Source organism: Heterodontus francisci, chromosome 8 (genome assembly GCF_036365525.1).
Source record: "Heterodontus francisci isolate sHetFra1 chromosome 8, sHetFra1.hap1, whole genome shotgun sequence".
Taxonomy (NCBI): Eukaryota; Metazoa; Chordata; class Chondrichthyes; order Heterodontiformes; family Heterodontidae; genus Heterodontus; species Heterodontus francisci.
The window spans coordinates 66,765,485-67,052,674 of NC_090378.1; the positions used below are offsets into that span (position 1 = coordinate 66,765,485).

At 44.6% G+C, this 287,190-nt stretch overlaps 2 protein-coding genes across 6 annotated transcripts; one reads left to right on the forward strand and one right to left on the reverse strand.

Moving 5' to 3' along the window:
• Positions 1-581: 581 nt before the first annotated feature.
• On the forward strand, positions 582-46,733 carry LOC137372539 (retinoid isomerohydrolase-like). 2 transcript variants are annotated; one of them, XM_068036432.1, is made up of 13 exons: positions 582-650; positions 11,782-11,932; positions 17,649-17,756; positions 20,196-20,337; positions 37,616-37,763; positions 38,700-38,781; positions 40,581-40,713; positions 41,505-41,677; positions 42,654-42,783; positions 45,114-45,228; positions 45,333-45,427; positions 45,522-45,633; positions 46,507-46,733. In XM_068036432.1, the coding sequence occupies exons 3-13, from the start codon at positions 17,680-17,682 to the stop codon at positions 46,653-46,655; spliced, it is 1,356 nt and encodes a 451-aa protein (XP_067892533.1). In that variant the 5' UTR covers positions 582-650; positions 11,782-11,932; positions 17,649-17,679; the 3' UTR covers positions 46,656-46,733. The 2 variants fall into 2 exon arrangements, with proteins under 2 accessions (XP_067892533.1, XP_067892534.1); XM_068036433.1 differs by having other exon boundaries at positions 41,538-41,677.
• A 10,230-nt stretch (positions 46,734-56,963) lies between these two features.
• si:ch211-198n5.11 (methylcrotonoyl-coenzyme A carboxylase 2) lies at positions 56,964-182,765 on the reverse strand. 4 transcript variants are annotated; one of them, XM_068037263.1, is made up of 13 exons: positions 182,665-182,765; positions 174,152-174,505; positions 152,571-152,767; positions 143,542-143,720; positions 142,775-142,855; positions 141,665-141,843; positions 135,362-135,554; positions 124,337-124,428; positions 90,854-91,010; positions 80,855-80,977; positions 76,122-76,264; positions 61,838-61,919; positions 56,964-57,542 (listed from the first exon to the last, which is right to left on the reverse strand). In XM_068037263.1, the coding sequence occupies exons 1-13, from the start codon at positions 182,706-182,708 to the stop codon at positions 57,459-57,461; spliced, it is 1,908 nt and encodes a 635-aa protein (XP_067893364.1). In that variant the 5' UTR covers positions 182,709-182,765; the 3' UTR covers positions 56,964-57,458. The 4 variants fall into 4 exon arrangements, 3 of the variants coding, with proteins under 3 accessions (XP_067893364.1, XP_067893363.1, XP_067893365.1); XM_068037262.1 differs by lacking the exon at positions 182,665-182,765 and adding an exon at positions 177,890-178,027; XM_068037264.1 differs by lacking the exon at positions 182,665-182,765 and adding an exon at positions 182,451-182,655 and having other exon boundaries at positions 56,965-57,542.
• Positions 182,766-287,190: the final 104,425 nt, after the last annotated feature.

Consider the following 287,190-nt stretch of genomic DNA (forward strand, 5'->3'; position numbering starts at 1 on the left):
GGCTATAGCATATTACCATAAAAAAATTGCAGTATCAGTCTAAGAAATGTAAAAAATGAATCATTGCTGACACAGATTTTGAGATTTTGATCTGTTTAGGAGTACTGACTTCACAATTGTGGGAACTTACTTTGCGTTACTCTAATCTGATTGTCATAAAACAAGGAATAGGTCTTTCAAGAAAATTCACAGAGCTTCTTGTAAATAGCAAAATAAAACTTGCGGATTTGCAAGTTGAAAGCAGCTATTGTTTTCTAAGACTCCGTGATTGGCCAAATATTTGTATAAACCTCTTAAGTTTGTAATGCGATTGAGCATTGTTCTATATAATTCTTGTGAAATGCAAAAAACCACACTTGGTTTGTGAGAAGTGGAGTCGTCATTAACTGAATTACTCCAATGGCAAATCGGTAAGTTAGGATTTCTCAGTAGCAATTATTTTCAATTTGCATTATACTAAAATAAACTTTTTAATGGGACGAGCTTCAAAATATATTTAGTTGATTGTAGTACAATAATTCAATAACTAAGACATTTAAAATGCATCAAAACATGTAAATTTTACAGAATCGAACATCCAAGCGGTGGGTATAGGAAGTTGTTTGAAACAGTAAAGGAAACTGCTCAACCGCTGCCAGCCTGTGTTACAGGTTTGTTATTTATTATTTAATGTTGATTTTAGGAATCAAATTTGCAACTTTAAAGTGAAGTTGAAGCATCTGCTGTGCTATTTGTGCTTTAGTAGTTTCTATCGCAGCTGATTTGCATTTTCTTTACAATCAGCCTCATTAACATTCATCAGTAATGCACAAAGAAACTTCATATTATCAGTGATTTCTAGAAAAACATATCTGCTTTCTAATAATGGTGTGGATTTCATCTAACAGAAGACCAATGTCATTTTCTAAATGTTTTCTTCAACTATTTCTGTAGAAATGTATTTTATCTTGTTTAAAAAAGGGGAGAGCGATAAATCCAGCAACTACAGATCAGTCAGCCTGAAGGCAGGATGGGTATACTTTTAGAGACATTAATCCAGGATAATATTAATTGGCACTTGGAAAAATATGGGTTAATAAATGAAAGCCAACATGGAATTGTTAAAGGCAGATCATGTTTAACACAACTTAAGTACTGTGTGCAGTTCTGGTCACCTCATTACAGAAAGGATGTAATTGCACTAGAGAGGGTACAGAGGAAATTTACGAGGATGTTGCCAGGACTGGAAAAATGCAGCTATGAGGAAAGGCTGGGGCTGTTCTCCTTGGAACAGAGAAGGATGAGGGGTGATCTAATTGAAATGTACAAAATTTTGAGGAGCCTGGATAGAGTGGATGGGAGGAATCTAATCACCTTAGCAGAGAGGTCAGTTACAAGGGGGCATAGATTTAAAGTGATTGGTAGAAAAATTAGAGGGGAGATGAGGAAAATCTTTTTCAGCCAGAGGGTGGTAGCGGTCTGGAACTTACTGCCTGAAAGGGTAGTTGAGGTAGAGACCCTCAACTCATTCAAAAGCAGTCTGGATATGCACCTCAAATGCTGTAATCTGCAGGGCTATGGACCAAATGCTGGAAGGTGGAATTAGAATAGGTGGATCGTTTTTCGTCTGGCACAGACACGATGGGCCAAGTGGCCTCTTTCTGTGCCTTAACCTTTCTATGATTCTATGATTGAGTTCTTTGAGGAAGTAACGAAGAAGATTGATGAGGATAATGAAGTTTTGTGTGTCACATAATGGACTTGTTACAAAAATTGAAGTCTGTGGGACTAAAGGGGCAATAGCTGCATATATACAAAATTGGCCAAGGGACAGAAAACAAAGGGCAGTGGTGAACAGTTGCATTTAAGACTAGAGGGAAGTATATGGCGGTATCCTCCAGGGGTCAGTATTAGGACCACTGCTGTTTTGGATATATATTAATGATCTGGACTGCAGTATACAGGGCATAATTTCAAGGTTTGCAGATGGCACAAAACTCGGAAACTTAATAAACAGTGAGGAGGATTGTAACAGATTTCAGGCTGCCATAAACTGGTGAAATGGACAGACACGTGGCAAATGAACTTTACTACAGAGAAGTGTGAAGTCATTTATTTTGGTGAGAAGAATGAGGAGAGGCAATATGAGCTAAATATTACAATTTTAAAGGGGATGCAGGAACAGAGCGAGACCTATGGATCTACCTACACAAATCTTTGAAGTCAGCAGGACAAGTTGAGAAGCTTATTGGAATCCTGGTTTTATAAATAACTGGCTAGGTTACAAAAAAAAGGATAATAACTTTTTAAAAAACACTGTTTAGGCTCCAACTGGAATATTGTGGTCAATTCTGTGAACCACACCTTAGGAAGATGGTCAAGGCTTTGGAGAAGGTGCAGAAGAGATTTACTAAATGGTACCAGGGATGAAAGACTTCAGTTATGTGGAGGGACTACAGTTGTTCTCCTTCGAACAGGGAAAGTTAAGAGGAGATTTGACAGAGGTGTTCAAAATCATGAAGACTTTGATGGAATAAATAAGGAGAAACTGTGGAGCAGAAGCATCAGCGACCAGAGGACACAGATTTAACATAATTAGCAAAAGAACCAGAGGTGACACGAGGAGAATCTTTTTTTACGCAGTGAGTTGTTATGATCTGGAATACACTTTTTGAAAGAGGGTGAAAACAGATTCAATAGTAACTTTCAAAAGGGAATTAGATAAATACTTAAAGGGGAAAAATTTGTAGGGCTACGGGGAAAGAGCAAGAGAGTGGGATGTATTGGGTAGCTCTTTCAAAGAGCAAACAGAAGAACAATAAGCCTTTCTTGAAGTGGCAGTGGCACTTCTATGTTGTAAGGCCTTCTATGTTGTGTCATTCTATGATTCTGTGAAAATAGTGATCACTCTACTAATTTTGTTTATTATTAACAAGCATTATATGCCAAATCATATGCATATCTAATCACAATTATTTCATATAGTTTACTGAAAAGGGTCACATGAAGATGTAGGGCTAGAAATTCGAATGCAACCGAAAACGGGCCCAAAGGGAGAAGTGTGCACACAGCGTGTATCTGTTCACGATGCAAGAATCGTGTAAGATTGGTACTGCCAGTTCATTATAATGACTCAATGGTACAGGCAATGCTACCTGCATTACTCATTAGCTGCAAGCCTGTTTGTGGGGGCAAAAAGTCGGAATTCTTTGATGCCACTTCAAGGCAACCAGCGCTTCTTAAATGAGTCGCGCACTCTGGCTGCAAACGACACTTGTAAAGAGAGAAATGGCTGCAAAACCTGCAGATTGGGGTACCAGGTTCTCCGATGCTGCATTGGAGGCCCATGTCCAGATGGTGGACAGGAGGAGGGAGATCCTGTTCTCTCCAGGGGACAAAAGGATACTTCTTCCACAGCCAGTGGGAAGAGGTCACAGAGGATGTCAGTGCCAGGAGGTTAATTTCCAGAACATGGTTGCAATGCTCAGAGAATTCAATGACCTCACTAGAGTTATCAAGGTAGGAATCCTCCTCTCTATGCTCACACCTCCAGCCTCACTACTCACAATACCCACACCACCACCGCACCCAACCCTTTTCAGGTTCTTGTAATCACTGCACCACACTTCACTCCACCTTTTTCTGCTCACACTCCTCACTATTAGAGCCCTCATTTCCTCACATCTCACAATGCATACCAACTATTTAACCATGACAGGCACATTCTCTAGACACCTCATTAGATTGTCACTAATACCTTCACTTCTTTCTTGCCAGGAGGCTGCAATCGAAGGAAGCCAAGTCCACCTGTGCTCACTTTCTCCAATCAAAGAAAAAGTGCTGGCCATCACAGGCAAGGGGAGAATCATGGCCATGGCAAGTGGCAATGCTGGAGGAGATGTCATGCAGTGTTGCTTCACACCCTATCCTCAATCCCCTTCTTATTTCTATCTCACCCTATCAGTCTGCATGCCAAACTGCAATTGTTTTTACGAGCCACTTCTTTCTCTGCTCTCCCTTCACACTAAAATCTAACCCTTGTCCCTCTCTTTCATTTCAGGAGCTGAAAATGTGGAGATGCCACTGCCACTTCAAGAAAAGAAAGCCAGCCTTCCTAAAGTCGCAGTGTCACACAATCAGAATCTAGCAAGCATAAGCTCAGATACTGGTACAATGCATAATTTAGAGGCTCAGCTAGGGGATGTATTTTTCTGTGGTGAATCACCAGGCAGAAGTGTGCTGGAGCTAAGCCGGGAGACAGGATGCCACAGGTACCAACTCGTTGGAGGGTGACCGCCTATTAGGGGTTTCAGATGCAGACTATAAGGGCCCAGGCTTTTAAAGAAAGCTGGTGGGCATACACTGGGAAATGTTAGGTGCACTGGGCAGCCTGCCAGTGAGCTTACACACAATGGCTCAGACCATCAAGGAGTTCAGCTCCAAATTGTGTCAAGGCATCGCATGGGGACCATTTTGTCCAACATGGACTGAGCAGTCATCTCCAAGGACACAATATAAATTCTATTAAAAAACAAAAACTCAGCAAGTAAGATCCATCCATGGCTTACTAAGGAGATTAAGGATAGCAATAGATTAAAAGAAGAGGCTTATAATGAGGCAAAGAATAGTTCTAAGCCTGAGGATTTTAGAAACCAGCAAAGGACCACCAAAAAGTTGATAAAAAGGGGAAAAAAATAGAGTACGAGAGTAAACTAGGCAGAAATATAAAAATGGATTGTAAGAGCTTTTACAAGTATATAAAAGGCGGAGAGTAGCTAAAGTAATGTTGGGCCCTTAGAGGCAGAGACAGGAGAAACTATCCTGGGGAATAAGGAAATGGCAGAGACATTGACAAATATTTTTTTGTCTGTCTTCACAGTAGAGACACAAACTACATACCAAGAATAGAAGTTAATCAAGGGATTAAAAAGAGTAAGGAACATATGACCATTAATATCAACAGAAAAAGGATATTGGAGAAACTGAAGGGACTAAAATCCAACAAATCCCCAAGACCCAATGGTGTACATCCTACAAGAGTTGCAGAGATAGTGGATGCACTGGTTATGATTTTCCAAAATTCCCTCAATTCTAGAATAGTCCCAGAGGATTGGAAGTTAGCAAATGTACCACTACTATTCAAGAGAGGAGGGAGAGAGAAAACAGGGAAATATAGACCAGTTAGCCTGATATCAGTCGTCAGGGAAAATGCTGAAATCTATTATTAAGGACGTCTTAACAATGCACTTAGAAAATCATAGTATGATCAGACAAAGTCAACATGGTTTTATGAAAGGGAAATTGTGTTTGACAAACTTATTAGAGCTTTTTGGGGATGTAACTAATAGGGTAGGTAAAGGGGAACCAGGAGATGTAGTATACATGGATTTCCAAAAGGCATTTGATAGGTGCCACATAAAAAGTTAATACACAAGGTAAGATTCATGGAGTTGGGGTAATATATTAGCACAGATAGATGATTGGTTAATTGACAGGAAACAGAAAGTATGGATAAACGGGGCATTTTCAAGTTGGCAGGCTGTGACTAGTGAAGTGTCACAAGGATCAGTGCTGGAGTCTCAGCCATTTGCAATTGATATAAATGACTTAGATAGAGAGACCAAGAGTAATGTATCTAAGTTTGCTGACAATACAGAGTTAGATGGGAATGTAAGTTGTGAGGAGGACACAACAAGGCTGTAAAGGCTAGCCCTGGTGGAACCCAAACTGAGCATCGGTGAGCAGGTTATTGCCATTATCTTATTGAATAGCGGGGCAGCCTTGAGGGGCCGAATGGCCTACTCCTGTTCCTATTTCTTATGTTCTTATTTAAATGCCGTTTGATAGCACTGTCGAAGACACCTTACATCATTTTGCTGATGATTGAGAGGGATTGGGCCAAATAATTATAGGCCGGTCAGTCTGACCTTGGTGGTGGGTAAATTGTTAGAATCAATTCTGAGAGACAGGATAAACTGCCACTTAGAAAGGCACGGATCAATTAGGGATAGTCAGCATGGATTTGTTAAGGGAAGGCCATGTCTTACAAACTTGATTGAATTCTTTGAGGAAGTAACAGGGAGGATTGATGAGGGTAGTGCAGTGGATGTGGTCTACATGGATTTTAGTAAGGCATTTGACAAGGTCCCACATGGCAGACTGGTCAGAAAAATGAAAGCTCATGGGATACAGGGGAATGTGGCAAGTTGGATCCAAAATTGGCTCAGTGAGAGAAAACAAAGGGTAGTCGTTGGATGTTTTTGCCTATGGAAAGCAGTTTGCAGTGGTGTTCCACAGAGCTCAGTGCTGAATCCCTTGCTGTTTGTGGTTTATATTAATGATCTGGACTTAAATGTGGGAGGCATGATTGGGAAGTTTGCTGATGACCCAAAAATTGGCCATGTAGTTGATGGTGAAGAGGATGGCTGTAGACTCCAGAATGATATCAATGGTTTGGTTGAATGCACGGAAAAGTGGCAAATGAAATTCAATCCAGAGAAGTGTGAGGTAATGCATTTGGGGAGGGCAAACAAAGCAAGGGAATACACAATAAACGGGAGGATATTGAGAGGGGTAGAGGAAGTGAGAGACCTTGGGGTGTAAGTCCACAGGTCCCTGAAGGTGGCAGGACAGGTAGATAGAGTGAAGAAGGCATATGGAATGCTTTCCTTTATTGGCCAAGGTCCAGAATACAAATAAAAGCAAAATACTGCGGATGCTGGAAATCTGAAACAAAAACAAGAAATGCTGGATTCACTCAGCAGGTCTGGCAGCATCTGTGGAAAGAGAAGCAGAGTTAACGTTTCGGGTCAGTGACCCTTCTTCGGAACTGCCTGAAACAAAAACAAGAAATGCTGGATTCACTCAGCAGGTCTGGCAGCATCTGTGGAAAGAGAAGCAGAGTTAACGTTTCGGGTCAGTGACCCTTCTTCGGAACTGTTCCGAAGAAGGGTCACTGACCCGAAACGTTAACTCTGCTTCTCTTTCCACAGATGCTGCCAGACCTGCTGAGTGAATCCAGCATTTCTTGTTTTTGTTCCAGAATACAAAAGCAGGGATGTAATGCTGGAACTATATAAAATGCTGGTTAGGCTACAGCTGGAGTATTGCACAGTTCTGGTCATCACATTGCAGGAAGAACATAATTGCTCTGGAGAGAGTACAGAGGAGATACACAAGAATGTTGCCAAGGCTTGAAAATTGCAGCTATGAGGAAAGATTGGATCGACTAGGGTTATTTTCCTTAGAACAGTGGAGGCTGAGGGGTAACTTAATTGAGGTGTACAAAATTATGAGGGGCCTAGATAGAGTAGACAGGAAGGACCTGTTTCCCCTGGTGGAGAGGTCAATTACCAGGGGCACAGATTTATGGTGATGGGTAGAAGGATTAGAGGGGACATGAGGAAAACATTTTCACCCGGAGGGTGGTGGGTATCTGGAATTCACTGCCAGGAATGGTGGTGTAGGCAGAAACCCTCAAATCATTTAAAAGCTACCTGGACATGCACCTGAACTGCTGTAACCTGCAAGTCTAGGTGGGATTAAATTGGGCAGCTGTTTTTTATGGCCAGCGCAGACACAATGCACTGAATGGCCTCTTCTATACTGTAATTGTTCTATGGTTCTATGATGGGGTGGTAATTGGCCAGATCGGATTGTCCTTTTTGTGGATAAGACATAGCTGGGCAATTTTCCACATTGTCAGGTAGATGCCAGTGTACCCGTACAAGGAACACAGAAAGTTAGCAAACAGGTACAGCAAGTAATTAGGAAGGCAAATGGCATGTTGCCTTTATTGCAAGGGGATTGGAGTACAAGAATAAGGACGTCTTACTACAATTGTACAGGGCTTTGGTGAGTCCACACCTGGAGTATTGTATGCAGTTTTGGTCTCTGCATTTAAGGAAGGATATATTTGCATTGGAGGCAGCACAGCGAAGGATCACTAGATTAGTTCCTGAGATGGGAGGGTTGTCCGATGATGGGAGGCTGAGTAACTTGGATCTATACTCTCTGAAGTTTAGGAGAATGGGAGGTGATCTAATTGAAACATACAGGATTCTGAAGGGGCTTGACAGGGTAGACAATGAGAAGTTGTTTTTGAATATATTTAAGGCTGTGATGGACAGATTTTTAGTCCCTCGGGAAATCAAGGGATAAGGGGAGCGGCCAGGAAAGTGGAGTTGAGGTTGAAGATCAACCATGATTATATTGTTTGGCAGAGCAGGCTCGAAGGGCCATATGGTCTACTCCTGCTCCTATTTCCTATGTTCTTACATTCTTATGTTCTCATAATAGTGGATGGTGAGCTGCCTTCTTGAACCGCTGCAGTCCATGTGGGGTAGGTACACCCACAGTGCTGTTAGGAAGGGAGTTCCAGGATTTTGTCCCAGCAACAGTGAAGGAACAGCAATATAGTTTGAAGTCAGGATGGTGTGCACCTTGGAGGGAACTTGCAGGTGGTGGTGTTCCCAAGCATTTGCTGCCCTGTCCTTCTAGGTGGTAGAGGTCGCAGGTGGTACACACCTGCAGGTGGTGAAGGGAGTGAATGTTGAAGGCAGTGGATGGGGTGCCAATCAAGCGGGCTGCTTTGTCCTGGATGGTGCTGAGCTTCTTGAGTGTTGTTGGAGTTGCATCCTTCCAGGTAAGTGGAGAATATTCCATCACACTCCTGACTTGTGTCTTGTAAATGGTGGACAGGTATTGGGGAGGCAGGGGGTGAGTTACTTGCAGCAGAATTCCCAGCTACTGACCTGCTCCTGTAGCCACAGTATTTATGTGGCTGGTCCAGTTCATTTTCTGGTCAATGGTAAGCCCCAGGATGTTGATAGTGGGGGATTTAGCAATGGTAATGCCATTGAATATCAAGGGGAGATGATTAGATTCTCTCTTGTCTGAGATGGTCATTGCCAGGCACTTGTGTGGCACGAATGTTACTTGCCACTTATCAGCCCAAGACTGGATGTTGTCCAGGTCTTGCTGCATCTGGACATGGGCTGCTTCAGAATCTAAGGAGTCGCGAATGGTGCTGAACATTGTGCAATCATCAGTGAACATCCCACTTCTGACCTTATAATGGCGGGAAGGTCGATGAAGCAGCTGAAGATGATTGAGCCTAGGACACTACCCTGAGGAGCTCCTGCAGTGATGTCCTACAGCTGAGATGATTGACCTCTAGAAACCATAACCATTTTCCTTTGTGCTAGGTATGACTCCAACCAGTGGAATGTTTTCCCCCAATTCCCATTGACTCCAGTTTTGATAGGGCTCCTTGATGCCATACTTGGTCAAATGCTGCATTGATGTCAAGGGCAGTCACTCTCACCTCACCTCTTGAGTTCAGCTCTTTTGTCCATGTTTGGACCAAGGCTGTAATGAGGTCAGGAGCTCTGATGGAACCCAAACTGAGTGTCAGTGAGCAGGTTATTGCTGAGCAAGTGCCACTTGATAGCACTGTCGACGACCCCTTCCACCATTTTGCTGATGATCGAGAGCCGACTGATAGGGCAGTAATTGGCTGGATTGAATTTGTCCATTTTGTGGACAGGACATACCAGGGCAATTTTCAACATTGCTGGGTAGATGCCAGTGTTGTAGATGTACTGGAACAGCTTGGCTATGGGTGCAGCTAGTTCTGAAGCACAAGTCTTCAATACTATTGTCGGAATGTTGTCAGGGCCCACAGCCTTTGCAGAATCCAGTGCCTTCAGCTGTTTTTTGATATCACGTAGAGTGAATTGGATTGGCTGGAGACTGGCATCTGTGATGCAGGGGGCCTCAGAAGGAGGCCGAGATGGATCATCCACTCACACTTCTGGCTGAAGATGGATGCAAATGCTTCAGCCTTGTCTTTTGCACTGATGTGCTGGACTCATTGATGATGGGGATATTTGCGGAGCTTCCTCCTCCTGCTAGTTGTTTAATTGTCCACCACCATTCATGACTGGATGTGGCAGGACTGCAGAGCTTAGATCTGATCCGTTGGCTGTGGGATCACTTAGCCCTATCAATCGCATGTTGCTTCCTCTGTTTGGCGTGCAAGTAGTCCTGTGTTGTAGCTTCATCAAGCTGACACCTCATGTTTAAGTATGCCAGGTGCTGCTCCTGGCATGCTCCCCTGCACTCTTCATTGTACCAGGGTTGGTCCTCCGGATTGATGGTAATGGTAGAGTGGGGGATATGCCGGGCCATGAGGTTACAGATTGTGGTTGAATACAGTTCTGCTGCTGCTGATGGCCTACAGTGCCTCATGGATGCCCAGTTTTGCATTGCTAGATCTATTCAAAATGTATCCCATTTAGCATGGTGGTAGTGCCACACAACACGATGGTGGGTATCCTCAATGTGAAGTCGGGGCTTCATCTCCACAAAGACTGTGCGGTGGTCACTCCTACCAATACTATCATGGACAGATGCATCTGCGACAGGTGGATTGGTGAGGTTCAGGTCAAGGTCAAGTAGGTTTTTCCCTCTTGTTGGTTCCCTCACCACTTGCTGCAGACCCAGTCTGGCAGCTATGTCCTTTAAGACTCGGCCAGCTTGGTCAGTAATAGTGCTACCTAGCCACTCTTGGTGATGGACATTGAAGTCCCCCACCCAGAGTACATTCTGTGCCCTTGCTACCCTCAATGCTTCTTCCAATTTGTGTTCAACATGGAGAAGCATTGATTTATCAGCTGAGGAGGGGCAGTAAGTGGTAATCAGCAGAAGGTTTCCTTGCCCATGTTTGACCTGATGCCATGAGACTTCATGGGTTCTGGAGTCAATGTTGAGGACTCCCAGAGCAACTCCCTCCCAACTGTAAACCACTCTGCCGCCTCCTCTGGTGGGTCTCTCCTGCTGGTGGGACGGGACATAGCCAGGGGTGGTGATGGCGGTGGCTGGGACATTGCCTGTAAGGTGTGATTCCATGAGTATGATTATGTCAGGCTGTTGTTTGACTAGTCCCTGGGACAGCTTTCCCAATTTTGGCACAAACCCCCAGGAGGACTTTGGAGGACTGGGTTTGCCATTTTCGTTTCCAGTGCCGAAGTTGTTGCCAGGTGGTCCGTCTTGTTTCATTCCTTTTCTTAGACCTTGTAGTGGTTTGATACAACTGAGTGACTTGCTAGGCTACTTCATAGGGCATTTAAAAGTCAACCACATTGCTGTGGGTCTGGAGTCACACGTAGGCCAGACCAGGTAAGGATGGCAGATTTCCTTCCCTAAAAAACATTAGTGAACCAGATGGATTTTTACAACAATCAGCAAATTCATGGTCATTATTAGACTAGATTTTAATTCCAGATTTATTAATTGAATTTAAATTTCGAACCAGCACATTAGCCTGGGCCTCTGGGCTCCTAGTCCAGTGACATTACCACTACACCACCCCCTCCCCCTCCCCCTCCCCCCTCAATAGCCAAATGTGACAGTCAATTGGAACACAGAAAAGGTACCACAATGCTGCTTTTAGTTGGAGGGATATATGTTGGCCAAGACCCTGACAGAATTCTTGTATGCAATTTACTACATTCACTTACCTAGGCAGACAGAAATATAGTTTAATATTGTGTGCAAAAGACAGCATATTTCAACACTGCAACACACCTTTGCACTGTTCACCTTAGGTTATGTGCTAAGGATGGGAATAAGGGTTGAAAACCTTTCCTTCTGGTTCATACGTGGAGTGCTATCACTGAGTCAAGCTAGCACTTTAAATGCAACTTTTGTATATCTGCTTAGTGGTAAAGCAACTAGTCTAATAAAACCACGTAGACATTACCTGTTGATTAATTCACACCAGTTCTTCTTACCATCTAGGTGTGATTCCTTCATGGTTAAAGGGTAGCCTACTACGATGTGGTCCTGGGTTATTTGAGGTAGGCTCAGAGCCATTCTATCATCTATTTGACGGACAAGCTCTCCTTCACAAATTTGATTTCAAGAATGGAGAAGTCACCTATTACAGACGGTATTGTACAACTTATGCAATTCATATTTTCTGATATTAAATACCTGCCCAAACGGATTTTGAGAAAGAATTATCCCACTGTAGATATTAGCAAATTTGTAGAAAGGACATGAGACTATCAAATATCGCAAAACATGAGAGCCATTTTGGAATAAACATAAAAACATTTCATTATGACGTGTTCTTTTAGAACAAAGTTACTTTATTTCCTTCTAGATGGCATCATGTGCAAAATTACCTTCATTCTTAACCAAATTATGGAAAACCACGCCCTTCATAATTTTTCTGAAGACATTTTTTGGGTTTAGATTAGATTAGATTAGAGATACAGCACTGAAACAGGCCCTTCGGCCCACCGAGTCTGTGCCGAACATCAACCACCCATTTATACTAATCCTGCACTAATCCCATATTCCTACCAAACATCCCCACCTGTCCCTATATTCCCATACCACCTACCTATACTAGTGACAATTTATAATGGCCAATTTACCTATCAACCTGCAAGTCTTTTGGCTTGTGGGAGGAAACCGGAGCACCTGGAGAAAACCCACGCAGACACAGGGAGAACGTGCAAACTCCACACAGGCAGTACCCGGAATCGAACCCGGGTCCCTGGAGCTGTGAGGCTGCGGTGCTAACCACTGCGCCACTGTGCCGCCCAAATGATTAGCATTCTCTGCTGTGCTGGCTGACTTCAACTTGGAAATATTTGGGGTGATACCACAGGGCAAGGAGAGGAGGAAAAAATTAATCTTGGTTCCCCAGCTCCTGACTGTTTATCTAGTGAGCCCCTTCTGGAAAGCGAATGTATAAAGAGAATGGGATTGATGGGATTGAGCTCAGTTGAGGCTCTCCATGATCAAGTCTGGGGAATGACTTGAGTGAGGTAACAGGGCTGCTGCCATCCATGGAATCATACTGGAGCAAGAATCAGCACCTTTAGGAAAGAATCTAGGGAAGTGTTTTTAATGGTTGCACCAGTAGCACTGGCTGTAGCCAAACCCCTATCTGTACCAGATAGTCATGAGTTCAGTCACAGATCCATCTCTTACTTCAATGTACCTGCCAAATTTTTTGAACGTTTAGGCAGTCCTCTTCTTCACCTCATGGACCTTCCATAGTTGTGTACCATCTTGGGAGAAGAGAAGGAATCCTAACATTATCAACTTGCTTTGAGGGAATTTTGCCTCGAAAAGCATCCTTGGCATTCCTGCATTATAGCTAAAATTGTAACCCAATCTAACTAATATACTGAAATCTTTCAAGGACAAAAAATGGCTCAAAGCACTAGGAGTAGTAGTCTGACATTGATGGTTGATAATTCTTTGTACTTTTTTCTCTGCTCACTCCATAATAGGGCCCTTGTTGTGTATGATCATATTTACTTCCGGTTTTGACTGAAATTAGTTCACAGGTGTTGATGTCTTGCCCTTTCGCAAAGCCTCCTTCCTCCTCTCTTTATAGTTTCCACTACCTGCCTTGCCTAAACTGCTGCAGTGGCAGTGCAGCATTTATCATTGACTCAAATCATCTTACTCCTCTGGCGCTTCCTGGCACACCCTACCCTGTTCCATCCTTCTCCTCTCTCCTTTAAAGTCATTCTTGTTTACTGCCTTCCAAGGTCCATTTTGAATTCCCACCCAAAATATCTTCCCTAGACCTTGGTGTACAGGGTACAATTTCAAAGTTTGCAGATGATATGAAACTTGGAAGCATTGTGAACTGTGAGGAGGATAGTGTAGAACTTCAAAAGGACAAAGACAAGTTGGTGGAATGGGTAGACAGGTGGCAGATCAAGTTCAATGCAGAGAAATGAGAAGTGATTCATTTTGGTTGGAAGAATATGGAGAGACAAAATAGAATAAAGGGTACAATTCTAAAGTTGGTGCAGGAGCAGAGGGACCTGGGTGTATATGTGCATAAGTCATTGAAGGTGGCAGGACAGGTTGAGAGAGCGGTTAATAAAGCATACAGTATCCTGGGCTTTATTAATAGGGGCACAGAGTACAAGAGCAAGGAAGTTATGTTGAACTTGTATAAGGCAGTAGTTCGGCCTCAGTTGGAAGGAGTATTGCATCCAATTCTGGGCGTCGCACTTTAGGAAAGACGTGAGGGCATTGGAGAGAATACAGAAAAGATTCACAAGAATGGTTCCAGGGATGAGGAATTTCAGTTATGAAGATAGATTGGAGAAGTTAGAACTGTTTTCCTTGGAGAAGAGAAGGCTGAGAGGTGATTTGATAGAGGTATTCAAAATCATGAAGGGTCTGGACAGAGTAGATAGAGAGAAACTGTTCCCACTCGTGAAAGAATTGAGAACAAGAGGGCACAGATTTAAAGTATTTGGTAAGAGAAGCAAAAGTGACATGAGGAAAAACTTTTTCATGCAGTGAGTGGTTAAAGTCTGGAATGCACTGCCTGAGAACGTGGTGGAAGCAGGTTCAATTGAAGCGTTCAAAAGGGAATTAGACAGTTATATGGAAAGGAAGAATGTGCAGGGTTATGAGGAGAGGCAGGGGAATGGAACTGAGGGAGTTGCTCTTTCAGAGAGCTGGTGTGGACACGATGGGCCAAATGGCCTCCTTCTGCACTGTAACAATTCTGTGATTCTGTAATATTTTCTTACTTCAGTCTCTTTACTAAGCGACTCTTCATCCTGGATGATTTAAAGGTTAATCTCAATTTATTTCCCTCTCTCCTCCAAGTTCACTTCCCTCCTATCCTTCTTAAACTCATTGCTCGGTCTTAATTCTGCCACTCAAAACCCCTTCAATTATGTCATCATCCATGGCCTCTCCCATTAAAGGCCTGCTACCCGACCCGAACCCAACGGGACCTGACAACATGTGTCGGGTTCGGGTCGGGTCAAGTTGCACTTCCGGTTCCGGCATTCGGGCTCGGGTCAGGCCGGGTCGGACATACTCTTATCACAGGTAAGTGGCTCCAATGTTAATTTAATTTTTTGACCAGAAAGGTGGTTTTGTTATAGTTATCTTAAGCTTGTGCAGATCAGCAACAAAGTGAAAAACGGAAGGTAAGTTCACTGATGGTCGGGTTGGATCGGGTCGGGCCCGAGAAAAAATGGAAGGACTCAGGCCGGGTCGGGCTCGGGTCGGATGTGGTTCTGTCGGGCTCAGGTCGGGTTTTTTTTGCAGACCCAAGAAGATCTTTATCTCCCATGATCTTGACAACAAGATCATCCTTGACTACTTGCTTGTATCCCTCACCACCCAAATCCTCCGACCCTCTTTCATCTCCTCTTCCTACTGTATCCATCCCTGGGAAAATAAAATCTCCTCCAAGTTGTTTACATCTGCACTCTAAATTCCAAACTGCCAAGCATGTAGCCATCCATTTTCCATAATATCTCTGCAGCTATTAACAACACCCTCAATTCTGCCTTCGATGGCATCAGAAAAACCTTCATTGTCAACCAGTTCTGTTGTTCTCCGTGGTACAGTGCCCAGCTTCATTCTTTCAATTCCAGGGAGCACAATCTTGAGTGCGCCAGGAGCACAACTGGTTTAACTATCCCCAGCTCCAGATCTGATCAGACCACCTTAAGATTTGCCAGCCTTTATTCCCCTCTCCCATGCTCTTTCCAAACTCAGCATGACCATGTGATTCCAGTTCTATTCCCTGGATCCTAATTCCACTAGACTTCTATCAACCCATCTTCCCTTTTTGGCCCCCATGTTAGCTGACATTGTAAATGGATCCATCACCTCAGGCATAACTCTGCTCCCTTTCAAAATTGCTGACATCTTCTTCTGAAAAAACCCACCCTTCACCTCCTGTGTCCTTGCAAACTACCACACCATCTCCACCATCCCTTTCCTCTTGTCATTGATTATGTTATTGTCTCCCAGTGTGATGCACGTTTATCACACAGCTCCCTATCTGAATCCCTTCAATCAGCTTTTTGATACTCCCATAGTACTAAAATGACTCTAATCAAAGTCACAAAGACATTGCCTGTGATTATAACCATGGTGCATTATCCCTCCTCATCCTTTTAACTTCTCTACAGCCTTCAACGCAGTCAACCACATTAACCTCTTCCAACACTTTTTCATTTATTCAGCTCAGTGGATCTGTCCTTGCTTGTATGAATTAGGTTGCAATACGTACATCTCTAGCAATGGCTTCTTTCCAATCCTGCATCATCACCTTGGCAATCCCCCTATGATGTATCCTATGCTTTCATCTCTTCCTCATTACATCACGTCCCTTGATGGCATTATCTGCAAACAATGGATCAGCTTCCATGTGTATGCTGATGATATATTTATCCACAGATTTCCATTGTTTCTATTGTTTGACATCCAGTCTTGGATGAGCCACAACATCCTCCAGCTAAACATCAGATAGACTGAAGTTATCGTCCTTGGCCACTGTCACAAACTTCACATTAAATCATAGAATCATAGGAATTTACAGCACACGAAGAAACCATTCGGCCTATCACACCTTTGCTGGCTCTTTGAAAGAGCAGACATGCTTAGTCCCACATCCCCACTTTTTGTCTGTAACCCTGTAAGTTCCTCATCCTTAAATACCAATTTCCTTTTGGAATTATTTATGAAATCAACTTCCACCACCTTTTCAGGTAGAGCTTTCCCAATCCTGATAACTCTGAGTGAAATCTTGGGCAGAACCACATTGTTTGCAACCTCAGCATTCCATTTAGCCCCAAGTTGAGCTTTCAACTCCAAATCCTCTTTGACAAAGACAATCTATTTCCACCTCTGTCACATTTCCTGCCTCCTCAGCTCATCTTGTCTAAAGCCCTCAACCATGCCTTTTCCATTAAACTTAATTACTTCAAAGCTCTCCTGGCCTGCTTCCCATTCTCTATCTTTCATAAATTTCAGTGTATTCAAACTCTACTACCCACATTCTATCCCACACCAAGTCCTGCTCGCCTATCACTCCTGTCTTCGCTGACCTGCACTGCCTCCTGGACACTCTGTGCTTCAAATTTTACGTTCTCAGGTTTGTGTTTAAATCTTTCCATGGCCTCACTTCTCTATATTTCTGTAACCTCCTCCAGTGCTACAACCAATGTTTCTGCTAAGGGGCGCGTGTGTGCGCAAAAAAATTTAAAGGTACTGTGCATTGAAAAAACTGGCCACGCACAACACCAGAATTTTAAAAGGAACATTGACAACCCAATCTCCCACTGAATGTTCCATTCCGTTGACTCGAGGCTCTTGTGCACCAGCCCTCATCCCAGCATGGGTGATATCAGCCAACTGGGTCACACTTTCTGGAAATTCCTCGCTAACACCCTTTGTCTCTGCATCTCCATCTCTTTTAAGACTCTCCTTAAATCCCACCTCTGACCAAGCTTTTGTTGATGCCATAAATATTTTGTTCTTTGCCTTTTTTCCCCTTATACCTCCATGAAGTGCCTTTAAATGTTTTTCTGTGTTAAAAGTTCGATATAAATGCAGACTTTTGTCCATTGTTAGTGATTGTGTACAGACACTTATTGCATTCATGTGGCATTCTTCTGTCTGTTGTTTTAATACAGTTGTGAATCAATTTAAAACAAATGAGTTAACATCTGTATTAGACTAGTAGTCAAGATTATCATACATGTTAAGCATTTGTTCAGTAATATCATTAAAGATAATTTCCAGACTATTCTGCTTTTACCAATTACATAATTTGATTGCAATTAACAGAGACTTTTTTTATTTCTTTGTAGGTTTGTTCAAACTGATGCCTACGTAAGGGCCATGACTGAGAAACGAATTGTGATCACTGAATTTGGCACTTTTGGTTACCCTGACCCATGCAAGAACATCTTCTCCAGGTTATGAAAATATTTTTGTTACTATTTAAATGAGAATAAGGACTTGATAGGGTGGCTACTGGGAAGATGTTTCCTCTTGTGGGGAGATTAGAACTAGGGAACACAGTTTCGAAATAAGAGGTCTCCCTTTTAAGACGGTGAGGAGCTGTTTCTTCTCTCAGAAGGTTGTGAATCTTTGGAATTCTCTACCCCAGAAGGCTTTGAATGCTCAATCGTTAAGTATATTCAAGACTGAGATTTATAGATTTTTGAACTTCAAGGGAATCAATGGATATGGTGATTGGGCAGCAAAGTGGAATTGAGGTTGAATATCAGCTATGATCTTATTGAATGGCGGAGCATGCTCTCAGGGCTGTATGGCCTACTCCTGCTCCTATTTCTTATGTTCCCATGTTCTTATGAACTATGGAATGAGATAAGGGACGTTGGTCCACCAAGCTTCTTCCGTTTAGGGGATTCTATTCTTAGCCTGTGATTTTTCTCCCCAAGTCGCATGCCCAGCTATCTTGTTCTTGATGGAATCTTATACCACTCTGTATGCTCCAGGACTAAAATCTGACTAAATGCTGTCTGTTTAAACAATATTTTGAATCTGTGACCAATGTGATACATCTCAGTACAGTATTACTAATGCATTTATATCACATAGGATATATTTTTCACTCTTCACATTTTATGCCAACATGTTATAGTAATTATTAGAACTGTTTTGCCTTTCAAAAATTTTCTTGTAAGGGATATTAACCATCAAGGTTTACAGCATAGGATACATCCATTGCATTGGGATTTTGCTAGAACAATCCAAAACTAACAGCTCTGTACTGCTCTTTTGATTGTGACGTAGGTTCTCTAGCTCTCCTTATTTTGAAATTACTTCTGGTGTCTTTCCTCTGAAGTCCATCTCTGTATCGCTGCTCACTGCTGGTTACATTCAAACTTGTTGCATGAAGAACATTGTGACACCTCCAAAAACTTGCCTTCTAGTATCCACATTTTCCTACAATACAACAGTGGCTCCACTTCAAAAGTATTTAATTAGCTCGAAAGTGCTTTGGGAAGTCCTGAAAAGTGCTATATAAATGAAAGACTTGCTTTTGTCTTTTTTCTTTTTTATCATCTAATACTCTATTTTTGGTCCCGGTTACAATTCTCCCAACACTTTTAATCTGTGTTCAAAGCAAAAAGGTTGTTTCCATAAGGAGACTAAGTCGTATATGAAACCAAACCAATATCCTTATGCGTGCCATGACTGAATATGCCATAGGACCAAGAATTGCTCCTTGTTTATGATATAATGCACCACAGAAACCGCAACAAATGTCCAAAGTTTCTTGTTGTCTAATATGAAAGGCGAAAAAAAAGGCAGACAGAATGATGCTTATTTACAAGTAAGATAGATAAACAGAAGCTGAAAGATACAGTAAATAAAATTTTGGAAGTAGTGAAATACTTAACTTACACAATGCACAAACTGTTTCAAAAGAAGAGACTGAAATCTTCACTATCATTTTCAGTAGCTTTCAACTAAATCTCTGAGCAAAACGACACCACAGAGCCCCTCTTAGTCACCTCATAGAGACATAGAAGTTACAACAGGAAGTCAAGCTTCTCCCTTCCTAACTAATCACCACTGGCTGATTGTTCCCCACTTTTTGCATGTAATTGTTGCCAAGGGGTGAAGTCCAGGTTCCCAGTCCATTTTTTTCCTGTCAGCCCTTGTTCCCAACACCCTGGTACCACCAGGTTAAACCTGGCACTACGCCATGGGATACTGTGGCCTGTTGATGGGAGAGGGCCATGAAGTGATTGCTTTTCTCTCCATTTCATCCCCAGCACTTATTATTGAAGGTTTTGGTCTCACCTGAGACCTTCAGTGGGAGATTTCCTGTAGACGTTAGGTCTCTTCTGCATCTTTAATATGACTCCCACCTCTTTTGATGCTGCAGTGGCCTACCTACCAGGGTTTTCCTCAGGGTCATCAGCGGCCTTCCAGTTGCTGGTATTCCTATCACCTGTATTCTTTATGAAAGACTGACGGAGAAACATTTTTATGAGACAAGGATCACCATAAACCGACAAACTGGCTTATTTCACCTTGAATGGATGACTGAACAAAGAACTGTTTTCCAGGGACATAAATATATTAATGACCATTCCATTCACTACAAAACAACAAGCCAGACACATTCTCAGACTTGCAAACTGAGATTAAAAATTCTATTACAGTACTTCCTATTTCCCACAAAATATTTTATATTGTAGGTTCATTCTCAGCTGTTCTTGCTGACAGGGCAGACCAGTATTCTCTGTAAGCACCCAGAGTACCGCCCTTGCAGTAGGACATTTCTGAGATAAATAGAGCTTAATCCAGAATTTTCTAACTGTGGTGTTTTTCTTTGATGTAATTGTTTTTGAACTTTTTATTTCTCCTTATTTCAGGTTTTTCTCCTATTTTGAAGGTATAGAAATCACTGATAATGCTCTAGTAAATGTCTATCCCATTGGAGAAGATTACTATGCCTGCACTGAAACCAACTACATCACAAAGATCAACCCAGAAACACTGGAAACAATACAAAAGGTTATTAAGTTCTGTATATATTGCATTGTTCTGATTGGTTGGTCCAAATAACCATTGTGTTAATAATGAAAGCAGTATGCATGAAATTCTGTTGTTGTACAGGTTTTGCCAAATATAGTACTGAAAATGAATTGAAAAATCATCACATAGTTTGAAAATGGAATGGTTTTACTTCATAGAATAGCGTTCATCTTAAGTATTTCCATCAGCTGAAGAGATAAGTTTGCCAATGATTTTTGTTTCCTTACTGTGTAAAATGAGTAAAATGACTTATTTTACCTTTGAAACCTGGGTTCAAATCCAGCTGAGGTGGATAGGATGAAAAACTTCTATTTCACCTGTTTATGAGGGCCATATGTGAAATTTCTTGTCCAAGCCTAAAGCAGTTACTAATTTGCATTGATTCACAGTTGTCATGCAGGCCCCCACCTGCCAAGAATGAGGGACATTAATTTCGCCACATGGTCATTAAATTTTAAAATTTTGCTGGGAAGAAAAGAAGGTCTTTTACAAGGGGTTGCTAAGCCCCTGGCTAGAAAGACATATTTTGCATACTAGCAGACAGTGCTGGAACAATGGAACTAGTCCCTGCTCCAATATAATCCAGAATGGATTTTTGATTACCAGACATTGGAGGTGGAGGAGGTCGCATTCCAGGTTGACTGCTGAGATGGCTGAATACACAAACGGACATGGTCACACACCCCAGTCACATGACTAATCTGCTGGGCAACCTGAGTTTTTTGAATTTGAACTTGCCATGGAGGGTTTGAAGGCAGAAAGCTAATTGCTCATGGATCAAAAAACCTCTCGTGGCTGACTCGCCGCAGCCTCTCCTCGTCTCATTCTCACCAGCATTGGAATTGATTGAAGACACAGGAACGCCAAGAGAGAACAGTGAACAAAGTTTAGGAAGAATACTGGGCCCCAACGAAAAGCAAGAATTACCTACAAGCAAGAATTACCTACAAAACGACTCTACAGTGAGCTCAAAGCACAGTAACAAGAAACTCTTCAGATATTGCCTCAAACCTCTCCACTTTATATTTCTTCTCTTTTCTGTCTCTATCTGCATGTGCGTATCGTGCATGCATGCTAGCGTGGGGCACGGCGTGTATCCATAGGCGTTAACTGAATTAGAGTTTAACTTTTAATAAATTTCACCTTTTTTCTTTAAACCTAAGAAAGCCCGTTTGTGCTCATTTCTTTGCCTTATAATTGGAAAACGGTGAACTAGCAATCATCAAGGGGGAGCTCAAAACACAGTGTTTAAAATTAAACCCTGTTACAGTAAGACCAGGTGAAGGCTGAAAAGGACCCCTAGACACCTTTCTCACTTGGTCGAAACAGAAATTTGGGGGCTCGTCCAGGATTTTACCCACAGACAAACAAGAGACATTGGAAGTGGGAAGCCAAATTGTTCCCAATCAAAAAAGAGCAAGATTAATACAGATTTTCTTGTGGTTGTGTGTGATTGAGTACTAACATGTCTGCAACTGAAGCTAGTAGCTCTCCAAGCCAGGGTGAAGTAACCTGGGATAAGTTAAAAGCACTGTCTATGGAGGAGTTGAGGAAAATGGCTGAGCAGTGTGGGATCACTGTACGTGGCAAGGCTAAGCAGTCTGAACTCCTAAGGCTAGTGGCCAACCATTTTTCCCTTGAATCTGAAGAAGCAGAAGCAGTGTTAGAAGCAGACCCAGATGGGGCACTGTTAGCAAAGTTACAACTGGAATAAAGGAAACTTGAATTCGAGAAAAAGAGAGAGGGGGGCAGGAGAGGGAGAAAGAGAGAAGCCTCTAAAAGGAATGTGAAGAGAAAGACAGGAGAAGGAACGAGAGAGAGAGGGGAGAGAGAAAGAAAGAATATTCCAGAATGAATCTGAAGAAAGAGAGCTGTTTAACAAGGGGCGACAGAGTGACCCCAGTGAAAGCATGGCCAATATGGAGGAGCATAATTCAGGGCTGGGTACAAAATTGTTAAAACTCTCTAAACTAATTCCAAAATTCAATGAGGGAGATGTGGAAGCATTTTTTGTGTATTTTGAGAAACTGGCAAGGCAGCTAAAATGGCCAGCTGAGACCTGGTTTCTTTTGCTACAAAGCAAGCTAACTGGAAAAGCCCATGAGGTTTATTCCCTGTTGCCAGATGAGAGTTCATCAAATTATGAACTGAGCAAAAATTCTATCCTTGGGGCATAGGAATTAGTACCTAAAGCCTACCGCCAAAAGTTTAGAACCCTCAAAAAGCAAGCTAATCAAACTTATCTGGAGTTTGAAAGAAGTAAGCAGCTGGCTTTTGACCAGTGGCTGAGGGCTCTGAAAATACAGCTCAGCTATGAGATTCTCAGGGAAGCAGTTCTGTTAGGAGAATTTAAAAACTCTCACTCTCAATAAAGACCCATGTAGAGGAGCAGCGGGTTTAGAGAGCCCAGCAAGTGGCCGTTTTGGCCGATGAGTTTGCTTTAAATTACAAGTCAGTTTCCCAGGGGAGAACCTTTCCTAATCACCCCCACAAATCCGAAAAGGATTGAAGCCCAGGCAGTCCTGGGACAGAACGGAAAACAGGAGACATAGGGGGCTCTCCTCCAGCCAAAAAGGAAAGTGCTGTGAGAAAGAGTGAGACCCAGAGACGTGTGTGCTTCCATTGTAATAAAGCGAGGCATTTAAAAGCTGATTGTTGGAAATGAAAGGGAAAACCTGTAGGGTTAATCAGGGCACACACACTCAGTGAAGATGGGGACCTGTTGGAAAGCACAGCAGAGCAAACTGTGGCTTTAACTGAAGTAAGAGTGCAACCCAGGAAGCTTACTACAGCCGGTGCAGGAAAATTTAATAGGACTTCTGAAGGTTATTAGTGTTTTGTGTTTGATGGGAAAGTAACCCCATACCCCTCGAATGGGTCAAGCAAGCTCATAGTGATTCTCAGGGTCACAGGGGCCACTAGGATCTCTTTTATTGGGAAAAGGCCTGACCTTTCCCCCAGAGAGTGCAGTGAACACCAAAATGGTGGTGAATGGTATTGGAGGGCAGTGTATGCCTGTACCTGTACACCAGGTGCACCTGGAGTGCGACCTAGTTTCAGGACCAGTGACCATAGGGATTGTCCCTCGTTTGCCTGTGGACGGGGTTGACCTGCTCCTAGGTAATGATCTGGCATGAGTGAAGGTGGTAGCCCCCCAGTAGTGAAAAAATGGCTGCAGGAGGTCAGAGAGACAGGGCAGTGGCAGGAGACAGACCTCTGCAGAGTCCCTGAATGTGTAGTGGATGACGGCATGATCAAACCAGCTCCCCAGAGGAGACTGCATTGGCATTGCAGGCAGAGACCATAAGGTCTGCCTGGCCAAGACTTTCTTTGAAAAGTTAGGCGACCCAGGGAATGAGTTAAATAGATTTTTCCTTGGTGAGGCTCAGCGAGCTGACCCAGTATTGTGCGAGTTAGCACAGGTGGCCCAGTCTGAAAGTGAAGCAGAGGGAGTCCCTGATTGCTACTATTTAAAGAATGAGGTACTGATGATGAAATGGAGTTCTCTTCACAGACCTGACAGCAAGGTGTGGACAGTAGTTCACCAGTTAGTGGTGCCGCAGAGGTACCAAGGAGAAATATTTAAAAGGGAACCACCCATCCCCTGAAATCAAAAGCCTTTGCATGACTCAGCAAAGCACTGAAAGAGAGTTCAGGATAGACCTGCCCACTATTAACTCTCCTGAAAAAAAATTACCTCAGCAGGAACCAAACCCTAAGCAGTCATGTCAATGGACAAACTGAAGAAAAGCTTCCCCAAAGAACCACATGGTGACTTGGATGCCAAAAAGGGGAAATTAAATTATGAATGAATGGTAATGAATGAGAGAAATGCATGTTTTTTCTTTCTGTATCTTATATTTCTCTCAAACCTTTTAATGATATGGGCTGTTTTTTTCCCAAATCACGTTTCATTCACCTGGGTGTGGAGGTGTCATGCAGGGCCCCACCTGTCAAGAATGAGGGACATTAATTTTGCCACATGGGCATTACATTTTAAAATTGTTGCTGGGAAGAAAAGAAGGTCTATTACAAGGGGTTGCCAAGCCTCTGGTTGGAAGGACATTTTTTGCATACTTGACAGTGTTGGAACAAAGGAACCAGTCCCTGCTCCAATTTAATCCACAATGGACTTTTGATTACCAGACATTGAGGGTGGAGGAGCTCGCAATACAGGTTGACTGCTGAGATGGCCAAATACACAAACGGATGTGGTCACACACACCAGTCACATGACTAACCTGCTGGGCAACCTGAGTTTTTTTTAATTTGAACTTGCCAGAGTGTTTGAAGGCAGAAAGCTGTTTGCTCCTGGACTGAAAAGACCTCTCATGGCTGGCTCACCACAGCCTCTCCTGTCTGCTCAGTTCATTCTCACCAGCTTTGGAATTCATTGAAGACACAGGAACCCCAAGAGAGAAAACTCTCCTACAGTGAATAAGGTTTAAGAAGAATACTGGGCCCCAACGAAAAGCAAGAGTTACCTACAAGCAAGAACTACCTACAAAAGGACTCTGCAGTGAACTTGAAGCACAGTAACAAGAAACTCTTCAGATATTGCCTCAAACCTCCACTTTATTTCTCTTCTCTTTTCTGTTTCTATTTGCATGTGCGTATTGCGTATGCATGCCAGCGTGGGGCACGGCATGTATCTGTAGGCGTTTAACCAAGTTAGAGTTTAAGTTTAAATAAATTTCACTTTCCTTCTTTAAACCTAAGAAAGCCTGTTTGTACTCATTTCTTTGCCTTATAATTGGGAAGCAGTGAATGAGGATTCACTAAAGGGGAGCTCAAAACATGGTGTGTTTAAAACAAAACCCTGTTACAGTAAGACCAGACGAAGGCTGAAAAGGACCCCTAGACACCTTTCGCACCTGGTTGTAACACAGTACAAAGCATGAACAGCATGATTCATAGTATTTCTACATTGTTCTTTGTGGCACTGTGTTGCTACCTTCTTAATGAGAACACTAACATTATGCATCCATTATTCACTTTGGAAGAAATGAATTGTTATCCGCATTAGATTCATAGGGCTGGATCTTACCTTAGGCAGACTTGAATTCGCCACCGACGTAAAAGTCGGTGGCGAACCCGCTTCTGCCTAGCCCGGGGATCCGTCCCGCATTTTACGGGTCTCCTGTCTTTAATTGTCCCGAAGCGGGACTTCCACCCGCTTGAAGGAGGAAGCCCCGCCTCAGTGGGCTGCCAATCAGCGGGCCGGCAGCTCTTAGTCCCAGCAGCATCACTGGGAGCGGTGGCCACTGCTGGGACTGCAGGCCATCGGACGACATGGAACCAGGAAGGAAGGTAAGTTGGGCATGCACCAGGGAGATTGATCATGCCCTGCTGAGGCTAGGGTAGTCGTTTGGGGGGAGGGGGAGGCGTCTTGGGTCCGGGAGGGTGGGTTGGGAGGTGGGAGCCCTCAATCGGGCACCCTGTGCCCGACTGCCATGGCCCCCCCCCAATCCCCCCGGCGCTCAGTAAGGCCGGCAGCTATCACTGGGCGGCCTTTCACGTCCCCAGCACACCCGCTTGCCATGGGTAAAATACCCGTGGAGGAGAGCAAGGGCCCTTAAGTGGCCTTTAGGTGGCCACTTAAGGGCCTTGATTGGCCTCAGTTGGGCGGGCCATTCCCCCTCCCCCCCCCAACCCCCCCCCCGTCTGACCACCGTAAAGTTGACTGGAGGCAGGAATGGGGCAGGAAGGCCTCCCGGAGCCTCCCGCTCAATTTTATGCCACTCCCAACTGCCCCTACGCCATCATGTGACCCGCTGGGGTGGCGTAAAATTCAGCCCATCGAGTCCGTGCTGGCTTTCCGCCGATGCCGTTGAAGAACCAGTCATTTTTAACTGAACAGACTTGCAGCAAAAGCCATCTCGGGTCCTATTTCACTCAAGGAAAACATATAAGGACCTAAGTTCAACACTGTTGCATCTGTAAAACAGGCACAGTAATTTCCAATTTAGTACAACAGGGGCCTGTGCCCGTTCTGCGTGGGCATTTGAGCCAATATTAAATTGGTTCCACATTTTTTTAGGCAGGCCTGGCAGTCGTCTGAAATAAGTGCAAAACTGAAATGAGGGTCCTGCACTCATTTCAGCTCCAACGGGAATATTTGGATGATCATCTGTCTAATCAGCAGTTCTTAAAGAGATCACTGTAGGCCGCTCAAATAAAGACCCTAAAACATCAGAAATATTGGGCCAGATTTTTAAAGATCTGCTGTGAGCGGGAGTGGCTGCATATGAAATTTGAAGATCTCGTTCTCTGAGGTTGGCAAGGGGTCCCACTGCCCCTGCAACACAAAGCTATTTTTAAAGGGATGCCGGGAGGGAGGGAACGGCAAGCCCGCATGCCTCCAATAAAGTGCCTGTTGAGCTCATTGTGAGCTCATTAAAAGGCTTGTCATCAGCAGTTTGGAATTTTCATTGGAAGGGAATGGGAAAATGCCATGTCTGGACTGTGGCAGGGTTTAGAAGACGTGAACATTGTGAAGGGCCATGAGGGCTATGGGATGGGCTGATTAACATAATGCAGAGGCCCAAAATAAATCTCAGCTGCTCCAAAAGTGCCACTGAGTAGCCATTGAATCTAGAAGACTTGCTTTTCTCAGTACTGAGTGACAAGAATCCAGAGAATAATGTTAGCCCACAAATATCACTTGGGCACCTGGGGTCAGCAGGGGAAGGCCTGGTCTACGTACAAAGCCCAGCTGATGGAGGTCAGATGGGAACAGGCTACTCTGACATTGGACAGAGCAGCCCTGATGAGCTTCAGCAGATCCAACCTCCTGGACAGGAGGAGGACAGAGGAACACGGTGGGGGGCTGCAAGGGAAAGAAGACGCTCCCAAGACATCTGGGCTACTCCCCAAGTGCCAACTATCTGCAAATGACAATGCAGCAGTGCTGTAGGAGGCTACACCCATCCAGGCAGATGATCTCAGACCTTTGTGTTCTGATCCACAATGACCTGAGGCCTCGCAGCCCCCATGGTAGTCCCTTACGTGCAGCCGTCAAGGTCACCATCGTCCTGAATTTCTATACAATTGGCTTGTTCCAGGGATCAGCTGCAGACCTAGGTGGCATCTCGCACTCAGCAGCTCATCAAGCCATTAGGTAGGTCACGGATGCCATATTCCGGAGGACGGGGGAGAACATCCACTTTGACACAGATGGGCCAGCGCAAGCACAGGGGGATTTGGGCTTCGCTGCCATTGATGGATTCTCTCAGGTCCAGAGGGTCATCGATTACACCCACATCGCCATCAAGGCACTGACAGTCCTGCTGGTCAGATCCCTGAACAGAAAGGGCTACCACTCATTGAATGTCCAACTGTCTATGATCACAGGAAGTGAATCTTGCGGTGATCTGCGCCTGGTTCCTGGGCAGCTGTCATCACTTCTTTATCCTGCTAGAGTCCCAGGTGCCGCACCTCTTCAGGCCCACATCTTCAGGCCCACATCCAGACTCCATGGATGGCTGCTGGGGAATAAGGGTTATCCCATAAAGCAGTGGCTCCTGATGCCTGTCTGAAACCCAGACATAGATGGAGACAGGCTGCAATCAAAGCCATCTCCTAACACGGACCTGCATTGAACAGACCTTTGGCCTCTTGAAGGTACGCTTCTGTTTCCTTGACATTTTGGGTGGTGCCCTCCAGTACGAGCCCGCCAGAGTGTCGCGTATTGTGGTCATCTGCTGGACGTTGCACAACAAGACACTGCAAAGAGGCCTGGAGATGGATGAAGAGGAGGAGCTGGAACACCACTCCATCTTGAGGAGGACTGGGAGGAGGAAGAGGAAGAGGAGGAAGGGATAGCTCCAGAGGTGGCCGACGGCCAAGCAGTGGAGGACACCTGTGAACGCCGTCCTGGACCTTAGGATAAACTGCAGGCTGGCATAGCAACAAGGGCCATGCTCATTCAGCAGTGTTTCACCTGATCTCCCCTAACCCTTTGCGACTGATGACCCCTAAACTCACTTTCCAGCATACAGAACTGTTTCTCCGCTATGGCCTGAAATGCAAGGTCGTATTAGCAGCCGTGAGGATGGAGATGGAGGGTTCCTCCGCCAACATTGTGCAACATCAAAAGGTATGGGCTCATAACATTCCCAGGGCTCCACGTTTCCCCACCACTAGCCCCACAATGCTACATGCTCCTTCTGAGATGAGACATCAACAATATACCTGTCACAGTGATGACATAAAGAAGTTATATTGTGATGCAAATGAAATAACAGACAGATGTAGACAATAGCACCCAGGTGACCCATTAAATGCATTCAATGACATGGCGCTGTGGCTGAGGATGAGGTGGAGGCAGCCTGCTCCCTACTCACTGCTTCCGGCTGAGATGCCTTTGGCTTCCATCCCCGTCTTCGAAGTGCCCTTGGGGGCTCCTCCACAGGCTGCTGTACTTATGTCATTGCAGGGACAGCCTCTGTCACAGGGCCCTGGCAAACGAATGGTTCCTGTCGGAGGGCAAAAGGAGCCAAAGGGTGATGCCGATACCCCCTGAGGTGTGGCCCCTTCATCTGCCACTATGACTGTCTCGGCTATTTCCTGGGGCCCTTGGATGCTAGATGAGGCCACCGACTGGGATGCCGCTGGCATCCACTCTGAGCACCTCTGTGCCATCTGCGACACTGGGCTGTCAATACTACAGAGAGTTTCACTCTTTCTGTGCCTATCAGTGCGCTGTTCCTGCACCCACTCAGTGTGGTGCTGCATTTGGCTCTCCAAGAGGTTGCCCAATCTGTCAATGGAGGAGCTCATGCATTTGAATCCCTGGGCCATGATAGAGCACATGCGCTCCATGGACTCCTCCATTATCTGCTTCTGGCTCTTCAAGTACTTAGGGAACTCTGACAAATGGGAACTTATCTGCCTCTGGTTCTCGAGGAAGATCCTCTTGTTTGTGATATCCGAGGCCCAGCACCTGGGCCCAGCGAAGCATCGCTTTGTCTGTCGTCCATCCTCTGAGGGGACTACCCACAGGTGACTCTGCCTTACTCTCCTCCTCCTGCTCACGCGTGATGAGGTCCCCTTTCTATGCTAATTTGTGGCCCAACTGAGGTGAGTGTCTCGGCACTGGTGGAAGATGCCGAGGTACGATGTGATGGTGCAAGTTCCGTGGGCTCAACCCTGCCGAGAATGGCACCACCAGGCAGGTCCACTTTGCTCCCGCTCTGCAACTGGCCCTATAGGAGACACAAGAAAATGGAAATAACAAATGGTTCTATTCAACAAGTGCCCCAGCACAACGATCACCTCAGATGACAACGGTTTAAGATCCATTGCACACATTAGGCAGGAGCCTCCTCCATGCCCTTCACTTCAAGATAGAACTATCTGCTGTTCATAGCCTCCCATCTCACTATCCCCCACTGAATGTCTCGAGGGCACCCTGGCGATCCACAGCGCCGCCTCCTCCAATGCTGTCAGAGTGTGGAACTGGGCCACTCCACCTCCTGTTCTGACCATCTCCCATGTATTATGGGCTGTCTTCTGCAGGATGAGAAGAGAATCATTCATCAATAGGCTGCCCCCCCTCATCTCTTCCAGCATGACATACACATGGGTAGATGTTCCCCTAAGTGTCGCCCCACATGTGTTGTGCTCGCTCACTTACTCCGACAATGTGAGGGAGAACTATGGACATTTTGTGAGGTCAGCTTGCTTGCATTCTGGTGCTTAGAGAGTTGGTGTCCATTGAACCAGTTGCCGCTGGTCACTCGCCTTACCAGAATTCAAGAGGTCATTGAACCTTTTTCTACAGTGGACCCAGGTCCTTCTGGTGGGTCCCTGGCTGCTGACCTCTGTGGCCACCTCCATCTAAGGCCTCTTGGTCTCGCTGGGTGGATTTCTCCTTCCTGACACCAGGAAGAACAGCCCTCTCCTCTGTGAGACTGCATCAGTGCGACCCTCCAGGGAGGCATCAGAGAAACGAGGTGCTGCCCAGGGACACATGTCCATACCCACACAGGTCCTCTGATCTCCCTGGTGCTGCATTACTAAAGACAATGGCAAGCCCAATTTTAAAATTACCCTCACAAATGTGTTCCCACCTCCAGGACACTTCTGGTGGCTCTAATTGGTGGCGGACTTGCTCGCAGGCCAATTAACTACTTTGAATTTGAAAACAGTGTCACATCACTGACGTTGACGCGACGTGGGGTTGGGACTCGGAAATGTTCTATTGGTTGGATTTCAGACCCTGTAACAAAAGCTTCAGCCATTATTTTTTGTGGAATTGGAATATAACGGCATGCTTTTATCTTTGCTGTGACTGTTTTCCCTTTTTCATCAGTCTGTCTATTTCAAAGAAATCAGAATAATAGTCAATGCATGTGTTATAGTTTCTTCCATTCATTTCATGTAGATGACACTTATTTTCACTCAGGGCTTTTCTGATACTTGATGACTAATAAATGATTCCTCTTGTTGTATGACTTGAAACTGCTTGTATAGATCAATTTGAAGGTGCACATCGGCTTTTCTTCAGCTATACAGGGCATTGGTGGGACCACATCTGGGCGTACTGTGTACAGTACTAGTCTCCTTATTTAAGGAAGGATGTAAATGCACTGGAGGTAATACAGAGAAGGTTTACTAGACTAATACCTGGGATGGACTGGCTGTCTTACGAGGAAAGATTGGACAAGCTAGGCTTGTATCCGCTGGAATTTAGAAGAGTAAGAGGCAACTTGATTGAAACATATAAGATCCTGAGGGGTCTTGACAGGGTGGATATGGAAAGAATGTTTCCCCTTGTGGGAGAATCTCAAACTAGAGTTCACTGTTTAAAATAAGGGGTCACCCATTTAAGTCAGAGATGAGGAGAATTTTTTTCTCTCAGAGGGTCGTGAGTCTTTGGAATTCTCTTCCTCAAAAGGCGGTGGAAGCAGAGTCTTTGAATATTTTTAAGGCAGAGGTAGATAGATTCTTGATAAGCAAGAGGGTGGAAGGTTATCGGGGGTAAGTGGAAATGTGGAGTAATCAGTTCAGTCATGAACATATTGAATGGCGGAGCAGGCTCGAGGGGCCGAGTGGCCTACTCCTGCTCCTAATTCATATGTTCGTATGTTCTAACCTCATTTACTGTGCGAACATCCTAATAAATGTGCAGTACATCTTGTTTTGTGAGCTTTGATTCACCTTCATTGTCATGATATTCTCTTGATTCAATGTCACAATTTGCATAGACAGAATGTCTCTAGTCTCTAGAATTTACTTGACACTATTTGGAGCTCAGTGCTGTACTTATTCTAGTGATTTTTTATCATTCACTCTTCTATTCCATAATGGTTTCATTTATTTTTTGCTGAACAGTGATGTCTTAGAATCCTGAAGTTCTCAGTCACTTGAGTCATCAAACCATCTTAAATAGTCATTCCCATGTAGAATTGTAGCATCATAATTAACTGAAATGTGACTTGCTTGTTGGTTGGAACAGGAACAGGAACAGGAGTCGGCCATTCAGCCCCTCAAACCTGTTCTGCCATTCTATTAGATCATGACTGATCTGTACCTCAACTACTTTGATCCACATCCCTTTTGATAGCCTTACCTAATAAAAAATCTGCCAATCAGCATCCACAGCCTTTTTGGAAAGAGAGTTCAGATTTCCAGTACTGGTTGTGTGAAAAAGAGCTTTCTGATTTCACCCCTGAATGACATGGCTCTAATTTCAAATTTGTATCCATTATTCTGGATTCTCCTATCAGAAGAATGTGTTTCTCTGTATCTACCTAATTGAAATCTTTTTTAATGAGAAGACACAAAGAGGCTGCAAAGAGATGTAGATAGGTTAAATCAATGGGCAATAAGATGGCAAATGGAGTATAATGTGGGGAAATGTGAGATTTTTCATTTTGATAGGAAGAATACAAAAGCAGAATATTTTTAAATGTGAGAAACTTTTAAATATTGATGTTCAAAAAGATTTGGGTATCCTCGTACAAGAAATATAGGAAGTTAACATGCAGGTACAGCAAGCATTTAAGAAGGCAAATGGAATGTAGGCCTTCATTGCAAGGAGGCTGGAGCACAAAAGTAAGGAAGTCTTGCTACAATTGTATAGCCTTTGGTGAGATCACACCTGCAGTGCTGTGCACAGTTTTGGTCTCTTTATCTAAGGAAGGATATACTTGCCTTGGAGGCAGTGCATTGAAGGTTCAGTATTTTGGTTCTTGGTCAGAGGGTTGTCCTACGATGAGAGGTTGTGTAGATTAGGCCTATACTATCTTGAGTTTCGAAGAATGAAAAGCGATCTCATTGAAATTTATTAGATTCTGAGGGGGCTTGATAGGGTAGATACTGATAGGCTATTTCCCCTGGCTGGAGAGTTCTAGAATTAGGGAGCATAGTCTCAGGGTACCCCAGGACATGCGCGATGCCAACATCATCACCCTCTATAAAAACAAAGGTGACCGCGGTGACTGCAACAACTACCGTGGAATCTCCCTGCTCAGCATAGTGGGGAAAGTCTTTGCTCGAGTCGCTCTGAACAGGCTCCAGAAGCTGGCCGAGCGCGTCTACCCTGAGGCACAGTGTGGCTTTCGTGCAGAGAGATCGACTATTGACATGCTGTTCTCCCTTCGTCAGATACAGGAGAAATGCCGTGAACAACAGATGCCCCTCTACATTGCTTTCATTGATCTCACCAAAGCCTTTGACCTCGTCAGCAGACGTGGTCTCTTCAGACTACTAGAAAAGATCGGATGTCCACCAAAGCTACTAAGTATCATCACCTCATTCCATGACAATATGAAAGGCACAATTCAACATGGTGGCTCCTCATCAGAGCCCTTTCCTATCCTGAGTGGTGTGAAACAGGGCTGTGTTCTCGCACCCACACTTTTTGGGATTTTCTTCTCCCTGCTGCTTTCACATGCGTTCAAATCCTCTGAAGAAGGAATTTTCCTCCACACAAGATCAGGGGGCAGGTTGTTCAACCTTGCCCGTCTAAGAGCGAAGTCCAAAGTACGGAAAGTCCTCATCAGAGAACTCCTCTTTGCTGACGATGCTGCTTTAACATCTCACACTGAAGAATGCCTGCAGAGTCTCATCGACAGGTTTGCGTCTGCCTGCAATGAATTTGGCCTAACCATCAGCCTCAAGAAAACGAACATCATGGGGCAGGATGTCAGAAATGCTCCATCCATCAATATTGGCGACCACGCTCTGGAAGTGGTTCAAGAGTTCACCTACCTAGGCTCAACTATCACCAGTAACCTGTCTCTAGATGCAGAAATCAACAAGCGCATGGGTAAGGCTTCCACTGCTATGTTCAGACTGGCCAAGAGAGTGTGGGAAAATGGCGCACTGACACGGAACACAAAAGTCCGAGTGTATCAGGCCTGTGTCCTCAGTACCTTGCTCTACGGCAGCGAGGCCTGGACAACGTATGCCAGCCAAGAGCGACGTCTCAATTCATTCCATCTTCGCTGCCTTCGGAGAATACTTGGCATCAGGTGGCAGGACTATATCTCCAACACAGAAGTCCTTGAAGCGGCCAACATCCCCAGCTTATACACACTACTGAGTCAGCGGCGCTTGAGATGGCTTGGCCATGTGAGCCGCATGGAAGATGGCAGGATCCCCAAAGACACATTGTACAGCGAGCTCGCCACTGGTATCAGACCCACCGGCCGTCCATGTCTCCGTTATAAAGACGTCTGCAAACGCGACATGAAATCGTGTGACATTGATCACAAGTCGTGGGAGTCAGTTGCCAGCATTCGCCAGAGCTGGCGGGCAGCCATAAAGACAGGGCTAAATTGTGGCGAGTCGAAGAGACTTAGTAGTTGGCAGGAAAAAAGACAGAGGCGCAAGGGGAGAGCCAACTGTGCAACAGCCCCAACAAACAAATTTCTCTGCAGCACCTGTGGAAGAGCCTGTTACTCCAGAATTGGCCTTTATAGCCACTCCAGGCGCTGCTTCACAAACCACTGACCACCTCCAGGCGCGTATCCATTGTCTCTCGAGATAAGGAGGCCCAAAAGAAAAGAGTCTCAGGGTGAGATTTGAATCCATAGCATTCTGACTCGAGGGCGATACTGCTATCACTGAGTCATGGCTAATGTTACCTCACAGAAGGAATGTAGTTTAACAACTTGGGGAAGACTGGGGGTGGAGAGGAGGGAGGTGGTGGAGGTCAAAGGCCACAACTGTTACATCATGATTAGCTCCCGCAAGACATCCACTAATAAGGCTTATGATATAAAATGGAAAAAAGTTTTGCAATGGTGTTCTACAAAGTTAGTTACTCCTGTCCTGTCCCATATGATCACCTGCATATTTTGGAGCACCTTTAACATTTGTTCAGCATTAGGTTAAATCCTAGCTCTATTTGAGGCTGCATTATAGCTACTTCAGTCTTTCATGACTAACTTTTATTTAGATTTTTGAAGATCATCAATTTTATTTTATTCAATCAAGTAAAATTGTTGTCAGTTAGACTTCAATTCCATGGAAAGCCGCTCTTCTTTACTTGGTTACGGCTAGCAGAGTTTGTGAATTACAAGTCCTTGTAACCTCGATATATTGAATTTGGCATTGTTACAGGGTGCTCTTTGGGACCTGCCTAGAGTTTTATCTGAGGTCACTTTCCTGTTTCGTTTGTGAAATATTGTCTCATCATTTTATCTGTTACTGTACAAATCAGTGCTAGAATGTTCTTTGTACTATGTAAATGCAGTATGGCCTGGATTTGTGTGCTAGCCAAAAGAGTGAACTCAATGGCAACTGATGATGTCAATAATTTCCTTGCCTTACCAGCTGAAGTCAGAACGAAACTATTGATAGACCTTGCTAGCTGCTCATCTAGTAAGCGAGTCTTAAAGAGCTGTGAGGTGAAAGAAGGCCTATAAAGTGAGAGTTGAAGTCTCTTTGGAGCAATAAAGAGCTGCTGCAAAGATGGATTATGATTCAGCACTCCATGAGGCTGAGGCTGTGTTTGTTCCTAAGGGTGCTTAATTATGCAAAGACAATCAATGGTTGATTTTCCTGTGGCTAAAGTCTGTCACTAATGGTAAAAAGTATTTAGTGCCAATGGTTGACAAGCTTCCAACAGACCTTGAAGTCTAAAACAAACATTATACAGAATTTGCGTCTGACCCAACAGGCAGTCATTAAGACACATCTGCATGGAGATTGGGTAAGTAGTGGAATGTGCTGCACAGATTAAAGGCCCTAATGAATGTGAGGAAGTGGACTCTGCGCTGCACCACCTATCTAAAGGTAGGGGAACCAGTATGGATGTTATCCATGTCAGATTTCTAAAAGCTACCTAGACAAGGGGATGGAATGGCAATGGTCTTAGAGAACAGTGGCAGTAATCACCTTAGCGTTGCCCTTCTGAGCTGGTGAATAGGATTGTTTGAGATATTATACTTACAGTATCCTGTGTACAATTGTGATCGCTAGCCACATGATGGGGAACCCTAGGAAGCCTGAAAACTCGTGATTTGTTCTTAAGATGATTTTTCAAGTGATTATAGCATACGTAACAGATGCATTGAGAATAGTGGAGCAATTGGAAAGGAACAGAGAGGACTTTGGTCTTTTAAGGAATGTGTAGGACAGATTATGGCTTTATATACGATTGCAGAGTGCTGTAAATCTCAGGTGAAATCCATTTACACTGCTTTTATGACCTTTCATAAGGCTTTCAGCTATGTGACTCATGTAGCCCTCATGATGAATCTGAAAGCTACAGAACCGGGCCAAATCTTGAATTTTAACCAGTATGTCTGCTCCAGCTCCATGTAGACGGGAGACTTATTGTAGTTATCTCTCTCCAAAGAGAAAAACATTTTTCAGTGTTGAAATCTTATTCGATATCTTCGTCAATGATGTGATGGATGGTGTTACAAGGAGTGATGTAGCACTCCTTTTTCACAGTTGTTTCTTTGCTGGCAGGATTAACTAGGGATCTAATGCACTTTACTCAATATCTTAAGCATTGGGCTAACCAGTGGAATATAGTATTGGGTGCCTAGCAAGCAAGATATAATTGCTTTACATGGTTAAAAAGGGTATCTTCGTGGCATTGATTGGAAGATATCATTGGTGATTTATATCATTAGCTGGGGGTCCTGGTGGATTTGAGGATCAGCCAAAACAAAGTCATGGAATTATGTTGAGAGAGCAAAAGGCACTTGGTCTTTGCCAATTTTCTTTAGTGACAGCAAAATCCAATGGCAAAACAGTTTTCCTTCATGGTTCAGAAGGGTTTCCTCTGGCTCAGGTGCTAGATCCAAGCTGTGAAATGGATCTGTGGCAAATAAAAGGGAATGTTTTCAAATTTTCTTTGGGGGGAATTACATTAAAGGTGCTATATAAATGCAAGTTGTTGTTGTTGGTGTACAGCCGATGTGCTCCGGCCGAAACTCACAGATTGCCTCGGAGGGAGAATCAACCTTATGCTGGGAAACCTTCTTTACAAATGTGGCTCACAAGAGGACCTGGATGAAGTAGTTGGGAATGAGCAAATCTGGTATATATAATTCGACATCTAGAATATCAAGGTGGCTGACATGACACAAACTGCTCTGGGTGGCTCCTTCAACCATGCTAAAAGCAAATGCCCATTGTACAGCTGATTGGGAATCATTTATATTTGAGATGACAGCTAATGGAAGGCATTATCTGAAAGCCAGGTATGAGAATGTGCTCATATATCCAGGGCTCAATGATCGGGTGCAGAAAGGGAAAAAGCTGAAGCTCAACACCATTCAAGGGGATGTGTGTACGTTCATGCTGTGGCCAGGAGGATGCTGGCAGCATGCTCATGCATTTCATGCTGAAGTACGTTACTCACCATGTCAATTGTGAGGTGTCCTGGTACATGTTGTATACCTAATGTGGGGTCAAATACATTTGCTGCTTTGTTTTAAAATCATTGCAACAGTTTTGAAATCGCAAAATTGATACAAAACCAAAAAAATGCTGCAAACATTGATTATGTCTATAAATGTTTCAGGTGAGACCCTTCATTTGCAGTTTTTTATTTTTATTTTTATTGTACAGTTAATTGTGACCTTAATTTTTCATCATCCATACTTTTAGTGCTGAAGAGCATAGGTAAACCTCAGAATAAGGAGAAAAATATCTTACAAAATTTATCGAGTTGGAGAGGGTACAGGCGAACTTAAGAGCTCATTATACATTAAGATATTATAATTTGTACAACCAACTGATTCAAATTTTATTATGCATTTCATAATGTAATTTTATTTTGATGCAGGTGGATCTTTGTAACTATTGCGTAATCAATGGTGCAACTGCTCACCCTCACATTGAACGTGATGGAACAGTCTACAATATCGGCAATTGCTTTGGGAAGAGATTTTCTTTTGCTTACAATATTATCAAAATACCTCCAGTGCAGCCAGGTACACATAAATATATCTATATTTAGACCTATTTCAGCCATAGAGATCAATCAAAATCTTACAGTGGAGAGGGTTGGTGATGGAGCAGATGCGCATGATTGACTCATCATTGTTGCATTCATTGCACTGAAGTTTTACAGAAGTAGTTGAAAATCGTGATGAATGCTTAAACAGATCAATCTGTAAGTATTTGTTTCTGATATTCAAAGGGTACAGTATCTTTTAGACTGTTTATATAGCTAGGACAAACAAGTGCCTCATTATACAGATGGCCACAACTGCTTTAAATAAAAGCAAATAGTTAATCAAAAACTTTATAATAAACTCTTCTTCAGTTCTATATTAATTCCCATTCCTAAAGTAATGCGCCTCCATTGGACTGGTGACCCATTACTGGCAAATGCTGCCTGCAGTTGCAGATGTGTATTTCTTCAATGCTAGAAAGTTTAGCTGACATTTTTGAAAGTATTCTCGCTTTTCCTCAGCGAAAGCTCCGCTGCGACTAAAAAGGCAAATGTTAAAACCCAGTACAACAATGTTTAATTTCCAGGTTCTTGATGTCAAGGTTTTTGTCTCTCCAAAGCTAAGTGGTTTTCTGCTAGATAACTAGTTGCTGTTTTTATGGGTTCTGAAATGTACTGGCTACACATGGTTGCCAATCAGAAATGTACCTTCTCTTTAAGGAACAAATGCAGTGAGGCTTACCCATAATAAAAAGGCAGTATTCCATTTACCTTATTTTATTCACAATTTGCAAACTGATTTGAAGCTTCAGTGACGAAAATGAGTTTGTCTCTGTAACGAATTCCTTTCCCTAACCACCAACTCCATCCCTCTCCCTGGCAACTGTCTGATGCGCAACCAAACTGTTCGTAAACTTGGAGTCACATTTGATGATTCTTCTGTGGCCCAACATTCAACTGCTTATTATTACAGATAGACAAGACACTTTGAAGAAAACAGAAGTGGTTGTGCAGTTTCCCTGTAGTGACAGATTCAAGCCGTCCTATGTACACAGGTTTGTATTGCTTATTTTTTACAAAGGAGCAATTTTTAATGTTTTATTTAATAATCATTGAAGCTTTTGGAAAACAGAAGTACCAACACTGTACTTACTAACAAGTTACAGCTAATCCAGTAAAATTATATTATAACCAAAATTTTGAAAGAGTGTAGCTTTATCAACAGTGTTACAACCAAGTGAGGATGGGGTCTCAGGCTCCTCTTTCGCCCCTTCTCTGGTTTGACCACAACAGGGTTTATCTTTTAAACCAGTGGTTTAACTTATCAACTCAGTGAGCACTTGCTCCTGTTACTCCAATTACAATTGAAAATGAACCAACCACTCAGGTTTTCTTGAGTTTAAACAAGAAGGATGTAAGTTTAGTAAACTTATCACTTTAAACCGGTTAAAATTACTAAAGTATGTGATGCATCCACACTCACATGCATACGAGAGGCACACACAAACATAAATAGATACAGAGGGGAATAAAGAGTTGGGAGGTTAAAGTATAGTCTGGAATAAATGGAATTCAAATACTGAGTTTTAGTGTCCTTAGTTGAAGTTAAAGTCTTCAAGTTCTCACTGGGCACATGCACAATTCAGGTTTGCTCCTCTGGTCCCGGAAGGCTGAAGGGAGGCTTTATCCTTCCTCTTGGTCATTGTCTGTAAGGTTCTGTAGTCTTGAGGCTTAGTAGCTGCCACTGTGGCTTCCCTGGGATGTTGCTGGAGAGGGAGACAGAGAGAGAGATGCTTTATTCTTGGAGTTCAGTAACAGTCTCTTTCTTTCTGAGGCACAATCCACAAAACTCAGTGTTACACCAGCAGATATGTCATGTGACCACCTCTTTGTTTGAAAACAGGAGTTTCTGGAAAGTTGTTTGAACTTCAGAGCTCTTCAGACATAGTTGGTGGTGGGGCAGGTGGTGGGGTGGTGTTGGTTTGGCTCTTTCAAAGTCAAAGGGTCTCAATGGCTTTTGATCACCACTATTGACAAAACACATTCTAGGTAATTCAATCAGACCCCTATTCTTCTTGCTAGACTAGGTAATTACCTCTCTCTCCCAGCCGGCCTTTGTCTTCTCATATGTAAATGGTGCATGGCCATCTTTAGCTGTTCTGTTCTGCTTTTTTAAAAGTTATATGCAATGTCCAGTATAAAGTCTCAAGCAGAGTTCCATATGATGAAATTAATATTTTCCATTTGGCATGCGGGGTTTCCATCACAACAGGGATTTTTGAAGTGATTTTATTAGATAGAAACAGGTTGGATAGTGTTTTTGAGCTGAAAAAGGAAACAATTAGTTATGTTTGCTATTGGTGATCATTATCCCCTTTCAGAAAGTGTGTATAGATGTTGCATGAGTACAAGATTGGGCTTGGTACTATTGCTATTCCCCCCATGCTACTATCCTGATACTTTGTTATGAAAAGTTCACATGGTAAGCTATTAGAAGACTTTAAAACCTTTTATCTCCACAGTTAAAGCACACATTCTCCAGGAAAATTTTAGCAGCTCCCTTATTTTAAATGTGGTCAAGAATCTTTTACAGGAGGTTGCATTTAGGGTTCATTCTAATTTGGCTTAGTGAAGTTTCTGAACATTCAGAAGGAATAGGTCGTAATTCATCCTGATTGTAAAATCATATTGTTTACCCTTTTAATGTAAAACATATTTATCGAGAGAATTAATTTTGCTTAAAGCCTCCATAAAGCACCATGCAATGTCTTTCTATGTTAAAGGTTCCATATAAGTGCAACTTGTTGTTGAATTCACTGTTAGTTGTGACCTTAAATCATCTTTATCCAAACAGTTTTGGTTTGTGTGAAAACTACATTGTATTTGTGGAGCAACCGGTCAAAATTAACCTGTGGAAATTTCTCTCATCATGGAGTGTGCGAAGTACTACCTATATGGATTGCTTTGAGTCAAATGATTCCATGGGAGTAAGTAACTGTTCATTATGCAGAATAAAACTAATATTTTATTTCTGTAAGGAGGTTTCTGGTTTCTGATGATGCTTTTCTAGGTAAAACTTCAACTGTTCATTACAATTTATTTTTTTAACAATTTAAAAATCAAATATGATGAAGCATTGAAACATGTTCTTATCATCAATGGCCGTACATACAATAACAACTATACTAGATGAAGCTACAGCAATATTTTGAATATTAGTTAAAAACTAGTTTCAAAGTATAGACCCACTCACAATGTATCTGATGGGGTGGTGTCTCATAGAAGCGAACTGTAAGCCCCAATTTGTTTGACTGAAGGAGTTGTGTACTTATAGATCAATATATAATTATATATGACTGCCTGTAGCTTTGCCATAATTCATATTTTTTGTAGTTCTGATTAAAAGCAATTATTTGTGCTAATAGAACTAGAGAGATTTACAGCACAGAGGTTAATTGTATTTGTGCTGGAGCAATCCAAAACTAGTCCTACTGCCCTACTATCTTCTCATTGTATAGTATCTTTCTCCGTTTCAAATATTTATTCAATTTCTCCTTAAAAGGTGCAATGGTGTCTGTTTCAGCAAAGCATTTGATGGTCTGTGATCCTCAATGTAAAGAAATTTCTCCAAACCTCTCTCTTCCTCCCTTAGTGCTAATTTTAAATTGATCGTATCCATCCCAACATAGTATATGTACACTGTTTATGATCTTCCTAACAAATGTAGAAATGGCATTGCCCTGATAGGATGGTTGTAGTTGGACAGAACCTGGAAGAGTTCCTGTTTGTCATAAAAGTATCTGTTTTACAGACATGGTTCCATGTTGCAAACAAGAAAACTGGTGAATACCATAAAATCAATTACAGGACTTCAGCATTTAATATTTTCCATCATATTAATACGTATGAAGACAGTGGCTTTATTATTGTTGATGTATGCTCCTGGAAGGGGTAGGTGCAAATAGCAATTAATTATCTGGTGATGGTAAAGAAATGATATGTCAATATTAATTTAAAAGGGATTGTTAAACTCCATCCCTCCAAAGTTTTCACCAATACCGTCAAGTGCTGATTCACCTGGAGAATTGGATGCCTCCGATCTCTCATTCGTGGCCATGTTTCATGTGTGAGCCCAGAAAATGGTTTTCCAATTGTATCATAGAATCATAGACTGATAGAAAACAGAAGAAGGCCATTTAGCCTATCATGTCTGTGGTAGATCTATTCAATTAATCCCATTTCCCTGCTCCTTCCCCACAATCCTGTAATTCTTTTCCCTTCCAGTATTTATCCAATTCTCTTTTGAATATTACGATTGAATTTGCTTCCACCATCCTTTCAGGCATTGCAACCTGGCTCACAACAACTCAGTAGAAGAAATATTTCTTCTTGAAGCCTCTGGTTCTTTTGCCAGTTGCCTTAAATCTGTGCCATCTGGTTACTGATTCTTCTGCCACTGGAAAGTTTATCCTTCTTTATCAAAACCATTCATGATTTTGAAGGTGTCTATTCAATCTCCTGTTTTCAGAGTACAGCAAAAGAAAGCACACAAGAATAAGTTGGGAGCTGACTCTGCATTTGATTTTTCCCTTTGCCCTTTCCTCCATCCCCCCACCACCAGCCTCCATGCGCAAGTGTCAACTTTTCACTCACTGGTTCCCCAATTCTAAAAAAACTAGGACCTTGTCAGTGTGGGGAAATAAACTAATTCTCACCATGTGTGCTATTACAAGCTGTACCACCACATTGTCCAGTATTAACATTTCTGTTAATAATCTTAAATGCCCAAATGATTTGCTAATGTACAGTACAAAAATCTCATTTTTATTAGATAATTTTTTTAAGTTACATTATTTTAGCAACCTATTTGCCCAATTCCAATCTCATGGGAACTATTTTAATGAATATTGTATCACTTCCAATACAGGTTTGAGTTTATATATAATTACCTGTGGCTTGCCAATTTACGTGAAAACTGGGAAGAACTTAAAGTGAATGCAAGAAGAGCACCTCAGCCAGAAGTTAGGAGATATGTTCTGCCATTGGATATAAACAATGTGAGTTTTAATTATTGTGGAATATTAAGGGGAAATGGCATTTACCTCCTGAGACTGAAACCATCACAGACAGATGGACCTCTCATTTGACTATGAAGGCCATAATTAAAATGAATTTGGATAGGCTTTTATTGTAATAATGGTCAGTGGTCCAAGGTATAAATACACTAATACAGCAAGAATTGGGCTAAATTGAGAAAAATGACAAATGCTGAAAAGTTGAAATAAAAACTTAAAATTCTGGAAGTGCACATCAGGCCTTATGGCTGATATTGAGACATGTAAAGTTTAAAATATAATCTCAGGTTAACTGATTTTAGTTAGTGTGACAATTTGAATGCTATCAGTTAGCATGAGCATCAATAAGATAGGCAGAAAATCAGCCAGGGTTGGTGCTGGATAGATATTTGAGAAGTGAGCAATTGAAGAGTATGCATTTTTGGGACAAGCCAGATGGACTGCAGAGTCTTATCCAGTATTGTACTTTCTTATGTTACTGATTTCTATCTGTAGTGGAAATGCATGGAGCCAGTCTTCAGGGCCCTGTATTTGCGCGTGGGAATGGGACATTGCTCCTGGGACCTTGCAATCCCTGAATTTTCACAGCCCCATCACACTTCAAGCACACTCTGGTAGGACTTTGTGCTTGGAAGTAAAAAAGGAAGTCTTGTGCTGCAAGCCTGAAACCTGAGGATAGTTGGGATAGCTGCAAAGAAAAGGTTCTACTTAACCTTTTCAGAATTCCCTTGCATTGCTGCCTACCTCACTCAGATCGAAGGTCCAGACAAAACACCATCGTAGTCAGCATTCTTCTCTGTCTGGGCAGCCAACTAGTGAACCCACAGGAAAATGAACCTGAAGGGCCAAAATGCTGCTTCCTGCCTTATTTGCATAATAATATTTGGCGTATGCCTACTGCAGGCATAGGCCCAATTCATCCAGTGGGGGAAGTCCTTTGCACAGAGAAAATATGTATCATGTCTGCTGACCCTAGAAAAATCTACCTCAACCTTTTTTTTGGGCATTAGCTGAGGAAAGAATGAGCTTTTGTTATGAAACCTCCCTATGTTGAATAGGTTGTTGCCCCTCACTAACCAGACTAAATGTTGAACAGTTAGCTTCTGTGATACCTCCTGATACCCTAGCATCACTAACTCCTTTCAAGGGATTAAAAGAAAACTATGAAGGAAAGAAGTATTTTAAGTTGGGAGATCAGAGATTCACGGAAACAACAACCAATTGGAGAGCACTGAAGACTGACATTGACATGGAAGACACCCCCCAGGTTTTACAGGCCTTTGGACAGTTTGACAAGTTTCTACATCACAGAAAAACAATTTTATTATAATCATAATCACAGTGGCGCAGTGGTTAGCACCACAGCCTCACAGCTCCAGTGACCTGGGTTTGATTCTGGGTACTGCTTGTGCGGAGTTTGTAAGTTCTCCCTGTGATCATGTGGGTTTCCGCCGGGTGCTCCGGTTTCCTCCCACAGCCAAAGACTTGCAGGTTGATAGGTAAATTGGTCATTGTAAATTGCCCCTAGTGTAGGTAGGTGGTAGGGGAATTGAGGGGATGTGGTAGGAATATGGGATTAATGTAAGATTAGTGTAAATGAGTGGTTGATGGTCAGCACAGACTCGATGGGCTGAAGGGCCTGTTTCAATGCTGTATCTCTAAAAAGAAAATCTTTGAAAGTATTCAAGAATCAACAAGTGACTTTACCTAAATGAGAAAGTGTCTTTTGGTTTCCCTGATGGTGCAGTAATTTTATGTAAATGTTTGTCTGCATAATGGTCACTGTACTCCTAAAAAATAGCTAACCCAATTCACATGATATGACTCCAAGCCAGCAGTCTACTGTCATGTATTGAGAATAAATTACTTTCCCATGGTGGTTATACTTGGATTGCTTGCTCCCTGCCAACAGAGACTTCAATCACTGCCTGCCATTGGGGAAGAGGAGTTGCTCACACCATCCCTGACCCTATCTCTGGACCAATTGGCCACAAGCATGGGGGCCCATCAATTATTTTTCTTTAAATGGGTGATCCTTGATGTTCCAAGCTGTTTGCCAAGCCTGGATCCCACTGGTAGGGCCCCTTTACACTCTTGTGGAGGCCAACACACCACCTCTCACTTTGTCAACTCGGTCAGTGCCTTTTCAGCAAGAGTTCTGCCTGCACTTCCACCAAAGTTGCCCTTGTGGTTAACTTCAGGCCCATAAACATTATTAAAAATCCTTGAAAGGAAGGATTGTTGTCCTCTCAGTTAATACTATATCGGGCGGAGCATTTCAAATAGTGCCTTGTTTATTGTGTCTTATCTAGGTTGAACATGGCAAAAATTTAGTGTCTCTCAACACCACAACTGCCACAGCTACAGTTCGGCAAGATGGGACAATTTGGCTGGAACCAGAAGTGCTCTTCTCAGGGCCTCGGCAAGGTGACGCCCCTCCTTTAATACAAGAATCTGCAAATAAAATCTTATACTGAAAGTTATATTGACAGTGCTTGACATTTGCATAAAGCATATTTTCTATGTTACAGCATTTGAATTTCCTCAAATTAACTATCAGAAATTCAGTGGAAAGGACTATACATATGCTTACGGACTGGGACTAAACCATTTTATTCCAGACAAGGTAAAAACTAGGATGGATGGGGAGGAAATTATATCCAGTCAGCTAATTAAAAAATTAATTTGCTTTCACTTACAGCTATTTTTCTCCTATGCAGATATACAAGTTAAATGTGAAAACCAAGGAGCACTGGTTATGGCAGGAACCAGAGACGTACCCATCTGAACCCATCTTTGTTCCACATCCAGATGGAATGGATGAAGATGATGGTATAAAATAAATGTTGAGTCGGGCAGTAGGATGTGAGATGGTGCTTGCCCTACAGTTTATGACTATTATTATTATGATGTTGAATGGCAGCAGAAGTTTCCATTCTACTTTACCTCCCCTGTATGTCAAATAAGTGGGAACACGAGTTTGGATCTGTCATCATCACCTGGGAAGCTTCCCATTTGGTTCCAAATAATGTTGCATGCCAGTAACTGAGCAGGCAGAATGATTCTTGTTGGACAAAAAGTGGAAAGCTTATGAGAACTAATAATCTGTGCAGTTTTACTTAATTAAACTCCACAGCAACTCTGCACACACTTCAAGAGGTCCTAAGTCTTGGCTGTTGTCAATCTGCACCTAAACTCTTTGGATTTGAGGAGATTGTATGCACAGGACGAGCAGAACTGTGTGTGGATGCCTTGGCAGCCTGGTTTGGAGACTGCAGAGCATGATGATAGACTTCCAATTGTCTGACACCTTCCTGATGTATGATGTGTCACCTGGCTATCAGACCATTTGCATCCAGGCTCTTTGTGCACTTGCCCTACCAATGGATGAATCTGCTGCTGTGGAGTCTCATACTTTGCAAGCTTCTTTACAAAGAAAATGAGCCCAAGGAATGAACAGTGAAAATTGAAAGAAAGCTCCCTGATGGCTCATTTGGCATGATAACTGCCTAGTACTGAGCTATGTCTTGACAGGACCTGTGTGATTCCCTGTATAGGGTTTAGATTTCACACATGTATGCAGGCGGGTGGATGAGTTCTAAACGGGATTGTGTTAAACACTAGGCTAAGGCAGTAAGAGGTACTTGTCTGAATTAAGAGGGGGAAAAATATTATGTTTAATCATTATTTATTTTTTGTTAACAGGAGTGTTACTGACTTCAGTTGTAAGCCCAGGTTCAGGACAAAGACCTGCCTTCCTTCTGATTCTTGATGCCAAGGATCTCAGTGAGATAGCTCGGGCAGAGGTGGAAACCAACATCCCTGTTACCTTCCATGGAATGTACAAACAGTGATGAACTATTACTCTGCATAACTGATTATTATAGTCACTCAAATATACTGCAATGTAAAACAAAGTAATGTATGCAGAACAGAGCAAAAACATATTGTATCCCTTATTTTATTTGTTATATTAGTATATGTGAAAATATATTACCTTAATTCTTAACTTGCATTTGTTGAACAGTTTTGAAGTACACAATGCAACAAAATTAGTTAATGCCAATAGTGGATTTCTATGTGAAACCGAGCATTCATTGTTTGACATTACAGCTGTACGAAACTAAAAGTTAATGTCTAAGAAAGAAAAGGCTAAAAAAGTCAAGTTTGCTTTATTTTTAAGTTGTGAATAATAAAACATTTTGACATGAGGAGTTTTTTAGTCTCTTAAATTCTAAACTGTTTATAGTTTGTGATTATCAAGCTGAAATAATGGTAACAAAATGATGCTGCACTTGTAGCAGTATGATATGACTGTCAGTCTTTCCCTATTACCAACCTCACAAACACCAGGTAGTCATTCCCACTCCACTGGACTTCAGCAGAACTGAAAAGCCATGTACGTTGTTCCAGTTCTTGTCTGCAACTTCATACCTAATGGAAAAGGGAATAATTTTGAGTAACTTAGAAAATAGCACATGAACATGCAGAAAGAGCATGCAACATTATGTGTTGCCTGTCATGGTCTCCTGTACTATGCACAACCTGCAGCTGATGAGGGCAAGTAGGCAAAATTCTGGGGGACAGTTTCCAAAGGGATAGGCTGACCACTTGCCATAATGTCAGTGAAAATGTGGAACAAATAGTGCAAATGCCTGCTTATGTCTTTTCTCCATGATTTTCTGCTATAATCGGGAGAACCCTTGTGGAAATTCTAGCCTCTGATTTTTAATCGTTGAGTTTGGTTTAGTTCAACAATTAAATTTTCATCTAATTAACCCTACTATTAAGGAGAGAGACAGAAATCCCACTATTTAAGTCATTGGCCTGTCCTTAGCATAAAACAAAGGAAACAGCATTTTTCTTTTGAGTGCTAACATTAATTCCAAAGCAACTACAGCATCACAATAGAAGACTAAATGTTGCAAACTCCAATGCAGACTATTGCATATTAGAATGAGTATACAAATACTCTAAATGAATAAATGGGCTACAGTACTTGCAAAAGTAATAAATCTATAAGCCTACTGCAATGGCTGAAAGATGAGGGCTCAGTTGGTAAATGGAATTCTATATGGTCTGTGTTTGGTACCTGGCCAGTCCTTACTTAGCTACACTAACCCAGGGTTGCAATAAGTATCTTACAATTGGCCTCTGTGCTCTTGGACTAGGGAAGGAAAAAAAAAATCAGTTTCAGCTCTTGCAAGCTATCTGCAATGCTCCTTCTATGGTTAGTACCATTTCAACATTCATTGAGGTTCATATATGATGAATAACCACCTAGCTGAGGTTCACCCCTGATTTTCACAATCCACCTATACGGACAGTAAGCTCTGTGGGTGCCAAATAGGAACAGAAATATTAGATGCAGGTCTAATTCCATTTATACTAATGGACCATAAGCTCACTGAAAAGAAGTAAACTGAATCTGTGATTTTATTACTTTTTCCTTTATGAGCTATAATACAGTAATTTAAGGCTATGTAAGCATGGAAGAGGAAGCAATTCCACCTTTTCATGCTGCCCCTTCCTCCCTCAGCTCTATCACTAAGCTCAAGGAACTTATGGACTTTTTTAGTCTCTGCAATCTGCACCCCTGCCACCTCCTCTTCAACAAGCTTCCTATCCCCAAACCCTCACTTTGACCCCTTATCAGTGCTTTCTTTTCTATAATCTCTGCTACCGTCTCCAAGCACAACTCTTGCATTGAGAGCCACCTCCTTCTCTCTTGCTCCATTCCTCACTGCCTTCCTGAATGCTCAGGTACCTTTCCTTGCTGTTGTGCTCACTGACATTGGAAACAATTCCCTGCTCAGTTTCTCATCCCCTTCCAAACTCTTCCTATCACCAGTCCGCAAAAGATGCACACTCAGCCCTTCTATTCTCTGTAACTAATGTCTATCTCCAACCTTTCCAAGGCTCTTGAATTTTTCTTCAACCCTTTAACAATTCCCAATTTGAATCCCATCAATCTAGTTTCTGCCCCAGCCCATTCTGGTCAAAATCATCCAATTCTATGACTGCAGCCATGCTGCATTATTCCTCCTTGTTCTGGTTCACTGCTCTGTAGCATTTGACAAGGCTGATCATATCATCCTTTTCTCCTCTGTTCTTCCATGTTTTACCTCCATAGCACTGTTTTTCCAAGGTTCAGATCCTGCCCGTCTCAATGCAACTAGCTTATCTCTAGCAATGGCATTACCTCCCACCCCATCATGGTCACCTGTATTATACCCAAGGTTCCACCCTCAGCTCCTCCTTTTCCTCATTTGCATGTTGCCCCTTGATAACATCATCGGTATACATGGGATCAGTTTACATATATATATGCTGTTCATAAGCAGCTTTACTTCACCGCCACTTCCCTCAATCCTAAAACCACCTCTGCACTTTCAAACCTGTTTGATATAAAATGTGGATGAGGTGCAATTTGCTCAAATCAATCATTGGGCAGACTGAATCCATTAATAATCATATTCTGCACCCAACAAAAACTCTGTACCTTCACTGCCAATTCCATCTTCCTCTCCGGCTGCTCAGTTAACCTCGATGTCCTGTTCATCTCAACACATTCACCTCTGCCTCCACCATCTTGCTAATGCACTTCTTACCATGCTCCCAAGCTCCATCCTCCATAAAGTCCAACTCATCAAAAGTTCCACTTACCTGTCAATCAATCATCACCAAGCTACAATCACCCTATTCCCCCAACACAGTAATTTCAAAATTTCTGTTCTCTTCTTACAACTTCATCTATGTCCTCATTCTGCCCTAACTCTGTGACCTCCTTCTCTGTTATTGCCTGTCCCAAATCCTTCATTCTCCATCTCTGGCTTCCTGTGCATCCACTCCTCCCCCACCATCCCCCTGTTACACCCCAACATCAATGGCAGAGCTTTGAGTTATCTTGGCCCTGGTCTGTGGAAGTCTTTCCCTAAACCCCTCACTTCCTCTCTTTCTGCTTTCAAACACCTCAAAACCGATATATTCGGCTATACCTTTGTTCAGTATCCATTTCTTTCCTCATTGAAGCACCTTGGGAAGTTTTCTACACCAAAAGTATTAAATAAATACAAGGTGGTTGTTGAAATGTTGTTTTCTGTACAATTAAGAGGATGAATGTGAACAGTGAATTCAAAGATGTAGGTCATAAGGATAAATGTATGAAAGAAACACAGTAAGCATGTGATTTTAGAAACTCGGAAGTGTGCCAGAACAACATTTCTACTAAATACAGCTTTGATCAAGAGCCCAATGACCTTTGACTATGTATAGTTTTAATTGACACGCATCACCAAGTTTAGGCTCTTCTTATGCTGATGGTGTACTGCTGGTTTCCACTGGCCTACTTTTTTGTGTGTGTTATTTATCTTGGTGAACAATGCTGCTTGTTTTGTAATTTGGCAGACAATCATTCCTCGCATAAGGCCCAGCAGTCTTAAGAGGTCTTATGAAAGATGATACATTTTTTGTCTTAATATAAATCTGCTGAAGCCATGACTTCCACTTAAGTGAAAAAAGTAAACAAATACATTAAAGTTCAGAATAAAGGATTCTTTTCAGATTTTGTCCTGAGAATGAACAGCTTTAAATTTATTAAAGCTCGTAACAAAGTAAACCGAGAGTGTTTGGTACGAACTTAAACAAAATTAACATCTTGTATCTGTTCAATTATGTTCTTTAAATGCAAATAAATAACATTTAAATTTTGTGGCCACCAGCCAGGACAGTAGACGGAATGCTATAATTCCCCTCAGTGACCCTGGAAAAGAACGCGGAGGGGTTCCTGCTTCTGATTGCCAGCTAGTGAGTGACAAAGTGTATGTGTGGATGTCAGTTGAGCACAGTTAGGTGGAGATGTGATGCAATCCATGTTCACAGAATTACAGAATCGTTACAGTGCAGATGGAGGCTATTCGGCCCGTCATGTCTGCACTGGCTCTCTGAAAGAGCAACTCCATCAGTTCCATTCCCCTGCCTTCTCCCTGTAACCCTGCACATTCTTCCTTTTCATATAACTGTCTAATTCCCTTTTGAATGCTTCAGTTGAACCTGCAGCCACCACAGTCTCAGGCAGTACATTCCAGACCTTAACCAGTCGCTGCATGAAAAAGTTTTCCTCTTTTGCTTCTCTTACCAAATACTTTAAATCTGTGCCCTCTCGTTCTCAATCCTTTCACGAGTGGGAACAGTTCCTCTCTATCTACTCTGTCCAGACCCTCCATGATTTTGAATACCTCTAGCAAATCACTTCTCAGCCTTCTCCAAGGAAAACAGTTCTAACTTCTCCAATCTATCTTCATAACTGAAATTCCTCATCCCTGGAACCATTCTCGTGAATCTTTTCTGTTCTCTCTCCAATGCCCTCACGTCTTTCCTAAAGTGCAGCTTCCAGAACTGGACGCAATACTCCAGCTGAGGCCGAATTAGTGTCTTATACATTTATATGTTTCTAGGCGTAAACATTAAGGATGGCCTCCTGCTAGTCGCTGTGCAATTATTGTCCCAAGTTAGCATCAACAGCTTCAGGAGAGAGAGAGAGAGAGAGAGAGAGAAAACAATGTATGACATAACAAAATTGTACCTAAGTGTGCTCTGGTTCTACAGCATATATGATGAGAGTAGAACTGTAATTTATAATGCACAATCCAAAAGAAATAAATCTGTAGTCCTTTTATACTCCACCTGCCTGTAAATTGCTGTTATTGCACAATCTGCTTATTACAAATGTCTGAAAGGATGCTTGCTTTCAATGTTTAATGATCATTCAATCCTGTAATCTGTTTTTAGTCTACATTTGGATTTACTGTTATTGACAAAAAGTTAGCACTAGGGTATAGGGATCGACAGAAAATGTAGGAGAGGGAAGCAGAGAAGAAAATGGATGACAGATATGATGGACTGGATGCAGTTGACCTATGCAGGATGTGTAAGGACAGACTGAGGTGGAGATCCATGGCAGTCAACCTTTGGGAAAGAAGATACACCAATGAACGAATGAATAGGGATACATCTTGATTTGGGGAACTAACACTAATGTTAAGGGTAAATGAGAGATATCTGTGCCATTTGAACCATGAGATTGGATTATTGCTGGTAATGTTCTGCTACCCACTATCATTGAGTGGAGACTTGGAATTTCACTAGAGGTTACCAGTACACCAAAATTACATCTGAACAATGTCACAAAGCCACCTATACACGAAATGATTGTACCTTAGTGGGAAATGGTTCCAGAGGATATACATGGGAATAGAATTACAATTTAGAAACAAGGCAAAAATCAATTGAGGTATTTAGGTGATATTTAACTCAACAGCAAAATGACACCTCTGTCATTTGAAATTTATAATTGGATTACTGTTTGAAATCATCTGCTACATAATATCAATGGATAATAATGTGGGGTTTTACAGGTTATGGGGAGACGTTGGCAACACAAAACAAGAACATTTTGCTACGTAGCATCTAGAAGGCAAGTTGGTCCATAATAAGTGTAAAGGAACCCTAGAAAACATGGAACTAGATTTAGCTGAATCGACAAGCTTATCACAAACTTGACTTTGCATAATTACAAACTCAAGGAAATTTTCGTCATAACATTCAAGGCTATAGGCCAAGTGCTGGCAAATGGGATCAGGTAGACAGGTCAGGTGTTTTAATGCATCGGTGCAGACTCGATGGGCCGAAGGGCCTGTTCTGCACTGTATTATTCTGTGATTCTGTCTCTGGATGGGCAAACGGGCAAAAGTCTGCAGGTCTTTCATAACCTTTTCAACATAAATCATGCCCCAAAGGATTTTTATTAATTGTACTGGTGTATGCTAAGTGCCAAGTAACACAGTCAATAGGCACCTCACTCAATCTATTACACACTTATCAATTATGTACAGCAAATACTTCTGCCTGTATTTTATTCAGTTGTTTCAAATGGTCTTTATTTCCCCTAAAATTGCTTCGTCTCCCATGACATTCAAAATAAAATCAAGGTTAGGAAAGTGACCTGTTCCCAGGCCTTTGCCAATACTGCTTTCAAATAGTTGCTGAAATAGCCCACTAATAGTTCAATTTTCTTTTAGCCTCTGATGAGGGGGTTGGCTTCTACCAGTAGTGTATAACTGAAACCCACACCCCACACAATGGAGCATTCCTCAAATGAACTGTGTGCTTATCCACATGAAAACTCAGGTCAGGGAATGGAGCATTATTTATTTTGGACATACATGCCAATATTGCAGATATAGTACAGTTAATTACAGAATACAGTTGTCTCCATGCTGGCTCCAAGTTTTACCTCAGAATAGCACCCAACCATACCAGTGCTCAAATTCCCATAATATTATGCCCTCAGAGCAGGATTGCAAATTATCACAACATTGTTTGTGCTGTGGGCACATGGGCAATAGCTGAATTGAAATTGCCCAAATTTTCAACCAAAAGATAGAAGATGTTATCCTATCGTACTAGATTTAAACACAGGTCCCAGATGTGAAGGCAAACGTCTTAACACACTTCACGAGCCAGTCCACTATTAAAAGTACTCATGTAATGATGCTTTAATTTGTCCTGTTCTATGCCAAATGATGATTTTTTAAAATCCATCGGTTGGAAACTTGAATGAAACTTGAAAAAGAAAGCAGGAGACAAAGAACTTGAATTAAACTTTTAAAAGAAAGCAGATGAAAAATGGATAAAAGGATAACTGCTAGCAGCCAAAATGGCCACTGCAATTTGCATCTAAATACCTTACTTATCAATGCATTGAGGTGGAGACATAGGTCTGGTAAAATCGCCAGCCGGAACAATGGCTTGAGCATTTTGAATGAACTACTTGCCTTGCCTTCATTAACAAGGCACTCAAGGCCATCTTTGAACATTAAAACTGGTGGAGACGAACCACTCCAAGGGTTATACTGAAACAATGGGACCTGAGATTGGAATTCTTAGACCTAATTAAAGTGCAAAACAGAGAATACACTGGGCCATCATGTGACAGACCCTCCATCTGTTTGAAAACTTGCAGTTCCTTCTCTACAGCAGACAAGCACCTGAGTTTGACCGATGAAGGACCCAAGTGGGGTCTCCCGCTCTCTCTCTTTCTCCAGGCGACCTTGTAAGTTTGAACCCTGCCTGCTGGCTGCAAAACATCCAAGTCTATATTTGCTGCAGACAGGAACCCCCAGAAAGAAAACTATCTGCATCACTATCTCCAAGAAAACCCTGAACCAGTTGGCCACTTCTACTAGCCAGAAACTTCAAGACCACATGTTCAGCCAGAAGACGACTGAATTACCTGACTCCATAGACAGTGTATTCTTTTTTATTGTTCCGGCATCTAATCCAACAATCTATTCTTCTCCACGCTGTAAGCTATTTGTGTGTGTGTGATTCTCATGTGTGTGTGTGTGTGTGAAAGTTGGAGCGTAGTTTATTATTTTACTTAGATCGGTTTTTGATTTGAAGCACAATAAACTAACCTCATTTAAACTCAAGCCAACCTGTCTGATTGGTTCCTTTATGATCATAGTACAAAAAGGGTTAAATACTCACTGAATTGGTATGCATATCCATTGTTTAAAAGAAATAAACCCTGTTGCAGTCAAACAAGGAGCAGGACAAGAGGGGAGCCTTTCGACCCCTCCTAACCTGATCATGACAAATTTTTGCTTATCATACCATTTATGATGGGCTGGATGTTGTTGAGCTCCCGACGTCAGCATCTGTAGTGGTGGGGAGCAGGGCACAAGATTGTACTGGCAGCAAGCCACCATGGAGCCCGATGCCGGGAGTGCTGGCCTGATCTTCTCGGCAGCAGCGAGGCTCCGTGGCAGCCCCTCTGTCACTGGGCGTTGGGACCCGGATTAACATATTTAAATTAATGAAATGAATATATTTAAATAAAATCAACAGCAATCTTTCCTTCCGGCTGCGATTTTCCGAGCAGCGGCCAGCACTCACACCTTCACTTTCCTGTCCAGGGAAAGCAGGCGCCACCGTGGTGGGGAACTTATGATTTGTAGTGCAGTGGGGGCAGGGTGGGAACAGGCTCTAATGCAAATTACTAATGTAGAGGAGGGTGGGAAGGGGAGACCTCTGCACTTTGATCAGTTTGTGGGGGGCAGGGGAAGGGCAAGTGTTGAAGGAAAGTGTTTTGGAGGGGCGAAGAGGACAAATGTTGAATTGAATTGGTAATGGGGGGAAAGGGGCGATAGATTTAGCGGTGGTACATTGGGGCAGGGTGGTAGCCCTTTAAATATTTAAATGACCCATAAAGGTTGGCTGCCCTTTAAAAATGGCACCAGCGCCTGCACACAAGCAGCAGACACCATTGCTGGCGTCGGAGAGCCCGCCCCCTCCACGTGATTGGGGGGGGTGGGCGGCCCAACTGGCGTATTATCTTGGGTCGCAGCGAGGAAGATTGGCAGCGGGAGAATAAAATTCAGCCCAATGTGTCTCATTAACTTAGACAAATTCTGTTTCATGTCTTATAACATGAGGTTAAAGATCTTTATTTTCATTCAGCAACAATACATGTAGAAATTCACCAATAACAAATATTTCATATTGCACGAAAGTGAAAACAAGATACAAATTTAGCAATTAAGCTGCACTTCCAGATTGAAACAATAATAGATAGGAAGAAACTTTTTCCCTTAGCAGTGTCAATAACCAGGGGGTATAGATTTAAGGTAAGGGGCAGGAGGCTTAGAGGGGATTTGAGGAAAAACTTTTTCACCCAGAGGGTGTTTTAAATCTGGAACACATTGCCTGAAGAGGTGGTAAAGGCAGGAACCCTCACAACATTTAAAAAATATTTAGATGTGCACTTGAAACGCCATAGCATACAAGGCTACAGGCCAAGTGCTGGAAAATGGGATTAGAATAGATAGGTGCTTGATGGCCGGCACGGACATGATGGGCCGAATGGCCTGTTTCTATGCTGTAGAACTCTATGATCAGGACACTCATTTCCACACAATTTTGTGGGGTATCCTTCCAGATGTACTGGCTGCCCTTGAGTATTTCATCCAAGTTGTTGCTCTATGTTGTGAACCTGAAAAGTGCGACAGCCTATTCAATTGTGACTCACACGAGGGACCTAATAGTTTAGTTCGGTTGAGGTATCAACCCAGAGGTTGTGAATTCAAATCTCACCATGGCAAGTTGTGAAACTGAATTCAATGTCTGATAATTTTGTGGGCTGCCATCAGGAATAATGACCATGAAAGTTTTCAGACTGTCATAAAATCCCAACTGGTTCACTAATATGGTTCAAAGAAGGGAACCTACCACATACATGTATGGCCTACATGAGACTCCAATCCCACTCAGTTGTCTGTCCATATCCAGAGAATGAAAAAAAAAAATCGCCAGTTGTACGAGGCAACAGCAGCCATGGAATGGTACATATGTGTTAGTACCTTCAGCAGAAAATGGGAGAAAACTGGATGTGGGAAATAGCATGACGGTTTGACCTAAGTACTAGCAACTTATCTTTTAGAGGAATAATAGCTCGTCATGGATTCTGGCACTGAGCATTCCTTCCTCATTCAGTTCATCGGTCTTCACATCTTGGAACCATAATTCAAGGAATAACTTAATTGTGAATACTTCAGCATGACTCTTCATTTTTGCACTGAAAAATGCAGGGCTAGTTCAAAGCTGCCCTGGAATACTGGGTCAAGACACTTTACTAGGGTGGTGTAATCACTTTCCATCATTTTACAATCTCTGATGTTTGCACTATTACAAATAATTAAATTAATAAACAGAGAAATGCTTTAAGACATTCAGACTGACAACCTATGGTTGTTACGCCACTGTCCTTTTATTCCTGGGACTCAGGTTTAAACTTAGGCTGATGATTGACGGTCTCTTCATTTAAATCACATTGTGCAGACGCAGCTGTTCTTTTGATAAAAGCAAAATACTGCAGATGCTGGAAATCTGAAATAAAAACAAGAAATGCTGGAAATACTCAGCAGGTGTGGCAGCATCTGTGGAGAGAAAAGCAGAGTTAACGTTTCAAGTCAGTGACTTTTTATCAGAGTTATGTATCCTGTGCTGATGAAAGGTCACTGACCTGAAACGTTAACTCTGCTTCTCTCCCCACTGATGCCATCAGACCTGCTAAGTATTTCTAGCTATAATAAAAACAAGAAATGCTGGAAATACTCAGTAGGTCTGGCAGCATCTGTGGAGAGAGAAGCAGAGTTGACGTTTCAGATCAGTGACCCTTCTTCAGAACCCTTGTTCAGAGTATTTCTAGCTGTTCCTTGGAGATGGGAATAAGAACACGTGTTGCAGCTGAATGCAATTATGCCCTACCTGACATTGGTAGTGAATGGAAAATTATTCTATTTCCAAACACTGAAACCTTGAACAGTCTGGACCACCCAGTACTCTGGGTGTTGCTGCACACCATGTACCTCTTTTCCAGGAAACAAATAGGAATCCTGTAGGATCAAGATGATTTGTTTATTTTTAATCAGGCATTTAAGAACATATTAACTGGAGTGGGCCTTTCAGCACCTTGAGCTTGCTCTGCCATACCTAATCATCAGAAATAAAATTTTAGTCCATTCTTTTTTTTCTTCTTTTTACAGCAGATGCTCATCTTTAGTGATCGAGTTGCTGGATTGTGCCAATTTCTGAGTTTACATTCTCAGGACAGCGCGTCTTTCTGGTTTCGAATGCAGCCGAGGTTTCTGTTTGATGATATTTAAACACTGACCTATTACCTGTAACATACAGATAGCTTACAGTTAGATTCAATGATCACTACATTTCTACATTTGTTTTGAAGCCCTGCATTTGGTTATTTAGTTAAGAAATTACTCTTTTCAAACTGGGAAGTGTCCTGCAATTGGAGTCTAGACTTTGCAGTAATTTTTTTTCAAATATATAAAATATCTCATGTGTATAGTTATATAAAACAGAGATAAACAGAAAAATCTGTAAATGCTGGAAATAACAACATCTGAAATGTACTGTGACAGATGATCTGCATCAGATCCATCTTTTCAAGATATTGGTGAACCAGCTGTGTACTTCCAGCATTTATAGATTTTTATTTTAAGAAAATAGCTAAAAAACAGTAGCACACGATACATAATAGATGGACAATGGCATTCATAATTGTGAAGAATACAGGTGATTAAAGGTTTACTACTCTTTATGTGAGTCTTCAGAAAGTAAATCCTGAACTCCATGTTAGAACTAGCACTGGTCAGCTGAATGAAGACCAAGATTTTGAAATATCAAAACAGCACTGACAAGTCAACAGAATGAAGTTTTCAGATCATTGCATCTCCGAGTGCAGAAGGAAAAGCAGAACAGGGTTTATCGGAAGCACAGAAGACACAGGAGGCACAAACTCACAAAAGAAACTATGCCAGGCATGGAAATGAATGCATTAAAAACAGAAAGTGCTGGAAATACTCAAAGCTGCCACCTCTGAGAGTCCCTCAACTCCCAGCTAAGCCTAACCTTCCTCAAGCATTGCTTTCTTGATATGACCATTACATTAATTTCAAAATAAAAGCAAAATACGACGGGTGCTGGAAATCTGAAATAAAAACAGAAAGTGCTGGAAATACGCAACAGGTCAGGCAGCATCTGTGGAGAGAGAAGCAGAGTTAATATTTCAGGTCTGTAACCTTTCATCACCTTTGACCTGTTGAGTATTTCCAGCACTTTCTGTTTTTATTTCAGATTTCCAACACCCGTCGTATTTTGCTTTTATTTTATTTTGAAATTAATGTAATGGTCATATCAAGAAAGCAAAGCTTGAGGAAGGTTAGGCTTAGCTGGGAGTTGAGGGACTCTCAGAGGTGGCAGCTTTGGGCACAAAAAAGTCCACTGAATTCCACGCATTTAGGGTGCAAAGTGAAGATGGATTGTGGAGCAGGGAGGAAGAAGCAATTTATGTTGGAGAAAAGGAATTTGGAATTGTTCTAGCATAGTAAACAATTTGGCCATGGAGAAACAGTGGGCATACAACTGCCAGAGCAGGCAATCCTCAAGTTTATTTAAACTTACAGCTTTTTGATTTGAGGCTGTGATGGGGGCTATCATACTAGTGAGGGTAGAAGAACAATTCAGGCAGGACCTTAAGAGGATGCGGAATTCAAAGGTCTGACCTCGGTGGTGGGTAAATTGTTGGAATCAATTCTGAGGGACAGGATAAACTGCCACGTAGAAAGACATGGATTAATCAGGGATAGTCAGCATGGATTTGTTAGGGGAAGGTCGTGTCTTACTAACTTGATTTGAGTTTTTTGAGGAAGAATGGGGAGGATTGATGTAGGTAGTGCAGTGGATGTTGTCAACATGGATTTTAGTAAGGCATTTGACAAGGTCCCGCATGGCAGACTGGTCAGTAAAATGAAAGCCCATGGGATACAGGGGAATGTGGCAAGTTGGATCTGGAGTTGGCTCAGGGACAGGAAACAAAGGTTGGTGGTCGAAGGATGTTTTTGCGAATGGAAAGCTGTTTGCAGTGGCATTCCACAGGGCTCAGTGTTGGGTCCCTTGCTGTTTGTGGTATATATTAATGATTTGGACTTAAAATGTGGGAGGCATGATTGGGAAATTTGCAGATGACACAAAAATTGGCCGTGTAGTTGATAATGAAGAGGATAGCTGTAGACTCCAGAATGATATCAATGGTTTGGTTGAGTGGGCGGAAAAGTGGCAAATGGAATTCAATCCAGGGAAATGTGAGGTAATGCATTTGGAGAAGGCAAATAAAGAGAGGGAATACATAATAAAGGAGAGGATATTGAGAGGGGTAGAAGTGAGAGTCCTTGGAGTGCATGTCCACAGGTCCCTGAAGGTGGCAGGACAGGTAGAAAGAGTGGTGAAGAAGGCATATGGAATGCTTTCCTTTATTGGCCGAGGTATAGAACACAAAAGCAGGGATGTGATGCTGGAACTGTATAAAACGCTGGTTAGGCCACAGCTGGAGCATTGCGTACAGTTCTGGTCACCACATTACAAAAAGGACATAATTGCTCTGGAGAGAGTACAGAGGAGATTTACAAAAATGTTGCCAGGGCTTGAAAGTTACAGTTATGAGGAAAGATTGAATAGGCTAGGGTTGTTTTCCCTGGAACTGAGGAGGCTGAGGGGAGACTTAATTGAGGTGTACGAAATTATGAGGGGCCTAGATAGAGTAGACCAGAAGGACCTGTTTCCCCTGGTGGGGAGATCAGTTACCAGGGGACACTGATTTAAGGTGATTGGTAGAAGGATTAGAGGGCACATGAGGAGAAACTTTTTCACCCAGAGGGTGGTGGGTGTCTGGAACGCGCTGCCAGGAATGGTGGTGGAGGCAGAAACCCTCAATTCTTTTTAAAAGGTACCTGGGACATGTACCCGAGTGCTGTAACGTGCAAGGCTATGGACCATGTGCTGGAAGGTGGGATTAGATTGGGCGGCTAGTTTTTTCGGCCTGCATTGACACGATGGGCTGAATGGCATCCTTCTGTGCCATAATTGTTCTATGGTTCTGAAGAAGACTTGCAGCAGGATCCAAGTCATAATCAGGAGAGAAAAGTCAGAATCTGGGAACAGATTTGGGACCACATCTCAGGGCTTATTTATCTCCTTTCAAAACATCTTAATTTACTTTGCATCTATGGAACATGAGTGAACCAGGACTCTCACTCAATGGCTAGTGGGCGGGGCACGGCTCTGGGTGATACTAATTCATACAGTCCAGTAAAAATCAAGTTAAATCTGACAGCTGATCTAAACCAGTGGTGCTCAAACATTTTTTGGTTGAAGGACCTCTTTTCAAGTGGGCTAGTAATCACACACCCCATCCCCAGACCTAAATTGTAATACTATACAATGCTCATAGTATGAAAGTGCTGCATGTAAAACGTATTTTAATAATGCTTTTAAGAAAACCGGTATTAACTTGCACATATCTGTGAGATGGGTGTGCCTGCTTCTCACTAGAGAGTTTGTCTATCCTTGGCAGAAGCACAGAGAGAAAGGAGCACAGAGTGGGCAACAGGGTGGAGAAAGCAGGAGGCCAGAGAGAGCAGGAACCCGGAGACAGCACAGCATGGAGCACTGCTTCCACTGGGGAAAGCACAGCACAAAGAGAGCAGGGTGCATGGGAGAACAGAGCCCGGAGAGGGCTGGAGTCTGGAGAGAGCAGGAGCCTGGGGAGAGCATTGGAGCAGCAGGGAGAGAGCAGGAGCCTGAGGAGAGCAGAGAATGCCTCCAACCACTGCTCACTTTCTTTCTCTTGGCTATGTCGTTTTGGGCAGTCGCCCATCTGTAAGGCTGGTCTTGCATGTTGGACAGGTGGAAGGTCTGGACCCCAGTTTGAGAGCCACTGATCAAAACAGTGGCAATACTGCTACAACTGGCCTTACTACTACTGAATAAGAAGGGGAAAAAATCAGTCACAGTTCTCACTCCTGAGGTGACTCCTGCCGGAAAGTGTATGTATGGACATTAGGTGAGAGGATCAGACTCAGCTTTGACACCTCTCATAGTTGAATAGCTGTTGACACTCATTATCTAGAGGGAGGAGGGGAGGGGAAACAAAGTCAGTACACATACTGTAAAATTCCACATTCATTTCTTCCCAAAAACAGAGTGCAGTAAGAGATTTACTCCAGTTCACCAATGCATATTTTTACATCTGACATGGATAAAGTTAGGTTCGAAGGAAAAAATTCAGACATTTAGAAAAAAAAGGTCTCAAACAAAAATACCTCAACAAAGGATATCTTAAAAAAGCTTCATAGGAACAGATTTTGAGATCAAAGACTATTAACCAGAAGTCTTTTTACCTCTGGAAACTGCTATATATGAGGATTATATCCCATTTTATTTCTTGGTATTTACAAATAAAACCACAAGTAATAAATGACCTGGGATGAGGTACAGAGGGTCCTATGGAAATGTATCAGGCATGGAAGGGAGAGAACTGGAGAAAACACACACAGTTAAGAAATAAAAACTTATCTGGACAAATGTAGTACAAACTAGAGCTAGACCAAATTGAGTTTACCATCCGAGTGTCTTTAGGCAGTATTACACCATCATCCCAAACCCTGGAAGATGAGTGAAAAGCAGAGCTCTCATTCTCCAGCCTAAAGAGAAAAATTATTCGGTTTAAAACTGATTTAAATCAAAAATTTCTATATTGGTTTGAACACAGTGCACAGGGCATATTTTTAACCTCATCTATTGAGGGTGGAACCATTATTTCTAAAATCTATAAATGTAGTAGAAGATTATGGGCTGGATTTTGTGTAGGAGGTGGGGCTCCCACCGCTGGGCAGAAATGGTGGGGGGAACGCAGTCTCCCGGAGCAATCCTCTGGCGTTTTTCAATTAAAGATTCACGAGCCAGGATCCCTGTTCCTTTAAAGACGGCGTCCCATCTCCATAAGCTGCCGGCCAGTCAGCTCAGCAGTATCGGCAATGCCACTGGGAGTAGTGGCCACTGCTGGGACTGCAGAGGCCTGGGACCCAGGCCCAGGCTGGAATGCTGGGCAAGAGATAGGTGAAACGGGGTCTCCGGGACCAGACCAGAAGGACATGGGGTGGGGGCGGTGGTGGGGGGTGGTGGGGGGTTGTGAAGTCCAGGGGGAGGGAGTCCAGGGGGTAAAGTTGTTCCTGGCGGGGGCCCTCTGTTCGCCACAAATTGCCCACAGAGGAAGGCCCCCACCCCAAGCCCACAGCGAGGGCACCTCATGTTGCAAGGTGTCCTCCCCGCACAGCAGAGGCCACCCTTGCTGCTGGTAAGATCCCATTGGCCATTAATAGGCCACTTAAGGGCCTCAATTGGCTCTGGGTGGGAAGGCCGTTGTCAGCCTATCCTGCCTCCGGGAAGATTGCTTGGTGACAGGGAGGCAACAGGCCCTCCGTCCCGCCCCCCTGACCACCTGCTGCAATACTCCATGCACCGCACCCCCCCCACCCCGCCTTCTTCCCTGCCTCAGGGGGCCCATAAAATCCCAGCCTATATCTTCCTTTTATTCAGTCAACTTGCAACTGATAGATAGATTTTCCATTTAGTTCAGACTTTAAGACTATTTACATGAGATTAAAATAAGGCTTGTTGTTCAAATTAAATTTAGTTAACCAAAATTAAAATTGTAAACAAGCTCATCTGACATGTAATTGTGAAATCTGTCTGCCATTGTTTTTGATGACAAAATGTGATGACATATTGAATTCACCAATATATTTTCAGGTTCCTCCAACATTGTGTAAACTCAGTAAGCCATTTTCTATTTGACACATTCATAAAGAGTTTATCAACAGATGAATTAGTCAATTAACTCCCAATGTTAGCTTTAGGATAAAAAATTAGTTTATCCAGTGACTAATAGTAACAGACACCATGAGGCCTCCAGTTTTATCCCCAGCCTGTATGGAGCCAGTTGAATATCAAGTAATCATAAAATAGTACAGGACAGTAGGAGGCCATTTGGCCCATCAGGTCTGTGCTGGCTGTTTAGAAGAGCAATCCAGTTAGTTCCATTCCCTTATATTTTCCCCATATTCCTGCAATTTTATCTCCTTCAAGTGTTTATCCAATTCCCTTTTGAAGGCTATCATTTAATCTCTAACCACCACCCTCATAAGCAGTGCATTCCAAATCCTAAATTATCGTGTATAAAAATGTTTTCCCTCACCTCTGTTTCTTTTACCAATCACCTTAAATCTGTGCCCTCTGGTTATTGCCCCTTCAGTCACTAGAAACACTTTCTCTTTATTTACTTTATCTAAAACATTCATGATTTTAAACAGTTCTATTAAATCTCCTCAGCCTTCTCTGCTCTAAGAAGAACAATCCCAGCTTCTCCAGTCTATTGACCTAAGTGTAATCCCTCATCCTTGGAAACATTCGAGTAAATCTCTTCTGTACCCTCTCCAAAGCCTTTACATCCTTCTTAAAGAGTGGTGCCCAAAATTAGGTACAATACTCCAGCTGGGGCCAAAATAATGTTTTATATAGGTTTAGTATAAATTCCTAGCTTTTGCACTCTGTATATTTAAAGAGGCTAGGATTCCATATGCTTTGTTAATTGTTTTGTTAACCTGTCCTGCCAGCTTCAAAGATTGCTGCACAAACACCCCAGATCTCTCTGTTCTTGCACCCCCTTTAAAGTTGTACCATTTCAATTGTATTGTCTCTCCTTCATTCTTCATACCAAAATGTATCACCTTACACGTATCTGCGTTGAATGTCATCTGCCAGGTATCCACCCATTCCACTGGCCTATGTCCTCTTAAAGTCCATTACAACCTTCCTCACAGTTTACTACACTTCCAAGTTTCGTGTCATCTGCAAATTTCAAAATTGTGCCCTGTACCTCCAAGTTCAAGTCATTAATGTATATCAGAAACAGCAGTGGTCCTAGTACTGATACTGGGGAACACCACTATATACCATATAATTGGCCATAATAGAAACATAGAAAAATAGGAGCAGGAGTAGGCCATTCGGCCCTTCAAGCCTGCACCGCCATTCAATACAATCATGGCTGATTATCCAAACTCAGTACCCTGTTCCCGCTTTCTCCCCGTATCACTTGATCCCTTTAGCCCTAAGAACTATATCTCTTTCTTGAATATATTTAATGATTGGCCTCAACTGCTTTCCGTGGTAGAGAATTCCACAGGTTCACCACTCTCTGGGAGAAGAAATCCCTCCTCATCTCAGTCCTAAATTGCTTACCCCTTATCCTTAGACTGTGACCCCTGGTCTTGGACTCCTCCGCCATTGGGAACATCCTTCCTGCATCTAGTCTGTCCAGTCCTGTTAGAATTTTGTAGGTTTCTATGCGATCCCTCTCATTCTTCTAAACTCCAGCAAATACAAGCCTAATTGACCCAATCTCTCTTCATACATCAGTCCTGCCATCCCAGGAATCAGTCTGGTGAACCTTCCTGCACTCCCTCCATAGCAAGAACATCCTTCCTCAGATAAGGAGACCAAAACTGCACACAATACACCAGATGTGGTCTCACCAAGGCCTTGCATAACTGCAGTAAGACATCCTTGCTCCTGTACTCGAATCCTCGCACTATGAATGCCAGCATACTGTTTGCCTTCTTAACTGCCTGCTGCACTTTCAGCGACTGGTGCACAAGGACACCCAGGTCTCGCTGCACCTTCCCTTTCCCAATCTATCGCTGTTCAGATAATAATCTGCCTTTCTGTTTTTGCCTCCAAAGTGGATAACCTCACATTTATCCACATTATACTGTATCTGCCATGTATTTGCCCACTCACTCAACCTGCCCAAATCACACTGGAGCTTCTCTGCATCCTCCTCACAGCTCACACTCCCACCCAGCTTTGTGTTGTCTGCAAGTTTGGATATATTACATTTAATTCCCTCATCTATAATATATATTGTGAATGGCTGGGGTCTTAGCACTGATCTTTGTGGTACCCCAATAATGTCCATTTCCGATTGCTATCTGGGTCACTTCTGCTGGATGTGCATGCATGGACATTGACTGAAAACAGGATTCAGGTTGACCGTAAAGTTCTTATGCTTAAATTGCTTGCCGGCAGTCATTATCAAGATTTCCAGATGATTATTTGGATAAGTAACAGAAGATGTCATGGAATTGTACTCCAGTGAGAGGATCTATGCTTACAGAAGAGAAGAGGGCAGCACAATTACCAAGAAAATAAAACAGATCTGAGAACATGACAACTGAAAACTGCACTGACTGAATATGCCACTATAGAGTGCCTTCAGCTGTAGAGCATTGCAGGCACAAAATTTGATAACCCACCAAAATGGGCATGGGGATGACAATGTGCAATTAACCCTCACTTGTTGCCTCTGATGCAGGCAGCACACAAACATTGTGCCGCTGAGTATTTAAATGAACGTAGCGGGCAACCAGTGCTAAGCGTGCTGTTGAGTTACTGTACAACTGAGCAGGAGTCCCAAAGTCATGTGTTCAAGCTAGCCTGCACTACTTAAAGCCAGCCAGCTTTTTGGCTTGGGCAGATGCTGGAAGTCATTCTAAAAGTGATTTTGGTGTGGGAAAAATGCAGGAATGGCACAATATGACAGAGAGCGAGCTCCAAGATTTTTTGATGCTGCACTGGGAGCCTTGGTGCAGGAGGTGGAGACAAGTGAGATTGCATCGATCCATACGGGGACAGGAGGGTCTCCAGTCAAGCTTTGCAAAGGCAGCGGAACCAGATAACCGTAGTGGTCAATGGAGGAGTCAAGCCCCGAGGAGCGTCACCAGATGCTCAATGACTGCACAAGTGGTCAAAATCAGTGAAAATATCTTCAAATGCCATATCCTACCAACTGCACCACTAGCCTCAGACACTGCTCAATATGCCACACCACATGACTCACCTACCACCAATCTCTATCAATTGCAACACATATCTAACATTATAATAAAAGCAAAATACTGCGGATGCTGGAAATCTGAAATAAAAACAAGAAATGCTGGAACCACTCAGCAGGTCTGGCAGCATCTGTGGAAAGAGAAGCAGAGTTAACGTTTCGGGTCAGTGACCCTTCTTCGGAACTGACAAATATTAGAAAAGTCACAGGTTATAAGCAAGTGAGGTGGGGGTGGGGCAAGAGATAACAAAGGAGGTCGAGATTGGACCAGGCCACATAGCTGACCAAAAGGTCACGGAGCAAAGGCAAACAATATGTTAATGGTGTGTTGAAAGACAAAGCATTAGTACAGATTAGGTGTAAATACACTGAATATTGAACAGCAGCAAGTGCAAACCTGAAAAAAAACAGTGGGTAAGCAAACTGAACAAACTAAGATGAAATGAAATAAATGCAAAAAAAAAAAGGATTGTAAAAAATGTAAAAAAAGAATGGGAAAAAAAAAGGAAGAAAAAATAACTAAAAATGAAAGTAAAATGGGGGGCTGTCATGCTCTGAAATTATTGAACTCAATGTTCAGTCCGGCAGGCTGTAGTGTGCCTAATCGGTAAATGAGATGCTGTTCCTCGAGCTTGCGTTGATGTTCACTGGAACACTGCAGCAATCCCAGGACAGAGATGTAGGCATGAGGGCAGGGGGGAGTGTTGAAATGGCAAGCAACCGGAAGCTCAGGGTCCTGCTTGCGGACTGAGCGGAGATATTCCGCAAAGCGGTCACCCAGTCTGCGCTTGGTCTCCCCAATGTAGAGGAGACCACACTGTGAGCAGGGAATACAGTATACTACATTGAACGAATTACAAGTAAATCGCTGCTTCACCTGAAAGGAGTGTTTGGGGCCTGGGATAGTGAGGAGAGAGGAGGTAAATGGGCAGGTATTACACCTCCTGCGATTGCAGGGGAAAGTGCCCTGGGACGGGGACGAGGTGGTGGGGGTAATGGAGGAGTGGACTAGGGTGTCGCAGAGGGAACGATCCCTTCGGAATGCTGACAGGGGAAGGGAGGGGAAGATGCGACTGGTAGTGGCATCACGCTGGAGGTGGCGGAAATGGCGGAGGATGATCCTTTGGATATGGAGGCTGGTGGGGTGAAAAGTGAGGACAAGGGGAACCCTGTCATGGTTCTGGGAGGGAGGGGAAGGGGTGAGGGTAGAGATGCGGGGAATGGGTCGGACACGGTTGAGGGCCCCGTCAACCACAGTGGGGGGAAATCCTCGGTTGAGGAAAAAGGAGGTCATATCAGAAGCACCGACATGGAAGGTAGCATCATCAGAGCAGATGCGTCGGAGACGGAGAAACTGGGAGAATGGAATGGAGTCCTTACAGGAGGTAGGGTGTGAAGAAGTGTAGTCGAGGTAGCTGTGGGAGTCGGTGGGCTTATAATGGATATTAGTAGACAACCTATCCCCAGAGATGGAGACAGAGAAATCGAGGAAGGGAAGGGAAGTGTCAGAGATGGACCTTGTAAAGGTGAGAGAAGGGTGGAAATTGGAAGCAAAGTTGATAAAGTTTTCCAGTTCGGGGCGGGAGCAGGAAACGGCACCGATACAGTCATCAATGTACCGGAAAAAGAGTTGGGGGAGGGGGCCTGAGTAGGACTGGAACAAAGAATGCTCGACATATCCCACAAAAAGACAGGCATAACTAGGACCCATGCGGGTACCCATAGCGACACCTTTTACTTGAAGGAAGTGCATGGAGTTGAAGGAGAAGTTGTTCAATGTGAGAACAAGTTCAGCCAGGCGGAGGAGGGTGTTGGTGGATGGGGACTGGTTGGGCCTCTGTTCCAGGAAGAAGCGGAGAGCCCTCAAACCATCCTGGTGGGGGATGGAGATGCAGAGCGATTGGATGTCCATAGTGAAGAGGAGGCGGTTGGGACCAGGAAACTGGAAATGGTCAAAATGACGTAGGGCGTCAGAAGAATCACGGATGTAGGTGGGAAGAGACTGGACCAGCGGAGAAAAGATAGAGTCTAGATAGGAAGAAATAAGTTCAGTGGGGCAGGAGCAGGCTGACACAATGGGTCTGCAGGGACAGTCCCGTTTGTGGATTTTGGGAAGGAGGTAGAAGCGGGCTGTCCGGGGTTGTGGGACTATGAGGATGGAAGCTGTAGAGGGAAGATCTCCAGAGGAGATGAGGTCAGTGACAGTCCTTTGGACGGTGGCTTGATGTTCGGTGGTGGGGTCATGGTCCAGAGGGAGGTAGGAAGAAGTGTCCGTGAGTTGGCGTTGAGCTTCTGCAAGGTAGAGGTCGGTACGCCATACGACAACAGCACCACCCTTGTCTGCAGGTTTGATGACCATGTCGGGGTTAGACCTGAGAGAACGGAGTGCCTCAAGTTCAGAGGGGGACAGGTTAGAGTGAGTGAGGGGGGCAGAGAAATTGAGACGACCAATGTCTCGCCGACAGTTTTCAATGAAGAGATCAAGAGCGGGTCAGAGGCCAGGGGGAGGCGTCCAGGTAGAGGGAGAATGCTGGAGGCGGGTGAATGGGTCTGCTGGTCAGGGGGAGGACTCCTGGTCAAAGAAGTGAGCCCGGAGGCGGAGGCAACGGAAGAAGAGCTCAACGTCATGCCGAGCGCGAAATTCATTGAGGTGGGGGCATAAGGGGATAAAACTGAGACCTTTGCTGAGTACAGAACGCTCAGCATCAGAGAGGGGGAGGTCAGAGGGTACAGTGAATACACGGCAAGGGGTATCTAACATTCATAGCTTCACCTGACCATCACGCACTTAACACTGCTGCAAGCCTCACACCTACATCTCACATACACTGCTAGCTATTCAACCATGACACCACATTACCCAAGCACATTGCACCACACTCACTGACACACTTCCCTCTCTCTTGCAGGATAAGATTGCACGTAACCACAGGCAGTAGTATCTAATGAGGGGAGTGCAGGCATGGCTGCATGTACTTACCCAGGAGGAGATGGTGCTTGCCATCATTGAAATGGCCACGACTGAGACCCTGGTCAGCGATGGGCCTGATACCATAGAAGGTAAAAGTATTGCTTTGATCCCCGTGGAGATCAACAAACCAAAAGAACCAAATTTACCAAATCACCCCAAATAGAAAAACCAAATGGACAAGACTTCACTTGTATAACTTATACTTTATCAAACCAAAATCAACATAAATTAAACATGAATTAACAGCCAAATTACAGTCAATATAAATATTCTTCTTTGGCCTCCTTATCTCGAGAGACAATGGGTAAGCGCTTGGAGGTGGTCAGTGGTGTGTGGAGCAGCGCCTGGAGTGGCTATAAAGGCCAATTCTAGAGTGACAGGCTCTTCCACAGGTGCTGCAGAAAATTTTGTTTGTCGGGGCTGTTACACAGTTGGCTCTCCCCTTGCGCTTTTGTCTTTTTTCCTGCCAACTGCTAAGTCTCTTCGACTCGCCACATTTTAGCCCCGCCTTTATGGCTGCCCGCCAGCTCTGGCGAATGCTGGCAACTGACTCCCACAACTTGTGATCAATGTCACAGGACTTCATGTCACGTTTGCAGACGTCTTTAAAGCGGAGACATGGACGGCCGGTGGGTCTGATACCAGTGGCTGTACAATGTGTCTTTGGGGATCCTGCCATCTTCCATGCGGCTCACATGGCCAAGCCATCTCAAGCGCCGCTGACTCAGTAGTGTGTATAAGCTGGGAATGTTGGCCGCCTCGAGGACTTCTGAGTTGGAGATACGGTCCTGCCACCTGATGCCAAGTATTCTCCGGAGGCAGCGAAGATGGAATGAATTGAGACGTCGCTCTTGGCTGACATATGTTGTCCAGGCCTCGCTGCCATAGAGCAAGGTACTGAGGACACAGGCTTGATACACTCGGACTTTTGTGTTCCGTGTCAGTGCGCCATTTTCCCACACTCTCTTGGCCAGTCTGGACATAGCAGTGGAAGCCTTTCCCATGCGCTTGTTGATTTCTGCATCTAGAGACAGGTTACTGGTGATAGTTGAGCCTAGGTAAGTGAACTCTTGAACCACTTCCAGAGCGTGGTCGCCAATATTGATGGATGGAGCATTTCTGCCGTCCTGCCCCATGATGTTCGTTTTCTTGAGGTTGATGGTTAGGCCAAATTCATTGCAGGCAGCCGCAAACCTGTCGCTGAGACTCTGCAGGCACTCTTCAGTGTGCGATGTTAAAGCAACATAGTCAGCAAAGCGGAGTTCCCTGATGAGGACTTTCCGTACTTTGGACTTCGTTCTTAGACGGGCAAGGTTGAACAACCTGCCCCCTGATCTTGTGTGGAGGAAAATTCCTTCTTCAGAAGACTTGAACGCATGTGAAAGCAGCAGGGAGAAGAAAATCCCAAAAAGTGTGGGTGCGAGTACACAGCCCTGTTTCACGCCACTCAGGATAGGAAAGGGTTCTGATGAGGAGCTGCCATGTTGAATTGTGCCTTTCATATTGTCATGGAATGAGGTGATGATACTTAGTAGCTTTGGTGGACATCCAATGTTTTCTAGTAGTCTGAAGAGACCACGTCTGCTGACGAGGTCAAAGGCTTTGGTGAGATCAATGAAAGCAATGTAGAAGGGCATCTGTTGTTCGCGGCATTTCTCCTGTATCTGACGAAGGGGGAACAGCATGTCAACGGTCGATCTCTCTGCACGAAAGCCACACTGTGCCTCAGGGTAGACGCGCTCGGCCAGCTTCTGGAGCCTGTTTAGAGCGACTCGAGCAAAGACTTTCCCCACTATGCTGAGTAGGGAGATTCCACGGTAGTTGTTGCAGTCACCGCGGTCACCTTTGTCTTTACAGAGGGTGATGATATTGGCATCGCGCATGTCCTGAGGTACTGCTCCCTCGTCCCAGCACAGGCATAGCAGTTCATGCAGTGCTGAGAGTATAGCAGGCTTGGCACTCTTGATTATTTCAGGGGTAATGCTGTCCTTCCCAGGGGCTTTTCCGCTGGCTAGAGAATCAATAGCATCACTGAGTTCCGATTTTGTGGGCTGTATGTCCAGCTCATCCATGACTGGAAGAGGCTGGGCTGCATTGAGGGCAGTCTCAGTGACAACATTCTCCCTGGAGTACAGTTCTATGTAGTGCTCAACCCAGCGTACAAATTACATATTAACTATCGGATACTACAAAGATAAATCGCATGGATATACTGGGCAGTCCATTCAGTACATATGACACCAATTATAGCCACAAATTTCTTCAAAGCTCTGAGTTTCCTCAGGTAGCTCCTTTCTCTAAGATGCCGCCACTGATTCTCATCTGACAGCAGTTCCCCTTCAATCCCGAACTCCACGGGTACGGTCTTCACCCATAATGCGGACTTCTCCAGAACCTTCTCAGCTCGGCTCACGACAGTTCCCATTGGCGGAAGGGTTGCGAACTGGAGGAAAAGGTAGGGGACTAGGACTAGCAGAGTTGCTCTTACAGACAGCCAGCACAGACATGATGGGCAGAATGGCCCCCTTCTGTGCTGTTACCATTCTATGATTCTATGACAGGCTTGATGGTGTGGATCCACTGGTACTACTTTTATCCAAGCCCTTCAGTGACAGCCCTGTGCACTGTATGGCTGAGTCTGGTTAATCAGTTACTCTAAGTAACAGAAACAGCTCCTGGATCTACCCTGCACTGCCCCCTCCTGCCATCTGACCTCTGACGGGTCTAGTCCTTTTATATCTGGTTATAACCAGTTTCAGTTTCCCCAGAAATCTGACGATTTTGTTTCAGTCTCTGTTAAGACAGCTTGTCCCAGTTCCTCAGTCTGTTCCAGTACCTCACAGGATGACTCAAAAAAAGAAACAGTCTTTGCAGCCAGGGTCAGTGTTCTAACAGAAAATTCAACAAGTCATCTGTTCAGACAACAGCTCGCATACGCTCCCCCATGGATCCTGCAGACTCCATGACAGTATGCTCATACTTAATTCCAGTTCTCACATCTCACTTCCCCTTCATCCACAATCTCTTCCTATTTACAAACTACATACGTTGTAAGCATGCACTTCTTGCTTTACTGCCACCCTACTCCGCCCGCCGCGCCCCCCTCCATTCCCCTCACCACACTACCCTTGTGCCTTTCTTCTTTCAGATATTCAAGAACTACAAACTGGCCAGGCAATGGTGGAAGAGCAGAGGTGAAACAGCAGGAGACAGATGGAAAAAAGACACCATCACTTGCTCTCACGCCAGCTCAGATACTGACACTGTGCGTACTTTAAAGGATAGCTTAGAGGTGGGATCTGCATGTCGTGAGACACTGGCTACAAGTGGCCTGCAGCCAGGGCAGAGGTAAGGGTAGCACAGGTACCAGAGGTCGAGGTTGCACGAGTTCTGCTGCAGAGGATTCAGATGAGGACTTTGATGGGACGGCCTAGAGAAGGCGACTGATGGGTATGCACAATGAAATGCTTGGTGCATTGGGAAGCATGCCAGAAATCCTGTGGTCAATGTTAAGGAGCATGGAGGACTCAAGCACAAACTCAGCACAGGATTTTGTGCATAGCTTGTAGCCATTCCTCTCCAATGTGGAAGTGATGGCCATCTCCATGCTTGCAGACCTAACCATGATGCAGCATCTGATGACCAATGTCTCAGATTCCATTGCAGCACAAGCAGAATCCACCCAATATCTGGGTGATGTCATGGAAGTAAGGCTGAAGTCTTGCAAGCTAAGCGTACTGCCATGCAAACGCAGACTGCTGCCAACGTTGCTGCGAATACCAGTGTTCAAAGGGGCTTTCAGGGTTTCACAGCAGTCCAACAATCTGTCCTCCAACACATTGCTAAGGTTGCTGAGGTGCCGCCCTCGGTGAGTGGGAGTGGCACTGTGGAGCACAAACCTTCTGTCCTGCCACCATTACCACTCCACCAGTGCCTACGCCTAGATGGCACTGTCTGAAGCTGGACCTTCTATGACCAGAGTTACTAAAGTGTGTCCTGAAAGGCCATCTGCAGTCTCCCCCACTGAAAATCAGCAGACTTCCACCAACCATGCTGCAGCTGCTCGGTGGCAATGCGTAGGAGCTCTAGGACAGGCCAACAGGCATGGAAGATAGGCACCAAGGGAGTGCACTCGGGTGATTAGTTAACTTTTTATACAATATGGCATGGTTTGATTTATAAACTTGGTTTGGAATGTTTATTTTGTGGTGGCTTTTATTTTTGCATGTGGCCAAGTGGAGGCTGTGTTGGTCAGTGACAGAGGGAAGGGAAAGTGGGACTGTTGGTGAATGGGGAAATGGGGTAGTGTTTACTGGGTAATGCAGTCAGATGAGTCAATCACAGAAAAAACAGCCAGAATGGGGCTTTTTTCGTTTTCTCCCTTCTTCTCTACCTCCTTCCTCCTCCTCAGCTGCCCTCATAATGGTGAAGTTGTGCAGCACGCAGCAGATGACCATGGATCTTGACACGCGCTCTGCCGAGGACTACAAGGCTCCTCCTGAGCAGTCCAGGCACTGGAAGTGTTGTTTTAGTACCTGAGTGGTCTGCTCTATCGCATTTGTGTGAGCATCATGGCTTTCATTATATGCATGAGCCATGTCATCAAAGATAAACCTCACTGCCCAGTAGCCATGCTCTGGTTTGTTATGGTGGTTCAAATGAGGTTGGCATAATGGACTGCTGCAAAATGAAGGCATCCTGACTGCTGCCAGGCTACCAGGCAGTGACCTGCATGATGCACTCCCATTTCTGGGAACAAGTAGCTTTTGCATCATTCTAGAAGTCAGGACAAAGTCCTATAGCATGTGCCTATTTACTCCGTCGACTTCAGCAGCAACTTTAAACAACTCTAGAAATGACTAAACACTTCTACAATCGTAGCAACAGCCAGAAGGAGCAACTAACCTGTAAGTAGATGATGATCACTTTAAATAGGACTGGTGGGGGCCCTTCCTGCCGCTGAATGTATGTGAGGTTAGGAGGGGGCATTAGGTGGAGCATTGAGCTCCAAAAAGGCACCTCTGTCTGGCTGGTTGACAGACAGAAGGGCACTGGCGGAATGGCAGGGGTGGGTGGACAAATGCTCCTTTATGAATGAGGACAAGGAGGTTCATGCTCCATGCACCCACTGCCACTCCCCCAGGCGAAGCCCCACCAATCTAAGTAATCTGTTGGAAGACAGATTGCTGGACTGCTGTGACAGCCTGCAAACCCCTTTGAACACTGTAATCCACAGCCATGATGGCAGTATTCTGCTTGCAAGGCAGCATCATCTGAGCTCTCAGCAGCAGAACTCATGTTGCCCTCCAATTAGATGGCACCTGTGCTATCCTTGACCTGGCAGCAGGCCACTCGTACCCTGTGTCTCACCAAGTGCAGATCCCACCTTCATGTTATCCTTTAAATTACATGCAGTATCAGTATCCGAGCTGGTGGCTGCGAGTGTAAAATCATAACGGTTGTCTTCCTCATCAATACCTTTTTGCTGTTCCTCCACTGACTGATCAGGTTCACTTCTTAGGTATCTGAATGGAGACACAAGGATCAGGTTGTTGTTTGGGTGATGGTGGAAGAGATGCATGCTTACACCAACTGCAGCTTTTAAATCAGAAAAGTGTGTGGGATGAGGGGGAGGTGGGATGTGAGGAGGAGGCTTAGGTACAAGGATACTATCACCTTCGATAGTTTCAGTCGTACTGCTGGTCATGGCATCAATGGCCATCCCAATAACCGCCAGCACCAACTCTTCTATGGGAATCAGGACCTGCAGGTGAGCCTTTCCCCCACCAGTTAGTTCCTGCTGCTTCTGGTAGTGTGCCATCTTGCCCTGCAAGAGAAAGTGAAGTGTGTCAGTGAGTGTTGTGCAATGTTTGTATGATGTTGCTGTCCTGGTTGAATAGGTGGCAGTGCATGCAAGCTGTGAGATGTAGGTATGAGGCAGAGAGTGGTAATGACCTGATACTTGCTGCCTACGAGAGTGGTGGAAGCTGAGATGATCAATGATTTCAAAAGGATTTTATTGAGGACAATAAACTTGCAGGGCTACAAGGATAGAGTGGGGGAATGGGACAGACAGGTTGCTTTACAGAGAGCTGGCATGTACTCAATGGGCCAAACGGCTTCCTTCTGTGCCATAATGACTCAATGAGGTGTCAGTGTGTGAGGGAGCAGTGGAGTATATGAAGGTTAGGGGTGAGTCCTGATTAATAGAGATTGTTGATAGGTGAGTGATGGGAGTACAGTGAATTGAGCAGTGTCGGAGGATCGAGGAGTAGTTGGTAGGATATGGCATTTGAAGATGCATTCACTGACCTTGGTTACTTGTGTGAGGACATTGAGCTTCTTGTGGTGCTGCATCCAGGTCCTCAGGGCTTGACTCCAGCCGTTGACCTCCATGGCTATCTGCTCCCACTGCCTTCTTAGCGTGTGCCTGGACAACCTCCTGGCCCCTTGCAGATACAGTACATCACTCCTCCTTTCCACCTCTTCCACCAAGGCCTCCAGTGCAGCATCCGGAAACAGTGGCGCTCACACACTCCTTTGTTGTGCTGCTATTCAATGTTCCCTAGGTTAGTCACTTCCAACACTGCTGCTAGCATCTGCTCCAGCCACAATGCACCTCCACTTTAAGAGCTGCAGGCTAGCTTTAAGAGGTGCTAGCCACTCACAATATTGGCCTCCTGCTAATGCGTCCGCCAATCAATAGCGTGATTAGCACTGGCTGGATGCTGAAATCATTGAAATGAGCAGCCAGTGTGAAGGTGACATGTTGCCTACATTGCAATCAACGGCCACTGATTAACCCTGCATCGCGATTCCCCATTGGTTTTCAGGGGTTATCGAATTTCGCTCCAATGCATTTACAAGCAGCATTTAATTACTTTCTATTCACATCTGCATTCCATGACGACCAGTCACTTCAATTTCATCCTCTTGACTAAGGAATCATTTTTTCTTTACTCAAGCAGCACGGATACTAACATTTCTTTCATGATCTTCAGCTGTGCCTCGTCTTGGATCTCTCCAACAGGTTCCAAGATCTCTGAGCAGTAATTTGGACCAACTAGTCCAATCCTGGCATTGGGCCACAGAAAAAGGAAGTTTGGATCAAATGATCTACCGCACTGAAACATAAATAAACTTCACTTAAACATTATCCACACGCGTCTGAGTATACATAATTTGCAACAATTAGCTGATGACCATCAGTACTATATTCACAATTATAACTTTCCAGTTTTTATTTATTTGTTCATGGGATGTGGGCATTGCTGGCTAGGCCAGCCTTCGTCAACCATCCCTAATTGCCCTTGAACTAACTGGCTTGCTAGGCCATTTCAGAGGGCATTTAAGAATCAACCACATTGCTGTGGGTCTGGAGTCACATGTAGGCCAGACCAAGTAAGGACAGCAGATTTCCTTCCCTGAAGGACATTAGTGAACCAGATGGGTTTTTGCACCAATTGACAACGGTTTCAGGATCACCATTAGACTAGCTTTTTAATTCCAGATTTTAATAATTGAATTCAAATTGCACCATCTGCCATGGTGGGATTAGAACCCATATCCCTAGAGCACTAGCCTGGGTCTCTGCATTGCTAGTCCAGTGACATTACCACTGCATCATCGCCTCCCCAATGTTAACCTTGAACTTACACTGCCACAAATAAATAAAGTTCTCAAACAAAAAAATCTTCCTACTGTATGGAACCCTGAGGCTGATGCAATAATATTGTGAAATCTTTAGCCCTGAAGTTTCTGCAAGGAATCTCCCAATCGACTAATTCAGCAGAGCCCCCAGAGTATTGGTATCAATGGCCATTTAAAGCATTTCTCCTGGGTTGCCACTGAATTTACAATGGAAGATTGGAAGAATCCTAGTGAAAAGAATTAGACAGGACAAGACGTTTTAAAATACCCCAATGTCTAAGGCTAGTGCAGTTGTTCCATATTACACTCACGGGAGGGAGGCAGAAAGTAGTAACCTACAGACCAGTTAGTTTAACATATGTCATTGGGAAATTGTTAGAATCCATTATCAAGGAAATAATAATTGGACATTTAGAAAGTCAAAACACAATCCATCCGAGTCTGCACGGTTTTATGAAGAGTAACTCGTGTTTGACTAATTTGCTAGAGTTCTTTGAAGCTGTAATAAGCAAAGTGGATAATGGGGATTGATAAGGTGCCACACAAAAGGTTAATACACAAGGTAAGATCACATGGGGTTGGGGCAATTTATTAGCTTGGATAGAGGATTGGCTAACCAACAGAAAAGAGAGAGTCAGGATAAATGGGTCTTTTTCTGGTTGGCAAGATGTAACTAGTGGGGTTCGGTCCTTGGGCCCCAACTATTTACAATATATATTGATGACTTGGATGCAGGGATAGAAGGTACTATAGCCAAATTTGCAGATGACACTAAAATAGGTGGGATAGTAAGTTGCAATAAAGAAATAAGAAATTTACAAATGGATATGGATAGGTGAGGTAAATGGGCCAAAATTTGGCAGATGGAGTTTAACGGGGATAAGTGTGAGGTTATCCACTTTGGTCGGAAGAACAGAAAGGCAAATTATCTAAATGGAGAGTAACTTCAGAATGCTTCAGTGCAGAGGGATCTGGGTGTACTCGTGCATGAATTGCAGAAAGCTAGTATGCAGGTACAACAGGTAATAAGGAAGGCAAATGGAATTTTGGCATTTATTGCTAAAGGAATAGAATATAAAAGTAGGGAAGTGTTGCTGCAACTGTACAAGGCATTAGTGAGACTGCACCTGGAGTATTGCGTACAGTTTTGGTCCCCTTACTTGAGGAGGGATGTAGTTGCATTGGAGGCAGTTCAGAGGAGGTTCACTAGATTGATTCCAGAGATGAGGGGTTTGACTTATGAAGAGAGTTTAGGCCTTTACTCTCTAGTGTTTAGAAGAATGAGAGGAAATCTAATTGAGGTATATAAGATGATTAAGGGGATTGACAAAGTAGACGTAGAGAGGATGTTTTCTCTTGTGGGGCAATCTAGAACGAGAGGTCATAGTTTTAGGATAAGGGGTAGCAGATTTAAAACAGAGATGTGGATAAATTACTTCTCTCAAAGGGCCGTGAGTCTGTGGAATTCACTACCCCAGAGTGCGGTGGATGCCGGGACATTGAGTAAATTTAAGGAGGAGATAGACAGATTTTTAATTAGTAAAGGGTTGAAGGGTTATGGAGAACGTGCAGGAAAGTGGAGTTGAGGCCGAGATGAGATCAGCCATGATCGTATTGAAAGGTGGAGCAGGCTCGAGGGGCTGAATTGGCTACTCCTGTTCCTAGTTCTTATGACCTTATTGACCTATCCCAACCTCCAACTGAAGCTGCACCATTGGGAAGATACCAGATGAAGGCTGATGGATCTACTCTCAAGAGGAAAGGAAAATCCATTGGAGAGGTCCTATCTGGGGAGTACTTTACATGTCTTAGCTCCACCAAAGGGAAGCACTGGCAGAGGTTGAGGAGAAATCTGCCCAGAAGAAAATCTGAAAAATAAAGAGACCCAACTAGAGGAAGTATGGTCAAAAGCTGCATATGCAAATTTTAAATTGACTGGTAAACCTTTACTTTTCCTCATTTCCTGAACTGCATGACCAACTTAGCCATGGTAGCAAAAAAGGTGACATAATGGTAATGTCACTGCACTAGTAATCCAGAGGTCTGGGGTAATGCCCTGGGGTCACAGGTTCAAATCACACAATGACAGCTTGTGGAATTTAAATTCAATTACTTAATAAAGATCTGGAATTAAAAGCTAGTTTAGTTTAGAGATACAGCACTGAAACAGGCCCTTCGGCCCACCGAGTCTGTGCCGATCATCAACCACCCATTTATACTAATCCTACACTAATCCCATATTCCTACCACATCCCCACCTGTCCCTATATTTCCCTACCACCTACCTATACTAGGGGCAATTTATAATGGCCAAGTTACCTACCAACCTACAAGTCTTTTGGCTTGTGGGAGGAAACCGGAGCACCCGGAGAAAACCCACGCAGACACAGGGAGAACTTGCAAACTCCACACAGGCAGTACCCAGAATTGAACCCGGGTCGCTGGAGCTGTGAGGCTGCGGTGCTCACCACTGCGCTACTGTGCCGCCCATAGTCTCAGTAATGGTACTAAGAAACTAATGTCCAGACCCATAGCAATGTGGCTGACTCTTAACTGCCCTCTGAAATGGCCTAACAAGTCACTCAGGTGTCAAGGGCAAGTAGGGAAGGGATGGGCAATAAATGCAACCCATGAATAAATAAAAACACAGGCAACTGCATCCCCAGGAAACCAATGGTGTTCTGATCCATCAAGAAGTTCATCACAGCAGCCCAACTGGGTTTGACCTACAGCTCCATGTTCCTCCCTGTGCAGGAGGCAGTCCAGCAGACAGTGCGTTCCTATAGTGACACTCAGACTGAGAGATTACAGATGTAAGCGCACATTTCATCACTTGATGGCATCATGTGTTGGCGCTCCAATCAACTCTCCGCCCTCCCAAATCTAACACTGCTAACATTAGATGAGCACTTGAAACGCCATAGCAGACAGGGCTATGGACCAAGTGCTGGAAAATGGGATTAGGATAGGTGCTTGATGGCTGGCACGGACATGATTGACCGAAGGGCCTGCTTCTGTGCTGTATAACTCTATAACTCAGTGAATTGCTCAATGGTTAGGTGATGCATATAGAAAAGGGCAGCATGGTTAGTGAGAGAACAAAAAAAAGTAAAAGAGACTTTACTGCAGCAAGTCTGAAAATGTCACAACTGAAAATTATGGGGCAAATACATTCAGTGAATGTATTACCATGTGGTGTGGCAATTATGCAGACTGGCACCACTGCTTGCTTACTGTGGTACAGGTCCAGTGGCACCAGGTTCACAAGCAGAAAACCAGGACAAGTAGGTTTGAGCAACTAGTTTGACTTTGGCTATAAGATAGCATTGAGGCCAGAAAGGGAAGTTAAGTGTCAGTGGTATGCTGGGAATGTTGATTTCCTCTTTGGGACTCTTCCACCCTCTTTAAATGGCCGGTTGCCTCTTTGGGTGCTAAGGCAATGGTCCTACTGCAGTACCACCAGCAGGATCCTTCTTAGAGCCCTTTCTGCACACCAGATGCCTCCTGATCCAGGAGGCCAGTATTCTGGTGGGGAGCAGACCATTGGACAGAAATCTCACCTCACCATTACTCTGCCCAGAAGTGAAAGAGCTTGCTCTGAGTAGTGTCAGACCACTCAACCACGGACGCAGCACAGGCAATCCTAATCATTTTACCGGACATCTATACCTGTGCTTTTTCCAGCAGGAATCACTGCATAGAAATCAGGAGCAAGAGCTTTGGCTAATTTTTACCCTCCTAGCCTTGGACTACTGAGGCCAACTAAAGCATCCCTACCATCACCAAAGAACAGCTAACTGAGCATAGATCAGGTACTGCATCTGGGATCTTTCAGTGCTGTACAGCTGAGCCATACATTATTCAGTGCCTATCATCAACTGAGCCACTGGGGTGCTGACTCCTTTCTGACCATCTGGAAACAAAATTGATATATTAAACAAATTAGATTGCACAACATCTGTGTTTACCATGACAAGACAAAGCAACTCCCCCCAAAAATTACTTTCACACCATAATTATCTTCAGTGGTGCAATAGTCGTATAATGACATTTCTAAAATATACCATAGGAAAACTTTCACCACCATAGCAGCCTCCAATTATAATGGTTATCTTGGGAACAGTGGCACATGCCACAGCCGATATCATGGAGCCCTGTGCCTTAAGTTGGTTAGTAACATCTTCAGCCTACAAAGAAAATCATAAGGAGATCTGCTGTATTATATAGTATACAGGAATCAACAGCACTCTTAAAATACGAAACAGTAGTTTCAATGTTTATGATTCTTTATTGTGAACATCGAACAGGACACTAAGAACATGTATATTTCCTTACTATGCAAAAGATTGAATCCTTCATCATTTTAAACACCTTTAGATTCCCCCTCAACTCAAAGGAAAACAAGTCTTGAAAATGTGATAAAATAGATACAATTCCTGTGCTAAATCTCCACATGATATTGATGCTTAAAAAATGGCCATTCATTCCTTACATTAAATGCTACCACCGAGTGATTTTGCTGGCTTCAAACTTGCCAGAAGGTGAGTACAGTGAGCTCACAATCAGAAGCTGCTGGACACAGAGTTGTCCATCAAAGGGACTATAAAAAATTAATGGCCCTCCCCCTTTCACAGATCTGACCCTCAAGTTTTCACCTCTGATACAACTGCCAATCAAACCCACAATCCCAAACTGATCACCAGGGCATTAATCATATAAGATGCTTGAACTTAATGGTGTGTTACAAGAGTGCTTTATTTTGTAAAATATGTTTTTAAGGACTTATAGTTGAATTATGGAGATTGATTTATCTGGAAACTTGAAGAGATGCTGAACTTCGTGTTTTTTTTAAAAGAAGTCACCAGAAGGATTCCTGGACTTGGCGTGTTTTGACTTGGGGAGATGTTTACAAAGAAGTCATACATAGAGAGATACAGCACCGATGCAGGCCCTTCAGCCCACCGAGTCCGCGCCGACCAGCAACAACCCATTTTATACTAATCCTACATTAATCCCATTTTTCCCTCTCACATCCCCACCTTCCCTCAATTCTCCTACCACCTACCTACACGTGACAGGTCAAGATTTATAGAGATCAGGAGGCTTGACTTCTGTAATGTTTTTGTTTCGCTTTGAATTGTTACAAAAGACAGTTAGGTTTTTGCCTGCCAAGAAAAAACCTAGCTCATCTCTCTCTCTTGGAAAGAAACCCAGCGTGTCCAGTGTGTCAGTCTCCTCTTTCCTCCTGCATTTGAAGAAACCCTGCGTATCGAATGTGTGGGAATGGAAACCCCTGTTGCTGCATTTCTGCTGTAAGGCCTTTCTGAAGCATCTTGGAAAGCCTACCCAAACTGATCTTCAATATCGCCTGGAAAGAATTGTTCTAGGAACATCCCAGTGACAGCCGTCTATACGCATTTGGGACACCAAACCAAAACAAAGGACATTTTTCCATATCTTCCCTTTTTCTTCAAGAATGAGCAAGTATTCAGCCTAAGTTTTTTTTTGTCTTTTTTTTGTAACAGAGTTCTAAACAAAAATCCGTTTTATTTCCAGGTTAACTGGTGATTGTGTGTGTATGAGTGTGAGGGGCTAAGGTAAAAAGACAATTTTAATATTACAGTTTGTGTGTTTATGCTTTACTTCATCACTGGTTAAGACTTGTTTTATAATAAACTGACAACTTTGCTGTTTATTAAAGAAACCTGGCTGGTGTGTTTTATTCTGGGATAAAAAGAGTCTATGATTGACCGTATTGGTAAGTGGGAAAAAATTTAAATGTATGTTGTGACCCGTGGAGAAGTGGAACTAGAATAAACAGTGCACTCCTCCTGCTTTGGTTGTAACATATAATTGGGGGCTCTTTATGGGATAAACCCATCGCCGACGCACAATTGTAAGTGGGCTAATAATAATTTTAAAAGGAAAAATAAAAAGAACCAGGTGTCTTGTGTAATAGAGTAAAATCTACACCACCAGAATGACTTTAACAGTTGCTGTGACTTTTCTGGGGACTGACGATGTGTCCCTGAGCGATTTGAGGAACTTAACCAAGGTTAAGCTAATAGCATTGGCAGCAAAATTGGGGTTAGAGTTAAAACCAGGAGCAAAGAAAGCAGACATAATTGAAGTCATAGCACAACATTTGCAATTGGAAGAAAAATAAAGCAAACCAGAGGGTAGTGCAGTTGAATTAGCTAAAATTCAGTTTCAGATGAAGCAGCTTGAGCAGGAAAAAGAATTGAAAAAACTTGAGCAGCAACAGGAAATAAAAAAAACTTAAGCTTGAACAGAAAAAGGAGAAAAAACAATTGAAAAAAAACTTGAACTTGAAATAGAATTGACAATGAAGAAACTTGGACTTAAGGAAAAGGAAAAGTAAAGAGAAAGAGAAGGAAAGGAAATGTTTAATAAGTCTTCTCTGATCATAGCTCAGCAAGTTGATCCAGAGTTAAATAAAGTGGCACAATCAGCTCTATCAGAAGCTGAGGCAAAAGGAGTTCCAGAAGGCTATTATAATAAAAATGGGATTCTGATGAGAATGTAGAGACCTCCTTGCAGACCTGTGGGCAAAGAATGGATGGCAGTTCATCAGATAGTGGCACCGCCAAATTATTACCGGGAACTATTAAGGACAGCTCATGAAATTCCTATCGCGGGACATGTAGGGATCCGGAAGACCAAACACGTATAAGACGGCATTTTTACTGGCCAGGTCTTTCCAAGGACACGGTGCAGTTTTGTAAAACGTGCCATACATGCCAGATTGTGGAAAACCGCAAACTGCCATAAAACCGGCACCGCTAATTCCCATACTAGTTATTGGGGAACCACTTAAAAGGATGTTGGTAGATTGTGTAGGTCCTTTACCAAAAACAAAAGCGGGACACCAACATATACTTACTATCATGGATGTGGCTACTCGGTTCCCAGAGGCCATTCCTTTGAGATTAATTTCTGCTACGGTAGTGGTAGAGAAGTTAACCTTGTTCTTCACTAGATATGGATTAGCGATTGAGATTCAGTCGGATCAAGGTTCCAATTTTATGTCTAAAATATTTCAGGAATTTATGGGTATTTTGGGATAAACCAGTTAAAGTCTTCAGCATACCACCCACAGACACGAGGAGCTTTGGAAAGGTGCCATCAGACCCTCAAAACGATGATCAGGGCCTACTGTCATGAATATCCCCATGATTGGGATAAAGGGCTAGAATTTCTTTTGTTTGCCACTAGGGATTCATCTAATGAGTCTACAGGTTTCAGTCCTTTTTAATTAGTTTATGGACATGAGATAAAAGGTCCTCTAAAACTAATTAAAGAAAGGTTTTTCAGAACAGAGAGACGAAGCTACTGTACTAGATTATGTATCCGTGTTCCGGGAACGGCTCACGAGAACTTGCAAAGTGGCTCAGGAACACCTTAAAACTTCCCAAACAACTATGGAAAAATCGGCAGACAAGTATGCCAAGGCCCGTACATTCCAACCAGGAGATGAAGTGTTAGTATTACTACCTTTACAGGGTGAACCATTGAAAGCACAGTTCAGTGATCCATATAGGTTGATCAAGAGAATTGGTAAGGTAAATTATTTGACTGACACCCCAGATCGCCGAAAAAATAGACTGCATTATATCAATATGCTAAAACAATATCATCGGCGGGAGGAGGATAAGCAACCACAGATATGTCAGGTAGTAGGGACAGTGAAAGATGAAAGGGATAGTGAGGATGAGGCAGAAGGAGGCCTAGACAATTCTCAAATTGAACTTCCTACTATCCGATTAGCTAATACTGAATTGCTCGGGAGATTAGACATTATGCTTTCATATTTAAATACAGAACAACGAGAAGACCTAACAAGGCTACTCACAACATTTAAAACAGTCTGTAGGGATAAGCTAGGATGTACAACCTTAGCCACACATAATGTGGATGTAGGGGAATCCTTTCCTATAAAACATCATCCTTATCGCTTAAGTCCAGAGAAATAGGCCCAGGTAAAAGCAGAAATCCAATACATGTTGGAAAACCACCCAATTGAACCCAGTCAAAATAGCTGAAGGTCCCCAGTAGTATTAGTGCCTAACCCTGATGGTTCAACTCGACTTTGCATAGACTACAGAAAGTTAATGCAGTAACAAAGGCAGACTCTTACCCAATACCTTGCTTGGAAGACTGTATTGACAGAGTGGGCAGTGCCATGTTTCTAACAAAAATAGGTTTGTTAAAGGGATACTGTCAAGTTCCTTTAACACCCTGAGCTAAAGAAATATTGGCCTTTGTCACACCAGACGGTCTTTTCCAATGCCGAGTGATGCCATTTGGGTTAAAAAAACTCCCCAGCAAACTTTCAGAGACGAATGAACCAAGTAATAGCCAGTGTTCCTAACTGTGGAGTTTACCTTGATGATGTACTGGTATACAGTGACACTTGGAAGGACCACTTGAAACAACTAGAAACTGTTTAAAAAATTACAATCGGCTGATTTAGTAATAAACCTTACCAAAAGTGAATTCGCAAAAGCGAGAGTGACCTACCTCGGGCATATAGTAGGGCAAGGACAAGTGTTGCCAAGAACAGTGGAGTTCCCTACCCCCAAGACTAAGTGAGAAATCATGAGGTTTTTGGGGATGTATGGTTTCTACCGCATGTTTGTACCAAATTTTAGTATCATAACTGCTCCACTAACAGATTTGCTACAGAAAAAGAAAACCAAAGTAGTGTGCTGCGGGGAGTGCCAAGCATCTTTTGAGAAGCTGAAAGCCATTTTGATTAATGTACCAGTGTTGGCTGCTCCAAATTTCACCAAGCCCTTCAAGGTAACAATTGATGCTAGTGACCTTGGGGTCGGTGCCGTCCTGTTACAAGAGGATGAATCAGGTATAGAAAGATCAGTGGGACGCTTTTCCAAAAAGCTAAATCGACACCAAAAGATATTCAACAGTGGGAAAAGAAACCCTAGGTTTATTATTGGCTCTTAAGCATTTTGAAGTCGATGACCGCCACGACTACAAACAGACACTGATATATACGGATCCTAACCCCCTAGCCTTTGTGGAAACATTCAAAAACAGAATTCCAGACTATTCCGATGGAGTTTACTATTACAGCCCTATCACATAAAGATTATCCACATTGCGGGCAAAAATAATATAATTTCAGATGCTTTATCGAGAATCTAACTTTGTTTGGAGTTATCTGAAAGAAATGAGGATACAAAACAGAATTGTATCAACTACAGGTAAAGAGTGAATGGGGAATCAGTGTGAAAATGCGTTCTTAAATGTTTTCATCTTTTTTTTACACTTTGTAATGAAACGCATTTAAAGATGGCGTTTCATTTCTCCAAGGATGGAGGTGTTATGAGAGTGCTTGTATTTTTATTTTTAAAGAACTTATAGTTGAATTATGGACATTGATTTATCTGGAAACCTGAAGAGATGCTGAACTTTGTGTTTTTTTAAAAGAAGTCACCAAAAGAATTCCTGGACTTGGCTTGTAAACAAGCCCTTACTGGAAGGCACCTGTTTTCAGATAAAATACTATCAGGGTGCTTGTTGTTTTGTCTTGGGGAGATTTTTACAGAGAAGTGACAGGTCAAGGTTTATAGATGTCAGGAGGCTTGACTTCTGGAATGTTTTTGGTTTCACTTTGAATTGTTACAAAAGACAGTTGGGTTTTTGCCTGCCAAGAAAAAACCCAGCTCATCTCTCTCCCTTGGAAAGAAGCCCTGTGTGTCCAGTGTGTCAGTCTCCTCTTTCCTCCTGTATTTGAAGAAACCCTACGTATCGAATGTGTGGGAACTGAAACCCCTGTTGCTGCATTTCTGCTGTAAGGCCTATCTGAAGCATCTGTAGCTGCATTTCTTGGAATGCCTACCTAAACTGATCTTCAACATCGCCTGGAAAGAACTGTTCTAAGAAAATCACAGTGACAGCCGTCTATAAGCATTTGGGACGCCAAACCAAAACAAAGGACATTTTTCCATATCTTCTCTTTTTCTTCAAGAATGAATAAGTATTCAGCCCAAGTGTTTTTTTTTTTGTCTTTTTCTTTTTTGTAACAGAGGTCTAAACAAAAATCCCTTTTATGTTTCTGGTTAACCAATGTATGTGTGTGTGTATAAGTGTGAGGGGCTAAGGTAAAAAGGGAACTTTAATATTTCAATTTGTGTTTATGCTTTACCTCATTACTAGTTAAGACTTGCTTTATAATAAACTGATAATTTTGTTGTTTATTAAAGAAACCTGGTTGGTGTGTTTTATTCTGGGATAAAAATATAGAGTCTATGATTGACCGTAATTGCAAGTGGGAAAAAATTTAAATATATGTTGTGACCCGTGGAGAAGTGGAACTAAACAGTGCACTCCTCCCACCTCGGTCGTAACAGCGGTGATTGACTCTTTGATCTGTGCCATATTTTCTGAATGCCCTGCTGGACAGGATTCCCAAGTCCAATAGCAGTAATCAAACCTTGCAACCCAATTCTTTCCTCAAGCCTGCTTTTGTGTTGAGCTGGGAGAATTAGACAGTAATGTGTATTCTATGCAATTTGCAGAAACAGATTTAAGCCTCCTAGGACTAAGGAGGGGAGAAAAATCAGCCATTATTCCCACTCCTGATTGATATATAAAGGGGCAATTTTAATCCTACCCACTCTCAGAAACAGGGCAGAAATGCAGTTAAAATTGATCAGGTGACTCACCCACTAATGCCAGACCCAAATTTTGCTATCTTGAATTTTAACCTGCTCTTCTGAGCAGGTGGAAAAGGCACCCACCTGCAGTGGTTGGGGTCCTTACTTAAACATGCAGATTGGGTGATAATAATGTTATTAGGCCCTGACTGCAATTTTATCTCTGGCCTGTTTAAGGAAGCTGCTGCAGGTTTCCCACCAGGTGAAGATAGTGAGAAGAAACCCTGGGACCAGATGAGACTATTTCTTTGGGGGCCCAGAAGCAGCAGAAAAGTGTAGGCCTCCTGAGCCTCAGCCTTCTCCTGCAAGACCCTCTGAAACCCCCTTACTGTGACCTACGTGCAAATTGGTGAGGCTTCCTTTGGTGCTAACCCGTGGCCACATGCTGCCCATACGCTCCCGGCCACTGGCCAACTTCTGCTCTGCCGAAGTTAGATATGTTTGACGCTTGTCCCTCCCCAGCCTGCTGGAATCTCACTTCCAGTTAAAATTTTCCTTGTATCGATACTTTTGGATGCGTATGCAGTATCTTCCTCATCTGTAATACACTCCATTGCTGAATCGACTGCCATCTCTCACTGTGTAGGGACATGGATGAACACCAAAGGAGGGTTGCTGCCGCACAGGATTTTATACCTAAGAAACCAATCTCAATTCTGTGTGTGTCATGTTCAGCAAGAAAGAATAGGATAAATACTCGAACAAACAAAATTGCTTCATTTTTCTCACTTAAAACACTAACCTATCTTTCTCTCTCAAATATACGTTTCCTACATTTATTCAACTATTCTACACCTGGCAGAGGTGCAAGAAGATTATTTCTAGAAGAGAAACAGAAGAATGAGATGGAAAAACTTTATGTTCTCAAGCTTATGTTTTCAGTGGCAAACCATTGGGAGGCATTAAAAAGCAAGATTCTACAGGCACAGTGTAGACATGTCCCCACAAAGATAAAGGGTGGTATGGCCAAATCTAGAGCCCCCTGGTTATCTAGAAGCATACAGGGTAAGATTAAGCAGAAAAAGAAAGCTTATGACGGTAACAAAAAACTTAACTTAGAAAGCCTAGAGGTGTATAGAAAGTGCAGGGGTGAAGTAAAACAGAAAATTAGGAAAGCAAAGACAGGACATGAAAAATTATTGGCAGGTAAAATCAAAGAAAACCCAACGATGCTTTATCAGTACATTAAGAGCAAGAGGATAACTCAAGAAAGGGTAGGGCCTATCAGAGATGTACAAGGAAACTTATACATGAATGCAGAAGATGTGGGTAGGGTCCTTAAGGAGTTTTTTGTCTCTGTTTTCACAAAGGAGAGGGATGATGCAGACATTGTAATAAAAGAGGAGGGGTGTGAATTATTAGGTATGATAAGCATAATGAGAGAGTCAGTACTACAGTGTCTGATATCGCCAGGGCTGGATGGATTGTAACCCAGGCTGTTAAAGGAAGCCAGGGAGGAAATAGCGGATACTCTGAGGATCATCTTCAAATCCTCACTACAGACGAGGTACCAGGATTGGAGGTCTGCGAATGTTGTACCATTGTTTAAAAAGGGCATGAAGGATAGGCTAAATAATTATAGGCCAGTCAGTCTGACCTCAGCGGTGGGTAAATTATTAGAATCAATTCTGAGAGACAGGATAAACTGCCACTTAGAAAGGCACAGATTAAGATTGAGGAAGTAACAGTGGATGTGGTCTACATGGATTTTAGTAAAGCATTTGACAAGGTCCTACATGGCAGACTGGTCAGAAAAATGAAAGCCCATGGGATACAGGGGAATGTGGCAAGTTGGATCCAAAATTGACTCAGTGACAGGAAACAAAGGGCAGTGGTCGACGGATGTATTTGCGAATGGAAAGCGGTTTCCACTGGAATTCCACAGGGCTCAGTGTTGGTTCCCTTGCTGTTTGTGGTATATATTAATGATTTGGACTTAAATGTAGGAGGCATGATTTGGAAATTTGCAGATGACACAAAAATTGGCCGTGTAGTTGATAGTGAAGAGGACAGCTGTAGACTCCAGAATGATATCAATGGTTTGGTTGAGTGGGCGGAAAAGTGGCAAATGGAATTCAATCCAGAGAAATGTGAGGTAATGCATTTTGGGAGGGCAAACAATGCAAGGGAATATACAATAAACAGGAGGCTATTGAGAGTGGTGAAAGTGAGAGACCTTGGAGTGCATGCTCACAGGTCCCTGAAGGTGGCAAGACAGGTAGATAGAGTGGTGAAGAAGGCATATGGAATGCTTTCCTTTATTGGCCGAGGTCCAGAATACAAAAGCAGCAATGTAATGCTGGAACTGTATAAAATGCTGGTTAGGTCATAGCTGGGGTATTGCATACAGTTCTGGTCACCACATTACACGAAGGACATAATTGCTCTGGAGAGAGTACAGAGGAGATTTACAAGAATGTTGCCAGGGCTTGAAAATTGCAGCTTTGAGAAAAGATTGGATAGGCTAGGGTTGTTTTCCTTAGAACAGAGGAGGCTGAGGGGTGACATAATTGAGGTGTACAAAATTATGAGGAGCCTAGATAGAGTAGACAGGAAGAACCTGTTTCCCCTAGTGGAGAGGTCAATTACAAGGGGGCACAGATTTAAGGTGATTGGCAGAAGGATTAGAGGGGACGTGAGGAAAATTTTTTTCACCCAGAGGGTGATGGGTGCCTGGAATTCACTGCCCGGATCGGTGGTGGAGGCAGAAACCCTCAAATTTTTTTAAAAGGTACCTAGACATGCACCTGAAGTGCTGTAACCTGCAAGGCTATGGACCAGGTATTGGAAGGTGAGATTAGATTGGGCAGCTAGTTTCTTCAGCCTGCGCAGATACGATGGCCTCCTTCTGTGCCATAACGTTTCTATGGTTCTATGGCTTGTACATACGAGGTCATGCTCTTCAGTCCTTCACATTTTCTCCACCCAATTCTCTCCATCTCTCCTGAAGGTAGTGATTCATGTTGTAGTGCAGTTTGACATGCATCGACACATGTTTGATACTTTGCCCAAGTAGCTATTATTCAATAGAGAGTTTAGACAGTAAAATTTATCAGATTATTCAACTGTGGAGGGAATCCCAGTCATCTACATGAGTTCAATTTCCAGCAGGAGTCACTCACTGAATGGTGATTCAGACAAGAAAACCCTACCCAACGCAGAGAGCAATTCTAGTGTGTTAATAAACCCTGGCTGAGATCAGCGAAGTCGCTACAACCTCGTGATCAATCTGATGCGATCCTGGTCAGTATGGTTCAATTCAGCACTGATTGTACATCTGAATCACTGAAGCACATTATTTAGGATTTAATTCACTGATGACAATGAACTACAAAACAGTTACATTAAACATTTCTCTATTACCTTGGATAATGTTGCTGCCATGGTTACATTTGGTCTTGTGTTTTGAAGAAATATAATGGGAATATCTCTCTGGTCACAAAGCTGCACAAAATGGCTGCCTTTTAGTGAGGCATCATGAGTAAGTTCTCCATTGTTAGCCACAATTCCAACAAGATGACTGAAAAGAAAAAAATTAGCAATTGTATTGATAGCCTATTGTCACAACATAAGTAGTAATACTAGTTAATACCCAATTGTAAAAATATTGGAATTAATTTTAATGAAATAATTACACAGAACGGAGATAATCATTGGTATAACTCCTGTATATATGCTTTATTAGACTGATTTCTTTCCTCCTATTCAATAATCACCCATATCCTCCCCACCTATCCTGAAGACTGGCTCTTTCTTAGCTATGATGCAATGTGTGGCAGCAGCTGTCCCCATATGGATATTGTTCATGCATGTCTCTAGACAGTAAGTGTTAGCAACCTATTTGATTTTGTAATGCATCAGAAGTAAGGAAGATAATTTCTGCACAAATATTTTGCAGCAGCATCACTTTATATCAATCAGGAGTGGAAACCCTGGCTGATTTTTTGCCCCTCCTTAGACCAAGGGTGCTTGAGGCAAATTATAAAGTCTCAACTATTCACCAAATGAGATCAGTAAACTTAGTACCGACTGATGGGGGTCAAATCTCTGCTCTGTGTGGTTTAGTACCATACCAAGCAGTGCTTGTCCTTCTCCCATAATGGGATTCCGAGAAGGATCTGTATCAAGAAACAACTACAACGCTAGAAGACTCAGAACTGTTCAGCATGTACGATAGCAAGTACAAAAACTTTCAAATCCGTTAAACTCAAAAAAACCACAAGCTATGGCAAGAAAAATGTCTCTATAAGCTCTATGTAGCTTGACTTGAAAGAAGTTGAGAATTAACGTACAGAAACAAGCTATGCTTACGTGTCTGCCCTTCATTTTGCTCCAAAATATACTCGACCTCATCCTCACCAATCTGCCAGCCGCAGATGCATCTGTCCATGACAGTATTGGTAGGAGTGACCACCGCACAGTCCATGTGGAGACAAAGTCCCGCCTTCACATTGAGGATACCCTCCATTGTGTTGTATGGCACAACCACCATGCTAAATGGGATAGATTTCAAACAGATCTAGCAATGCAAAACTGGGCATCAATGAGGCGCTGTGGGCCATCAGCAGCCGCAGAAATTGTATTCAACCACAATATGTAATGTCATGGCCTGGTATATCCCCACTCTACTATTACCATCAAGTTGGGGGACCAACCCTGGTTCAATGAAGAGTGCAGGAGGGCATGCCAAGAGCAGCACCAGGCATACCTCAAAATGAGGCATCAACCTGATGAAGCTACAACCCAGGACTACTTGCATGCCAACCAGCAGAAGTAGCATGCGACAGACAGAGCTAAGCAATTCCATAACCAACGGATCAGATCTAAGCTCTGCAGTCCTGGCAGCTCCAGTTGCGAATGGTGATGGACAATTAAGCAACTAACTGGAGGAGATGGCTCCACAAATATCCCCATCCTCAATGATGGGGGAGCCCAGCACATCAGTGCAAAAGATAAGGTTGAAGCATTTGCAACAATCTTCAGCTAGAAGTGCTGAGTGGATGATCCATCTCAGCCTCCTCCTGAAGTCCCCAGCATCACAGATGCCAGACTTCAGCCAATTCGATTCACTCCGCGTGATATCAAGAAACGACTGAAGGTACTGTATACTGCAAAGGCTATGGGCCCTGACAACATTCCGGCAATAGTACTGAACACCCGTGTTCCAGAACTTGCTGCGACCCTATCCAAACTGTTCCAGTACAGCTACAACACTGGCATCTACCTGGCAATGTGGAAAATTGCCCATGTATGTCCGGTATGCAAAAAGCAGGACAAGTCCAACCCGGCCAATTACCACCCCATCAGTCTACTCTCAATCATCAGTAAAGTGATGGAAGGTGTCGTCGACAGTTCTATCAAGCGGCACTTGCTTAGCAATAACCTGCTCAGTGACACTCAGTTTGAGTTCCGCCAGGGCGACTCAGCTCCTGACCTCGTTACAGCCTTGGTTCAAACATGGACAAAAGAGCTGAACTCGAGGTGAGGCGAGAGTGACTGCCCTTAACATCAAGATAGCATTTGACAGAGTATGGCATCAAGAAGCCCTAGTAAAACTGGAGCCAATGGCAATTGGGGGAAAACGCTCTGCTGGTTGGAGTCGTACATAGTGCACAGGAAGATGGTTGTGGTTGTTGGAGATCAATCATCTCAGCTCCAGGACATCACTGCAGGAGTTTCGCAGGGTAGTGTCTAGGCTGAAACATCTTCAGCTGCTTCATTAAACACTTTCCTTCAATCATAAGGTCAGAAGTGGGGATGTTCGCTGATGACTGCACAATGTTCAGCACCATTAATGAGTTCTCAGACACTGAAGCAGTCTGTGTAGAAATGCAGCAAGACCTGGACAATATCCAGGCTTGGGCTGATAAGGGGCAAGTAACATTTGCGCCACACAAGTGCTCTGAAATGACCATTTCCAACAAGAGAGAATCTAACCATCTCCTCTTGACATTCAATGGTATTACGATCGCTGAATCCCCCACCATCAACATCCTAGAGGTTATCATTGACCAGAAACTAAACTGGAGTAACCATTTAAATACCGTGGCTACAAGAGCAGGTCAGAGGCTAGGAATCCTGTGGAGTAACTCACCTCCTGACTCCCCAAAACCTGTGCACCAACTACAACGCCCAAGTCAGGAGTGTGATGGAATTCTTTCCACTTGCCTGGATGGGTGCAGCTCCAACGACACTCAAGAAGCTCGACACCATCCAGGAGAAAGCAGCCCACTTGACTGGCACCCCATCCACCACCGACGCACAGTGGCAGCAGTGTGTACCATCTACAAGATGCATTGCAGCAACTCACCAAGGCTCCTTAGACAGCACCTTCCAAACCCACGACCTCTACTACCTAGAAGGACAAGGGCAACAGATGCATGGTAACACCACTACCTGCAAACTCCCCTCCAAGCCACACACCATCCTGACTTGGAACTATATCGCCATTCCTTCACTGTCACTGGGTCAAAATCCTGGAACTCCCACTGTAGGTGTACCGACCCCACATGGACTGCAGTGGTTCAAGAAGGCAGCTCACTACCACCTTTGCAAGGGCAATTAGGGACGGGCAATAAATGCTGGCCTAGCCAGCGATGCCCACATCCCATGAACGAATAAAACATTTTAAAAAACTAGGCACCAAGTCTAATCCAGCACTCTTGTTTACCGAAAATTAACTTTCTAATTGAACATATGGATCTTTTTATTGCATTGTATATCATTTCTTACACTGAATTAGTATCACATTACTACAGTGGAATTAATACCTGACCCATTACAAGGTTATACACTTACCTGATCAATCTATTTTGAAAAACTGAATCAAAATACACCGTCATGGATCAAGTCAGCCAACGTGGACATTTGTTACTACATCACATGTATAGCAATAAGAAACATCAGATAGGAAACATAGAAAGCATAGGAACATAGCAGAAGAAGTAGGCCATTCAGCCTTTTGAGCCTGCTCTGCCATTCAATTAGATCATGCTAATCATCTACCTCAACGCCACTTTCCCACATTATCCCCATATCCTGTGATGTCATTAGTATCTAGATATCTATTGATTTCTGTCTTGAACATGCTCAATGATTGAGCTTCCTCAAACCTCTAGGGTAGAGTATTCCAAAGATTCACCATCCTCTGAGTGAAGAAATTCCTCCTCATCTCAGTCTTAAATGGCCCTTATTCTGAGACTATCTCCCCTGGTTCTAGTCTCACCAGCCAGGGGAACATCCTATCTACCCTCTCATGCCCTGTAAGAATTTTCTAAGTTTCAATGAGATCACCTCTCATTCTTCGAAACTCTAGAGAATACAGGCCCAGTCTCCTCAATCTCTCATCAGACAATCCTGCCATCCCAGGAATTAGTCTGGTGAACCTCCATTGCACTCCCTCTATGGCAAGAGACCAAAACTGTACACAATACTCCAGGTGTGGTCTCACCAAGGCTCTATACAATTGCAGCAAGACTTCTTTACTCCTGTACTCAAAACCCCTTGTGATGAAGGCCAACATACCATTTGCCTTCCTAATTGCTTGCTGCACTTGCATTCTAGCTTTAAGTGACTCATGAACAAGGACACCCAGGTCCCTTTGGGCATCAACACTTCCCAACCTCTCACCATTTAAGAAATACTCTGTCTTTCTGTTTTTCTACCAAAGTGGATAACTTCACACTTATTTACATTATATTCCATCTGCCATGTTCTTGCCTATTGACTTAGCCTGTCCAAGTCCCCTTGAAGCCTCCTTGCATCCTGCTCACAACTTGCATTCCCACCTAGTTTTGCGCTATCAGCAAATTTGGAAATCTTACTTCGGTCCCCACATCCAAATCATTTATATAGATTGTGAACAGATGTGGCCCCAGCACTGATCCTTGCGGTACCCCACTAGTAATAGCCTGCTATCCTGAGAATGACCCATTTATTCCTACTCTCTATTTCCTGTCTGTTAACCAATTCTCAATCCATACCAGTATATTACCCCCATGTGCTGTAATTTTGTTTATTCACCTCCTCTGTGGGACCTTATCAAAAGCATTCTGAAAATCCAAATACACCACATCCACAGTTCTCCTTTATCTATCCTACAAGTTACATCCTCGAAAAACTCCAACAGGTTTGTCAAACTGATTTCCCTTTCATAAATCCATGCTGACTCTGCCCAATCCTATCATTATTTTCTAAGTGCCCAGATAGCACATCATTTATAATAGATTCCAACATTTTTCCGACTACTGATGTCAAACTAACAGGTCGGTAGTTCCCCGTTTTCTTTCTCCCTTCTTTCTTCAATAGAGGAGTTACATTCGCTACTTCCCAGTCTGCAGGAACCTTTCCACAATCTATAGTATTGAAAGATAACCACCAATGCATCCACTATCTCTCTAGCCACCTCCTTCAAGGGATGTAGCTCATCTAGGGGATTTATCATCCTTCAGTCCAGTTAATTTTTTGAGTACTATCTCTTTATTAATACTAATTTCTTTCAGTTCCTCAATTTCACAAGTACCTTGGTTCCCCAGAATTTGTGGGAGATTTTGTGTACCTTCCTCTGTGAAGACAGACACAAAGTAATTGTTCAGTTTCTCTGCCATTTCCCTATTCTCCATTACAAATTCTCCAGTCTCCGACTGAAATGGACCCACATTTGTCCTTGCTAATCTTTTCTTTTTCACATACCTGAAGAAGATTTTACAATCGGCCTTTATGTTTCTCAGCTTGCATTCATATTCTATTTTCCCTTTTATCAGTTTCTCAGTCATCCTTTGCTGGATTCTAAATTGCTCCCAAGCCTCCGGCTTGCCACTTTTTCGGGAAACCTTATAAGCCAAATCCTTTGATCTAAAGCAATCTTTAACTTCTTTTGTTAGCCATGGTTGATTCATATTTCTTGTTGTTTTTTGTGTTTTAGAGGAATGCATATTTTTTGCAGACCATGTAATACTTCTTTAAATACTAGCCATTGCCTAACCACTGTCAAATCTGCCCTTCATACCTTCATAGTTTCTGTTGTTCAGATTTAAGACCCTAATTTCAGAATGAGCTACATCACTTTCAAATTCTATTATATTATGGTCACTATTTCCCAAAAGCTCCTTTACAGCAAAGTTATTAATTAGCCGTTTCTCATTACAGAACATTAATCTAAAAAAACCCGACCCCTAGTTGGTTCTTCAACGTACTACTCCAATTTTGTACACACTCCAGGAATTCATCCTCCACAGCATTAGTGCTGATTAGGTTTACCCAGTCTATATGACTAGGCGGTCATGTGTCACCTTTGACATGTTTCCGGCAGTTCCTGCAGCCATACTGGTGCCAAACGTCGTGCTCTGCACTCCTTTGGACCCCACCAGAAAGGCCGAGAGGGGGGTTTTGACGCTTGGGCAACTCTCAACCTCCATACATTTGTCCAGGCATGCGCCATGGAGAGGTCACTCCATAGTCGGCTCACAGCGACTGAAACAACACGGAAGGCAGCAGTTACGGGTTATAAGTCCAGCTAAATTGGCGTAGAGATTGGGCGCCACGGGTTGCCTTTGTCAGTGGGAGAGGTCATCGCACCTCACTGGACAGCTACCGCCCGCCTCAAACCGGGCAGCCCACGGTCAATAAGGTTCTGTCCCGCCACAGTCCACCTGCTTCAATGGGTGCTTGGAGCTCAGGGTCATTGCCCGAAAAGTGGACTGCAACACCGCACCAATCAACATGAAAAAAGGAAAGAAGGTACCAGCCCTTCGCTTTGCAAGCTGGAACGTCAGAACTATGTGTCCTGGCCTGTCGGAAGACCTTACACAAATCAACGATTCTCGGAAGACCGCCATCATTAACAACGAGCTCAGTAGACTCGATGTAGACATTGCAGCACTTCAGGCGACACGCCTCCCCGTGAGTGGATCTCTAGCAGAGCAAGACTACACCTTCTTCTGGCAGGGCAGGGATCCTGAAGAACAAAGACAGCATGGAGTGGGCTTCGCCATCAGAAACCCCTTGCTCAGCATGTTAGAGCCTCCCTCAAGTGGCTCGGAACACATACTGTCCATCCGACTGCTCACCACCTCTGGTCCAGTACACCTACTCAGCATCTATGCTCCAACACTCTGCTCCCCACCTGAAGCTAAAGACCAGTTCTACGAGGAACACCATAATATCATTAGTAGCATCCCCAACACCGAACACCTGTTCCTGTTGGGGGACTTTAATGCCAGGGTTGGGGCCAACCATGACTCATGGCCCTCCTGCCTTGGGCGCTATGGCGTTGGAAGGATGAATGAGAATGGGCAGAGACTGCTTGAGTTGTGTACCTATCACAACCTCTGCATCACCAACTCGTTCTTTCACACTAAACCCTGTCACCAGGTTTCATGGAGGCACCCAAGATCGCGTCGTTGGCACCAGCTAGACCTCATCGTCACAAGGCGAGCCTCCTTAAACAGTGTTCAAATCACACGCAGCTTCCACAGTGTGGACTGCGACACCGACCACTCCCTGGTGTGCAGCAAGATTAGACTCAGACCAAAGAAGTTGCATCATTCCAAGCAGAAGGGCCACCCGCGCATCAACACAAGTAGAATTTCTCATCCACAGCTGTTACAAAGATTTCTAAATTCACTTGTACAGCCCTTCAACACACTCCCACAGGGGATGCTGAGACCGTGGGCCCACATCAGAGACGCCATCTATGAGTCAGCTTTGACCACCTACGGCAAACGTGCGAAGAGGAATGCAGACTGGTTTCAATCGCATATTGAAGAGCTGGAACCTGTCATAGCCGCTAAGCGCATTGCACTGTTGAACTACAAGAAAGCCTCCAGCGAGTTAACATCCGTAGCACTTAAAGCAGCCAGAAGCACTGCACAAAGAACAGCCAGGCGCTGCGCAAATGACTACTGGCAACACCTATGCAGTCATATTCAGCTGGCCTCAGACACCGGAAACATCAGAGGAATGTATGATGGCATTAAGAGAGCTTTTGGGCCAACCATCAAGAAGATCGCCCCCCTCAAATCTAAATCAGGGGACATAATCACTGACCAACGCAAGCAAATGGACCGCTGGGTTGAGCACTACCGAGAACTGCACTCCAGGGAGAATGTTGTCACTGAGACAGCCCTCAATGCAGCACAGTCTCTACCAGTCATGGATAAGCTGGACGTACAGCCAACAAAATCGGAACTCAGTGATGCCATTGATTTTCTCGCCAGCGGAAAAGCCCCTGGGAAGGACAGCATTACCCCTGAAATAATCAAGAGTGCCAAGCCTGCTTTACTCTCAGCACTACATGAACTGCTTTTCCTGTGCTGGGACGAGGGAGCAGTACCCCAGGACATGCGCGATGCCAATATCATCACCCTCTATAAAAACAAAGGTGACCGCGGTGACTGCAACAACTACCGTGGAATCTCCCTGCTCAGCGTAGTGGGGAAAGTCTTTGCTCGAGTCGCTTTAAACAGGCTCCAGAAGCTGGCCGAGCGCGTCTACCCTGAGGCACAGTGTGGCTTTCGTGCAGAGAGATCGACTATTGACATGCTGTTCTCCCTTCGTCAGATACAGGAGAAATGCCGCGAACAACAGATGCCCCTCTACATTGCTTTCATTGATCTCACCAAAGCCTTTGACCTCGTCAGCAGACGTGGTCTCTTCAGACTACTAGAAAAGATTGGATGTCCACCAAAGCTACTAAGTATCATCACCTCATTCCATGACAATATGAAAGGCACAATTCAACATAGCGGCACCTCATCAGACCCCTTTCCTATCCTGAGTGGCGTGAAACAGGGCCGTGTACTCGCACCCACACTTTTTGGGATTTTTTTCTCCCTGCTGCTCTCATATGCGTTCAAGTCTTCAGAAGAAGGAATTTTCCTACACACAAGATCAGGGGGCAGGTTGTTCAACCTTGCCCGTCTAAGAGCGAAGTCCAAAGTATGGAAAGTCCTCATCAGGGAACTCCTCTTTGCTGACGATGCTGCTTTAACATCTCACACTGAAGAGTGTCTGCAGAGTCTCATCGACAGGTTTGCGGCTGCCTGCAACGAATTTGGCCTAACCATCAGCCTCAAGAAAACGAACATCGTGGGACAGGACGTCAGAAATGCTCCATCCATCAATATTGGCGACCACGCTCTGGAAGTGGTTCAAGAGTTCACCTACCTAGGCTCAACTATCACCAGTAACCTGTCTCTAGATGCAGAAATCAACAAGCGCATGGGAAAGGCTTCCACTGCTATGTCCAGACTGGCCAAGAGAGTGTGGGAAAATGGCACACTGACACGGCACATAAAAGTCCGAATGTATCAAGCCTGTGTCCTCAGTACCTTGCTCTATGGCAGCGAGGCCTGGACAACGTATGTCAGCCAAGAGCAACGTCTCAAATCATTCCATCTTCGCTGCCTCCGGAGAATACTTGACATCGGGTGGCAGGACCGTATCTCCAACACAGAAGTCCTCGAGGCGGCCAACATCCCCAGCTTATACACACTACTGAGTCAGCGGCGCTTGAGATGGCTTGGCCATTTGAGCCGCATGGAAGATGGCAGGATCCCCAAAGACACATTGTACAGCGAGCTCGCCACTAGTATCAGACCCACCAGCCGTCCATGTCTCCGCTTTAAAGACGTCTGTAAACGCGAAATGAAGTCCTGTGACACTGATCACAAGTCGTGGGAGTCAGTTGCCAGCGTTTGCCAGAGCTGACGGGCAGCCATAAAGGCGGGGCTAAAGTGTGGCGAGTCGAAGAGACTTAGCAGTTGGCAGAAGCGCAAGGAGAGAGCCAACTGTGTAACAGCCCCAACAAACAAATTTTTCTGCAGCACCTGTGGAAGAGCCTGTCACTCTAGAATTGGCCTTTACAGCCACTCCAGGCGCTGCTCCACACACCACTGACCACCTCCAAGCGCTTACCCATTGTCTCTCGAGATAAGGAGGCCAAAGAAGAGAAGTATTATTCATACTACATGACCCTCTAATTTCCTGATTAGTTTCTGTATTACATTTCATGTATGGAGCCGACCATGACAGTATAAAACAGTGTGCAACAGAATTTATTTGTTCTACTTTGGCACACAAATAATTCAGAATGTTTTCTTTGGGGAGCATTGGATTTACTTTACATAGCTTTTGGTCTAAATACTTCATTCATTTTACTAGATTCTTTAAATGAATATCTCTGCGATCTCATGCAAGCAAATTATGACTATCAGTAATCAGCTCACCCAAAAGCTGAGAAGAATAATGCTACACATTAAGAATTAAGTTTTCACTAAATCATGTGGAGCCTTAAACAAGAAAGCATGTTCACCTGTGTGTATTTTCGGGAAACAGCCGAGATAGGCAAAAAATATAGAGTTTTAAAGCCATAAAAGAAATTCTAGTAAAACACTTCCACCCAAAAATATTGGACTTTGAAAATGCAAAACAGTGAGTAAAATACTGCACATATACACTAAGTTGTGAGGTAGCTATGACTAAATATAACAAAGAAATTCAAATCTCCTGGCACCTTTATACCGCTTGAGTGCCCAGAGGACCAGTATCAATATAAAAGAGACTTCAGTGTTGACTTGCATTTGCAAGTCTTTCTCTACAAGGAAAAAAAATGCCCGAGTCTGCCCACCTGGAGCAGGATGGAAGGAAGATCCATCAGTTGTTGCGACTGCCATATTAAATACACAGTGTGGAACTGCAGATCAATCTGCTTGTCCCAATGGAAGAGAATAGTGATGTTTAGGGGTAAACTGGAGCATAAACAGCTACAAACATTAGATTTACAAAGGCTTAGGCCTAAAACAGCTTATAGCCACCAGCTACATGTCATCAAATCTCACAGAGGTAACTAGATAATAATCACGGTTCACTCATATAAGATGCCACCAGCAAAGCTAACCTGATGGCCTACTGGGTGAAGCCACCTATACAAATTAGAGGGTCCTTTGATTTCATTATTCACCTCTTATGAGTTAGTTTCTTTTGGCCAGTTGCTACAAATGGCCTCAGGACTGCTGGGCTAGGGAAAGGAAAGTTAGAAGGGGTCACAGTTAATGTTCTCTTGCGTTGCACAACAATCTGAAAGTCCCCGCACAGGCTGTGCACTAGTTGGCTCCTTTAAATTACCGTTAAATATGCCGTTACGCAAATAAATTTAAAGGGGCTGCAAACTTAAATAAATCACCCGCAAACCCCCCCAAAAAGGTTAGAGGGAACGTTGGTCCCAGTCCTGCTTGCTTTCATACGAACATACAAATTAGGAGCAGGAGTAGGCCACTCGGCCCTTCGAGCCTGCTCCACCATCCAGTAAGTTCATGGCTGAACTGATTACTCCACATTTCCACCTACCCCTGATAACCTTCCAGTCCCTTGCTTATCAAGAATCTATCTACCTCTGCCTTAAAAATATTCAAAGACTCTGCTTCCGCTGCCTTTCGAGGAAGAGAATTCCAAAGATTCACGACTCAGAGAAAAAATTTCTCATCTCTGTCTTAAATGGGCGACCTCTTATTTTTAAAAAGTGACCTCTATTTCTAGATTCTCCCACAAGGGGAAACATCCTTTCCATATCCACCCTGTCAAGACCCCTCAGGATCTTATATGTTTCAATCAAGTCGCCTCTTACTCTTCTAAATTCCAGCGGATACAAGCCTAGCCTGTCCAATCTTTCCTCGTAAGACAGCCTGCCCATCCCAGGTATTAGTCTAGTAAACCTTCTCTGTATTACCTCCATTGCATTTACATCCTTCCTTAAATAAGGAGACCAATACTGTACACAGTACGCCCAGATGTGGTCCCACCAATGCCCTGTATTGCTGAAACATAACCTTCCTACTTTTGTATTCAGTTCCCCTTGCGATAAGCGATAACATTCTATTAGCTTTCCTAATTACATGCTGTACCTGCATACTAACCTTTTGCGATTCATGCACTAGGACACCCAGATCCCTCTGCATCTCAGAGCTCTGCATTCTCTCACCATTTAGATAATATGCTTTTTTTAATTGTTCCTGCCAAAGAGGACAATTTTACACTTTCCCACATTACACTCCATTTGCAAGGTCTTTGCCCACTTACTTAACCTATCTATATCCCTTTGTAGCCCCCTTATGCCCTCTTCACAAGTTACTTTCCTACCTATCTTTGTGTCATCAGCAAATTTAGCAACCATACCTTCGGTACCTTCATCTAAGTCATTTATATAAATTGTAATAAGTTGAAGCCCCAGCACAGATCCCTGTGCCACACCACTTGTTACATCTTGCTAACCAGAAAATGACCCATTTATGCCTACTTTCTGTTTCCTGTTCGCTATCCATGCCAACATGAGCTACACCATGAGCTTTTATTTTCTGCAATAACCTTTGATGTGACACCTTATCAAATGTCGTCTGGAAATCCAAGTACAATACATCCACCAGTTCCCCTTTATCCACAGCACATGTAACTCACTCAAAGAATGCCAATAAATTGATTAAACATGATTTCCCTTTCACAAAACCATGTTGACTCTGCTTGATTACCTTCAATTTTTTTTAAATGCCCTACAATAGCATCTTTAATAATTGCTTCTAACATTTTATGACATATTAAGATAACTGGCCTGTAGTTTCCTGCTTTCTGTCTCCCTCCCTTTTTGAATAAAGGAGTTACATTCGCTATTTTCCAATCTAACGGAACCTTCCCGAATCTAGGGATTTTGGAAAATTAAAACTAACGCATCAGCTATCTCACTAGCCACTTCTTTTAACACCCTAGGATGAAGTCCATCAGGACCCGGGGACTTGTTAGCCCACAGCTCCAACAATTTGTTCAGTACCACTTCCCTGGTAATTGTAATTCTCTTGAGTTCCTCCCTCCCTTCCATTTCCTGACTTAAAGCTAATACTGGGATGTTACTTGTATTCTCAATAGAGAAGACCGAATTCCAGTGACCCCTAAACAGAATATGCATTTGAATGTGAAATGAGAATCGGACTGAGGTTAGCTATGAGACCCCCCCTGGACACAGAACCTACAGGTGAATTACAGCCACCTGTACAAAGTACTGTACAGTTGTTGGCACCCATGGAATTGTACCTCAATAAGATCTAGCACCATCAAGAGAGATGGGGAGAAAAGTGTAGGGGAAAAAAAAATACATCAACATACATGAATAAACTTGCATTTACATAGTTTGTTTCACAACTTCATGATATCCTAAAGCACTTTACAGCCAAAGAAGTACTTTTCAAGTGCAGTCATTGTTGTTATATAGAGAAATGCGGCAGTCAATTTGCACAAAGCAAGGTCGCACAAACAGCAGTTAGATATATGACCAAATAATCTATTTTAGTGATGTTGGCTGAGGGATAAATATTGGTCAGGACACCAGAAGAACTACCCTGCTTTTCTTCAAATAGTGTAGCGCAGCCGTGGCCTTGGTTTATCATCTCAGTCAAAAGACTGCACCTCTGACAGTGTATTGAGCACTTCATTGAAGTGTTAGCCTACATTAAATGCTAAAGTCTCTGGAATGTGGCTTGAATCCATGGCCTTCTGACTCAGTGTTGAAAGTGATACCACTGAGCCAAGGTTGACATCTCAACGGTGCTAAATGGCCTTTACTGAAAGTAATATAACTCTTTACTTTGATTATTGTATTCACAATTAACTTAATCCAGTCAGCAAAATGGTTAAGCGAAAAGCTCAGTATTGTTTAACAATGTGGCACCATTGTATTTATATGTCTATTAATACAAAGAATTCCAAAGTGATTAAACAAAGCTTCAGTCAGAAAATACAGACTTAACTGCAATACATGGCTATTCTACACTGTAAACTTTTCACCCACAAAATAATTCCAGTGCTGTTACATCTACACAAAATGTGGTTCTTGTATTTTTGCCTTTTTGAATCATATGCTTGCAAAAACAGTGTTGTGTCAAAGTTTAAGCAGCGACATAAACTGAGCTGAAGCCCAGAAGCATCAAGGAATAGCCAACTTTAGAAGCTCTTGTTGCAAAATCCAACTGAAATATCAAGTTTCCTGATCCTCATATCATAGCATTATAGAATGATATAACACAGAAGGGGGTCATTTGGTCCATCTTGGCTGTGCTAGCTCTTTGAAATAGCTTTCCAATTAGTACCATACCCCTGCCCTTTCCCCATTGCCCTGCCTAGTTTTCCCCTTCAAGTAATTATCCAATTTCCTTTTGGAAGTTATTATGCTTCCACCACCCTTTCAGATGTACATTCCAGATCATAACAACTTGCTACGTAACAAAAGATTCTCTTGGCTCTTTCACCAATGACCTTAAATCTCTGTCCTGTGGGTTATCAACCCTTTGTCACTGAATACATTTTCTCCATATTTACTCTAGCAAACCCTATTAAATTTCCCCTCGACCTTCTCTGCTCTCAGGAGAACATCCCTAGCGTCCCTTGTCTCTCCACTTAACTGAAGTCCCACATCCCTGGTACTATTTTAGAAAATATCCTCTCCACCCTCTCGAAGGCCTTGACGTCCTTCTGGAAGTGTGGTGCTTAGAATTGGATAACAGTACTCCAGCTGGGGCCCAAAAAGTGAGTCAGCATCTTTCATGACCTCAGGACGTCCCAAAGTGTTCTACAGCCAATGAAGTGCTTTTTTGAAGTGTAGTTAGTGTTACAATGTAGGAAACACAGTTGCCAATTTTCTTTTATACTCCATGCCTCTGTTTATACAGTGAAGTTTATGTTTTTTTTAAAACAGCCTTCTGAACTTCTCTTGCTACTGTTACGACCAGGTGAGTGGGGGGTGGGGGGGGGGGGGGGGGTTGTCGGGTCAGGTCTCAGGCTCCTCTTTTGCCCCTTCTCTAGTTTGACTACAACAGGGTTTATCCTTTTTCTTTTTAAACACAGTGATTGAACTGACCACCTCTGTGAGCACTTGCTCCTGTTCTTCTAATATAATTGCCAAAGAACCAATCAGACAGGTTTTCTTGGGTTTAAACAAGATGTAAGTTTATTATCCTGAACACTCTAAACTGGTTAATATTACTAAAATACACTACGTATTCACACCCACATTCGCACGAGAAACACACACACACACAAATAGATTACAGAGGGAAAAGAGAGTTGGGCAGTTGGAGTAGAGTCTGAAATAAATGGAATTTAAATACAGTTCAGCAGTCCCAGAGTCTTTAGTTGAAATGGTAGTCCTGAAGTCCTTGCTGGGCCACGTGCATGATTCAGGCTTGCTTCTCAGGCTCCGGAAGGCAGAAGAGGGGGTTTTGACCCTTATATCCTAGTTGTTGGTTGTGGTGGTCTGTAGATGTGGCTTTACCAGCTGCAGCTGAGGCGTCTCTGGATCTTTACTGGAGAAAGGGAGAGAAAGAGAGAGAGCTGTTCTGCAGATGGCCTCTGTTACTGCTCTGCCTTCTGACTGACAAAAACTCAGTCTCCCCAAAGCTGTACAGCCGTCACATGACATGACGACCTCTGTGATGTAATGAGGTTCTTCTGGAATGTTCTCTGAGATTCAAAGCTCACCCCTCAGGCCCTCCAGTCATACTTGGTGGGGGTGTTGGCTCTTTCAGAGTCAATGGGTGTCGAGGACTCTTGACCGCATTGATAAGGCCATCTCAGATAATTGAATCAGACAGCACCCCATAGTTCTGGTTAGGTTGAGTCAATCATGTTTGTCTTCAGTCTGTTCAGTTGATGATTCATGTGTAAATTGCCATGGCCATCTTGGCTGCTAGCTTTTCTTTGTAAAAAGGTTATTTGTAACAATTTCCAGTAAAAGTCTCAGGCAAAGTTCCAATCGATGAAATTAATATTTCCCATTTTGCAAGTAGGGTTTTCATAACACTACCTTCAAAGATTTGTGCATGTACATTTCAGATTTCTCTCTTCCTGCACCCCCTTTAACATTGTACCATTTAGTTTATCTTGCCTCTCCTCATTCTTCCGATCAAAATGCATCACTACACACTTCTCTGTGTTAAACTGCATCTGCCATGTGTCTGCCAATTTTACCACTCTGCCTATGTCCAACTGAAGACTGTTACTATCCTCCTCACTGTTTACTACATTTACATACACCTGAAAATCACCCTTTAAACTTGATTTTTCGAAAGGTTTATTGACCTCTACACATATTGATACATTAAATATGAGATTATATTTTGTAGCTCTTCAGAACTTTGTTTATTCTAGGTAAGGTGCATGCTTATCCCTCCAGTATATAGACTTAGGATATCCCATCTTGAAATTGAAATCCCTAGTCCTGTAATTTCAGACACTGCACATTTACATTTTTCCCCTCTTTATACTTTTATATGCTTGCCAACTGTAATATCATACAGTTAGAAAGTATTTATGTAGTGGCTTTCACAACCTCTGGACGTCCTTAAGTTCTTCACAGCCAATTGATCTCCTAATGCCTGGGGGCACTCTGTATTAATTTTAAGACAGGAAAAAAACTAGCATTTCTAGAGTTAGTTCATTTACTAGACTAAACATATATTGTTATCCTTATACCCCCTTCTCTCTCGTTGGGGATGCTTTCACTGGTGCTAGCACTCGCCAGTACTACACCTCACCCAAACTGGCTACTTTTCAAGCATGAATCAAGAGGGTGAATTGTGGCAGGGTATCAGATCACGGAACACAAAAGTCCGAGTGTATCAGGCCTGTGTCCTCAGTACCTTGCTCTACGGCAGCGAGGCCTGGACAACGTATGCCAGCCAAGAGCGACGTCTCAATTCATTCCATCTTCGCTGCCTTCGGAGAATACTTGGCATCAGGTGGCAGGACTATATCTCCAACACAGAAGTCCTTGAAGCGGCCAACATCCCCAGCTTATACACACTACTGAGTCAGCGGCGCTTGAGATGGCTTGGCCATGTGAGCCGCATGGAAGATGGCAGGATCCCCAAAGACACATTGTACAGTGAGCTCGCCACTGGTATCAGACCCACCGGCCGTCCATGTCTCCGTTATAAAGACGTCTGCAAACGCGACATGAAATCGTGTGACATTGATCACAAGTCGTGGGAGTCAGTTGCCAGCATTCGCCAGAGCTGGCGGGCAGCCATAAAGACAGGGCTAAATTGTGGCGAGTCGAAGAGACTTAGTAGTTGGCAGGAAAAAAGACAGAGGCGCAAGGGGAGAGCCAACTGTGCAACAGCCCCAACAAACAAATTTCTCTGCAGCACCTGTGGAAGAGCCTGTCACTCCAGAATTGGCCTTTATAGCCACTCCAGGCGCTGCTTCACAAACCACTGACCACCTCCAGGCGCGTATCCATTGTCTCTCGAGATAAGGAGGCCCAAAAGAAAAAAAAAAGAAAAGAATCAGATTAGTGGAACATTGACAGCGACGCCTATTCCTGTCCTCATCTAAAGTCCTCACTTTCCAGGCAACTCTGGCTATCAACAAGAGTGGGTGCCCTGGTTGATTTTGTGTTCATTCCCATTGTACTGAGGTCAATTTTAGCATCCGTGTTATATATACGGTCTGCACCAACAGTAAAGTTCACATATTCACCATCAAGTAAGTGAATAAACTCCACGTTGAAAAATTACACAGGATGTGGCATTAATCTAATTACTGCATCACAGAGTATTTGGGAGCCACGATATGCTATCTATAAAGAAGCTTCAAATGTCAAAATATCCACAAATAAAGAAAGTTTTTGTTCGACTGCACAAAGGTTCCCAAGAGTTAGCAGAAATTAGCACTCATACTCAGAGGTCATAATGGGTATTGGAAAGAAATTGTAATAGCACACAGGGAGAAGAGAGGGTTTTGACAAACTGCTGGGAGTGCATGGAGGGAGATCTGCTTTACATCTGGTCATGCTTTCCTGACCTGTCTCGATATCGAAAGTGTTTGATCAAAAAAAAATTGTTCCTTACCCCAACTTTAACATTCCTCACCTCAATAAGCATAACATTTTAACAAAAAAGCAAATGAAAATCCAAATGATTTGCATCCAAACTTCAAAAAACTGTTCTCTACTCCAATAATTTGAAGGCTTTCGATTTCACAAAGCTGTTCTTATAACATCACATGGTCAACTTAACTCAAATAATAGCAGTTTTGTTCACTATTGAAACAGGATTCAGCTTGTCCCAATTTCAATTCACTTGGAATCTCAGTCAGCTCAGAAAGAAAATGATTATCCCATCATTCTCCACTTAACTCAAAGCAAGGGACTAGAGGTGAAAGGTCAATATACCAGCTTGTTCCCTAATTTTTATTTTTTTTCTAAAATAGTGTCCTCTTCTTCTTTTTTCTTCTTTTGGGCCTCCTTATCTCGAGAGACAATGGATACGCGCCTGGAGGTGGTCAGTGGTTTGTGAAGCAGCGCCTGGAGTGGCTATAAAGGCCAATTCTGGAGTGACAGGCTCTTCCACAGGTGCTGCAGAGAAATTTGTTTGTTGGGGCTGTTGCACAGTTGGCTCTCCCCTTGCGCCTCTGTCTTTTTTCCTGCCAACTACTAAGTCTCTTCGACTCGCCACAATTTAGCCCTGTCTTTATGGCTGCCCGCCAGCTCTGGCGAATGCTGGCAACTGACTCCCACGACTTGTGATCAATGTCACACGATTTCATGTCACGTTTGCAGACGTCTTTATAACGGAGACATGGACGGCCGGTGGGTCTGATACCAGTGACGAGCTCGCTGTACAATGTGTCTTTGGGGATCCTGCCATCTTCCATGCGGCTCACATGGCCAAGCCATCTCAAGCGCCGCTGACTCAGTAGTGTGTATAAGCTGGGGGTGTTGGCCGCTTCAAGGACTTCTGTGTTGGAGATATAGTCCTGCCACCTGATGCCAAGTATTCTCCGAAGGCAGCGAAGATGGAATGAATTGAGACGTCGCTCTTGGCTGGCATACGTTGTCCAGGCCTCGCTGCCGTAGAGCAAGGTACTGAGGACACAGGCCTGATACACTCGGACTTTTGTGTTCCGTGTCAGTGCGCCATTTTCCCACACTCTCTTGGCCAGTCTGGACATAGCAGTGGAAGCCTTACCCATGCGCTTGTTGATTTCTGCATCCAGAGACAGGTTACTGGTGATAGTTGAGCCTAGGTAGGTGAACTCTTGAACCACTTCCAGAGCGTGGTCGCCAATATTGATGGATGGAGCATTTCTGACATCCTGCCCCATGATGTTCGTTTTCTTGAGGCTGATGGTTAGGCCAAATTCATTGCAGGCAGACGCAAACCTGTCGATGAGACTCTGCAGGCATTCTTCAGTGTGAGATGTTAAAGCAGCATCGTCAGCAAAGAGGAGTTCTCTGATGAGGACTTTCCGTACTTTGGACTTCGCTCTTAGACGGGCAAGGTTGAACAACCTGCCCCCTGATCTTGTGTGGAGGAAAATTCCTTCTTCAGAGGATTTGAACGCATGTGAAAGCAGCAGGGAGAAGAAAATCCCAAAAAGTGTGGGTGCGAGAACACAGCCCTGTTTCACACCACTCAGGATAGGAAAGGGCTCTGATGAGTGGCCACCATGTTGAATTGTGCCTTTCATATTGTCATGGAATGAGGTGATGATACTTAGTAGCTTTGGTGGACATCCGATCTTTTCTAGTAGTCTGAAGAGACCACGTCTGCTGACGAGGTCAAAGGCTTTGGTGAGATCAATGAAAGCAATGTAGAGGGGCATCTGTTGTTCACGGCATTTCTCCTGTATCTGACGAAGGGAGAACAGCATGTCAATAGTCGATCTCTCTGCACGAAAGCCACACTGTGCCTCAGGGTAGACGCGCTCGGCCAGCTTCTGGAGCCTGTTCAGAGCGACTCGAGCAAAGACTTTCCCCACTATGCTGAGCAGGGAGATTCCACGGTAGTTGTTGCAGTCACCGCGGTCACCTTTGTTTTTATAGAGGGTGATGATGTTGGCATCGCGCATGTCCTGGGGTACTGCTCCCTATAGAGGTTAGGGAGGAGGAAATTAGCTAGTGTTAGAAGATCATAAGAAATAGGTGCAGCAGTAGGCCATTCGGCCCCTCAAGCCTGCTCTGCCATTCAAAATAGTGTCCTCAGTCAACCTGTAACTCAGGTGTTGAATGCACTGCCGAGAGTGGTACAAGCCAAATTCAATCTCTGGTCTGTGTTGGGGTAGCTGATTTGGAGTGTCAGTGTGGCCATCGTAATTACCTTGGTGATTCAGAGCTAGGGAAGTGCAAAATCAGCCAGGGATCCCTCTCCTGATGCCAATCAATGACTCAAGCTGAAAAGTGAGCATATGATGATGCTGAGTGAATGTAATCAGATTCTGCTGTAATGCCTTCTCTGAATAAATGGCCTCCAAATGCTCACTATCTCAATTCACACATGGTTAGGTACATGAGACAGTTATTGGATTGCACTCCTGTAAGAGTCAACATTTTCAGGAAGGCATGGAGGAAAGCAACAAAATAATTGTGCTATTTGTTGAGCATAATGCATCCTCTATACATGAGACAAGGAATATCATATTTTCTTCTCACGACAATACTAATAAAATTGTATAATTAGCGTACAGCTTGTACCACAAAAAATCTATGAGCAAAGGAATAAAATTTCAAATCAGACATTTCCCTGTTGGCTGATCCATACAGGTAAGGAAGGTCTCAGGCATGATACTCAGGCTGTTCTGAATCATATGATCTAGGCTGTGCAACAGTAGAAGTACAAAAAGAGGTTAGGGAGGAGGAAATTAGCTAGTGTTAGAAGATCATAAGAAATAGGTGCAGCAGTAGGCCATTCGGCCCCTCAAGCCTGCTCTGCCATTCAATGAAATCATGGCTGCTGTGATTGTAGCCTTAACTCCACTTCCCTGCTGGTCCCCCCATAACCCTTGAATCCTTTGTCCAAAAATCTAACTCAGCCTTGAATTCCAAAGATTAATGACCCTCTGAAGAGAGAGATTCCTCATCATTTCCGTCTTAAATGGGATTTTTAAACCATGCCCCTTTGTTATAGATTCCCCCACAAGGGATACATCCTCTCAGTATCTACCCTGTCAAGCCCCCTCAGAATCTTATGCTTCCATAAGATCACCTCTCATTTTCCTAAATGCCAATGAGTATAGGCCCAATCTGCACAACCTTTCCGCATAAGACAGCCCCTTCAACCCAGGAATCAGCCTAGTGAACCTTCCCTAAACTGCTTCCAATGCTAGTATATCCTTCCTTAAGTAAGGAGACCAAAACTGTACACAGTACTCTAGGTGGGGGTCTCACCAATGCCCTGTACAGTTGTAGCAAGACTTCCCTACTGTTACACTCCACGCTCCTCGCAATATAGGCCAACATTCCATTTGCTTTTCTAATTACTGGCTGTACCTGCATGCTAACTTTTTGTGTATCATGTACGAGAACACCCAGATCCCTCTATACTGCAGCATTTGGCAGTCTCTCTCCATGTAAATAATACTCTGCTTTTCTATTCTTCCTGACTAAGTGGACAACTCCATATTTCCCACATTATATTCCATCTGCTAAATTTTTGCTCACTCACTTAACCTATATATATATATATATATATATATATCCCTTTGCAGACTTTTTGTGCCCTCCTCACAGCTTGCTTTCCTATCTGTCTTTGTATTGTCAGCAAATTTGGCTACAATACGCTCGGTCACTTCATCCAAGTCATTAATATAGATGGAAATTAGTTGAGGCCGCAGAAGTCCTGATGAACATACACTGCTTCCAGCTAAACATGAGCATGTGGAGCCAATGGATGAGGACAAGATTGGACCCCACCCTCCCCATGACAGAATAATCTGCCAAGACTCAAGTGTGAATAATGGTGCTGTAGAGGAGGGCACTTGCGGAATCATCACCTACCAAGAAGTCAACACCTTAAAGAGGGGACAAAATTGCTGTGTGAAAAGTATTTTTCATGACAAATACTTTAAAATTGTGACAGGTTATGATTATTAATTAAGCCATCGACACTTTTTAAGGAATACCCTCCATAAAGATGCAAATGACATTAATTGTTGAAAATTAATTTGAATTAGGTGACAGCAGTACTAAAAATTCCATCAGCATTATCCAGTTCAATTTGTTTTTCCTAAGGATGAATTGTATATGCTGTATACTTTTCATTGTTGTGGCTTTTAATAGCAAAGATAATACAACATTAGAAGAAACATATTTGTTTCAATGTAATCCTGTTAATCCATTTTGGATTTCTTCAATCCGTCCTTATTTGCAACTAGAAACTATAATCAGTTTAAACTAATTAAATAAAGGTCATGGAGTCTGACACTTAATTCTCGTGGTTAGATCCTCTGCTGATTATCAAAGGTCCGTTGCCTTAGGATACATTTCTTCTTATGGAATACATAATCCTAAACTATTACATAAGGTTTCATTTATTGAGAAATCAAGGCAAAGGGCCAGGGCCCACAGAACAGGTTGAAAAGCAGAAAAAAGACAAACAGAAAATTATGACAAGGAACTAAACTTGAGTTTTAAAAGCCCGAGGATTAGAGAGAGAAAATGAAGGACAGAAGTTCTAGTTTTAAAGTCCTTGGGGAAAAAAAAGAGTTGCAGTGTGAGTCTGCGTAATGAGTCTCAAATGCAATACAATGGGATATTAGGAAGCAGGAAGTAAGCATTGTATGGTACATACAGACATATGAATTAGGAGCAGTGGTAGGCCACTCGGCCCCTCAAGCTGCTCAGCCATTCAACAAAATCAGGGTTGATCTTATTGTAACCTCAACTCCACATTCCCACCTACCCCAATAACCTTCCACCCCCTTGCTTATCAAGAATCTATCTACCTCTGCCTTAAAAATATTCAAAGACTCTGCTTCCACCGCCTTTGAGGAAGAGAGTTCCAAAGACTCACGACTCTGAGAAAAAAATTCTCCTCATCTCTGTCTTAAATGGGTGACTCCTTATTTTTAAACAGTGACTCCTAGTTCTAGATTCTCCCACAAGAGGAAACATCCTTTCCACATCCACCCTGTCAAGACCCCTCACGATCTTATATGTTTCAATCAAGTCGCCTCTTACTCTTCTAAACTCCAGCAGATACAAGCCTAGCCTGTCCAATCTTTCCTCATAAGACAACCTGCCCATTCCAAGTATTAGCCTAGTAAACCTTCTCTGAACTGCTTCCAATACATTTACATCCTTTCTTAAATAAGGACGCCAATACTTTTCACAGTACTCCAGATGTGGTCTCACCAATGCCCTGTATAACTGTAGCATAACCTCCCTACTTTTGCAATAAAAACAAGATATGCTGGAAATACTCAGCAGGTCTGGCATCATCTGTGGAGAGAGAAGCAGAGTTAACGTTTCAGGTCAGTGACCCTTCATTAGAACTGGCAAAGGTTAGAAATGTAATAGGTTTTAAGCAAATAAAGTGGGGGTGGGGCAAGAGATAACAAAGGGCAAGGTGTTGATAGGACAGGGTCCCCTTGCAATAAACTGTTGTATGATTGCTTTAAGAATGATGTCCCTTTAAGAACTCAGTATGCTAATGAGCTAAGTTCCAGGATGTAATCATGTGACTAGAAGCCATAGTCACTCTGTACTGTGTTAGGACAGAGGTGGAAGGAGTGCACTGTCTTTTCTAGTTCCACTTCTCCACAGGTCAGAGCATATATTTAAATGTTTACGCAGTTACCGATATGGTCAATCATAGACTCTACTTTTTAACCCAGAATAAACCACATCAACCAGGTTTCCTTAATAAACAACAAAATTATCAGTTTATTATAAAACAAGACATAACCGGTAACGAAGCAAAGCATTAACACACAGAGTAAATGCAGCATCAGTTTCTCTATTTCTTACGCTTGAATCGCAGGTCAAGTTCTCAAAGAGATGGAACAGGGTGCTGATGGTCACTGCTCTCTTGGCTGGTTTTCTCCAACTACCTTCAAAACAGTTCACACCACAATATGGCATCAAGAAGCCCTAGCAAAACTGGAGTAAATGGGAATCAGGGGGAAACCTCTCCAGTGGCTGGAGTCATACCTAGAGCAAAGGAAGATGGTTGTGGTTGTTGGAGGTCAATCATCTCAGCTCCAGGACATCACTGCAGGAGTCCCTCAGGGTACTGTCCTGGGCCCAACCATCTTCAGTTGCTTCATTAGTGATCTACCTTCAATCATAACGCCAGAAGTGGGGATGTTCGCTAATGATTGCACAATGTTCAGCACCATTCGTGACTCCTCAGATACTGAAGCGTTCGTGTAGAAATGCAGCAAGACCTGGACAATTGCCAGGTTAGGGCTGAAGAGTGGCAAGTAACATTTGCGCCACACAAGTGCCGGGCAATGACCATCTCCAACAAGAGAGAATCTAACCATCTCCCCTTGACATTCAATGGCATTATGATCTCTGACTCCCCCACTATCAACATCCTGAGGGGAATTACCATTGACCAGAAACTGAACTAGAGTAGCCATATAAATACTGTGGCTACAAGAGCAGGTCAGAGGCTAGGAATCCTGCAGTGAGTAACTCACCTCCTGACTTCCCAAAGCCTGTCCAACATCTATATGGCACACATCAGGAGCGTGATGGAATACTCTCCACTTCCCTGGATGGGTGCAGCTCCAACAACACTCAAGAAGCTCGACACCATTCAGGAGAAAGCAGCCTGCTTGATTGGCACCTCATCTACAAACATTCACTCCCTCCACCTTCGACGCACAGTGGCAGTGGTGTGTACCATCTACACGATGCACTGCAGCAATGCACCAAGGCTCCTTCGACAGCACCTTCCAAACCCACGACCTCTACCATCTAGAAGGACAAGGCAGCAGATGCATGGGAACACCATCACCTGCAAGTTCCCCTCCAAGTCACACAACTTCCAGACTTGGAACTATATCGCCGTTCCTTCACTATCGCTGGGTCAAAATCCTGGAACTCCCTTCATAACAGCACTGTAGGTGTACCTACCCCACATGGACTGCAGTGGTTCAAGAAGGCAGCACACCACCACCTTCTCAATGGCAAATAGGGATAGACAACAAATGCTGGCCCAGCCAGTGACGCCCACATCCCAGGAACAAATAAAAAAAAATACACTGTCCAAAGCAAAACCAAAAACAATATCTCAAGAGTCAAGCCTCCTGACCCCTAGAAATCCTGACCTCTCACCTCTCTGTAAACATCTCCCCCAAGTCGAAAAGTCCCTGCTGGATATTTATCTGAAGGCAGGTGACTTCCAGTAAATGTTGTTTTCAAACAAGACCTCTCAGTATCCTTTCAATGACTCCAGTGAAAAAAAAATTCATGGAATCCTTTTCAGTTTTCTCAAATAAAACAATGTCCATAATTCTAAAATACATGCGTCCTCAAAAAAAATATATAGAAGCACCGTCATAACAACTGCAACACCCTGGACAAAGGTTTTAGCTGTTAATAAACCTTTAGAGATCTTCAAGAAACTGGAATCCATGTACCTCATTGTGTCGCTTAAGATAACACAACGAAACGCATGATATGGTGGCAGTGGTGGGATACAGCGGTGATTGCTTGAAGACCACGGGTGAAACAGCAAACAAGATTTAATAGCAGTACCAGAAGTCAGATGTTCCCGTAGTACAGAAAACAGAAGAAAATAAGGCTTACTTACTCCACAAATTGAGAATATATTTGAGCTTGGCAAGTCCGAACAAGCAGCCAGTTGAGTCGGGAGCCCCGCACTGAACAAAGAAAGAGCGCGCCAAAATTTAAAGGGGGGGTGGGAGGGGAAGGGCTGTAATTGGGAACAGCGCAGTCAATACAACAAGTTTTACAACAAGTTTTAAGTCACAAATAGCAAAGTCATAATAAGTACAATGCTGAATGCACACCCAGCTGAACAAAGTGAAATAGAAAGCAGAAAGCTTTCTGAAGGCAGGTGACTTCCAGTAAATGTTGTTTTCAAACAAGACCTCTCAGTGTCCTTTCAATGACTCCAGTGAAAAAAAAATCCATGGAATCCTTTTCAGTTTTCTCAGAAAGATATACTGCTGGGGGCGCATAAGGAGTATCTTTATAGTGACAGGATTTCTGAAACATCTTTGCATATCCATAGTGTCTGAAAAAGGCAAAAGGACAGCAGAAGGATGGATATCAAATTTCCCAGCATGAACTGGAAGGCCACTGATATTGTATCCAAGTTCAAACAAAGAATGCAGTTACGCTTCATGGACCAAGCTGTTGCAGAACCAGAGAAACAGGCTCTGAAAATACTGATAGCAATCGGAAATGAGGGCCTAAACAGAATCAATACCTCTGGCCTATCTGAACGGGACCAGAAAGATCCCACAATAATATGGAAAGTGCCAGAAGAGCAGCTTCAGGGAAGATGAATTTTAGAATTCATCGCACGGAACTGATGTCCTACAGGAACTGCCACAGGAATCAATAGATCAATTTGTCAGTAGACGCCATAGTAAGGGCACCGAATGTGATTTTTCAGAAACTGAGATGTCAGAGTGAATAATGGAGCTGGTGATTGTCTCAACGCCTATTGAAGCATTTCAAAAAGACCTCTTGGGAAAAAAGAAATGTCACAGCCTCAATGAGCTGCTAGAAGATGGCAAGAAATACGAAGCCATTGTAGTGTGACAACAGCATCTGCAAGCACTAGGTGCAGCCGACAGTATCAGATGGTAAACAGTTCACAAAAAGCAAGCAAGCTGTGTGGTAAGTGTGGTTTGTCCCACTCACTGCCAAATTATCCAGCATTTCAAGATCTGTGCAAGGTGTACGGTGCAAAAGGACACTGGGCCCGCCTATGCAAGAAATCTGGCTCCAAAGATGCAGCCAGAGGTCACAATAGGACACAAACAAACAGAAGTCAGACACAGCAGCATGGCAACAGCAGCAAGGAGCGCGCCAAAGGCCTGCGTAAACGCAAGCTGATACACAAAATCCACAGCAAAATAGACCTGAGACAAGACTCAGAGTGGAGCGACTCTCAGCCAGAAGTCAAGCAGGCATTTCACATTGTGAACCTGACACATTGTGTTGATGAAGTCAAAAAACTGGAAGCTTTACTATTAATATCATGTGCCCAAAGGAAGTTGGCAAACACACATTCAGGACTAAGATTGACACGGGAGGTAGTGCAAATATCTTACCAGTCCGAATCCTGAAGGAATATGTTAGAAATTAATGATACAACCGACCACTACAAAGTTAACTGCCTGCAATGGGTCACCCATCCCTTGCAGTGGCATACTAACAATGCAATGCAGCTATGGCAAGTCAGCATGGAAACCACAAATATTTTACGTGGTAGGTACGAGTGGACCAGCAGTGGTAGGGCTACTAGTGTGTATGGACCTCAACATTGTGACTATCCAAGAGATCACCAAGGTACCCAATACAGCAGAAGAGACAAAGGGCACCCACATTGAGTCAGTCCAGGACTTACAACAAAAGTGCATGGACAGGTTCGACGCCATAGGTGATTTCAAAGGCAATGCCTACTGCACCTCAGAGAGGATGCACTCCCTGTGTCCGGTCTCCTGATGTCTGAGATTGAGTCACAGTTCTTCCAGGATCTCAGTGGTTATGGTTCGAAAAGTATTAGCCCCTTCTCAGAGACACCACACCAAGAAAATGAAGATCCAAGTTCAGACAATGAAAGTTCTTTGTCAACAGGCAGTGTTTCTTTGCGCTCCAGTGATTCAGAAGAAGAGATTGACGGTGTAACCATTGAGAAGCAGAAGCTGGCAGTGGGGAGCATTGCCAAGGGGAAATCTCCAAGGACCGGCACCCACTCGCAGACTTTGGCCAGCATCAAACGGTGCAGTCTGGAAATCCAGCAACAGCGCAACTATGCCGCGCTCTCATCTCTGCTCTCTAGAGAACCGCCAGCACCAACGTGAGCCAGAATGGACAGGTACCTCCATGAGGCCAAGTACTCCTCCCCCAACAAGTCCTCGACCTTAAGCCCAAGACGCAGATGATGAGGAAAGGCAAAGGACACACAATGTCCTGGAGAGGCAGAGGAGGAATGAGTTGAAGCATTGTCTGTTGGCTCTTCAAGATGAGGTGCCAGAACTTTCCAAGAATGACAAGGCCTCAAAAGTGGTCATCCTGAGACAGGCAATAGAGTATCTTTGCAGGCTGAAGGCAGAGCAACAGAAATTGAATGCACAGAGGGAGAAACTTTAGAAAAAACAACAACAACTTATATGCAAATTCTCCGAGATGCAGGATACACTGATCAAGAAACAAGGGAGAATGAAGATGGTGCATAACTGACATGCAGGGGTGGAACTACCTCAACAACATGTAGGACAAAAGGTAAGGGTCGTACACAATGAGAACATGGTTACCTGCAGAGGTGTCCAAAGTATGCAGTTGAGCCTAGGTCTTACAAGGTTACAACATCCAACAGAACAGTGTTGAGGATTAAGAGAAGTGTGTAATACTCCAATTGTGCACAGCAGACTCGAAAGAACACACTCCGATGATGAGGGTGTGCCGGAACAACAGGACAACAAGCAACACATTGACAACATGTCTGCAAGCCAAGAACAGCCAAGGGTGAAATTCACATCCCCAGAAGGTTATACCAAAACAAGATCAGGAACAGTTGTCAAACCACTGAAACGATATATGGGCTCTTAAGCTTTTGCACTTGTAAATTTTACAATCCCTATCTTTATACTTGTAAATGTTATCATTTCTATCCCTGTATAACTAATTTTGATATTATCCAATTTTATGTGTTTTTACTTGTAGCGTACGAGACTTATCTTTGCAAAGAAAGAGGATGTCGTATGATCGCTTTAAGAGTGATGTCCCTTTAAGATAACATTTACAAGTATAAAGATAGTAAAATTTACGAGTGCAGAAACTTAAGAGTCCATATATCATTTCAGTGGTTTGACAACTGTTCCTGATCTTGTTACCTGGCCCTTTAAATTGTAAATGTCCATTGAAGGCTGTAAGCCCTTTAAAAATGGCACCGGTGCCTGCGCATTGGCGCCAGATGCCATTGTCGGCGATGACTCGCCCACTCCCTCCACATCATCACGGGGGGCAGCCGCCGCAGCCATGCAAATGAGTCGCCACATTTGAAATAGTGGCGGCCCCGCGATGTGGTGCCCATGTGGGCAGGCAGCATTTTTTTTACGTCCGCCACCTACTTTGGCGGCAGACTCTTAAAAAGTAGCCCGTTGACTCTGCCTGATTACCTTGAATTTTTCGAAGTGTCCTGCTATAAGGTCTTCTAACATTTTTCCTATGACAGATGTTAAGCTAACTGGCCTGTAGTTTCCTGCTTTCTGTCTCCCTCCCTATTTGAATAAAGGAGTTACATTGGCCGTTTTCCAATTTAACACAACCTTCCCCGAATCTAAGGAATTTGGGAAAATCAAACCAACGCATTAACTATCTCACTTGCCACTTCTTTTAAGATCCTCAGATGAAGTCCATCAGGACCCGAGGACTTGTCAACTCGCAGCTCCAACAATTTGTTCAGTACCACTTCCTTGGTAACTGTAATTTCCTTGAGTTCCTCCCTCACTTCCATTTCTTGATTTACAGCTACTTCTGAGATATTACTTGTATTTTGCATCACTGTAGAGGATACATGTTCAATTCATCTGCCATCTCATTATTTTCCATTATTAATTCCCCAGACTCACTTTCTATTGGACCAATGCTCACTTTGTTATCTCTTCTTTTTTAAATATCTGTAGAAACTCTTACTATCTGTTTTTATATTTCTAGCTAGCTTTCTATCGTACTCTAATTTTTCCCTCCTTATTAATCTTTGTCATTCTTTGCTGTTTTTTATATTCTGTCCAATCTCCTGACCTGCCACCCATCTTTGCACAATTATATGCTTTTTCTTTAAGTATGATTCTATCTTTAACTATTTTAGTTAACCACGAATGGTGGGTCCTCCCCTTGGAATATTTCTCTCGTTGGAATGTATCTATTCTGTGCATTCTGAAATATCCCCTTAAATGTCTGCCACTGCATCTCTATTGACCTATCCCTTAAGCTATTTTGCTAGTTCACTTTAGCTAGCTCTGCTCTCGTGCCCTCATAATTGCCCTTATTTAAGTTTAAAAGTCTTGAACCCACTCTTCTCTCCCTCAAACTGGATGTAAAATTCAATCATATTATTATCGCTGCTGCCTCAGGGCAGCTTCACTATGAGGTCAATACCAGGTCTAGTATAGCCTGTTCTGGTTGGCTCCAGAATGTGCTGTTCTAAGAAACTATCCCAAAAACATTCTATAAACTCCTCATCTAAGCTACCTTTGCCCATCTGATTTTTCCAGTCTATATGTAGATTAAAATTCCCCATGATTATCGCCAGACCTTTCTGACATGTTCCCATTATTTCTTCCTTTATACACCGTCCTGCCATGTCGTTACTGTTAGGGGGCCTGTACACCACTCACATGAGTGACTTCTTGCCTTTGTCATTTCTTGTCTCTACCCAAACCACTTCTACATCCTGCTTTCCTGAACTCAGGTCATCCCTCTCTATTGGTGGATTTTGAACTCACAGAAACAAAAGAGGAATGTTCAAAGGAGCAGTGACTACAGTAATATTGATAGAATAGAGAAAGACAAGAACAACTACAACAAAAAGCGGGATTTTTCCAATAACAATCTTTTTTGCATCCTCAGCCTATCCAATAGTTAGAGAGTGTTCCCAGATATGGCAATAATATTCAAGTTGTGGAAGGAAACAAAGTGTTTGGCATGAAAGAAGAAACTGGCTTATATCAGCTCCATTGCTAATGCATCCTCCATCTGAGAAGATAGTGAGATCAAGAATGTCAATAGGTAAAGAAAGGCTATGGCTGAAGCCATTAAAGATAAGATGTGATAGCTGTTAGACTTGCAAGAAACATGAAGAAACCGTGGTGTAGATTTTAACTCTATTCGGCAGGCAGAACACTCACCTGTTCATGCCAGCAAAAAGCCTGTTCCATTTCGAGGGCTAGGCTGAGCTTCATTACCATGACTCCTGCAAGCTGCAGCCCTAAACAGGTGTCTCACTGCACCTTGCTAGCTCTGAGTTGGCACAATATCAGACGGTCCAGAGACTGAGCCAGATGGCAGGAAGGTGGTGGGATGTGGGGGGAGATGGTGCGAGGGAGGGGTGTGTGGCTGATCATGGAGGGGTGGATGCTGAGGCTGAGCCGCCCACATTATTCTTGTGGCACACCAGTGCCTCCTGACCCAATGGAAATACTTATTTACTTACTTTTTTTGGATGCCTTCTTCTTCTTCCCCAACTGGTTGACCTGAGCAGCAGAGTCTGCATGGCGCACTCTCAGAATGAATGCCCTTCCCAGTTCCCTATGTGCATTGTTGGACACTGATTTGCATACAGTAATGAGGCTCCTGCCTGATTCAGGTGGATGCTTGCAATATCTAGCAGAAGGCCCCAGTAAATACACGAGTGGTGCAGCAATGCTGCACAGCTGTTTTATTTTCGCTACTGCCCTGTTTCCAGTAGATGGGCTGAGTTAAAGTCAGCTCTTGTATCTAAGAACAATTGAAAGAAACAAGATTATCACCACCCCTTTAAGTGCTCATCTTGCTTCTTTCAATTGTTCAGAGACACTCAATGTAGTGGTTCAGCCATTGCACTGAGGACTGGAAGTTTTGACCAGTGATTTTTTTTTCAATGGAATGTGATGAGTGTGGAGTGGAATTATCAACAAAATAGTGGAAAAGATCAGATGATAAGAAGATATGATGGAAGAACAAAGAGAGGTACAGAGCCGCTAAACATCTCTGAGTTAATGGAAAAAGAATGAGAGGATGACAATTACAACACAGCTGAACATAGCTTTGTATGAGCCTATCTGATGGTAGGTTAATGATGGTCAAAGGCTTTGGGGATGTCCATGACAATGACAGATGATGCAGCAAATCATTAAAGAGCAGCATTGCAATGGTGCATGACTTAGGCAACAGGATTACTGATGCTGAAAACCATACTGACAATCATGGATTAAAAGAGAACTTCCTAGGTGACAAACAATTTGAAAGTTATCAGCATCCTGCATAGCTTTAGAAAATACCAACATGAAGGCAACTGGGTGGTAATTGAAGATGTCAGCATTGGAAAGATTAAAGCAGGAATTCACGAAAATATGATGGGTAAACTAACATCTGTACATGGCGACAGATAAACATACACGTAGACTACGATGCCTATTTTCAGTGATTTCATTTTTCTGATCTCCCTATGACAAGCATATATAAACCCCATACATGCTGGCATTCACACCTTCTAACAGAAGACTTCAAATGACTGTAATGTTACATGATAAGAGTTCTGTGCTATGAGGTGGTGGGATGCAGCTTCGCTCCCAATCTCTCAGCTGTTACTTGAGGGAGACACAAAAAGAGATTGCCTTTGTAAAGACATAGAACAATTGTGGAGAAACCTTACCATTTGCAGCTGAGAACACGAGCAAGCATTCAGCACCTTGCTGTCCACCAATGTTGCTCTTGAACAAGCCACGAGAAGATCAATAATTATGACTCTATCTTACTCTTATTCCCTTTCTCCCTATGATGTTCTCTGGAAGGATCTAGATTTGCTTTATGTCTGCCTAGTGGCATGAAGTTAGGAATGCAGTATTAAAATAATTGGATGTTTTCCATTGGAAAACTGTATGAGTTTTGTTTTTTATCCATATCCGATCAATAGAAGACTCTGTGGGGATTGTGTGCTGAAGCTCCTGTGCTGTAAATTTCTATGATTCTAAGCTGGATTGAGTCTTGCATATACAGCACAGCCACCAAACCCATATTGGCAACACTTTACTTAACTTTATTTATGGGAGGGCGAAAGTCTGGGAATTTTTCCATTCCTCACAGTATGATCCTTCATCTTCATGAAAGTAAAATGTTTCTAACTAAAATGAGTCACTAAAGCAATTGGCTCCGAAAATGAATGGCCCACCAATGCCATCCAGGGATAACCCACCCACGTTTGCGCGATTAGTAGAAGGGCATCTTCTAGGATAGGACCGGCGAATGCCTGAACCACTACAGAGCTGTATGCTATCAGGAGGGAGAGCAGTTGCCCTCAGGACCTGACAGTAACCCTCAACCCCCCAGCACTAACCCATGCACCCATCTGGAGGCTGATGCATCGCATCTCACTCAGCATCTGGCCTCAAGCCAGGCACCCACTGTGCTGGGGACGTGGGAACTCCAAGCACAGGGAGCCCCACCTCTGGCAGTCTGCCCCTTGAAAGGCTGACCATGAAATCCGGAATTGGCGGGGATCCAATGTAGCCACATCCCTGCTGATTTCAAGTAGACTTCACTGAACTCCTGCTGAGGCTACATTGGGAAGCAGTATAATCCACGAGGAAATTCTATTCCTCATCTACTTTGCCAACTCTAACGATTGCAGGGGCACCAGTACCTCATCGAACTGGTCATTCCTCATGTGTGAGCCCAGAAAGTGAGTGTGATCCTGCAATCCTGGTAAATCCAAGATTAATGCTGGTAGGCTATTTCATATTTTGCTGTGTGGGAAGAAACCTTGCTGAACCCAATACTGTGCTCACCCAACATGCAATGGAAATCACAAGCTAATTTTGTTCCCTCCTCATCTGTAGCCCAGTGGTGCTGAGGTCAACTGTACCAGCTCTAAATACTACCCAGACTGACATTACCTAACTAAGTAGGCAGCTTGAATCAAACCTCATATCTCGCTTGTCTGTGTGGGTCAGTGCAAGATGCATTTCTTGTTAATAAAATAATTGAAAACAGGAATACAAAATAAAAGTAAAATCAGCATTTATCAAGTTTCAATATCATTGAATAATATGTAAGTGAACTGATTTAGTTAAATTCTGTTCCTTTTTTAAAAAAAAGCTATGAAATCTATTATTTCTCACCCTTTAATCTGAGCAAAGCCAGTTACCAGCGAGGTCCCATATAAAGCTTTGAACTCCAGGAACCTACTTCCATCTGTCAAACGACTCAGAACCTGTAAAATATTAAATATCTTTAAGATGTAATGCTTAATTCTTCAAAGACATAGAATGGCAAGTTGAAAGTACAAGGAACTAAGTTTTAATTAATGCAAGTTAATAGTAGAAAACTGGGTCGTTTTATTGAATTCATTATCTTTAAGATGCCAGAGGCAAATCAAAAATGGAGGTAACACTTAACTAGCAAAATCTCAGCATCTGTCAAACGCATTTTTTTTTTCAATCCCAATGAATGAAAAAAACAGAATGGCCACACTGCATCAAGGCTTTAATACTCAGTTTATCCACTTAGTTCTGGTACACCAGAATACCAACAGAGCAAAACTTCGCAAAAGATCTTAAAACTCAGATTGTGCATCTTGAGCAGAATATTGCAACACATGCTTCTCAGATTGGCTGAGTAAGTAAATGGCCCAGGTTATTCCTTTGGTATTTAAACCAGAAAAGTTCAGGTTCAGTTGTGCAGTTAGCTGATCTCTATAAGGCAGCTGTTGAGTTCTGCTCTTGATGATTAGCCAGGGTCCTTCGTCATATGTACACAGGATTGAATTTGTTGTGATATTCTCCACAACCAAATAACCCTCCAACATTCACCATCTGGACTCATATGAAAAATGGCCATTTATAGAAGGCACTAGAGGGCAGTGGGCACCAGTGGAACCATATCACAGCATGATTGATTGTCTTGAGAAGCACAGAGAATTGGAAAACAACTGAGACACAGATAATCTAATCCACTACCATTATGAGTTCAAAACATGGGTACAAAATGAACAAGAATCATTTGACACTACAAATAAATTTACCACCGCACTGCCCCACCACACCAACGCCGCACCACCACCCCCCCACCCCTCCCAAGAACAGTGAACCAAATGTCCAGCAAAAGTATGCTGATCAAGTCATTCGAAAAATAGTTAGGAATTGGTTTCAAGGTTTATGGTGATAAGTATGAATAAAGTTAGTGAGTCATTTCTGTAACCACAGAAACATATACCTATGACTGTCCCTAATCATTCTGGAAAGCCAGCATTACAAGAATATGAAAAAACATTTACAAATAGAACTGAAGAAAATGCTTCATCAAGTGTAATAACCAGCACACACTAACTCAATCTTTAACTATATGTTTAATGATTAAATGGCAAACAATGATGCCCCAAATCATGCTGGAGGACTAATTCTTACTGTTCTGCAATGTATAAAATCACTACAGCAAAACTCAATTCATAACACCTTGTAATCTTCTTATAGAGTCTAAGCTGCACAGACCAGGTACAGATTAGCCACTTGCCATCTCAACTGGAACATGGTATATAGAGGTGCAATACAAAGGAAAATTAAAATCCATTGTACAATAACCATTCCAGATATATACAGAAATAAAGTGAAACAGGCTTGTGATTGCAGCTTATTCCAAACCTCTTTTATCTATGAAGGTGGGTAACAAAAAAATCCATAACTTATTGGAAAATTAATGATATCTTCAAAAGAGGTAGTGTCAGCTGTGGCTCAGTTGGTAGACCTCTTGCCTCGGAGTCTCAAGGCTCTAGATTCAAGTCCCACTTCAGGGCTTAAGCAAAAAAATCAAGCCTGAAACTGCAGTGCAAATAGAGGAAGCGCTGCACTGTCAGAGGTGCTGTCCTTCGGATGAGACATTAAACCAAAGCGCTGTCTGCTTGCTTGAATGGATGCAAAAGATCCCATGGCACTATTTCAATGAAGAGCAGGGGAGTTATACTTGGTATCTTGGCCAATCCCTCAATCAACATTCCCAAAACAGATCATCTGGTCATTATCTCATTGGTGTTTGTGGAGGTTTGCTGTGTGCATACTGCCAGCTGTGTTTCCTGCATCGCAGTGACTACACTTCAAAAAATACTTAATTGGCTATAAAGTGCTTTGAGACGTCCAGTTTCGTGAATGGCACTATATAAATGCAAGTCTTTTTTCTTTTGAAGGAAAATGCAGGATAGGAATAAATGGGTCTTTTTCCAAATGGCAGGCAGTGACTAGTGGGGTACCGCAGGGATCGGTGCTAGGACCCCAGCTTTTCACAATATACATTAATGATTTAGATGAGGGAACTAAATGTAATATCTCCAAATTTGCAGATGGCACAAAACTGGGTGGGAGGGTGAGTTGTGAGGAGGATGCAGAGAGGCTTCAGGGTGATTTGGACAAGTTGAGTGAGTGGGCAAATGCATGGCAGATGCAGTATAATGTGGATAAATGTGAGGTTATCCACTTTGGTAGCAAAAACAGGAAGGCAGATTATCTGAACGGCTATAAACTGAGAGAGGGGAATATGCAACGAGACCTGGGTGTTCTTGTACACAAGTCGCTGAAGGTAAGCATGCAGGTGCAACAGGCAGTAAAAAAGACAAATGGTATGGTGGCCTTCATAGCGAGAGGATTCGAGTACAGGAACAGGGATGTCTTGCTGCAATTATACAGGGCCTTGGTGAGGCCACATTTGGAATATTGCATGCCGTTTTGGTCTCCTTACCTGAGGAAGGATGTTCTTGCTATAGAGGGAGTGCAGCGAAGGCTTACCAGACTGATTCCTGGGATGGCGGGATGACGTATGAGGAGAGATTGAGTCAGTTAGGATTATATTCGCTGGATTTCAGAAGAGTGAGGGGGGGGATCTCATAGAAACCTATAAAATTCTAACAGGACTTGACAGGGTAGATGCAGGAAGGATGTTCCCGATGGTGGGAGAGTCCAGAACCAGGGTTCATAGTCTAAGGATACAGAGTAAAGCATTCAGGACTGAGATGAGGAGAAATTACTTCACCCAGAGAGTGGTAAGCCTGTGGAATTCACTACCACAGAAAGCAGTTGAGGCCAAAACATTGAATGTTTTCAAGAAGGAGTCAGAGATAGCTCCTGGAGTGAAAGGATCAAAGGATATGGGGCGAAAGCGGGAACAGGTTACTGAGTTGGATGATCAGCCATGATTATAATGAATGGCGGAGCAGGCTCGAAGGGCCAAATGGCCTACTCCCGCTCCTATTTTCTATGTTTCTATAAACACTGGAGGTGATTTTAACTTGGCACACTTGGTGGAAACAGAACAATAGAGTTAAAATCGCTGTATACTACTCACTGGCCTGTTCCTGCTCTGTTGGCCTATTTACTGGCACCTTCAACTGAAAAGCCCAGGCATCCTCTTGAAATCAGACAAAAGCCTCGTTATTGTCCCTAATCATTCTGGAGCACCAGCATTACAACAATATGAAAAAAATCTTGTATCTAAAGAACTGAAACAGGACTAAAGAAAATGCCTATTGAGTAAAATAAGCAGCACACAGCAACTCAGCAAATTGGGGCCCCATGACAAACACGTTACCTGGATGAAATTCAGAGGGACAACTGGGCGGAGCATGCACTATACACCCTCTGTCCATTTGCACTGGGCAAGGATTGGACCCCAAAGTCGAAAGTAAGTAATTATTTTTGTGGGGCCAGGAGAAACACATGCTGTCCCCTGGCCCCTCAAGAATACTGTGGATCTCTGCCTTGGTCAACTCTCCACCTGTGCTACTGGCACCCACCTTCCCGACCTACCTGCCTGCCAGCCCGATCGGTCTCCAGACCTCCGCACGCCGTACTCTCTACATTTTCCATGTCTGGAGTTAAAATATAACCACTTTCTCACAAAAATGTCCCCATACTGTTTGATTTGGTGCCTTCACCAAGACACTTTTTTTTATAAAATGTAAAAATTAATATTAAGAGCAGGTACCTGATGATACCATGATACTATGATAGTGTTTATTGCAGGAAAGTGAATGTGCAACTTTCTTGCAATACAATAAAACTGATCTGACAATCAACAAGAGATAAACTAAATGGCCACATGACCTTTTCCTGTACTTAAAAAGATTACTGACCCCTGCTGGATAAAATGTGTTTGTGGATGTCAGATGAGGAAGAGATCAACCTCAGCTATGATGACCTCCTTGTTCAAAAAGCCTGCTAACATTCATTTTCTAGGTTCACACATTAAGAATGAGCACTTAGATAAGATACTAACAAGAAATGCTGGAACCACTCAGTAGGTCTGGCAGCATCTGTGAAAAGAGAAGCAGAGTTAACGTTTCGGGTCAGTGACCCTTCTTCGGAGTTCCCGAAACGTTAACTCTGCTTCTCTTTTCACAGATGCTGCCAGACCTGCTGAGTGGTTCCAGCATTTCTTGTTTTTATTTCAGATTTCTAGCATCCGCAGTATTTTGCTTTTATTATAGATAAGATAATAGTCTATTCTGGGTTTACTCATCTTTGAGAGTCAGATTGCCGGAGTTTGGGACTGCAGATTGGACAGCCCTCCTCTTGTTCTATCTACTTAACAGACTTGGATTTATCTATTAAACCCATGGGATGGAATTTTGCCACCTTAGTTTTTGCACGAATGGCAGGATGATTTCCAGGCTGGGGAACCTGGATGCACGAGTAGCCGGCCTTCCGGCTGAACTTTTTGCCTCTGGATAGCAGTCTAATTAGGAGTGACAGGTGGGAGGACAAGTTGGGATCACTAGCAGCCATCACAGTAACTGCACAGAGATTTGTGCTGTGGTGACTTGGAAGAGCTATTTATGAAGGAAATGGAAGAGTGAGGGAGAAGGTCTGTTACCCTGTTGAGTTGTGAAAGTCTCCTGCAGGAACTGTCAGCAATTTCCTTACCAAGGCCACTATCATTAATATCAGCTTCAAAGACCTGCCCCTGTCATTGCAAGTCTCTGCGTATGGCTGGCTTCAGTCTTGCTGCTTTCCTCTTTTATAGTACTGAGTTCCATGTCTCAAGACTTCCCGCTGTACGCTCGCTTCCTGTTAGCTGCTGTGTTCCAAGTGCCGTGTATGAGCCATCCGCTGTTGGCAAATAGCCATTACAGGTGCAAAATTTCTCTCAATTGCCTTCTTAAATAATTTGTCTTCCCGCTGCTGCCGTGCGAGTTGCCAGCGAGACTCTCAACCCACCCGAAAAAGACAGAAAGAGTAGGGAAGATGTCGGGATACCAGCATGACGGCTTTTTTCCCCCAATTTTCCCAGGCCCCTGCCTCCAATGGCCTGGGAAAATTACTTCCATTATGTATCAAAACATTTCAAAAGTGTTATGCACTTTTTTTTTTACTTGCAGTAACTTATATTGGCAAATTTAGATACCCAGTATTCTATTTGCTTTTGTAAATATTTCCAGACATTGTCGAGAAATTGAAAGTAATGACACTAAAACTCAGTTTTCTTTCTCGGTTTTCCTGTACCCATTCAACCCTTCACTTCAATACTCACCAACTCTGCCCACCATTGCATACTTTTTGTCAGCTCTGCACATTTAAAAGTGTTTTCAATCTGCCTTATTCTTGCACCCAAATTGATGGTTCAGACTAATTTTCCCCACAAGTCCTTTGTTTTCCTTCCAGTAGTACCTTATAATATTAGAACAATGGACAAAAAGCTGACTGACTGTAACACTGCCCAGGGTGCAGTTGAGCTCAGTTAGTGGGAGGACCAGTTAGAGACCTGGGATCCTGTGCATAAATTCAAATTTATGTAATATGTAGAAGGTGCTATTCTCTTTGGGGACTGTTTCTATTTTGGTTAGAAACCAAACATTACCACCTGCTTTAGATCCCTTGATGTGTAACATTGAGTTTCATTCTAGGAAAAAGTGTTTCAGAAGTAGAAAACATTCACGTGCAGAAACACTATAAAATAGGATGTGCATACATAGAATAAAAAAGCAAGTTTTTTTTTCTAATGTTTTTCTCCATTTAACTTGCTTAACTTCAAAAGATGACCAAAGAAAGAGGACCCATGCAATAAATGGGGTGGGTGTGTGCCCCAGCAGTCTATGGCTGCACCAGGTCATGTAGAAGCAGCCGAAAGGTTAGTACCTCCCCAAGAAGCCTGGTTGCTAACCAGCTGCACTCAGTGGCTGACTGATTCAAACCCATCATTGCTACTCAAAGACCTACTCATTGACTCCTATATGCAATGGTGGGGGGGGGGGGGGGGGGGGAAGAGGTGAGCCTCTTATTACCAGTGAGCAGAAGGAGGAGCCCTGGATGCTAGACTTGATGCTGATGGGACACTGACTTGTACCTCCTTGTTGTGGCTATTGGTCATGCACATGCACCTCATGACTTTCCTGCCTGCCACCACGATGATGAGCAAAGGGACACTGAGATGATAAAATCAACTTGTCTTCCAGTCACTGCACAAACAGCATGAATGTAAGCAGTTTATGGCTGATTGTTCTCTCTGAATGTGAACAGTGATTCTTCTTCTTTGGCCTCCTTATCTCGAGAGGCAATGGGTAAGCACCTGGAGGTGGTCAGTGGTTTGTGAAGCAGTGCCTGGAGTGGCTATAAAGGCCAATTCTAGAGTGACAGACTCTTCCACAGGTGCTACAGAAAAAATTGGTTGTCGGGGCTGTTACACAGTTGGCTCTCCCCTTGCGCTTCTGCCTTTTTTCCTGCCAACTGCTAAGTCTCTTCGACTCGCCGCACTTTAGCCCCACCTTTATGGCTGCCCGCCAGCTCTGGCGAACGCTGGCAACTGACTCCCACGACTTGTGATCAATGTCACAGGACTTCATGTTGCGTTTGCAGATGTCTTTAAAGCGGAGACATGGCCGGCCGGTGGGTCTGATACCAGTGACGAGCTCACTGTACAATGTGTCCTTGGGGATCCTGCCATCTTCCATGCGGCTCAAATGGCCAAGCCAACTCAAATGCCGCTGGCTCAGTTGGGTGTATGTGCTGGGGATGTTGACCGCCTCGAGGACTTCTGTGTTGGAGATACGGTCCTACCACCTGATGCCAAGGATTCTCCGGAGGCAGCGAAGTTGGAATGAATTGAGACGTCGCTCTTGGCTGACATACGTTGTCCAGGCCTCACTGCCGTAGAGCAAGGTACTGAGGACACAGGCTTGATACACTCGGACTTTTGTGTTCCGTGTCAGTGCACTATTTTCCCGCACTCTCTTGGCAAGTCTGGCCATAGCAGTGGAAGCCTTTTCCATGCGCTTATTGATTTCTGCATCGAGAGACAGGTTACTGGTGATAGTTGAGCCTAGGTAGGTGAACTCTTGAACCACTTCCAGAGCGTGGTCCCCGATATTGATGGATGGAGCATTTCTGACGTCCTGTCCCATGATGTTCGTTTTCTTGAGGCTGATGTGCGGCCAAATTCGTTGCAGGCAGCCGCAATCCTGTCGATGAGTCTCTGCAGACACTCTGCAGTGTGAGATGTTAATGTAGCATCGTCAGCAAAGAGGAGTTCCCTGATGAGGACTTTCCGTACTTTGGTCTTCGCTTTTAGACGGGCAAGGTTGAACAACCTGCCACCTGATCTTGTGTGGAGGAAAGTTCCTTCTTCTGAAGACTTGAACGCATGTGAGAACAGCAGGGAGAAGAAGATCCCAAACAGTGTAGGTGAGAGAACACAGCCCTGTTTCACGCCACTCAGGATAGGAAAGGGGTCTGATGAGGTGCTGCTATGCTGAATCGTGCCTTTCATATTGTCATGGAATGAGGTGATGATACTTAATAGCTTTGGTGGACATCCGATCTTTTCTAGTAGTCTGAAGAGACCACGTCTGCTGACGAGGTCAAAGGCTTTGGTGAGATCAATGAAAGCAACGTTTAGGGGCATCTGCTGTTCACGGCATTTCTCCTGTAGCTGGCGAAGGGAGAACAGCATGTCAATGGTAGATCTCCCTGCTCGAAAGCCACACTGTGCCTCAGGGTAGACACGCTCAGCCAGCTTCTGGAGCCTGTTTAAAGCGACTCAAGCAAAGACTTTCCCCACTATGCTGAGCAGGGAGATTCCACGGTAGTTGTTGCAGTCACCGCGGTCACCCTTGTTCTTATAGTGGGTGATGATATTGGCATCACGCATGTCCTGTGGTACTGCTCCGTCGTCCCAGCACAGGCAAAGCAGTTTGTAGAGTGCTGAAAGTATAGCAGGCTTGGCACTCTTGATTATTTCAGGGGTAATGCCGTCCTTCCCAGGGGCTTTTCCGCTGGCTAGAGAATCAATGGCATCACTGAGTTCTGATTTTGTTGGCTGTACGTCCAGCTCATCCATGACTGGCAGAGACTGGGCTGCATTGAGGGCGGTCTCAGTGACAGCAGTTTCCCTGGAGTACAGTTCTAGGTAGTGCTCCACCCAGCAGTCCATTTGCTTGCATTGGTCAGTGATTGTGTCCCCTAATTTAGATTTGAGGGGGGTGATCTTCTTGATGGTTGGCCCAAAAGCTCTCTCAATGCCATCATACATTCTTCTGATGTTTCCAGCGTCAGAGGCCAGCTGAATATGACTGCATAGATGTTGCCAGTAGTCATCTGTGCAGCGCCTGGCTATTCTTTGTGCAGCGCTTCTGGCTGCTTTAAGTGCTACGGATGTTAATTCGCTGGGGGCTTTCTTGTAGTTCAGCAGTGCAATGCGCTTAGCGGCTATGACAGGTTCCAGCTCTTCATAGTGAGATTGAAACCAGTCTGCACTCCGCTTCACACGTTTGCCATAGGTGGTCATTGCTGAGTCATAGATGGCGTCTCTGATGTGGGCCCACTTGGTCTCTGCATCCCTTGTAGGAGTGTTTTGAAGGGCTTTTTCAAGTGAATTTAGAAACTTATGTAACAGCTGTGGATGACAAATTCTGCTAGTGTTGATGCATGGGCAGCCCTTCTGCTTGAAGTGATGCAGCTTCTTTGGTTTGAGTCTAACCTTGCTGCACACCAGGGAGTGGTCGATGTCGCAGTCCGCACTGTGGAAGCTGCATGTGATTTCATTCATCCTTCCAATGCCATAGCGCCCAAAGCAGGAGGGCCATGAGTCATGGTCAGCCCCAACCCTGGCATTAAAGTCCCCCAGCGGGAACAGGTGTTCGGTGTTGGGGATGCTACTAATGATATTATGGAGTTCCTCGTAGAACTGGTCTTTAGCTTCAGGTGGGGAGCAGAGTGTTTGAGCATAGATGCTGAGTAGGTGTGCTGGACCAGAGGCAGTGAACAGTCGGATGGACAGTATGCGTTCCAAGCCATTTGAGGGTGGCTCTATCATGCTGAGCAAAGAGTTTCTGATGGTGAAGCCCACTCCATGCTGTCTTGGCTGATTAACAGTGATTACACATCACAAAAGGTACTGCATTGGCTGTAAAGTGCTTTGGGATATCCTGAGGTTGCAAAGGCATTATATAAATGCAAGTCTTTCTTTTCCTTTCTTCCTTTTGTTTGTCTTTCTTTCCCCCTTCCTTCCCCACCTGTTGTGGTGAAAATGAAGCAGCGTATGCTGGCTATTCTCCAGTAGTCAAGTAACAACAAACAAAGACGGTATTCGGGTTAATCTTAATTCTTTGCAACAGGTTGATTGTTAAAGTGACCGCTGATAGGAATGCTTTGCAATTCACCCTATTGATACTGTTTTTCTGCATATGTTGCCAGTTTATTTTAAAAAGCCATAAGTCAGGTGAAGACAACAACTGGAGAAAATGATAAACTGGCCTCATTTGCAGTGAAAACATTGCTGGATTTTTTTTTTTAAATCCAAAAACCAAACAATTTGCTTCTCCTCATGCAAGTATTTTTCCAAGCTGGTAGAAGACTTTTCCATTACCTCCCGATTCATGCTAAGTTACTGTTTTGTAGACACTGGTGGCTTTTTCAAATCTTAGACATCAAGGGAGGAACTTCCATGGGGAGTTCTCCCACTGCTTCTTCATTTTTCAGGGGTTCCTGAGGCTCTGATGCTGAAATTACAGCAGGACAAACTTCATAGAAATCCTCCCTCGTGTTAACAGGCTATTCCAGTGCAGAGAGCATTGCAACCATGCCTAATTCTGTTCTCACCAGCCAGCTGCATACATAATTTTCAGCAGCGGGTCATTAAATGATAATCAGGAGCAGGAACACTTGCTGATTCTTCCACTTCCTAATCCAAGGCCAATTGAAATGTCTGAACTGTTAATCCAACCTAGTTCAACTAACTCAGCACATACCAGGAATTGAACCTGGCACCCTCTGGTGCTTAGGGGCTGGATTTTAAGAGCCTGCAGCCGGGCCGCCGTCAATGAACCATCGCAATCTCAAGCGCAGCAGCTCATTTAAATAGCCCAGGTGGCCCGCACCCCTCCACCCTCAAATCTCGTGGCGGGGGGCGGGATGTTCGTCCCCAGCAATGGCATCAGCTGCCTGTGTGCAGGCGGTGGCGCCAGCCATTTTTAAAGAGCAGCCAGCCCTGCTGCCTAATTTAAATTTTTACACACATACCCCCAAAATTAAATAAATACATTTCTTGTGCCTCTTTCCCACCCCCAATAACGATTACATTAACTATTTGCCCTTTCCCCCCCAAAACACTTACGTTTTACATCTGACCTCCACCACCCTTCCCAAAACTGCACAAAGTTTGAAGTTCAACCCGTCCCACCATCCCCTGCACCCATTAAGTGCATTTGATTCCTGACCCCCGCACTGAAAGTCTTACCTCCTCCCCCCTCCCCACCAGTGTCACGTCGGCCTTCCCTGAACGGCACGGGAGTGCTGGCTGCTGCGATGCCCTCAAGACTGGAGGTGAGCCTATGTAAATGTTTTTATTTTATTCATTTGAATATTTTAATTAAGGTCCCATCATCCAGCAGTGGGGGGGCACCACGGAGCCTTGCCGCCGCTGGGAGGATCCGGCCAGGCTCTCCTGGCGTCAAGGTCCGTGACGGGCTTCATCTGGACCCATCGTCAGGTGCCCCCCTCGCCACTCCCCCACGACGTCAAGGGCTTGGTAAAATCCAGCCGTATGTCTCAGCACGCATCACATAGTGTAGTATATCTATGACAGCAGGGGAAGCCACTCCCCTCCTCCACCACAGTTTTGAAGATTTATGTGACTAGGATTTTGGAGGTTACAGGTATTTAAAAACTAACCAGTTTGATATTTAAGGTATGCGCATAATCCCTTGGGGCAAGACCATTCAGTTCTTCTGCTTTGTAGAGAGGCTCTTCAAAGTCAGTTGTCTTGTTTGGTGGAAGCTCAAGATTTAAAGTGGCTATGATATTCCTGACACATTCGTACGCTTCTTCCTCTGTAGCTGCAAAATGATCAATGCATCCACTAACCCTGAAAAACAGAAAAATCACCAGATGTACAACATTCTATTTAAAAGGTGGGATGGCGGGGGTGAGGGAAAGAGAATACTTGAATCCAAAATACCTGTACCAGAAAGCATGGGGGAGTAGGGGAAGAAAGAGATTGTAAAACAAACTTCTCCACCATGGCGCAAAACAATTTCCATTTTGTAAGTTAAAACACTATTTCACCATGTCTATACATCCATGAGTTGAAAAAGACTTATGAAAGAAATTATAAGCCACTTAACTTACCACCACCCTATCTATTCCATACAGTAAGCTTGTGAAAATCATTTTTTTTAAAGGTTTAATAAAGAACAGAAGAGTCTGAGAAAACAGAGAAAGCATGTCTTGCATGCTTACATGTGGCCTTAAACCAATGAGATAGAGAGGTACAAAAGATAATCATATGGTATTGCATATGTTACGACCGAGGCGGGAGGAGTGCCCTGTTAATTCATTCCCACTTCTCCAAAGGTCATAACATATTATATTAAATTTTCCCACTTATCGATACAGTCAATCAGATACACTATTTTTCCCAGAATAGAATACACTAATCAGGTTTTTTAACTGAACAAAATTATCAGTTTGTTATAAAACAAGACTTAACTAGTAATGAAGTAAAACATAAACACACATCAAAATTTTTGTAGTTCCAACATTACATTTCTAAAAGTCCCCTTTTTTACCTTAGCATCTCACACTCACACACACAAGCCTATATACACCGGTTAACTGGGGGGAAAAAAGGATTTTTGGATCAGAGCTCTGTTACAGACAAAGAGACACCTGGACGGATCACTTGTCCACCCCTGAAGAAAACAGCAGATGAGACACACTGCATCAAAACTGGCACCCAGTCCAGTCTAACCTCCGAGCACACGCAGACAGGCCACCGAGATCCCCCTAGAACAGTTCTCTTCAGGTGGCGTTGAGAATTATTTTTAGCAGGCTTTCTTCAAATACAGGAAACAAGATGAATTGACACAATGGACTTCTGAGTCTTTTAGGGAATTGCTGGAAAGCGAGATGGGTTGTAATCTTCTGTTCTTCCTTGGAATTTTCTCCTTCTTCTGCAGCAGACTTGACTTTATCTCACTCCGGAAGGTAAACCACACTCACACAACCAGAAAGCTTGTTAGTTTTCTGCCCTCCCAGATGTGCTCTGCTGCTGCTGGGCTTGTCTAATCAAAGGAATGCTTGTGATTCTCTGCCCCTGTTACCAGGGTTTCTGCCTATCACCAAACTGAGTCATGCGAAAGCCAGCTGTTGCCAAATGAGTTCTTTCAGTGCCCTCTTGATTTAAAAAAATTTATTCAGTTTAACTATAAATTCCTTCAAAAATATTAACAAAAACAGAATCATTTTCAGAACACATAGTACAAACTATTTTACAGCACAGAAACAGGCCATTTGGCTCAACAGGTCCATGCCGCTGTTTGTACTCCACGTGCGCCTCATCCCACCCTTCTTCATCCAACTCCAACAAGATATCTGATGAAGGGTCACTGACCTGAAACGTAAACTCTGCTTCTCTCTCCACAGATGCTGCCAGACCTACTGAGTATTTCCAGCATTCCTTGTTTTTATTTCGGATTTCCAGTATCTGCCATATTTTGCTTTTATCCAACAAGATATCCTTTTATTCCTTTCTTTCCCATACGTTTATCTTGCTTCCCCTTAAATGCATCTGTACTAGTCACTCAACTACTTCTTATAGTGGCGAGTTCCACATTCTAACTGCTCTCTGGGTATAGATGTTTCTCCTGAATTACCTATTGCACCTAAATCTGGTTTTCTTTGCAAGTGGAAACGTCTTTTCTACATCTACCCTTTCAACCCGATTCGTTGTTTTCCGGTTTGTAGCCAGCTTGCTATCCATTCTGCTACCTGTCCCCCGACTCCACGTGTTCTGACCTATGTGGTCACGAATCTACTATATGGTACCTTATTGAAGTCGTTTTGAAAATCCAAATATATTACGGCAGGAATTTTTCTTTGGGCAGAAGGCCCCGTCGACCGGCCAAAAAGTTGGTGGTGAGCCTGCCTCCACTGAGCCTGGGGAGCCAGACTGGGACTTTTCGCTCTCCAGGCCTTTAATTGGTCTTGAGCAGGACTTCCACCTCCTTGAGGCAGGAAGTCCCACCTAATGGAGCTGCCAGCCAATCAGCGGGCCGGCGGCTCTTAGTCCCAGCAGCGTCACCGGGAGCGGTGGCCACTGCTGGGACTACACCCAGCCATTGGAAGATGAAGGATAGCCCCGGAAAAAAGAACAAAGAACAGTACAGCACAGGAACAGGCCATTCGGCCCTCCAAGCCTGTGCCGATCTTGATGCCTGCCGAAACTAACACCTTCTGCACTTCCAGGGCCCATATCCCTCTATTCCCTTCCTATTCATATATTTGTCAAGATGTCTCTTAAACGTCGCTATCGTATCTGCTTCCACCACCTCCCCTGGCAGCAAGTTCCAGGCACTCACTACCCTCTGTGTAAAAAACTTGCTTCGCACATCCCCTCTAAACTTTGCCCCTCGCACCTTAAACCTATGTCCCCTAGTAACTGACTCTTCCACCCTGGGAAAAAGCTTCTGACTATCCACTCTGTCCATGCCACTCATAACTTTGTAAATCTCTATCATGTCGCCCCTCCACCTCCGTCGTTCCAGTGAAAACAATCCGAGTTTTTCCAACCTCTCCTCATAGCTAATGCCCTCCAGACCAGGCAACGTCCTGGTAAACCTCCTCTGTACCCTCTCCAAAGCCTCCACGTACTTCTGGTAGTGTGGCGACCAGAATTGCACGCAATATTCTAAGTGTGGCCTAACTAAGGTTCTGTACAGCTGCAACATGACTTGCCAATTTTTATACTCTATGCCCCGACTGATGAAGGCAAGCATGCCGTATGCCTTCTTGACTACCTTATCCACCTGCGTTGCCACTTTCAGTGACCTGTGGACCTGTACGCCCAGATCTCTCTGCCTGTCAATACTCCGAAGGGTTCTGCCATTTACTGTATACCTCCCACCTGCGTTAGACCTTCCAAAATCCATTACCTCACATTTGTCCGGATTAAACTCCATCTGCCATTTCTCCACCCAAGTCTCCAACCGATCTATATCCTGCTGTATCCTCTGACAATCCTCATCATTATCCGCAACTCCACCAACCTTTGTGTCGTCCGCAAACTTACTAATCAGACCAGCTACATTTTCCTCCAAATCATTTATATATACTACAAACAGCAAAGGTCCCAGCACTGATCCCTGCGGAACACCACTAGTCACATCCCTCCATTCAGAAAAGCGCCCTTCCACTGCTAGCCTCTGTCTTCTATTACAGAGCCAGTTCTGTATCCATCTTGCCAGCTCACCTCTGATCCCGTGTGACTTCACCTTTTGCACCAGTCTGCCATGCGGGACCTTGTCAAAGGCTTTACTAAAGTCCATATAGACAACGTCCACTGCCCTTCCCTCATCAATCATCTTCGTCACTTCCTCAAAAAACTCAATCAAATTAGTACGACACGACCTCCCCTTCACAAAACCATGCTGTCTCTCGCTAATAAGTTCGTTTGTTTCCAAATGGGAGTAAATGCTGTCCCGAAGAATCCTCTCTAATAATTTCCCTACCACTGACGTAAGGCTCACCGGCACATAATTTCCTGGATTATCCTTACCACCCTTCTTAAACAAAGGAACAACATTGGCTATTCTCCAGTCCACTGGGACCTCACCTGTAGCCAATGAGGATGCAAAGAATTCTGTCAAGGACCCAGCAATTTCTTCCCTTTCCTCACTCAGTATTCTAGGGTAGATCCCATCAGGCCCTGGGGACTTATCTACCTTAATGCTTTGCAAGACACCCAACACCTCCTCCTTTTTGATAATGAGATGAAAGCTAAGTTTTTAGGGCCTCGCCAAGGACAATCGGTCGGGCCCAGTTGAGGCAAGGGGGGGTCAGTTAGGGGGTTGCGAGGAGTGTTGTGCATTGGGAGCGGGTTGGGGCTTCAGGGCAGCGCTTCGTGGATAAAAGGGTGCCTGATCAGGAGGGCACCCCGTAGGCCGCAAGAAGGCCGCCTGGTTTCATCAGGAGGGCTTTTTGAGGCCTCAGTCGACCACCAGCCAAGGATAAAATACCCGTGACGTGGGCGGAGGCCCTTAAGTGGCAGTTAACTGGCCACATAACAGCCTTGATTGGCCTGGGGCACGAGGGCCATTTCTCACCAGCGCCGCCCCGCGTCAATTGGCAAGGCGGGAGGGAGGGGGTCAGGAATGGCTCCCCCCACCCCTCGGCCTCCCACTCAATTTTACGCCCCCTCCCCCAGCCCACCCATTTCAGGGGCATTACATTCCGGCCTACGTCTACTACATTACCATTATCTACACTTTCTGTTACTTCTTCAAAGAGTTCAGTAAGGTGGGTAAAGCATGACCTTCCTTTTTGAAATATGTGTTGACTATTATATTTTCAGTTTCTAGATGTTTTTCTATTATATCTTTGAGTAAGGATTCCATTATCTTTCCTAACACTGATATTAAGCTAAGTTCCCTGGACTTGGGGATGTGGTAGGGAATGCGGGATTAATGTAAGATTAGTATAAATGGGTGGTTGTTGGTCGGCACAGACTCGGTGGGCCGAAGGGCCTGTTTCAGTGCTGTATCTCTCTATGACTCTATGATGCAATGCATCCAAATCATGGATTTGATCCTCTCTAAGTTTGATTAGTTAATTAATTATCTCCTCAATGATCAGCCAGAGTTCCTCCTCCTCCTCATCAGCAAACTTCAGAGGAGAACAGGATCAGGTTCTGGCAAATTGACAACCAACACTCCGTCAGGCCTCACTCTCCTCTGTTAAAAACATCCACTCCAGGTTCATCCTGGACAGCAATGATAACACCCCAGTTTCTTTTCTCCAATGTCAACCATCTCCTTAAACATCACTCCCCTGCCCCTTGCACCTCACCACCAATGACTGCGAGGGGCTCATGGACTCCTTTGTCACTAAAATTGAGACCAACTGTTCAGTGTTCACTGCCATTGCGAAGTCAAACCTCCCCAAGGCACCCCCTACCCTGGCCCTGAACGCGCATCTCTCAAGCTTCTCTCCCATCTTCCATGCCTTCACCATGCTACTCTCGCCCATCATAGTCACCTCTGCTCCCTCGACAACATTCTCATTAAATTGTCGATCACCCAACTTCCCATCCTGGTCCCCATTTTATCTGGCATTTTAAAAGGTTCCCTCTCCTCAGGTGTTAACCTCTCCCCTTTCAGAACGGCCATCATCACTGCCCCTGATCAATATATCACCATTGGCCCCTCTATCCTTATAAACTGCCACCTCATCTCCAACTTTGAATGCATTTCTGCCTAACTTTCCTGCAACTCCATGTCTGAATCTCTCCAATAAAATTTTTGCCCCTGCCACAGCACCAAAAGGCCCCAACCAAAGTCACAAAGGGCATTACCCGTGACCGTGAACATGATGCACAAAGCAAGGTACTGCAGGATTTAATTATTAAAACCATTACCACTGGGTCAATAGTTCCTCCCAATTGTTTGTTCATCTGAATAATATTGTATAATTTTTTTCTTAGAAGGTGCAACTAGATTTGTTAATGCTCATTTCTATCTTCTCCCCTCCTCTGCTGATGGCCCTCCTGTCCCTTGTGTCAGTTGACTGTCGTGTGTGACCTTTCACAGTAAGTGTCAGATCAGGAATTGAACCTGGGACCTTCTGGTCGATATGGTTTATTACCATATTACCTTGTGCCTTTGGGAAGCTGCAAACATCTGTTACTGAAATTAAGACATTATTTTGTGAGGGTGATCGAACTGAGGAATCTTGCAGATCCCACAAAAATAATCTATCAACTTCCTTGGAAATTATGACCACTCTGTATGTAGTTTTGTCATACGATTTTGACAAGAAGCTAATATTTGGAAATTTAGTATATAGTGAACACTTGAATCAGTAATTAAAGTTATCAGTCCAAATCTTAAAAAATGCCTACAGACTCATCGAGTCATTTTTGATGCCATTTAGAATAACCACTCCCATCTCATCATGATAAAATACGTTTCCAGTACTTACTTTGCATGCAGAATTGCACCTCCCAGTTCTTCAGGGCTAACGTCTTCTCCTGTTGCTGCTTTAACCAGTGGGGGTCCAGCAAGAAATATTGTCCCAATCCTGTTCACCATCACTGTTTCATCTGCCATTGTTGGGATATATGCCCCACCAGCTGTGCATGAACCACACACAACTGCCACCTAGAGGGTACATTGAGACATTGAAATTTCAGCAGTGCATTCTACAGTGCATTTAATGAATAACTAACACAGCAAATAAATACTTCTAAATTTTCCCCCTTTTATTTCCTTCTTTTCTGAATGTTTTGTTTCATAATTTCCTGAAGACACAGGGGGTAAAATTGGTTTTTGGTGATAGTGATTTGGTAACCCTACCACTAAAGTTATGGGAAAGACGATCGGACAGGGTGTAAAATGGGCTGCCGATTCTTGATCGCCTGCTTTGCGCTATCGTCAATGACCAATTTCACCCCAACGGACACTTACTGCAATAAAAGCCTCAATTTTAACTCCCCACCACCCACCACCAACACCCCCCCCCCCCCCACCCACAATCAGGAAGGCAAGGTTGAGGAAACAGGTTAAAATTTTGAAAATTGGGACCCTGCCCTGATCCGTCCGCCGTAAATTTAACAGTAGTAATTTAATCCATCGACAAAGTTTCCACTAAAGGCAGGTGGAAGGGTCTACTTAACATGCAAAAGTAGTGGCCTGATGAAATCATCAGTGCTGCAATGTAATGTCAATGTTAATGGCGAGTTATGCACTGTTTGCTGCACAGCAGCAGATTCACAACAGGAGGAGCCAACTGGCCAGAAGAGGCCATGTTGAGTGTAAGAAATGTCTTTCTGCTTAAACTCTTTTTGGGCCAGGAAGAGATGGAGTGCTCCCCTCCCATCCCGAAGTCCCTCAAGGAGTGCTTAGGTTTCTCCAGCCCCAGCCTCTCCCTAATTTTGAGAGATCCCCAGCCCCCGATCTTGAAGTAACCTCCACGATACCTGATCTCGAAAGAACACCACCGTCCCAACGATCAATCAGCGATCCACAAATCATAGATCAGCGAGGAGTCAACACTTTCAGAATAAAAGGACAGGGGTGAAAAATCAGTTACCTGAGGGATGCCCACTGCAGACATCATTGCTTCATTGTAGAACATTCTACCTCCTTGGTTCTTATCAGGAAATATATCTGCCTGAAAGGGACAAAAGTACAATCTTTTGAGTATATTCATGTTCCATTGCACAGTTCTAATAAATGTTGTCACAATTTCAACGCATTATAACCCAAAAGCTATTTGTGATCGGATTCATCTGTGGGCCTCACCAGGCTTGCTGTTCTATATGCTTCTGGACTTCTGTGGGGTATTGCCAGAATTCAGCACTGTTCCCTTTTCTCCCTTTTTGCTATTGAGGAAAAGCAAGGGGGTATCATAAGGAACAGAGCTACTTCCAAAGCAAAAAGCAAGTGGAAGTACTTTACTCAGTCTTTATGACCTGTAGTTTTAACGGAACTAACGGTTCTGCAAAGGTATCTTTCCACAGTATAAAGTACTCACTTTTTTTACTATCATTGGCACTATAACCCATATATTTTCCCCCTTGGTTAACTGTGGGGAATTGGCTGGCCTCCACATGACAACTGCCCAGGGGGCACATTTGGGACTTGTGGGTACAGCACCAAATCCCAGCACCCCATGATACAATGGCCTAAAGCAAGAAACTGCAGCCTGTGATTTTAAAAAATTAGTTCTTCAGAGCATGTTACAAAGAAGTAACAAGTCTTTAGTGACTTTAGTAAAGTGCACGAGATAGCATCTTAATCTTGTTATTGCCATGTAAAGGTTCCTGACTATGTGCTATCCATGAAGAATTCTCTTACCTGAAGTGGCAAAAATGCTCCCCCACTATCCACCACGTATATACAAGGCAGTCCATTTTGAATTGCAATGTCCTGAGCTCTCAGTTGCTTCTTCACTGTAACTGGGTAAGCTGTCCCTCCTTTGACTGTTGCATCATTGGCAATGAATACGCACCAAACTCCACTGATTTTCCCTATCCCTAAATGGAACAGTTACATTGCAAAAGATAACAAATAATACTGAAATAAAAGCAAAATACTGCAGATGCTGGAAATCTGAAATAAAAACAGGCAGTGCTAGAAATATTCAGCAGGTCAGGTAGCATATGTGGAGAGAGAAGCAGAGTTAACATTTCAGGTCTATGACCTTTCATCAGAACTGGCAACAGTAAGAAAAATATTAGCTATTATGCAAGTGAAGTGTGGGGAATGGGGGGGGGTGGTGGTGGGGGTGGGGGTGGGGTGGGAAGAGAACAAAAAGGAAAGTGTGTGAGGAAGAGGGCAGGAGAGATTAAATAACAAAGATGTCATGGGACAAAGGCAAGGAGCATGTTAATGGTTGTGGTGAAAGACAAAAAGAAAGTGAAAGGTCAAAGACATGGCTTGGCCATGTGAGCCACATGGAAGATGGCAGGATCCCCAAGGACACATTGTACAGCGAGTTCATCACTGGTACCAGACCCACCAGCCGTCCATGTCTCCGCTTTAAAGACGTCTGCAAACGTGACATGAAGTTCTGTGACATTGATCACAAGTCGTGGGAGTCAGTTGCCAGTGATCGCCAGTGCTGGCAGGCAGCCATAAAGGCGGGGCTAAAGTGCGGCGAGTCGAAGAGACTTAGTAGTTGGCAGGAAAAAAGACAGAAGCGCAAGGAGAGCCAACTGTGTAACAGCCCCAACAACCAACTCTATCTGCAGCACCTGTGGAAGAGTCTGTCACTCTAGAATTGGCCTTTATAGCCACTCCAGGCGCTGCTTCACAAACCACTGACCACCTCCAAACGCTTACCCATTCTCTCTCGAGCGGTAGAGTGGTTAGCACCGCAGCCTCACAGCTCCAGCAACCCGGGTTCAATTCTGGGTACTGCCTGTGCGGAGTTTGCAAGTTCTCCCTGTGACCGCGTGGGTTTCCACCAGGTGCTCCGGTTTCCTCCCACAGCCAAAGACTTGCAGGTTGATAGGTGAATTGGCCATTGTAAATTGCCCCTAGTGTAGGTAGGTGGTAGGGGAATTGAGGGGATGTGATAGGAATATGGGATTAATGTAGGATTAGCATAAATGGGTAGTTGTTGGTCGGCACAGACTCTGTGGGCCGAAGGGCCTGTTTCAGTGCTGTATCTCTAAAAATAAAACAAGGAGGCCAAAGAAGAGAAGAAGAAAGACAAAGCATTAATCCAGAGAGAGTGTTAATGGCAGATTAATGAGCAGCTCTGTCCAAAAGCACATCATGAAAAAAGGCATGTGGTTAAAAAATAAAATAAACTAATTTAAAAAAATAAAAAAGACCAGTCATGCTCTGAAATTGTTGAACTCAATGTTGAGTTTGCAAGGCTGTAGAGTACCTAATCGAAAGATGAGGTACTGCTCTTCAAGCTTGCGTTAATGTTCACTGGAACACTGCAGCAGGCCAAGGACAGAAATGTGGACAGGAGAGCAGGGTGGTGTGTTAGAGTCAGAGAGTTGTACAGCACAGAAACAGGTCCTTCGGCCCATCGTGTCCGTGCCGGCCATCAAGCACCTCACTATTCTAGTCCCATTTTCCAGCAATTGGCCAGTAGCCCTGTATGCTATGGCATTTCAAGTGCTCATCAAAATACTTCTTAAATGTTGAGGGTTCCTCCCTCTACCACCCCTTCAGGCAGTGTGTTCCAGATTCCAACCACCCTCCAGGTGAAAACGTTTTTCCTCAAATCCCCTCTAAACCTCCTGCCCCTTACCTTAAATCTATGCCCCCTGGTTATTGACACCTCCGCTAAGGGAAAAGTCTCTTCCTATCTAACCTATCAATGCCCCTCATAATTTTGTATACCTCAATCATGTCCCCCCTCATCCTTCTCTGTTTTAAGGAAAACAACCCTAGCCTTTTCAGTCTCTCTTCATAGCTGAAATGCTCCAGCCCAGGCAACATCCTGGTGAATCTCCTCTGCACCCTCTCCAGTGCAATCACATCCTTCCTATAGCGTGGTGCCTAGAACTGTACACAGTACATGAGCTGTGGCCTAACTAGCGTTTTATATAGCTCCATCATAATCTCCCTGCTCTTCTATTCTATGCCTCGGCTAATAAAGGCAAGTATCCCATATGCCTTCCTAACCACCTTATCTCCCTGTGCTGCTGCTTTCAGTGATCTATGGACAAGTACGCCAAGGTACCTCTGACCTTCTGTACTTCCTAGGGTCCTACCATCCATTGTATATTCCCTTGCCTTGTTAGTCCTCCTAAAATGCATCACCTCACACTTCTCAGGATTAAATTCAATTTAAACAGCTCCGCCCATCTTATCAGCCCATCTATATTGTCCTGTAATCTAAGGCTTTCCTCCTCACTGTTTACAACACCACCAATTTTCGTGTCATCTGCAAACTTACTGATCATACCTCTTATATTCACGTCTAAATCATTAATGTACACTACAAACAGAAAGGGTCCCAGCACCGATCCCTGTGGTACACCACTGGTCACAGGCTTCCACTCGCAAGAACAACCAGCGACCATTACCCTCTGTTTCCTGCCAGTAAGCCAATTTTGGATCCAATTTGCCAAATTGCCCTGGATCCCATAAGCTCTTACCTTCTTAACCAATCTCCCATGTGAGACCTTATCAAAACCCTTACTGAAGTCCATGTAGACTACATCAACTGCTATACCCTCATCATCTAGTCACCTCCTCAAAAAATTCAATCAAGTTAGTTAGACACGATCTCCCCCGACAAAGCCATGCTGACTATCCCTGATTATTCCCTGCACTCCAAGTGGAGATTAATCCTGTCTCTCAGAATTTTTTCCAATAATTTCCCAACCACTGATGTTAGACTCACCGGCACGTAATTACCTGGTCTATCCCTGCTCCCCTTCTTGAATAATGGTACCACATTCGCTGTCCTCCAGTCCTCTGGCACCTCTCCTGTGGCCAGAGAGGATCTGAAAATTTGTGTTAGAGCCCCTGCTATCACCTCCCTTGCCTCACATAACAGCCTGGGATATATCTCATCTGGGCCTGGGGATTTATCCACTTTTAAGCCCGCTAAAACATCTAATACTACCTCCCATTCAATGTTAATATGTTTAAGTATATCGCAATCCCCCTCCCTGATCTCTAGACCTACATCGTCATTCTCCACAGTGAAAACAGATGAAAAGTAATCATTTAAAACCTCACCTATGTCCTCTGGCTCCACACACAGATTGCCACTTTGGTCCCTAATGGGCCCTACTCTTTCCCAGGTTATCCTCTTGCCCTTAATATACTTATAAAATGCCTTAGGATTTTCCTTTATCTTGCCCACCAGTGTTTTTCATGTCCCCTCTTCGCTCTCCTAATTACATTTTTAAGTACCCCCCCTACACTTTCTATACTCCTCTAATGCCTCTGCTGTTTTCAGCACTCCGAATCTGCCATAAGCCTCCTTTTTTTTCCTGATCCAATCCTCTATATCCCTCGACATCCAGGGTTCCCTGGACTTGTTGGTCCTACTCTTCACCTTAACGGGTACCATGTTGGCTCTGAACCCTCACTATTTTTCCTCTTTGAATGACCCCCACTGGCCTGATGTAGACTTTCCTACAAGTAGCTGCTCGTGGTCCACTTTGGCCAGATCCTGTTTTATCAAATTGAAATCAGCCTTTCCCCAATTCAGTACCTTTATTTCTGGCCTGTCTTTGTCCTTTTCCATAACTACCTTAAATCTTAGAGTTACTATCCCCAAAATGCTCCCCCACTGATACTTCTACCACTTGTCCAGCTTCATTCCCTAGGATTAGTCCAGTACTGCCCCTTCTCCTGTAGGACTTTTTAAGTACTGGCTCAAAAAGCTCTCCTGTATGCATTTTAAGAATTTCTTCCCCTTTAAGCCTTTTGGACTAAGACTATCCCAGTTGATATTAGGTAAGTTGAAATCCCCTAAAATTATTACCCTATTATTTTACACCTCTCTGAGATTTGCCTACATATCTGCTCCTCTATCTCTCCCTGACTGTTTGGAGGCCTTTAGTACATGCCCAGCCAAATGATCACCCCCTTTTCTACCCATATGGCCTCATTTGAGGAACCTTCTAAGATATCATCCCTCCTTACTCCAGTAATTGACTCCTTGATCAACAGTGAAATACTACCTCCTCTTTTATCCCCTCCCCTATCACGCCTGAAGATTCTATACCCTGGATTATTGAGTTGCCAGTCCTGCCCCTCCCTCAGCCATGTCTCTGTGATAGCAATAATATCATAATCCCATGTGCTAACCAATGCCCTCAATTCATCTGCCTTATTCATAAGACTCCTTGCATTAAAGTAAATGCGGTTCAACCTTGCATTTTTCGCTTGTGCCTTAACAGGTCTATATTTGCTCTGCCTTCCAAACTAACTCAGTTTCTCTTCTATATTTGGCTGTGCCTCACCCCCTACTGTACCTCCACTCTATATCCCATCCCCCTGCCAAATTAGTTTAAACACCCCCCACCCCCACCTAACAGCACTAGCAAACCTCCCAGCAAGGATGTTGGTCCCGTTTCGGTTCAGGTACAACCCATCCAACTTGTACAGGTCCCACCTTTGCCAGAAACAGACTCAGTGATCCAGGAACCTAAAGCCCTCCCTCCTGCATCATCTCCTCAGCCACGCATTCAACTGCTATATCCTCCTATTCCTATACTCGCTAGCACGTGGCACAGGGAGTAATGTTGAAATGGCAAGCTTTGTTTTAAATTATTTTATTTTATTTTTTAACCATGTGCCTGTTTTTCCTGTCGTATTTTTGGACAGAGCTGTTCATTATTCTGCCATTAGCACTCTCTCTGGACTAATGCTTTGTCTTTCACCACAAACATTAACACGCACATGGCTTTTGTTACATGACATCTTTGTTATTTAATCTCTCCTGCCCTCCGCCCTATCACACACCTTCATTTTTGTTCTCTTCCCCACCACCATCCCACCCCCTTCACTTGCTTAAAACCTAATACTTTTCTTACCTTTGCCAGTTCTAATGAAAGGTCACAGACCTGAAACGTTAACCCTGCTTCTCTCTCCACAGATGCTGCCTGACCTACTGAGTATTTCCAGCACTTTCTGTTTTTATTACAAATAATACTGAATTAGGTGATGATGTTCAATCACAATCATTACTCTAAATTATTCACGAGATCAATTCTAAAATCAATTTGCAACAATGAAATGCTGGGCTAAACAAATAGAAAATGTCAGCCAAGCACCCATTCTGTTTGTTACTCACTGACTCCCTGGTACAAATGCAAATGTATGAATGTCAAATAAAGGCTGAATTGTGATATCTCCCCCAATAGTCTGCTGTTGCGCGCTATCCAGGTTCACACAATGTGGAATATTCTCTTAGATAATGCATTTAATATGAATCAGCACCTTCAGATGAGAAAATTGAGGGGAAAAAAAACAAAAGTCCTCTAGTTTTGTGTTTAAGTTTGACCCCACTACTGCAGAGCTCAAAGAGTTAAGAAAGTTCAGTTAAACAATCACAGTGAATCATTTTGTTGCAACAATGGAACTTGTCTGTACATGTAGTACATGTTTTAGTAAGGAGGCAGCTCTTTTTAGATTGACCTTCACAGACTAAACAGCAAGAATTTTTTTCATTTAGAGAGATGGGCCTACTCATAGTTTCACACAGAGTATAACAGTTTCTCTCACAATGACTCTGACAGATATTGATTGTTCATAGCTTAACAAGGACAGTCGGGAGTTGCTAGACTTTGCACTTTGATCCCAGGAGTAGCCCGATAATGTTGGTTCAGTCCAGCCCAGTTACTCATTTCTTCATGCATCCTTATGTACAGGAATCTAAAACTGGTGCTTATTTTCGAAATATCTTGACTTTATAAAAACATACATCTCATACTGATATTGCCAATACTGGATGTTTTGTAATTGTAGCTGTCAACACCAGAAATTGCTGTTTTTTTAACCATTTATTGTTCTGGTTTGAATTGTCTCAACTTTATTTTGACATTCAGATCTAAAACTTTAATTTTGAACATCGTAAAATAAGGTCTGTGAGTGCATTACTCTTACTATCTTTCACTAAATTGCTATCTAATAAGGAAGTCACTGGACAGCAAACAGAAGCAGGATTGCTGAATTCTTCCCCTCCTTAATTTGAAAGTGCAAAGGCCAACTATAGCATTGATAGATTTTTGGGCACTAAGGGAATCAAGGGATAGGGGGAAAAGGGTGGGAACGTGTAATTGATACAAGTTCTGCCATGACCTTACTGTAAGGCACAGGGGCTCGAGGGGCCAAACAGCCTACTCCTGCTCTTATTTCTTATGTCTTTATCTTTATCACCATCTGCCTAAAATTATCTAGCTCAGCACAGACTAGGAACTGAACAAGTCTGTATAACTGAGTACAGTGAGCAATGCCCACTAAGGCACTGGAAAAGACACATCACTACCATTCTTAAAATATCAACAGTTATAAAGGATTACAAATATAATATCTTTTGATTTGTCCTGTCAATGCTTGATTATTTTCTGCTTAAATAGTGAGTGATGATATCATCTGGATATTTATTTTCTATTTATTTTATTTAGCAACAGATTGATAGTTATCTTTAAGATAAGATGTTAAATCCAGGTCCCATCTGCTCTCTCAGGTGGATGTAAACAATTCCATGGCTCTACCCCTGGTGTCCTGGCCAATATTTATCCCTCAACCAACATCACTGAAAACAGACTATCTGGTCATTTATCACATTGCGATTTGTCAGAGCTTGCTGTGCGCAAATTGATTGCCACATTTCCTACACTGCAGCATTACATTTTACATCACATTGCAAAGAGGTCATGAAAGTCACTATAGAAATGCAAGTTCTTTCTTTTTACTGGTTTGAAGAAGTTATTGAAGGCATCTATTATACAACCGAGCTAACCCCTGGGGGACTGCAATCACAAACCCAGAAATGATGGACAGCAGAATTTTGGATGAGCTTAGATTTTTTTTATTATTCGTTCGGGGGTTGTGGGTGTTGCTGGCTAGGCCAGCATTTATTGCCCATTCCTAATTGCCTTTGAAAAGGTGGTGGTGAGCTGCCTTCTTGAACTGCTGCAATCCATGTGGGGTAGGTACACCCACAGTGCCTTTGGTAGGGGTGAAAATGGGAGGCCATCCTGGAGAGCTTTAGGATAACTGAGCCTGGAACTGACAAAAGCAGAAGTGAGAGTTTCAGCAGCAGATGGGCTGAGACAGGGCTGGAGATAGATGTTGTTACAGAGGTGGAAGCCTTTGTGATAGAGAAATGTGGAGTTGAAACTTCAGCTTAAGTTCAAATAGGACTGCGAGATTCGAACATCTGTTTCAACCAAGATGAAGGCTGGGGAGGCAGTTGGTGGTGGAATCAGTAGCGAGGTTACAAAACTTGTGGCGATGGCCGAAGACCATGGCATCCATCTTGCCAATGTTTAACTGGGGGGAATTATGGCTTATCCAAGACTGGATGTTGGAGGAGTGACCTGGCAACAAAGTGACCTTGAAGGGGTTGAGAGAGGTGATGGAGAGGACAAGCCAGTTGTGAGCATGTCCTCGGATGGTGTCGACAAGGTGTAACATGTAAATGAGGAAGAAGAAGGGGCCCAGGAAAGATCTTTGTGGGACTTGGTGGTAATGGTGCCGGGGCAGGAAAGGAAGTCATTACTGAAGATGCTTGGCTATGGTTTGATAGATAGGAATAAAAGCAGGTGAGAGCAGCCCCAATTACATCGGAGGAAAGGCACTGGAGGAGAATGACATGGTCGAATCTGTCAAAGACTGCAGAGAAGTCAAGAAAGACAAAGCAGGTTGGCGCACTATGTTTACATTCACATAAGTTCCTACATTAAACTACACTTCAAAAGTGCTTATTTGGCTGAAAAGCTCTTTGGGACATCCTGAAGTTGCAAAATGCATTTTACAAATGCAAGTCTTACTTTTCCTTTCTTTTGGATGTTGTCTGTGTCTTTGATTAGGGGTCTTTGATCTTTGATCAGTGCTCGGGCTAAGGCAGAAAGCTGACAAGATTCAAACATGGAGTTGCAGGAAAGATGGGCACATATTTGCGAGGCAATAACAGATTCAAGGACTTCGGAGAGGAAAGGGTTGAAGGTAAGATGGCAGTTTGCTAGGACAGAGGATATGAAGGTAGGCTTTTTGAGGAGGGGGTGATGGCAACAATTTTGAAAAATTGGTGACAGTATCTGCGAAAGGGGAACCATTTACAGTGTCAGTGACAACCAGGACGGGAAATTAGGTGATCAACAGAATTGTGTGAATTGGGTCAATGGAGCAAAAGATATGCTCGTGGACAAGATGAGGTCAGAGAGGGCATAAAGAGAGACAGGAAAGAAACAAGAGAAATACATGGGTTCAGGGTTAGGGAAGGATGGAACCTTGGGGAAATTTGGGCAAGGGATCCCACATTACTAGGGATAAGGATATCAAAGATGGAGATGAGGAAGTGGTTGAGCTGATCAACAGCAGTGGAAGTATCTTGGTGAATAAAATGCCAAAGGTTACTCAGTTGCAAGTTAAAAAGTAAAGTTGTAAGTGACACACTCTTTAAAATTAAACCAAATGAACAGATGTATCCCTAAGGGTAAATACTATTTCTCAAAATCAAGAAAAAGTAATTGATACACCATTAACACTGAAGATTTCATATATATCGGTAGAAATAAATTTACAACAAGGCCAGAAATCAACAACTCCAAATGTTATTGGTGGAGAAACTAATGTTGTTTTAAAATCCCAAGACAAAATGACTAACAGAATATCAGACTAATGTTTACAATAATCTTTTGATTAAAAAAAGTAGACTTGTACATTAATACCAGTTAAGCAGCCTGCAGCAGGAATATCTCCATATGGCATTCCCAGACCAGCAAAGGGAGACAACTCCAGGATCCCCTCTTTGTCCAGAAGCAACTGTAAACGCTCTCGGACCAGCAGTTTTTTATTCCTCTGGGTGTGCCTCAGAATTGCTTTTTCACCTCCACCCTTCATTACTTGCTCCATCAGCTCCAAATACCTGTTTCAAGAAACATATTAATGATACCGGAATTCAGCCAAAATCTCTTGTGTCAGACTAGACAGTGTAAGGGAGCAGGGTGATGGTGGGGGGTGGAGGGGATGATGGGGAACAGAATGATCAGCCTGGATTTCTGTCCACCTTCTAACTAGCAGGGTCACTGGATATTGTTACGACCGAGGCAGGAGGAGTGCACTGTTTATTCTAGTCCCACTTCTCCACAGGTCAGAGCATATATTTAAATTTTCCCACTTACTGATACGGTCAATCATATACTCTATTTTTCCCAGAATAAAACACCAGGTTTCTTTACTGAACAACAAAATTATCAGTTTATTATAAAACAAGTCTTAACCAATAATGAAGTAAAGCATAAACACACAGATTGAAATTTTAAAGTTCCTTTTTTTAACCTTAGCCCCTCATACACACACTCCGTTGACCCAGAAAAATAAAGGGATTTTTGTTTCTCGCTCTGTTACAGACAAAAAAAACACTTGGACTGGATACTTGCACATTCTTGAATAAAACAGCAGATGGGATATGTTGTGTTCCAAAACTGGCATACAGTCTGGCTTCCAAGTACAAGTAGACGGGTCATTAGGATCTTTTAGAACAGTTCTTTTCAGGCAGCGCTGAGAATTAATTTAGCAGGCTTTTCTTCAGAGACAGGATACGAGATGAGTTGACAAAGTGGACTTCTCAGTGTCTTTTACAGAGGTGCTGGAAAGCTAAATTGGGTTGTGGTCTTCTCTCTTTCCTTGGGAATTCATTTCTCTCCTTGGAAGTTCCCTTCCTTTTACTGCAGGCTTTTAAAAGAAATGTAACGGGCTGGGCTAAGCTGGGGTTCTGAACTGCAGTTTTTATTTTTTTTTCAAACTTCAACCCCTTTTTAAACAGTTCATTCCCTACTCCAAACAATTCAAAAGTGAAGCTGTAAACAGAAGATCCACCTTCTGACCTGTCACTTCTCTGCACACATCTTCACCAGTTACCAGGGTTTCTGTTCTATTTTTAATAAGTCATGTGACAACCAGTAAATGATGTTGTCAACAAATCTTTTCAGTGTTCTCTTGATGAGCCTCTTGAAAAAAAAACTTGTCCAACATTTCTTCAGTTTGACTATGAATTCTCAAAAAAATATTTTAACAAAAACAGAAGCACTTTTGTAACAATATCGGTTGTGGATAAAATCATACTCAACTGTGATTCCTCCACAGTTAAACAGCTTGCTAACACTCAGTGTTTAGATGCACAAGTGAAGAATGGACTCTTTCTGGAATGTTTCAGGTGTTCATGGAACTCAACCCCAGCAGAAGGAGAGAGAAAAGGGGAGAGAAATTGAAATGGAAATATGTTCTGAGAATGTTACAAGAGGCTTTATTTCTGTACTCAGAAATTAGATTTCTATGTGTTTTAAAACTGAGAAAAGGATTTTTGCTTAGTGGAAGGCGCCTGCAAATAGTTGGAATTCCTGCAATGTTTTGAAAGGAAGTTCATAACAAAAGTTGAACTTTATGGGTGCTTTGAAAGGAAGTTGATCTTGTACAAGGACAGGAAAGTCAGCAATTTCAAGGAAACCACAGCAGGTTGGCCTTCTTCAGAGCAGTTTTTTTTTGAATGAGAAGAGGCCCTGTATCTGGACATGTGGCCATGTTCAGGAAGGTTTTTTTTTCACTTTGGACCCTTTAAAAAGCCAGTGAGTAGGACAAAAGGCAGGCATTAGAAATCTTTGCTTTGAACTGCCTAGAGCAAGAGAGGAAGACCCAGGAAAGTGATACCTCTCTCTGTAAAGGAATCCAACATCTCTTGAGAAGAAGCCCTGCATCCAGTGTGGTTCCTGCTGCCTCCTGTGTTGTAAGAAATCCTGAATTCTGAAGAAGTTTTCTACTGCTAAACTGCTGCTGACCTAAGCAGACCTCTCTTGCTACACCACTGATGAAAGACTTATGTGACACCTGCTGCAGTTAAATTGCCGTGGATGCCTACCCATCACAGACTGTTCATCAACCACGCCTGGAGGAACTGTGAGCGGCATCCAACTATTCGACTCTGGGATACCTCACCATACCCAAAAACAACCTACCAGAATGTGATAAACTCACTTATTTTTATTATTCCTTCTATTCCTAAGAAACAGCTGTAAACCAAAATCCTGTTTCCCCAGTTAACCATTTATTTTTAATGTATGTGTGTGTGCATGAGGGTTAAGCAATTAAGAAGTTTTTCATATATATAGATTTATCTCGTTAGTAGTTGAGACCTATTATTTCTTTTCTAATAAATAGTTAATGTTGTTGGCATTTAAAGAAATCTGGTTTGATGTGCTTTATTCTGGCGGACAAATAGAGGGCTGGATTTTAAAATGGGCGGACAGGAGCTGGCCATCAGTGTAAAAGTCGGTGGCGAACCCACATCTGCGCAGCCAAGGCATCCAACTGGCATTTTAGGGGTTCCCAGGCTTTAACTGTTCAGAGGTGGGACTTCCACCCGCTTGATGGAGGACTTCCCGCCTCACTGAACTGCTGGCCAATCATCAGGCTGGCAGCTCTTTGTCCCAGCAGCGCCACCTGGATCATTTTTTTTACATGTATATAAACCTGGAAACTGCATAAACAAAGAACTTTTAAAGTGATCTATGAGGTGATATTTCATCTATTTAATAATGACTGTATAAGTTAGCAGACCCACTAATACTGAACTCTTGAGCATGTCAGGAATTAATACCTGGAAATTGAACACACCTAGCCTAGAATTTTCAGTTCATTAATTTTAAAAACAGAAAATTTATGCTTAAATGCTTAAAGGAAAGAAAATAAAGGTAGGAAAGAACTAATGGTGAAAGTGGTACTGGAGCCCTGACATAAGAAATAGGAGGAGTAGGAGTACGCCATTTTAACCTGCTTTGCCATTCTCCAACATATAGGAACACCTGGGGGTTGTGGTTTGAAAGGGGCCAATGGCTGTTTGGTCCCATCCTCTTCAGCCCTCTTCCTCACGAGGTTAGACTCCTGTTCCACCCAATATTGTCAATTGTCAGCAACTCCCAATACTCCAAACTTTCTTTTCCTTGCCTGCTGGAACTCAGGATCACTCTTCAGACTTATTCCACTTCACATTCCTAGATCATCTGACCTCAATGCTGATAAACCTCGACCACATTCCCAGTGCTCCCTAATCCAATGACCATATCCATTGCTCCTACACCTTGAGAATTTCCTTCCCAGTGCCAGAGGTTCCAGTATCTCTCTCCCAGCAATCTCCGATTCCAGAAGCTGCCCGAGTGTTCCTTGATCCTCCCTCTTCAGTGTTCATGGAACCTTGTGAGTCCCTTCCCAGTGTCCACAGATCTGGGAGCCCACCTGAAAGTACTGCTGCACACCAAGACTCTGTTCCAGTATATAAAAGAAAAAAAGATTTGCATTTACATAGCACTTTTCATGACCTCAGGATGTCTAAAAATCAATTAAATAATTATGAATTGTAGTCACTGCTGTAATTTAGGAAACACAGCAGCTAATTTGAACACAGCAAGCTCCCACAATGTGATAATGACCAGATAATCTGTTTTAGTGATGTTGGTTGAGCAATAAATATTGGCCAGGACACCAAGGGAAGTTCCCCGCTTTTCTTCCAGATAGTGTCATGGGATCATTTGCGTCCACCTGAGAGAGCAGATGGGACCTCGCTGAAAGTCTCGAGCACTGTACTGTCAGTCTAGATTCTGTGCTTAAGGTTCTGTATGTTGCTGAAGATGAGCACAGTAATAAATAAGATTAGCAGGAGATTCTTGGAGGGGAACAGAAACTCCATACACCAAGACAGATCTACTAGATGCAGTGTAAACAAGAAAGCATGGTTTTGGGGATAATTAACTTCAAAATCTCAACCTAAATGAAAATAGGTAATGTTCAGCAGGAAAATAGAATATGTCCGAAGTATGCATGATTAGCCTACAAAATTACAAGACTATTTAATGACCAATGCCTAGTTTCACTAATTCTATGTGCTGAAACCAAAAGGTACCAACAGTACTGTTTTCTATGACAACGCTGCTCTTACGTGCAAAGAGGCTATGTGAATTAATGTATGGTCAAAGGCTAGGAATCCTGTGACGAGTAACTCACCTCCTGACTCCCCAAAGCCTGTGCACAATCTACAAGTCACAGGTCAGGAATGTGATGGAATACTCTTCACTTGCCTGGATTGGTGCAGCACCAACACTCAAGAAGCTCCACACCATCCAGGACAAAGCCGTCCGCTTAATTGGCACTCCATCCACCAACATTCACTCCCTCCACCACCGACACATAGTGGCAGTGGTGCGTACCATCTACAAGATGCACTGCAGCAACGCAGCAAGGCTCCTTAGACAGCATCTTCCAAACCCACGACCTCTACCAACTAGAAGGACAAGGGCAGCAAATGCATGGGAACACCACCACCAGCAAGTACCCCTCCAAGTCACACACCATCCTGACTTGGTACTATATCGCTGTTCCTTCACTGTCGCTGGGTCAAAATCCTGGAACTCCCTTCCAAACAGCACTGCGGGTGTACCTACCTCACATGGACTGCAGCGGTTCAAGAAGGCAGCTCACCACTACCACCTTCTCAAGGGCAATTAGGGATGGGCAATAAATGCTGGCCTAGCCAGCAACAACCACGTCCCATGAATGAATAAAGAAAAAGACCAAACTGAGGTCCGAGTCGATACAATAGCAGGCCTATCAAGAGTTAATGGCTTATTTTCCTCTTTTATGCTTGTGTGTTAAATAATCGAAGTAAGTTGGACGTGTGATTATTAAAAAAAGACTGGCGAATCATAGTAAACCTCAACAACACCTAATTTCATAACACATATTTATTAGGTACAAGTTCCGTGGTCACAACTACCAGTTCAAGGTGCTTTTTGTGAAACTTACAAGTGATGTTGGTTGAGCAATAAATATTGGCCAGGATACGAAGGGAAATTCCCTGCTCTTCTTCCAAATAGTGCCATGGGATCATTTGTGTCCACCTGAGAGAGCAGATAAGGCCTCAGCTTATAGTCTCATGCAAAGGATGGCACAACCGACATTGGAGCACTCCATAAGTACTGCACTGCACTGGGGCCAAAACAACATTGGATGTTAGTGGGAACTTTATTTCATACTGCTTTGGGATAGCTGTCCCTGTTGAAAACATGCTATGCCAAATGAGGAATTTTAATTCATCAGTTGCAAACCTACATTAAATTTTAATGGAAAAAAGATCTGGAATCCGACAGTTAATCTTTAAAAAACTGGCAAGCAAGATGGTCACTGCAATTTGCATCCGAAACACCTTTCATATTCCAAGGCCTCAAAGGGAGACATGTGTGATTAGCCTGTGCCCACCACAATGTCTTGCCCTATTGATTGAACTACCTGTGATTGTTTTCATTAACAAGACATTCAATGCCATTCTGGAACATCAACATTGAAAAGGGCAAAGGGGAGAAATTCAAATTCCGAAACTTGCATCTCGTTAGAAGGCACCAGAGAATTTTTTTTTTTAATTCATTCATGGGATGTGGGCGACGCTGGCTAGGCCAGCATTTATTGCCAAATTGCCCTTGAGAAGGCGGTGGTGAGCTGCCTTCTTGAACCGCTGCAGTCCATTTGGAGTAGGTATACCCACAGTGCTGTTAGGAAGGGAGTTCCAGGATTTTGACCCAGCGACAGTGAAGGAACGGCGATAAAGTTCCAAGTCAGGATGGTGTGTGACTTGGAGGGGAACTTGCAGGTGGTGGTGTTCCCATGTATTTGCTGCCCTTGTCCTTCCAGTTGGTAGAGGGTGCGGGTTTGGAAGGTGCTGTCTAAGGAGCCTCGGTGCATTGCTGTAGTGCATCTTGTAGATGGTACACACTGCTGCCACTGTGCGTCGGTGGTGGAGGGAGTGAATGTTTGTAGATGGGGTGCCAATCAAGCTTGCTCCTTTGTCCTGGATGGTGTCAAGCTTCTTGAGTGTTGTTGGAGCTGCACCCATCCAGGCAAGTGGACAGTATTCCATCACACTCCTGACTTGTGCCTTGTTGATGGCGGACAGGCTTTGGGGAATCAGGAGGTGAGTTACTCGCTGCAGGATTCCTAGCCTCTGACCTGCTCTTGTAGCCATGGTATTTATATGGCTACTCCAGTTCAGTTTCTGGTCAATGGTAACCCCGAGGATGTTGACAGTGGGGGATTCAGCGATGGTAATGCTGTTGAATGTCATGGGGAGATGGTTAGATTCTCTCTTGTTGGAGATGGTCATTGCCTGGCACTTGTGTGGCGCGAATGTTTCTTGCCACTTATCAGCCCAAGCCTGGATATTGTCCAGGTCTTGCTGCATTTCTACACGGACTGCTTCAGTATCTGAGGAGGCATGAATGGTGCTGAACATTGTGCAATCATCCGCGAACATCCCCACTTCTGACCTTATGATTGAAGGAAGGTCATTAATGAAGCAGCTGAAGATGGTTGGGCCTAGGACACTACCCTGAGTAACTCTTGCAGTGATGTCCTGGAGCTCAGATGATTGACCTCCAACAACCACAACCATCTTCCTTTGTGCTAGGTATGACTCCAGCCAGCGGTGGGTTTTCCCCCGATTCCCACTGACCTCAGTTTTGCTAGGGCTTCTTGATGCCATACTCGGTCAAATGCTGCCTTGATGTCAAGGGCAGTCACTCTCACCTCACCTCTTGAGTTCAGCCCTTTTGTCCATGTTTGAACCAAGGCTGTAATGAGGTCAGGAGCTGAGTGGCCCTGGCAGAACCAAAACTGAGCGTCACTGAGCAGGTTATTGCTCAGCAAGTGCTGCTTGATGGCACTGTTGATGACACCTTCCATCACTTTACTGATGATGGAGAGTAGGCTGATGGGGCGGTAATTGGCCGGGTTGGATTTGTGTACAGGACATACCTGGGCAATTTTCCACATTGCAGGGTAGATGCCAGTGTTATAGCTGTACTGGAACAGCTTGGCTAGGGGCGCGGCAAGTTCTGGAGCACAGGTCTTCAGTACTATTGCCGGAATATTGTCAGGGCCCATAGCTTTTGCGGTGTCCAGTGCCTTCAGTCGTTTCTTGATATCACGTGGAGTGAATCGAATTGGCTGATCTCTGGCATCTGTGATGCTGGGGACTTCAGAAGGAGGCTGAGATGGATCATCAACTCGGCACTTCTGGCTGAAGATTGTTGCAAATGCTTCAGCCTTATCTTTCGCACTGATGTGCTGGGCTCCCCCATCATTGAGGATGGGGATATTTGTGGAGCCACCTCCTCCAGTTAGTTGTTTAATTGTCCACCACCATTCACGGCTGGATGCGGCAGGACTGCAGAGCTTAGATATGATCCGTTGGTTATGGGATCGCTTAGCTCTGTCTATCGCATGCTGCTTACGCAGTTTGGCACGCAGATAGTCCTGTGTTGTATCTTCACCAGGTTGACACCTCACTTTGAGGTATGCCTGGTGCTGCTCCTGGCATGCCCTCCTGCACTCTTTATTGAACCAGGGTTGGTCTCCTGGCTTGATGGTAATGGTAGAGTGGGGGATATGCCGGGCCATGAGGTTACAGATTGTGGTTGAGTCCAATTCTGCTGCTGCTGCTGATGGCCCACAGTGCCTCATGGATGCCCAGTTTTGCATTGCTACATCTGTTCGAAATCTATCCCATCTAGCACGGTGATTGTGCCACACAACACGATGGATGGTATCCTCAATGTGAAGGCGGGACTTCATCTCCACAAGGACTGTGCGGTGGTCACTCCTACCAATACTGTCATGGACAGATGCATCTGCAGCAGGCAGATTGGTGAGGACGAGGTCAAGTATGTTTTTCCCTCTTGTTGGTTCCCCCACCACCTGCCGCACACCCAGTCTGGCAGCTATGTCCTTTAGGACTCGGCCAGCTCGGTCAGTAGTGGTGCTACCGAGCCACTCTTGGTGATGGACATTGAAGTCCCCCACCCAGAGTACATTTTGTGCCCTTGCCACCCTCAGTGCTTCCTCCAAGTGGTGTTCAATATGGTGGAGTACTGAGTCATCAGCTGAGAGAGGGCAGTAGGTGGTAATCAGCTGGAGGTTACCTTGCCATGAGACTTCATGGGGTCCAGAGTCGATGTTGAGGACTCCCAGGGCAACTCCCTCCCGACTGTATACCACTGTGCCACCACCTCTGCTGGGTCTGTCCTGCCGGTGGGACAGGACATCCCCAGGGATAGTGATTGCAGTGTCTGGGACATTGTCTGTAAGGTATGATTCCATGAGTATGACTATGTCAGGCTGTTGCTTGACTAGTCTGTGGGACAGCTCTCCCAACTTTGGCACCAGCCCCCAGATGTTTGTAAGGAGGACTTTGCAGGGTCGACAGGGCTGGATTTGCCGTTGTCGTTTCCGGTGCCTAGGTCGATGCCAGGTGGTCCGTCCGGTTTCATTCCTTTTTACTAACTTCATAGCAGTTAGGTACAATTGAGTGGCTTGCTAGGCCATTTCAGAGGGCATGTAAGAGTTAACCACATTGCTGTGGGTCTGGAGTCACATGTAGGCCAGACCAGGTAAGGACAGCAGATTTCCTTCCCTAAAGGACATTAGTGATCCAGATGGGTTTTTACAACAATCGACAATGGTTTCACGGCCATCATTAGACTAGCTTTTAATTCCAGGTTTATTAATTAAATTCAAATTCCACCTTCTGCTGTGGTGGGATTCGAACCCATGTCCCCAGAGAAATACCCTGGGTCTCTGGGTTACTAGTCCAGTGATAGTACCACTATGCCACCGCCTACCCATAATACACAGACATTTATGTGACTGTCTGTCCATCCCTGTGAAAGCTGGGAGTTTCCTTTGGACAAAGCAAGCAAGCAAGCCAGTGACACATTCTGGGCAGAAGCCAGAAGGGCTGTCTCTCTCTCTCTCTAGAAGCCCAGCTGCCGGCTGCTAGATTCAAGAAGGAAGCCCTCTACTCAGCTGTCTCCAAGGACAGCTACCAACGCTGAACTTTCGGACCATAAATTCATCCAGACGACCACTAAAGTCATGAGACAACACAGACTGTGTATTATTTTTATTTGTTCTGGACTCTAGTCCAACAAAAAATCTATTCCTCAGCACTCAGTAATCTATTGTGTGTGTGTGATTCTCATGTGTGTGCGCGTGAAAGTGTAGTGTATATTATTTTCTAGATCGGGTTTAAATTTTTTTTAAGTATAATAAACTCACCCCTTGTTTAGACTCAAGAATACCTGTCCGATTGGCTATTTTACGATCACAACAAAGGTAAAAGGTAAAACATTCAATGAAGTAGTAAGCGCATCCACTGTTTAAAAAGGAATAAACCCTGTTGCGGTCAAATAAGAGGAAGGACAAGGGGGGAGCCTTGTGACCCCTCCTCATCTGATCATAACACTGTCTCTCGACCAATTTCTTTATTAGGAGCTGGGTATTTCTCTTTACAGTCAGTCAAGGAGCAGATCAGAGCACTAACTTTGTGTTTTTGAACTGATGACAGTCGTTATCTTTGTGATCCAGCATACTAAACTGATCATAGGATCATTATTCACAGGCCACCGTTCTACTAGCTGGTGAAGAAAAAGATTCTCAAAGAGGTATTGCCACAACTATCACAGCTTCCAATAGCTTCTCTTTCTGCCTAATGAAAAACCCATAGCCAAAGGCATATTAACAATCTTTAGCTGCAGTCCAAAAGACACAACCAAGTTAGCTGGCTTATCACAATCCCTGAGGCAATTATGCATGTGCCTTCATGGGCATTGACTCTAACATGCACCTGCATTGACATGTAAGGGAATTGACCACGGAAAGAGGATGAAATTAATCCTGCTTGCTGCAGGCAGAAAAATTCAAGTAAGTGTTACAGTTACTCATGTCATGTTTTTTGGGGAGTAATAATGGCCATCTGGGTGATATACTGAAGCATTTCAACCAGTAGCCCACATCCTTTTTTTAAAAATTGGAAATGGTGAATGACAGTGGCAGCTGAAGAATTCTCTTTTTATTGAAGGCGAAGAACAATATAAGAAGAATGAAAAATTTTTGGACAATAAAACAAAGAAGACAATGACAATTAATGTTTACCCTACTGCTGGAAAAAGAAAAGTAACATAAAGGCCAAAGCAGGTCCTTATATACTGCACAGAGCAGAAAAGATCAAAAAGAGCATCATGAACATCATGAACTCCTGATATCACAAGCCATCTTAAAGGGAGTTGTCCCTTTGTGATTTTTTTTCCACGCTAGCAAGAATATGGTCTAATGCCAGCATACTTCAGCAATGTGCAGAGGATGCTATCTGAACAGTGTGGAATAGTTTCAGTACAGTTGCTGCTTGGCTGGAGGCCTCTAATCGGTCCCAATGAAGAAATAAACAATCATTCTTTGCACGTTCATAAAAACTTCCTTTTATAACTAGATTACTGACCAACACAAGCAAATGGACCGCTGGGTGGAGCACAACCTAGAACTGTACTCCAGGGAAAATGTTGTCACTGAGACCGCCCTCAATGCAGCCCCGTCTCTGCCAGTCATAGATGAGCTGGACGTACAGCCAACAAAATCGGAACTCAGTGATGTCATTGATTCTCTAGCCAGCGGAAAAGCCCCTGGGAAGGACAGCATTACCCCTGAAATAATCAAGAGTGCCAAGCCTGCTATACTTACAGCACTCCGCGAACTGCTTTGCCCATGCTGGGACGAGGGAGGAGTACCACAGGACATGCGCGATGCCAATATCATCACCCTCCATAAGAACAAGGGTGACCGCGGTGACTGCAACAACTACCGTGGAATCTCCCTGCTCAGCATAGTGGGGAAAGGCTCCAGAAGCTGGCTGAGTGTGATTACCCTGAGGCACAGTGTGGCTTTCGAGCAGAGAGATCCACCATTGACATGCTGTTCTCCTTTCGCCAGCTACAGGAGAAATGCCGTGAACAACAGATGCCCCTCTACATTGCTTTCATTGATCTCACCAAAACCTTTGACCTCGTCAGCAGACGTGGTCTCTTCAGACTACTAGAAAAGATTGGATGTCCACCAAAGCTACTAAGTATCATCACCTCATTCCATGACAATATGAAAGGCAGAATTCAGCATAGCGGCGCCTCATCAGACCCCTTTCCTATCCTGAGTGGCATAAAACAGGGCTGTGTTCTCGCATCTACACTGTTTGGGATCTTCTTCTCCCTGCAGCTCTCACATGCGTTCAAGTCTTCAGAAGAAGGAATTTTCCTCCACACAAGATCAGGTGGCAGATTGTTCAACCTTGCCCGTCTAAGAGCGAAGACCAAAGTACGGAAAGTCCTCATCAGGGAACTCCTCTTTGCAGACGATGCTGCATTAACATCTCACACTGAAGAGTGTCTGCAGAGACTCAGCGACAGGATTGCGGCTGCCTGCAACGAATTTGGCCTAAAGATCAGCCTCAACAAAATGAACATCATGGGACAGGACGTCAGAAATGCTCCATCCATCAATATCGGCGACCAAGCTCTAGAAGTGGTTCAAGAGTTCACCTACCTGGACTCAACTATCACCAGTAACCTGTCTCTCAATGCAGAAATCAACAAGCGCATGGGAAAGGCTTCCGCTGCTATGTCCAGACTGGCCAAGAGACTGTGGGAAAATGGCGCACTGACACGGAACACAAAAGTCCGAGTGTATCAAGCCTGTGTCCTCAGTACCTTGCTCTACGGCAGCGAGGCCTGGACAACATATGTCAGCCAAGAGTGACGTCTCAATTCATTCCATCTTCGCTGCCTCCAGAGAATCCTTGGCATCAGGTGGCAGGACCGTATCTCCAACACAGAAGTCCTCAAAGCGGCCAACATCCCCAGCATATACACCCTACTGAGCCAGCGGTGCTTGAGATGGCTTGGCCACGTGAGCCACATGGAAGATGGCAGAATCCCCAAGGCCACATTGTACAGCGAGCTCGTCACTGGTATCAGACCCACCGACATTCCATGTCTCCGCTTTAAAGATGTCTGCAAACGCGACATGAAGTCCTGTGACATTGATCACAAGTCGTGGGAGTCAGTTGCCAGTGATCGCCAGAGCAGGCGGGCAGCCATAAAGGCAGGGCTAAAGTGTGGCGAGTCAAAGAGACTTAGCAGTTGGCAGGAAAAAAGACAGAAGCGCAAGGGGAGAGCCAACTGTGTAACAGCCCCGACAACCAGTTATATCTGCAGCACCTGTGGAAGAGTCTGTCACTCTAGAATTGGCCTTTATAGCCACTCCAGGTGCTGCTTCACAAACCACTGACCACCTCCAGGCACTTACCCATTGTCTCTCGAGACAAGGAGGTCAAAGAAGAAGACATGCAATTAGAATGTCACATTTCAGAATCAACTTTGGAAGGTCGCTTCTTTGTATGATATGTCAGTGTCCCTGGTAATACTACTTTGCATAACACTCCTTGTTACGACCAGGTGAGAAATGTGTTTAGGGGGTCTTTTTCTGTTTTTACTTGGTCTTATTCTAACACTGTTTTATTTTTAAACACAGTATTTTGAGCTCCCCTTTTTTTGAATCCTTGTTTACAATTTTCCAACTATAAGGCAAAGAAACCAACACACCAGGTTTTCTCAGGTTAAAGGAGAGAAGTGAAATTTATTAAAACTTAGACTTAAACTTTCATACGGTTGATGCCTACGGATATACGACATGCCCATGCTAGCATGCACACACAATATACACATGCAGATAGGGATAGAAAAGAGAAGAAAAGATAAAGTGGAACAGTTTGAGGCAATATCTTGTTACTGTGCTTCGAGCTCACGGTATCGTCCTTTTGTAGGTAATTCTTGCTGTTCATTGGGGCCCAGTATTTTGCTTAAACCTTGTTCACGTAGGAGACTTTTCTCTCTTTGAGGTTCACGCGTTTTCACAAGATTCAGTTCTGTGGGAAGGAGACAGGAGAAGGCAGACAGGAGAGGGTTCTGCTTCAGTTCCAGGAGCACTTGGTGTTCTCAGTTCAAATCCTTTGTTGGAAGTTCAAATTCAAAACCTCCAACGGTCTGTCAGTCATGTAACCAAAACTGGTCTGACCACTTCTTCTGTGTATTGGGGAAGCAACGACTGGGTCCCCATTATTCCAACACTGTCCGTTACTATTCAAATGGGGAGGCAGTGGCGTAGTGGTAACGTCACTGAACTAGTAATCCAGAGCCCAGGCTAACGTTCTGGGGACATGGGTTTGAATCCCACCACAGCAGATGGTGAAATTTGAATTCAATTGACAAAAAGAAAATCCGGAATTTCAAAAAAAAGCTGCTCTAATGGTGGCCATGAAACCATTGTTGACTGTTGTAAAAACCCATCTGGTTCACTAATGTCCTTTAGGGAAGGAAATCTGCTGTCCTTACCTGGTCTGGCCTCCATGTGAGCCCAGACCCACAGCAATGTGGTTGACTCTTAATGCCCTCTGAAATGGCCTAGCAAGCTACTCAGTTCAGGGCAATTTCGGGATGGGCAATAAATGCTGGCCAAGCCAGCGACGCCCACATCCCACAAAATAATTTTTAAAAATGTCTTTCCAGTCAGGGGCTTGCAATTTTAAGTTTTAATATTCATGTGGCGAAATCATGTGTGCCTCAGACTTGACAGGTGAGGGGTTTGCCTGACACCTCCACACCCAGGGAATGAAATGCGATTTGAAGAAAAACGGTGCATTTCATTACAAAGTTTGAGAGAAATATAAGATACAGAAAGAAACACACTGCCTGTGTGGAGTTTGCAAGTTCTCCCTGTGACCGCGTGGGTTTACGCCGGGTGCTCCGGTTTCTTCCCACAGCCAAAGACTTGCAGGTGATAGGTAAATTGGCTTTGTAAATTGCCCCTAGTGTAGGTAGGTGGTAGGGAATATGGGATTACGGTAGGGTTAGTATAAATGGGTGGTTGTTGGTCGGCACAGACTCGGTGGGCCAAAGGGCCTGTTTCAGTGCTGTATCTCTAAAATAAAAAAAAATAAAATAAAAAAATCCATGCATTTCTCTCATTCATTTCCACTCACTCACCAATCTTAAAGCTTATTAAAAATGGTCTGTTCTGGGTGCCAGGGCCTCTTTACGCAAGACTTTTGACCAGGGGGATGAGTGGTTCCTTTTTCCTTTGACTTCAGGGATAGGTGGTTCCCTTTTCCTCTGACTGTGGGGGAGGCATCTTTGTTACTCTCCCCTTTGTTCTCTGAGATACTCCTACCTGTAGGTATTTGTGCAGACTTGGTTGTACCCTCCTGTGGCACTTCGACTAGGTGAGGCATCACCCTCACAGTTTCTGTGCCCCCGAGAGATCTCTCTTTGTAAATGCTGCTAGCAACTCTGGTGCTGTGCTTCTCGAGTCTGCATTTACAAAGGAGGATGTGGTGTCTAACTTTTAATATTTTTCGGGGTTGGTTGACCAGACAGTAGGGGTTTTTATCCAGGATTCCTCCCGGACTTCCTTTAACCCGCCCTCTTGGTCACTTTATCCCCTTCTCTTTCTAAACTTTTGCCAGCCGTGTGCCTGCCTGTCCCCTTTTGTTCTCGGCAGGGCTCCATTACATTTCAACAGCCCTCTGCTGGAGGGTCCTCCTAACACTGGTACAGGACATAAGGGTGCATGTTTCACTGTAGGTGGGGGTTTCCCCTCAACCTGACACATGTGGCAACTCCTGCAGGACTCCACCACATCTTTGTGGAGTGTTGGCCAGTTAAACTGCTGCCTTATGCGGGCTCTGGTCTTTCATATACGGCATGTACAGCCACTGTAGTCTCGTGGGCCTTAATATTTCTCCCCAGTACCTCTGTGGCACCACTAACTGGTGAACTACTGTCCACTCCTTGCTCTCAGGTCTGAGGAGAACTCCATCTCCTCATCAGTACCTCATTCTTTAAACAGTAGCAATCAGGGACTCCCTCTGCTTCACTTTCAGACTGGACAGCCTTTGCTAACTCTTGCAATACTGGGAGAACTCGCGGAGCCTCAGCTAGGGAAAATCCATTTTATTTATGCCCTGGATCTCCTAACTTTCCAAGAAAGTCTCGGATAGGCAGACCTCATGGTCATTTGCCTGCGGTGCCAATGCAGTCTCCTCGGGGGGAGCTTGTTTGACTCAGGGCCTGATCCACTACACATTCAGGGACTCTGCAGGGAATCGTCTTCTGCCACTGCCCTGTCTCTCCAACCTCCTGAGGTCTTTCTTTCACTATTGGGGGGGCTACCACCCCTGCCAGATCATTACCTGGGAGCTGGTCAACCCCATCCACAGGCAAACTAGGGACAATCCCTACAGTCACCGGTCCCAAAACTAGGTCGCACTCCAGGTGCACCCGGTGTACAGATACAGGCATACACTGCCCTCCAATACCATGCACCACCATTCTGGTGTTCACTGTACTCCCTGGAGGAAAGGTCAGGCTTTTTCGCAGTAAAAGGGATTTGGTGGCCCCGTGTGCCTGAGAATCACTATGGGCTTGCTTGCCCCACTCGAGGGGTATGGGGTTATTTTCCCTTGAAACACAAAACCTTGATAACCTTCAGGAAACCTATTAACTTTTCCTGCACTGGCGGTGTAAGCTTCCTGCATTGCACTCTTACTGAGGTAAAAGCCACAGCTTGTTCTGTTTTTTCCATCACGGCGTCGTCTTCACTGAGCGGGTGTGCCCTGATTAACCCTACCGGTTTCCCCTTTAGTTTCCAGCAGTCAGCTTTTAAATGCCCTGCCTTGTTATAATGGAAGCACAAAGGTATCCAGGTCTCATTCTTGTTCACAGCACCTTCTCTTTTGGCTGGAGGAGGGCCCCGTGACTCCTGCTTTCCTTTCTTTTCCAGGACTGCCTGGGCGGATCTCACCTTCCCACCCTTTGTCCTTTTCGGATTTGTGCGGGTGATTAGGAAAGGTTCTCCCCTGGGAAACCGACTTATAAGTTAAAGCAAACTCATCAGCCAGAACGGCCGCTTGCAGGGCTCCCTGAACGGATCTTCATTGAGAATGGGAGAGAGTTTTTAAATTCCTCTAACAGGACTACTTCTCTGAGAGTCTCATAGCTGAGCTGTATTTTTAAAGCCCTCAGCCACTGGTCAAAAACCACCTGCTTGCTTCTTTCAAACTCCAGATAAGCTTGATTAGCTTGTTTTTTTGAGGGTTCTAAACTTTTGGCGACATGAATTAGTATCCGAAGCCTATGCCCCGAGGATAGCATTTTTGGTCAGTTCATAATTTGATGAACTCTCATCTGGCAGCAAGGAATAAACCTCATGGGTTTTTCCAGTTAGTTTGCTTTGCAATAGGAGAGACCAGGTCTCCACTGGCCATTTTAGCTGCCTTGCCAGTTTCTCGAAGGACACAAAAAAAGCTTCCACATCTTCCTCATTGAATCTTGGAATTAATTGAGCGAGTTTTAGCAATCTTGTACCCAGCCCTGAACTGTGCTCCTCCATATTGGCCATGCTTTCACTAGGGTTATTCTGTCGCCCCCCCTAGCTAACTCAAGCCATTTCAGCTCTTCTCTTCAGATTCTTTCCAGAATATTCTTTCTCTCTCGCTCTCTTCTCTCTCTCTTTCCTTCTCCTGCCTTTCATTTTCTTCACATTCCCTTTGGAATGATCTCTCTTTCTCCCTCTCCCTTTCCTCAAATTCAAGTTTCCTCTGTTCCAATTGTATCGTTGCTCGCAATACCCTGTCAGAGTCTATTTCTAACCCTGTTTCTGCTTCTTCAGATTCAAGGGAAAAATGGTTGGCCACTAGTCTTAAGAGTTCAGACTTCATAGCCTTTTCCACATACAGTGATCCCACACTGCTCAGCCATTTTCCTCAACTCCTCCATAGACAGTGCTTTTAACTTATCCCAAGTTACTTCACCCTGGCTTGGAGAGCTACTCGCTTCAGTTGCAGACATGATAGTATTCAATCACACACAACCACAAGAAACCCAGTATCTTGCTCTTTTTGATTGGGAAGAAATTGGCTTCCCACTTCCAATTTCACTCGTTCGTCTTTGGATAAAATTTCGGACACTGGCACCCAGATTTCTTGTTACGACTAGGTGAGAAATGTGTCTAGGGGTCTTTAGCTGTCTTTACCTGGTCTTATTTTAACATGCTTTTATTTTGAAACACAGTATTTTAGCTCCCCTTTTTTGAATCCTTGTTCACAGCTTTCCAATTATAAGGCAAAGAAACCAACACATCATGTTTTCTCCGGTTAAAGGAGAAAAATGAAATTTATTAAAACTTAGACTTAAACTCTAATACGGTTGACACCTACGGATATATGACTCACTCACGCTAGCATGCACACATGATATACATATGCAGGTAGGGACAGAAAAGAGAAGAAAAGATAAAGTGGAACAGTTTGAGGCAATATCTTGTTACTATGCTTCAAGCTCACGGTATAGTACTTTTGTAGGGGTCCCGTATTCTGCTTAAACGTTGTTCACGTAGGAGACTTTTCTCTCTTTGAGGTTCACTTGTTTTCAAAAAAATTCAGTTCCATGGGAAGGAGATGGGAGCTGGCAGACAGGAGAGGGTTCTGCTTCAGTTCCAGGAGCACATGGTGTTCTCAGTTCAAATCCTCTGTTGGAAGTTCAAATTCAAAACCTCCAACAGTCAGTCATGCGACCAAAACTGGTCTGACCATTTCTTCTGTGTATTGGTGAAGCAACGACTGGGTTCCCATTGTTCCAACACTGTCTGTTACTATTCAAATGTCCTTCCAGTCAGGGGCAATTTTAGGCTTTAATGCTCATGTGGCGAAATCATGTGTGCCTCAGTCTTGGCAGGTGGGGGGGTTTGCCTGACACTCCTGATCTTATTAAGCCTTTGACTAACTGAGCCAAAGCATATCTACTAGGTTTACATTAAATTTAGGATGCATTTATTTATAAGTTTGTGCAGTCCCTGTTATTCCTGTAGCTGGTACTGCAATAGGTATTTTAAATGTTAAAGATGTCATATGTGTGACACACAATTACTACTATTTTATGGTAAGGGTATATTATTTTATGCTTGTTCAGTATTTTTTCATCCACCTTTTTTGAGCAATTGGAAGACGTAAGGCTTTAACATAAGGGTTTGAACAAAATGAAAAACTCAATTTCACAATAACATGATTAAATTTATCAATTGAATTGTCTTTTTTGTCTTTTAATGCCTTCATTCAAGTTTTTACATGATGGTTATGGCCTTTCCCAAAGCTTGGATTTGTATTTTTGTCCTGAGCTCTGTAAGCTGAATCTGGATTGTGCATGAGTGTGTGGAGTGTACAGAATTTCACAGGATGAATCAATACTGCTCAGTGAACACTACTATTGGAATATTTTTCTTTGGCTCTTCGTGCATATGTCCAAAAATTTCAAAAGCTTTTGTCATGCTAGGCCCCCACTTGCCAAGAATGAGGCACATCAATTTTGTTATGAACATTGATTTTTAACTGTTGTTGGAGCGAGGAAATGACTTGTTAAACAGATCAGCCGTGGATTGAAAAAAAACATTTACACACTAACAGACATCGAAGGCGAGGAAGTGCATTCCAGGGCCTGCTGAGAAGGATACAATCCACAAGGGCCAGGACTGGTTAGACTAGCTGGTCACATGAATACCTGGCTGTTCCAGGGTTTCTTTTGAACTGGCCACAGAGAGTTTGATGGCAGAATGTCTGTTTGTTCCTGGACTGAGATCACTCTCCTATCTGCTCCCATCTCTTTCTCACAAGCCCCTGAATCCACTGAAGGCACATGAACCCCAAGAGAGAAAAGTGTCCTACAGCGAACAAGGTTTAAGAAGAATACTGGGACCCAATGAAAAGCAAGATCCACTTACAATCAAGGACTCTACAGTGAGCTCTGTTCCGACCAGATGAGAAAGGTGTCTAGATGTCCCTCTCAGCCTTCACCTGGTCTTACTGTAACAGGGTTTAATTTTAAACACACCGTGTTTTGACGTCCCCCTTTGTGAATCCTTGTTCATCGCTTTCTAATTATAAGGCAAAGAAATGAGCACAAACAGGCTTTCTTATGTTTAAAGAAGATTTATTAAACGTAAAGTCTAATTCGGTTAACGCCTACGGATACATGACGTGCCCATGCTAGCATGCATACACACATGCAAATAGGGACAGAAAAGAGAAGAAAAAAAATAAAGTGAAAAAGTTTGAGGCAATATCTGAAGAGTTTGTACGATTCTTCGAACTCACTGTAGAGTCCTTTTGTAGGTTGATCTTGCTTTTTGTTGGGGCCCAGTATTATTCTTAAACCTTATTCACTGTAGGAGACTTTTTTCTCTTGGGGTTCTTGTGTCTTCAATGGATTCCAAAGCTGGTGAGAAAGAGATGGGAGCAGACAGGAGAGAGATGTTCTCAGTCCAGGAGCAAAGAGCTTTCTGAGTTCAAATTCTGTGGTGAGTTCAAAAAAACCTGTAACAGCCAGTTAGTCATGTGACCAACTGACCTAATCAGTCCTGGCCCTTGTGGATTGTCTTGTCCTAGCAGACCTTGGAATGTTTCCTCTGCACACAATACCTGCTGATCAAAGGTCCTTTGTGGATTAAATTGGAGCAGGGAATAGCCCCTTTGTCCTTTCAAGTACTGTCTGTCAATATGCAAAAATGTCTTTCTAGCCAGTCTGGCAGCCCTTGTAATAGGCCTTCTCTTCTTCCCAGCAACAATTTGAAATTTAATGTCTGTGGCAAAATTAATATGCCTCATTCTTGGCAGGTGGGGGCCTGCATGACAGCTTGAAGAACTGTAACAACTCTTCAGATAGTGCCTCAAACTTTTCCACTTTATTTTTCTTCTGCTCTTTTCTGTCTCTATTTGCATGCGCATATTGCGTATGCATGCTAGCGTGTGGCGCGTCGTATACCCGTAGGCGTTAACCGAATTAGAGTTTAAGTTTAATAAATTTCAACTTTTCTTCTTTAAACCTAAGAAAGCCTGTTTATGCTGGTTTCTTTGCCTTATAATTGGAAAGCGGTGAACAAGGATTCACCAAGGGGGAGCTCAAAACATGGTGTGTTTAAAATTAAACCCTTTATACAGGTGAAGGCTGAGAGGGACCCCTAGACACCTTTCTCACCTGGTTGTAACTCTTTACTCAGATAATTTTTTGCTTGAAAAGAGTGGTGACAGTTTTCTGTGAGTGAAAAAAAATTCTAATGATGTGCCTGCCATAGCTTTTGTCTTGTGTTCTGTAAACTTTACAAAGTGTATAAACTTTAAGGAAGTACACTTTTCTTCATTTCCAACACATCAATTTTTTTTATATCTATTGAATTTTGAAACCAACTAAATTACCTGTGTTTTGCTGACATTAGAAAATGTCAATGCTAATTGCATATACTTGTAAGAGATGAGACAGGGTCAAAGAGACAGACAGCATGACAACATGTGTGCAGCGCCACACCATACAATTCCACCCATCTCCCACCTGTCAGAGATAGGAGCAAAAAGAAAATTAAAGGAGAAAAGTATCAGAAAAGAGAGACTGATAGACAGAAGTAGAAGTGCAAAGAAGAGAATGGGAGAAAAAGAAACACAAAGACATCAGAGACCACATTATCTGACTTACTGTGTACAATGTTACAGAAGATCGATTAGTTATTACTGAAAATTACAAATTCACCATGTAAAAAAGTACAAACATGAAATATGATCTTCCCTGCTAAAGGATCTATTTACTATTGATTTACATCAACCAGCCAAAAGACTTGCAGGTTGATAGGTAAATTGGCCATTATAAATTGTCACTAGTATAGGTAGGTGGTAGGGAAATATCGGGACAGGTGGGGATGTTTGGCAGGAATATGGGTTTAGTGTAGGATTAGTATAAATGGGTGGTTGATGTTCGGCACAGACTCGGTGGGCCGAAGGGCCTGTTTCAGTGCTGTATCTCTAATCTAATCTAATCTAATCTAATTTCTCCCCAGCCAACTCATTTTCTCCATGCTTCTCCTAAAGGTCGCGACTGATTTTGTTTAAACTGAGAAAGCTAGAAGGACCAAAGCCCAAATTTGAGGTAAAATTGCACAGGCACTGCCAGCCTTTATACAAATGATCATGTGTAAGATTAAATAATTTACTTGACTCGAAGGTCAGCACTGCAAAGGCTGATTACTTCACACATTCACTCACTCCCAGCAGGAATGGGTCAAGCTCAGGAGTAGCAGCTATGGCTAATTTTCTCCCCTCTCACCAAGAAATACAAAGCCAAGTGTAGCGAGGCCACTTCTGCTTTGCTCGAAGTCAGCTAGGTTGATACTGTTCAAGGTATAAGCCTGGGATCTTGGGGTCTGTATAGCTCAGTATCATATCATGGTGGATGCACTCACGGACCATCTTTTGATATTTTCAATAAAACCCATGTTTAACAAGACACAGCCTTACCTTTTACTGTAGATCATACTGTTGCGTAGATTAGATTCAAAAACATGTTGATGAATTGGTTGAAGATTTCCATTTAAAACAGGATATGATTTGGCAAGATAAGTTCTTACCAAACTATTGCATATTAAACAAAGAGGTAAGCGAAGTACATTCTTCCACGGAATTGTTTTCCCAAGAATTTGTTTCTTGGGATAACTGCAGTCTGTCCATAATGTTCTCCGAACATGAACACAATTGGGATATTTTCTTTCGTAGTTGGTGCATATTTTCTGCTGTCTCTCCAGATATTCTTGGAATATGAAGCTGGACTTTAGCCTGGATCCTGAACCCACTCGACCAGCAACCCACTTGGAACTATTGACAAGTAGAAAAGTTTTAATAAACTATATTTTTATTTTTCAGTTCAATGGTAAAAATATCTGTTGAAGAAACTAATATGCTAAATCATTAGATTTATAAACACACACACACACAATCTGTTACAAGTAATGTTTCTAATATAGTATGTGTATTTTTACGCAGAGTTTTCATTTTTGTGTTTTCTTTTGTTTCACTGCAAGTTATCCCCCTGCCTTGCCTCTTTGCATCTGCCGCAGAAAGGATGATTCATGTCTCATCACAATGAAAAACTAAGATTCTACACAATGAGAAGTCAATACAGAATAAACAATATGAAAATTACTTTTTACCATTAGGAAAGTATTTTCCAAAATAACAAACATGAAATGTGACCTTCTCTCCTAAAGTATCGAATTGATTTCTGCAAATACCTGTCAGTATTCTTTCTTCCACTGCTCTAATGTTTAGCATTGAAATATTTTGACTTAAAGGGCTGAATTGCTCAGGAATCAGCTGCTAGTTTATAAGAATTTTAAACTGGGGTTACTGCTTCACAGTAAGCAGCCTTAATCCTCATTGTAAATAATTATCTACTGAATGCACAAATTAACTATTAAAATTAAAAGCAATTGGGAATGCATGATTCGTTTAACCAGAGTCTGCCTTTAAGTCCAGTCCAGGCTCATGAGATAAAAGGCACCTCTTGGCTAGCTCTAACAGTCCTACCTTAAATGAGTTTGACCATTTTAACCCAGTTCATAGTGGGGGTGGCCTCACAATGCAAAATTGACATTAATTTGCAGCAAATTGACAATAGCAAGAGGGGAGCTCATAAAGGTGGTTAGTGTGAAAAACGATGTGCCCACTTACACTAAGTAGTGAACTTCTGAGGCTGGGCTAAGGCAGATTGGGAGAACAATGGCTCAATTTATCCTAATTTGCTGTGGCAGGATAGATGAGTTTTTCTCTGTTCTAGCCTGTGGCTATACCTAATCTAGGAGTGCCCAACATTGCCAATGGGAGACAAAAATGGAAAGTTTTATTTCCCAGCTCTAATGTCATTTTCCTTAATCAGCAAATCACCAAAAAGACTAATTAACTATAAAACAAGACTTTGAACTTGTGCTGTTCTTGTTACTTTTTTTTCCTGTTGATGGGGTAGGTCCCAAGAATGTATGTATGAATAGCTAATTTTCACAAAATGAAAATCATATTTCTGACAAACCTCAATAATGCAGGTTGGATGTCCAAAATCTGGCTGTCAGAAAACCGGAATTGTCTGAAAACTGGACATTTTTGAAAATAGTCAAAACCCATTTTGCTCAGATAAATTCCTATTTATAAACTTTCCATTGAGTATGTAAAAGGGTAGAAACTCATGTACAAAGCTTAAAAAGCTCATATTATACTCATTTATGCACCTTTTAAATATCATAACTTAACGCTAAAGGACCACTGTACACAAACAGCAACTGTTGTCTTCGACTAAATTTTCAGTTTATTGCTTTGGGCCGTCCAAACATTGGCATTTGGTTCAGGGAAATATGATACTGTATTCTATTTACACCGCCTTTAATCTGATCAGCAATTCTGGTCGGTTGTGTGGTCAGTCACACAATTCAATTCTCCCACTACTACCTTGGTGTTGGGTGAGTTTGTAGGCTGCTCCTTAACTGATGTACGGTAATACTGTGATTGTCTGACCATCCCTGCCACCCGTCCGCACCACCCTGCCTGGCTGAAACTGAACAGTGAGGTAGTTAAAATGAGACTAGTCACTTACCTCTTCTGATCCTGCTGCCTTCACACCACGTTCCAATCTTAAACTGCTCTTTTGAGCACATGAGCGGGGCACATGTCGGAAGCAAACAGGATGCAGCGATGGATCAGGGAAGTCAGAAGACTCCCACCGGTCTAATTCCCACGCTCCAAGTTGACCCGCACAATCTTCGACCCTTGGCCCTGCCCAACCCCACCTGATCCTTTGGTCAAGTATACTTTTTTTTGCATCAATTCATTCATCAATAAATTATTTATTTATTTTCATATTTTATTTCATGTACAGGTATCTCTTATTCATTGAATTTTGCCTAGGATAGGCTATCGATTTTATTGTCCAAAATCTGAAATCCGGTACGGTCTCGTGCCGGATCTTGGACATTGGACCTGTATTACAAATGAAGATACTTGAATTTTTTTGTCAACAGCAGAGATTGAGGACGTTTGTACATGTAGCACTGGCTCTGGTTCTTATATAAAAGCAAAATACTGCGGATGCTGGAAATCTGCCAGACCTGCTGAGTGGTTCCAGCATTTCTTGTTTTTATTTCTGGTTCTTATATGCCTGAAGTGTTAACACGTTTTACAAAATGCTTCACATTTCACATAAATGTGAGATTATCCGCTTTGGCAGCAAAAACGGGAAGGCAGATTATTAATAACCAGCGAAGATTTACCAGACTGATTCCTGAGATGGCAGGACTGACGTATGAGGAGAGATTGAGTCGGTTAGAATTATATTCGCTGGAGTTCAGAAGAGTGAGGGGGATCTCATAGAAACCTATAAAATTCTAACAGGATTTGACAGGATAGATGCAGGAAGGATGTTCCCGATGGTGGGGGAGTCCAGAACCGGAGGTCATAGTCTAAGAATACAGGGTAAACCTTTCAGGACTGAGATGAGGAGAAATTTCTTCACCCAGAGTGGTGAGCCTGTGGAATTCGCTACCACAGAAAGAAGTTGAGGCCAAAACATTGTATGTTTTCAAGAAGGAGTTAGATATAGCTCTTGGGGCAAAAGGAATCAAAGGATATGGGGGGAAAGGAGGAACAGGTTACTAAGTTGGATGATCAACCATGATCATAATGAACGGCGGAGCAGACTCAAAGGGCCGAATGGACTACTCCTGCTCCTATTTTCTATGTTTCTATGTTTCAGACATCAATTTCCTTTCTCTTCCACTACAGAATGGAATATTGTTTTTATCAGGAATAATTATTTCCATTATTAAAAATGTTGCAGATTTTGATCCGAGCCGAGTTCCTGCCAGTCACAGTACCAGAGGTTAGGGCTAGAATGAGCGCGATACAAAATATTTGCTTCTCGGGATTGATGATGGCTACAAAATTCCACATACATTTGCAACCAATTACACTGTAAATGCGATTCTCCCTCCTCTCACTCACTCACTTGACACACACATATATCTATATATCATATATATATATTTAAAAATTCTTTAGGTCTCCTTTCATTGCACAGAACAATTCTAGAACTTTTTTTCCCCTTTCATCATTCTTTTTCTGCTAGCTTTCTCCCTTCATCTCTTCCTCTACTGAAGGCAATTACTCATTCTGGGATAGAGTACAATTAGTGTCTGCCACCCTTCTATAACTCACCCAAGCAGCCATTCTTCATGTGTCAGTCTAGACAGTGAGTGTTCAAGGCTATTGTGGAGGGTGCACATCCTGTCACAAGAGTACTTTCCGAGCAGTGTTCACTTGAGGGCAAAGTAGAGCAGGAATTCTGGCAATTTTCCACTTCCATACCCAAAGTTACTGCAATCAATTAAAGTGATGAGCTGGCATTCTGGCTGAGATCAACTGATTCACCATGGATCAAACTAGCACCTTCCTCATCTGTATGACTCAACTGCTAACTGACTTAACCAGCCAGCCACCAAAGAAGCTTTATTGGAAAGTTTAAAAACAATTAGGTTAACTGTAAATTGCAGGGGCTCTGACCCAAATTTTTAATTCCTCTCTGGCCACGGGGGAGGTGCCAGAGGGCTGGAGAACAGCTAATGTGGTCCCACTATTTAAGAAAGGTTGTAGAGATAAGCCAGGGAACTATGGACCAGTGAGTCTCACGTCAGTGGTAGGGAAACTATTGAAGAAAATTCTGAAGGAGAGAATCTATCTCCACTTGGAGAGGCAAAATTTCATTAGGAATAGTCAGCATGGCTTTGTCAGAGGGAAGTCATGCCTAACAAATTTGATTGAATTTTTTCGAGCATGTGACCAGGTGTGTAGATGAGGGTATTGCAGTTGATGTAGTTTACATGGATTTCAGCAAAGCTTTTGACAAGGTCCCAAATGGGAGACTTATCAAGAAAGCAAATGCACATGGGATACAGGGTAACTTGATAAGGTGGATTCAAAATTGGCTTAGCTGTAGGAGACAGAGAGTGATGACAGACGGCTGTTTTAGTGACTGGAAGCCAGTGTCCAGTGGCGAACCACAGGGATCTGTGCTGGGTCCCCTATTGTTTGTCATTTATATAAACGACATAGATGACTGTGTGGGGGGGGGGTAGGATCAGTAAGTTCGCGGATGACACAAAGATTAGCCGAGTGGTTAACAGTGAGCTGGAGTGTCTTGGGTTACAGGAAGATATTGACGGCTGGTCAAATGGGCAGAAAAGTGGCAGATGGAATTTAACCCTGAAAAGTGTGAGGTTATACACTTTGGAAGGAGTAATGTGACACGGAAGTATTCAATGAATGGCCTGACACTGGAAAGTTCCGAGGAACAAAGGAACCTTAGCATGTTTGTCCGTAGATCTCTGAAGGCAGAAGGGCAGGTTAATAGGGTGGTGAAAAAGGCATATGGGACACTTGCCTTTATCAATCGAGGCATAGATTACAAAAGCAGGGAGGTCATGTTGGAGTTGTATAGAACTTTGGTAAGGCCACAGCTGGAGTACTGTGTGCAATTCTGGTCGACGCATTATAGGAAGGATGTGATTGCACTGGAGGGGGTGCAGAGGCGATTCACCAAGATGTTGCCTGGGATGGAACATTTAAGCTATGAAGAGAGGTTGGATAGGCTTGGGTTGCTTTCGCTGGAGCAGAGAAGACTGAGGGGTGATCTGATCAAGGTGTACAAGATTATGAGGGGCATGGACAGGGTGGATAGGGAGCAGCTGTTCCCCTTAGTTGAAGGGTCAGTTATGAGGGGACACAAGTTTAAGGTGAGGGGCAGGAGGTTTAAGGGAGATTTGAGGAAGAACTTTTTTACCCAGAGGGTGGTGACGGTCTGGAATACACTGCCTGGGAGGGTGGTAGAGGCGGGTTGCCTCACATCCTTTAAAAAGTACCTGGATAAACACTTGGCACGTCATAACATTCAAGGCTATGGGCCAAGTGCTGGCAAATGGGATTAGGTAGACAGATCAGGTGTCTTTAATGCATCGGTGCAGACTCAATGGGCCGAAAGGCCTCTTCTGCACTGTATTATTCTGTGATTCTGTGAACTGTAAGCAACCACATAGCTTGATTTTTGAGTGCATTGTGTGTGTATCTTTCTAGTCACTCTTCCACAACAGGCCCTTTTTCACTCTCTTAAAAACATTGTACATGTGAGGCTTTTGCAGTGCCAACATCAGCCCTGTTTAAAAAAGGGGAGAGAGATAAACCTGACAACTAGAGGCCAGTCTAACATCAGTGGTGGGAAAACTTTGAGACAGTAATCTGGGAGAAAAATAATTGTCACTTGCAAAAGTATGGGCTAAAAAAATGAAAGTCAGAATGGATTTGTTAAAGATAAACTACATTTGGTTAACTTAATCCAGTTATTTGATGAAGTAATAGAAAGAGTTAATGAGGGTAGTGCAGTTAGTGTAGTTGATGTTTTGTATGTGGACTTTCAATAGGCATTTGACAAAGTACCATATAATAGGCTTATCAGCAAAATTAAAGCCCATGGGATTAAAGGGACGGTGGTAGCATAGATACAAAATTGGCTAAGGGCTAGAAAGCAGACAGTAGTGGTGAATGGTTGTTTTTCCAGACATGAGGGAAGTGTTCAGCGGTATTCCCAGGGGTCAGTATTAGGATCACTGCTCATTTTGCTATATATTAATGACCTGGACTTGGGTATACAGGGTGTAATTTCAAAATTTGCAACTGGTACAAAACTCAGAAATACAGTAAACAATGAGGAGGATCATAACAGACTTCAGGAAAACATAGACAGATTGATAAAATGAGCAGACACACTGCAAATGAAATTCAACGCAGAGAACTGTGAAATGATACATGTTGACAGAAAGAATGAGACAAAATGAACTAAATGGCACATTCTGAAAGGGAATGCAGGAACAGAAAGACTTGGGAGTGTATAAACACTAATCTTTGAAGTGGCAGGACAAGTTAAGAAGGCTGTTAAAATATGGGATCCTTGGCTTTATTAATTGATAACTAGAGTATAAAAGCAAAGAAGTTATGCTAAACCTTTATAAAACACTGGTTAGGCCTCAGCTGGGGTACTGTGTTTAATTCTGAGCACCACACTTTAGGAAGGATGTCAAGGCCTTGGAGAAGGCTTAGACAAGGTTTACTGGAATGGTAGGAAGGATGAGGGACTTCAGTTACATAGAGAGACTGGGAGAAACTGAGGTTGTTCTTAGAGCAGAGAAGGTTAAGAGGAGATTTGATAGGCGGGTTCAAAACCATTCATGATTTTGAAAGAGTAAACCAGGAGAAACTGTTTCCAGTGGCAGGAATTTTAGTAACCAAAGGACACAGGTTTAATGAGGGACAAAAGAAACAGAGGCAACATTTCTTTGACACAATGGCCAGAATTTAACGTTGGGTGGGAGGTCCCACCCACCGACCAAATAGTTAGGGGTGAGTCCGCCTCCACTGGGCCTAGGGTGCCACGCTGGGATTTTTCCTTCCCCAGGCCCTCAATCTGCTTTGAACGGGACTTCCACCTCGTTGAGGCAGAAAGTCCTGCCTAATGAAGCTGCCGGCCAATCAGGGACCAGCAGCTCTTAGTCCCAGCAACGCCACCAGGAGCGGTGGTCACTGCTGGGACAACACGCGGCCAACAGAAGCAAGAGGGGACGACGGCTCCGGAAAGAATGTAAGTTTTTGGGGGCCTCGCCAGAGACAATTGGCCAGACCCTGGCGAGGCAAAGGGGGTCGACTGGGGTGGGTGGTGGTGCTGTGTGTTGGGGGAAGTTGGGGCTTTGGGGTCAGCCCTCCGTGGGGCACAGGGTGCCCGATCATGAGCCCCCCAAAAGCCCAGCCCAGCCCAGAAGGAGGCCAGTAGGTTTTACCTGGCAGTGTTCTTGGTGCCTTTGCCGTCTGGCCGCCACAGGTAAAATACCAGTGGTGGAGGGAGAGGCCCCTTAAGTGCCAGTTAATTGGCCACTTAAGGGCCTTGATTGGTCTGGGGCGGGCAGGCCATTTATCACTGCCGCCCCACATAAAATTTCAGTGGGGTGCGGGAAGGGCCCCCACCGTCTCCCACTCAATTTTACGGGCACCCCCCCCCCCCCCGCAAACAGCCCACTCGTGGGGGCCATAAGATTGCAGCCTATGAATTGTTGTGATCTGGAAGGATGATGGAAGTAGACTCGGTAGTAACATTCAAAAGACAATTTCATAAATACTTGAAAAAAGTTACAGGGTTATGGGGAAGGAGCTGGGGCACTATGGGCTAAATGGCCTCTTTCCGTGCTGGATCATTCCTTAATTACTGCAGTAAATGTCGACCAGATAGCTCTGGTTATAAGGCTAACATAACTTCAAAAATACATGGATGACAAGTGGAGGGGAAAGAACTTAAGCTTCCAGGAAAAAATAGGATTTAATAGGAAAAAGCCCCATCTGACTGACAATTCAAGTGTTTTGTTCCGAAACTTTGCACAAAACAGATTTTAAAGCCCAGGTCATATGTAGCTGCTGTCAGCCAGAGACAATGAAGAAAAAGTGGCAGTGATTGTAAAGACTAAATACAAGGAAGTTTCAGAATTAAAGCAAGTTATATCTGTGTATGTGATTCCCGCTTTTGTTGGAAAGAGTTTACAATGCGCCAGGCCGCTCACTGGGATCTGGTTCAGTCTCCGAGATATGGTGACCCCGGCCGGGCCTCTGTAGCCTGGCGGAGGCCCAGCCGCAGGGGCCGGAGCCCAGAGAGAACCCATTCCACCCCAGGCAGCCGTTCACTTACACTGCGAATTCCCGGTACATTTCTCCGCCAGTATTCCGCCGCAGTTCTCGACCGCACGGGCAGGAAGTTTACCCGGAGCAGCGAGAGTGTGGCGCCGGAAGTGGGATCGGGCCTGGGCCTCAGTTCAGCGCTTCCCTGTCAGAGCGGCCCGGTCTGGGGCTCCTTCTCGTTCAATGTGCGTGCATGTCCATGATAAATTACCAGCTACACTAACGTTCTATGAAGTTTTCTGAAAATACGCAGCTGCTCAGTCAGCATCTATGCAGAGGCCAATCAAATTGTCAGAACAGGAACAAACTGTAGGTCTGCTGGACTCTTCCTCTATGTCAACTTCTTGGGTTTCATTTCAAACCACCCTTAACCCCTTCCCCTGCCCAAAAAAACCTATTGAGACATACTCTGTATCTCTTCATTGTCTTTAATTATACATCTCCCTGCCACATCCAGTGATGAACGGTGGTGGACAATTAAACCACCAAAGGAAGGAGGAGGCTCCATGACATCCCCATCCTCGATGATCGGGGAAGCCCAGCAGGTCAGAACAAAAGATAAGGCTGAAGTGTTTGCAACCATTTTCAGTCAGAATTGGATGATGTTTATGTGGATGAGGTCATAAAGTACACCAAAGATCAGTTTCTTTCAGTACACAATGTGTTTACAGTCAATGATGACCTCCAGGATGTTGATGGTGGGGGAGTCAGCAATGGTACATGCCATTGAATGTCAAGGAGACGTGGTTAGACTCTTGTTAGAGATAGTCATTGCCTGGCATTAGTGTGGCATGTATGTTTCTTGCCCCTTAGGCCAAGCCTGAATGTTGCCCAGGTCTTTCTGCATGTGGGTACCAGCTGCTTCATTGAGAATTTCTGAATGGCACTGAAGATTGTGCAATCATCGGTGACCATCCCCATTTCTGATCTTATGATGGAGGGAAGGTCATTAATGAAACAGCTGAAGATGCTTGGGCCTAAGACGCTACTGTTGAGGAACTCCTCCAGCAATGTCTTGGGACTGAGATGACTGGCCTGCAACAAGCACAACCATCTTCCTTTGTGCTGGGCAAGATGCAACTCGTCAAGGCTTCTTTGACAGCACCTTCCAATCTACAACCCCTACCACCTAGAAGGATAATGGGAACACCACCACCTCCACACTCCCCTGCAAATCACACACCATCCGGATTTGGAAATATATCAACATTCCTTCATTGTCGCTGGGTCAAAATCCTGGAACTCCCTCCTGAACAGCACTGTGGGTGTACCTACACCACACAGACTACAGGGGTTCAGGAAGGTGTCTGAGGGCAATTAGAGATGGGCAATAAATGCTGCTCATGCCAGTAATGCCCACATCCTGTGAACAAATAAATATAAACTCCTATTATGTTAGTACCCCTTCAGCCATCTGTCTTTCTTTTAAGCACTTTGGGGATCTTTCTACTTTTTTCATGCATTTAAGTGTTTACCCATCCCTATTCCTTTAATTTTATACCTTTTCAAATGCCGTTAATCTGTATTTTGTCCAATTCTGATGCAAGATGTATTTCTGAAATATTAATAAATCTGTTCTTTTCACAGATGCTGGTTGACCTGCTGAGTGATTCCAGCATTTTCTGTTTTTGTTTTAGACTTCCAGCATTTGCAGATTTTTGCCTTTTATTAAGTATGACTCAATGGGTGCGATAATCAAGCATTTTAGTTTTTTTAAAGTTATCTATAGATACCCTATGAATCACTGGTACTGAGCCACACACCCGGTATGCCACAAGTTTAATTCCATTCAATGCTGAGTTAGTTTAAGAATGAAATTTGTATTTGTTGTGTCTTTGACAACCTCAGGATGTGTCAATCTGCTTTACAGCCAATGAAGTACTTTTTTGAAGTGTAATCACATTTGTAGGGAAATTATAGTTTGTGACCATTACAACTGTGTGGTAACCTCAAACTAACAGAAGATTATATAACCTCCCAAAATGCACAAAAATACACAACTCAAAAATAGCCATGATTATAATGCTGTGACATGAAAATAACTAGTTATACTTAAACTGTAGGCATATGCAACAGGGTGATTTTTGTCTTCAGGTTTAAGTTCTAATTTAATACCATTTGAATCTCAAGTTTAAATGTTCTAGTGTAATCTAATTTGCATAATTATTCACCACTCGGATGGGATCGGGAGAGAAAAATTATGTCATGTCAAATTTAAAGGGATGGCAGCAATTAAAAGGAGGGTCACAAGGAAGGAGACAAAAAGGTTGAAGGGGGAGGACATTAGGAAGTTGTCGGGCAAGATGAAGGAAAAGAGACCCCTCTGTGCAAAGTTAAGTCTGTAGACAAGTGACGGATTCAGCACCCAGCTTCTTACTTTAGAGATACAGCACTGAAACAGGCCCTTCGGCCCACCGAGTCTGTGCCGACCACCAACCACCCATCTATACTAATCCTACACTAATCCCATATTCCTATCACATCCCCACCTGTCCCTATATATTTCCCTACCACCTACCTATACTAGGGGCAATTTATAATGGCCAATTAACCTATCAACCTGCAAGTCTTTGGCATGTGGGAGGAAACCGGAGCACCCGGAGGAAACCCACGCAGACACAGGGAGAACTTGCAAACTCCGCACAGGCAGTACCCAGAATCGAACCCAGGTCCCTGGAGCTGTGAGGCTGCGGTGCTAACCACTGTGCCACCCAAATGTCTGCTGAATTTATTGTGATGATGCATAGGATGTTTGCAAGGAGGGTTACCCTTAGTGCCACTAGCCCATAGATAAACCCTACAGCATGAATGCATGTAGATGCAGCCAAATTTCAAGCCATAGGTGGCTGTTACTGTCTCTGCACATGTGCAGTCTCTATGTTGGTGGTTAGCTGCAGGTGAACTTGCAGCAGATAACATTGCTTGGAATCTGTCCATCTACTGATCCAGACCCAGCAGAGGTAGGTTCCCAAGGTCATTCCCAGGTAGGGGTTTTCCAGGGCCTGCAGAAATGATCAGTGGCATCTTTTATATATATATAGTATGTATGTGTGTTGGCTGTGTATGTTTGTAGATATTGGGTGATAATTTTGCTCAGCTCAGAGATCACTTACATTTAACTGAACAGAGACTGAGTTGTCTTTAGAAATATGGAGAAAAATAATTGTACTCGAGTGGTTTGCTTTTTAGAAGTTAGCAATGTGTCACAGAGTTCGTAGCCAGGGAGCAGGCCATGAACCTTTACTCTCAGCTGCAGAGCCGTCAAGTCAGCCGAATTAAAAAGTGGCAAGCTTATCAAACAATTGCTCACCTATTAAAAAAATTGCTCAGTAAAGCGAGTCTTTTATACCTGCACATGTTAATTCCTTTGGGCCTTTCTCCTGTCGTAAATGATTGGATTGTTTGTGTCTTTGTCATAAAGTTGGTTAAAGTCTCTGATCTGGCAGTAAAACTTTACAACTGGTGAAGACTTTGTATAATTACATTTATTCAATTAAGTTTTTAACTTAATGTTCCATAATATTTGCAAAACCTATTGGCAGAGCTTCCAATTTTGGAAAACAAAGGAAAATTGAAGGGGATATATTACTGATGGTCAATCCAATACTGCCTATTTTATGCAGAAGTTAAAAATTCCACACTCTGGGGTTGATTTTAACTTTTGGGTGGAGTGTGTGAGCAGACCGCCTATTCAGGGGGCAGAGGCCAGTCCAATATTGGTGGCACGGAAGCCACCGAACTGGCAGCAAGGTAAGTCCGGGGAGGAGAGGGGGGGTGGTTTCAGGCTTGCGGAGGGATAAGGCTAGGGCTGCAATGGCCCACATTATTTTTGTGAGGCCTAAGCAGCACTACTGTTCCTCTTCAAGCCACAAAAAAAAGAAACCTAACCTTTTCAGGGCCTTTATCACCAGTGAAACTGGTTGGTAGGTGCATGGCGCACCCTCTAACCAGTCCTATCCTAAAATGGCAATGAAATACATAAGATCCCAATTTGCATATTAAAAGGGACCTTCCACCTGTAGCAGGCAGGCACTTCGGCTGCCCAGCAATAGGCCCATGTAAAAGTGGCAATGGGCTGATAATCGTCATTAATGAGGTGATCTGTGTACCTACCCTGTTTTGAGGCCACTACTGCCCCTTCAAAATTGATTTTGGCAATTTTTTTAAAAATCGACCCTTATGTGTGGTTTAAACAAAAGCCTCTATGACCTTTAGGGGGTGCTGTTTGTTTATTTTTAAAGAAACACCAGCCTTTACCAAGAATGGCAAAGTTCTGAGCAGAATTCATTCGCTGCAATTTTTATTATTTCCTTCATCCAGTTTTGCCCCTGTATCTCTTCTCTTCCCTGTCCTGTTCATGTGTGCTCCAACTGTTTTACTTGATACTTCATGTATGTGCAGATCATTGCACCGTTGAAGGTTGTGCCACTGTCTTGATCCTGTGTTCACCCAATATCAAAACACATGCACTTCCAATATGGATTGCTACATAGCAATTAGAAGCATAAACCATGGCAGATTTTTCCCTCTCCCTGGCCTGGAGACACTGAGGTCAGCTAACTCAACACAGTCCAAGCTGGGACTTATTAGTCATTAGGCTTGTACTATCCTGCATTCATTTATCAGTGAGTCATCCAGGGAGGTTAAAATGTGTCTTCTGTATTCTAACATTGACATTATCTGAATTCACCTAATGGCCGAATTCACCTTCCAAACCCGGGACCTCTACCACCTAGAAGGAGAAGGGCAGCAGGTCCATGGGAACACCACCACCTGCAAGCCCCTCCAAGCCACACACCATCCTGATTGGCCATTCCTTCATCATCAATGGGTTAAAATCCTTGAACTCCCGAACAGCAGTGTGAGTGTGCCTACACCGCAAGGACTGCGGTGGTTCAAGAAGGCAGCTCACCACCACCTTCTCAAGGGCAATTAGGGATGGCCAATAAATACTGGCCTTACCAGCGACACCCACATCCCATGAATGAATTTTTAAAAATTGCTGTGTACTCAATGCAAAACTGAAACCAGTGAAGACCCAGGTTTGATTTCCATTAGTGCCGAGTTAGCTAAATTCAACTGGGATCTGGTTTGGACGCTAGCATTAGCCTCATTGCCAATAAACTAAGGAGAGTAAAACTTCTGATTGAAACTTCTCCTGCTGGAAAGTAGGAATGCCAAGTGAGTAAGCTTAACTGTGACAGCATTCACAGTTGAATAGTCTACCATCACTCACAGTCTTGGCTCACGCGTATGTGATGAGGAGTTGTAGCCTAAGAAATGCCAGCCCTTCAGGGAATAAAGTACAAAATTGTGGGGGGGCGGGGGGAGGGGGGTGAATGAGGAAAGTGTAAGCAGTTTGTCTCCGATGATGAATATGCAGTACACTAAGGGATGTTAGCAAGAAGCTATAATTAGGAAAATTTTAATATAGCAAGGAGTGTTTTCTGGAGACCAAAATATGTTGAAATGGTAGGATATTTCTGCCTGTGTGGTACACCAGTAGCTATAACCAGTAACAACCACATCCGAATTTGCACATCTGGACCACCCAGAGTCTTGATGACAGGTGTTAAGTATCAAATTCTATAATAACCTAGCAGAACAACAAGGAATCAAACCAAATTAAATATGTTAGTCTAGAAATTCCATGCATGAAGTTGCACCTCTTTAAAAACAATGGAAAATGAGATGCACCCGCTATTGGTCTGGTTCGATATTTACACCAACCTTTTTCAACAGAAATTGCTGACTAGTCACAGGTGTGGCTAGTGTGACACTGCTTTAGCCACATGCACATATTTCAGTAGAAAACATTTTCATACGCTCTGTAATTAGAGTGCACACATTTTTCACTGATCAATCTCAGCACCTGAATGGATTGGCCTGAGTCACACTGGATTTTGGGCCTCAGGCCTCATTATCATCAACATAAAACAGTACAGCACAGTACAGGCCCTTCGGCCCACGATGTTGTGCCGAACCTTTAACCTACTCTTAGATCAAACTAACTACCTACCCTTCATTCTACTATCATCCATGTACCTATCCAAGAGTCGCTTAAATGTCCCCAATGTATCTGCTTCTACTACCACCGCTGGCAGCGCATTCCACGCACCCACCACTCTCTGTGTAAAGAACCTACCTCTGACATCTCCCCGAAACCTTTCTCCAATCACCTTAAAATTATGCCCCCTGGTGATAGCCCTTTCCACCCTGGGAAAAAGTCTCTGGCTATCCACTCTATCTATGCCTCTCATCAGCTTGTACCCCTCTATCAAGTAACCTCTCATCCTTCTTCGCTCCAATGAGAAAAGCCTTAGCTCCCTCAATCTTTCTTCGTAAGACATGCCCTCCAGTCCAGGCAGCATCCTGGTAAATCTCCTCTGCACCCTCTCTAAAGCTTCCACATCCTTCCTATAATGAGGCGACCAGAACTGAACACAATATTCCAAGTGTGGTCGAACCAGGGCCTTATAGAGCTGCAGCATAACCTCGCGGCTCTTAAACTCAATCCCCCTGTTAATGAAAGCCAACACACCATACGCCTTCTTAACAACCCTATCAACTTGGGTGGCAACCTTGAACGATCTATGGACATGGACCCCAAGATCCCTCTGTTCCTCCACACTACCAAGAATCCTGTCTTTAAGCCTGTATTCTGCATTCAAATTCGACCTTCCAAAATGAATCACTTCACACTTTTCCAGGTTGAACTCCATCTGCCACTTCTCAGCCCAGCTCTGCATCCTGTCAATGTCCCTTTGCAACCTACAACAGCCTTCCACACTATCCACAACTCCAGCAACCTTCGTGAAATTGGCAAACTTGCTAACCCAGCCTTCCACTTCCTCATCCAAGTCATTTATAAAAATGAGCAGAGGTCCCAGAACAGATCCCTGCAGAACACCACTGGTCACCGAGCTCCATGCTGAATACTTTCCATCTACTACCACCCTCTGTCTTCTATGGGCCAGCCAATTTTGTATCCAGACAGCCAACTTCCCCTGTATCCCATGCCTCCTCACTTTCTGAATGAGCCTCCCATGGGGAACCTTATCAAACGCCTTGCTAAAATCCATATACACCACATCCACTGCTCTTCCTTCATCAATGTGTTTTGTCACATCTTCAAAGAATTCAATAAGGCTTGTGAGGCATGACCTGCCCCTCACAAAGCCATGCTGACTGTCTCTAATCAAACCATGCTTTTCCAAATAATCATAAATCCTGTCTCTCAGAATCCTCTCCAATAATTTGCCCACTACCGACGTAAGACTGACTGGTCTATAATTCCCAGGGTTATCCCTATTCCCTTTCTTGAACAAGGAACAACATTTGCCAGCCTCCAATCATCCGGTACTACTCCAGTGGACGGTGAGGATGCAAAGATCATCGCCAAAGGCACAGCAATCTCTTCCCTCGCTTCCCGTAATATCCTTAGGTATATCCCATCTGGCCCCGGGGACTTATCTGTCCTCATATCATTCAAAATTTCCAGCACATCCTCCCTCTTAACCTCAACCTGTTCGAGCATATCAGCCTGTTCCACGCTGTCCTCACAAACGACCAGGTCCCTCTCACTAGTGAATACTGAAGCAAAGTATTGATTTAGGACCTCCCCTACCTCCTCCGACTCCAGGCACAAGTTCCCTCCACTATCCCTGATCGGCCCTACCCTCACTCTGGCCATCCTCTTGTTCCTCACATAAGTGTAGAACGCCTTGGGATTTTCCTTAATCCTACCCACCAAGACTTTTTCATGTCCCCTTCTAGCTCTCCTAAGTCCATTCTTCAGTTCCTTCCTGGCTACCTTGTAACCCTCTAGAGCCCTGTCTGATCCTTGCTTCCTCAACCTTAAGTAAGCTTCCTTCTTCCTCTTGACTAGCTGTTCCACATCTCTTGTCATCAAGCTGGTGAACTGCAGATATCTACTGGCTGACCCCAGGTGGCCACCAGAGAAAAGGAATGGAAGATCGAGTGACTGCAATACCAGGTGCACCCATCAGGAAATTGTTGAAAGCCAACTAGAAAAAGGGACGTCCAAGAAAGGGAGTGATTGGGAACTGGAGTGGCTGTGAAGGGGGTAATCATGAATTCAAGCAATTGGGTCAGCGTTTGGCGGGGGGGTTATATCAGTGAATATGAGTATTGAGTTTGCATGCCCAATGACTGTGTCTATTACTCATTGTTACTTATGAATCAGAAATACAACTAGCCACATCTGGATTGTGAAGTAACCCCATGAGGCTGGAGGCCAACTTACAGGATTTACACAAGACTTTTGGGGGTCAGTTCATTTATATATCCATTGCAGTCATAGTGAGGAGTGTAAAACAGGAATAAGCTGATGGGGTGCATGAAAATTAGAGCACTGCATCAGCAGGCTTGGGGATCAGCAGGTAAATAAGGTACATATTTTTTCTCAGTGAGTTGACTGTCAGGGAGCTTGACCAAATGTCTCATGACTGCTTTTGCACCAATTTACAAGAATGACCAACACAGGATTCCTGTTGGAGGCAGGCAAAGAAGGAGCAAGGGTATGGCACAATGGCAGAGAAGAAAATGCCACAATTTCACTGCATCTAATCTGCAAATTTGCTTCAATAAAATAGAAAGTAGGATTGATAAAGTGGCAGGAAACCAACTAAAATGTTGACTTGTGCCATTTGGAGGGAATTGGAACTGCCAACTCTCTCATCCCCAGAACTGCAGATCAGTGTCTCAAAAGGTTCAACTATCAGGCCAGGTCAGGCAAGGTAACACATCGACCACTTTCTATTCTTCCTTGAGCCTGTTTGAGCATCATCACACTCTTTACCCTCTTTAAGTAAAAGTTGTACAATGTACTCTGGTTAAAGGGAATACTATCTCAGGATCTTACACTGTGGTGGCCTATTTCCTATATAGCAATTAATTGCACGCACAATCCTAAAACCCCTTCCTCCACTTTAACAGGGTGATATTACCACATCTCTCACTTCAGTTCTCCCATGTCTGCATCGTTGCAACTCTGGTTGGAGGCATTCCTGGAGGCTCGATGACATTAGGTTCTGATCACAAGACATCTGCAAATATTATTGCATATACCTTATTAAGGTTGGATCCCCATAGTTGGATATTTTTGCTTGTGATTTTGTGCCAACAGCTGTTGTGCAATAAGGTCCAAAAACCAGAAAGCCATCTGTGAGCAGGTGAAGAAAAGTAAATGAAATAGGGTAATGGTGAAAACCAAGGATGAGGACAAGGAGAAACTGAGTGCAGAATATGGTGGAGCTCAAGGGCATATCGTTACACACCATTATCATGGAGAAGGATGAGGAGCAAGAATGAAGCAAATCTCTGTTAAATGCTTCCTGACTCTCCTTTGTTTCATACCTGCTCCCAAAAAGTCCTCACTGTGGTTTGGGGTTGAAAATGTTCCAGTGGTCTCACATTGTCCAAGGAAGAATTTGCAGAATTCCAAAAAAAAACGCTGAAGATTCTTTCCACCTGCTAAAACACTCCACTTTCTCCTGGATCATAAACTCTTCACTCCCATCCATCTCAACTGATCCTGGCAACTCTGCCTCTGGTAGCCTAACTCACACAAAGTTCAATTCACCTAGCCCCCTATGCTTGCTGAGTTACATTGGCTCCCAGTCTGGCAATCGTTCAACTTAAAAATTCTCATCCACCTTTTCAAATCCCTCTATGGCCTCACCCCACCCGATATCTGTAGCCTCCTCCAGCCCTATAACCGTGTTCTCTGTGCTCCTCCAATTCTGACCTCTTGCACATCCCCTATTTTAATCACTCCATCATTGGCTGCATGCGTTTAGCTGCCAAGGGCCTAAACTCTGGAATTCCCCCTCTAAATCTCTCTGCCTCTCAACCTCTCTTTCCTCCTTTAAGACGCTCTTTAAAATCTATCCCTTTGACCAAGGTTTTGCTCATCTGTCCTAACATCTCCTTATGTGGCTTGGTGTCAAATTTTGTATGATAACACTCCTGTGAAGCAGTTTAGGGATTTTTACTATGGTAAAGGCACTATGTAAATGTAAGTTGTTATTGATGCAGCACCAGTGGTCCATATTATAATATATTTAAATGAGCTCAATTAGGACTCAGCAGGTGGGGGAATGACCAGAAAATGCAACAGAATTTGAGAGGGACAATTTTGAAGGGTGTGCTTATCCTGCAGTCTAGTGCATATTTAGGCATGCTGTTTTATGGTTCTGTGAGTAATGGTTATCTCAAGGGCAAGTAGGGATGGGCAATAACTGCTAGCTGTGCCAGTGACGCCCATATTCATGAATGAATAAAAAAAATTCAAGTGGTCATACTTCATACATGCCCTTATGTAGTGAGTTTCACCAGGCTGTTTGACTGTGGAAGATATTATGGTTTAGTGTGTTCGCACCTGAGGTTCACACATGCACATTCCAGCAAAGTTGTGATCTGGGAATAGGACCCTGACTGATTTATCCCTTCCTTACATCAGGATACTGAGATCAAATGTTGTGACCCCATTGCTTTCCAAGTTAAGATCAGCCAACTCAGCAGAGACCACGGATTGAAACTGGTATTTTCCTACTCAGTATGTTTTGGTACCACATCAGACAGTGCATTTCTCCATTGAATCATGAAGGAGTTTAACAATTAGATTTTATAATGCAGAATAAAAGCAGGTGCAATCTTCAAATTATTGCAAAAAGCAAAACCAAAAGTCATGTGCATTCTTGCATCCATAGGCAGATAGAAAAAGCTTGTTACCAAATGGGCAATCTTCTCTCACGTCAAGCCTCCAGCCTTTCTCTTTCCATTGGAAGAGCTTCGCAATTATGATATGGCAATTATGGAAAACAGAGAGTAAGGTTTAAAGGTAAATTGGCAAATGGTAGGATGTGATGTTCCACAAGGATTGGTGCTGGGATCACTGTTGTTCACCATTTACATAAAGGATCTGGACTCAGGAATCAGAAGTCCAATTTCAAAATTTACGGATGACAACAAATTGGGGGGTTGTAGTTAATATGGTGGAGAACAGTGTTAAAATACAAGAAGAAATTATAAGCTTCCACCATAGGCATGTAATTGGCAAATGAACTTCAATATAGATAAGCGTGAGGTAGTACATTTTGCTAGGAAGATTAAGGAGGCCACGTACTCCTTGGAAAATAAATATCTAAATCGGGTAGAAGAGCAAAGGGACCTTGGAATACAGATACACATATTGTTAAAGGTAGGGATGCAAGTGAATAAAGCCAAAAAAAGCAAACAAAACACCTGGGTTCACTTCTAGAGGGATAACATTGAAAAACAGAGAAGTATTGTTAAACTTGTATAAAACATTGGTTAGCCCACACTTAAAATACTGTGAACAGTTCTGCTCTCCATGTTAAAAAAAGGACATAGAAGCACTGGAGAAGGTGCAAAAAATTTACTAGAATCACACCAGAACTGAGATGTTATACCTATCAGGAAGGATTAGACAGGCTGGGTCTCTTTTCTCCAGAAAAGAGAAGACTGAGGGGTAATCTGATAGAGATCTTTAAGATCATGAAAGGGCTTGATAGGATAGACAAAGAGAAGATGTTTCCACTTGTGCAGTACTAGAAGCCATCATTAGCAGCATTTGAAACAAGTAGCATAGATACATTTAAGGGGAAATTAGATAAGCACAAAAGAGAGAAAAGAATAGAAGGTTATGGTTAATGAGGTAAGATAAAGAAGGATGGGAGGAAGCTCCTGTGGAGTATGATCACCAGCATGGACCTGTTGGGCTGAATGGCCAGTTTCTGTGCTGTAAATACTTTGTAATACTTTATTAGTTCTTCACTAAAATTTTGACCCTTTGAATGCTCTATTCGAAATGTTCATCTATAACTCAGGTGGCATTCCAGTGAAATCAGAAAAATGCCAGCACTCAGATACAGCAGGTCCTGATTTAAATTGGGATTTCTCGCTTGACAATGTAAGAGGGAGAATCATTACCCGCAATTTACAAGGCCAGTGATGTAGAGAGGGTAAGGCCGTGAGCAGGGATACCCTACATTGGGGGTTTATACCTCTATGGCTCAGAAGGGACGTGGCATATGTCTTGAGGTTAGTATGCCCAGTGAGATGTAGCATACCAGCTTCTAAAAGGATGCAGTGGGCCCCACTGAGGAGTGACCAGGACACAAGTGGCTTGAACTCTAAAGATTACTTCCATCTGCTTTGTAAAGGGGTGAAAGAGGGCTGTTAATCATGTCTCTGGCAATGGGGTGGGTGGGGGGGGGGGGGGCAGGCACACTCTCTGAGATAGCAGGTCCCTGCTGTTTCCAGCAACATTGAACATTTGGTGTTTGACACCATGCAAATTGGTTGCCATCCAACTCACCATTAGGGTCAGTGCTGGAGGACTGTGGAAGCAATCCCTGCCTAACTCCTGGGAGCACATGTTGTGTATTTTCTGTCCCATTATCTCTAATTCAAACTCATTCTTTTTCAGGACTTCAGACTGTGGGACTCCTTACAGCTCTCAAACATTCTTTCTTCTACAAACTTTCAAAACCTTGGATTGACATAATCTACCTTGATTTAATTAAACATCTACGCTTTTCATTCTATGATCTACGTAGCTCTCACAAGAAAAAGATAATTTAACCAGACTTACAGATAACTTAGACTTTTACAGATAACTTATCTCTGACTGAAAACTCAAAACATAGAATGAAGCTACAGATCACAGCATTGCCAGCAGGTTGCAACAGGATTGAAATGAGCATTAGAAATGTACTGTATGGATCTAGAAGGCAAAAGTTTTCTGCATTTTGTATGTTTTTCAACACTTTAACCTGACTCTTAAAATACTTTCTGTACAGAACTAGTTCAGACATGAAATTCTTTCAGCAGAAATGAATAACGTATTACAAAAAGCTTTGATGAAATATTGATGAATCTTGACTTCAAGGTTGATCTGCTGCTTGCATTTGTCAGAAACTACTCATCAATTTTTCATTCGGTAATGGAACAAGTAATTAATCTGACATCAACTCTCCACTCACAGGCAGGTGGGACCGATTCCTTTAGATGAGAGCTGACAGCTCATTTATTTCAGTGAATAGTTGCTCTGTTAGTTGTCTGGCTCTTGATTTACCTGCAATGGTTCCACTTCTTTACAACAGACTTTGGATTCCCCAGAACTATTTTTTCTCCTGTAATATTTTCTCTTCTCTTGTTCTGAAGCTGCTGACTCAGAGTAGGGTATAGTTCCAATGGTGCCAATTGCCATTCTGGTAATTAATCAAATAGTTATTTTAAGTATGTATTATATATTTGTATGAGCCTACACAATAAGGCGGAGAGTTTCCACAGGGCAAAAGATCAATAGAAAGCCCAGAGAAATAGTGTAAACAGCTATTTACACCAAGTCTCTGCAATTTCCGCTGAAGTTTTGCCATTTCTGAAAGATTAGGAGACCCCCTTTAGAAATTATTGGCATAAATGTTTGTAGTTTAATTAAGTGTGGGGTGGGGAGCTAACTCTGATCCTTTTCTTATCTGACTTTCACACATTTTCCAGTAGGGGGTCACTGGATAGCAATCAGGAATTGGAATTCCAGCTGACATTTTACACATAGAGTCATAGAGAGATACAGCACCGAAACAGGCCCTTCGGCCCAACGAGTCCGCACCGACCATCAACCACCCATTTATACTAATCCTACATTAATCCCATTTTTTCCCTCTCACATCCCCACCGTCCCTCAATTCTCCTACCACCTACCTACACTAGGGGCAATTTTTACAATGGCCAATTTACTTATCAATCCGTAAGTCTTTGGCATGTGGGAGGAAACCGGAGCATCCGAAGGAAACCCACTTGGTCACAGGGAGAACTTGCAAACTCCGCATAGGCAGTACCCAGAACTGAACCCGGGTCGCTGGAACTGTGAGGCTGCGGTGCTAACCACTGCGCCTTTAGCTGAAGCGGAGATCTATTAAATTGAGCTAACTCAGGGTTGGAATTGAGGATCTTCCTAGTCTGTATGGCTCAGGAACATACCAGATGCTCCATTTACCCACTGAGTCACAGTAAAGGCTCATTTTCAAATAATTTCCTTGATCACTAAGATAACTAACTTAAACAAAATAAAAATTTGTGATCAACTTGAAAGTGTATTAGCAATGCCCAAAACCGACACAGGAAATCAAGCACTGTAACAGAGCTATATGTCAGATATAAGGAATGAATGTTTTGCAACATTTGGAATGAATCTCGTAATTCAAAAGCAGACTGTGGCTTTTTCATTATTTACATCTGTCTGGTAATTGCTTAGACAGATTCAGAATGGAATGAAATTTGTTTAAAAAAAACAACAAAACCATCTGTATGTATATGTAAATTATAAAAGTCATCAACCTGAGTGTAGATAAATATCTGTCGTTATTTTTAATTTTCCCCTTTTGCCCTCTTGATGCATCAGCTCTTCCTGGAGTTTTGTGGGTGCCTGCCATCCTCTGGCACTTCAGCCAAATGACCATTCTTGCTGCATAATTAGAAAAAGCTCCCATTCTTCATAACAATCTGATTTTCTCTTCTGGAATGTGCATGTGCGTGAACATGACTGTCAGATGAGAACAGGGTCAGGATAATCTGTGGTGACCCAGGTGCAATTTTGGGCTCCGTTGTGCTACTGGTTTTTTTTTCCAAAATATACTTTATTCATAAAAATCTGTGAAAAATACATTCCCAAACAGTTTAAAACAGCACCAAGTCAAAAAATACAAACAGTGCAAAGGTGATCAGTTTCCTTCAATACAATCATGAGTTGCCTCACAACCCTTCCATTTCATTTGTCATGCCATTAACATTTTTACATTTTACTGCAAATGAAAATTTTCCCGATACAGTTCGAGGGGTTTCCCAGGATCCAGCCCCTCAGTTCAGCTTGGTGGGGGGACCTTACACTGTGGTCTTTCCCCATTGAGCCTTTGCTGCGGCTGCCCCAAGCTTTAGTGCGTCCCTCAGCACATAGTCCTGGACCTTGGAATGTGCCAGTCTGCAACATTCGGTCTTGGACAACTCTTTGCGCTGGAAGACCAGCAAGTTTCGGGCAGACCAAAGGGCGTCTTTCACCGAATTGATAGTCCCCTCCAGCAGCAGTTGATGTATGTCTCGGTGTGTGTCCCTGGGAACAGCCCGTAGAGCACAGACTCGTGTGTTGCAGAGCTGCTTGGGATGAACCTCGACAAAAACCACTGCATCTCTTTCCACACCTGCTTTGCAAAGACACATTCCAGGAGGAGGTGGGCAACCGTCTCTTCCCCACCACAACCACCGTGGGGGCATTGCGTGGAGGGGGCGAGACTTCAGGCGTGCAGGAAGGATCTGACGGGGAGGGCTCTTCTCACCACCAGCCAAGCTACATCTTGGTGCTTGTTTGAAAGTTCTGGTGATGAGGCATTCCGCCAAATGACTTTGGCGGTCTGCTCGGGGAACCATTCGACAGGATCCACCGTCTCCTTTTCCCGTAGGGCCTTGAGGACATTCCGTGCAGACCACTGCCTGATGGATCGGTGGTCAAAGGTGTTTTCCCGCAGAAACTGCTCCACGAAGGATAGGTGGTACGGCACGGTCCAACTGCATGGAGCGTTCTGCGGCAATGTGACCAGCCCCATCCTTCGCAACACCGGGGACAGATAGAACCTCAGCACGTAGTGACACTTGGAGTTTGCGTACTGGAAGTCTACACACAGCTTGATGCAGCCGCACACGAAGGTGGTCATCAGGATTAGGGCCACGTTGGGTACATTTTTCCCGCCCTTATCCAGAGGTTTGAACATCGTGTCCCTCCGGACCCGGTCCATTTTAGATCCCCAGATGAAGCGGAAAATGGCTCGGGTGACCGCCACAGCGCAGGAGTGGGGTATGGGCCAGACCTGCGCCACGTACAGCAACAACGTGAGCGCCTCGCACCTGATGACCAGGTTCTTACCCACACTGGAGAGAGATCGCTGCCCCAACATGCTCAACTTTTGTTGTACCTTGGCTACTCGCTCCTCCCAGGTTTTGGTGCACGCCCCGGCCCTTCTGAACCATTCCCCAGCACTTTCAGGTGGTCAGACCTGACGGTGAAGGGGACAAAGGATCGGTCAGCCCAGTTCCCAAAGAACATGGCCTCGCTCTTGCCGTGGTTAACTTTGGCTCCCGAGGCCATTTCGAACTGGTCGCAGATGCTCATCAGTCTGCGCACAGACAGTGGATCCGAGCAGAAGACGGCGACGTCATCATGTACAGGGAGGTTTTAACCTGAGTGCCTCCGCTGCGTGGGATTGCCATCCCTCTTATGCTCGCATCCTTCCTAATAGACTCAGCAAAAGGTTCAATACAGCAAACAAACAAGACCGGGGAGAGAGGACAGCCCTGTCTGACTCCAGATTGGATCGGGAAACTTTCTGATTCCCACCCATTGATTGAGACTGCGCTACTGATGTTTGTGTAGAGCAGTTTGATCCAATTGCAGATTCCCTCCCCGTTGTGCTACTGGTGTCGATGCTACGGACACCCAGAAGCAATAAAATGGACTGGGCCACACTGGCAGCCACTTCCTGCACCCTAAGCTGTACAGGATGCCAGCATGGTCACATTGTGTGTGTGCCTGCAGAGTGAGGAGAGGTCTGATTATGATGTCAATCAGCAATTCCAGCTGATTTGATGCGGGTTTCACAAACTCGGTCTGCACATATGCACTGAATGCCTGTACTAATCTCTCTCATCTGAACATATGTTCAGCAGCATGAGGGACCCCCAACTACCATTATTTAAAGGGTCAGGCATCCAAGTTGCAGTGGAGGTACTTCTGCTGTAGCAAAGTTAATGGAAGTGCTGTGACATGTTTTTGGAGGTTTTGTGGTGAGCTGCTGCATACATTCAGGGAAGCCAGACGACATGGTGACCCAACACTGCACAAGGTACTGGGGACTGTGGTTGCAATGCCTCTGGGAATGCAACATGCCAGTTTTCAGGCAATTCGATTCACTCCACGTGATGTCAACAAATGGCTGAAGGCACTGGATACAGGAAAGGCTATGGGCCCTGATAACATCCCGGCTGTAGTACTTAAGACTTGTGCTCCAGAACTAGCCGCGCCCTTAGCCAAGCTGTTCCAGTACAGCTACGACACAGCATCTATCCGACAATGTGAAAAGTGGCCCAGGTATGTCCAGTCCATAAAATGCAGGACAAATCCAATCTGGCCAATTACTACAAAGTGATGGAAGGTGTTCTCAACAGAGCTATCAAACAGCACTTACTCAGCAACAACCTGCTCATTGATGCTCAGTTTGGGTTCCGCCGGGGCCACCCGCCTCCAGACCTCATTACAGCTTTGGTCCAAACATGGACAAAAGAGCTGAATTCCAGAGGTGAGGTGAGAATGACATCAAGGCAGCATTTGACTGAATGTGGCATCAAGGAACCCGAGCAAAATTGAATTTAATGAGAATCATTGGGAAAACTCTCCACTGGTTGGAGTCAGACCTAGCACAAAGGAAGATGGTGATGGTTGTTGGAGGCCAATCATCTCAGTCCCAGAACATCAATACAGGAGTTCCTCAGGGTAGTGACCTAGGCCCAACCATCTTACACTGCCTCACTGATGACCTTCCCTCCAACATAAGTCAGATGTGGGGATTTTCACTGATGATTGTACAATGTTCAGCGTCATTTGCAACTCCTCAGTTACTGAAGCAATCGGTGCCCGCATGCAGCAAGACCTAGACAACCATTAGGCTTGGGCTGATAAGTGGCTAGTAACATTCATGCCACGCAAGTGACAGACAATGACCATCTCCAATGAAAGAGAATTTAACTATCTCCTCTTGACATTCAGCGGCATTAGTATCGTTGAATCCCCCCCCACCATCAAAATCCTGGGGGTTAGCATTGATCAGAAACACAACTGGACCAACCAGCAGGTCAGAGACTAGGAAATCTGCAGTGAGTAACTCACCTCCTGACTCCACAGAGCCTGTCCACCATCTACAAGGCACAAGTCAGGAGTGTGATCGAATACTCTCCACTTGCCTGGATGAATGCAGCTCCAACAGCACTCAAGAAGTTTGACACCATCCAAGACAAAGCAGCCCGCTTGATAGGCACCCCATCCACCACCTTATGCATTCATTCCCTCCACACTGGTGCACAGTGGCAGCAAGTGTGTACCATCTATGAATGCACTGCACCAACTCGCCAAGGCTCCTTCAACAGCACCTCCCAAACCCGTGACCTCTATCACCTAGCAAAACAAGAGCAGCAGATGCATGGGAACACCAGCACTTGTAAATCCCCCTCCAAGTCACTCACCATCCTGACTGGGAATTATATCACTGTTCCTTCACTATCACTGGGTCAAAGTCATGGAACTCCCTCCCTAACGGCACTGTGGGTGTACCCACACCACATGGACCGCAGCTGTTCAAGAAAGCGACTCAGCACCATCTTCCCAAGGGAACTTAGAGATTGGGAATATATACTGTCCTTGCCAGCAATGCTCACATCCTAAAATGAATTATTTTAAATTTGAGTGGAGGCTGCAGAAAGGGGAATCTCTGCAAAGAGAAAGGAGGAGGATAGCTCTGCACAGAAGGTGCTACCCACTGAGGGTTTTTACAAGAGAACTTATCTTCCCTCCGCTTAACCTGGGAGCAATGCCTAAGGCGACTCAACTTTAACAAAGTGGTGGTCACAGAACAGTGCCACCTCCTTCAACATGTCCTGGAGCCTCACACCAGGGTGAGTGCCAGTGGCCATTAAGGTCACAATGGCATTTAACTTCTATAATTCCAGATCTTTTCAGATGGGAGCGGGTGACATGTGCAATACCTCCCAGTATGCAGTCCATCAATGCATCCAGAATTGACAGAGGCCATCTATGCCAGGAGAGGTGAATACATTTGGGTCTGCAAGAGCTGTCATTTCCATGGTGGAAAGGGTATGTTCCAAGCTCTGCGCAATGTCCTGTACCATGTTGGAGACATCTTCATGCTCCTGGACAGTGACAGGAAGCTGTCTAGCAGGTCTATCAATGCACCAAGCATCTCAGCGTGCATACAGATCAGGGTTCTCCTGTATGCTGCTCCATCAAAGCCCACATCTGAGTCTTCTGCAGCAGAACCCATTAGTGACCTCGCCCTATGAGGCCTGGCAAATGAATTATCATTTCCCCTGGCCTGGCTGCAGCCTACTCACGCCTAGTGACTCACAATGTGCAGATCCCAATTCTACACTGGCCTCTAAAGTTTGTGCAGTACCAGTATCTCAGCAGGTGGCTGCAAGTGTCAGATCAAGTGATGGTGCTTCTTCTTCGGAGGTCTAGTGTAGCTCTCTCTTTTGTTCTTGGGCTTTTGTGGCTGACCAAGCAGCAGTTCTTGGTTATCTGAAAGCATAAAATCAGAAGGGAAGGGTTGGGGTGAAGGAGGAGTTGTGGAGTGGAAAGCAAGAGGTCCATGGTCGCATCAGCTGCAGCTTGCACTTTATGCCATACAGCAAAATGAGGGTGAGCTGGGAGTTAAGAAAGGGCATAAGGCTGTAACATACCATCAACCTCAATGTTCCTGTGACGCCATATGCCAGGAGCTCTGTCACAGCCAGCCCCATGAAGAAAAGCACTGATGTTCTCCATTAAACTCGGGGGATGAAGGTGTACCTGGCCTCTGCCGATTCTCTGGTACTCCCTTTTATTCCATGCCATCTTGTCCTGCAAGAGAGAGTGCAGAATGTCAGTGATTGTGATGCAATGTGTGATGGAAATCACACATGCCAAATGGAAAAATATTAATTTCATCGTATGAAACTCTACTTGAGAATTTTTTTACTGGACATCACAAATGACTTTTAAAAAAGCAGAACTGAACAGCTAAGAATGGCCACGCACATTTGCATTTGAGAAGACAAAGGCTGGTTAAGAGTCAGAAGTAAATTATCTAGTCTAGCTGGAACAATGGGGGTGCTCCCTGATTCGATTAGCAAGATTGGTTTTGTGAATAGTGGTGATCAAAAGACGTCGAACCCTTTGACTTTGAAAGAGCCAAACTACCACCACCCCCACAACCCCCCACTCTTGCCGAGTATGTCTCGAGGACTCTGAAGTTCAAACAAACCTCCAGGAACTGGTGTTTCAAACAAAGAGATAGGCACATGACAGACCTGCTGGTGTAACACTGAGGTTTTTGAATTGTGCCTCAGAGAGTGAAAGGGACTGCAACTGAACTCCAAGAGAAAGCATCTGTCTCTCTGTCTCTCTGTCCAGCAAAGTCCCAAGGAAACCACGGTGGCAGCTTCTACACCTCAAGAACACAGAACTTTACCGGCAACCATCAAGAAATTAGATAAAACCTCTCTTCAGCCTTCGGGAACCAGAGAAGCAGGCCTGAAATTGTGCATGTGGTCCCAACAAGGACTCCAAGACTTTAATAAAAGCAAAATACTGCAGATACTGGAAATCTGAAATAAAAACAAGAAATGCTGGAAATACTCAGCAGGTCTGGCAGCATCTGTGGAGAGAGAAGCAGAGTTAACGTTTCAGGTCAGTGACCCTTCATCAGAACTGGCAGAGCCAGAAATGTAATACGTTTTAAGCAAGTTAAGCAGGGGTGGGGCAAGAGATAACAAAAGAGAAGATGTTGATAGGACAAGGTCACAGAGAATAACTGACCAGATGGTCATGGAGCAAAGGCAAACGGTATGTTAATGGTGTGGTGAAAGACAAAGTGTCAGTACAGAGAGGGTGTTTAAGACTTTGACTTCAATTAAAGACATTACAACCCAGTATCTGAATTCCATTTATTACAAACTTTACTTCAACCTCCCAACTCTTTCTTCCCCTCTGTATCTATTTTTGTGTGTGTGCCTCTTGTATGCATGTGAGCGTGGATGCGTTGTGTATTTTAGTAATTTTAACTGGTTCAGAGTGATAAGGTCAATAAACTTACATCTTTCTTGTTTAAACTCAAGAAAACCTGACTGATTGGCTCATTTGTAATTATATTCGAGGAACAGTGAGCAAGGGCTCACTGAGGCGGTAAGCTAAATCACTGTGTTTAAAAAGATAAACTTTATTATGACCAAACCAGGGCAGGGGCAAAAGGGAGAGCCTGAGACCCCTTCCTCACCTGGTCATAACAATGTGTTTGGGTAATGTACCTGCTACAGCTGAATAGCTAAGGTATGTGGAGACAGCAAGAGGTGGGTGTGAGCCTGGCATCTTTGGAAGGTGTATGAGAGTGAGATGGAGCATCTGGATGTTAGGCATGAGTCCTAAATGCTTGGGACTGCTGATAGGGGGTGTGGAGAATTGAGCAGCATGAGAGGTTCCTGGTTTGGTGGGTATGAGATGTCATGTGATGATGCATTCGCTGATCTTGACCATCCGTGTGAGGTCATTAAACTTCTTCCTGCATTGCTGTTGGGCCTTTGGGGCCAGACTCTGGGAGTTGATTTTCCTAGCCATCTGCTCCCATTCCCTTCGGAGTATGGTCCATGAGGGTCTCCTGGTTCCTTGTAGAAATATGGCCTCTCTCCTCCTATTTACCTCCATGATCAGTGCCTTCAGCACCACATCTGTGAACCACAGAGCCCCCTCTCTGCCATGGTGCTATATTTCCCTTCTCTTCAACTGCAGCAGTGACAGTCAGCAGCAGCCACCTTTGATTCAGTGCAGCTTCCTTTTAAGAGGGACAGACTGACTTTAAGAACTGGAGGCTAGCTGGAATACATGCTAGCCTTGCACGCTGTTAGGCCTCCTGTTGTGCATACAGCCAGCCAGTAGCACGGGTCGCACTGGGCTGCAAGCAGAAATCATGCAAATGAGGAGGCAGTAAAAGTTCACATGCTGCCTGCCTCAACAGGAATGGACAAGGGCAGATTGCGAATCAAGAACCCCTCATCCAATAATGGGTTATTTGAATATTTCCCCCCGCCAACCATATTCAGATGTTTTACCAATGCTGTCAAGGCTCATCTGTTAAGAACAGCCACTGGGAAGAGGTAGTGGAGGGTATCTGACATCTGTATGACTGATTCTCAACACAACATAAAATAACATTGTAGGAACATAGGAATTGCCAGACTAAAAAAGGATAAAGGTCTATCTAGTGCGGTTTCTACCATCCTTATAGTCACATAATGCAACGATAATGTGGTTGTTGGCTAATCTTGGCAATCAATCTTTTTCAATTAGTTTACAGCAGACCCATTCATGAGGCGAGGAAAAACACCAGTGGTGGAAAGTTTTAGGAAGCATTTTTTCAAAGTAGCATATTCCTCCCAAGAAATGCTACACATACCACATGTCATGTGGTATGGTTTGAAGATTGGTTAACAGACAGAAAACAGAGAGTAGGAATAAACAGGTCCTTTTCAGGATGGCAGGCTGTTACTTGTGCGGTACTGTAAGGATCAGTGCTGAGGCCACAGCTGTTCACAATCTATATAAATGATTTGAATGTGGGGAACCAAATGTAATATTTCCAAATTTGCTGATGACACAAAACTAGGAGGGAATGTAAATTGTAAAGAGAATGCAAGGAACTTCCAGGGGACTTGGACAGGCTAAGTGAATGGGCAAGAATATGGCAGATGGAATATAATGTAAATAAGTGTGAAGTATCACTTTTGTAGAAAAATGTGAAAGGTAGTATATTTCTTAAATGGTGAGAGGTTGGGAAGTGTCGATGTCCAAAGGGACCTGGCTGTCTTTGTTCATGAATCACTAAAACCTAACATGTAGGTGCAGCAAGCAATTAGGAAGGCAAATGATATATTGGCCTTCATTGCAAGGGGTTTTTAGCACAGGAGTAAAGAAATCTTGCTGCAATTGTCTCGAGCCTTGGTGAGACAGCACCTGGAGTATTGTGTACCATTTTGGTCTGCTCATCTAAGGAAGGAGTGCAATGGAGGTTCACCAGACTAATGCCTGGGATGGCGGGATTGTTTTATGAGGAGAGATTGAGGAAACTGGACCTGTATTCTCTAGAATTAGAATTAGAATTAGAACATTACAGCGCAGTACAGGCCCTTCGGCCCTCGATGTTGCGCCGACCATCTGACCTACACTATTCCATTTTCATCCATATGTCTATCCAATGACCACTTAAATGCCCTTAGAGTTTCAAAGAATGAGAGGTGATCTCATTGAAACTTACAAAATTCTTACAGGGCGTGACAGGTTGAATTGAAATAGGATGTTTCCCTGGCTGGTGAGTCTAGAACCAGGGGACATAGTCTCAGAATAAGGGGTAGGCCATTTAAGACTGAGATGAGGAGGAATTACTTCACTCAGAGGGTGGTGAATCTTTGGAATTCTCTACTACAGGGGGCTGTGGAAGCTCAATCATTTAGTATGTTCAAGGCAGAAATTGATAGATATCTAGATACTGATGACATCACAGGATATGGCAATAGTGCAGGAAAGTGGCATTGAGATAGATGTTCAGCCATGCTCTAATTGAATGGCAGAGCAGGCTTGACAGACTGAATGGCCTAGTCCAGTTCCTATGTGTCAAACAATCATATACTGTATCCCAAAGTATTTTCTGAAAGAAAACTGTCTAATTTGCATTTGAATGAATCAGTACAATCTGGTTACACCATGTCCCTTCGGGAGCCTGTTCCATAGATGTACCAGTTGCTCCCTGAAATAATGTTTCATCAGGATAGTTTGGAATTTATCACTGTCATGCAGGCCCCCACCTGCCAAGAATGGGGCACAGATATTTCGCCACATGGACATTAAAAGTTAAAACTGTTGCTGGGAAGAAAAGACGGCCTATCCACAAGGAATGGCCAGGCCCCTCACCGGAAAGACCTTTTTTGCACAATAACACAGTACTTGGAAAGGACAAAGGAGCTATTCCCTGCTCCACTTTAATCCACAATGGACTTTTGATTACCAGACGTTGAAGGTGGAGAGGCTAGCATTCCAGGTTAACTGCTAAGATGGCCGAATGCACAAACAGACATGGTCAGACCTGTTTAGTCACATGACTAACTGGCTGTTTGAATTTGAACTTTCCACAGAGTTTTAAAACTCAGAAAGCTGTTTGCTCCTAGACTGGAAAAGACCTCCCTCCTGTCTGCTCCCATCTCTTTCTCATGGAACTGAAGACCCATTGAAGACACATGAACCAAGAGAGAAAAGTCTCCCACTGTGAACAAGGTTTAAGAAGAATACTGGGTCCCAATGAAAAGCAAGAACTACCTACAAAAGGACTACAATGAGCTCGAAGCACAGTAACAAGAAATTCTTCCAATATTGCCTCAAACCTCTCTACTTTACTTTATTTTTCTTGTGCTCTTTTCTGTCTCTATTTGCATGTGCGTATCACGTATGCATGCTAGCATGGACCGCGACGTGTATCCATAGGCGTTAACCAAATTAGAGTTTAAGTTTTTAATAAATTTCAGTTTTCTCCTTTAAATCTAAGAAGGCCTGTTTGTGCTCATTTCTTTGCCTTATAATTGGAAAGCGGTGAACAAGGATTCACCAAGGGGAATCTCAAAACACAGTGTGTTTAAAATCAAACACTGTTACAACAAGACAAGGTGAAGGCTGAAAGTGACTCCTAGACACCTTTCACTTCTGGTCGTAACAATCACATTGAAGCATCGACTCCTATTCTGAACAAGGTGAAACAGCTTGTCATGGTCTGCAATATCTAGGCCCTTTAGAATACTAAAAACATCAATCACATCACCTTGTAATCTTTTTTCCAGTGAAACATGCCCAATTTACATAAATGCTCCTCATAATCCAATCCCTCCACCATCTCAATAATTCTGGTTGCTCTCTTCTGTCTCCTTTCAAAAGCTGCAAGATCTCTGTACTGAGGTGACCAGAACTGTACACAGTATTCAAAGTGTGGTTGCATTAATGATTTATAAACTGCAGGAATACCTTGCTATTTTGGCTTAATATTCACCTTTTAATGCATCGACATCTAATTTGCTTCACTCACTGCCACTGAGCATTGTTATGATAGATTCAATTTATTGTCAGTCAGGGCCGCCAGATCTTTTATTTTCCACATGCATTATTTTCTTTCCATTTGAGTAATAATTTTTTCCTGGATTTTTTTGTCGCCATCTGAAGCATTTTACATTTTTCTACATTGAATTTCATCTGCTACCTGTCTGCCCAATTCCCACATATATTCAAATCCTCCTGTGGCATATCCATTCCACTTTGGAGTCTACCACCTTGCTTAGCTTTGTATTATCTGCAAATTTAAATATTGTGACTCCTGGCTCCAGATCATTTATAAATATATTAAACAAATAGCTCCCAGAACAGCCCTTTGAAAAACCCCTCTGGTAACATTCTCCCAGGCTGATGATATTCCCCTATACTACTACCCTCTGTCCCATGACCACGGTTTTCTTGACGCTCATAGTCAAGGAGAACAAGTTACAGGCATGGGAGAGACAGTCCATGAGTCTTTGTAGCTGAGTTTCCGTGTGAGTGACTAGAGCAGCATCATCAGCGTAGAGGAGTTCTCTGATCAGGATGTTATGTGTTTTTGTCTTTGATTTCAGCCTTAATAGATTGTAGAGCTTCCTGTCTGACCTGTGTGCAAGTAGACACCTTCCATATCTGCAGGGAAGACGAAAGTCAGGAGCATGGAGAGGAAGATGCCAAACAGAGTGGGGGCTAGGGCACAACCCTGTTTCACTCTATTCTTCACTCCAAAACTGTTGGAAGTGAAGCCATCAAACTGTACAGTGCTGTGCATGTTGGCATGGAAGGAGCAGATAAGACTGAGGAGCTTCAGTGGACAGCCAATTTTTTCCAAAATCTTGTAGAGCCCTGCTCTGCTGACAGTGTCGAATGCCTTAGTGAGATCTACAAAAGTAAGGTAAAGGGGTATAATCTGTTCCCTACACTTCTCATGTAGCTGGCGTACGGAGAAGATCATATCCACAATTTATCTGCTGGCACGGAAACTGCACTGTGCTTAAGGATACCTCGGTCTGCAAGTATATAAAGTCTTAAAGATAACCCTAGCAAAGGCCTTCCCTGTGACACTAACGAGTGAAATGCCCCTATAGATGTTGCAGTCTCCTCTGTTGCCTATGATTTTGGCATCAAGCATCTCCTGTGGAACAGAGCCTACTTTCCAGCAGAGAAGGAGGTCCCAGAACAGCCCCTTGAAAGACCCCACTGATAACATTCTCCCAGGCTGATAGATATTCCCCCATACTACCACCCTCTGAGTTCTACTGGTCAGCAGCTAACGGAGAACTGGGGAGGAATGAACTGAATTGACACAAGCACATCTTCAAGTATATAACTCTGCTCATAGATTCTTTTGTTAAATGGTGCAAGTTTACCTGTTGTTTTGTGTTTACCAATAAAACAAGGAAGGGAAACTGACACCCCTACCCTGTTTGGCTGATATGTGACGTGGGTTCTACAACACATAATAGACTGTTAATGCTCTCTGAAAGGCCTTTCAGTTGCAAAAAGCATCACCTTCTCAATCTCAATGCATTTAGGTATGGGCAAGAAGATCCTAAGGACAAATTAAAACATGGCTATTGGTTTTTGCTTACATAACAACAGTGACAGCACTTGAAAAATAATTCATTGGCTATGAAGTGTTTTGACACATTCTGAGAATGCAATAGACACCACCGCATTTGAACGAGTATGGCATCTAGCAGCCCTAGCAAAACTGAAGTCAATGGGAATCGGGGGGAAAACTCTCCATTGGTTGGAGTCATACCTAGAGCAAAGGAAGATGGTTGTGGTTGATGAAGGTCAATCATCTGAGCTCCAGGACATCACTGCAGGAGTTCCTCAGGGTAGTGTCCTAGGCCCAACCATCTTCAGCTGCTTCATCAATGACCTTCCTTCAGTCATAAGGTCAGAAGTGGGGATGTTTGCTGATGATTGCACAATGTTCAGCACCATTTGCGACTGCTCAAATACTGAAGCAGTCCATGTAGAAATGCAACAAGATCTGGACAATATCCAGGCTTGGGCTGATAAGTGGCAAGTAACATTCGTGCCACATAAGTGCCAGGCAATGACCATCTCCAACGAGAGAGAATCCAACCATCTCCCCTTCACATTCATTGGCATTACGATTGCTGAATCCCCAACTATCAACATCTTGGAGGTTACCATTGACCAGAAACTGAACTGGGGTAGCTGTATAAATACCGTGGCTACAAGAGCAGGTCAGAGGCTAGGAATCCTGCAGTGAGTAACTCACCTCCTGACTCCCCAAAGCCTGTCCACCATCTACGAGGCACAAGTCAGGAGTGTGATGGAATACTCTCCACTTGTCTGGATGGTCCAACAACACTCAAGAAGCTCAACACCATCCAGGACAAAGCAGCCCGCTTGATTGGCACCCTATCCACCAACATTCACTCCCTCCACTACCAGCGCATAGTGGCAGCAGTGTGTACCATCTACAAGAGGCATTGCAGCAATGCACCAAGGCTCCTTAAACAGCACCTTCCAAACCTGCGACCTCTACCACCTAGAAGGACAAGGGCAGCGAATGCATGGGAACACCACCACCTGCAAGTTCCCATCCAAGCCACACACCTTCCTGACTTGGAACTATATCGGCATTCCTTCACTGTCGCTGGGTCAAAATCCTGGAACTCCCTTCCTAACAGCACTGTGGGTGTACCTACCCCACATGGACTGCAGCAGTTCAAGAAGTTAGCTCACCACCATCTTCTCAAGGGCAATTGGGGATGGGCAATAAATGCTGGCCTAGCCAGCAATGCCCACATCCCACGAATGAATTAAAAAAATGTATACAAATGTGAGTTCTTTGTCTTTTAGTGGTTCATAGTCATTAAGTTTTAAAGCAGAGCATGTCCAATCTCAGTCTTCAACTCTAGTGGTCTCAGCACTTATGGGATAGGAAGTGAAGAATCACTCAGGGTTCCCACCACTGACCATTAACCAGCAACCCCTAATGGATGTGTATTTGTTTGATGGCAGGTGAAGATAGGACTGCAGCCAGCCGCGATGGCTTCATTGTCTAATAACATGCCACCACTCACTGTCAAGACTAACATGAAAAACAGCCATTCAGCTGAGATAAGGCAGGATAAACCAATGTCCACCAAAAATCATACAATCATCAAAGCGCCAATGCCTTCAAGGAAAGAGGAGAAATGGGCTCGGGAAAACAAATTCTTCCTTGAGAGGTCAGGTGATTAATGCAGTACTTGCTGTGAAACTGAGCCATACAGCCCAGAAGGTCAAACGTTAATTCGTGCTTGTCAATGCTTCCATGGCTTCTGGTAACCTCCTTTATTTTTGCATTTTAACCAGTACTTGCCATTTGGGGAAAATTGGAGGGTGTAAATATTTGTTCATATTTTTATAATTTGTTGGTTTTCCACATCAGGAATAGAATGGACAGACTGAACTCTCAGCATTGTAAACAGGCAGAGAATATTCAGTGAATAAATCAAATGCAACTATCAATGCAAAGACACACCCACCTTCTGTCATTCATATTAAAGCTCAACACATCATGGCTGCGCTCACTTAATTCTAAGTATTACGCTAAAGAATTCTCATGTATGTTTACTTGCTAGTCCAACACAATTTAAAAAACACATCATCTATTTTCTCTCAGATTAATGCATGCAGATTGCTGCTGTACCAGTTTTATATGGGCCTTCTGGTTTGTGATATTTTCACGTGTTCAGAACAGTTTGTAAAATCGTTCCAGGTGTTCGGCAATTTCCACAAACACAAAATGAGTAAACCTTTCCTTTGTTGCATTATTATCTGTAATCTTTTGGGGGACAGAGGGAATGCTGCAGAATGGGAAATGGACAGCAGAGCATTCCATGAGCTGAAGTTTACAGAACAACAATAATGTGCATTTATGTAGCACCTTTAACATAGTAAAATGTCCCAAGGTCCTTCACAGGGGATTATCAAACAAAATTTGACACCAAGGGAGAGTATGCTAGAGCTTGGGGTCTAGGCAACTGAAAGCACAGCCACCAATAAGGCACAAATTAGAGGAATGCAGATATATTGCGAACAACCTGGCTTAATCTCACACTGTTGCCAGGGAGAGGGATGCAATTGGTAGCTAGGGAACAGAGCTTGGAGTGGGGACCAAAAACAATGGCTTCAGTCTTCCCAATGTTTAATTGGAGGAAATTTCTGCTTATCCAGTACTCAATATCAGATAAGCAGTTTGATAATTTAGTGACAATGGAGGAGCTGAGAGAAGTGGTGGTGAGGTAGAGCTGAGTGTCGCCAGCATACATGTGAAAACTAACACTGTGCTTTCAGATGGTGCTGCCAAGGGACAGCATGTAGACGAGAAATAGGAGGGGGTCAAGGATAGATCCTTAGGGGACACTAGAGGTAACAGTGCAGGAGCAGGAAGAGAAGCCATTGCAAGTGATTCTCTGGCTACGATTAGATACATAAGAATGGAAACAGGTGAGAGCAGTCCCACCCAGTGGGACGATGGTGGAGAGGCGTTGGAGGTGGACGGTGTGGTCAACCACGTCAAAAACTGCAGACAGATCGAGAAGGACAAGGAGGAAAAGTTTACTTTTGTCACAGTCATATAGGATGTTATTTGTGACTTTGTTAAGAGCTGTTTCATTACAGTGACAGGGGCTGAAAGCTGATTGGAGGAATTCAAGCATGGAGTTCCCGGAAAGATGGGAATGGATTTGGAAGGCAACAACACATTCAAGGACTTTGGAGGGGAAAGGGAGGTTGGAGATGGGATGGTAGTTTGCAAGAGCGGTAGGGTCAAGGGTTTTTTTTTGAGGAGAGGGATGATGGTGGTGGATTTTAAGGAGCGAGGGACAATACCTGAAGAGAGAGAACCATTTACAATATCGGCTAACATGGGGACCAGGTGGGTATTGTGTGTTGTTGTTGTAGTTGTAGCATAGCTAGCATGTTGTTGATAAAGTCTTGGAGTCTGGATAAGGACAACAAATAATTCTCTTATTATTTACGCTTATCTATTTACACTCTCCACAAGCCTCTCTAGCTAGCATCCTTCATGCTTCTACTCTTCTTCCAAAGCCCATTACCATGTGACTATTACATCATCATCACTACAGTGATGTGAAGACACAAAATAATCATTTAGCTTCTCTGCCATTTCTCTATTCCCCATTATATATTCTCCTGACTCTGCCTGTAACGGACCCACATTTGTCTTAGCCAAATGTTTCCTTTTTACATACCTGTAGAAGCTTTTACTGTCTGTTTTTATATTTTTTGCTAACTTACATTAATATTCTATTCTCCCGTTCTTTATCAGTTTCTTTGTCCTCCTTTGCTCCTCCCAATCCTCAGGTTTACTAAAATTTCTGGCAACTTTATAGGCCTTTTCTTTTCATCTTCTACAATCCTTAACTTCCTTTGTTATCCACAGTTGACTGTCTTTACTTTTGGGGTTTTTTGTGCCTTGAAGGAATGTATAGTTGCTGTAAAATATGTAATATTTCTTTAAAGACTATGCATTGCCTATGTACTGCCATACCTTTTAATGTGTTTTCCCAATCCACATCAGCCAATTTGCCCCTCCTACCATCATAATTTCCTTTGTTCAAATTTAATACCCTGGCTTCAAATTGAATTACCCCACTTACAAACATAATGTAAAATTCTATCATATTATGGTCACTCGTCCCTAAAGGTTCTTTTACAAGATTATTAATTATCCCTTTCTCATTACATAAAACTAGATCTAAAATAGCCTGTTCTCTAGTCAGTTCCTCAACATACTGCTCTAAAAATCCATCCCTAACACACTCCAGAAACTTGTCCTCCAAAGCATTAGTGCTCATTAGGTTTATCCAGTCTATATGCAGATTGAAGTCACCTATGATTACTCTATTACCCATGCCACATGCTGCTCTAATCTCCAGATTAATACCATGCCCCACACTACCACTACTGTTTGGTGGCCTATAAACAACTCCTACCAATGTTTGCTGCCCCTTGCTGTTTCTTAGCTCCACCTAAACAGATTCCACATTTTGTTCTTCCGATCTAAGATCCTCCCTTACTAATGTACTAATCCCATCCCTTATTATTGGTGCAACACCACCTCCTTTTCCTTTTTACCTGTCCTTCCTGAATGTCGAATATCCTTGAATATTCAGTTCCCAATCTTGGTAACCGTGTAGCCACGTTTCCATTATAGCAATTAGATCATACCCATTTACCTCTATTTGGGCCTTTAAATCATCCACCTTGTTGTGAATTCTGCGTGCATTCAAGTAGAGTGTCCTTACCCTTGTCTTCTTGACATTATTCTGCATTCTAAGCCTAGTTGATGCTCACCTTTGTTTTGCCTGCCTTCTAATGTCACTTGCTATTTTTCTACCTCCTGTTACCAGCTTTATTTCCTTCCAGTTTGAGCTACACCTCAGGTTCCCATTCCCCTGACAAGCTAGTTTAAACCCTCCCCAACAACACGAGCAAATCTCTCTACAAGGATATTAGTTCCGGTCCTGTTAAGGTGTAACCCGTCCCACCTGCCCCAGAACCAGTCCCAATACCTCCGAAATCTGATGCCCTCCTTCCTTCACCAATTCTCCAGCCACATGTTCAGGCAATACATCCTCCTATTCCTATGCTCACTAGCATGTGGTATTGGGATTAATCCTGAGATTACTGCTTTGGAGGTCCTGCTTTTTAATTTCCTTCCTAACCACCTAAAATCTGCTTTCAGGACCTCATCCCTCTTGCTACCTATTTCATTGATACCAATGTGGACCACGACCTCTGGCTGGTCACCCTCCCCCAGAAGGATATCCTGCAGCTTCTCTGTGACATCCTTGACCCTGGCACCAGGGAGGCAACACACCATCCTGGAGTCACGTTTCCTGCCGCAGAAACATCTGTCTGTTCCTCTAACTAACGAGTCTCCTATTACTATTGTTCTTCCACTCTTCTTCCTCCCCTCCTGTGCAGCTGAGCCACGCGTGGTGCCACAGACTCTGGTCTGGCTGCACTCCCCCAAGGAACCATCGCTCTCACCAGTATCCAAAATGGAAAACCGATTAGCAGGAAAGATAGACTCAGGGGATTTCTGCACTGCCTGCCTGGTTCTCTTAGACTGCCTGGTGGTCACCCATTTCCTCTCTGTCTGCATGCTCCCAACTGTCAGTGTGACCATGTCCCTAAACGTGCTACCAACATTGTCCTCTGCCTCGCAGATTTACAACAGTGACTCCAGATGTCATTCGAGTTCTGAAACCTGGAGCTCAAGCTTCTGCAGCCGGTGAAACTTCCTGCAGATGTATTGAAGGAGTTTGGGATATTTCAGGTATTACTTTGTGAGTACAACGATATCAGGCTAGTGACCAATCTTTGAGACTCTTCTCCCAATCTAGGCATGAGTTCCCAGATGTTAATGAGGATGACTTTGCAGTCCCGTTAAATAAGTGGTAAATGTTAAAATAGTGATGGACTCATTTATCATTATAACTTGAATGACCGAACTGAGTCTGCCTCAGTCAGGAATTATGTTGGCAAAAGCAGTGTCTGACAACCAGATGACTAACGTGGTACTACTGTAGCTCTAATGATGACATGATGGATAAATTCAATGTGCTACTAAGCAACACAGATCAGAAAAGATCCAACGTTCAGTTCCTTGTATCTGCTGAGTGAACTGCTCTCAGCTGGGTACCTCAGTATTCTTCATCTACGGAGGATAAAGTGAATGATTCTGAACCATGGTTAAATTGTTCGTCAAAGCTCACAAGAAGAATATGGAAGGCACAAAGTGCTATACCTTTGCGCAGCAGCATGAGTGGTTCAATAAAACACTGGTTGTTATTGTTTAAGTGCTTAATCTACTTGGCCAGAATTTCACATCCCCCCGGGAGCAGACTGGAGGTGGGATGGGAGGGGTCGTAAAATCGAGTTTGGGGTATGCTGTTCCCGTCACCTACCCGTCCTTGCTGGCATTTTACCAGAAGTGGGGGAGGTTGAAAACGGCCTGCCTGACACAGGCCAATTGATGCCCTTAAGTGGCCAATTACTTGCCACTTAAGGGCCTCCTCCCAGTGGTGGCTAGGCACTTCGTCAGCTGAGGAGGCAACCCGGTAATACCAGTCAGCTTCCTTGCGGGCCTTGGGAGGGGGGATTCTCTCCTGATCGGGCACCCTATGCCCCCCAGAGGGCCTCCCCAGAAACGCAAACTGCCCCCAATGGACCACCTCCCCTGTATCATGCCAAGACACATTTGAAAAGAGTACATCTTAGCACGTGTTTACTATCGTCACATATTACTGTAAATTTCTCTTTGGAATAAAGCATCAAGAGACAAATGCAGTCAGTTGGAATGCACTAAATCTGGAACAATTCAAAAAAACTTAATTGACAAAAGAACCAAAAGTCTGTAACTCCTAGTTAACCTTACTTAAAAAAGAGAAAGAAAGTCAAGAGTTTTGAACTGTAACTGGATGAGCAATTGAACATTGACCTCACCCAATATTTACTTAACAGCAATCAGACAATAAAAAGATACATCCTCAAGCAGCTGAATAATACGTTGTGTATTATATGGTGCACCACTCAAAGATGCGTAGTATATAAAATGTATTCAAATAACAAAGGCCGGAATTTTATATGGTGACGGAGGCCCTGTTCACCAGCTTAAAGGTCGGGGGGCATGCCTGCCTCCGCTGGGCCTGGAGATGTAATCCTCAGATTACAGGGAGATATAGATTGGCTGGTAAGATGGGCGGAACAGTGGCAAATGGAATTTAATCCTGAGAAGTGTGAGGTAATGCATTTTGGGAGGACTAACAAGGCAAGGGAATATACAATGGATGGTAGGACCCTAGGAAGTACAGAAGGACCTTGGTGTACTTGTCCATAGATCACTGAAGGCAGCAGCACAAGTAAATAAGGTGGTCAGGAAGGCATATGGGATACTTGCCTTTATTAGCCGAGGCATAGAATATAAGAGCAGGGAGGTTATGATGGAGCTACATAAAACGCTAGTTAGGCCACAGCATGAGTACTGTGTACAGTTCTGGGCACCACACTATAGGAAGGATGTGAATGCACTGGAGAGGGTGCAGAGGAGATTCACCAGGATGTTGCCTGGGCTGGATCATTTCAGCTATGAAGAGAGATTGAAAAGGCTAGGGTTGTTTTTCTTAGAGCAGAGAAGGCTGAGGGGGTACATGATTGAAGTGTACAAGATTATGTGGGGCATTGATAGGATAGATAGGAAGAAACATTTTCCCTTAGCAGACGGGTCAAGAACCAGGGGGCATAGATTTAGGGTAAGGGGCAGGAGGTTTAGGGGGGATTTGAGGAAAACTTTTTTCACCCAGAGGGTGGTTGGAATCTGGAATGCACTGCCTGAAGAGGTGGTGGAGGCAGGAACCCTCACAACATTTAAGAAGTATTTAGATAAGCACTTGAAACGCCATGTCATGCAAAGCTATGGGCCAAGTGCAGGAATATGGGATTAGAATAGTTGAGTGCTGGATGGCCGGCACAGACACGATGGGCCGAAGGGCCTTTTTCTGTGCTGTATAACTCTATGACTCTATGTACTCTTCTTAAATGTGTCTTGGCATGATACGACAGCTTATATGAATGAAGCAGATCAACTAATGCGTGATTTGAATATTTTTTCTTAAATAGATTTGGTAGGGATCAGCTAACTCAATGCTAAACATCGGATCTTCCTGGGCAGAACCTGGACTGAACCATATTGTAATGAGTTCTTTTTTTTTATTCGTTCATGGGATGTGGGCAACGTTGGCTAGGCCAGCATTTATTGCCCATCCCTAATTGCCCTTGAGAAGGTGCTGGTGAGCCACATTCTTGAACTGCTGCAGTCCATGTAGGGTAGGTACACCCACAATGCTGTTCGGAAGGGAGTTCCAGGATTTTGACCCAGGGACAGTGAAAGAACGGCGATATAGTTCCAAGTCAGGTTGGTGTGTGGCTTGGAGGGGAACTTGCAGGTGGTGGTGTTCCCATGCATCTGCTGCCCTTGTCCTTCTAGGTGGTAGAGGTCACGGGTTTGGAAGGTGCTGTTTAAGGAGCCTTGGTGCATTGCTGCAGTGCATCTTGTAGATGGTACACACTGCTGCCACTGTCTTGGTGGTGGAGGGAGTGAATGTTTGTGAATGGGGTTCCACTCAAGCAGGTTACTGTGTCCTGGATGGTGTCGAGCTTCTTGAGTGTTGTTGGAGCTGCACCCTCCAGGCAAGTGGAGATTATTCCATCACACTCCTGACTTGTGCCTTGTAGATGTTGTATAGGTGTGGGGAGTGAGGAGGTGAGTTACACGTCACAGGATTCCTCACCTCTGACCTGCTCTTGTAGCCACGGTATTTATATGGTTACTCCAGTTCAGTTTCTGGTCAATGGTAACGCCCAGGATGTTGATAGTGGGGGATTCAGCAATCGTAATGCCATTGAATGTCAAAGGGAGATGGTTAGATTCTCTCTGGTTTGAGATGGTCATTGCCTGGCACTTTCTGTGGTGCGAATGTTACTTGCCATTTAACAGCCCAAGCCTGGATATTGTCCAGGTCTTGTTGCATTTATACATGGACTGCTTTAGTATCTGAGGAGTCACGAATGGTGCTGAACATTGTGCAATCATCAGCGCATATCCCCACTTCTGACCTCATGACTGAAGGAAGGTCATTGATGAAGCAGCTGAAGATGGTTGAGCTTAGGACACTACCCTGAGGAACTCCTGCAGTCATGTCCTGGAGCTGAGATGATTGACCTTCAACCACCACAACCATCTTGCTTTTTTTTATTCGTTTGTGGGATGTGGGCGTTGCTGGCAAGGCCAGCATTTGTTGCCCATCCCCAATTGTCCTTGACATCTGATTGGCTTGCTAGGCCATTTCAGAGAGCATTTTAAGAGTCAGCCACATTGCTGTGGGTCTGGAGTCACAGGTCAGCCAGACCAGGTAAGGATTTCAGATTTCCTTCCCTAAAGGACATTAGTGAACCAGATGGCTTTTTACAACAATCGACAATGGTTTCATGGTCTGAAACTCAGACCAGCTTTTAATTCCAGATTTATTAATTGAATTCAAATTTCACCATTTGCCATGGTGGGATTTGAACCCCTGTCCTCAGAGCATTCGCCTGGGCTCTGGATTACTGGTCCAGTGACATTACTACTACACCACTGCCTCCCCCTTTGTTCTAGGAACAACTCCAACCAGCAGAGAGTTTTACCCCTGATTCCCATTGACTCCAGTATTGCTAGGGCTCCTTGATACCATACTTGGTCAAATGCTGCCTTGATGTCAAGGGCAGTCACTCTCACCTCATCTGTGAGTTCTTTATGTTGTCTGATGCAACATAAATGAGATGCGTGGAGTCCAGTTGGTTGAAGATCTCAAACAGGTGTATTTACAGCTAGACTGTTATATACAGTAAGAGCTAACTACTTACAGAACCTTACTCTGGGTATTACAGTTGCAGAGTGACTCTGGCTCCGAGTCACAGGACTACGTCCTGGTACTTGGATCATTAGCATATTAAGATCTTAAAGGGATATCACTCTTAAAGGCAATCATACAACATCCCCTTTCTTTCCAAAGATAAGTTTTGTATGCTAAAAAGTAAAAACACATAAAATTAGATAACATCAAAATTATTTACACAGGTGTAGAGATTATGAACTTTGCACATGTAGAAGCTTAAGAGTCCATATATTGTTTTGGTGTTTTGACAGCTCTTGTTCGGTGAATTTACGTCTCAGCTGTTGCTGTTTTTTCTGAGATTTCTCCCTTTATGCATTCAGTTTCTGTTGCTCTGCCTTCAGCCTGCTAACATATTCTGTTGCTTTTTTCAAGGTGACAGCTTTTGAGGCCTTGTCATTTTTGGAGAGTTCCGGCACCTCATCTCGAAGAGCTAACAGAGAATGTTTCAACTCATTTCTCCTCTGCCTCTTCAGGACATTGCATGTCCTTTGCCTCTTCGCATCCTCTGCATCTGAAGGCCTGGGGCTGAAGGTCGTGTACTTGTGATGGGAGGGGTACTTGGCCTCATGGAGGTATCTGTCCATTCTGGCTCATTGTAGTGCTGTTGGTTCTCTAGATAGCAGAAGTGAAGGCGCGGCATTGTTGTGTTGCTGCTGGATTTCCAGACTGCACCGTTTGGTGCTGGCCAGAGTCTGCAAGTGGGTTCCAAGCCTTGGAGATTTCCCCTTGACAATGCTCTCATGGATAGTTATGATGTTGAGGTCCTTACACGCTGGTAGTCCTGCAACTGCTGGTCCACTTGAGTCTACCAGGTAGAATATTTGTGGTTTCTGTACCGACTTGCCATAGCTGCATTGCATTGTTGGTGTGCCACTGCAAGGAATGGGCGACCTGTTTTACGCAGATAACTTTGCAGTTGTCAGTTGTATCATTGATTTCCAATGACTCCGGTTCATATCTTTGAGTATTTGGACTGGTAGGATATTTGCACTAACGCTGGTGTCAATCTTGACTCTGAGTGTATGTTTGCCAGCTTTCTTTGGGCACATGATGTTAATTTTGGCAAAAGCTTCCAGTTGTTTGACTTCATCAACGTGATGTGTCAGGTTCACAATGTGGAATGCCTGTTCGTTATCTGACTGAGAATTGATTCTCTCTGAGTCTTCACTCAAGTCTGTTTCGCTATGGATTTCGTGTATCGGCTTGCATTTACATAGGTCTCTTGTGCATTCTTTGCTGCTGTTGCCCTGTTGCTGTGCCTGTCATCTGCTTGTTTGTGTCCTACTGTGGCTTCTGGCTGTGACTTCGGAGCCAGATTTCTTGTGTAATCCCTCATTTCCAACTGCTATTAGTATTTTTACAGCCTATTTTTCTAGTTTTACCATTATTTGGTCTGTGAAGAATAACTAAATTCTTTGTTTGAACAGTTGAAACTCAGATAGGAAATCCAAGGCATTCCAGTTCATGCTGGGAAATTTGGTATCCATATTTCCACTGGTCTTTTGCTTTAAAACTTGCTTTAAGACTTGTTCTATGACTCTGCGCTGTTTTCCCTATAAGAAACTCTCTGTTACTTAAACTAGCTGCTTTAATTGACAGCAGCAGGTGTTTGACAGTGCTGTGTGTTTATCTTGCTTCCAGCACTTAAGCCTGCTTTGTTTGCACAGCTGTTCAATAAGTAGTTCAATGGGGTTTTTTTAAAGAGTTTTTTATGTTCTTCACACTTGTGTGGCTTTAATGTTTTTTTTTTACTGTGGCTTCGTGAATGGAAGCTCTTATTCACGCTTGAGTAGTTTAATGGTTGTTTTTTAAACTTTGGCTGCGTGGATGAAGGCTCTGCAGTGATCTGGGTTTTCCTGTGTTTTTACTTACGGACGCCTCCTGTAATGGCGCTGAGCTTGATCAGCTCAGGAAAGGAGTCTGGTCTTTCCCATTTTTTTTCTACAGGGAAATTTTGAAAAAAACTATCATTTGAAGGACTTCAAAGCTTTTCTTGAAAAGTAGTATTCCTCGCGCATCAGCACACTGACTCACCTGATTTACTGGCAGCCTGTCATTCTGTGCTCTGTCTTCTACAGCTTGAGGTACAGTTTTTCTCACTGTTTGAGCCAGTACTTTTCCTGAACTTTCTCTCTACTGGCTGTAGGTAAGGTCGTTTTCAGAGCTGTTTTAACCGTGGTCTTCAACTTAGACTTTGTCTTCTCACCACAGGTGCCACCATGTAATGCGTTCTTTATGTTGTCTGATGCAACATAAATGAAATGCGTGGAGTCCAGTTGTTTGAAGATTTTAAACAGGTTTATTTACAGCTAGACTATTATATACAGTACAGAGCTAACTATTTACAGAACCTTACTCTGGGTATTAGAGTTGCAGAGTGACTCTGGCTCTGAGTCACATGACTGTGTCCTGGTAATTGGCTCATTAGAATACTAAGATCTTAAATGGACATCACTCTTAAAGGCAATCATACAACACATATCACAAGGTACTATTGAGCCACTGGAATAAGTCAAGAAAGACATGTGCAAAGGAGCAAAATAATTAATGTGGTTTGCCTTCCTTTTTTCCCAGTGTTCCCCACTGCTCTCTTGAAGTGACTCTTGCTGTGGTATTGTTTCTATAAGTACCAATAACTCTTTTGTCTCTTGCCCAAATAGTCATTCTTCATGCCTGAGCCTAAACAGTGAATATTGCCAGGTTGTTAGACCATTGGAACATCACAACCTAGCCTGACTATTCCCTCTGCTGTTCTTCACCAATACAAAAACTTTCAACAGTAGTTACTGGATAGTGATCAGAAGCAGAACCCTGGCAGAATTTTTTTCTCCCTTAGCCAGGGAGCTGACTCCCATTGTATTGCTCTCTCCTGCCACCCTTTCTGAGATCAGCTGCTTCAATACTGATCAGGAGCCAAACTTTCCTGCACAGTGTGGCTCAGTTTCAACTGCCTTTACCAACTAAGTTCAAGTTACAACAATAGTTTACACTGTTTAAGAATTGTCAGATTGCATGCAGTTTATGATTTTGATGCTGCATATTATGCACTAATGTCTTTCCCACCTATTTCTTTTGGAACCAGAAAGAGGTAAACGCCAATGATTAAAAGCACTGCTGACAATCTGCCATTGGAAGAAAGGATATTCCTCAAATAATGAATATTTAGTAATAAGAAGCTAAATTCTTTGAGTCTTAAAGCCCTCTCTACCCACTACAAGACTAGATGTGACCATGTGGTGGTTATTTGTTCCATGTATCATGTGCCTTTAAGGTTTCACAGAAATCAGCAAATTCACAATCAAACAAATCTGTAAGTACAAAATATAATTAATTTACACACAGCAGGAAAACTGGCATAATCAAGTAAATGTTGTAAATACAAGAGTTTTTTTTACCTCTCAGCACTCCCCCGCAAACACCCCCGCCCCCATCTCTCACAGCTGGTGCCAAGGGATATTGCCACATGAAAGCATTGCTGTCAGCATCAATCACTGTTACTTGCTTTGCTGCATTCCAAACATTCCAATGGCCTCATTGAGTTACTTTGTTGCTAGAAGCAGCTTCCCTGTTACACTTATGCATAGGTCTTCTGATTTTAGGGTAAACCCGATTGAACACAATAATTACCTTGAAAGTTGAGTTCCAAATTATGGTGAAACAGAATAAAATGGAAACATAAACATGGACAGACTGTAGTTCTTGTATGACACAAGCAGCCATTACCATTTGGGCAGAGACCACTGTTATCCCCTTTCTGTAGTGATGAACAACATTTACAAAGAGTGAATGAACCTTTAGGCACCTGCATCATGTATAGATAGTTGAACAAAGTTCCATGGGGAGGAAGCATTGTGAATGTAGCTAATGGTGCATGTTGATTGCTTTGGATCAGAAATTGGCTAGCTGAAACTTTGGATCAGAAATTGGCTAGCTGAAAGAAGACAGAGGGTGGTGGTTGATGGCAAATGTTCATCCTGGAGTTTAGTTTCTAGTGGTGTATCGCAAGGATCTGTTTTGGGGCCACTGCTGTTTGTCATTTTTATAAATGACCTGGAAGAGGGTGTAGAAGGGTGGGTTAGTAAATTTGCAGATGACACTAAGGTCGGTGGAGTTGTGGGTAGTGCCGAAGGATGTTGTAGGGGACAGAGGGACATAGATAGGCTGCAGAGCTGGGCTGAGAGATGGCAAATGGAGTTTAATGCGGAAAAGTGTGAGGTGATTCACTTTGGAAGGAGTAACAGGAATGCAGAGTACTGGGCTAATGGGAAGATTCTTGGTAGTGTAGATGAACAGAGAGATCTTGGTGTCCAGGTACATAAATCCCTGAAAGTTGCTACCCAGGTTAATAGGGCTGTTAAGAAGGCATATGGTGTGTTAGCTTTTATTAGTAGGGGGATCGAGTTTCGGAGCCACGAGGTCATGCTGCAGCTGTACAAAACTCTGGTGAGACCGCACCTGGAGTATTGCGTGCAGTTCTGGTCACCGCATTATAGGAAGGATGTGGAAGCTTTGGAAAGGGTGCAGAGGAGATTTACTAGGATGGTGCCTGGTATGGAGGGAAGGTCTTACGAGGAAAGGCTGAGGGACTTGAGGTTGTTTTCGTTGGAGAGAAGGAGGAGGAGAGGTGACTTAATAGAGACATATAAGATAATCAGAGGGTTAGATAGGGTGGATAGTGAGAGTCTTTTTCCTCGGATGGTGATGGCAAACACGAGGGGACATAGCTTTAAGTTGAGGGGTGATAGATATAGGACAGATGTTAGAGGTAGTTTCTTTACTCAGAGAGTAGTAGGGGCGTGGAACGCCCTGCCTGCAACAGTAGTAGACTCGCCAACTTTAAGGGCATTTAAGTGGTCATTGGATAGACATATGGATGAAAATGGAATAGTGTAGGTCAGATGGTTTCACAGGTCGGCACAACATCGAGGGCCGAAGGGCCTGTACTGCGCTGTAATGTTCTAATGTTTTAACATTAAACTTTGCAAAGACACTTATAAGCATGCATTTACTTAAAGTTTGTTTTAATAGATTTGTTTTAGTTATTAAATCTAAAGCTTTCTGATCATGTTAACTTTAATATTACGATTGCTGGCTCACTGAGGGCTTAACACATAAATGCAATTATATGGCATAGTACTAAGCCATTCAGACCAGCTTTGATCCCCGGTATATGTTGTTACCTGAACCCAACTGGGACAACATTCGAGCCTACAGTTGACCTGAGCACTCTGGATCAAGGATGTGCAATTCCCCTTGAAATTCAATAAATAGAGACTCTTTCTGGGAGTTTGTTGTGTATGTCTCGATGACTAACCAGACAATTTCCACAATCTCCTCCAACCCCACCACTCACAAATGCACCATTCCCCGGACTGCAGATTTCTGTGCAATTCTCTTCCTTTTACCCTACTATTGATAGCAGAACCTTCAGCCATCTTGATCCTACTCTCTGAAACGTCCTCCCTTGCTCAGCACACATTTTTCTTACACGTGCTATGAAGCACCATGGCACATTTCTTTACATTAAAGGGACTATATACATGCATGTAGTGTATGGTGGTGGTTGTAGTATGCTCATATGGGGACATTGGGTAGGAATAGGATCAGACTTGGCTGTGATTCCTTTCACAGTCCAGAACTTCCTCCGAGCTTCTCCCAGTCTGTTGCCATAACTTTATCAGGATTGCGGCAGTGAAAACTCCGTTTATGTTCATAAATTAGCTTTCCGCCAAAATGTTACAGCAGCAAAATGTGAACAGCTTCGAGAAAACACTTGGTCATTTTAGAGACTTACACATGAAGAACTTTAATAAGCTACTAAAGGGCATCCAGAGTGCTTGGAACCATATCACAAAATGTACCAAAGGCCTCAAAATCTGCCATGTAGCACCCATATTTTCAGTGCAACAGGAACAGTTTTGGTTCCAAAATGGTATCCATGGCTTGTGTGCGCACTTATATTGCTGGCTGTGCTGGAGGCCATGTTGGTGAGGTTGTTAGTGTGGGCACAGGGAGTGTGCGCCAGAAGAATGCAGAGTAGGCAGATCGTGACGTCATTTAGCATGTAACACAGATTTGACACCAGTGCTGCCATTTTCGATCTCAACGCTCCAGCTCACACCCTCTCTTAACTTCACATAGTTGAACATGTGTTCAGCAGCAGGAAGGACTGCCTACCAGTGCTATTCAAAATGATTATTAACAACTCTCGGGTTAGTTGCTGAGTGATTTCTATTGGCTGTTCTCAGTTTGTAAAAGTATTTGGTGGTTGATGCTACTAGTTAAACTTGCTGACGTTTACAGGAAGCGGTGTGGCACACGGTGAAGCTCTTGGTTCTCACTGCCAGGGTTCTACTCAGACCACTTGCTCCCAGACACGGGTGCAGTAGTTTGTATCTCCCAAGCCTGCAGCATGACAGGGAGAATGAGCAGAGGTGCCACAGAGGAGGATAAGCTGCTCAAAGATGGAGGAAGAGGAGGGGAGAAGGGCTGTCAGCAAGAGGTCATAAATACCCAAGGTCTTCAGGGAGCAATTCGACTACCTCAACCTGAGCGTGGAACAGTGTGTCAGACATCTCACATTCACGAAGGAGGTAGGCACTGAAAACATTCACCTGTTGCAGCCAGAACTACAACCTAAGAGCAGGGCGAGGACAGCATTGCCAGTGGCTGTGAAGGTGACCTTGAACGTTTGTACTTTGGGCTCCTTCTAGGCTGGAGCAAGTGATATTTGTAACATCTTCCAGTTTGCCACACACCGTCACTGAGGCTCTGTATTCCAACAGAGCTGAATACATTTAATTCTCTATTGTCAGAGAGAAGCAGGTGAAGTGAGCACATGGCTTCACCAGGATTGCAGACTTCCCCATGGTGCAGGGTGTCATTGACTGCACACACTTCATTTTGTGGGTTCCATATGTAATTTATGAGATGTCCCAAAACCGGAAAGGGTTCCACTCCTTCACTGTCCAGCTGATGTGCAACCATACTCAATGTATCATGCAGGTCAATTCTCAATACCCTGACAACAGTCATGATGCCTTCATTCTGCGGCAGTCTGCTGTACAGTCAGCATTTGAGCCATGGCGACAAACCAGAGGGTGGCTACTGGGCAATAATGCTATTAGCTGACTGCCTGGCTAATGACTCTGGTGCCTAATCCACGCACACATGGACACCATGCATATGTCAAAAGCCATGTTGCCACACAAAATGTGATTAAACAGGCATAAGAACATAAGAAATAACCACTGGGACGCTTAAACAATACTTCCACTGCCTGGACTGTTCTGGAGGAACCTTGCAATACTCGGCAGAATGGATGTCAAGATTCATTGTTGTTTGTGTATGCTGCACAACCTCACCATCATCGGGGGGCACAACCTTGCCACCATCTATACGACAAACAGCTGAGGAGCAGGAAGAGGAGGATGTGGAAGAGAATGAGGAGAAGGAAGGGAGGAGGCAATCAACAAATCCCCTTTCTAGCTGATCTGTCCATGATCAGCTCATCCAACTGCTGTACCAGTAAATGCAACCCCAATTTCCCATTCACCAACAGTCCTACACCATACGTTCCATCTGTTACTGACCATCACAGCATCTGTTTGGCCACAATGCAAAAATAATAGGCACAAAATAAACACTCCAAACTAATTTTATAAATCAAACCATGCCATATTGCATACAAACATCAACTAATCACCCTTGTACATTCCCTTAGTGCCTACTTTTCATGTGCCTTTGCCTGTCCTAGTGCCCCTACACAGTGCTACCCCAGTGGCTGCAGTATGGCTGGTGGAAGGCTGCTGACCTTCACTGGGGGAGACTGCAGGTGGCCTTCAAGGATGACCATGACCAGCTCTGCCTCTAGAAAGCCTGGCTTTGGATTGCACCACCTTGGCATTGGCGGCAGCAATCTGTGCTGGCTGGCTGAAAGGCAACAGCAAGGGTGCCGTTGGAGTGGCAATGGTGGAAGGAGGAATGCTGTTATCATGAGAGAGTACAGCATGTTTGTGCTCCATGGAGCCACTGCCACTCCACTAGTGTGGTGCCTCAGCAATCCTAGTATTCTGTTTGAGGACAGATTGCTGGAATGTTGTGACACCCTACAAGCCCCTTTGAACACTGGTATCCACAACTATGATGGCAGCTGTGTGAGATCGCATGGCAGCAAGCTGAGCTTGCATGACTTCAGTCTGAGCTTCCACTGAAGCACTCAGACGTTGGGTGGCTTCATGGATCATCATGGATGAGCCTGCAAGTGCTCTCATGAGGCCTCACCACCCCTTCCACACTGGAGAGGATGGGCTCCAAACTCTGCTCAAAGCCCTGTGCCAAGTTGGTGCCAGACTCCTCCATGCTCCTTGACATTGATCACAGGCTTTATGGCAGGCTTGCCATTGCGCAAATATATATTTGTTCATTCATTCATGGGATGTGGACATTGCTGGCTAGGCCAGCATTCATTGACCATCCCTAATTGCCCTCGGGAAGGTGATAGCGAGCTGCATTCTTGAACTGCTACAGTCCATGTGGTGTTGGAACACCCACTGTGCTGTTAGGGAAAGAGTTCCAGGATCTTGAAGACAAGGGGATTTAGTTCCAAGTCAGGAGCGTGTGTGACTTGGAGGAGAACATGCAAGTGGTAGTGTTCCCATGCGTCTGCTTCCCTTGTCCTCTAGGTGATAGAGGTCACGTGTTTGGAAGATGCTGCCGAAGAAGCCTGGATGAGTTGCTACAGTATATCCTGTACCCACACTGTGCTGGTGGTGGACAGGGTGCCAATCAGTGGGCTGCTTTGTCCTTGATGGCATTGAGCTTCTTGAGTGTTGTTGGAGCGGCACTCATCCAGGCAACTGGAGAGTAGGAGAGTATTCCCTCAAACTCCTGGCTTGCGCCTTGTAGATGATGGACAGGAATTGTGGAGTTAGAAGGTGAATATCTCACCACAGACGTCCCAGCCTCTGACCTGTTCTCATACCCAAAGTTTTTATATTACTGGTCCAATGAAGTTTCTGATCACTGGTGACACCCAGGCGGGGATTCAGCAATGATAGTCCTGTTGAAAGTCAAGGGTAGTTAGACTTTCTCTTGTTGAAAATGGCCATTACCTGGCACTTGTGTGGCTCGAATGTTACTTGCTGCTTATCAGCCCAAACCGTAATGTTGTCCAGATCCTTGCTGCATGCGGGCATGGTCTGCTTCAGTTTCTGATGAGCTGCAAATGGAACGGAGCACTGTGCAATCATCAGCCAAAATCCCCACTTCTGACCTTATGATGGAGGGAATGTCATTGCTGAAGCAGCTGAAGATGCTTGGGCCTAAGACACTGCCATGAGGAACTTCTGCAGTGTATCCAGGGGCTGAGATTGCCCTCCAACAACCACAATCATCTTCCTTTGTGATAGTGGTGACTCCAGCGATTGGAGAGTTTTCCCACTGAATCCTATTGACTTCAATTTTACTAAGGCTCCTTCATGCCACACTCAGTCAAACGTTGCCTTGATGTCAAAGTTTTACCTCAACTCTGGAATTCATGTCCTTGTTTCATGTTTAGATGAAGGCAGGAGCTGAGTGGCTCTGGCAGAACCCAAGATGAGCATCAGTGAGCAGGTTATTGCTGTACAGGTGCCTCTTGATAGCACAGTCGACAATACCTTCCATCATATGCTGATGATTGAATGTAGACTGATGGGGTGGAAATTGGTCCAATTGGATTTGTGGATAGTACATACCTGGGAGATTTTCCACATTGTCGGGTAGATGATAGTGTTGTAGCTGTACCGAACAGCTTGGCTAGAGACGCGGCTAGTTCTAGAGCACAACTGTTCAGCACTACGGCCAGGATGTTGTCAGGGTCCATAGTATCCAATGCCTTCAGCTGTTTCCTGATATCACACAGAATGAACGTGATTGGCTGAAGTCTGGCATCTGTGATGCTGGGAGCCTCAAGAGGACGCTGAGATGGGTGATCCACTTGGTACTTTTGGCTGAAGATGGTTGCAAATGCTTCTTTTGCATTCATGTGCTGGGTCCCGCCATCATTGTGGATGGGGATGATTGTGGAGCCTCCTCCTCCTGTTATTTCTTTAATTGTCCACCACTATTCACAATTGGATCTAACAGGATTGTAGTGCTTTGATCTGACCTGTTGGTTGTGGGATCGCTTAGTTCTGTCTATAGAATGCTGCTTCCGCTGTCTTGCATGCATGTAGTCCTGAGCCAAAGCTTCACCAGGTTGGCACCTCATTTTTAGGTATGCCTGGTGTTGCTCTTGACATAAATTGCTGCAGTGTTCCAGTGAACATCAACGCAAGCTTAAGCAACAGCATCTCATTTACCGATTAGGCAAGCTACAGCCTACCAGACTGAACATTGAGTTCAATAATTTCAGAGCATGACTGGCCCCCTTTTTTTTAGTTTTACCTTTTTTTTAGTTTTACTTTGTATTTTGTATTGTTATTTCATTTTATTTTAGTGCCTGCCCACTTTTTTTTTCATGTTTTGCTTTTGGCTAGGGCTTTCATTGTTCTGTCATTTAACACCCTCTCTGCATTAATGCTTTGTATTTCACCACACCACTAACACACTCTTTTTCTTTGCCTTTGCCCCATGACCTCCTTGTCGGTTATTCTCTGTGATCCTCTGTCCTATTAACACCTTCCCATTCGTTCTATTTTGCCCCACCACCACTTTATTTGCTTAAAGGTTACATTTGTAACTTTGCCAGTTCTGATGCAAGGTCACTGATGTGAAACGTTAACTTTGCTTCTCTCCCACAGATGCTGCCAGACCTGCTGAGTATTTCCAGCATCTGCTTTTGGTTATTATTTCAGATTTCCAGCATCTGCAGTATTTTGCTTTTATTTTAGTGTTGCTCTTGACATGCTTTCCTACACTCCTCATTGAACCAGAGTTGGTGCCCTGGTTTGATGATAATGGTAGAGTGAGGGATATGCTGGGCCGTGAGGTTACAGATTGTGGTGGAATGCAATTCTGCTGTTGCTAAAGGTCCACAGCACCTCATGGATGCCCAGTTTTAAGCTGCTAGATCTGTTCTGAATCTAACCATTTAGCATGGTGATAGTATCTCACAACACGATGGAAGCTTTCCTCAATGTGAGGATGGGACTTCGGCTCCATAAGGACTGTGCAGTGATCACTCCTACCAATACTGTCATGGACAGATACATCTGTGACAGGTAGATCAGTGAGGACAAGATCAAGTAGATTTTTCCACTCTTATTGGTTCTCTCACCACCTACCACATGCCCAGTCTGGCAGGTATGTCTTTCAAGACTCAGCCAGCTTGTTCAGTAGTGGTGCTAGCAAGCTACTCTTGGTGGTGGGCATTGAAGACCCCACACAGGGTACATTCTTTACCCTTGCTACCCTCAGTGCTTCTTCCAAGTGGTTCAACATGGAGGAGTACTGATTCATCTGCTGAGGGAGGGCAGTAGGTGGCAATCAGCACGAGCTTTCCTTGCTTGTGTCTGAGCTGATGCCATGAGATTTCAAGGAATCCAGAGTCAATGCAGAGGACTCCCAGCGCCACTCCCTCTCCATTATAGTCCAGAAAACCATGGTGAAGGATAGAACTGGAGCCAATCTTTATACACTTCTATAAGCATTTATTTACAGAGATACACATTACAAACATGCACCTCCTAATCCAACAACCAATTTCAATCTGTTCCTATTTATAGGAACACAAGTGAATCACCAGTTAACACCTACCATCTGCATGCAATTAAATACAATTAACACTCTCGACTAGATACCATTCTGCTGCCATCTCTGGTGGGTCTATCCTGGTAGGGGACAAGACATACTCTGGGATAATGATGGAGGAGTCTGAGACATTAACTGTAGGATATTATTCTTTGAGTATGACTACGTCAGGCTGTTGATTGACTAGTCTGTGGGATGGATCTCCCAATTTTGGCACAAGTCCCTAGATGTTAGTGAGGAGGACTTTGCAGGGTTGATTGGGATGTGTGTGCCATTGTCATGTCTGGTGTCTGGGTCAATTCTGGGTTGCCTATTTGGTTTTATTCTTATTTCAGTGTGCCTATCCATCAGCCTTCTTCTGTAAGCCACCCCATCAATGTCCTCATCTATCTGCTCTGCAGCAGAACCTCACTACCACCTATCTTGACTCCTCCACTGTTGCTAAATTATCAGACTATTTATCCACATCCCATACTGGATGAGCAGAAATTTCCCAGAACTAAATATTGGGAAGACTGAAGCCATCATTTTCAGCCCCGCTCCAAACTCCATTTTCTAGCAACCGATTCCATTCCTCTCCCTGGCAACTGTCTAAGACTAAACCAGACTGTTGGCAACTTGACCCCAAGTTGAGCTTTCAACCACATATTCGCACCATCACTAAGAGTGCCTTCTTCCACTACCCTAAGATTGCCCGACTTCACCCCTATCTCAGCTGATTTGCTGATGAAACCCTCATTCATGCCTTTGTTACCTCTAAACTAGTCTATTCTAACATACTCATGGCTGGTCTCCTACATTCTACCCTCCATAAACTTGAGGTCATCCAAAACTCTGCTGCCGTGTCCTAACTCGCACCACGTCCTGTTCCCCGATTACCCCTATGCTTGCTGACCTACCTTGGCATTCAGTCAAGCAATGTCTTGATTTTAAAATTATCATTCTTGTTTTCCATGGCCTCGCCCCTTCCTTATCTCTGTAATCTCCTCCAACCCCACAACCCTCTGAGATACCTGCACTCATCTAATTCTGACCTCTTGAGCATCTCTGATTTTAATCGCTCTACCACTGGTAGTCACACTTCCAGCTGCCTGGGCTTTAAGCTCTGGAATTCACTCCCTATATCTCCCCGCCTCTCCACCTTGCTTTTCTCCTTTAAGATACTCTTTAAAACCCATGTCTTTGACTAAGCTTTTGGTCATCAGACCTAATATCTTCTTATGTGGCTCGATGTGATATTTTGTTTTATGATGCTCCTGTGAAGCACCTTGGGATGTTTTATTATGTTAAAGGCACTATATATATATGTAAGTTGTTATTGCCTCACTCCATACAGATCCAACCTCTAAGCTACCCTCTCAGTGTCAGTATCTGTGCTGGTGAGCTGGTGAGAACAAGTGACAGTGTTTCTTCTTCAATATTGCCTTCCTGTTGTTTCACCTCTGCTCTTCCACAATTTCCTAGACAGATGGCTGTTCTTGGGTATCTGAAAGGAGAAAGGCACAAGAGTAGGTTTGCAGTGAGGGGCGTGGTGGGCGGGGTGGCAGGTGGTGGGGGGGGGGGGGGGGAGAGAGAAATCAAGAGCTGCATGCTTACACCATGTGCAGCTTGTATATCAGAAGACATTGTGGGATTAGGGGAAGTGGGATGTGAGAAGGAGAATGAGGAATGAGCATACCTCCATCTTCAATGGTTTCAGCCACGCCACTCGCCACACCTCGGTCATCGGCACTCCAATGATGGTGAGCACCATCTCCTCTATGGAGGTAAAAGTGTGCAGCCTTGCCTGTTGCCCGCTGGTTAGATGCTGCTGCCTCCAGTTACATGCTAATTTGTCCTGCAAGAGAGAAGGAAGTGCATTCGTCAGTGTGGTGCACTGTGTTTACGTGACGTTTGTAGTATTTGATTGATCTGGGTTTGCTTGCATTCGTCTGCCCATTGATCAGTGTTTACTGTGTTTGATGCCCTGTTAGGCCATTAGTCAGGCTTCTTACAGGTAATTCTGTCATCCCATGACTTGCAGTACTAGGTCCAGCCAGAATGCACTTCACCATTAAGAGATGCAGGCTGGCTTTAAGCAATGCAGGTTAGCTTTTAGTGGTGTTCACCTCGCACGAACTGAGGCATGCAGCCACCGCATAGCATAACTTTAGTGCTGAGGGAGAAATTTCAGTTTTTAACTTACTGTAATTTTTACCTGTGGATATTTAATGGTCCACAACAGTACAAATTGCACATGGCATTTTCAAACAAGCATGTTTTGAATGGCCTTTTCTAGTTCCACATATTTTTAATGATCTATTTTTCTCCATTACCCATTGTCCTGTAGCCATTAACTCTTCACTGAGTATAATTCTGTGGACTTGAGCTGCCCTCTAGTACCCTATTCAAGAGGTTGTTATCCATCTGTGAACCTTGACAGTGAGTGGTGGCAGACTATTGATCATTGGAGAGTAGACTGCTCATAGCTGAACTGAATATTTAGCTTTACCACTATCCTACCTGAGGACAGCAAACTCAGCATTCATCAAGGACTGAATCTGTGATCTTCCTAATCTGTATGGCTCAGCTACTCGTTTAATAAATTGTTGAATCACTGGGAAACTGTTGATACTTTGTGCTCCTCAGGCAAAATCGTAGGAATAAATGAACACATTCGGTTGAACAATTGCAATTTATTGGACTTCTTTCCTGATGTTACTGACTCATGCGTGTGTTAGCCATGGCTCAATTGGTAGCACTCTTGCCTCTCAGTCAAAAGGTGTGGGTTTAAGTTCCACTCCAGAAATTTGAGCACATGCCGTAGCTGACACTCCAATGCAGTACTGAAGGTGCACTGTCAAAGGTGCTGACTTTCGGATGAGACATTAAACTGAGGCCCCTCCTGCCCACTCAGGTATACATTAAAGATTCCCTTTGTGCTATTTTGCAAGTTAGAGGAGCTCTTCTCAGTTTCCTGGCCAATATTTGTCCCTCAACCAACATAATTAAAAATTGTAGATTAACTGGTTATTATCACACTGGAGTTTGTGGGACCTTGCTGTGTACAAATTGGTTGCCATGTTTCCTACATTACAACATTGGCTTCACTTCAAAAAGTACGTCACTGGCTATAAAATGCTTTGGGACATTCTGGGATTGTGAAAGGCTCTGTATAAAGGCAAGTCTTTCATTCTTTGAACAGTTTCTTTTTCTGTTTGTTGGCCTGTTCTCCTGAAGGCACAGCCCTATGTTGAGTAATATGGTTCTATGTGCATTGGCAACATGCCCAGGTAGGCATTCTTCATATATGTAAAAGTGACCTAGGAACTGACAGATTGGCAAGTTTAACAGCATTTCTGGATAAAGTTATGGAATCCCTTAGTGAAGATAAGATCATGGAGCATCTGAATAGAAATAAACTCATAAAAGATAGCCAATATGCATTCATAAAGGGGAAGTCTTATCAATCAAGTTTATTAGTTTTCTTTCAGGATGTGACAGAGGAGCTTGATAGGGGTATGGCAGTGGATGCGGTGTACTTGGATTTCTGAAAGACCTTTGATACAGTTCCTCTTGAAAGGCAAGTGCAGAAATTAAAGTAGGAATCAGTGGAAATATTTTACAAATTGATTGACTGATAAAACCCAGAAGGTGGTAAAATAAAGGTTGGCATCAGCCTGGGAAAATGTTAACAATGGGATTCCACAGGAGTTTGTTCTGGGACCTCTTTTGTTTAATGTTTTCATAAATTTTCTGAAGCTAGAAGTCACAAGCACAGTAGTTACATTTTCAGATGATAGAAAGGTAAAGAAAATGGTAGAGTGCAAAGCTACGCTACGGAGAATTTGGACAGATAGGTGGCAGATGAAATTCACTGTAGAGAAGTGGAATGTGCTTCAGAAGGGAACAAAAATCCAGGAAGGAATTATTACTCAGAAAGAAAATAATGTGCATGGAAAATTAAAGAGATCTGGGGGCTCTGATTGACAATAAATCAAAATTATTGCAACAATGTTGGCAGTGAGTTAGGCAAATTATCACACAGAGGATAACTCCATTGTGTGCTGTGGTACTACAACCTTGCTAAACGGGATAGATTCAGAACAGATCTAGCAGCTCAAAACTGGTCATCCATGAGGCGCTGTGGGCCATCAGCAGCAGAATTGTATTCAACCACAATCTGTCATCTCATGGCCCAGCATATCCCGCACTCTACCATTACCATCAATCCAGGGCATCAGCCTTGGTTCAATGAAGAGTTCAGGAGAGCATGCCAGGAGCAGCACCAGGCATACCTAAAAAAGAGGTGCCAAGCTGGTGAAGCTACAACACAGGACCTCAAGCATGCTAAACAGCAGAAGCAAAATGCAATAGACAGAGCTAAGTGATCGCACAACCAACGGATCGGATCTAAGCTCTGCAGTCCTGCCACATCCAGCCGTGAATGGTGGTGGACAATTAAACAACTAACAGGAGGAGGAGGCTCCACAAATATCCCCATTCTCAATGATGTGGGAGCCCAACATATAAGTGCAAAAGACAAGGCTGAAGCATTTTCAACCATCTTCAGCCAGAAGTGCCGAGTGGATGATCCATCTCAGCCTCCTCCTGAGGTCCCCAGCATCACAGATGCCAGTCTTCAGCTAATTCGATTCACCCCACGTAATATCAAGAAATGGCGGAAGGCACTGGATATTGCAAGGCTATGGGCCTTGATAACATCCCGGCAGTAGTGCTGAAAACATATGCTCCAGAACTAGCCAAGCTCCTAACCAAGCTGTTCTAGTATGGTTACTACTGGCATCTACCAACAATGTGGAAAATTGCCCAGGCATGTCCTGTCCACAAAAAACAGGACAAATTTAATTTGGCCAATTACCACCCCATCAGTCTACTCTCAATCATCAGCAAAGTGATGGAAGGTGTCATCGACAGTGCTGTTAAATGGCACTTACTCACCGATGCTCAGTTTGGGTTCCGCCAAGGCCACTCAGCTCCAGACCTCATTACAGCCTTGGTCCAAACATGGACAAAAGAGCTGAATTCAAGAAATTAAGTGAGAGTGACTGCCCTTGAAATCAAGGCAGCATTTGACCAAATGTGGCACCGAGGAGCCCTCACAAAATTGATGGGAATCAGGGCGGGGTGGGGTGGGGGGGCGTTAACTGTCTGCTGGTTGGAGTAATACCTGGCACAAAGGAAGATGGTTGTAGTTGTTAGAGGCCAATCATCTCAGCCTCAGGACATTGCTGCAGGAGTTCCTCAGGGCAGTGTCCTAGGCCCAACCATCTTCAGCTGCTTCATCAATAACCTTCCCTCCATCACAAAGTCAGAAGTGCGGATGTTTGCTGATGATTGCAGTGTTCAGTACCATTCGTGACACCTCAGATATTGAAGCAAGCAGTCCGTGCCCACATGCAGCAAGACCTGGACAACCTCCAGGCTTGAGTTGATAAGTGGTAAGTAATATTTGTACCACACAAGTGCCAGGCAATGATCATCTCCAAAAACAGAGAATCTAACCATATCCCCTTGATATTCAACGACATTACCATTGCTGACTCCCCCAGCATCAACACCTGGGGGTTCCTATTTAAGAAATTTAACTGGACCAGCCGTATAAATTTTGTGTCTACAAGAGCAGGTCAGAGGCTGGGAATTCTGCATCGAGTAACTCACCTCCTCACTCCACAAAGCCTGTCCACCATTTAAAAGGCACAAGTCAGGAGTGTGATGGAATACTCTCTACTTGCCTGGATGAGTAGAGCTCCAACAACAGTCAAGAAACTTGACACCATCCAGGACAAAGCAGCCCGCTTGATTGGCACCCCATCCAACACCATAATCATTCACTCCCTCCACCACCAGCGCATAGTGGCAGCAGTCTGTACCATATACAAGATGCACTACAGCAACTCACCAAATTCCTTCGACAGCACCTTCCAAACCCGCGACCTCTACCACCTAGAAGGACAAGGGCAGCAGACGCATGAGAACACCACCGCCTTCAAATTTCCCTCCAAGCCACTCCTGGACATGGAACTATATCACCGTTCCTTCACTGTCGCTGGGTCAAAAACCTGGAATTCCCTCCCTAACAGCACTGTGGGTATACCTACACCAAATGGACTACAGTGGTTCAAGAATGTGGCTCACCACCACCTTCTCAAAAGCAATTAGGGATGGGCAACAAATGCTGGCCTTGCAGCGACACTCAGACCTACGATAGAATAAAAAAAAGATGTTGTGATGTATTAAAATAGTGAGGTAATCCTGCCACTTTGTAAATCATTAGTGCAGTCATACTTAGAATCCTGTGTATTGTTCTGGTCATTGCAGGGCAAAATGGACCTTGCAGCTATTGGAGGGAATACAGAAAACAGCAATATAATGATTGATTGAGGGGTGGAGAGACTGGATTATGATGAACATTTACACAAATTGGGCATGTTCTCACTGAAAAAAGATTGAGAATTGATTTAATTGCTATTTTAGGATTAGGAAAAGGACTAGATAATCTAAGCAGAGCATAGCAGGATGAGTGGGCATGTGGCTTTGCCAGGTCAGCAGGATTCCCAGTGGTTCAGGGAACCATCAATTGCACACATGTGGATCTGCAAGCCCCACATGCCAACAGGGAGAGGTACGGGAACCACAAAGGGTTCCACTCCATTAATGTGCAGTTTGTGTGCAATCATGCACAAATCATCATGTCGGTGAATGCCCTCTATCCTGACAGCAGCCTCAATACCTTCATCCTGAAGCAATCTGCCATTCCTGCCATCTTCAGGCCATGACAAAGAACCAGAGGGTGGCTGCTTAGAGACAAGGGACACCCCTGCTACACATGGCTGATGCCCACCCCTCTGCTACCCAACCACGCGAGGACATCAGGCATACAATGCTGTCACCAGAAATAACGTGGAGCAGATCATCAGCATTTTTAGCAGAAGTTCCACTGTCTGTACCACTTGGGGTGGGGGGAGCCCTACAATATTCATTGGAGTGCGTCTCCAGGTTCGTGGTGGTCTGCTGCATCCTCCACGTTATACCTTCTTTGTTTCAGTAGAACCTATTCAGTTCAGGAATGTTTCAGGAGGAGTGTAATTGACCCCTTCCAGCTCATCTCAGCCTCAGGACATTGCTGCAGGAGTTCCTCAGGGCAGTGTCCTAGGCCCAATCATCTTCAGCTGCTTCATCAATAACCTTCCCTCCATCACAAAGTCAGAAGTGCAGATGTTTGCTGATGATTGCAGTGTTCAGTACCATTCGTGACACCTCAGATATTGAAGCAAGCAGTCCGTGCCCACATGCAGCAAGACCTGGACAACCTCCAGGCTTGAGTTGATAAGTGGTAAGTAACATTTGTACCACACAAATGCCAGGCAATGATCATCTCCAAAAACAGAGAATCTAACCATATCCCCTTGATATTCAACAACATTACCATTGCTGACTCCCCCAGCATCAACACCTGGGGGTTCCTATTTAAGAAATTTAACTGGACCAGCCGTATAAATTTTGTGTCTACAAGAGCAGGTCAGAGGCTGGGAATTCTGCATCGAGTAACTCACCTCCTCACTCCCCAAAGCCTGTCCACCATTTAAAAGGCACAAGTCAGGAGTGTGATGGAATACTCTCTACTTGCCTGGATGAGTAGAGCTCCAACAACAGTCAAGAAACTTGACACCATCCAGGACACTGCATAGTGTGTATAGATAAGTGGGGGGGGAAGGGGTCAACACTGCATTGTGTGTATGGATAGCGGGGGGTCAACACTGCATTGTATGTATGGAGAAGGGGGAGAAGAGGTCAACTCTGCATTTAGATACACTGCAGGGCTGGCAGCCTTTTAAAGATGGCGCCAGCACCAGCTCTTGCACAGGTGACACCGTTCATGGCATCATCAATGCCGCCCCCAACATGTGATTGGGGGGGGTGGCCACTGTCATCATGGTAAATGGCCTCCCACTGCATAATCACGGTGGCACGGCCATGTGGGCCACGTGCGGGACGGCCGCCATACTTGGCGTGGCAGCGGGACTACAAAATCCAACCCTTCATTTTTGAATGTGAGTGTGAGTTTACTTGACTGTGTGATTCATTTCTATTCTCATCCAACATTCGATTAGATGTAGAAACAAAAGTAGTTTGGTAGGTTTTGTAACTTAAGCTTTAGATGTAACTAATATTCCTTCAGTTGTAATTGAGGGGAAGGAACCTAAGTACATGAAAGATTGAAGGGGAAATCCAGTTGATGATTTCATAAAAGGAGGGAAAATAACAAAATTTGAAAAACATTGAACTTTAGAATAAAAATGATGTATGTGATTTATTCTTCTAATTTGATAAATTTTTAGGCTAAAAAAGAAAAACAAAGTGCTATTTGAATTTTCAACAGGCCATCGTTCTCAGGAAAAATGTCTCAATAGTCACTCTCCTACATTCAATCCCACTTCACAGGGGTACTCTACCCCTTCAGACACAGTACACAACACCAAAGTCAGCACAGAACAAAAATTAAACGTGGAACCTTTCTAGTCAATGCGAGAAGTATAGCAGGTAAAGCAGATGAACTTAGAGCTTGGATTAATACTTGGAACTATGATGTTGTTGCCATTACAGAGACTTGGTTGAGGGAAGGACAAGATTGGCAGCTAAATGTTCCAGGATTTAGAAGCTTCAGGCAGGATAGAGGGGGTTGTAAAAGGGGTGGGGGAGTTGCATTACTTGTTAAGGAGAATATCACAGCTGTACTGCGGGAGGACACCTCGGAGGGGCCGTGCTGCGAGGCAATATGGGTGGAGCTCAGGAATAGGAAGGGTGCAGTCACGATGTTGGGGGTTTTCTACAGGCCTCCCAACAGCCAGCAGGAGGTAGAGGAGCAGATATGTAGACAGATTTTGGAAAGATGTGAAGGTAACAGGGTTGTAGTGGTGGGTGATTTTAACTTCCCCTATATTGACTGGGACTCACTTAGTGCTAGGGGCTTAGATGGGGCAGAATTTGTAAGGAGCATCCAGGAGGGCTTCTTGAAACAATATGTAGATAGTCCAACTAGGGATGGGGCCGTACTGGACCTGGTATTGGGGAATGAGCCAGGCCAGGTGGCCGAAGTTTCAGTAGGGGAGCATTTCGGGAACAGTGACCATAATTCCAAAAATTTTAAGGTACTTGTGGATAAGGATAAGACTAGTCCTCGGGTGAAGGTGCTAAATTGGGGGAAGGCTAATTATAACAATATTAGGCAGGAACTGAAGAATTTAGATTGGGGGTGGCTGTTTGAGGGTAAATCAACATCTGACATGTGGGAGTCTTTCAAATGTCAGTTGATTAGAATCCAGGACCAGCATGTTCCTGTGAGGAAGAAGAATAAGGTTGGCAAATTTTGGGAATGCTGGATAACGTGGGATATTGTGAGCCTCATCAAAAAGAAAAAGGAAGCATTCGTAAAGGCTGGAAGGCTAGGAACAGACTAATCCCTTGAGGAATACAAAGACAGTAGGAAGGAACTTAAGCAAGGAGTCAGGAGGGCTAAAAGGGGTCATGAAAAGTCATTGGCAAACAGGATTAAGGATAATCCCAAGGCTTTTTATACATATATAAAGAGCAAGAGGGTAACTAGGGAAAGGGTTGGCCCGCTCAAGGACAGAGAAGGGAATCTATGTTTGGAGCCAGAGGAAATGGGCGAGGTACTAAATGATTACTTTGCATCAGTATTCACCAAAGAGAAGGACTTGGTGGATGATGAGCCTAGGGAAGGGAGTGTAGATAGTCTCAGTCATCTCATTAGCAAAAAGGAGGAGGTGTTGGATGTCTTGCAAAACATTAAGGTAGATAAGTCCCCAGGGCCTGATGGGATCTACCCTAGAATACTGAGGGAGACAAGGGAAGAAATTGCTGGGGCCTTGACAGAAATCTTTGCATCCTCATTGGCTACAGGTGAGGTCCCAGAGGACTGGAGAATAGCCAATGTTGTTCCTTTGTTTAAGAAGGGTAGCAAGGATAATCCAGGAAATTATAGGCCGGTGAGCCTTACATCAGTGGTAGGGAAATTATTAGAGAGGATTCTTCGGGACAGGATTTACTCCCATTTGGAAACAAACAAACTTATTAGCGAGAGACAGCATGGTTTTGTGAAGGGGAGGTCGTGTCTTACTAATTTGATTGAGTTTTTTGAGGAAGTGACAAAGATGATTGATGAAGGGAGGGCAGTGGATGTTGTCTATATGGACTTCAGTAAAGCCTTTGACAAGGTCCCTCATGGCAGACTGGTACAAAAGGTGAAGTCACACGGGATCAGAGGTGAGCTGGCAAGATGGATACAGAACTGGCTCTGTCATAGAAGACAGAGGGTAGCAGTGGAAGGGTGCTTTTCTGAATGGAGGGATGTGACTAGTGGTGTTCCGCAGGGATCAGTGCTGGGATCTTTGCTGTTTGCAGTATATATAAATGATTTGGAGGAAAATGTAGCTGGTCTGATTAGTAGGTTTGCAGACGACACAAAGGTTGGTGGAGTTGCGGACAGTGATGAGGATTGTCAGAGGATACAGCAGGATTTAGATCGGTTGGAGACTTGGGCGGAGAAATGGCAGATGGAGTTTAATCCGGACAAATGTGAGGTAATGCATTTTGGAAGACCGAATGCAGGTGGGAAGTATGCAGGAAATGGCAGAACCCTTAGGAGTATTGACAGGCAGAGAGATCTGGGCGTACAGGTCCACAGGTCACTGAAAGTGGCAACGCAGATGGATAAGGTAGTCAAGAAGGCATACAGCATGCTTGCCTTCATCGGTCGGGGCATAGAGTATAAAAATTGGCAAGTCATGCTGCAGCTGTACGGAACTTTAGTTAGGCCACACTTAGAATATTGCGTGCAATTCTGGTCGCCACACTACCAGAAGGATGTGGAGGCTTTGGAGAGGGTACAGAAGAGGTTTACCAGGATGTTGCCTGGTCTGGAGGGCATTAGCTATGAGGAGAGGTTGGATAAACTCGGATTGTTTTCACTGGAACGACGGAGGTGGAGGGGTGACATGATAGAGGTTAACAAAGTTATGAGCGGCATGGACAGAGTGGATAGTCAGAAGCTTTTTCCCAGGGTGGAAGAGTCAGTTACTAGGGGACATAGGTTTAAGGTGAGAGGGGCAAAGTTTAGAGGGGATGTGCGGGGCAAATTCTTTACACAGAGTTTGGTGAGTGCCTGGAACTTGCTGCCGGGGGAGGTGGTGGAAGCAGGTACGATAGTGACGTTTAAGAGGCATCTTAACAAATACATGAATAGGATGGGAATAGAGGGATACGGTCCCTGTAAGTGCAGAAGGTTTTAGTTTAGGCAGGCATCAAGATCGGCGCAGGCTTGGAGGGCTGAATGGCCTGTTCCTGTGCTGTACTGTTCTTTGTTCTTGTCTGTATGGCTAAATAGCACCAATTAAAGCTTCCCAAGAATGTTTTGCTGCCTGTTTCAGTTAAAGACATGATGACAATTGCTGCATAATCTGAGGAATCAGTCAAAAGGGTGTCATCAAATACTTTTTTCATTGGAGAAACACAGGAAAGTAGTCTTTGTTGCTTAATAGCTCGGACTACTAAATGACAACAGTTAACAACATGATTGGCATATGTTTTGCATGATGTTAATTCAGTACTGAATTTAAATGAAAATTTCTGAGCCATTTAATATCATTGGGTATATCTTTATCTGGCAGCTTTCCTGGTGTAGTTAATTTAACTTGAGTCACATTGTAGTTCTGAAATCAGGTTAAACTGAACCTTTTGATGAATGTGGACTCTGGCAGGTGCCAATCTGCTAACCACTCAACCTGAGTGCAAACCAAGCTGCCTCCAGTAAAATTTAAAAATTCATAATGTATTTAATTTTAGATGAGCCGACATCACAAACCTTTTACATGCTGTATTTAAGATGGAGGAGGCCCTGGATTAAAGACTTAAAATTGAAAGGCATGTCATGGTTTGAAAGATAACAAAGGCATTGGGCATGTCTGAAGCTGTGGCATGAATCTGTAATTTTTTTTTGCTTTTTTAAAAAAAAGGCTACATACAGTGACACCACAAATCCCTGACCAGAATGGAGTTGATAGAGTAATCCAACATCACTCACATCTGGAGACTGCATTGCTGTAAGAAACTTGGATTTATTTTACGCAAATAATTTGTGTGTAGTTATCCTACTCTCACTATATTTTGCTGGAGAATTCATCCTGCTGTACTCCGGAGACTCCGTTTGCTGTATTTTGGTCCTGGGTTCAGTAAATTAAAATCCACAAAGTTCCACCCACCTCCAGTTCATCAGCTGATACAGTGGTGTCAATATTCACTCAATTTCTTTTATTTCTAATTTCTCTTCTCCTGTATGTGCTGATGTTTGTTTGGTACAGGTCCACAGGCATCAGCAGCCCCCCAATAACTTGTTGCTGCACTCACTCTTTCTTCTTGTGATTAGACAATGAGGGCCAACAAATCTTTGACTCTGTTGTGTCAAGAATGGGAGGATGTGGGGGTGGGGGGAGTTGGAGGTCAGAGTTGAGCCTAATCATGTTCTTATGTTCTTATCTACACTCATCTACATTTTTAGCAGGAGTCATTGAATAGCCATCAGTAGGGGAACTCCAGATAGAATATTTTTCACTCTCTCTAACTCATGGAAGCTGATGCTCCGGCACAGGGCAACAAAGGTGAGACTAACCTATGAAGAAACAAACCTACGAGGAAATTAAACAAATTGCTTTGGGAGAAAGTAGAATTTGAGGTGATCTGAAATGGATCTTTTTAAATCTAATTTTTCTGGTTTTACTCTCCCTCCAGTCATCAAGACAGTGACGTCTGCCTCCAGTTAGCCTCAGATAGCTGGCCCATGTGGCCAATTTTGAGGAGTAAGCATGATGGTGTGTATTGACAGGTAATATGACTGTGGAGGTCATCACAACTGAGCCTGATCCTGTGTTCACTTAACCACGGATTCTCGGTAAACGGTTTCTGGATAATGATCAGGAGTGGGAACCCTGTCTGATTTTCTTCTCTCTGGATCAAAAGTTCTGGAATTTGTGTAAAGTCCCCACTATCACCTTGGCTGAGATCTTAGCACAAAGTACAGATTGGTAAGTCACTAAGCACAGACGGGCACTGTAAGTAGACTGTGCTGTTCCAAAGTCATAATCACAGCTTTTATTTTTCGGCTGTGTGTCAACTGTCAGTTCCTTTGTGTTGGGAAGAACTATGGCAGCCACTGATGGTTGCACACATTCACCACCGCTGACAGTTATACCCATTCACCACCGCTGACAGTTATACACATTCACTACCGCTGACAGTTAGACCCATTCACCACCGCTGACAGTTATACCCATTCACTTCCGCTGACAGTTATACCTATTCACCACCGCTGACAGTTGTACGCATTCACCACCGCTGACAGTTGTATCCATTTATCACCGCTGACATTTGTACCCATTCTCCACCGCTGACAGTTATACCCATTCACCACCACTGACAGTTGTACCCATTCACCACCGCTGACAGTTATACCCATTCACCACCGCTGACAGTTGTACCCATTCACCACCGCTGACAGTTATACCCATTCACCACCACTGACAGTTGTACCCATTCACCACCGCTGACAGTTGTACCCATTCACCACCACCGACAGTTGTACCCATTCACCACCGCTGACAGTTATACCCATTCACCACCACTGACAGTTGTACCCATTCACCACCGCTGACAGTTATACCCATTCACCACCGCTGACAGTTGTACCCATTCACCACCGCTGACAGTTATACCCATTCACCACCGCTGACAGTTGTACCCATTCACCACCACTGACAGTTGTACCCATTCACCACCGCTGACAGTTGTATCCATTTATCACCGCTGACATTTGTACCCATTCACCACCGCTGACAGTTGTACCCATTCACCACCGCTGACAGTTGTATCCATTTATCACCGCTGACATTTGTACCCATTCACCACCGCTGACAGTTGTACCCATTTACCACCGCTGACAGTTGTACCCATTCACCACCACTGACAGTTGTACCCATTCACCACCGCTGACAGTTGTATCCATTTATCACCGCTGACAGTTATACCCATTCACCACCGCTGACAGTTGTATCCATTCACCACCGCTGACAGTTGTATCCATTTATCACCGCTGACAGTTGTACCCATTTATCACCGCTGACATTTGTACCCATTCACCACCGCTGACAGTTATACCCATTCACCACCGCTGACAGTTGTACCCATTTATCACCGGTGACAGTTGTACCCATTTATCACCGCTGACAGTTATACCCATTCACCACCGCTGACAGTTGTACCCATTCACCACCACTGACAGTTGTACCCATTTATCACTGCTGACAGTTGTACCCATTCACCACCATTGACAGTTGTACCCATTCACCACCGCTGACAGTTGTACCCATTCACCACCGCTGACAGTTGTACCCATTTATCACCGCTGACAGTTGTACCCATTCACCACCGCTGACAGTTATACCCATTCACCACCACTGACAGTTGTACCCATTCACCACCGCTGACAGTTAGACCCATTCACCACCGCTGACAGTTGTACCCATTCACCACCGCTGACAGTTATACCCATTCACCACCACTGACAGTTGTACCTATTCACCATCGCTGACAGTTGTACCCATTCACCACCACCGACAGTTGTATCCATTCACCACCGCTGACAGTTGTATCCATTTATCACCGCTGACAGTTGTACCCATTTATCACCGCTGACAGTTATACCCATTCACCATCGCTGACAGTTGTATCCATTTATCACAGCTGACAGTTGTACTCATTTATCGCCGCTGACAGTTGTACCCATTCACCACCGCTGACAGTTATACCCATTCACCACCGCTGACAGTTGTACCCATTTATCACCGGTGACAGTTGTACCCATTTATCACCGCTGACAGTTGTACCCATTCACCACCGCTGACAGTTGTACCCATTCACCACCACTGACAGTTGTACCCATTTATCACTGCTGACAGTTGTACCCATTCACCACCATTGACAGTTGTACCCATTCACCACCGCTGACAGTTGTACCCATTCATCACCGCTGACAGTTGTACCCATTGATCACCGCTGACAGTTGTACCCATTCACCACCACTGACAGTTGTATCCATTTATCACCGCTGACAGTTTTACCCATTCACCACTGCTGACAGTTGTACCCATTCACCACTGCTGACAGTTGTACCCATTCACCACTGCTGACAATTGTACCCATTCTCCACTGCTGACAGTTGTACCCATTCACCACCGCTGACAGTTGTACCCATTCACCACCGCTGACAGTTGTACCCATTCACCACCGCTGACAGTTGTACCCATTCACCACTGCTGACAGTTGTACCCATTCAGCACCGCTGACAGTTGTACCCATTCACATCTGCTGACAGTTGTACCCATTCACCACTGCTGACAGTTGTACCCATTCACCACCACTGACAGTTGTACCCATTCACCACCGCTGACAGTTGTACCCATTCACCACCGCTGACAGTTGTACCCATTCACCACCACTGACAGTTGTACCCATTTATCACCGCTGAAAGTTGTACCCATTCACCACCACTGACAGTTGTATCCATTTATCACCGCTGACAGTTGTACCGATTCATCACTGCTGACAGTTGTACCCACTCACCACCGCTGACAGTTGTACCCATTCACCACCACTGACAGTTGTACCCATTTATCACCACTGACAGTTGTACCCATTCACCACTGCTGACAGTTGTACCCACTCACCACCGCTGACAGTTGTACCCATTCACTACCACTGACAGTTGTACCCATTCACCACCACTGACAGTTGTACCCATTCACTACCACTGACAGTTGTACCCATTCACCACCACTGACAGTTGTACCCATTCACCACCGCTGACAGTTATACCCATTCACCACCACTGACAGTTGTACCCATTCACCACCGCTGACAGTTGTATCCATTTATCACCGCTGACATTTGTACCCATTCACCACCGCTGACAGTTATACCCATTCACCACCACTGACAGTTGTACCCATTCACCACCGCTGACAGTTGTATCCATTTATCACCGCTGACAGTTATACCTATTCACCACCGCTGACAGTTGTATCCATTCACCACCGCTGACAGTTGTATCCATTTATCACCGCTGACAGTTGTACCCATTCACCACTGCTGACAGTTGTACCCATTCACCACTGCTGACAGTTGTACCCATTCACCACCGCTGACAGTTGTACCCATTCACCACCACTGACAGTTGTACCCATTTATCACCGCTGACAGTTGTACCCATTCACCACCGCTGACAGTTGTACCCATTCACCACCGCTGACAGTTGTATCCATTTATCACCGCTGACAGTTTTACCCATTCACCACTGCTGACAGTTGTACCCATTCACCACTGCTGACAGTTGTACCCATTCACCACCGCTGACAGTTGTATCCATTTATCACCGCTGACAGTTGTACCCATTCACCACCACTGACAGTTGTATCCATTTATCACCGCTGACAGTTTTACCCATTCACCACTGCTGACAGTTGTACCCATTCACCACTGCTGACAGTTGTACCCATTCACCACTGCTGACAATTGTACCCATTCTCCACTGCTGACAGTTGTACCCATTCACCACCGCTGACAGTTGTACCCATTCACCACCGCTGACAGTTGTACCCAATCACCACCGCTGACAGTTGTACCCATTCACCACTGCTGACAGTTGTACCCATTCACCACCGCTGACAGTTGTACCCATTCACATCTGCTGACAGTTGTACCCATTTACCACTGCTGACAGTTGTACCCATTCACCACCACTGACAGTTGTACCCATTCACCACCGCTGACAGTTGTACCCATTCACCACCGCTGACAGTTGTACCCATTTATCACCGCTGAAAGTTGTACCCATTCACCACCACTGACAGTTGTACCCATTCACCACCGCTGACAGTTGTACCCATTCACCACCGCTGACAGTTGTATCCATTTATCACCGCTGACAGTTGTACCCATTCACCACTGCTGACAGTTGTACCCATTCACCACCGCTGACAGTTGTACCCATTCACCACCACTGACAGTTGTACCCATTTATCACCGCTGACAGTTGTACCCAATCACCACCGCTGACAGTTACTCCCATTCACCACCACTGACAGTTGTACCCATTCACCACCGCTGACAGTTGTATCCATTCACCACCGCTGACAGTTGTATCCATTTATCACCGCTGACAGTTGTACCCATTCACCACTGCTGACAGTTGTACCCATTCACCACTGCTGACAGTTGTACCCATTCACCACCGCTGACAGTTGTACCCATTTATCACCGCTGACAGTTGTACCCATTCACCACCACTGACAGTTGTACCCATTTATCACCGCTGACAGTTGTACCCATTCACCACCGCTGACAGTTGTACCCATTCACCACCACTGACAGTTGTACCCATTTATCACCGCTGACAGTTGTACCCATTCACCACCGCTGACAGTTGTACCCATTCACCACCACTGACAGTTGTACCCATTTATCACCGCTGACAGTTGTACCCATTCACCACCGCTGACAGTTGTACCCATTCACCACTGCTGACATTGTACCCATTCACCACTGCTGACAGTTGTACCCAATCACCACCGCTGACAGTTGTAACCTTTCATCACTGCTGACAGTCATACCCATTCACCACCGCTGACATTTGTACCCATTCACTACCACTGACAGTTGAACCCATTCACCACTGCTGACAGTTGTACCCATTCACTACCGCGGACAATTGTACCCATTTATCACCGCTGACAGTTGTACCCATTCACGACCACTGACAGTTGTACCCATTTATCACCGCTGACAATTGTACCCATTCGCCACCACTGACAGTTGTACCCATTCACCACCGCTGACAGTTCTACCCATTCACCACCACTGACAGTTGTACCCATTTATCACCGCTGACAGTTGTACCCATTCACCACCACTGACAGTTGTACCCATTTATCACCGCTGACATTTGTACCTATTCACCACCACTGACAGTTGTACCCATTTATCACCGCTGACAGTTGTACCCATTCACACCGCTGACAGTTGTACCCATTCACCACCGCTGACAGTTGTACCCATTCACCACTGCTGACAGTTGTACCCATTTATCACCGCTGCCAGTTGTACCCATTCACTACCACTGCCAGTTGTACCCATTTATCACCGCTGCCAGTTGTACCCATTCACTACCACTGACAGTTGTACCCATTCACCACCACTGCCAGTTGTACCCATTTATCACCGCTGCCAGTTGTACCCATTCACTACCACTGACAGTTGTACCCATTCACCACCACTGACAGTTGTACCCATTCACCACTGCTGACAGTTGTACCCATTTATCACCGCTGACAGTTGTACCCATTTATCACCACTGACAGTTGTCCCCATTCACCATTGCTGACAGTCATACCCATTCACCACCGCTGACAGTTGTACCCATTTATCACCGCTGACAGTCGTACCCATTCACCACCTCTGACATTTGTAACCATTTATCACCACTGACAGTCGTACCCATGAGCCACTGCTGACAGTTGTACCCATTCACCACTGCTGACAGTTGTACCCATTCACCACTGCTGACAATTGTACCCATTCTCCACTGCTGACAGTTGTACCCATTCACCACCGCTGACAGTTGTACCCATTCACCACCGCTGACAGTTGTACCCATTCACCACCGCTGACAGTTGTACCCAATCACCACCGCTGACAGTTGTACCCAATCACCACCGCTGACAGTTGTACCCATTCACCACTGCTGACAGTTGTACCCATTCACCACCGCTGACAGTTGTACCCATTCACATCTGCTGACAGTTGTACCCATTCACCACTGCTGACAGTTGTACCCATTCACCACCACTGACAGTTGTACCCATTCACCACCGCTGACAGTTGTACCCATTCACCACCGCTGACAGTTGTACCCATTTATCACCGCTGAAAGTTGTACCCATTCACCACCACTGACAGTTGTATCCATTTATCACCGCTGACAGTTGTACCCATTCACCACCGCTGACAGTTGTACCCATTCACCACCACTGACAGTTGTACCCATTTATCACCGCTGACAGTTGTACCCATTCACCACCGCTGACAGTTGTACCCATTCACCACTGCTGACATTGTACCCATTCACCACTGCTGACAGTTGTACCCATTCACCACTGCTGACAGTTGTACCCATTTATCACCACTGACAGTTGTACCCATTTATCACCACTGACAGTTCTACCCATTCACCATTGCTGACAGTCATACCCATTCACCACCGCTGACAGTTGTACCCATTTAACACCACCGCCAGTCATACCCATTCACCACGGCCAACAGTCATACCCATTTATCACCGCTGACTGTTGTACTCATTCACCACCGCTGACAGTTGTACCCATTTATCACCGCTGACAGTTGTACCCATTTATCACCGCGGCCAATCGTACCCATTCACCACCGCTGACAGTTGTACCCATTCACCACGGCTGACATTTGTACCCATTTATCACCACTGACAGTCGTACCCATAAGCCACTGCTGACAGTTGTACCCATTCACCACCGCTGACAGTTGTACCCATTCACCACCGCTGACAGTTATACCCATTCACCACCGCTGACTGTTGTACCCATTCACCACCGCTGACAGTTATACCCATTCACCACCACTGACAGTTGTACCCATTCACCACCGCTGACAGTTGTACCCATTCACCACCGCTGACAGTTATACCCATTCACCACCACTGACAGTTGTACCCATTCACCACCGCTGACAGTTGTATCCATTTATCACCACTGACATTTGTACCCATTCACCACCGCTGACAGTTATACCCATTCACCACCACTGACAGTTGTATCCATTCACCACCGCTGACAGTTGTATCCATTTATCACCGCTGACATTTGTACCCATTCACCACCACTGACAGTTATACCCATTCACCACCACTGACAGTTGTACCCATTCACCACTGCTGACGTTGTACCCATTCACCACTGCTGACAGTTTTACCCATTCACCACCGCTGACAGTTGTACCCATTCATCAATGCTGACAGTCGTACCCATTCACCACCGCTGACATTTGTACCCATTCACTGCCACTGACAGTTGTACCCATTCACCACTGCTGACAGTTGCACCCATTCACTGCCGCTGACTGTTGTACCCATTCACCACCACTGACAGTGGTACCCAGTTATCACCGCTGACAGTTGTACCCATTCACCACCACTGACAGTTGTACCCATTTATCACCGCTGACATTTGTACCTATTCACCACCACTGATAGTTGTACCCATTCACCACCGCTGACAGTTGTACCCATTTATCACCGCTGACATTTGTACCTATTCACCACCTCTGACTGTTGTACCCATTTATCACCGCTGACATTTGTACCTATTCACCACCACTGACAGTTGTACCCATTTATCACCGCTGACAGTTGTACCCATTCACACTGCTGACAGTTGTACCCATTCAGCACCGCTGACAGTTGTACCCATTCACCACTGCTGACAGTTGTACCCATTCACCACCACTGCCAGTTGTACCCATTCACTACCACTGACAGTTGTACCCATTCACCACCACTGACAGTTGTACCCATTCACCACCGCTGACAGTTGTACCCATTCACCACTGCTGACATTGTACCCATTCACCACTGCTGACAGTTGTACCCAATCACCACCGCTGACAGTTGTAACCATTCATCACTGCTGACAGTCATACCCATTCACCACAGCTGACATTTGTACCCATTCACTACCACTGACAGTTGTACCCATTCACCACTGCTGACAGTTGTACCCATTCACCACCGCTGACAATTGTACCCATTTATCACCGCTGACAGTTGTACCCATTCACCACCACTGACAGTTGTACCCATTCACCACCGCTGACAGTTGTACCCATTTACCACCACTGACAGTTGTACCCATTTATCACCGCTGACAGTTGTACCCATTCACCACCGCTGACAGTTGTACCCATTCACCACCACTGACAGTGGTACCCATTTATCACCGCTGACAGTTGTACCCATTCACCACCACTGACAGTTGTATCCATTCACCACCGCTGACAGTTGTACCCATTTATCACCGCTGACATTTGTACCTATTCACCACCACTGACAGTTGTACCCATTTATCACCGCTGACAGTTGTACCCATTCACACCGCTGACAGTTGTACCCATTCACCACCGCTGACAGTTGTACCCATTAACCACTGCTGACAGTTGTACCCATTCACCACCACTGCCAGTTGTACCCATTTATCACCGCTGCCAGTTGTACCCATTCACTACCACTGACAGTTGTACCCATTCACCACCACTGACAGTTGTACCCATTCACCACTGCTGACAGTTGTACCCATTTATCACCGCTGACAGTTGTACCCATTTATCACCACTGACAGTTGTCCCCATTCACCATTGCTGACAGTCATACCCATTCACCACCGCTGACAGTTGTACCCATTTATCACCGCTGACAGTCGTACCCATTCACCACCACTGACATTTGTAACCATTTATCACCACTGACAGTCGTACCCATGAGCCACTGCTGACAGTTGTACCCATTCACCACTGCTGACAGTTGTACCCATTCACCACTGCTGACAATTGTACCCATTCTCCACTGCTGACAGTTGTACCCATTCACCACCGCTGACAGTTGTACCCATTCACCACCGCTGACAGTTGTACCCATTCACCACCGCTGACAGTTGTACCCAATCACCACCGCTGACAGTTGTACCCATTCACCACTGCTGACAGTTGTACCCATTCACCACCGCTGACAGTTGTACCCATTCACATCTGCTGACAGTTGTACCCATTCACCACTGCTGACAGTTGTACCCATTCACCACCACTGACAGTTGTACCCATTCACCACCGCTGACAGTTGTACCCATTCACCACCGCTGACAGTTGTACCCATTTATCACCGCTGAAAGTTGTACCCATTCACCACCACTGACAGTTGTATCCATTTATCACCGCTGACAGTTGTACCCATTCACCACCGCTGACAGTTGTACCCATTCACCACCACTGACAGTTGTACCCATTTATCACCGCTGACAGTTGTACCCATTCACCACCGCTGACAGTTGTACCCATTCACCACTGCTGACATTGTACCCATTCACCACTGCTGACAGTTGTACCCATTCACCACTGCTGACAGTTGTACCCATTTATCACCACTGACAGTTGTACCCATTTATCACCACTGACAGTTCTACCCATTCACCATTGCTGACAGTCATACCCATTCACCACCGCTGACAGTTGTACCCATTTAACACCACCGCCAGTCATACCCATTCACCACGGCCAACAGTCATACCCATTTATCACCGCTGACTGTTGTACTCATTCACCACCGCTGACAGTTGTACCCATTTATCACCGCTGACAGTTGTACCCATTTATCACCGCGGCCAATCGTACCCATTCACCACCGCTGACAGTTGTACCCATTCACCACGGCTGACATTTGTACCCATTTATCACCACTGACAGTCGTACCCATAAGCCACTGCTGACAGTTGTACCCATTCACCACCGCTGACAGTTGTACCCATTCACCACCGCTGACAGTTATACCCATTCACCACCGCTGACTGTTGTACCCATTCACCACCGCTGACAGTTATACCCATTCACCACCACTGACAGTTGTACCCATTCACCACCGCTGACAGTTGTACCCATTCACCACCGCTGACAGTTATACCCATTCACCACCACTGACAGTTGTACCCATTCACCACCGCTGACAGTTGTATCCATTTATCACCACTGACATTTGTACCCATTCACCACCGCTGACAGTTATACCCATTCACCACCACTGACAGTTGTATCCATTCACCACCGCTGACAGTTGTATCCATTTATCACCGCTGACATTTGTACCCATTCACCACCACTGACAGTTATACCCATTCACCACCACTGACAGTTGTACCCATTCACCACTGCTGACGTTGTACCCATTCACCACTGCTGACAGTTTTACCCATTCACCACCGCTGACAGTTGTACCCATTCATCAATGCTGACAGTCGTACCCATTCACCATCGCTGACATTTGTACCCATTCACTGCCACTGACAGTTGTACCCATTCACCACTGCTGACAGTTGCACCCATTCACTGCCGCTGACTGTTGTACCCATTCACCACCACTGACAGTGGTACCCAGTTATCACCGCTGACAGTTGTACCCATTCACCACCACTGACAGTTGTACCCATTTACCACCGCTGACATTTGTACCTATTCACCACCACTGATAGTTGTACCCATTCACCACCGCTGACAGTTGTACCCATTTATCACCGCTGACATTTGTACCTATTCACCACCTCTGACTGTTGTACCCATTTATCACCGCTGACATTTGTACCTATTCACCACCACTGACAGTTGTACCCATTTATCACCGCTGACAGTTGTACCCATTCAAACCGCTGACAGTTGTACCCATTCAGCACCGCTGACAGTTGTACCCATTCACCACTGCTGACAGTTGTACCCATTCACCACCACTGCCAGTTGTACCCATTCACTACCACTGACAGTTGTACCCATTCACCACCACAGACAGTTGTACCCATTCACCACTGCTGACAGTTGTACCCATTTATCACCGCTGACAGTTGTACCCATTCACTACCACTGACAGTTGTACCCATTCACCACCACTGACAGTTGTACCCATTCACCACCGCTGACAGTTGTACCCATTCACCACTGCTGACATTGTACCCATTCACCACTGCTGACAGTTGTACCCAATCACCACCGCTGACAGTTGTACCCATTTATCACCGCTGACAGTTGTACCCATTCACCACCACTGACAGTTGTACCCATTCACCACCGCTGACAGTTGTACCCATTTACCACCACTGACAGTTGTACCCATTTATCACCGCTGACAGTTGTACCCATTCACCACCGCTGACAGTTGTACCCATTCACCACCACTGACAGTGGTACCCATTTATCACCGCTGACAGTTGTACCCATTCACCACCACTGACAGTTGTACCCATTTATCACCGCTGACATTTGTACCTATTCACCACCACTGATAGTTGTACCCATTCACCACCGCTGACAGTTGTACCCATTTATCACCGCTGACATTTGTACCTATTCACCACCTCTGACAGTTGCACACATTTATCACCGCTGACATTTGTACCTATTCACCACCACTGACAGTTGTAACCATTTATCACCGCTGACAGTTGTACCCATTCACACCGCTGACAGTTGTACCCATTCACCACCGCTGACAGTTGTACCCATTCACCACTGCTGACAGTTGTACCCATTCACCACCACTGACAGTTGTACCCATTCACCACTGCTGACAGTTGTACCCATTTATCACCGCTGACAGTTGCACCCATTCACCACTGCTGACAGTTGTACCCATTCACCACCACTGACAGTTGTACCCATTCACTACCACTGACAGTTGTACCCATTCACCACCACTGACAGTTGTACCCATTCACCACCGCTGACAGTTGTACCCATTCACCACTGCTGACATTGTACCCATTCACCACTGCTGACAGTTGTACCCAATCACCACCGCTGACAGTTGTAACCATTCATCACTGCTGACAGTCATACCCATTCACCACAGCTGACATTTGTACCCATTCACTACCACTGACAGTTGTACCCATTCACCACTGCTGACAGTTGTACCCATTCACCACCGCTGACAATTGTACCCATTTATCACCGCTGACAGTTGTACCCATTCACTACCACTGACAGTTGTACCCATTTATCACCGCTGACAGTTGTACCCATTCACCACCACTGACAGTTGTACCCATTCACCACCGCTGACAGTTGTACCCATTTACCACCACTGACAGTTGTACCCATTTATCACCGCTGACAGTTGTACCCATTCACCACCGCTGACAGTTGTACCCATTCACCACCACTGACAGTGGTACCCATTTATCACCGCTGACAGTTGTACCCATTCACCACCACTGACAGTTGTACCCATTTATCACCGCTGACATTTGTACCTATTCACCACCACTGATAGTTGTACCCATTCACCACCGCTGACAGTTGTACCCATTTATCACCGCTGACATTTGTACCTATTCACCACCTCTGACAGTTGCACACATTTATCACCGCTGACATTTGTACCTATTCACCACCACTGACAGTTGTACCCATTTATCACCGCTGACAGTTGTACCCATTCACCACTGCTGACAATTGTACCCATTCGCCACCACTGACAGTTGTACCCATTCACCACCGCTGACAGTTCTACCCATTCACCACCACTGACAGTTGTACCCATTTATCACCGCTGACAGTTGTACCCATTCACCACCGCTGACAGTTGTACCCATTCACCACCGCTGACAGTTGTACCCATTCACCACCACTGACAGTGGTACCCATTTATCACCGCTGACAGTTGTACCCATTCACCACCACTGACAGTTGTACCCATTTATCACCGCTGACATTTGTACCTATTCACCACCACTGACAGTTGTACCCATTTATCACCGCTGACAGTTGTACCCATTCACACCGCTGACAGTTGTACCCATTCACCACCGCTGACAGTTGTACCCATTCACCACTGCTGACAGTTGTACCCATTCACCACCACTGCCAGTTGTACCCATTTATCACCGCTGCCAGTTGTACCCATTCACTACCACTGACAGTTGTACCCATTCACCACCACTGACAGTTGTACCCATTCACCACTGCTGACAGTTGTACCCATTTATCACCGCTGACAGTTGTACCCATTTATCACCACTGACAGTTGTCCCCATTCACCATTGCTGACAGTCATACCCATTCACCACCGCTGACAGTTGTACCCATTTATCACCGCTGACAGTCGTACCCATTCACCACCTCTGACATTTGTAACCATTTATCACCACTGACAGTCGTACCCATGAGCCACTGCTGACAGTTGTACCCATTCACCACTGCTGACAGTTGTACCCATTCACCACTGCTGACAATTGTACCCATTCTCCACTGCTGACAGTTGTACCCATTCACCACCGCTGACAGTTGTACCCATTCACCACCGCTGACAGTTGTACCCATTCACCACCGCTGACAGTTGTACCCAATCACCACCGCTGACAGTTGTACCCAATCACCACCGCTGACAGTTGTACCCATTCACCACTGCTGACAGTTGTACCCATTCACCACCGCTGACAGTTGTACCCATTCACATCTGCTGACAGTTGTACCCATTCACCACTGCTGACAGTTGTACCCATTCACCACCACTGACAGTTGTACCCATTCACCACCGCTGACAGTTGTACCCATTCACCACCGCTGACAGTTGTACCCATTTATCACCGCTGAAAGTTGTACCCATTCACCACCACTGACAGTTGTATCCATTTATCACCGCTGACAGTTGTACCCATTCACCACCGCTGACAGTTGTACCCATTCACCACCACTGACAGTTGTACCCATTTATCACCGCTGACAGTTGTACCCATTCACCACCGCTGACAGTTGTACCCATTCACCACTGCTGACATTGTACCCATTCACCACTGCTGACAGTTGTACCCATTCACCACTGCTGACAGTTGTACCCATTTATCACCACTGACAGTTGTACCCATTTATCACCACTGACAGTTCTACCCATTCACCATTGCTGACAGTCATACCCATTCACCACCGCTGACAGTTGTACCCATTTAACACCACCGCCAGTCATACCCATTCACCACGGCCAACAGTCATACCCATTTATCACCGCTGACTGTTGTACTCATTCACCACCGCTGACAGTTGTACCCATTTATCACCGCTGACAGTTGTACCCATTTATCACCGCGGCCAATCGTACCCATTCACCACCGCTGACAGTTGTACCCATTCACCACGGCTGACATTTGTACCCATTTATCACCACTGACAGTCGTACCCATAAGCCACTGCTGACAGTTGTACCCATTCACCACCGCTGACAGTTGTACCCATTCACCACCGCTGACAGTTATACCCATTCACCACCGCTGACTGTTGTACCCATTCACCACCGCTGACAGTTATACCCATTCACCACCACTGACAGTTGTACCCATTCACCACCGCTGACAGTTGTACCCATTCACCACCGCTGACAGTTATACCCATTCACCACCACTGACAGTTGTACCCATTCACCACCGCTGACAGTTGTATCCATTTATCACCACTGACATTTGTACCCATTCACCACCGCTGACAGTTATACCCATTCACCACCACTGACAGTTGTATCCATTCACCACCGCTGACAGTTGTATCCATTTATCACCGCTGACATTTGTACCCATTCACCACCACTGACAGTTATACCCATTCACCACCACTGACAGTTGTACCCATTCACCACTGCTGACGTTGTACCCATTCACCACTGCTGACAGTTTTACCCATTCACCACCGCTGACAGTTGTACCCATTCATCAATGCTGACAGTCGTACCCATTCACCACCGCTGACATTTGTACCCATTCACTGCCACTGACAGTTGTACCCATTCACCACTGCTGACAGTTGCACCCATTCACTGCCGCTGACTGTTGTACCCATTCACCACCACTGACAGTGGTACCCAGTTATCACCGCTGACAGTTGTACCCATTCACCACCACTGACAGTTGTACCCATTTATCACCGCTGACATTTGTACCTATTCACCACCACTGATAGTTGTACCCATTCACCACCGCTGACAGTTGTACCCATTTATCACCGCTGACATTTGTACCTATTCACCACCTCTGACTGTTGTACCCATTTATCACCGCTGACATTTGTACCTATTCACCACCACTGACAGTTGTACCCATTTATCACCGCTGACAGTTGTACCCATTCACACTGCTGACAGTTGTACCCATTCAGCACCGCTGACAGTTGTACCCATTCACCACTGCTGACAGTTGTACCCATTCACCACCACTGCCAGTTGTACCCATTCACTACTACTGACAGTTGTACCCATTCACCACCACTGACAGTTGTACCCATTCACCACCGCTGACAGTTGTACCCATTCACCACTGCTGACATTGTACCCATTCACCACTGCTGACAGTTGTACCCAATCACCACCGCTGACAGTTGTAACCATTCATCACTGCTGACAGTCATACCCATTCACCACAGCTGACATTTGTACCCATTCACTACCACTGACAGTTGTACCCATTCACCACTGCTGACAGTTGTACCCATTCACCACCGCTGACAATTGTACCCATTTATCACCGCTGACAATTGTACCCATTCACTACCACTGACAGTTGTACCCATTTATCACCGCTGACAGTTGTACCCATTCACCACCACTGACAGTTGTACCCATTCACCACCGCTGACAGTTGTACCCATTTACCACCACTGACAGTTGTACCCATTTATCACCGCTGACAGTTGTACCCATTCACCACCGCTGACAGTTGTACCCATTCACCACCACTGACAGTGGTACCCATTTATCACCGCTGACAGTTGTACCCATTCACCACCACTGACAGTTGTATCCATTCACCACCGCTGACAGTTGTACCCATTTATCACCGCTGACATTTGTACCTATTCACCACCACTGACAGTTGTACCCATTTATCACCGCTGACAGTTGTACCCATTCACACCGCTGACAGTTGTACCCATTCACCACCGCTGACAGTTGTACCCATTCACCACTGCTGACAGTTGTACCCATTCACCACCACTGCCAGTTGTACCCATTTATCACCGCTGCCAGTTGTACCCATTCACTACCACTGACAGTTGTACCCATTCACCACCACTGACAGTTGTACCCATTCACCACTGCTGACAGTTGTACCCATTTATCACCGCTGACAGTTGTACCCATTTATCACCACTGACAGTTGTCCCCATTCACCATTGCTGACAGTCATACCCATTCACCACCGCTGACAGTTGTACCCATTTATCACCGCTGACAGTCGTACCCATTCACCACCACTGACATTTGTAACCATTTATCACCACTGACAGTCGTACCCATGAGCCACTGCTGACAGTTGTACCCATTCACCACTGCTGACAGTTGTACCCATTCACCACTGCTGACAATTGTACCCATTCTCCACTGCTGACAGTTGTACCCATTCACCACCGCTGACAGTTGTACCCATTCACCACCGCTGACAGTTGTACCCATTCACCACCGCTGACAGTTGTACCCAATCACCACCGCTGACAGTTGTACCCATTCACCACTGCTGACAGTTGTACCCATTCACCACCGCTGACAGTTGTACCCATTCACATCTGCTGACAGTTGTACCCATTCACCACTGCTGACAGTTGTACCCATTCACCACCACTGACAGTTGTACCCATTCACCACCGCTGACAGTTGTACCCATTCACCACCGCTGACAGTTGTACCCATTTATCACCGCTGAAAGTTGTACCCATTCACCACCACTGACAGTTGTATCCATTTATCACCGCTGACAGTTGTACCCATTCACCACCGCTGACAGTTGTACCCATTCACCACCACTGACAGTTGTACCCATTTATCACCGCTGACAGTTGTACCCATTCACCACCGCTGACAGTTGTACCCATTCACCACTGCTGACATTGTACCCATTCACCACTGCTGACAGTTGTACCCATTCACCACTGCTGACAGTTGTACCCATTTATCACCACTGACAGTTGTACCCATTTATCACCACTGACAGTTCTACCCATTCACCATTGCTGACAGTCATACCCATTCACCACCGCTGACAGTTGTACCCATTTAACACCACCGCCAGTCATACCCATTCACCACGGCCAACAGTCATACCCATTTATCACCGCTGACTGTTGTACTCATTCACCACCGCTGACAGTTGTACCCATTTATCACCGCTGACAGTTGTACCCATTTATCACCGCGGCCAATCGTACCCATTCACCACCGCTGACAGTTGTACCCATTCACCACGGCTGACATTTGTACCCATTTATCACCACTGACAGTCGTACCCATAAGCCACTGCTGACAGTTGTACCCATTCACCACCGCTGACAGTTGTACCCATTCACCACCGCTGACAGTTATACCCATTCACCACCGCTGACTGTTGTACCCATTCACCACCGCTGACAGTTATACCCATTCACCACCACTGACAGTTGTACCCATTCACCACCGCTGACAGTTGTACCCATTCACCACCGCTGACAGTTATACCCATTCACCACCACTGACAGTTGTACCCATTCACCACCGCTGACAGTTGTATCCATTTATCACCACTGACAGTTGTACCCATTCACCACCACTGACAGTTGTACCCATTCACCACCGCTGACAGTTGTACCCATTCACCACTGCTGACATTGTACCCATTCACCACTGCTGACAGTTGTACCCAATCACCACCGCTGACAGTTGTAACCATTCATCACTGCTGACAGTCATACCCATTCACCACAGCTGACATTTGTACCCATTCACTACCACTGACAGTTGTACCCATTCACCACTGCTGACAGTTGTACCCATTCACCACCGCTGACAATTGTACCCATTTATCACCGCTGACAGTTGTACCCATTCACTACCACTGACAGTTGTACCCATTTATCACCGCTGACAGTTGTACCCATTCACCACCACTGACAGTTGTACCCATTCACCACCGCTGACAGTTGTACCCATTTACCACCACTGACAGTTGTACCCATTTATCACCGCTGACAGTTGTACCCATTCACCACCGCTGACAGTTGTACCCATTCACCACCACTGACAGTGGTACCCATTTATCACCGCTGACAGTTGTACCCATTCACCACCACTGACAGTTGTACCCATTTATCACCGCTGACATTTGTACCTATTCACCACCACTGATAGTTGTACCCATTCACCACCGCTGACAGTTGTACCCATTTATCACCGCTGACATTTGTACCTATTCACCACCTCTGACAGTTGCACACATTTATCACCGCTGACATTTGTACCTATTCACCACCACTGACAGTTGTACCCATTTATCACCGCTGACAGTTGTACCCATTCACCACTGCTGACAATTGTACCCATTCGCCACCACTGACAGTTGTACCCATTCACCACCGCTGACAGTTCTACCCATTCACCACCACTGACAGTTGTACCCATTTATCACCGCTGACAGTTGTACCCATTCACCACCGCTGACAGTTGTACCCATTCACCACCGCTGACAGTTGTACCCATTCACCACCACTGACAGTGGTACCCATTTATCACCGCTGACAGTTGTACCCATTCACCACCACTGACAGTTGTACCCATTTATCACCGCTGACATTTGTACCTATTCACCACCACTGACAGTTGTACCCATTTATCACCGCTGACAGTTGTACCCATTCACACCGCTGACAGTTGTACCCATTCACCACCGCTGACAGTTGTACCCATTCACCACTGCTGACAGTTGTACCCATTCACCACCACTGCCAGTTGTACCCATTTATCACCGCTGCCAGTTGTACCCATTCACTACCACTGACAGTTGTACCCATTCACCACCACTGACAGTTGTACCCATTCACCACTGCTGACAGTTGTACCCATTTATCACCGCTGACAGTTGTACCCATTTATCACCACTGACAGTTGTCCCCATTCACCATTGCTGACAGTCATACCCATTCACCACCGCTGACAGTTGTACCCATTTATCACCGCTGACAGTCGTACCCATTCACCACCTCTGACATTTGTAACCATTTATCACCACTGACAGTCGTACCCATGAGCCACTGCTGACAGTTGTACCCATTCACCACTGCTGACAGTTGTACCCATTCACCACTGCTGACAATTGTACCCATTCTCCACTGCTGACAGTTGTACCCATTCACCACCGCTGACAGTTGTACCCATTCACCACCGCTGACAGTTGTACCCATTCACCACCGCTGACAGTTGTACCCAATCACCACCGCTGACAGTTGTACCCAATCACCACCGCTGACAGTTGTACCCATTCACCACTGCTGACAGTTGTACCCATTCACCACCGCTGACAGTTGTACCCATTCACATCTGCTGACAGTTGTACCCATTCACCACTGCTGACAGTTGTACCCATTCACCACCACTGACAGTTGTACCCATTCACCACCGCTGACAGTTGTACCCATTCACCACCGCTGACAGTTGTACCCATTTATCACCGCTGAAAGTTGTACCCATTCACCACCACTGACAGTTGTATCCATTTATCACCGCTGACAGTTGTACCCATTCACCACCGCTGACAGTTGTACCCATTCACCACCACTGACAGTTGTACCCATTTATCACCGCTGACAGTTGTACCCATTCACCACCGCTGACAGTTGTACCCATTCACCACTGCTGACATTGTACCCATTCACCACTGCTGACAGTTGTACCCATTCACCACTGCTGACAGTTGTACCCATTTATCACCACTGACAGTTGTACCCATTTATCACCACTGACAGTTCTACCCATTCACCATTGCTGACAGTCATACCCATTCACCACCGCTGACAGTTGTACCCATTTAACACCACCGCCAGTCATACCCATTCACCACGGCCAACAGTCATACCCATTTATCACCGCTGACTGTTGTACTCATTCACCACCGCTGACAGTTGTACCCATTTATCACCGCTGACAGTTGTACCCATTTATCACCGCGGCCAATCGTACCCATTCACCACCGCTGACAGTTGTACCCATTCACCACGGCTGACATTTGTACCCATTTATCACCACTGACAGTCGTACCCATAAGCCACTGCTGACAGTTGTACCCATTCACCACCGCTGACAGTTGTACCCATTCACCACCGCTGACAGTTATACCCATTCACCACCGCTGACTGTTGTACCCATTCACCACCGCTGACAGTTATACCCATTCACCACCACTGACAGTTGTACCCATTCACCACCGCTGACAGTTGTACCCATTCACCACCGCTGACAGTTATACCCATTCACCACCACTGACAGTTGTACCCATTCACCACCGCTGACAGTTGTATCCATTTATCACCACTGACATTTGTACCCATTCACCACCGCTGACAGTTATACCCATTCACCACCACTGACAGTTGTATCCATTCACCACCGCTGACAGTTGTATCCATTTATCACCGCTGACATTTGTACCCATTCACCACCACTGACAGTTATACCCATTCACCACCACTGACAGTTGTACCCATTCACCACTGCTGACGTTGTACCCATTCACCACTGCTGACAGTTTTACCCATTCACCACCGCTGACAGTTGTACCCATTCATCAATGCTGACAGTCGTACCCATTCACCACCGCTGACATTTGTACCCATTCACTGCCACTGACAGTTGTACCCATTCACCACTGCTGACAGTTGCACCCATTCACTGCCGCTGACTGTTGTACCCATTCACCACCACTGACAGTGGTACCCAGTTATCACCGCTGACAGTTGTACCCATTCACCACCACTGACAGTTGTACCCATTTATCACCGCTGACATTTGTACCTATTCACCACCACTGATAGTTGTACCCATTCACCACCGCTGACAGTTGTACCCATTTATCACCGCTGACATTTGTACCTATTCACCACCTCTGACTGTTGTACCCATTTATCACCGCTGACATTTGTACCTATTCACCACCACTGACAGTTGTACCCATTTATCACCGCTGACAGTTGTACCCATTCACACTGCTGACAGTTGTACCCATTCAGCACCGCTGACAGTTGTACCCATTCACCACTGCTGACAGTTGTACCCATTCACCACCACTGCCAGTTGTACCCATTCACTACTACTGACAGTTGTACCCATTCACCACCACTGACAGTTGTACCCATTCACCACCGCTGACAGTTGTACCCATTCACCACTGCTGACATTGTACCCATTCACCACTGCTGACAGTTGTACCCAATCACCACCGCTGACAGTTGTAACCATTCATCACTGCTGACAGTCATACCCATTCACCACAGCTGACATTTGTACCCATTCACTACCACTGACAGTTGTACCCATTCACCACTGCTGACAGTTGTACCCATTCACCACCGCTGACAATTGTACCCATTTATCACCGCTGACAATTGTACCCATTCACTACCACTGACAGTTGTACCCATTTATCACCGCTGACAGTTGTACCCATTCACCACCACTGACAGTTGTACCCATTCACCACCGCTGACAGTTGTACCCATTTACCACCACTGACAGTTGTACCCATTTATCACCGCTGACAGTTGTACCCATTCACCACCGCTGACAGTTGTACCCATTCACCACCACTGACAGTGGTACCCATTTATCACCGCTGACAGTTGTACCCATTCACCACCACTGACAGTTGTATCCATTCACCACCGCTGACAGTTGTACCCATTTATCACCGCTGACATTTGTACCTATTCACCACCACTGACAGTTGTACCCATTTATCACCGCTGACAGTTGTACCCATTCACACCGCTGACAGTTGTACCCATTCACCACCGCTGACAGTTGTACCCATTCACCACTGCTGACAGTTGTACCCATTCACCACCACTGCCAGTTGTACCCATTTATCACCGCTGCCAGTTGTACCCATTCACTACCACTGACAGTTGTACCCATTCACCACCACTGACAGTTGTACCCATTCACCACTGCTGACAGTTGTACCCATTTATCACCGCTGACAGTTGTACCCATTTATCACCACTGACAGTTGTCCCCATTCACCATTGCTGACAGTCATACCCATTCACCACCGCTGACAGTTGTACCCATTTATCACCGCTGACAGTCGTACCCATTCACCACCACTGACATTTGTAACCATTTATCACCACTGACAGTCGTACCCATGAGCCACTGCTGACAGTTGTACCCATTCACCACTGCTGACAGTTGTACCCATTCACCACTGCTGACAATTGTACCCATTCTCCACTGCTGACAGTTGTACCCATTCACCACCGCTGACAGTTGTACCCATTCACCACCGCTGACAGTTGTACCCATTCACCACCGCTGACAGTTGTACCCAATCACCACCGCTGACAGTTGTACCCATTCACCACTGCTGACAGTTGTACCCATTCACCACCGCTGACAGTTGTACCCATTCACATCTGCTGACAGTTGTACCCATTCACCACTGCTGACAGTTGTACCCATTCACCACCACTGACAGTTGTACCCATTCACCACCGCTGACAGTTGTACCCATTCACCACCGCTGACAGTTGTACCCATTTATCACCGCTGAAAGTTGTACCCATTCACCACCACTGACAGTTGTATCCATTTATCACCGCTGACAGTTGTACCCATTCACCACCGCTGACAGTTGTACCCATTCACCACCACTGACAGTTGTACCCATTTATCACCGCTGACAGTTGTACCCATTCACCACCGCTGACAGTTGTACCCATTCACCACTGCTGACATTGTACCCATTCACCACTGCTGACAGTTGTACCCATTCACCACTGCTGACAGTTGTACCCATTTATCACCACTGACAGTTGTACCCATTTATCACCACTGACAGTTCTACCCATTCACCATTGCTGACAGTCATACCCATTCACCACCGCTGACAGTTGTACCCATTTAACACCACCGCCAGTCATACCCATTCACCACGGCCAACAGTCATACCCATTTATCACCGCTGACTGTTGTACTCATTCACCACCGCTGACAGTTGTACCCATTTATCACCGCTGACAGTTGTACCCATTTATCACCGCGGCCAATCGTACCCATTCACCACCGCTGACAGTTGTACCCATTCACCACGGCTGACATTTGTACCCATTTATCACCACTGACAGTCGTACCCATAAGCCACTGCTGACAGTTGTACCCATTCACCACCGCTGACAGTTGTACCCATTCACCACCGCTGACAGTTATACCCATTCACCACCGCTGACTGTTGTACCCATTCACCACCGCTGACAGTTATACCCATTCACCACCACTGACAGTTGTACCCATTCACCACCGCTGACAGTTGTACCCATTCACCACCGCTGACAGTTATACCCATTCACCACCACTGACAGTTGTACCCATTCACCACCGCTGACAGTTGTATCCATTTATCACCACTGACATTTGTACCCATTCACCACCGCTGACAGTTATACCCATTCACCACCACTGACAGTTGTATCCATTCACCACCGCTGACAGTTGTATCCATTTATCACCGCTGACATTTGTACCCATTCACCACCACTGACAGTTATACCCATTCACCACCACTGACAGTTGTACCCATTCACCACTGCTGACGTTGTACCCATTCACCACTGCTGACAGTTTTACCCATTCACCACCGCTGACAGTTGTACCCATTCATCAATGCTGACAGTCGTACCCATTCACCACCGCTGACATTTGTACCCATTCACTGCCACTGACAGTTGTACCCATTCACCACTGCTGACAGTTGCACCCATTCACTGCCGCTGACTGTTGTACCCATGCACCACCACTGACAGTGGTACCCAGTTATCACCGCTGACAGTTGTACCCATTCACCACCACTGACAGTTGTACCCATTTATCACCGCTGACATTTGTACCTATTCACCACCACTGATAGTTGTACCCATTCACCACCGCTGACAGTTGTACCCATTTATCACCGCTGACATTTGTACCTATTCACCACCTCTGACTGTTGTACCCATTTATCACCGCTGACATTTGTACCTATTCACCACCACTGACAGTTGTACCCATTTATCACCGCTGACAGTTGTACCCATTCACACCGCTGACAGTTGTACCCATTCAGCACCGCTGACAGTTGTACCCATTCACCACTGCTGACAGTTGTACCCATTCACCACCACTGCCAGTTGTACCCATTCACTACCACTGACAGTTGTACCCATTCACCACCACAGACAGTTGTACCCATTCACCACTGCTGACAGTTGTACCCATTTATCACCGCTGACAGTTGTACCCATTCACTACCACTGACAGTTGTACCCATTCACCACCACTGACAGTTGTACCCATTCACCACCGCTGACAGTTGTACCCATTCACCACTGCTGACATTGTACCCATTCACCACTGCTGACAGTTGTACCCAATCACCACCGCTGACAGTTGTACCCATTTATCACCGCTGACAGTTGTACCCATTCACCACCACTGACAGTTGTACCCATTCACCACCGCTGACAGTTGTACCCATTTACCACCACTGACAGTTGTACCCATTTATCACCGCTGACAGTTGTACCCATTCACCACCGCTGACAGTTGTACCCATTCACCACCACTGACAGTGGTACCCATTTATCACCGCTGACAGTTGTACCCATTCACCACCACTGACAGTTGTACCCATTTATCACCGCTGACATTTGTACCTATTCACCACCACTGATAGTTGTACCCATTCACCACCGCTGACAGTTGTACCCATTTATCACCGCTGACATTTGTACCTATTCACCACCTCTGACAGTTGCACACATTTATCACCGCTGACATTTGTACCTATTCACCACCACTGACAGTTGTACCCATTTATCACCGCTGACAGTTGTACCCATTCACACCGCTGACAGTTGTACCCATTCACCACCGCTGACAGTTGTACCCATTCACCACTGCTGACAGTTGTACCCATTCACCACCACTGACAGTTGTACCCATTCACCACTGCTGACAGTTGTACCCATTTATCACCGCTGACAGTTGCACCCATTCACCGCCACTGACAGTTGTACCCATTCACCACCACTGACAGTTGTACCCATTCACTACCACTGACAGTTGTACCCATTCACCACCACTGACAGTTGTACCCATTCACCACCGCTGACAGTTGTACCCATTCACCACTGCTGACATTGTACCCATTCACCACTGCTGACAGTTGTACCCAATCACCACCGCTGACAGTTGTAACCATTCATCACTGCTGACAGTCATACCCATTCACCACAGCTGACATTTGTACCCATTCACTACCACTGACAGTTGTACCCATTCACCACTGCTGACAGTTGTACCCATTCACCACCGCTGACAATTGTACCCATTTATCACCGCTGACAGTTGTACCCATTCACTACCACTGACAGTTGTACCCATTTATCACCGCTGACAGTTGTACCCATTCACCACCACTGACAGTTGTACCCATTCACCACCGCTGACAGTTGTACCCATTTACCACCACTGACAGTTGTACCCATTTATCACCGCTGACAGTTGTACCCATTCACTACCACTGACAGTTGTACCCATTTATCACCGCTGACAGTTGTACCCATTCACCACCACTGACAGTTGTACCCATTCACCACCACTGACAGTTGTACCCATTTATCACCGCTGACAGTTGTACCCATTCACCACCGCTGACAGTTGTACCCATTCACCACCACTGACAGTGGTACCCATTTATCACCGCTGACAGTTGTACCCATTCACCACCACTGACAGTTGTACCCATTTATCACCGCTGACATTTGTACCTATTCACCACCACTGATAGTTGTACCCATTCACCACCGCTGACAGTTGTACCCATTTATCACCGCTGACATTTGTACCTATTCACCACCGCTGACAGTTGTACCCATTTATCACCGCTGACAGTTGTACCCATTCACCACTGCTGACAGTTGTACCCATTCACCACCACTGACAGTTGTACCCATTCACCACTGCTGACAGTTGTACCCATTTATCACCGCTGACAGTTGCACCCATTCACCGCCACTGACAGTTGTACCCATTCACCACCACTGACAGTTGTACCCATTTATCACCGCTGACAGTTGTACCCATTCACACCGCTGACAGTTGTACCCATTCACCACCGCTGACAGATGTCCCCATTCACCACTGCTGACAGTTGTACCCATTCACCACCACTGCCAGTTGTACCCATTCACTACCACTGACAGTTGTACCCATTTATCACCGCTTACAGTTGTACCCATTCACCACCACTGACAGTTGTACCCATTCACCACCACTGACAGTTGTACCCATTCACCACCGCTGACAGTTGTAGCCATTTACCACCACTGACAGTTGTACCCATTTATCACCGCTGACAGTTGTACCCATAAGCCACTGCTGACAGTTGTACCCATTCACCACCGCTGACAGTTGTACCCATTCACCACCGCTGACAGTTATACCCATTCACCACCGCTGACAGTTATACCCATTCACCACCGCTGACTGTTGTACCCATTCACCACCGCTGACAGTTATACCCATTCACCACCACTGACAGTTGTACCCATTCACCACCGCTGACAGTTGTACCCATTCACCACCGCTGACAGTTATACCCATTCACCACCACTGACAGTTGTACCCATTCACCACCGCTGACAGTTGTATCCATTTATCACCACTGACATTTGTACCCATTCACCACCGCTGACAGTTATACCCATTCACCACCACTGACAGTTGTATCCATTCACCACCGCTGACAGTTGTATCCATTTATCACCGCTGACATTTGTACCCATTCACCACCACTGACAGTTATACCCATTCACCACCACTGACAGTTGTACCCATTCACCACCGCTGACAGTTGTATCCATTTATCACCGCTGACAGTTGTACCCATTCACCACCGCTGACAGTTGTACCCATTCACCACTGCTGACAGTTGTACCCATTCACCACTGCTGACAGTTTTACCCATTCACCACCGCTGACAGTTGTACCCATTCATCACTGCTGACAGTCGTACCCATTCACCACCGCTGACATTTGTACCCATTCACTGCCACTGACAGTTGTACCCATTCACCACTGCTGACAGTTGCACCCATTCACTGCCGCTGACTGTTGTACCCATTCACCACCACTGACAGTGGTACCCAGTTATCACCGCTGACAGTTGTACCTATTCACCACCACTGATAGTTGTACCCATTCACCACCGCTGACAGTTGTACCCATTTATCACCGCTGACATTTGTACCTATTCACCACCTCTGACAGTTGCACACATTTATCACCGCTGACATTTGTACCTATTCACCACCACTGACAGTTGTACCCATTTATCACCGCTGACAGTTGTACCCATTCACACCGCTGACAGTTGTACCCATTCACCACCGCTGACAGTTGTACCCATTCACCACTGCTGACAGTTGTACCCATTCACCACCACTGACAGTTGTACCCATTCACCACTGCTGACAGTTGTACCCATTTATCACCGCTGACAGTTGCACCCATTCACCGCCACTGACAGTTGTACCCATTCACCACCACTGACAGTTGTACCCATTCACTACCACTGACAGTTGTACCCATTCACCACCACTGACAGTTGTACCCATTCACCACCGCTGACAGTTGTACCCATTCACCACTGCTGACATTGTACCCATTCACCACTGCTGACAGTTGTACCCAATCACCACCGCTGACAGTTGTAACCATTCATCACTGCTGACAGTCATACCCATTCACCACAGCTGACATTTGTACCCATTCACTACCACTGACAGTTGTACCCATTCACCACTGCTGACAGTTGTACCCATTCACCACCGCTGACAATTGTACCCATTTATCACCGCTGACAGTTGTACCCATTCACTACCACTGACAGTTGTACCCATTTATCACCGCTGACAGTTGTACCCATTCACCACCACTGACAGTTGTACCCATTCACCACCGCTGACAGTTGTACCCATTTACCACCACTGACAGTTGTACCCATTTATCACCGCTGACAGTTGTACCCATTCACCACCGCTGACAGTTGTACCCATTCACCACCACTGACAGTGGTACCCATTTATCACCGCTGACAGTTGTACCCATTCACCACCACTGACAGTTGTACCCATTTATCACCGCTGACATTTGTACCTATTCACCACCACTGATAGTTGTACCCATTCACCACCGCTGACAGTTGTACCCATTTATCACCGCTGACATTTGTACCTATTCACCACCTCTGACAGTTGCACACATTTATCACCGCTGACATTTGTACCTATTCACCACCACTGACAGTTGTACCCATTTATCACCGCTGACAGTTGTACCCATTCACACCGCTGACAGTTGTACCCATTCACCACCGCTGACAGTTGTACCCATTCACCACTGCTGACAGTTGTACCCATTCACCACCACTGACAGTTGTACCCATTCACCACTGCTGACAGTTGTACCCATTTATCACCGCTGACAGTTGCACCCATTCACCGCCACTGACAGTTGTACCCATTCACCACCACTGACAGTTGTACCCATTTATCACCGCTGACAGTTGTACCCATTCACACCGCTGACAGTTGTACCCATTCACCACCGCTGACAGATGTACCCATTCACCACTGCTGACAGTTGTACCCATTCACCACCACTGCCAGTTGTACCCATTCACTACCACTGACAGTTGTACCCATTTATCACCGCTTACAGTTGTACCCATTCACCACCACTGACAGTAGTACCCATTCACCACCACTGACAGTTGTACCCATTCACCACCGCTGACAGTTGTAGCCATTTACCACCACTGACAGTTGTACCCATTTATCACCGCTGACAGTTGTACCCATAAGCCACTGCTGACAGTTGTACCCATTCACCACCGCTGACAGTTGTACCCATTCACACCGCTGACAGTTATACCCATTCACCACCGCTGACAGTTATCCCCATGCACCACCGCTGACTGTTGTACCCATTCACCACCGCTGACAGTTATACCCATTCACCACCACTGACAGTTGTACCCATTCACCACCGCTGACAGTTGTACCCATTCACCACCGCTGACAGTTATACCCATTCACCACCACTGACAGTTGTATCCATTCACCACCGCTGACAGTTGTATCCATTTATCACCGCTGACATTTGTACCCATTCACCACCACTGACAGTTATACCCATTCACCACCACTGACAGTTGTACCCATTCACCACCGCTGACAGTTGTATCCATTTATCACCGCTGACAGTTGTACCCATTCACCACCGCTGACAGTTGTACCCATTCACCACTGCTGACAGTTGTACCCATTCACCACTGCTGACAGTTTTACCCATTCACCACCGCTGACAGTCGTACCCATTCATCACTGCTGACAGTCGTACCCATTCACCACCGCTGACATTTGTACCCATTCACTGCCACTGACAGTTGTACCCATTCACCACTGCTGTCAGTTGCACCCATTCACTGCCGCTGACTGTTGTACCCATTCACCACCACTGACAGTGGTACCCAGTTATCACCGCTGACAGTTGTACCCATTCACCACCACTGACAGTTGTACCCATTTATCACCGCTGACATTTGTACCTATTCACCACCACTGATAGTTGTACCCATTCACCACCGCTGACAGTTGTACCCATTTATCACCGCTGACATTTGTACCTATTCACCACCTCTGACTGTTGTACCCATTTATCACCGCTGACATTTGTACCTATTCACCACCACTGACAGTTGTACCCATTTATCACCGCTGACAGTTGTACCCATTCACACCGCTGACAGTTGTACCCATTCAGCACCGCTGACAGTTGTACCCATTCACCACTGCTGACAGTTGTACCCATTCACCACCACTGCCAGTTGTACCCATTCACTACCACTGACAGTTGTACCCATTCACCACCACTGACAGTTGTACCCATTCACCACTGCTGACAGTTGTACCCATTTATCACCGCTGACAGTTGTACCCATTCACTACCACTGACAGTTGTACCCATTCACCACCACTGACAGTTGTACCCATTCACCACCGCTGACAGTTGTACCCATTCACCACTGCTGACATTGTACCCATTCACCACTGCTGACAGTTGTACCCAATCACCACCGCTGACAGTTGTAACCATTCATCACTGCTGACAGTCATACCCATTCACCACAGCTGACATTTGTACCCATTCACTACCACTGACAGTTGTACCCATTCACCACTGCTGACAGTTGTACCCATTCACCACCGCTGACAATTGTACCCATTTATCACCGCTGACAGTTGTACCCATTCACTACCACTGACAGTTGTACCCATTTATCACCGCTGACAGTTGTACCCATTCACCACCACTGACAGTTGTACCCATTCACCACCGCTGACAGTTGTACCCATTTACCACCACTGACAGTTGTACCCATTTATCACCGCTGACAGTTGTACCCATTCACCACCGCTGACAATTGTACCCATTTATCACCGCTGACAGTTGTACCCATTCACTACCACTGACAGTTGTACCCATTCACCACCACTGACAGGTGTACCCATTCACCACCACTGACAGGTGTACCCATTCACCACCGCTGACAGTTGTACCCATTCACCACCACTGACAGTTGTACCCATTTATCACCGCTGACAGTTCTACCCATTCACCACCGCTGACAGTTGTACCCATTCACCACCACTGACAGTGGTACCCATTTATCACCGCTGACAGTTGTACCCATTCACCACCACTGACTGTTGTACCCATTTAGCACCGCTGACATTTGTACCTATTCACCACCACTGATAGTTGTACCCATTCACCACCGCTGACAGTTGTACCCATTTATCACCGCTGACATTTGTACCTATTCACCACCTCTGACAGTTGTACCCATTTATCGCCGCTGACATTTGTACCTATTCACCACCACTGACAGTTGTACCCATTTATCACCGCTGACAGTTGTACCCATTCACACCGCTGACAGTTGTACCCATTCACCACCGCTGACAGTTGTACCCATTCACCAATGCTGACAGTTGTACCCATTCACCACCACTGCCAGTTGTACCCATTTATCACCGCTGCCAGTTGTACCCATTCACTACCACTGACAGTTGTACCCATTCACCACCACTGACAGTTGTACCCATTCACCACTGCTGACAGTTGTACCCATTTATCACCGCTGACAGTTGTACCCATTTATCACCGCTGACAGTTGTACCCATTCACCATTGCTGACAGTCATACCCATTCACCACCGCTGACAGTTGTACCCATTTATCACCGCTGACAGTCGTACCCATTCACCACCACTGACATTTGTAACCATTTATCACCACTGACAGTCGTACCCATGAGCCACTGCTGACAGTTGTACCCATTAACCACCGCTGACAGTTGTACCCATTCACCACTGCTGACAGTTGTACCCATTCATCACCGCTGACAGTTGTACCCATTTATCACCGCGGCCAATCGTACCCATTCACCACTGCTGACAGTTGTACCCAATCACCACCGCTGACAGTTGTAACCATTCATCACTGCTGACAGTCATACCCATTCACCACCGCTGACATTTGTACCCATTCACTACCACTGACAGTTGTACCCATTCACCACTGCTGACAGTTGTACCCATTCACCACCGCTGACAATTGTACCCATATATCACCGCTAACAGTTGTACCCATTCACTACCACTGACAGTTGTACCCATTCACCACCACTGACAGGTGTACCCATTCACCACCGCTGACAGTTGTACCCATTCACCACCACTGACAGTTGTACCCATTTATCACCGCTGACAGTTGTACCCATTCACCACCACTGACAGTGGTACCCATTTATCATCGCTGACAGTTGTACCCATTCACCACCACTGACTGTTGTACCCATTTATCACCGCTGACATTTGTACCCATTTATCACCGCTGACATTTGTACCTATTCACCACCACTGATAGTTGTACCCATTCACCACCGCTGACAGTTGTACCCATTTATCACCGCTGACACTTGTACCTATTCACCACCTCTGACAGTTGTACCCATTTATCACCGCTGACATTTGTACCTATTCACCACCACTGACAGTTGTACCCATTTATCACCGCTGACAGTTGTACCCATTCACACCGCTGACAGTTGTACCCATTCACCACCGCTGACAGTTGTACCCATTCACCACTGCTGACAGTTGTACCCATTCACCACCACTGCCAGTTGTACCCATTTATCACCGCTGCCAGTTGTACCCATTCACTACCACTGACAGTTGTACCCATTCACCACCATTGACAGTTGTACCCATTCACCACTGCTGACAGTTGTACCCATTTATCACCGCTGACAGTTGTACCCATTTATCTCCGCTGACAGTTGTACCCATTCACCACCGCTGACAGTTGTACCCATTCACCACTGCTGACAGTTGTATCCATTTATCACTGCTGACAGTTTTACCCATTCACCACTGCTGACAGTTGTACCCATTCACCACTGCTGACAGTTGTACCCATTCACCACTGCTGACAATTGTACCCATTCTCCACTGCTGACAGTTGTACCCATTCACCACCGCTGACAGTTGTACCCAATCACCACCGCTGACAGTTGTACCCATTCACCAATGCTGACAGTTGTACCCATTCACCACCGCTGACAGTTGTACCCATTCACATCTGCTGACAGTTGTACCCATTCACCACTGCTGACAGTTGTACCCATTCACCACCACTGACAATTGTACCCATTCACCACCGCTGACAGTTGTACCCATTCACCACCGCTGACAGTTGTACCCATTTATCACCGCTGAAAGTTGTACCCATTCACCACCACTGACAGTTGTATCCATTTATCACCGCTGACAGTTGTACCCATTCACCACTGCTGACAGTTGTACCCATTCACCACCGCTGACAGTTGTACCCATTCACCACCGCTGACAGTTGAACCCATTTATCACCGCTGACAGTTGTACCCATTCGCCACTGCTGACAGTTGTACCCATTCACTACCACTGACAGTTGTACCCATTCACCACCACTGACAGTTGTACCCATTCATTACCACTGACAGTTGTACCCATTCATTACCACTGACAGTTGTACCCATTCACCACCACTGACAGTTGTACCCATTCACCACCGCTGACAGTTATACCCATTCACCACCACTGACAGTTGTACCCATTCACCACCGCTGACAGTTGTACCCATTCACCACCGCTGACATTTGTACCCATTCACCAGCGCTGACAGTTGTATCCATTTATCACCGCTGACATTTGTACCCATTCACCACCGCTGACAGTTATACCCATTCACCACCACAGACAGTTGTACCCATTCACCACCGCTGACAGTTGTATCCATTTATCACCGCTGACAGTTATACCTATTCACCATCGCTGACAGTTGTATCCATTCACCACCGCTGACAGTTGGACCCATTCACCACCGCTGACAGTTCTACCCATTCACCACCACGGACAGTTGTACCCATTTATCACCGCTGACAGTTGTACCCATTCACCACTGCTGACAGTTGTACCCATTCACCACCACGGACAGTTGTACCCATTTATCACCGCTGACAGTTGTAGCCATTCACCACCGCTGACAGTTGTACCCATTCACCACCACTGACAGTTGTACCCATTTATCACCGCTGACAGTTGTACCCATTCACCACCGCTGACAGTTGTACCCATTCACCACTGCTGACATTGTACCCATTCACCACTGCTGACAGTTGTACCCAATCACCACCGCTGACAGTTGTAACCATTCATCACTGCTGACAGTCATACCCATTCACCACCGCTGACATTTGTACCCATTCACTACCACTGACAGTTGTACCCATTCACCACTGCTGACAGTTGTACCCATTCACCACCGCTGACAATTGTACCCATTTATCACCGCTGACAGTTGTACCCATTCACTACCACTGACAGTTGTACCCATTCACCACCACTGACAGGTGTACCCATTCACCACCACTGACAGGTGTACCCATTCACCACCGCTGACAGTTGTACCCATTCACCACCACTGACAGTTGTACCCATTTATCACCGCTGACAGTTCTACCCATTCACCACCGCTGACAGTTGTACCCATTCACCACCACTGACAGTGGTACCCATTTATCACCGCTGACAGTTGTACCCATTCACCACCACTGACTGTTGTACCCATTTAGCACCGCTGACATTTGTACCTATTCACCACCACTGATAGTTGTACCCATTCACCACCGCTGACAGTTGTACCCATTTATCACCGCTGACATTTGTACCTATTCACCACCTCTGACAGTTGTACCCATTTATCGCCGCTGACATTTGTACCTATTCACCACCACTGACAGTTGTACCCATTTATCACCGCTGACAGTTGTACCCATTCACACCGCTGACAGTTGTACCCATTCACCACCGCTGACAGTTGTACCCATTCACCACTGCTGACAGTTGTACCCATTCACCACCACTGCCAGTTGTACCCATTTATCACCGCTGCCAGTTGTACCCATTCACTACCACTGACAGTTGTACCCATTCACCACCACTGACAGTTGTACCCATTCACCACTGCTGACAGTTGTACCCATTTATCACCGCTGACAGTTGTACCCATTTATCACCGCTGACAGTTGTACCCATTCACCATTGCTGACAGTCATACCCATTCACCACCGCTGACAGTTGTACCCATTTATCACCGCTGACAGTCGTACCCATTCACCACCACTGACATTTGTAACCATTTATCACCACTGACAGTCGTACCCATGAGCCACTGCTGACAGTTGTACCCATTAACCACCGCTGACAGTTGTACCCATTCACCACTGCTGACAGTTGTACCCATTCATCACCGCTGACAGTTGTACCCATTTATCACCGCGGCCAATCGTACCCATTCACCACTGCTGACAGTTGTACCCAATCACCACCGCTGACAGTTGTAACCATTCATCACTGCTGACAGTCATACCCATTCACCACCGCTGACATTTGTACCCATTCACTACCACTGACAGTTGTACCCATTCACCACTGCTGACAGTTGTACCCATTCACCACCGCTGACAATTGTACCCATATATCACCGCTAACAGTTGTACCCATTCACTACCACTGACAGTTGTACCCATTCACCACCACTGACAGGTGTACCCATTCACCACCACTGACAGGTGTACCCATTCACCACCGCTGACAGTTGTACCCATTCACCACCACTGACAGTTGTACCCATTTATCACCGCTGACAGTTGTACCCATTCACCACCACTGACAGTGGTACCCATTTATCATCGCTGACAGTTGTACCCATTCACCACCACTGACTGTTGTACCCATTTATCACCGCTGACATTTGTACCCATTTATCACCGCTGACATTTGTACCTATTCACCACCACTGATAGTTGTACCCATTCACCACCGCTGACAGTTGTACCCATTTATCACCGCTGACACTTGTACCTATTCACCACCTCTGACAGTTGTACCCATTTATCACCGCTGACATTTGTACCTATTCACCACCACTGACAGTTGTACCCATTTATCACCGCTGACAGTTGTACCCATTCACACCGCTGACAGTTGTACCCATTCACCACCGCTGACAGTTGTACCCATTCACCACTGCTGACAGTTGTACCCATTCACCACCACTGCCAGTTGTACCCATTTATCACCGCTGCCAGTTGTACCCATTCACTACCACTGACAGTTGTACCCATTCACCACCATTGACAGTTGTACCCATTCACCACTGCTGACAGTTGTACCCATTTATCACCGCTGACAGTTGTACCCATTTATCACCGCTGACAGTTGTACCCATTCACCATTGCTGACAGTCATACCCATTCACCACCGCTGACAGTTGTACCCATTTATCACCGCTGACAGTCGTACCCATTCACCACCACTGACATTTGTAACCATTTATCACCACTGACAGTCGTACCCATGAGCCACTGCTGACAGTTGTACCCATAAACCACCGCTGACAGTTGTACCCATTCACCACTGCTGACAGTTGTACTCATTTGTCACCACTAACAGTTGTACCCATTTAACACCACCGCCAGTCATACCCATTCACCACGGCCAACAGTCATACCCATTTATCACCGCTGACTGTTGTACTCATTCACCACCGCTGACAGTTGTACCCATTCATCACCGCTGACAGTTGTACCCATTTATCACCGCGGCCAATCGTACCCATTCACCACCGCTGACAGTTGTACCCATTCACCACCGCTGACATTTGTACCCATTTATCACCACTGACAGTCGTACCCATAAGCCACTGCTGACAGTTGTACCCATTCACCACCGCTGACAGTTGTATCCATTTATCACCGCTGACATTTGTACCCATTCACCACCGCTAACAGTTGTACCCATTCACCACAGCTGAAATATGTACCCATTCACCAGCACTGACAGTTGTACCTATTCACCACCGCTGACAGTTGTACCCATTCACCACCGCTGACAGTTATACCCATTCACCACCGCTGACTGTTGTACCCATTCACCACCACTGACAGTTGTCCCCATTCACCACCGCTGACAGTTGTACCCATTCAACACCACTGACAGTTGTACCCATTCACCACCGCTGACAGTTGTATCCATTTATCACCGCTGACAGTTGTATCCATTCACCACCACTGACATTTGTACCCATTCACCACCACTGACAGTTGTACCCATTCACCACCGCTGACAGTTGTATCCATTTATCACCGCTGACAGTTGTACCCATTCACCACCGCTGACAGTTGTATCCATTTATCACCGCTGACAGTTGTACCCATTCACCACTGCTGACGTTTTACCCATTCACCACTGCTGACAGTTTTACACATTCACCACCGCTGACAGTTGTAACCATTCATCACTGCTGACAGTCATACCCATTCACCACCGCTGACATTTGTACCCATTCACTACCACTGACAGTTGTACCCATTCACCACTGCTGACAGTTGTACCCATTCACCACCGCTGACAATTGTACCCATTTATCACCGCTGACAGTTGTACCCATTCACTACCACTGACAGTTGTACCCATTCACCACCACTGACAGGTGTACCCATTCACCACCGCTGACAGTTGTACCCATTCACCACCACTGACAGTTGTACCCATTCACCACCACTGACAGGTGTACCCATTCACCACCGCTGACAGTTGTACCCATTCACCACCACTGACAGTTGTACCCATTTATCACCGCTGACAGTTCTACCCATTCACCACCGCTGACAGTTGTACCCATTCACCACCACTGACAGTGGTACCCATTTATCACCGCTGACAGTTGTACCCATTCCCCACCACTGACTGTTGTACCCATTTAGCACCGCTGACATTTGTACCTATTCACCACCACTGATAGTTGTACCCATTCACCACCGCTGACAGTTGTACCCATTTATCACCGCTGACATTTGTACCTATTCACCACCTCTGACAGTTGTACCCATTTATCGCCGCTGACATTTGTACCTATTCACCACCACTGACAGTTGTACCCATTTATCACCGCTGACAGTTGTACCCATTCACACCGCTGACAGTTGTACCCATTCACCACCGCTGACAGTTGTACCCATTCACCACCGCTGACAGTTGTACCCATTCACCACTGCTGACAGTTGTACCCATTCACCACCACTGCCAGTTGTACCCATTTATCACCGCTGCCAGTTGTACCCATTCACTACCACTGACAGTTGTACCCATTCACCACCACTGACAGTTGTACCCATTCACCACTGCTAACAGTTGTACCCATTTATCACCGCTGACAGTTGTACCCATTTATCACCGCTGACAGTTGTACCCATTCACCATTGCTGACAGTCATACCCATTCACCACCGCTGACAGTTGTACCCATTTATCACCGCTGACAGTCGTACCCATTCACCACCACTGACATTTGTAACCATTTATCACCACTGACAGTCGTACCCATGAGCCACTGCTGACAGTTGTACCCATTAACCACCGCTGACAGTTGTACCCATTCACCACTGCTGACAGTTGTACTCATTTGTCACCACTAACAGTTGTACCCATTTAACACCACCGCCAGTCATACCCATTCACCACGGCCAACAGTCATACCCATTTATCACCGCTGACTGTTGTACTCATTCACCACCGCTGACAGTTGTACCCATTCATCACCGCTGACAGTTGTACCCATTTATCACCGCGGCCAATCGTACCCATTCACCACTGCTGACAGTTGTACCCAATCACCACCGCTGACAGTTGTAACCATTCATCACTGCTGACAGTCATACCCATTCACCACCGCTGACATTTGTACCCATTCACTACCACTGACAGTTGTACCCATTCACCACTGCTGACAGTTGTACCCATTCACCACCGCTGACAATTGTACCCATATATCACCGCTAACAGTTGTACCCATTCACTACCACTGACAGTTGTACCCATTCACCACCACTGACAGGTGTACCCATTCACCACCACTGACAGGTGTACCCATTCACCACCGCTGACAGTTGTACCCATTCACCACCACTGACAGTTGTATCCATTTATCACCGCTGACAGTTGTACCCATTCACCACCACTGACAGTGGTACCCATTTATCATCGCTGACAGTTGTACCCATTCACCACCACTGACTGTTGTACCCATTTATCACCGCTGACATTTGTACCCATTTATCACCGCTGACATTTGTACCTATTCACCACCACTGATAGTTGTACCCATTCACCACCGCTGACAGTTGTACCCATTTATCACCGCTGACACTTGTACCTATTCACCACCTCTGACAGTTGTACCCATTTATCACCGCTGACATTTGTACCTATTCACCACCACTGACAGTTGTACCCATTTATCACCGCTGACAGTTGTACCCATTCACACCGCTGACAGTTGTACCCATTCACCACCGCTGACAGTTGTACCCATTTATCACCGCTGCCAGTTGTACCCATTCACTACCACTGACAGTTGTACCCATTCACCACCATTGACAGTTGTACCCATTCACCACTGCTGACAGTTGTACCCATTTATCACCGCTGACAGTTGTACCCATTTATCACCGCTGACAGTTGTACCCATTCACCATTGCTGACAGTCATACCCATTCACCACCGCTGACAGTTGTACCCATTTATCACCGCTGACAGTCGTACCCATTCACCACCACTGACATTTGTAACCATTTATCACCACTGACAGTCGTACCCATGAGCCACTGCTGACAGTTGTACCCATTAACCACCGCTGACAGTTGTACCCATTCACCACTGCTGACAGTTGTACTCATTTGTCACCACTAACAGTTGTACCCATTTAACACCACCGCCAGTCATACCCATTCACCACGGCCAACAGTCATACCCATTTATCACCGCTGACTGTTGTACTCATTCACCACCGCTGACAGTTGTACCCATTCATCACCGCTGACAGTTGTACCCATTTATCACCGCGGCCAATCGTACCCATTCACCACCGCTGACAGTTGTACCCATTCACCACCGCTGACATTTGTACCCATTTATCACCACTGACAGTCGTACCCATAAGCCACTGCTGACAGTTGTACCCATTCACCACCGCTGACAGTTGTATCCATTTATCACCGCTGACATTTGTACCCATTCACCACCGCTAACAGTTGTACCCATTCACCACAGCTGAAATATGTACCCATTCACCAGCACTGACAGTTGTACCTATTCACCACCGCTGACAGTTGTACCCATTCACCACCGCTGACAGTTATACCCATTCACCACCGCTGACTGTTGTACCCATTCACCACCACTGACAGTTGTCCCCATTCACCACCGCTGACAGTTGTACCCATTCAACACCACTGACAGTTGTACCCATTCACCACCGCTGACAGTTGTATCCATTTATCACCGCTGACAGTTGTATCCATTTATCACCGCTGACAGTTGTATCCATTCACCACCACTGACATTTGTACCCATTCACCACCACTGACAGTTGTACCCATTCACCACCGCTGACAGTTGTATCCATTTATCACCGCTGACAGTTGTACCCATTCACCACCGCTGACAGTTGTATCCATTTATCACCGCTGACAGTTGTACCCATTCACCACTGCTGACGTTTTACCCATTCACCACTGCTGACAGTTTTACACATTCACCACCGCTGACAGTTGTAACCATTCATCACTGCTGACAGTCATACCCATTCACCACCGCTGACATTTGTACCCATTCACTACCACTGACAGTTGTACCCATTCACCACTGCTGACAGTTGTACCCATTCACCACCGCTGACAATTGTACCCATTTATCACCGCTGACAGTTGTACCCATTCACTACCACTGACAGTTGTACCCATTCACCACCACTGACAGTTGTACCCATTCACCACCGCTGACAGTTGTACCCATTCACCACCGCTGACAGTTGTACCCATTCACCACCACTGACAGTTGTACCCATTTATCACCGCTGACAGTTGTACTCATTCACCACCGCTGACAGTTGTACCCATTCACCACCGCTGACAGTGGTACCCATTCACCACCACTGACAGTGGTACCCATTTATCACTGCTGACAGTTGTACCCATTCACCACCACTGACAGTTGTACCCATTTATCACCGCTGACATTTGTACCTATTCACCGCCACTGATAGTTGTACCCATTCACCACCGCTGACAGTTGTACCCATTTATCACCGCTGACATTTGTACCTATTCACCACCTCTGACAGTTGTACCCATTTATCACCGCTGACATTTGTACCTGTTCACCACCACTGACAGTTGTACCCATTTATCACCGCTGACACTTGTACCCATTCACACCGCTGACAGTTGTACCCATTCACCACTGCTGACAGTTATACCCATTCACCACTGCTGACAGTTGTACCCATTCACCACTGCTGACAGTTGTACCCATTCACCACCACTGCCAGTTGTACCCATTTATCACCGCTGCCAGTTGTACCCATTCACCACCACTGACAGTTGTACCCATTTATCACCGCTGACAGTTGTACCCATTTATCACCGCTGACAGTTGTACCCATTCACCTTTGCTGACAGTCATACCCATTCACCACCGCTGACAGTTGTACCCATTTATCACCGCTGACAGTCGTACCCATTCACCACCACTGACATTTGTAACCATTTATCACCACTGACAGTCGTACCCATGAGCCACCGCTGACAGTTGTACCCATTAACCACCGCTGACAGTTGTACCCATTCACCACTGCTGACAGTTGTACTCATTTGTCACCACTAACAGTTGTACCCATTTAACACCACCGCCAGTCATACCCATTCACCACGGCCAACAGTCATACCCATTTATCACCGCTGACTGTTGTACCCATTCACCACCGCTGACAGTTGTACCCATTTATCACCGCTGACAGTTGTACCCATTTATCACCGCGGCCAATCGTACCCATTCACCACCGCTGACAGTTGTACCCATTCACCACGGCTGACATTTGTACCCATTTATCACCACTGACAGTCGTACCCATAAGCCACTGCTGACAGTTGTACCCATTCACCACCGCTGACAGTTGTATCCAGTTATCAACGCTGACATTTGTACCCATTCACCACCGCTGACAGTTGTACCCATTCACCACAGCTGACATATGTACCCATTCACCAGCACTGACAGTTGTACCCATTCACCACCGCTGACAGTTGTACCCATTCACCACCGCTGACAGTTATACCCATTCACCACCGCTGACTGTCGTACCCATTCACCACCGCTGACAGTTATACCCATTCACCACCACTGACAGTTGTACCCATTCACCACCGCTGACAGTTGTACCCATTCAACACCACTGACAGTTGTACCCATTCACCACCGCTGACAGTTGTACCCATTCACCACCGCTGACAGTTATACCCATTCACCACCACTGACAGTTGTACCCATTCACCACCGCTGACAGTTGTTTCCATTTATCACCGCTGACATTTGTACCCATTCACCACCGCTGACAGTTATACCCATTCACCACCACTGACAGTTGTATCCATTCACCACCGCTGACAGTTGTATCCATTTATCACCGCAGACATTTGTACCCATTCACCACCGCTGACAGTTATACCCATTCACCACCACTGACAGTTGTACCTGTTCACCACCGCTGACAGTTGTATCCATTTATCACCGCTGACAGTTGTACCCATTCACCACCGCTGACAGTTGTACCCATTCACCACTGCTGACAGTTTTACCCATTCACCACCGCTGACAGTTGTACCCATTCATCACTGCTGACAGTCATACCCATTCACCACCGCTGACATTTGTACCCATTCACTGCCACTGACAGTTGTACCCATTCACCACTGCTGACAGTTGTACCCATTCACTGCCGCTGACTGTTGTACCCATTCACCACCACTGACAGTGGTACCCATTTATCACCGCTGACAGTTGTACCCATTCACCACCACTGACAGTTGTACCCATTTATCACCGCTGACATTTGTACCTATTCACCACCACTGATAGTTGTACCCATTCACCACCACTGACAGTTGTACCCATTTATCACCGCTGACAGTTGTACCCATTCACACCGCTGACAGTTGTACCCATTCACCACGCTGACAGTTGTACCCATTCACCACTGCTGACAGTTGTACCCATTCACCACCACTGCCAGTTGTACCCATTCACTACCACTGACAGTTGTACCCATTCACCACCACTGACAGTTGTACCCATTCACCACCACTGACAGTTGTACCCATTCACCACTGCTGACAGTTGTACCCATTTATCACCGCTGACAGTTGTACCCATTCACTACCACTGACAGTTGTACCCATTCACCACCACTGACAGTTGTACCCATTCACCACCGCTGACAGTTGTACCCATTCACCACTGCTGACATTGTACCCATTCACCACTGCTGACAGTTGTACCCAATCACCACCGCTGACAGTTGTAACCATTCATCACTGCTGACAGTCATACCCATTCACCACCGCTGACATTTGTACCCATTCACTACCACTGACAGTTGTACCCATTCACCCACTGCTGACAGTTGTACCCATTCACCACCACTGACAGTTGTACCCATTCACCACCACTGACAGTTGTACCCATTTATCACCGCTGACAGTTGTACCCATTCACTACCACTGACAGTTGTACCCATTTATCACCGCTGACAGTTGTACCCATTCACCACTGCTGACGTTTTACCCATTCACCACTGCTGACAGTTTTACACATTCACCACCGCTGACAGTTGTAACCATTCATCACTGCTGACAGTCATACCCATTCACCACCGCTGACATTTGTACCCATTCACTACCACTGACAGTTGTACCCATTCACCACTGCTGACAGTTGTACCCATTCACCACCGCTGACAATTGTACCCATT

Bases quoted from the DNA above. Each gene is read 5' to 3' on its own strand.
- LOC137372539 (XM_068036432.1), top strand. From the start codon at position 17,680: ATGACTGAGAAACGAATTGTGATCACTGAATTTGGCACTTTTGGTTAC. The intron at 40,714-41,504 runs GTAAGTAACTGT...AACCTGGAAGAG, and splicing joins AGTCAAATGATTCCATGGGA to TTCCTGTTTGTCATAAAAGT. The intron at 45,634-46,506 runs GTATAAAATAAA...TTTTGTTAACAG, and splicing joins TGGAATGGATGAAGATGATG to GAGTGTTACTGACTTCAGTT.
- si:ch211-198n5.11 (XM_068037262.1), bottom strand. From the start codon at position 177,957: ATGTGCACCCTCCACAATAGCCTTGAACACTCACTGTCTAGACTGACA. The intron at 143,721-152,570 runs GTATTAATGTAC...TGTTCCATTTAG, and splicing joins TGCTGCAGGCTGCTTAACTG to GGATAGGGAAAATCAGTGGA. The intron at 76,265-80,854 runs GTATATTTTAGA...TTTATGTTTCAG, and splicing joins GTGGTGAAAGTTTTCCTATG to TGCGGTAGATCATTTGATCC.